The following is a 270,332-nucleotide window of genomic DNA, read 5'->3' as shown; positions in this document are numbered from 1 at the left end:
TCCGAGGCCTAGTGATCACGTTACCACTACGCCATCAGGGAGACCTCGAATCTTTTTTTTTTCAGTTTCGTTGACATTTTCTTTTCCTTCACTGAAATTCCGCAGAAAAAACTACTTTTTTTTAGTCCATCTTCTCTTCTCTCTTCCATCTTCATCGCTTCTATCTCTGGTTCTCTCTTCATCTTCCTTGTCCTTCTTCAACAACTGTTCTTGTGTTATATTTCTTCTTTTCCCCCTTTCCCCTACATCAATTCTTCTACCACCATTTTCTTTTTCTTTCTCTTCTTTTCCTCCTTTCTATTTTTCTATTACTACTCTTCTTTCTTTTTCAATTTCTTTTCTACTTCACTACTTTCCCCATCTTCTATGATCTATTCTCACCTCTGTCTACCTCTGTTCTTTTGCTACTTCCCTTCCCTACTTCTATCTACAACTTTTTCTTCCCTCTTGTTTTCTTTCCTCTATGCATATTTTTCTAATACTTCTGTCTGTTTTCATTTTCCAATTTTTTTTACTACTTCTCGTCTTTTCCTTTCTTCCCTGTTCATCTCTCTTTTTCTTTGTATACTCCTGTCCTTCGGTACTTATTTCTTTTTTCCTTTTTCTTCTACGTACTCTTCGCCTGCTTTTCTTCTCTTTTTCTTAATTTTCTACCACATCTCTTCTTTTCCTTTCTTCTCTGTTCATATCTTCTATTATTCGTCTAACTCTGTTCCACTACTTCTATTTACTACTCTCTTTTTATGCCGACCACCGTGGCGGAGTGGTTAGCGCATCGTGCTACGAATTCTGGCCTGGGCATGGGTGTTTGTAAGTGTCCATTCATCAATTTCATCACTCATCCTCCATCTTCGCAAATTAGCCAAACGTGGCACAAGAAGCGAAGTAAAATGAAGTAAATCAATCAATCAATCTCTCTTTATCTTCAAGTTCTCTTCGTCCGGTCCTTTTATCTTACATTAGACCTGCTTTTTGAAAGGTCATAGAACATGTTTTGAACTCTCTGTTCTAGTGAATGTACTGGAGAAGCAGTTCAAGTATATTTGCTACAATTTCTGATACAAAAAGGAAATTACTGTGACCAGGATATATAATTGAAAGTTTCAGTGACGTATTGTCAAAATTGAGCAATAATTATTAGAACAAGACATTAGAAAAATAACTAAATTTGGGCAAAAGTCTTGTCTCTCGTGCTGTGAAAAATAGCTGCACGTTTGTCTGGAAAACTCATTTCGATATTAACCCTTTATGCTCCAAAATTTAATTACAAGACACAGCATGTATTTGACCCTGTTGACGTACGTAGATTTCATTGTTATCATCATTCTCATTGTTTGTGTTTCAGTTTCTGCCTGTTTCTCCAGGTCGGAAAAGAAATCTGATTTCAGATGCGAGATAAGGAAGGAGGAGCGGAGAAAAAATTGATATTCGTTATCTCGGTTGTGAGGCCTCGCGTTGTCATGCGAGAGACAGGGGTGAAACGTACGAAAAATCTCTCGGCAGTTTTTTTCCCCCCCTTGCAGGGTGGGAAGGTGTCATTTCCTCCTGACCCTATCTTTCGCAGGAGTCCAGCATCTTCTCCCTCCCTCGCTCTTTTCTTTGTGCTCTATCGCTTCACGCTCGGGAGGCGGCAAACAAATAGAACGGAGACATCAGCGTAGGATGTCCCATTACTCCTTTACAGATACATGTCGTTAGTCATCTTCCTCCCCCCACTTTCCAAACCTTGCGAGGGAAATTTCTCTCGTGGATTTGTCACGGTCTAATATTTTAGATTTTGTGGGAAAATGTGCTTGCCCAGACAGGGATTTTTTATTATAAGAGGGATTTTTTTTTATTGTAGAATGCAAATTTTTTGAAGAGGAAAAAGAAATCTTTGAATAGGACTTTGAAAGGGTAAATTTTTCTTACTTAAATGTGTACTTAAAAACTCAATTTTTTACAATGAATCGGAAAACTTTTTCGAATGTTAAATTCGAAAGGGATATTTTCTTTAAACTGTCCTTAATGCAATTCTTCTCATAGGAGAAATACGTATTATTCTCTTAAACTGTTCTTTAAAAGCAGTATTTTCCACTAAATCGAAAAGGTCCTTTAACCGTAGCTTACCCTTGCCGCACAAGAAACCCACTGAGCAGTGGCGTGCCCAAGGCGGGGTGCTTTGTGAGGGTCATAACCCCACCTTCGGTTCACTGTTTATAAAAAGAGGCCGTCAACGGCAGGAAAAGATGGCAAAATGAGGATGAATATAGAAAAAAAGTACATGTAACACCCCCCACACTCTTTTGAAAATCCTGGATAAATCAACGGCCTACAGATTTTTTTTCATCAAAATTCAAGAAACTATTTTCTTATTGAATCACTGCTTGCTTTGTTGTTTATGTAGGTGTAGTTACATAATAATTACAAAAATTACAATCATTATCAAAAAATAAGGACCAATCAAAACACACATCTCAAAGAGTCGGGGTTTAATAGTCCAACTGGGAATGCCATAAGGAACAATGTAATTTATTTTAAATTTTTAATAAAAATGTTCACAGTTGAAAAATCTAAAAAAAGGAGGTGCTTGGCCTGGCAGCCCCCTCCCCCCTCGCGTAAGCTAGCCTTATATGTCGAATTTATGTTTTAAAAGAGTTGTTCTTCTTCAAATAAGGGACATTCATCTTATTACAGGTTGTTTTATAAAGAAGTATTATTTTATAAATTGAAGAATTTATGTGTAAAGATATTGTAGAAAGAAATGTTCCCTTAAAAAGGGAAATGTTCACATTCTCTGAGGGAATTTCTGCGAAATGAAGTTAGCAACACTGTGTCATCCACAAACACTCGTCTCAGGATCATATTTCTCCCCTTTGATCTTCTGAAGGCATCTTACAGGAGCACACGATGTAAATGGCTGTTTTTAGGGCAAGGGTGACATTTTCCACAAAGAAGTTTTCTATAATCGTTTTATTTTCCTCTAGAAATTCAGTGATTTTATCAAGGTCATCGTAAGTGATAAATTCCCGATTGTTCTCGTAAGTCGTAATTATAGAACAAACCTTATATACCGCTATCTGCACTATTATTTCAGAAACTGTAAACTTAGTGGATTTGAGAACGTGAGTTGTTTCTTTTTAAGTCCCGACTAGTAACAATTGATTTGACATGATGGGTCCGATTATGTTTCTTTATAGATGTCCACAAGAGTAATGTGCTGCTTTTGTAAGCAAAGTAACAGTAATAATTTACTTCTGTAAGCATGTAACAGCATTACGTATGTTTCTTTTGTAAATAAAGCGAGAGCAACACGTTACTTTTGTAAATGAAGCGAGAGCAACACGTTACTTTCGCAAGCAAAGTGACTGCAACATGTTACCTTTGTAACCAAGGGGACAGAAACATATAAGTTTTGTAAGAGAAGTGACACCAACATGTTACTTTTGCGAGCAAAGTGAGAGTAAGATGTTACCTCAGTAAGCAAAGCAACAGCTACATGTTACTTTTGTAAATAAAGCGACAACAGCATGTTACTTTTGTAAGCATAGCGACTGCAACATGTTACTTTGTAAGTAAACTAACAGAAACATGTTACTTTTGTAAATAAATCGACTGCAACATACTACTTTTGTAATCAAAGCGACTGCACGGTGTTACTTCTGTAAGTAAAGAAACAACAACATGTTAATTTTGTAAATAAAGCGACAACAGGATGTTACTTTTGTAAGCATAGCGACTGCAACATATTACTTTGTAAGTAAACTAACAGAAGCAGTGGCGTACGCAAGGGGGGTTACGGGGTTTAACCCCCCCCCCCTTGATCTTGTGAAATGTTATGAAAAATGCTGTGGAACATGATACTTTGGTAAACAAAGTGACAGCAACATTTTACTTATATAAATAAAGCTACAGCAACATGTTACTTCTGTAAACAATGAAACAGAACATGTTACTTCTGTAAACAATGAAACAGAACATGTTACTTCTGTAAGCAAAGTAACAGCAACATTTTATTTTGTAAACCAAGTGGCAGTATAGCAAGTTACTTTTGTAAGTCAAGTAACGGTAAAAGTAACAAGTTATTTCTTTCAACAGCTTACCCAAGTCTGATTCTTGCCAACCGTCGCAGAGTTATCTGACTGTGTCGCACCCGATAGAGACTTAAGTCCTTCTTCGAGTAAAGCGAAATTCCATTACTGTGCTGAATAATCATCGAGACGTAAGGTGGAATCTCCAACATTCCGATCCTTACGCAGTATTATTCTGAGGATAACGAAATCAGGAAGCAGATTTCGGAAATGCTGGTCCCCAGAGGTCGCCCAGGGCGGGGTGGAAAAGAAGACGGAGAGTTTTGAAATTGAAATGAACCGAGTTACAAGATTTCCCAGGTCCGTGGAAGATCCTGACTTCATAATCACGGTCCTAGTTAGAGGGGAGAGTTGCAAATGAATTTCTCCGTCAGGCCTTGTAACGAAGGATAACTCATTCGGTCGCTGAAGAGTTTGTTAACGGGTGTCTGCTGAAACTTTTCGTCACCGCACGTGGTGCCAGGAAGTGACGTCACGAGATCGAGGCTTTGTCACCTTAAGGAGATGAAGATGAGTGATGGTATGATGAAAGTGGTGAAGTGTCACTCACAAAGAGCATCAATGCCCAAGTCAAGATTTTGAACTCTTGATGTCGTAGCGCGCTGTGCTAACCACTCCACCATGGAGGTCGGCATAATATTTATGTTATTTAGCATTGATTTTATGCCACCTTTGGCTAATCGCGAAGATGAGGATGAAATTGATGAATGAACACTCATAAATAACACACATGCCCAGGCCGGAATTCGAACCCGGTAACTTCGACGGCGAGATCGAAAGGTGAAGACATAACGCGCTCGGCACAATAAGAGAGACTTCAGACCGAAGCGACAAGCGACAAGATAAACGTGTCGCTTGGAAACCAACCGCTCAGACTGGGCCGTTTTCTCATGTCGCCTCGGTCTGCTGTTTACGCAAGCGCAGTGAATATTTTCTTTAGACGAAAGGGGCCCGTCTCGCTTGAAGCTTTGGTGTGAAATCCCCGTGTCGCTTCGGTCTGAAAGCTCCCTAAAACAAACACAAGATCTTCCTGGCAAATAGCAGACCCCGGTGGCTGAGCGGTCAGCACCCGATACGACGCCACGGGTTCCGGGTTCGAATCTTGGCCTGTTCATAGGTGTTCTTTGTGAGTGTCCCTTCATTAATTTCATCATATCATCACTCAACCTCATCTTCGCGAAAGTGGCTGAAAAGTGATGTAAAATATACAAATCAATCAATCAATCATCCTGACAAATAAATCCTCCAGTTCTGAATACATACCTCGCATACAGAGGTAACGCAAGTAAAGAATACACTTGAAATTCCTCGTGTGCCTTCGTTAGCACCTTATTAAGACACGTACGAAAACTCTGGACGGTGCACTGTACTCGTACAGAAGATATAGCTTAACAATTTTTCAGGAAAGAAAAAAAAGAAAGAACCGCTCAACACTTGCAGCTTCACATGCCACTCAGCTGATGAACATTGAAGCGATGAATAGACAGGCGCCGTGACTCATTCTTAAGTTTACTTTGCGGAATTTCCCGCCGACAACGAGCGCTTTTTCATAAAGACAGTCGCGTGTGTTCACATTGTCAACCTATTCGTCACCGTGAGAGCTAATCCTGGCGGCGCAAGGTGGGTTGCGTTGTTGCAAGGGGCATATACACATTCACTGTCTGTGTGTGATATTTTTCTATATTTCTTTATACCCCTCCCCCTTCTCTCTCTCTGTAGAACCTCCCGTATGGCAAGGTCATCGCCTTGTAATCAAGAGGTCCCAGGTTTGGTACCCCGATTAGCCTTTATGTGCATAAAGTGGACTTAAAAACTCAAATTAAACCTCTCCCTGTCTGTCTGTGATATATTTATATTGTAATTTTATATTCATTCTTTGTCTGTTTCTCACTCCTTTTCCCTTCTCTCATTCATATTTGTATGCTTTTAGTTTCTTTCATTGTCTCATTTCTTTTATCTCTTCCTCTCTCTTTTTATTTATTTTTGTGTCTCTCGTTCTCTCCATCTATCTCTCTGTGACACTTTTATTTTATTTTCTCTTCTTTCTTTGTTTCTCCCTTTCTCTCTCTCTCTTCTTCTTGGGTGTTTTATATTTTTCCTTTCTTTCTTTGCCTCCCTTTCTATCTCCAGTTCTTTCTCCTTTTTCTCGCTTTCTTTCTCTTGGTTCTTCCTTTCGTATCTCTTTTTCCGCTGTCTTTCTTTGCTGTCTTCCTCTTCTCTTTTTTTAGCTTTATCTCTATTTCCTTTCTCCCTCTTTCTGTTATCGCTTTCTCTTAAATTTCGCCTCACCTTGTTTATGAAAAACAAGTTGACAAGTTTGAAAGGCTTTCCAAAGATACACAAAGAGGAGATAAAGTTAAGACCAGTAATGAACTGCAGAAACAATATTTTGGAACACTTAGAAAAGAAATTAAAGAAAGTTATTGACGTGTTAGTAACACAGCAAGAAAGCAGAGCAGTTAAGAACAGTGAACCAGTAGTAGACCTCATAAAAGGACTTAAGTTAAATGAGATGAAGACGACAATGTTTAGCTTAGACGTGAAAAGTATGTTCCCGAGCATCAAGAGGGGACACGTTTTGGACATTATTAAAAAGAGAATGGGACACAAAATAATAGGAGAATGGGATAGTGAAAGGGTAATGAAGGCGCTGGAAACCATTTGGAATAACGGTTACAGTATAATGGGAGATAAAATAATGTTATTGAGTGAAGGACTGAATATAGGTTCTAGCCTAAGCCCAGCATTGGCTGAATTGGTTATGAATGAATGGGAAAAGAAAGTGATAGAAAAAGGAGGTGACAAAATAATTCTGTTTTGCAGATATGTGGACGATTGTTTTGGCATATGGAAGGGAACGAAGAGGCAGCTCGACATTTTTGCCAAAGAAATACAAGATGAAGAAAGAGGGATATTATTGGAACTTGAAATAGAAGAAGAAGGCAAGTTAAGCTACCTTGATATATTGATGAAAAGGAAGAGAGGACAAGAAATTGAAACCGCTTGGCATCAGAAGAAGTGTGCAGCAGGGGTATTCTGCCACAAAAGAAGTGATGTAAGTGAGGTGACAAAAAGAAATTTCATAAAGAATATGGAGGACAGAATCAAGAAAATATGCATGAAAGGATGTGAAAAAGAAGGCAAAATAAATAGCCTATGGAAACAGCTGGAAAAGAATGGCTATGAGAAGCAGGATAGACTGGACATAAACAGAAGAAGTAAGAAAACATGCAGGGGAGATTTGGAAGAGAAAGAAAAAGAGGAAGAGAAAGAAAAAGAGAGAAGGTTTGGAATAAGGAGTATGGGGAAGACCACAGAAAAGATATGCAAAGTGCTTAGGAAAGCGGGAATTAAAACTTACAGGAAGGGAGGGAGAAGCATCTTAGGAATAGCGAGGAATGCAAACAAGAAAAAGGAAAACAGAGAAGAGGAAGAGGAAGGGATTATCTACGAAGTGAAATGTAAAGAATGTCAGAGTGTGTACATAGGAGAAACGGAAAAAAGGCTGAAAGACAGGTTGAAACAACATAGGGATGATGTACGACTTAAGAGAGAGAGAGAAATGCAATATTTAAACACACGAGAGAAACAGGACATGACATAGAGTGGGATGAGGCTAAGCAGATAGGAAGGGAGAAGAGAATGCTAGTGAGAAAATGGAAGGAAGTCAAGGAAATAGAGAAGAAAGGTGAAGAAGACACAATGAACTGGAATGGGGGACTGAAGTTAAACAAAGAATGGAAGAAGATGTTAGAAAGAGTAGAAAGGACAAGAGAGAAAGAGGAGAGGAGAAGGAAGAAAAATGAAGGAAAAAGAGCGTGAGATTAAAAGTCCAACCACATTCTGTATGGAAGTAATTGTGTTTAGCCTTTTAGGTGAAAGTAAAGTTGGCAAGTGAAAGTCACCTGCTAGAAACAACTTTCTAAATAGTCTGGAGGGAGTAATGTTTGTGTATATATAATGCCCTTTTTTTGTATCTTGTTACTTTTGTACTTGATACAGAGTCTGAAGAAGACCTTGCTAGAAGGTTGAAACGTTACGTTTAGTTTATGTTTTATAATAAAATAAATTTCTGCCTTGGTCAGCATATTTAGTTTTTCATAATCATGGAAACAAGGCTTAATGGTGTTATAACTCACCTTGTTTCTATCTCAAACCTCTCTTTTCTCTTTATCAATCATGGTTTCATGCAAAGACCACACACATTTGTACTTGCCCTTCACAGTTATTAAACATTAATTCTACTTTAATCTTCTCCTTTTTGGTTTGTTCAAATACTCGTTCTGTCTTCAGTACTTATTACTTTCAAGTTTATTCGTTCTCTTTAACTTTTCTTCCGTTTTGGGTTTGTATTCGTAATTTCGGGCTATTTCATATCGCTTTTCCAACCCTCTGGGTTAATCATGTCTCCATATCTTTTCTTAATACCCCTGGCTTCTAGCATTATACGCTAACCATTCCGCCGCGGTGGCAGGGTTGATTGCACTTTAAATTTTCTCATCATTCATTGGTGTCCTATATTTTGCATTAACAATTATGTGTATACTCGGATGATCGCCTTTACTTGTCCATGTTTTGAAATTTCAAATATGTATTTCGCACTTATTCGTTACAATCCATTTTTAATTCGTTTCTCGTTTCTTGTGTAATGCTTTTATGTTGTGCTGTTCCTGTGTATTCCTTTCGCTTTCATTCCTTCCGAATTTGCTCAGATGTTCTTTATGATCATCGTCATTATGTTTCATTTTATTATTTTTGCGTTTACTGAAATGTTCTTGTTTGTTGACCTTCGTGGCGAAGTTGTTGACACATCACGATGCAAAGGCTCCCGGGTTCGAGTCATGGGTGTTCTTTGTGAATGTCCATTCATCAATGTCATCATATCATCACTCATCCTCATCGTCGCGATAGGTCCCGGGTTCGATACCCGTTTGGGGCACTTTGCACAGTGAATCAGATCCCATTTTAAACTGTAGGTTCAGTCCCGAATAGCCGTGTGCTTAAAGTGGATTTAAAACAATAATTCAAACGAATTAATCTTAGCGATTAGCAAAAAATGGTGTAACAGCGACGGAAAATAACAACAATCAAATCAAATGTTCTTTGTGCCTTTTCCGTCATTTTTATCTCATTTCTGAACCGAAAATTTCAGGTTCATCAGTTTCATCATTCATCTTCATCGTCACGTTTAGCCCCAAAGGGGGAGAAAAGTTTCCTTAAAGAAGAACGATACGAATATTACATTGCGACTAATTGGCAGTTTACTTTGGGAACACCCTGTAGTTATCTCTCCTTCGAACCCTTTAATCCTAACCTTCTGCCTACTCTTGTAGTGACAAGGACTGGACATGGGGCACATTGTAATCTCTGAAGTACAACAGCCGTCCGATGGCATTTTTGCCCATTATGCTGAGTAACATTGGAGAGGTTCGGTGTATTTTTAGCCCATGGTCTGGCCAAGGTTGCGCGCGGGAAAACAGTGTGACAAAACCCAGACGCCCCGTAAGTGACGGTAATAGGAGGGGAAAAAGTGGTTGCGGGAGGCCCGAATGATTTTTTATCGGGCGTCTCGAATGGGCAAGATGGCGGCGTGGCTAAGTGGCCGTCGAAGCGGTGACTTGGGAATGGGTTGTCCTCTTGGGTTCTACAAGGAGGTCTGAATGGGTACAGGACCCTTGAATTAATTGCATGGGTCAGAGGAATTCGAGCTATGTCGTGGTTAATTTGACTGATGAATTAAGGGGGTGTGGCCCGGGAAGATCCCACCTGGAAATAAGAAAAGCTCCCTCCCTCCCCGAACATTTCAATAATCTGGCAGAGTATTCAATGGCTCTCTTTCATTCATTTTAACGTAGTACTTTTTCGGGCTTTTTCTTGAAAATAAGTACTGATTCAATCTTCTGAGCGGTGGTTTGACTGCCACGCGGGAGACCCGGGTTCGATTCCAGGGGGTGGCTGATGTAAGATCGGAATTTTTCCGGCCTTGTCCCCGCATAAAGCGGCTCTGGGGCTCATCAAGCCTCAAATCAATGACTAGCCTTGGGAGGATGAAGCCTGCCGGAGAGTGGTGCTAATCACATCACTTCCAAAATAACCGAGATCGAGAATGTGTCCACTAAATGTGCCTTCATGGCACGGGGAACTTCCATCGCTTTACCGTTATTAAATCTTCTTTATAATTAAATATCAAAATAATGAACAATTTTAAATATCGTACTTTTTTATAACTGCTAACTAGGAATATATAGATAAAATTCCGTTTCATTGAAACTCAACAATGGACACGTGTAGAGCGGCAGGGCTGGTGTAATGTAAGATTCTATTGTTGTAACGAATTTGAACTTCTTGCAGCTATTTTAACAGTTAGTTACCCAACAGTTTGCTGTGGAATGGTGATGAAGTGCTCGAGTCCTGCTTGCGTAGAGGATTCGTTTTCTCTCGCTTGCTCCACAGATGATCAGGCTGAAAGGACTATGATATTAATATTCGTGTTTCTTGTTTCTTAACATTCACGGAATTACCAGGAAGACACTTTCCAAATCTTAAATTCGAAATTGACATGTGGGACACGTCCGTAATGGAAAATGTAACCACAGACGTAACTCTCTCTGGGATTTTATCAATTTAATTTAATTTCTCGCCTCTAGATGGCAGGGGAGCATTTATGACATGTATATTTGTAATATTACTATTTTTTAAATTAAAATGTTCCTACTTCGCAGTAACTTTAATTACGAATATAATAGTACACAATATTTCTCTTTAGTACATATATTATTTTTAGCTGTGCTTGGAAAATGTGCGTTTATGTTTAAGAGCTCGTAACTGTTTTTAAGTTATTGTTTTTTTTTAAGAGATGTATTATGATAGTAAATTATATAAGTATGTAAATATTTAAAATTTTATCTATTTTTGGAGAGAGTTGAGTCAATTTGTTTATTCGTGAACGCTCTCAATAGGGCAAACAGTGAGAGTTATCTATTGAAGGGTTCAGGTCGTTCGTTCAATGACAGAACTCGGAGCATGTTTCTGGGATAGATGAGGTGGGGATTGTTAAGGCAAAATTGAAGCAGATGATTACATCTAAAAAGAACGAAAGAAAACAGCTCCGGCGTTCAAAATGAAATTCGCATATTGTATTCCTTGATGTATGTTGTGGGTAAGGGTGGGTTTGTGCCCATCCCTCCCAAGGCCTATGACGCACTCCCCCCAAAAGGTAGAACATTCGCTCCCCATCCTTGTGCCGAATCATTTACTGAAATTATTTTAGTGAAATAAAATTTGCGAAACAATATAATACAGACATTTAAGCAATATATGTTTACTTAGGTCCTTTAGGCTCACTTTCATGTTTGCTAACATGAAACGTACAAAACTCCTCAGGATCACTGTCATTGCTAGTGTACTGAACCTTATTCTTAACATTTTGCCTGCTTGACTAACATTGTATGCAAACAGCACGTCCCCCCCCCTCCCTCTCCGACCAAACCGATTCGAATGAACCGCGATCGCCCACAGGTAGGTAGAAAAACTGAACATAATAACCATAACTAACAATCAATAACAAATCAATCAAGCGAAACGTCCCCCCCCCCACCCCCAGTTTTGTGTGAAGATATATAGAATTGGTATAAAATTTTGTCCTCCCAAAAAATTCCCATGACGCAGGCGCGTTGTGAACTCCCCTGTGGGCACCCCTGGTTGTATGCGACCGAACATTTCCTTACGTTAATATTTGAGCGACATTGTGCGGAGATTTGTTTCAAAATGTTATGCAATATTTTATAAGTTGGCTCAGGATTTGCCATAAAAATGCCTCTTTTTGCTTCTTAACTGGAGAATGTAAGTTTTTACATTTCTTGCATATTTTAGTCGTAAATTGCCCATTTCGAAGAAAACATCTTTTTTGAGTGACTATAGGTGAAAATGAAAAATCTGTCTTATGTTCATCATTTTTAGTGCCTATCCATACTCATCCTGGTTATAACCCTTATCCACCCTTACTTTCCTAACAACAATGTGACCACGGAGAGTGTGAAAAATGTAGGGCACTGAAAAGTATCATATTGGAGCAGTAACAAATTATTATGAAATATTTTAGTAACACTAGTTCGGTAATTAAGTTGTGTTAATAGTTAACCTGTGTAATGATAGAACATTTTATTTTCTTAATTGCGGGGATTTATTTCTAAAATAAAATATAATAACAGGCAAGTTATTTGGATAGCCTTGAGCCCCCTAGGCCCATAGAAGTTTGCGCCACTGCTTGACGCGAACGTAAGCTGTACGTCCAACATCCAGTTCCACAGCAAGGCCATGTACCTTCCTGCTATAGGGGCTATCCACGAGTAAACAAAAACATATCGAACGGCACAATAGATTGTTGAACTGTTGCACAGCAACTTACGGTTCACGGCGGCCGGGTAATTCAAACGCGTACTTGTGGCTTTTCTTCTAGTTTTGTATATCGGATGAAATGGATCATATAAAAGCACTTGACGACGAGGAGAATAAGAGATATCAGGGCAAAGTAGAGGCGTTTGCATATCAATTGGATGAGCAAATAGGAAGCAATACGGCATTATTCCAGGATGAGATCAATTTGCTGATCGTCGTTGCATTTGGCGATATTTGTAGCCTACATATTTAATAGAAAGTATTTTTTCCTACACAGCGAGAGCACGTAAAGCATGTAAATCTTTGGATGCATACATTTATGTTTTAAGCAGTGATGTGCCGTAGACTATAAGTTTACGTCTACATGCGTTGTCTACACGTAATCTACGCGTAGATTACATTGGGTTGTAGTTTACATAGACTACGTAGACAATCTAAAGTGCATTAAAATTAATTTTCAGGCATTCATGAGAAGAAAGTGACATTTTAAAGTATATTGGTTCCTAACGAACTGAAAAGAATCCTATTTACAACAAAATTTCTCTTCTCTTCTATTACGAACTACGGAAGAAGATAAATAGTATGCAAAAATCAACAACAGATGGCAGTCGTGAGGCAAGAGTGCTCTTTTCCCCATAAAGCACTACAATATTTCCTATATTAGGTCTCTTCCTAGGTGAGAAATTGTTCAAATTTACAAGGAAGAGTATGAAAAGTTCTCCTCACACATCAGCAACTGATATGTAGTATAATTTTGTTTTAATTCCACGGCGCCCTTTGCTAAGTTATCACCTTTCGTCATGTTGTTTACATAGATTACGTAATCTACGTGTATAAAATAGTCTACGTGTAGAATGTAGACTATCGTTGTTTACGCGTAGACGCACATCACTGGTTTTAAGTGAAAAAGTGCGAGATGTACGGGCATATAAAAAACGGAAAAAGGAGCTTTTTTTTCTTCTTTCTTCAGTCAGGGCGAGTCAGAGGGTTGCGGTAATGCACACTTGCTGGTTTCGTTCCCGTTTGAACGCAGAAATACAAAACACTCATTGTTCTTTTAAGTCAATTTTCTGTTATTTGTGTTAAACATGACGATGAAGATGAATAATAAACTGGAAAAATTAATGATGGGACAAAGACAGTGACACACCATTGCCTGACCATGGTGTTCAAACCTAGGACCTTTTCTCTATCAATGTTGAAAAGATTTCCATTGCGAAGACGAAAATTAATAATAGTACTCGCACTTAATTTTCTGATTACACAAAAAATATTTACACACACACACACACACACACACACACACACACACACACACACACACACACACACACACACACACACACCCACACACACACACAAAATCTGGTTACACAAAAATTTAATACAGTTCGTGTGTACTTCAAGAACGTAACGTGTAACCTATCTGACTATGACCGAGCATCTTTTGAAAGGAAAAGTAATATTTTTGCTCATATCACTAAACCAGTGAGAAAATCGAGATTTGAATGATTTCTCTTCTACCTTTAATGAAGTGCAAGGGTGCGGGATGGAAAATTTTTGGTTGGGAAGGAAACAGGACGGGGTATTTTTAAAGTCCTGACGTTCAAAACTGGAAAAATTATGTAGGGAATAAACTACCGGATGGGAACGGGACTTTTTTTTTTTTTTTTCAGGTCCCGACTTTTTTGGTTCCTGCACATACGATGTCATTACTGCGGAGTCTAATCCTACTAATGGGCTTCCAATTTTCACGCCTGACAGCTTGAATGCAATACTTTTGGCGCCTAGATCTCGAGGAAATGGATGAAGAGAGATCCGTGAAATATTATTTAGCCCTGATCGTAGTTTACATCCTCCTTGTACACAGCCATTCGTTCCTTTCATACATGACACAATCTCAGCTCCCTTTAGCGGCATGTTGTGAGCCTACGAACCAGAAGTTGTTGTGCTACAAGTATGGCGTCCGCGCGAAGGCACTTCCTTCGGTGGATAGCTCCTATATGTTTGAGTTTTGAGTTTTTGTTTTGTGCACAGAGATACTAATTTCGACTGGGTCTATCGTTCAAAGTGAAATCCGAACCAATATGTGCCTCCACCAGGAATAGTGATTACGAGGCAAAAAGTCTTGGTCTGTAAGCGGACGGTGCAAATACGTGGACCCCTCTCTTAGGCTCCCAACACTCAGTAGTGCGTCGTCCTACGTATTGGCATGCCCAAGGGGGTAAGGGTCATAAACCCCCTTTTGGTAAAACATTAAAATGTTGACCAATCAAAATTTATTGTATAAAAACATACACTCAAAACGTAACGTTTCCACCCTCTAACAGGGTCTTCTTCAGACGAAGATTCACAATAAATTCTTTGTGAATTTTAAATTTATTGTGAATCTTCGTCTGAAGAAGACCCTGTTAGAGGGTGGAAACGTTACGTTTTGAGTGTATGTTTTTGTACAATAAATTTTGATTGGTCAACATTTTAATGTTTTTATTAACATGGAATCAAGGCTTAAAAGTATTACCCCTTTGGTCCAGTAGCCCCCTCAAAAAAGAGCGCGAAAGGCAGGAAAAGATGGTAAAATGTGGACCGACTACTGAAAAAAATTATACGTAACACCCCCTCCCCATATCGACAATTCGAACAACCATGCCCAGGCCGGGATTCGAACCTGGCATCCCTGACGTCGTAGTGCGGTGTGATAACCACTCTGCCACGGAGGCAGGCTACTGAAATTCGGGTTTAAAAGCTTGTTTTAATAGTCTGCGTAATGTACTATCGTAGAACACCACCCGGTGTCGGGATCTTAATAGAGGATGTTGTTAGCTCATAAGCACTCGCTTGTGCTGTAATCTTCATCTGCAGAGGTACCTAGATAAAACTTAATCTATACAACTCTTAAATGATTGGCAGCTCACACATTTTAGGTTAAATGACCTTAAGACTGCATCGGCAAGGTTAGCGTTTGAGAGAAAAGGATATTTACCTGTCTCGTGTTCGGTGATCAATAACAGTTCCAAAGTTAACTCTCATACACACTATCCCGTCTGTCTCTTAAACTGTCTCTTAACTTCTTTGTACTTCTCCCCCGAACAACCTATTAATCCAACGTTCACTTTCCAAGCTAAAAGACCGACTGTCAAGTCCAAGACCGAACTTGCATCCTCCAAAACTAGACTCTCCCCTACTTCCTTCTCCTGTAGCTGGAAATGCATTTTGCTGAAGTATAGGCCTACACATTCTTTTCTATTTTCTACCTTCTACGAGGGTCACTATTTATATTTTGAGCGTAACAATGAAAAAACAGGAATTTGGCATTGAAAACTGCTTTATTGTTCTTCGAAGTATTCTCCTTTATGGTCAATACACTTTTGCATTCGTTCGAACCATTTGTCAAAGAAGTTTTTCCAATCTTCTTGAGACACCTCCATAATATGGTTTTTGAACACATCAACGGCGTCTTCCGCCGACGAAAATCGTTGTCCACGCAATTTATTCTTGACATTCGGGAACAAGAAGAAGTCAATTGGTGCCAAATCAGGACTGTACGGCGGATGACCCATCAATTCGATTTTTTGACTGTTCGTAAAGTCGGTTGCGTATCTTGAATTTATGTATTTGAAAATAAGAATATAATAGTGTTCGATAGATAAAATCACAGCACTAACATTTGTCCATAAAATAATCCTTGAGTTATCCTGATTCTCATAAAGAGTTCAAGTAAAATACCATAATTTTACTCGTGTTAACATCACTTAATAGTCTCTGCGTATAGCAATGAAGTTTCTTCTTGCCCAATACCTTGGGTACGATACGGTTGTTAGACGAGATATGTGACAGCTGGCATTGTCTTGATGAAGAATGATCCGACGGCGTTTGTTTGTTTTCCGTATTTGACCGAAGACCTCTGGCAAACAAATTGTTGTGTACCATTCAGAGTTGACCGTTCTACGTTTGTCTAAAGGCACAGTTGCCACATGACCAGTTTTCCCGAAAAAACAGGCGACCATTTGTTTCGATGTGCTTCGAGCGCGAACAACTTTTGTTGGATTGGGTTCATCTTGAAACACCCATACAGTCGACTGCTGTTTATGCATATATCCATGATTCGTCACCTGTTACAATCTTATGTACGTCTTTTGAAGCACCACGATTGTATTTATTGAGCTTTTGTTTGCACCAATTGACGCGAGCGTCTTTTTGAGTTTTTGTCAACTTGTGTGGGATCCAACGAGAACATACCTTTCTCACAGCTAAATGATCATGTAATATTTTCTATATGCTGGTGGAACTAATGCCTATGGTTGCCTGAATCTCACAGTACGTCACATGACGATCTTGCAGTATTAGGTTTTGCACAGCATCAATGTTTTCTTGAACAACAACTGATTTTGGACGACCTTCGCGAATCTCGTCGGTGAGCGAATGGCGGCCACGATTAAATTTGTTATACCAGCGTTTCACAGTGGCAAAGGATGGGGCTTCATCGCCAAATGTGGAAGTAAGTTGATCCATGCACTCTTGTCTTGATAAAACATTTGAAGTACGTTATGGTCAATAATGCCAGACGATTCCGTGCAAACGTCAAATCGCGCCTAACTTCAATCAGTGTTGCCAAGGCTCAAAATATAAATAGTGACCCTCGTACAAAGGTAAGTGTAACTCATGAAATGAGAGGTACACTACGCTATAATGAGTACAAGATTCAAACCTAAGTCCTCTGGCTTCGGAGCAAACTGTCAAGCCTTCCTGGAGGAGGGAGAAGATACAGAAAGATGGAGCGAGTGCAAGAAGAAACCGAAGACGTGGAGAAATGCTGAACAATAGAAGAGATACCGCAATCAGATTAGAGTCTAAGAAGGCGGAAACGGTCCGAAATCAAATAATGGCTGTTCTGTTTATCGAATCATCCGCAAGGGTAGCTCTCGAGCAGGGAAGACATTGAACATCCCTCTGTTTCCACCGCAAGATGAAACCATGGGATCCGGGGACCAGTAATTGGGAGGATGCTGAGAACAAAAGAGATATCTGGAGAACGAAAGGAATTGCGGAGGCAGCGAATTTGAGATGGAGACCTCCTCCCCCTCTACCCCTCCTCGGGGGAAATTCTTGTTAGTCCTGTGCTCCATCCGGGACCCCTGGGCCGATTAAGGAGTTTAGTGATGCCTCGTCGATCTCGAGACAGTGTCACGGTTTGATGCAGAACGAAAAATAGACTCTGGGCATTTTGGCCCGCTTTGCTGAATTAACCAATATCCAGTACGGTAACATTAGTTTCCTACTAAAATGGCGAGGTACTTAATGCTTAACCAACTCCTAAATGCCTAATACGTTTCTCAATTCGTTACATGAATCTCCAATCATGAATTGACTACACAAATCCTACATCATCAACTGATCACCCAAAGTCTTGAATACCAAATCTTGAATCCTCAATTTGGTTCTGTAATTATGAATCTATCAAATCCGTAATCCTTAACTTATTTTTACAAAATCCTAAATATTGAATTCTTTGACCAAATTATGAATTCTACACTCCTGAACCAAATCAACAATCGTCATATCTTAACTAGGTCACAACTCCTCAATTCGTTTCTAACATGTTCAGTTCTTTTAATTGATCACCCAAATCGCGATTCTTCTATTCCTTAACCAAATCCTGCATCCTGAACCTTAAACGCAACATCAACCAAATCAACAATCGTCACATCTTAACGAAATTTTCAAGTCGTTCCTAATGTTTTCAACTCTTAATAGATCACCGAATCGCGATTCCTCTATTCCTTAACCAAATCCTGAACCATCTATTCATTAATCAAATCGTAATTCCTACATTCTCTAGATCCTGAATTCGTAAACCGAACTAAAAATTTCGATTCCTTAACCAAATCATGAAACCTGAATTCGTTATCTAAATACCGAATTCTGAATTCCTTTACCAAATAGCGATTTCCCCCATTCCTTAACCAAATCCTAAACCATGAATTCGTTATACAAATCCTGAATCCTTACTTCTTTAACAAATTGCGATTCCTCCATTCCGTAACCAAATCATGAGTGCTAAACTCCTTAATTAAATCCTAAATTCTGAATTCGTTACCCAAATCCGGAATTCCTTAACCAATTCCTAACTCCTGAATTCACTAGAAAAATCCTGAATCATCTGTTATTTAAGTAAATCACGATTCATCCATTCCTTAACCAAATCATAAGTGTTAAACTCCCTAATAAAATCCTAAGTCCTGAATTCCTTAACCAGTTCCTAAATTCTGAATTCATTAGAACAATCCTGAATCATCTGTTATTTAAGTAAATATCGATTCCTCCATTCCTTAACCAAATCATGAGTGTTATACTCCCTAATAAAATCCTAAATCGTGAATTCGTTACCAGAATCCTGAATTAATTAACCAACTGGCGATTCCTCTATTCCTTAACCAAATCCTGAATCCTGAATCCTCAACTCCATAACTAAATCAAGAATGATCATTCCTATATCCTTAATACCTGAACCTTGAATGATTCGAATGCACCACTCGGCATCCTGTAGCTGCAAATGCAATAGGAAGCCAGTCGAATCGAACCTCATTATCCTAGTCCTTGCATTATCCTTAGGGTCCCTCGGCCAAGGAAAGAAAACGCGGATAATGTTCAGAATGGAACGGAGGAAAATTACAGGGATGGCGACGATTAGTCTTCGCGGGGACTTTTGTTGGGATCCTCTTCGCAGAGATGACGGGGTCCGGAGCGCCAATTTCCTGTGGTTGGTTTCACTGATTAGAGGAAGGTTCTTTCGGGTTTCTTTCAGTGGGTCGTTGATTAGTTCGCTGGGGTCTAGGTGCAGTGTTGCCAACCCCGCCTATTAGACACTAAACGGACCAAAATTGTCCGTGGAAGATTTTCTTAGGCAAACGAAATGAGGTTTTTCCTTTAACCTCAACGCCAGTGGCGTGTCCAAGGGGGGGTTGGTGGGAGTGATAATCCCATTCCTTTTGGCAGAGCATACCCCTCAGAAAATATGTTAAATCACTTACCGCCATATCAAAAAATGCTTGGCAATGCGCCAGCATTAGTTCTTTGATTTGGTTAGATGTAACTAAGTTATCCACATCTGTGCGCGTTTAACATATTAATAATTAATCTTTATAATTGATTTTGTATTTCGCCACTTCGGAGGCAACGTGGGTCACGATCTTGACACAGACGATCCCAGGTTCGAGTTATTGCTTGGCATAGTCCTTTGAGTATCCCTTCATCAACTCATCTAATCATCATCCATACCCATCCTTGCGATTAGTCTAAAGAGGCAGAAAAGGAACATTGTTTAAGAATATGTAATATACATATTGTGTTTATCTTTTTTCGTCGCATTTGTTCTCATTGTGTTTGGTTTGGATTGTTGTTTTAAGTCCACTTTATGCACAGTAAGGCTAATCGGGACTGGACCTACAGTTTAAAGTGGGATCCGAACCACTATGTGCCTCCACCGGGAATCGAACCCGGGACCCCTTGTTCTCATTGTGTTAAACGCATAATTATGCATTCATATCTTACCCACGACATCTGGGTTCGTAGAACGTTTTGCTAACCACTACATCTCAGAATGAAGCATCATTCATTTTCATCGCCACGACAGACCCGACTACGACGCTAGGGGTCCCGGGTTCGAATCCTGGCCTGGGCATGGATGTTTGTGAGTGTCCATTCATCAATTTCATCATGTCATCGTTCATCCCCATCTTCGCAAATTAGCCAAAAGTGGCACAAAAAACGAAGTAAAATAAAGCAATTCAATTAAATCAATTAACGACATACCCGATTGACAAATCAAAACAGAACTTTAAAATTTACTTGGGGACTGGGCCTACAGTTTAAAGTGGAACCTGACCAGGGTGCGAAATCCTGGGGGGACGGGGGATTCCCCCCCCCCACCAACAGTCTTGGCTTCAAAAATCTCCCCCACTAAAAATTTCCTGGGGAGAGTGTTTGTTTTGTTTGTTATAAAAACAAAAGGCGAGCAATTATTTTTTGCTTCAAATATCCTTTACTAAGGATAGTATCGAAAACACACACAAAGTAAAATGTTTGTGAGTGTTGAATACTTTCTCTCTCTCATTCAAGAGACCATTTAGCTACAGATCTTACACCAATAACAAATGTTATATTGATATAATATATTCATAATAAAGGTAAAATAACAATGCAAGACAAATATAACTATGAAATCTAATTGATTTATACTAATAGAAAGCAAAAACTAAACAAAAACTTAAAATATTACAAAAATATTTAAACTATTTTGTCATTTATTGACATCCTTAACCAGTCAGTATAGGAATTAGTGTGCTACTTTTTAAATATCTGATATATATATATATAAAGATATATGTATATACTTAATAATAATAATAATAATAATAATAATGTATTTTAATCTTAATTTACTTGTATAGCCTATTTATTATTATAAATATGTATTATATGTATAAATATTTATATATTTGTGTATATATATGTGTGTGTGTGTAGATTAAGATCTCGTTTCCCCCCACCAATCTTCAATGATTTCACACCCTGGTAATGACCCCCACCAACCCTCCCCCCTTTGGGCACGCCACTGTGTTTGAGGAAATGTTAAAATGGAGGTTTGATATGGTTCTGTGCTCTGCCTCGGAAGGGAAAAACAGGGGTCAGAAATAGAACCGAGCTTCGTACCGAACGGACCCTTGGATATTATCAGAACGTCATCTGGTAACACTGCGTCGCATCGCGCAGCAGACAAAAGAGCATCTCTTCTGCTAATTGTACTTGTAATTCCTCTTCGGCCCGTCTGAGAAGATTGAAGGCTTTCAGACGAAATATTTTCATTCCAGAGTCCGAACAGAAGACTAGCGTTCCCATTACGCTTTGCGAAAAGCATCGAATTGTGTACAAAGAAATTCCTGCGGTTTTGGTCCGTTTTTTTTTCCTTTATCTGAGCGAAAGATGTGATTAGTGAGGAAGCAAGATCATGCTATTTCTCCATATACACTGGAAGCTGCCTTATGTGCTGGCCAAGGGTGTTGAGAGTGTGAGGAATATTGCCTTCATCAGTAATTCGGTATCGAGGATTTCATTTGGGGGGAGTCACTTTGAATTATTGGAGCATCATAACGTACACACGAATTTCGATTCGCTCTCTTTTCGTTGTCTATGCGTGTATGCAGTGGCGTACCCACGGAGGATTGGTGGGAGACATACTCCACCCCCGTGCACCAGTATTCCTAAAAAGAACGTCAAAGGAAGGAAAATATTACAAAATGAAGACTGACTACAAAAAAGTATACGTAAGCTCCCTTTTGAAAATCTTGGACATCCCAATGTGTGTGTGTGTGGGTTACATTCATTTGAGTTTGCTTGAGTTTTTATTTCAGTCCACTTTATGCACAGATAGGCTAATCAGGACTGGACCTACAGTTTAAAGTGAGATCCGAACCACTATGTGCCTCCGCCAGTATCGAACCCGGGGCCCCTTGATTACAAGGCGTCGGGGCTACCACTACCACGTTACATACACACACACACACACATATATATATATATATATAATATACACCAATACCAGAGGTGTATATTGTAGGCTAGCTAGTTGTGACTTGGCCAAGGAGGGTCGTGTGTGTAGGGGGGGTCATAACCCCCCTTTTGGCCCAGTACTCCTAAAAAAAGAATGTCAAACTCAGGAAAAGCTCTGGCATTATCAGGACTGACTACTAAAAAAAATTATACATATCCTTTCGAGAATCCTGAGCACGCCACTGGTTGTATCATTGTGTTTGTCCAATCACCCTTTCCCTCACTTCATCATTGATCCTAAAGTTAAAAAAAGACGATGTAAGTTGAGGGATATACTCGAGAAAGTATAGTTAAATACCAATCTTGGACCAATCATTGAAAAAAACAGTGCGAGTAATTTCTGCAAACTTCCAAGGACCAATTACATTATCACTTGTAGGCGGCTTCTGTCTCGTCCAGATGTGTTTGAACGTAATGGTTCCATGGGTTACACCACGTGGACAAGTTTCCCGGCACGTGCACCTGACACGTGTGCGGCAGCGTGTATCGCGACCGGTGACATCTCCCGTGAGATTCAGCAAGTGTCCGCCCGCCGCCATTATGTTTTGCTCGACCCCAGACAGATTGCGTCGCGGTGGCGGAAAATTACGCATACCTCACTGAGTCAGAATCCGGCCGATCTGGTAATGAGATAAAGTCGAGGACGCCACGACAATCGAATGCTGACTAATAAAGGAAGGGTACCTATTGTTAGGGATTTCTTCTCGCTCTTTGTACCAGGCTGATCTACAGAACTGCAAATTGAGGACTTTACATCGCATAGCATAAGAAATAACGAGAAAACATTTCTTATTACATTTTTTACATTAAGTGCTGGAAGTGACTGCCGTTTTGTACTTCACACAAGTAGACACGACGAACCATGTTGTTGAAAACCCTTTTCAATGTTATCTGTGAGATGTTACCACAGCTACGAAAATTATCTTTCAATTCCGGAATACTGTGCGGATGAGTAACGTAGACGGAGTCCTTAAGATAACCCCACAAGAAGAAATCTGGAGATCGCGGTGGCCACAACCTCACTGAGATCAGTCGTCCTGGAAAACACTCTTCCAAGTAACGCTTTGTGTTCCCAGCTGTGTGGGTTGTGGCATTGACCTGTTGAAACCATGTGCGTTCCAACTTCTCAGCTGACAACGTGTTAACAAATTCTCTCATACCGTTCAGAGATACTGTCTGTTCAAAGAATGTAATGAACACGCTACTACGTGATATGGCACAATTTTCTGTCGATGGAGAGACAACTTGAGGGAACTTGTCGTACAGTCGCTTGATGGAGGATTTGTTTAGAGCATCTGTTCCATACATCTCTACGTAGGCCCTCTGGGTCAAAGCATAGTTGTTGTTGCGGATGTACTCTGTCACAATGAATATACGCTGTTGCAACGTATAGCCCATGGCTGCTCAGTTATTCAGCACCTATAACGAAACAAGAACAATTCATGAAATTTCCCATCACTTCTAAAACCTGATTTTGAGGATTCTCTTATTTTGTGATCTATGTGTCCCAGTACATTGGAATGACCTGACCTTTCGCACTTCTTACTTTTCCCTTTCTGCCCTCACTCCTCTCTCCATGCCTTTCTGTTACTGCCCTCATTACTTTCCCCTCTCTTTCTCTCTCTAATTTCAACCCTTCTCTCTCTACTTTTTATTTATACATTCATTCATTTCCTTTCTTCATCTTTCACTTCCTGCTTCTACGTTCAATGCTTTTGTCGCTCTCCTCCCTTCCCTTCTCTTTCTGCCTCAACCAAATGCCTCTCTCTCTCTCTCTCTCTCTCTCTACTTTCCCTTTCGGTCTCCCCTCCTTCTCTCACGCCCTTTTAGCATTTCTTTATTTTCCCCACTCCTCTCTTCCTCTTCGCCTTTCTCTTTTTGCCTCTACTCCTTCTTCTTCTCTCGTTACTTTTCATTCGTGTCCCCACTCCTTCTCTCTATTTTTACTTTCTCCTTTTTGTTTCCACTCCTTCTCTCTCTCTTTACCTTTCTGTCTCAGCCTCCACTCCCTATCTTTCCCTCTCTACATTTCTCTTCTACCTTCACTCCTTATCTCTCTCTCTCTTAACTTTATAATTCTGCCTCCAGTACTTCTCTCTCTCTCTTTACCTTTTCTCTCTGCCTCCACTCACTCCTTCTCTCTCACCCTTTACCTTTATCTTTTACCTTCACTCCTTCTCTCTTTCTCTTCACCTTTCTCTTTCTGTCTCCACTGCTAATCTCTCTCTCCATCTTTACCTTTATGTCTCAGTCTCCACTCCTTCTATGTCCTTTTTTATCTTTCTCTTTTACTTTAATTCCTTCTCTCTTCCTCTTTACCTTTCCCTTTCCCCCTCCATTTCTTCTTTCTCGCTCTTTACTTTTCTCTTTTTCCCTCACTTCTTCTCTCTCCCTCTTTACTTTTATCTTTATGACTTCACTCCTTCTCCACCTCTTCATCTGCTATATCTTTCTACCAGTGGCGTATATTTAGTCCAAGGTCCGGGCTATCTCACTATGTCACGTGGTCCTAGGCTATGAATAGAAATAAGTTTTCCAACTCCTAAGAAATCAGGTTGCCAACTCCTAAGAAATCAGGTTGCCAACTCCTAAGAAATCAGGTTGCCAACTCCTAAGAAATCAGGTTGCCGATTCATAGGAAATCAGGTTGCCAACTGAAGAAATCAGGTTGCCAATTCATAGGAAATCAGGTTACCAACTCATAGGAAATCAGGTTGCCAACTCATAAGAAATCAGGTTGCCAACTCATAAGAAATCAGGTTGCCAACTCACAAGAAATCAGGTTGCCAACTCATAAGAAATCAGGTTGCCAACTCACAAGAAATCAGGTTGCCAACTCCAGAATGACCATTATCATCTCATTGATATAAATAATTTTATTTACAATTTCTGATCGATTTTCCTCCTGTATTTTATTCTCTAGACTTCAGGCTTCGTAGATAGTCTAGCTTGCCTAGAATATACGCTCCTGCTTTCTACGTTAACTTCTTTATCTTTAAGACATGCCTTCTCCATTTTCTTTCCAGCCTTCCAACAAAGTAAGTTCCTTTCCGAACCAATTAAGTGCAAGCTAAGTACTTCCCGCCCGAGCACTGGACAATAGTGCCGGACGGTTAAAATAAGCATATTCCTTCTGGGAACTTCATTCTCGATCGTATCGTCTACCGAAAGCATTTCAGCTACGTCATCAGTTGCGTTTCTGACGTCACCCACGACCTGTCGTCGCGTCACGTCATTCCAGAAATCTTTGTCATCGTAATTTGGCCCCCAACCTTCTTTCGGGTCGGCTCACGTGCAGGGATCAAACGCACGCCAGCGATCCGATAAAAATCTCCGTGCGTTCTGGTAATATAGTCATTTAGGATTCCAATCGGCTGCTCTGCACGCTAACCGTTACACCGAGCGGGTTGGTGAACCGTGTGGGTGACATTGGTAGCCTTCATCGTCGTTTATGGGGAATTCTTCGAAATGGAGCGTTGGGAATTCGAAGCTTTGACTCGTTCTCGGAATTTTTAAGTTGGCTTTTCTTTATTTATCATCTTACATGCTGTTATCAAGGCTTATAGGGGTTTTATTGGTCTTTTAATAACTTCTTTTTGTCTCTTCTCTTCCTTTGTCTCTCGCTTTCTCTATCTTTCTTTTATCGTGATGTTTTTCTTTCATCTGCGTTTCTGTGTTTCTTGATTTTCTTTTCGTTTCTTTCCCTTTTACTGTATTTTCTGACTTTTCTCGTTTTTCCTATTTCTCTCTCTCTCTCTCTTAATTTAAACGTTTAATTTTCTCTTTCATCTCTTTTCCTCTATTCTGTCTCTGCCTCTTGCTTCTTCTCTCAATTCTCTGATCGTTCTCACTTCTGTCTTCTCTCGCTTTCTCTATCTTACTTATATCGTGATGTTTTTTTTCTATCTATCTGTCTTTCTGTGTTTCTTGATTTTCTTTTCGTTTCTTCCTCTTTTACTGTATTTTCTGACTTTTCTCGTTTTTCCTATTTCTCTCTCTCTCTCTCTTAATTTAAACGTTTAATTTTCTCTTTCATCTCTTGTCCTCTATTCTCTCTTGCTTCTTCTCTCAATTTTTTGATCGTTCTCACTTCTGTCTTCTCTCACGTTCCTTTGTCTTTCTTTTTCTCGTCATCTTGCTTTAGCTTCTCTCTCTATTTTTGTCTTTATTTTTTCTATGTTCCTCTCTATCTCTCCCTTCCGTTGCCTCTCCTTCCTCTCTTCCGTTGTCTTTGATTTTCTTTTCTCGTTTATGTCTCTCTTTCTCTATTCTCTCAATTCCCCTCCCATCTTCTTCTTACTCTTTCTCAGCATCCTCTCTCTCCCTTCTCTGTCCTTCTTTTTGTTTCTCTCATACTGTGTTCCTCTCTCGTCCTTCTGCACAAGAAAGAAATGGTGCCAACCCTAACACAATCGCCCTACGGCTAGCATAAACTGACCGAGGTCAAGCGGAGCCTCATTACAATTCATGTAGAAGACACATACCAATGTTAAACTGTGGCTCCACTTTCGATTAGCCTGTCTGTGCATAATGAACACACATGTAGTATTTTTCACACAGAAGGGAGACGTGGCGAAATTTGAAAGAATCTCGTCTCGTTCTCTTCCTGGTCTCTGTTCAAATGTCGAAATAATAGGCACAAAAATGTAACAAAGTACTAAAGAAAAAGAGTTAAAATATACGTTGTAGCACATGTCGGCCAAAGTATCAAACAGCTTAGCTTTTTCCTCGTTAGGTCTGTTTAAACTTTTGTCATTTTTATCTTGAGAACCAGTCCACAGAAAATTGTAAAATTTTACCTGAGCACTGACAAAGGATGTTTCTAGAGAAGCATTGTTTAATATTTTCATTTACTGCATCAACATCCCGAAAATTAATGAATTAATTTTACTTTTGAAATATTGTATTTTTTTTTACTTTCTTTGACAGAGTATCCACTGGGCTCTCAATGGAAACTCGTTCACGAATTCAAGACCCAAAGGTCTACTGAAAATGGCTAGCTATGTCCCTGTACAAATTACGTTCTATACCAGTGTAGTTGGAAAAAATTCGGGAGGGGTCCGCATCCCGAAGTCCTTACCTGGCTACGCCAATGTTGGCCGGGTATTCCACTACGCTACACTACATCCTTACGGGCAAGTTTACTGTTGAGCATCTGCTTTCCATTAACAAATGGATTTCACACAAGCATTTGTTTACGTGTCTTCATTCTTGCAATTTTCGAAGAATAGCCGTCTGATTTGTATTGTTAATTGATTATTGTATTCCAGAACCCATTACTCAGCCATGCTGTTCTTGTATTTCAGGTGTGTCTGGCACCGATGACCCTTACACTCTAGTCTTCAACCTGACGGGCATAGAGAAGTCTGAGGAGATCAAGAGAGCGCAGCTGCACCTCCACCGGCGCCGCCTGCCACGCTCTAACCACTTCTACAGCACGCGGCAGCTGGCGCCACCGTTCAGGATAAGGTTCTACCACAAGAGTCCACTCAACTCTGCCATCCTGACTTCGCTCCCCGTACCCTACGCCGTCAGAGGGTGGCATTCGTACGACGTCAGCAATATAATCCGCGAGTGTCGAGACGAGCCTGGGAGTGTCCACATGCTGGGTGTCAGGTTCGAGTCTCCGCGATGGAAGAACCACGATAGCAGGTGGATCCCTGTGGATAAGTTCCTGAGGGAAGGTACCAGTGCTTTCCTGGTCGTCTTCTCCGATGACCAGGAGAACATCACCCTAGACGAGACGCTGGAGAACTTGATCCCGTTCAGCGACTCCTTTGAAGAGGACTATGGCGACGACGACGTCTTCTCGGACACAGCCTTCAGGAGGAAACACTCCGGAAGATTTGGTCAGAGAGGGGGTCCCAGAAGGTCACGACCCCGTTCCAACGAGTTTGAAGATCCGGTGACGGACGCTGGAGTCGCGGTGCCCGGAAACGTCCCGGAACGGCAATACCAGTGGACGCAGCCAGGTTCTTCCGGCGGCGAGCAGGAGATCTCCAACGACCTGATCGAGGAACCACCGCCGCGGGAACTGGAGCAGGACAAGGACTTGTCCAGATTCCCGGAAACCAGCAACACCATGCCAGTGTTGCCAACCTCGCGGCAGAAAAGGTCCATAATAGACAACGAGTTACCGGACGATTCCCTGCTCGCCGTCAACGCCACCAGGACTCACCCGGAGATCCTGAAGACTCGAGAGAGATTGAGCTACATTGCCAAGGAGCACAGGAAACCCAAAAAGGTGACCAATGTTATACCTTACCCGGAGGAGACGAAAAGGTGGAAAGGCGGTAAGAAGAGGGGAAGGAAGGGGAAGAGGAGAGGCGGGAAGAAGAAGGGCAGAGGCGTCAATAATGCCGTGGAGGATAATTCTCAGGTAAGGGGATTCATTGTTGTCTCTATTGTTGGACGGTAGTGCATGGAAAACCTGTAATCTAGTTGTTAAGTCTAGCAAGTTTAATGAAACATGTTCTTAGGCTTCGGTATTTGAATTGGCAACTGATTCATAACATTTAGGCGCCAAAGGTAGCAATTAGTCGCAAAATGGAATTCTGTAACAAAAGATCAAATGACAAAACAGGAGGATAGCCAGGATATCTTTTCGGTTGGAGTTTCTCCCAAAACTGTGTAACGGAGAATCTTTTCCTTCGGCTAAAGTTCAGAAAGAAAGAGAGAGAGATAGACAGAGAGAGAGAGAGAGAGAGAGAGAGAGAGAGACAGGGGGGGATTGGAAAGGGAGGGAAAAAGAGAAGTAGAAAGTGGAAGGGGGGAGAAAGGGAAATAGACAGAGAGAGAGAAAAAGAAAGGGAAAGAGAGAGGGGAAAGGAAAGGACAGACAGAGAAAGGTAGAGAAATGGGAAGAGAGAAAAGAACAAGAAGAAGGGTAAGAGACACGTGCACACACACTCAGAGAGAGAGAGAGAGAGAGAGAGAGAGAGAGAGGAGAGAAAGAAAGAAAGGGGAAGAGAGAAATAACACAAGGAAAGGGAGAGATAAAAGAGATAGGGAGAGAGAAAAGAGATAGAGAATGGGAAAACGAAGAAGAGGGAGATATAGACAGAGAGAAAAAAAGAACAGAGAGAAAGGAAAGAGACAGTTAAAGCGGAAGAGAGGGAGAAATAGAGATAAAATGAAATGAGAGATAAATGAGAAAGAGAGAGTGGGAAAGGAAAAAAGGACAGTGGAAGAACAAAACATGAATGTATGTTGTATGTAACCTTCAAGTAAAAAAAAAACAAACAGTAGCACTTTTTCTCATTAACAAAATTAGTTTCAATGACCAAAAGCACAAATGTATCGACGTCTTATTCAAATACATTCACAACTATGTAAATCTTTCGTCATTCATGAAAATTCAAGTAACTAAAGTCATATTCTAATGTAAGTTTTTAGGCTAATTTTGGGAATTTTTAAGACATAATTGAAGGGAAATTGTCCCCGCTCACCTGTGGACCCACCCCCACCCCCCTAGACTCGTAATTCGCCCAGGTACAAGATGAACCGACAGCGTCAATGAAGTCAAGTGGTGCTTCTCGGAAGGTGAAGAGAACCGGAAAAAGAGGACGTTACAGTTTTCACAAAGGTCTGACAACCAAAGAGGAGTGGCGGTTTGGTCATTGCTGGGACGGGCAGGTGGAAACGTGGCACCTTTTTTCCAGGAAAAGCGTATTTTTGAAGGCTCGTTCGACCGAAAACTTGGAAGAAGAGGATGTTCGCATCCATCATTTATCTTGGGCGGTCTCGGTGGGGAGGGGGGGGGGAGTGTGCGAAATGGGGGGATCGGCCAGGTTGAAAGGGGGGCGAAGGGGGTTGGACACCGAAACCACATTAGCTGGTGGCTGGGACGACCCTGGACCTTATAAGTCGTGTTCCACGTCGAAAAGGAGATGTGTTATCTGGTTGTCGTCTGACGTTCGCCTCCTACGCTCAAGAGGGCAGTGTTTCCAACCTGCGAATGCGGAATGGTTACTAGGAAGCAGAATATTCTGTCTGTCCACGATCGAACCCGTGACCCTTACTAGTCAGCACAAGAGCAGAGGTAGGCTCTCCTGCAAACGATTCAATATATTTTTTATGTTTAATTGAACTAATGGGACTGAACCCCATTTCAAAGTAGGGCTTGGAACACTCAATATTAAAAAAAGGGCCCAAATTCAGTTTGTGTTGTTTGTTTGTTTTTTAAATTCACTTTATGCACAGAAAGATTAATCGGGAGTGGTCCTACAGTTTAAGGTTCGATCCGAACCACTATATACGCTTCAGCCGGGTGTATACCTTATATTCTTTTCAAGAGACCACCAGCAGGTCTACGCTAATAACAATATATGCACAACAGAAGCAAAACAAGAATGAAGACAAATATAAGTGTGAAATGTAATTGATTTATGTTAATAGGAAGCAAGAGCCAAACAGAAACTAAAGTATACATAATCAAAAAACATTTCAACTCTTTTGTAATTTATGGACATTTCCATCAGTTGGAAAGGAATTAGTTTGCTACTTTATGAATATCTGATGTATGTAAAAGTAACCAATGAATTGCTTTTTTTATATATACACACATATACACGCACACACACATGTATGTATGTATCATATGTATGCTCGCGCGTGTGTATGTGAATTACATAACGATATTCCTCCGCCTACCTGTCTTCAATGATTACACACCCTGGCGTGTAGAAATGTTGAACTTATACAGGGTATTCATAAACAAATGGTGAAGTTTTGTGCGCAACTTGTACGCGATTTTGAAACTGACCCTACAGCAGCGAGCATCTCAATCAACTGGTAGCTGCTCTTCCTAATGGCGCAGGTTGTACCGTGTTAAGATAATAATAATAATAATAATAATAATAAACATCATCATCATCTGCACGACGAAACCCCAGTCGTAGTTGTAGGTTTCCATTACCGGATCACGGTACGTTAAGGTAGTAAACGGCTGTTTTATTCACTAACGAAACCGCATTCTTTTGTGAACGCCCTGTATTTTCCCAGTCTCCAAAGGTAACGAAGTTTTTATCCTCTCTCCACAGGACCGGGAAGGAAACGACACCAGCCTGAAAATGGCGTCGCCGAGCGTCACTAGCGCCACGTGTCAGAAGCGGAAACTATACATAAACTTCGCAGACATTGGCTGGAGCGATCACATCGTAGCCCCGAACGCTTTTGACGCCAACTACTGTTCTGGGACTTGTTCCCGAGAGGGCGTTGATAACGTGGTAAGTACCTATTCTTCAGCTCTCACTATGAACTAGTATTTTGTCTCTGGTCCTACGCTGCACACGAGCAACAACGGTTAGCTACAGAAAATGTAGGTCAAATGATCCGAGAGGGGTCAGTCACCCTCTAGAGCCAGTTCGAAGCAACGGATTACGGTGAAACTTGGTATGGAGGCTGTTTAGACAATCGGGAAGGGGATGGTGGTGAATAACGTAGTTCAAATTTTCACCACCAGGTGAAACAAAGTTTCGGATGTCCCACTTTTAGCTGTTATTTCAGGCGCCACATTTCCACCTGGTGGTGCAATTTTAAACTACTTTTATTTCCTCAACATTCACTTCCCAGTGGTCTCCTTAGCCTCTGTACAAAGTTCCATCTCAATCAGTTGCTTCGAACAGGCTCCAGACGGTTTTAAGTGGAGGAACTTTAATTAAGACCACCCTGTATGTGTAATATTTGTTTTTTTCTTATATTCTAACTACAGCGCCTTGAATACGCAGTGTGGAAAACGGCGCTGTTCTGAGCTTTCTGGCGGGTTCCACTCTAATATGATACCGCTAGAGGCGCTGGTGTCGATTTCGCTGCATAGTATTCGTCTGCTTATAATGGAAGTAAATGGGGTTTTCGCTGCAACGCCTGATTCTCTTACATGAAGCATTTCTATGAATGTGATAATTGCTATGATACTGTACGGGTTTGTTCTCAGAAAAGTTAAATGTTAAAAGATATTTTTCTCGGACAGGGGGGAATTTTATTCAGAAAAGGGTACTGGTCTATTTTACTTCGCTTTTCTGCCAATTTTGGCCAATCGCAAAGATGAGGATGGCTGATGACATGATGAAATTGATGAAGTAGAAATTCACAAAGAACATCCATTCCCAGGCCGGGATTCGAACCTGGGACCTGTAGCGTCATAGCGCGCTGTGTTAACCACTCCGCCACCACGGAGGATTTTTCTGAGAGAAGTGAAAAGGCAATTTTCTCTTATCGAACGGAATTTTTACTTGAGTTGGGGGAATTTTTTGTACGATTTTTTTATTGAGTAAGCCTGAATATTCCCTATTTACGAGAGAATTGCTAAAATACACAAGGAACTGAAAATTCCTGTGTGGTGTATCTCCGATGTAAGAGTTAACAACACTGCCTCCGACGAACCCCCATGGTTGTGTGGTCCGCATTGAAGATGAACGATAAGTGCTTTGAAGCCCAGCCATTATGGATCGTGTTTCGGTCATTAACAGGGGACCCACGGAAGTCCCGGCATGCTTTGCGTGGACATGCGGGTCTCGAGGACATATTTGTAGTGTATTAGCTTTTCATTTTCTTTTCTTTTGGGGGGGGGGGATTTTTGTCTCAGTTTTCACGACCCTTTTCAAACAATACGCGACACCTTAGTTCCCTTTTGTGTGCTGGCCCCTATTGTTGTTCCTCTCTGCTTCATGCACTTGAAGTTGTCAAGTATTTTGCAGTGTTTCCATATCTGGTGAATTATTCCTTCTCCGGAAATGCTCGCACTTATTCATTTTTAACTATTTCGTGCGTATTCCGTCTGCAATTTGAATTAATTATTATCATTTCATTAATCATTTCGCTGTTATTTCGTATCCTTATTTATTTATGTGGTACTTATTATTTTTCACTTTTCTTATATCGATCTTATTCTTTCATTTTAGCTCATTTCACATGCATTCTTTTTCTCCTTTTATTTTGCACTTATTAATTTCTCTTTTCATTATTTCGCACATATTCCTTTTACTCATTAAGAACTTATTCATTTTTCTTCTTAATTATTCGACGCTGGTTCACTTTGCATCTTATTTCTGACTTGCTCATTTTCTCTTTCAATAATTTTGGAACTTATTCCTTTGGCTCGTTTCTCATATAGTCCTTTCCCCTTTAATTTACTTCGCACTTATTGAATTCCCCTTTTCATTATTTCGAACTTATTCATTTTTCTTCTTAATTATTTGACACTGATTCATTTTCCTCTATTTTCTCACTATATCATTCAATGATTCCTCTCTTATTCCTTTCCCCTTTTATTTATTTCGCACTTATTCCTTTTGCTTTCTGCTTATTTCGCATTTATTAATTTTTACCTTTTAATTATTTTGCACGTATTACTTTTCATTTGTTTGAAAAACCCGAATAGAGAATGAATCCATTTTAATCAAGTGCTAACATGGAAAAACGAAAAAGAATGCCGTTAGATGCACATATAACAAGTATAATAATAATAATAACAACAATAATAACGATTTGTACTTATTCCCTTCCCCCATTTAATTATTTTTTTTATTTTTTAAAGTTTATGGCTTATTTGTTTTGATTTTGTTATTTACGGTTTATTTCTGCCACTTTTGGCTAATCGCGACGATGGGTTATGATATGATGAAAATTGATGGACACTCACAAAGAACACCGATGCGCAGACTGGGATTCGTACCTCCCGAGACTCATGGCGTCGTAGCGTGCATTTCTAACCACTCCGCCACAGAGGTCGTCAATTTAATGTGTATATTCCGTTTCTTTTATGTGTGTATTTTTCTTCAATATAAAAGCTTTTATCTGCCTGGTCAAATGTTCATTCTCCTGCCTGAAGTCTGTTTATACACCCTCCTCTATCGTGCCATTTTCGGCCAGAATGCCTATGTACGCTAACCATTCTTTTCGTAGACCATTTACCAGGCTCGTATTTGCTCGTCACAACTTACAAGATTGACAAACGCCAAAAGACCCAGTTTCCGAAGACAACTTGAAGCACCTGGTGTTGGGTAAATAGTCCCACGATTGTAAATACACTTTCCGAGTTATGTTGTAATGGCGTCCCCCTGTCAGTGTTTCTAACTTAGTTTTCTAAGTAAAGCCTAGATTACATCTTCAACCTGCGTAACTTTATCTTATACAGATGTTGGGGCTGCGTTCACTACGTAACCGCTATAAGCTTAATGCATAAGCGCAGCCAAGTGGATGGCTTTGGGGCCTGAAGCCCATCCCAGAGTCCAGTTTCCGAAAATAGTTTATTATTTTTTTACATGTCTGTATACTCCAAAACGTTCCGAAGCTCAAGAAGAGATAGCAAAAATTCAAACTGCCAAACACCCCCACTTTTTCGGTCATCCCCCCCTCCTATACCACTAATTATATTGTACAATTTTAGTAGATGATTGTTTTTATACATGGAAAACGCATCCAGTACGATTCTGCGGACAGAAAATGTTTTCTTCCACGAGAATTTCCACTGAAATTTTATGTATAAGGTACAACTCAATAAGTTTTTGACTGAATCATTTCTCTAATATTTCCCATTTTCTTTCCTTCATGCTGCCTATAGACAAAGGATAAAAAGGCGAGAAGCAAATGCGTAAGTACAAGAATGGTGTAAATATAATTAGATCGTTAAGCTGATTGCTTTGTATTTATCAGAATTGTGTATAAAACTCTTGTCCCTCTCAATGTACGATTTTTACTGTGTATACGTAACTGAATATTTATAATTATGTCTGTTTATATAATCACCGCAGCGTACACAACACACACACACACACATTCATATATATTAGTCTATATGTGTATGTTTGTGTGTAAAAGTAAAGATATCCCTTGCAAATTGCAAGAAATTCGAACAGTTTTCTGGAGGTGATGTGATAAGCACCACCCTCCGGTTACCTTGACTTTCTTCTCCCAGGTACCCTTTATCAGAGACTGAGCGAACCCCAGAGCTGATTCATGCAGGGACATTGTTGGATAAAGTCACCTGAAACCATTCACCCCTAATTAAACAATCTGACTCCATATATTTTTATTTTCTGATTTTATTATGTGATATTTCTTCGTCAACTTACTCTTCTTATGGCATGTTTCTTGATCTCTCATCTTCTTTATGTACACTCACCGGCAATAAAAATGAGACACCTACATCCTGAAATACGCGTTTCCCTGCAAGACGTTGGTAGAAGTTGCCATTGAAAATTTGCTATTAAAATCCACTCATCTCCGTAGAGTTATTCAACACACATAACGCCTTGCAAGGAAGCGAGTTTTTCAGAATCTATGTGTCCCATTTTTATTGCCAGTGACTGTACATACGGATACTTCGCATTGTTTGTAAAGATTGCCTCAATCAGACATTGCATGAATCGCACTTACATCCTATGGGTCGTATCTTAAAGGGAAAAAATATCATATCATGTCATGTCACATGTTTGCGTCCCACGCCTTGAGATGGATGCATACGTACCACATAGTCCAGGGATCAGTAGTCCTTGGTCATTAGAAAATGAAATGAAATACCGCAAAGTACGCTAATGGATTTCTGGGAACTGCATTACAGGGAGAAATCACTCTTCTACAACCAGTAATCATTTCAGTATTTTCACGTATCCAAAACCACAAAAAGGGAATGGTTTTAGCAGACGGGAGATTTACAAGAAATGGCACTTCCTTGGAAAATGCCGGCAAAAATGAACACAGTCAGAAATCAGTTTGTCTTCTCTCTTCTTTGATTTTCTCAAGGCCCTAATTCGTATTTTTCTCTCTGTTTACAGTCTTCTGAAACCACTTTCATTTAGTTGTAACTTCTCTCTCTCTCTCTCTCTCTCTCTCTCTCTCTCTCTGTCACTTGTTCATTTTTATTTCTCAGTCTTTCTCTATTGCTGCTCTTTCAATCACTCGTTCTCTCTCCCTCGCTCTGTATAGCTGTTTCACTTGTTTTTCTTTCTTTCTTTCCTTCTTTCTCTTTTTCTCTTACACTCTCTGTGTCTCGCTTCCTCATTTTCATTTTTATATCTCTTTATCTCACATTCTCTCTTTCTCGTTATTTCTTTATTTTTCTTCCTTTTTCTTCCTTTCCCAATCTCTCTATCTCTTTCACTTTCTCTTATGCTTTGTCTATCCCTCTCTCTCACTCACTCTCTCCGTCTCGCTTCTTTATTTCTCTCTTCTTCTATCCTATTCACTCTCTCTCTCTATTTCACTTCTATATTTTTCTTTTCTTTTGTGCTCCTTTACTTCATTTTTATTTTTCTTCTGTCTCTCTCTTCTTTTCGCCTTCGTTATTTCTCTTTCTTTGTTTCTCACTCACTCTGTCTGTTTCACTTCTCCCCTTTTCTTTCTTTTTCTCTCTCCCTCTCTCTTCAATGCTCTCTCTTTCTTGGTTCTTTCTTTCTCAATCACTCTCTCTATTACATTATTTCTATTTTCTATATTTTCCCTCAACTTTATCTTTCCCGCTTCTTAATTTGTTTCTTCTCTCTTAGTCTGTTTCGCTTCTCTATTACTTTTTCTCTTCTTTCTATATCGCTTCTTACTCCGTTGTTCTGTTTTAATCAATTTCTTTCTTTCTCCCTGTTTCCTTCTTTTATTTTCTTCCATTCTCTCTTTCTCTCTCTCTTTCCTTGTGTGTTTGTCAATCTCGCTTCTTCTTCATTGAAACGTTTCTTTCTCCCGATAACACGTGAACATCACGTCAATACACCCTTCGAAAGTATTCTGCGGATCCCAAAAACCTCGCCATGTGCAACAGATTCAGTCGACGATGCGAATAAAGATAGAGATAAAAATTAAACATGGCGGCGAGCTTACACCTCGTAACATGTCCTCGTGTGATTCATGCCGTCAACTCCGGAACATGTGTGGGGAAGATCCTTACAAGACGCAACACACCGTACCCTCACCCCCTCACGTGACGGTGGAAGGACATATATTTCGGAAGCTGTCGAAAGGGGGACCGCACGCAGATAAATTCCCAGTCCAAAGGAAGCCACTAAATGACTAATCGCCGCATAAACGTGCCCAGACTGTTGTACGGATAGTATTTTTACCGCCGTTTCATGAGCAGATGATGATATGTTACGAGCCCTGGCTTTGGAACAGGTAGATATATGGACGTTATAAAATTTAGAAGATAAAGAGCTTGGCAACACCTGTTCGATACGAAATCTTAGATTGTGTTTAAAACCCAAACAATGAGGCGCGAATGTTGTAACGGATCTTGATTATCATTCAAGATAAACACTGAAGATTTTTACATTATCAGTGTTGCCAGGTGGAGCAAAGTTATCGTATGCAATGGGGGAAAAAATCGACTGTGCTTTTTTGCACTTTCATGCGTTAACTAATATTTTTCTGTGCGTATATTCATGATTAGTGACGCAGCCACTGGGGGGTATAATATTTGAGAAGGGCACAGTTCTTCGATCATATAATTTGGCAAACGCAAGATGTTACTGTTGAAGTAATCTCATACTTAGTAGCTAAACACAAAAAGTTATTTTCTCTACATTATCTTGCCATTCAAATCACAGTGTGACCATTATACTTTGAAAGGATGTAGTGAGACTTAGAGCTTTATCTGTTCCAAAATTGCTTTTGTCTTTAAAATCTGTTTAAAAATGTCTTGGAAAATCCATTAAAATTTTAAAATACATGTATAAAAAAAAATCAAAATTATTTTGGTAACATTGCTTGTTTTTCAATTGGCAGTATAAGACAAATTTTACATAAAAATGCACTATATTTTACATTAAAAACTGAGAATTATGTGTATTCTAAAAAGGAATGGCCCATGTTGATATATTTACACGCACACACACACACACACACACACGCATACTCAAACGCACGCAGGGGTGTAATGGGTTATCTATGCAGGATGCACCCAAGAGTCAACCTTACTTTCACGTAGCACCCTGTTAACTCCTGCAGGCCAACGAGGGCTTGTGTTGTCTGTGAATGCCCCTTCACCGATTTAATATGACTCAGTGAAGCTTTCTGAAATTGGTAAACGCAACACGAAAACAATTTATCTACAGTATATAGCTTCTAATAACTTTTTTTCTTAATGAACTCGGAAATGACCAAAATGTCACTTACCATGTTTTAAACCCAAGCCCTTCATTTGATCAATTCATCACACATCCTCATCGTCGAGATTAACTCAAGAGGTAAAAAAGAGACATGAAATAATCAACTTTGAACTCAATACGCACACCCTTAGATAGATAGATGGATATTGAACTCTCTTGTACGAACCCAAACTCAAAATCATTACGCCACTGTTCACAATTTTAGAAAAATCCCGCCATCGCAAAAGAAAATGTCACGTGCGTCAAACCTGAAGTTCACACGATCTACCGCGACAATCCTGTATATTCAAAGCCAAGGAGATTTCTAGAACTAATTACGATGTTAATTACTCCGTGGCATCAGGACTCTGAAAGGTTCTGAGCAGATTGTGCCTGCTTCGTTGCTCTAATTGCGACGAAACCTTTAGGTGTTATTTAGAAAATTAAAACTTATGGGAGTCTTTTTTGCTTCAGTTTGCAGGAAGGATGTACCGCTGTGATAGGTCAGGCGCTGAGGTATTCCATCGAATTGAAATCGTCTTCAGAATACTCTGTGACGTTTCTACAACTCAAATTTAGATCTTGTTATGGCTCAAATGCGGCGAAAGGGAGAGGAAGGGGATAGGTAGAGAGAGAAAGAGGAGGAGAGAGAGGGAGAAAAGGAGAAATGGGAAGAGAGCAAAAGAAATAGAGATAGAGAAAAGAAAAATAAATAGAGAGGAGAGGGAGGGAGAGAAAGACAAATGGAAATAGAGAAAAGAAAGCAAAATAGAGAGGAGAGTGAGACAAATTGAAATAGAGATAGAGAAATGAAAGAGAAATAGAGATAGAGAAAAAAAAACAGAAATTGAGAGGAGATGGAGAGGGAGGGAGAGAGAGAAATAGAAATAGAGATAAGAAAGAGATATAGAGAGGTAGGAAGAGAAAGAGAAAAAGAGAGAACGAAAGATAAATAGAGAGAAAAGGAGACAAAGAGGGAAGGAAGGCGATATGTAAAGAGAGAGAGATAATAGAGAGAAATGAAGAAAGAGGGAGGGAGAGGAAGAAAACAAGAGAAATAGAGAGCTTAAGGCTCGGCTGGACATTTGGCATGCGAATGGGCGAATTTTTTTCAAATTTTCCTCTCCATTCGAAAAACGTCTTGGATATTTCAAAATCTGAAAAATTACATCAGCTTAGAATTCCTTCTAGAGCATTGACGTGAATTTTCGTGTAGATTTATTTCACTGTTGTGTAGATATTATCAATAGTTTCGTGATTACGTAAGTCGATTGAAAATTTGAAACAAATCCAGCTGAGCCTTGAGAGTGAGAGACAAGCAGTCGCAGGTAGCTGGAAATAATGCCTCCCCACCCTCCCTTACCTTCAGTAATTTTAACAACCAAGGATCCGGTTGTACACAATGACTAAGATAATTTCAAAAGTACGTGACGCATAATATTTTTGTAAAAAAACATCAAGATTATATTTTAATAGCTAAGTAAACTTGACAGGCGATCTAAGAAAATTTAGGTCACTTTATTTTAATGTTAAAGTACTTTTTTCAGCCTTGTAAGTCATCAAGTTCCCAGGCCACCTCATTATTTAATTCATCAGTTCAACTTCATAAAGTGACGTCAACGAAAATCGAAATAGACAGAAATATGTATCGGGTCATGACTATATTTAACGCTGCCAAGTTTTGGAAGCTTTAAAATGGCTATAAAGCAAACACGTTCTTCTTAGCACGACTACAACCAGGCAGCCATGTTTTAACTTGAACATCAGCATCAGACAGCGGGAGCTTCTTACGATTGCTCCAACGAGCAATGTGTCATATTAACCTATTCAGCAGCATGTGTGGCGCCTTAACACGGCAGTAAACGATTAAATATCCCCGCTACTTACGTGTCGCTTCGAGATGTAGGTTTGTAAACATTTCCCACCTGGAATGCCGAGCGGCTTCTCTACCTGCTTCTGGCTGGAGATTACAATGTTTACGGAGGATAATAGTGCAACGTTTAAAAGGGTGGTGTGGCTATCATTCCCAGAAAATAGGCTTTATAATGACGTAACATCTTGATCAGTGTTGCCTTCAGTAGCGATTTCCATGTGGGTTTTGTAAATACAGTAAAAACTCGTTAATCCGGACTTCCCTTAATCCGGACAGGCAAAAGGCAAAAAATAAAAAAAGAATGCAAGGTTTTAAATGTGGCTAGAAGTCAACAGGAGAACTTTCCAAAGAAAAGGCAATCAACCACTGATGAAATTCTGTTTCCCGCAGACTTTGTACTGTACTCAATAGTGTATTTAGCCTATTCTCTTTAAATACACCATAATAAACGTGTTTTGTTGCTATAAACGGAGTTTTAATGCACTTTCTACTGTTCTTTTAGGTTATTTCAGTTAATCCGGACTTTCGTTAAACCGGTCAACTTATCCCCCCCATTAGTCCGGATTAACGAGGTTTTACTGTACAAGAAATCAATAGCTATAAACATAAAAACTTGATGGGTATATATATATATATATATATATATATATATATATAGCCCTGCTTCACTTCCATTAGTTCAATTGTCAATATCTCAGGAACTGTAGCAGCTGGAGAGATGAATCTCGGTGGTCCAACACACGCTCAGGAAAGAATAAGGAAACTGCACGGAAAATAAAACAGTCATTCCAACTAATGATGCAAAAAAAAAACGCCAAAATGTAAGAAACTTATCAAATGTTTGGTTTGAGTGCAAGGTTTTCCAATAGAAGCTATCGGATGTTTGAGGCTATTGTTGCCAAGTTGCAACACTGTTTAAATATAGCGATCGCCAGCTTTCATCATTGTCACTCTCTATGAATGATGAAATATCCAAATTTAAATGAAAAGAACTGTTGCGTCCCTTCTTGTAAATTGACAGGGAGAGTGTTAAATTTCAACGGTTGAATACTATAAATTTACGGTCAGTTCTAACAGTGTGTGTGTGTGTTTTCTATTGTGTTTCTTGTGGTAATATATTTTTCGCATATTCTGCATTTTTGTTTGTTTCATAAATATAATGAAGGAAGTTAATATCTATTGTTGACTTAGTTTATTTAACGTCGCATTTCTTCTGATTGTTTGCTAATTGCGACTGATAATAATATGAGATAGATGAAGGTACAGTCAACGGCAAATATAATGGTAGACAAATTTTCCATCGCTATTTTCATTCCCTTCTTACTCTACACCCTGTGTTATTTTAAGGAATAGAATTCTGTTGACACGAAATAGACGTTTTCCTCTGCTTATTGACATTCTCATTTCAATTCATGATCATCACATTGTGGAAGACAGACTGAATCAAAATGGTGGACAATTTGACTACAATTTATTTTGCTGTTGTGTGTACAATCGCAAACACATAACGACGACACGACACAAGCCCCGCAGAGGATTATCCCGGTTGCGGGTCTAGGCGCCAGAACCTCGTTGGTCTGTAACAATGCAGTCTAGGGTGTACAACATGGAAGCGAGATTGACAATTGGATGTCTTCCGAAATGGCCACACATTACACCCCGAAGGTAGTTAGTATTTTTTATTTTCTAAACAAAATTTTTGCACGATGCTCTACTTTTTTATACCCTGCACCCCCTCTAAATAAGTGCTATGGTTAGCCATACTTGTACGTACATTTGAGTGCAGCTTCTCTTCAAGAACACCGTAGCACTAAATGTTTGTGTGAAGCTTTTAACATTATTTCATTTACAAGCGATAATGCACTATGCTCTGTGGTCTTACTTAGTAAATGCGTGATGTAATTTGTTAATGGATGCTAAACCTTGATCTGATATTCAGGGATTATCATCAAAAAAGGGCAAAGCTGTGTTACATATTTTAGCCATGCGTGTTGAAATTGGCGTAAAAACATTGAAGAGGGAGGCATTGCCCCCTCAAAAAAATCAATGTGTACGGAGGAAGGTATTATGAGAATTTCTATTGGTTATTAAAGCTCATTACTCCACACAGTCTTCAAATTCCAACAATGCTGAAGGACTATCAACAATACTTCCATGGAAGTGACACAATATGCTACTTTTGCATTGTATTCTTTCAGTAGAATTTTCTATGTATTTTCAGTGTTGCGGGTTATGAAGCAAATTGCACACTGCTTGTTAGAAGTTATCCTGAAATTTACAATATTCTAAAGTTGAAATTTAAGTCTGCCTTTAATGTTACAGAATCTTCTTTCTTTCGTGGTGTGTATGTGTGAGAGAGAGCGCAGTCTCACTCATGTCGTCGCCGCCTCTCTTCCGTGGCTCGAATGAGAAGTTGTCAACCTCCCTTTTACGTAGTACACCGTGAATTGAATTTTGCAGACTAGCGAGGCTCTGGCGCCCGGACTCACAGCCAGTATTTCCTCCGCTAGGTTCGTGTTGTATGATGTCCTATTGTGTTTGTGATTGTCCTTTCATTAATTTCATTTTATCACCCCTCATCCTCATCTTCGCGATTAGCCAAAAGTGACAGAAAAGCAAAGTAAAATAAACCAAATCAATCAACCGAATGAGAATTAAAGATAACATTGGTTACCACTTGGCATATCAATCTCTGACACACACACACACACACACACCGCCCTCAAGTGGGATTTTTTTTCTGACAGTACTCCTATGTAGCGGCTCTGGGGTTTGCCCAGCCTCGAAACAGAGAGTACGTATGGAGCAATCGAAGGCGACCAAAGCGTGGTTTTGATCACATCACCCTACCACCACACCCCTATGTACCTTCATGGGACGGTGCAATACTACCTTCGATTAATGAACGAATTCTACGATCACAATGTGAATTCCCTTGCAACGGAATTTCATATAATAAAAGCGTCATTCATTTTGGAAATTTTCCTCACGATTTTCAAATCCTTCGTTTTGAAAAATTCGAATCTCTTCAATGTTACAATTTTAACAATGGTTTGGAATAAACAAAAAAAAATTAAATGGTCGTCAGACAAATGACTGTTCATCACAACCAATTTTTTCTAGTAAGCGTGTACATTTGCTTACAGTTAGCCCAAAAATTAGTAAAAATTACCAAATTTAGAGAAGGCTACCAAAATGTTTATTTAAGTTTACGAAAAAATTGTAAAATAAACAACATTTTTGTTTAAGGTTACCAAAGAAGTGGTGAAAGTTTCCAAACTTAATTAAGGCTAGCAAAATTTATGTTTAACGTTACCAAAGTTGGACAAAAAATTACCAAATTTACTAAAGGCTTCTCAAACGTTTTGTTCAAGGCTGCCGAAAAATGGTCATAATTACAAAATTTAGTAAAGGCTACAAAATTTGTCTCAAAGGTTACCAAAAGTTGGTAAAATTACCAAATTTAGTAAAGGCTACCAAAATGTTTCCTTAAGGTTACCAAATTAAATGATCAAAATTATCAAATTTAGTAAAGACTGTCCAAAATAATTAGTGAACATTATCAAATCTAGTAAAGGCTACCAAGATTTATTGAAAGTTACCAAATCCAAACATATACAGTTTTTTCCTGTTTAGTACGAAATGAAGAGTTTGAGGCGGCCTGCACCTTATCGCCCCTACCGTCCATGCATTTATGAAAAATGAACCACGCTCTGCCGTTAGAGGACCTAACACAACCATGGTTTTTCGTTACAGGTACAATACTCGACGAACCACGCTCTGATCCTCAGCTTACTGCACGCTTTCGGAAAACACCCGGAAGTCCCGGAGCCGTGCTGCGTCCCGGAGTCTCTGGACCCGATTTCCGTGCTCTATTTCGAAGAAGATGGAAACGTGATACTGAAGACATTTGCCAAAATGTCGGTGACTCAGTGCGCCTGTAGATAAATAAAGGAGTCTTGAGTTACACGTGACCCTGAGGGTCTAGTTGAGATATTGAGCGGACTTGAGAGGTGAGTGTTAGTAATTGTGACAATGGGCTCCTGAGCACGTTTTCTTTCGTAGCGGATGTTCGCAACTTCTTTCTTGGCAGAATTCTTAAGATGAAGTTGTACCCACTGATTTTGCATGCGATTGGCTATAATATAGGGTGACCCATAAGTCAGTTGACAAAATTTCATTATTTAACTGCCACCTTGAACATCTGCAATTTTCATAATTCCATGAATTTAATTTGCCATGGAAATTGTTGATTTTGCATGTGGAAATTGCAGAGAAAATTGGTTCCAATTTTTACGTTCCAGGTTATCTCTGCAACGGAATCAGTATCCCCAGTCAAAATGGCATTCTTCACTGGAGAATAACATTACATAGGCATTCATGGAATCATATTTGTGAGAATTTTAGCTATATCTCATCAAATCGCAAAGGTCATTTGACATAACTTTCCCTCATGGTACCAGTTACACTAAGCTGATGTTATGATGGTTTGGAATTTATTTTCTATACATAACACAAATGTATTTTATCAAGAGGAAACTGCAATGAATCAAAAAATACTTAATAAATTTCAACTCTCACATTTTTACAACAATGATCTATGAAATCCAGTTACAATAAAGGTTATGAAAGTAATTGCATATCATTTATACAAAGGATATCAAATTCGTGTTCATGTAATCGAAATTTAGCAAGGGAACTGGTTTTATAATCATTGTTGCAATTGCAACTGAATGTGTATGTCTATTGTTATTTCAAATGTGATTGTTAGAATTTCTTAAGGATTGTCTGATTATTTCTAGGTCCCTCTTCACAAAGACCTGTATCTATCAAAAAGTGGACAAACCAAATTTCTAGCTATTAAGTATGCCGTACTACTATTGTTTGTTATTAATTCTACTAGACCTATGACCAGACATACGATCTGTGAAGATTTGGTTCAGTAATACCAATGGAGTATGTTCATCAGAGAATAGTGGTGCATAATTCCAACATAAGACACGTACTTATGGACATGGAATCATGTGATGCATTCAGTGAATATACAAGGTTTTCTTATCATAATTGTTGTTTAGTCCACAACTTAGGCTAAGCAATTCCTAATCTACAGATTATGGGATTTGAGTTTTTGTACTGTGTAAGAAATTTAGTAATTGTTAAGTGGAAGTGTTATAGTTCTATGTGTAATGGAATTCTCATAATTTATTTGTAACTAGAAGTCGAATTAGAACAAGTGTAAATATGATTAGACATTAAGTTCCAACATTGTTTTCTGTTGTCATATCATTAAAACTGTTCTAATCCGGAATTTAAAATTTTAGCAAAATCTTTTGGCTTCTAACATAACACAATTTATGAATATTATTTATTGAACTTCAGTCGTAGGTATGTGTTACTTTGAACTATCAACCAGTTAATTTTACAAGAAGATCTAGAAATATTACTACATCTACATGATCGGTAAATATTAACATAGAATAGCAAAAAAATAATGTAAATAATTACTATTTATCTATTGAACCTATTTCATTACTGTAATGGTTCGCGTTTACATGAATGTTTATACAGTGTCAGCATTATTTGAAAAATGTTGTAAGTAGATACAATTTTGTAAAAAGGTAATGGTATCTAAATGTGAGGTGAGCATTTCAAAGGGGCGAGAATTATTAGAAACATTCATGTATCATTAGGAATACTAAATAATAGTTTATATTAGTTTAGGAAAATATGCGTGTGTGGATAGTATAAGACTTTTGAGACACTGTGGGACTAAATGGTACTTGAGAATTTCTCAAAGTCAAAAGCCACAATGATTTCTAAGGTGAAACGTCAAAGACTGCAAGACTTAAGCCTTTTAAAACAAACACAAATTGTTAGTTGTTACAAAAGCATATGAATAGTACTAAAAGGTAAGCTATCTGTCTGTAAAATGTATGTATATGTGCAAGAAATACTGAAGGATAACAAAACTGAGTGTGGTAATGATAATTTGTTTCAATTGTAAATGTAGTAAACATTATGCAGTTATCTTTTTTTGTTCTTTTCTAGGATTTAATTTAAGGGGTTATATCTGATTGCTGTTCATATCCATATTTGTACACAGGTGTACGCAAAAATTAAAAGCCATTTGCACATGTTTACAACATGGATGTCTGTCTGAACTGAGATAAAGAAATGTGTTTAAGAATAATCGTGGTATTTCCTTGTAAATGATTAGTCGATCAAGAGGTTTTGTAAAACTTTAATTTGTCTTGAAAGTTCATTAATTTACAGTCAATGTCGTTTTGAAGTAATTGCACATGTTTTTTTTAGAATTAAACTACGTATTTTTCATGAATTAAAATTATAAATTAAATTTTCTATCCATACTTGTAATATCGTTGACTTGTGGTGAAAGAAATTTTAAATATTTTATAATTTGCTAAATTAATAGCACAAGTCTCATAGATTTTGCTTTTAAAGCAACGAATCAAGAAAATTAATTGGCATTTAGGAAAATTTTGTAGTTGTAATACTGAATTTCAATTGGCATTAATATGTTGGATTCTGCAGAATAATATTATTTGTTAACGTAAAAACACATGCATATAGTGTTGTTGGGAATATAATTTAATTAATCATTTACAAACGCCACTGTAAAATCAATAATTTCTTTACTTTTAAAGAAAACTAAACTAAACAGTCAGTCATGAAGTTAGATGTAGAAAGAAATTCTAAATTCAGAATTCTCTACTAATTTGCATAACATAATTGTCAAGAGTCCATCAATGATAATGAATTATTAATTGATTATTTGATTGTTGGAAATCATTTCCAAGCATGATTTCCTGAATCTTTGTTAATCTTGATGTTTAATTCCAAATTGTAAGTTAATCACAATGTTAATTTATTTACAGTACTTTTACCTAATACATTTATTTGCATTTATTACTTTTGATTCATGTGTATCAAATTCATGAATGCATTTGTATATATTTTATATGTAACTTTGCTAAAATAATTTATACTTTTAATCATGCATTTTGTGATAGTTTATTCTGTGTGGTAAGCGAAATGTATGCATATAATCTTACTGAAACTGTAGATTAGTCCCACCATCACATAATAAATACATATTTCTGTAAATCAACCTCGTTAGTATATGTTCGTAGAACATATTATGTAAAATGTGTACATTTTATCCTTTCGATGTATATAGGCGAAGATGTTATGTGTGACACATATTTGTGCGTGATAGGATTATTCATATGTGTGCGTGTGTGTGAAAGAGGGATGTACGTTTGTAATTCTGTATGTTAGGTCAGAAAACAATTTGTGACGTCAGATTTACATTAGGAGAGTAATGAAATGTATCATTCCGATAATGCTTGTCAAGAGAAGTTATTTATAAATGTGTAATCTGTGCTCCTGTTATTGAGCGAATAAAAAGGATAGATTTAGTCATAATGCTTTGTGTGTATTTTTAAAACCTTTATCATGGTGAAATTTTGTTTTGTGTAAAACGTATTGAAACGAAGTATTATCACATCTTAGTAGCAGTGATGAAGAAAATTAGTATGACTTTTTTTATAGTTTTTATTAAATTTGTAGGTAATCACTTAGGAAACTAATCGCAACTGCTAATTTATTCTAAATTATTTGACTATTTCTGTTTCATTTAAATACTTTGATGTAAATACTGCAGAAAATTTATTATAAATGAACTTTTCTGATTTTGAAAAATATAATTACATAATGTTCATTGAAATATTATTTTCTAATTTTTTCTAATTTGTGCTTAATTGGAGGGTAAAATAGATTACAAAAACAATTTTCCTAAATTTGTTGAATGTTTTGTATTCTACTTATTTAGCGCACAAAATTAATTATAGATGCCATTTTTCTAAATTTGCTTATACTTTTTGCATAATTAAGTGAGAAAATTATTCTGGAATGAATTATGATTAATGTATAAATAGACGAAGACAATAAATTTAAATGTGATTTTTATAAATTTAATGTCAGCTGAAATAGTAATTAGTAGGAAAATAATGTATTCATATGATTCTTCTAAATTTATAATAAGTTTACGTAATTAATTGCTAGGAAAAATAAATTTAAATTTGATTTTCAAATTTTAGTTATTTCGCTTCGTTTTGTAAACGTTTCAGTGCAATAGCAATAATGAGGATGAATACAATAGATGAAATGGAAGAATATAGTAACATATACTTGGGACTCAAACCTTACTTTGGGAAGCTATATACTAATATTTACACAAAGGAGGACAACGACCGGTTTCCTACCACAGCCAGCTAGAGGTAATCTTTCCAATAATAATTACAAAATGTCCTTATTATTAAATTGCTAATTTTACAAACTGAATGTTAAATAATTTAACTCTCAATTCTTGCCTGTACGATTCAGATTTTTGAAAATATTTTCTTTCATTTTGTGAACCTGAAGAACATATAGGTATCAGCGTATTGCTCGGCAAATTCTCCACTACTATATTCATTACCTTTCCCCTTGTATCCTACGTGCATTTAAGGAACTGTACAGTGCGACGCACAAGTACTGTCCCGCAAATTATGTATGATTATTTTCTTTAAATTTTTCTCTTGCTTCCTGCATGTTTTTACGGAATGGATTTTTACGTGTACCGGGTTAGACATTGTCAGCAAACGGTTGAAGGGCTGTTTCATTTATAAAGATATACGTGGAACGTGGCAACACTGCACATAGCTATGTCCTGTGAACCGTGGAAACTGCGGGCTGTCACTGCGAGCCAATGCGGCGTTGCCACGTCCCAAGAACATCTTTACTCAGTTGAATAAAAATCTGTATAAAATTGGTTTCGCAATGTGAATTAACAATGATAATGGATTTTAAAAACAGATGCAAAGAGCTTAAAAACATGATTAATATTGTATTTGCAGGACTACCCAATATTAAGGAAAGTTGTTTCGCAAAATTGATAAACGTTTTTTTTGAGAAATCTTAGAAATCTGAAAATTAAGAATTGTGTTTAAAACCTTTCTGCCTGCACTGTATTAAAATTTTATCACCATTCGACCACCTGTTTTTTTTTATTTATAGAATTTCAATGCGAGCGATCGTTTGTAAAACTAAAGAAAACAGCACATTTTTGTTCTCATGATGATAAAAAATAGAAGGCATACTGGAGAAAAAATTGTTAGCATAGATTAACGCAGAATTGAATAAGATAAATTTGATGTAACTCGTTTCTCCGTAGGCCATCTGGTTAATTTTTAATTGAAGTCCAAACTCGAGTATCTATAATTTTTAATCCGACTGTAGTCAAGTGATTGACTCATGAATTCGCCAACCATGGCCATTGAATAGAATATTGTAAATACTAAAGTAACTTTTAACAGTGTAGTCTTACAGGCCAATGAAAGATTTTTCTTTGAATGTAGCTCAAGAGAACTTGGTTATTTGCCGATACTCACAGATCTACACAACGCTTCCACTTTTTCCGTCGACATATTTTGCAGCCTCCACGGAAATTGTGATCTGCCCGTGACAGCCACTGTCAGCGCAGCGGGAGACTGTTATAATGACAGGAGAAACGTCATCTATGAGGCTGAGGGGATCGTAGAGCCTCAAGTAGGGAAGCTGGAGGAAAAGAAATGGATTTGTTAGATTCCGAGATGAACTGTTCAACGACACAGAGCAGTTTGTAATAGGGATGGTTGCAAAATCCGGATAACTAACATATCGGATGCTACAGATAGTCTGGATATCTGGATAATACATATTTGATGAAGGATTTGTAGAAAATTCGTCCAGTGAAATACGAACATGACGATACGAGGATAGCCAGTAAAACGGATAATAGCCTAGATAAAACTGTTCATTCGGATATTCTGGCATTTCGGATAATCCGAATATCCGGAAATCAGAATATCCGATATCCAGATTGAAAATTATCCATTTTACAGATAGGGTAAAGGGGGGACAGATGGCGCACGTTTTCAGTTTAGGCAAAAAAGCTGTTTGTTTATCTTTTTATTAATGTTCAATGTGCTTTACATCATTTTCAGTTCTTGAGGAACAATAAAAATGTACGATGGCTATGTTCTGTAGCACCATGTAGCGACAATATGCGCGCAAAAAATTAGTAGCCTTTCAGATGGCGCAGTGGGAATTCGATCTAAATAGAACAATTTAGCGCCTCACAACTTCTTCTTGGCAGCCCCGTGGTTCAATTTTTTCACTGTTCCACACGCAGAGCACTTATCAGGATAAACTGAAGAAGTTTCATGGAACCAGCTTGTGTCTATTTGATGCATTGCATCCAGTCTGCTGTAGACGTTAACTCTTGGTACAGTTGTAGGCACTCATTCATATTCATTGTCAATAATACATCCGTTGCGCTCACAGAACATAAGCGAAGATGAGTTCACTACCGGGTGGAGGCACAAATGGTTCGCACTTTAAACTGTAGGCCCAATCCCAATTAGCCTTCCTGTGCTATAACATAAAACCTAACAAAACTCAAACTCAATAAACGAAGGTGAACATGAGCATGTAGCCTTAGATCCATGATTTTCCACAAGTTCTTGGAAAGAAGTCGTACTCTGGTTTATTGAATTGTCGACTCGCTTCCCGCACTTTCATCTTCTCGTTAATCATACGTTGTGCAGCTTTCTGGTGTCTTCCTCCGTCCAAGATGCTCGTTCCGTTGTTCTCTGGCGCGTTCTTGGCATATTTCTGTAAAAAAGTGGAAAGCGTAAAGGCTGAGGTAATGAAACGAGTAGAACATTTGGTTTATGAGTGATAAAACGATAGTATCAGACTCTGTATAGCAGATTACTGATCTTGTAAATTTATTTGTAAATAAAAAAAGGTGCCAAAATCTGTCCCACTCAACATTGCGCCATCTTACCCCCAACGTCAAGATGAATGTTTTTACAAAACCTCACCAGATGGCAACACTGACCTGAATGTACAAAACAACTATGGAAGTGCAACATAAAAGCTTCCCGAAAATGCGTTTGAAATTTTTAAAATTGCTTCCTATGTGGGATCTATGACGCTTACAAAATAGTAGTAATAAATGTATTTCACTTACCAGCTATGTCCTGACGACGTAAAAGCCTTGTAAATATCTCTGCTATCTGATTTATAGGGAACACAACGCTCACTCGTTCGTCCTGTTGTCTCTCCACGCTTTCCAGATTTCACCAGCGTGCATCAGACTGGTGCACCAAAAATGACGTCAATTTCGGTGAAATTCGGAAAGCTTCATGCTGCAGCAAATGGAAGCTAGATTCGGAATGCGCGCGCATATTGTTTATCAGAAAAAAAAAATCACCATCAGTGACTAAATCACAGAAGATATTTCATGAATATTATATATTTTTACTTAACGACATCTTATTTTGCACGTGCAGTACGAATTTAAGTGATATTCTTTTGTAATGATATCGAATTTTGCAAGTAGATGCTTTCCTGCATGTTGGAGCAGAAGATGGACGCATGTTTTGATGCATCGGCATAATTTATTTCACTCTGCGTGCAAGTGAAGGAGTAGTAGCATTAAAAATGTCGACAGTTTATGTCTGCATCCAGTTTATTCTCCCTCCGTGCAACAAAATCGGCGCGTCATTCCGTACTATTGCCTACAGAACGCATATCACGAATCGGAAGAAGCTTCAGTTCAGACGACGCCATTTTGATTCACCAACCGTACCACCTCTTGAGGCTGGTGTAAATTGATGACGTCATGGTTTAACCTGGTGAAAGCTTTGGTGCGCCCCGGTGAAATACGGAAAGCCGAAGCGTGCATCAACGGTGCTTTGCACCAGCCCGTCCACCGGTGAAATCTGGAAAGCGCGGTCTGTTTCAAAACTGTGGGTAGGTGGAGCCAACGGCCTGCCCCTTCTCTACTAGCCACGTGATGCGCCATCTGTCCCCTCTGAGCCATCTACCCCCTGCGTCATCTGTCCGCCCTCTACCCTATTTAAAATCCGGATAGAAAATTATCTGATATCCGGATACAATTTTATCCGGATTTGGCCATCCCTATTCTTACCACAATGCCTAAAAAATCCCTTACTGAACTAAATTTTTCCCATTATTCATGATTCCATCCTATTTTCTGCAATAACCTCTTGCAATTAGAGATGTTCCCATTTTCCCACAAATATTCTCTCACACAATTCAAAGTACCGCCATTTTTTTTCTAAAAAATCCCTCATCACATATTTTCCTTAGGAAAAACCCTACTGTATGTCTAAACATGACCGCGTTGTAAGGTGCTACATCGGTGAAGTCATCCACAAGTCAACCTCAATTCCACATAGTACGACCCGGTAAGTGCAACGTTGTAGGCCAACGAGGTGTCTGGACTCACGGACGATATAATCCTCTACAGAGTCCTTGGGGTTTGTGGTGTGTCGTCCATATATGTCCGTGATTGGCCCTTCATTCATTTCATCTTATCACCATTCATCCCCATTGTCGCGATTAGCCAAAGGTGACAGAAAAGCGACGTTAAAAAACTAAATTAATCAATCCAAATGTGACCATGTTCTAATAAATTTATTCATGATTCATTTTTTAAATTTCTTTCTAGAATATTATTTTTATCATAACTCAAAATTTCCCCATTTTTCTAAAACTTCTTATATACAACACAAAATTTCCCACTTTCTAAAAATTGCCTTATTTAACTAAAACTACTCTTATACACCACAGTATTTTCCAGTTTTTGCGAATTCTCTCGCACATCAAAATTTCCATAAAACTTGTATTCTTATTTGAACTTTGTGTTATTTTTCGTCGCTTTTCTGTCATTTGTGGCTAATCGTGATGATTAGATTAAATTGATGAAAGGACACTCACAACGCAAACACCCATGTACAGGCCGGGAACAAAAGTATGCCGACGAGTAGGTAAAACTTCTTTATAACATAAAATTTTCCCATTTTTCTACAACAATTTCCTAACACTTCCGAAACTTTTAAAGTTAATTCTACAACGTTATATAACATTAAGAGTTCACACTTATTCCTAAAATTTGCCGGAGTGGTTAGCACATCGCGCTACGACACCAGTGGTCCCTGGTTCGAATCCTGGCCTCGGCATGGATGTTTGTGTCCATTCATCAATTTCATCATATCATCACTCATCCCTATTTTCGCAAATTAGCCAAAGTGGCACAAAAGGCGAAGTAAAATAAAGCAAATCAATTATTCCTAAAATTCCATTAATTTCATTAATTTGAGAAAGGTGACCATTTCATGAATGAAAATTGAAAACCACACTAAGAAAGCACTTACCTTCTGTTACTGTAACAAAATTTTCATATTTAGATAGTTTTTTACTAACAGTAAAAAAACTACATCACTCAATTTGAAATAATTATTTCATAAATTAAGAGACGTTTTCTCCTGCCTCTTCCCCTTTCTATGTAGCTTCGATATAGTAATGTGTGCAAAAAACAGCCCCATTCAACCTTTAAAATTCAAAAATTTTGGTTCGATATTTTATAGGTACAGATGGCAGCACTGGTAGGATTTGTATATGCGGGTCACGTCTGTAAACTATTTCATCATACTCGTTACTCCTGAGAGTATGAAAGGCCGGCCGGCCACCTGGTCAACTTAGAAGACAAAGAAGGGATAAAGAGAAGAAATATCCTTTGGGGGAATCTTTGCAAGCGGAATAATAACAATAAAAAAACATTTAGATAAACCCTAGTGACGTCATAGAGAGATCAACAGCTACCTTTCTGATACTCATATGTTCTATTCGTACGAATACAGTATATCCCGACCATTTATTTTGTGCAGTAGAACCATTCATAACATTACAACTTTTGATAGCACATTATGCATGTAAATTTGTGTTTTGACTAAACTATAATATTTGTATATGGTCTCCATTATCTCGCGGAAACTGACAGTTAAAATAAGACTACAGTATCTACCACTCACGTAACAAAATAAAACTTTCGGAATCTTCCGAATTCATATATAGTAATTTCTTTACTTGCCTGCATGTATGTAACGAGACAGAACAAGTACCCCAATTCAACTCTTCCCTAAGCACTGCTACCCTCTGTTGGGGGATTTCCGAAACTTGTCCATTTCTTCCATCTTCATCGTCGTAGCATATTTGCAAAGGGACAATTGAAGAGAAATCGTTCGTGCTGAAGAAATGATCCTCGGGATTATTGAATGAGGGAACAGAGATAATGGGTTTCTAATCTCTGTCCGGATCCTTGTGTCTGCTGTGGCTTAATTGTTCTTTCACTTATTCCAACGTAAAAGTGCCTTTCAATTCTCTGTTCGAAATTTTCCGAACAGAGTTGGGAGAACTTTGAATTTCTCTGTTTAAACTCTTAAGATACGAACAGCCCGAAGTAATTCTGTAACAGCTCCAAAAAAAATCTTCTGAAATAATTTAGCTATTAACATTTCTCACATCATATTACAAGTTTACTTATGTCAAATATTGATGTATCAATGATTATTCCAAGTTAGATCGTATTGTAACATTATCTGGATTGGTCTATTTCTGTGCAAATTATGAGTGTCAATTCACTATATTAATCACAAGATTGATTGATGTGATTTTTCTATTATGTGCATGTCAGCACATAGGCTATTTTTATCCGGCACAAAATACGGGAATAAGCTCCTTAACCAGTGGCTGCGATTAGGGGGCGTGGGCCCCCGCACGATGGCCTCTTAATGCTAAGTCTTGTCTACCAAGAGAAAATAAACTATCTTGGCCCGCAGTTTTGGCACCCAATCGGCGCTACTGTCCTTACCTAAATCAAAAATTGGGGACAGCAGGTCCCTAACAAGAAACTAAAAGATGGGCATTCAAATTTTACTGATTAAACTCATCCTTTCGTTACATAACAAGAACTAATATAGAGTATACTGCTTGCGAGGATAATATCTCCTTACCTATTAACGCCGAGGCTGCAAAGGGGGACTCAGCACAGGCGGCAGGGCGTCGTTAGCTTGCAAGAAGCAGTTACTACGGGGAAGTTAGGTTGACTTTTCAATAATCGCAAACGAACGGATACATAACTTCCTCCCGAAGACACTCAAATGTTTTGAAGGATTGATTGAGTTGGTGTTTTAAGTCCACTTTTTGCACAGTAAGGCTAACCGGGACTGGACCTGCAGTTTTAAGTGCCTCCAGCGGGTATAGACTCTCAAATGTCAACCTCCCTTCCACATAGTACACCTTGGACTGCAGACTAGCGGAGCTCTGGCGTCTGGACTCATGGCCAGTATAATCCTCGGTGGGGCTCATGTTGTCTTCTGTCCATGTGCGTTTGTGATTGTCCCTTCATCCTAATCATCTTACCACCATTTATCCCCATCTTCGCGATTATCCAAAAGTGGCAGAAAAGCGAATTAAAATAAGCTACGAGGGTGGTTCAGCATGCTCCGCCACAGATATATATGGAACCCTCGTAGGAAAACCAAATCACTGTCACTTTTCAACATAGTCCCCTGCAAAATTAACACACTTTTCCAATCGGCCTTCCAGTGCTTCAATCCCAGTAGAAAGAGAATATTTTGGTTGGTCCTGGAACCAAGCATTCACAACATCCATAACCTCGGAATCGCTGGCAAAATGTTTTCCACGAAGGTGTTTCTTCATGTTCGGGAACAGGTGGAAGTCACTGGGGGCCAGATCTGAAGAATAAGGGGCATGAGGGACAATTTCGAACCCTGCTGCATGAATTGCAGCCACCGCACCTTGGGAGGTGTGGACGGGAGCATTGTCACAATGGAACAACAAACCACGGGCGAACATTCCGCGGCGTTTCTCCTTGATGACAGTACGTAATTCTTCAATTAGGGTTACAGGATAAACACCTGTGATTGTCTTTCCCTGTTGGAGATGGATTCCTTCTGCATCCCAGAACACAGATGCCATCACTTTGCCCTTTGGTGGCTGAACCTTGAATTTCTTTGGGGGTGGAGAATGGGGGTGTTTCCATTGCATGCTTTGGCGTTTACTTTCGGGATCGAAGTGGTGAACCCACGTTTCATCCATTGTAACAAATCTGTTCAGAAACTTTGGCTTGTCAGCCTTTATTGTCCGCAACAGGTTCTGACTTTCACACGACGTGTCCTCTTTTGGTTGACCGTCAGCATTCTCGGGACCCAATGTGCAGAGATTTCTTTCATTAACAAATGATGATGAATAATTGAATGCACACTGCCAGTTGAGATGCCACATGTGTCTGCTATATGGCGGACAGTCACTCGCCGGTCTGCCAAAATCATGTCATGCACTTTTGTAATCATTTCTGCTGTGGTCACCGTTGCAGATGAGCCACCACCATGCTCATCTTCACAGGTCTGCCGACCACATTTAAATTCACGGCACCATCTCTTCACTAGATCATATGAAAGGCTAGAGTCTCCAAGAGTTCCCACCATATTTGCATGGATGTCTTTCGGTGTTAGATTTTTCTTGAGTTAATATTTTATCACTGCTCGGACCTCAGATTTTTCCATTGTTTCATATGTGGCTACACTTCTTACTGATCATCAACGTGTAACGAAAAGATAAATTGTTGTAAATTCTTAAAACTTTGTGAATATTGGTCTAAAGAATGAACAATGTTACATATAAAATTACAGGTCTCTACTATCACTGGAAATGGGTCAGGGGCGGAGCATGCTGAACCACCCTCGTAAGTCAATCAGTCAACCATTACGTGCCCTCATTGGGTATCGAACCCGCGACCAATTGATTACAAAGCAACCACGCTGGCAGTACACCATCGGAGAAATGCAACGTTTTTTTGTTCAACTTCGCTTGTCCTGGGTATATTACATCTGTCATCTGACGAGTAGTCAAAATGACAGCATCCTTTCCCTGGACCACACTGGGAACAGCGTCCAGATACATGGCCCGGACATTTTGAAAAACATATTTCCTTTTCACTCACCAGAGTTTTTTTTTTTACTTGTGAAAGATTTTGTTTTGCAGAGACTGCAGTGCAAGTCTGCAAGCTATTGTTGCTTAGGGGGAGGGGGAGATATAATTTCCTGGCCCCCTCTCGCCCCCTCTCTTGGGGGCGGGGCTGAAAACGCTGTAGACCGTCAAACGCGACGGAAGGCTGCCGGAAATTTATATCCCACCGGAAAAGCCGGACCGGAGCTCGGGAACTGTTCCGGGGACATGATCCGGGTGGAGTCCACGTCACTCATATAGGGCATGCAAAAAGGAAAACCCAATACGTCTTTTTTTCGTATATCTTTTCTTTTCTCGAAAAAAAAATTAAACCGAATTGAGGTGTCTAAAACGATACGACGTCTTCAAGATGCTGAGTATAGGGGAAACGAGACCCAATGTTGCAAACTCGGTTATATGGTCACTAAAATCTGATTTTTCTCTACTTGAATTGGTATTTTTAGATATTTTACGTCGCTTTGATGCCTCTCTATGCTCAGCTTCACGAAATCAGGTAGCTGGTAGAATTTCATCCGTCATCTTGTAATCAAGGGGTCCCGAGTTCGATACCTGGTGGAGGCAAATTTCACTGTGGTTCGGATCCCATTTTAAACTGTAGGTAGGCGCTGTCCCGATTACCCTTTCTGTGCATAAAGTGGACTTAAAGCAACAATTCTTCAATTCAATTCAATTCTTATTTTACGTTACTTTCTTCCATTTTTGGCAAATAGCGACGATGAGGATGAATGATGATGAGCTGTAACTGACGGAAGGGAGGCAAGAAATCCATTGCCCATAGATTTGACTGTATTTGTGTACACAGACTATCGTTGTTTACGCATTACCAAGCGTCGTAATAAACCCTCCCCATCAAAAATTTCCGGGAGGGACAGTTCATTTCTTATAAGAGCGAAGATAAATAATTAGTCTAAATATACTTTAGTAATAGTAAGAGATAATGAAAAATACATAGAAAGATCTCTCTCTCTTTCAAGAGACAATTAACAGATCTACACTAATAATAACAAAATATGCACAGTAAAAGTAAAACATCAATGCAAGGCAAATATGGGGGTTATTCCTGAGTAAACAAAAAATAATCGATCAGGCAATTCGATTATCGATGGCGGGGAAACAACTTCCGGTTTGACCAAATTCCCAATGTAAGCAAGTGGGATAGAGATTATCTTCGATCTTATTGTGTTACAAAAGATTGCATACCGACTGGATCGCTTGAAATTTGAAAGCGATAGAGATAAATGAAAGTATCTGGAAAAAAAATGGGAAATTCCAAGATCCATTAGATGCAGATATGAGACAAAATAATAATATTGTCCAAGACAATGTTGATCTTCTACCAACAGTTTCGTGCTACGACTTCTGCAGGTTGAATTAAACCTTACGTAAATTATGAAAATTGAAATACTTCAATTTTACAATAGTAAAATGTATAATTTTCAACATTGTGTATTCAAACACATCCCCTTTAATTTTATCATATGGCTTAGAGAGAGCGTAGTCAGAATTTTTTGTAGGAGGTAAAGACCTTTAATAAAAATAGAATAGTAGTTATAATAATTACGACGGTTATAAATGTTATTGTACAATAACTAATTACTAAACTAATTATATATACAAATTGTATTCGATATTTATTATCATTTCTTTTTTCATGCTCTTCGATCCACTATACAGCACAACTATTTACCATTACTTCTTTTACATTTTATAGTTACAATATTAAAATGCACAGTTATTGTATATTATTATTAACTTATGCAAGTGTAGGTCAAGGGAAGACTTTAGATGTTAATAAAAATTTTATTAATAAAGTTTACATTATGTGACCGACCTCACACAAAATTATAGTTTTTGGAATTGTGAATGATTATAAACAGTCCCAATTTTTAAATTTGGTCAACACATGTGCGTTAGACAATTATAATCTATGAAACACGTAAAATATTTTCATTTCATTTACTCCGGTGATGTAGTGTCGACTATAGAGCATATTCCCTCGTGTTTGTGTCCAGTCTTTTCTCTTTACTGCCTGATTCCTCTGATTTTTTCCGTACCGGACCTTTTTGAAAACTGTGCACGGGTACCCGAGAAAAAAAATTGTTCCCAACCTCGTGTCGTAACCAAAAGCCACACAATGATTGTCGCCTTTTCTTAAGACACTGCCTTTACTCCATGCTATTCTATTGAAAACCGGAAGTAAAGTTCCCGCCCGCGCCAAGGAAGCACAGAAATGTAAACATCCGGTGAATTGCTTTCATAACTATGAAATCTAATAGATTTACATTAATAGAAAGCAAGAATTGAACGAAAACGTAAACATAGTAAAACAATCTCAACTATTTTGCAATTTCTTGACATTTTTAAACAGTTGGTAAAGAAATTCGTTTGCCACCTTATAAATCTAATATAACTTACATAAAAATAACAAATCCATTTCCTTTATATATATTTAATAATTTAAATATTTAGTAATCTACTTTTATGTGTAACAACATAATATTTGTGTATGTGTCTGAATTAATATCTTTCCCACCAGTCTTCAATGCTTTCCCACCTGCTGTTCACCCATAGACACACATCCCTGTAGCCCAAGTATGTCCGCCATTCTGTGTCCTTGCTCTGTGCAACTTCTAGGCCACCTGGCTATCAGAGACAGGCACTGGTTTATCAACGGTACACGGAGCTGCACTCAGACGCAAGAATGGATCCAAGGCATTTCATTTATCTTGCGCATCCATTGTTGTAAATTGGGTTCCATTAGGAACTCTCTTGCACGAAGTGAAGCCTCAAAAAGCCACGTGTCTTTTTCTGACGGACGGGACTTCTGGACTCGTCTTGCACATGCCTGAGTCAGCGAGATGATCATATGTGTTGCTAGGCGTCACTTAGGCGCATAGAAGGAGGGTTCATGGCGGTTCTGGCCAACGTGCGAATTGAATTATTTTATCGTACATTGCTCGATTCAGGTGCAGGCAAGAAATATGTGTGCGTGTATGAGATTGTTTTTAGGTCCACATTATGCACAGAAAGGCTAACCGGGATTGAACCTACAGTTTAAGGTAAAGTAGGATCCGAACCAGTGACTCCATTCGGTATCGAACCCGGGAGCCCTTGATTATTATTGGTCTATTATACTTTTCACTACTGCCACTTTTGACTAATCGTGAAGATGAAGATGAGGGATATGATGATAAAGAGACACTCACAAGGAAAACCCATGCCAAAGAACGCCATTACAAGGCGATGATACGTTGCCGCTACGACATTGGGGAGGCACCATAGAGGCATGTTTTTCTACTTCGTAGGTCGTAATTCATCGATTGTATGCCTCGGTTACCCTAGTGCTAAGACTGCAACAAGTAAAATAACGTGTCTGGTAGTGACCAAAAACGTGGGGACAGAATAAAGTTGTCAGGTTTTGAAGGAGCAGTGTGTGTGTAGAATACACACGCGACGAGAGCGAAAGCATGTTAAACGAAAATTGAGTTAATTGTTGCAGATTGATTGTTGTTAGCGAGGACAAAAGAGAAAATTATTGATTAAACAGTCGATCATAGGCAAATAGCTATTCTTGTTACTCCGTTCACAAACATGTATCAACATGGCCAACACTTCAATTCCGATGAAGAAGTGCAATCGGTTGTGCGCGGGTGGCTGTATTCCCAAATGACGGAGTTCTATGAACAGGGTATATTGAAATTAGTGCCACGATGGGAAAATGTGTTGAAAGACTTGGATCCTATGTCGAAAAGTTGCTAAAAGATGTGGTTCCATTGTGTATCATTTATGTTGTCTTAACTATTAAAATACTTTTTTAAAAAAATATTGTGCGATACTTAATGATCCACCCTCGTATTTCTAGTCCATATACCCTATGATAGCTCATAAGTTGTGCTTTACAACAATGTACTTAGTTTATACTTCAGATTTAAGTCCTCTCTAAAACGAACGAAAAACAAACACTTTGTAAGGTGGACTCAATATGGCCTACATAGGAATATATCGTAAATAACATTTGCAAATGTGACATTTGTCACTCTTATGTTCACGTAGAGTGTCTGGTAGTCACTAAGGATGACGAAGGACCTTTCATTTGGCCAGACTGTGATGTGTAATCCAAGGTCTTCTGGTGACAAGTTATGACACGTCACTTCCTTGTTTATTGGTTTGTAAACGATGTTATTGCTTTGTATAATCTCATTATGTCGTTATGTAAAATATATGTATGAATATACTTACCTACCTATTAAAATAACATTCTGCTACTTTCTTTACAATTTCTGTTGCATTTTTTATGTGAAAGAACAAAATATATTATTAGGCCATATTTGGTACATGTGTACCCAATATGGCCTAAACTTTACATTTTAACAAAATCTTAACTCCACCCATGTTATTATTTGGAATTGACTCCAATTTTCAGTAAACATCCAGAAGTGTTCCCTCTTTGAATCTTGTGATTAGTTTTACCTTTCTGACTTTGTACACTATTAGAAACAATTGCAAACCTTAGGCAGGCTATATTGGGTTCAGATACCTTATGTCAAGGTGAAAATTACTTACAAATCAGATTTAAATACAATATCATTATTAAAATACTGTAATTGTATCTATTTTGAGGAACAAGATATACATAATACAGGTTTCTTTCTGTCATAAAGTGGTAAATTAACGACTCTAAAAGTTTGATTCTTAAATACATTACATTTTCAACTTTATTAGTGAACACTTTGGTACTGAAATACTACAGTAGACACTACAGTTCTATAGTTTTAGTATCCAATGTTAAAAAAATTGTCTAAAATATCATTTCTTTTACTAATGACTGAAAAAAGGTATAAACGATGCCTAAATCTGCAGCTATTTCAGTTTTAGTTTTATGTGGATTAGCGCCCTCTTCCCGGATAAATTTTACTTTCTCGTCAAGCGTGTAACTTTTCCTCTTGCTGTTCTCCATGGCCGACCAGTAGCAACTGTCACTTTGTAGCTTGGTTACGTACAAATCAACTGTATTTTATTAAAATTAGTAAAAAAAATATATTAAAATCATCCTTCGCAACTAGCCAAAAGTGGCAGAAAAGCGAAGTAAAATAAACCAAATAAATCAACCACTGATACTATTATTAATGTTTTTAAAATTGATCTGTTGTAGATTTTGAAACAGATGTTGTGCAAATGTTTTTGAATTCGCTCACCAGGTTGCAGTGAAAGCTGTACCATGACGATCACGAAGTCAAGAAGTTCTTGCTACATGTGACAGATGGCAGCTCGGACGCAGCTATTGACCGGATAGTTCTGCACGTAATCATTGAATATTTTGTGATTATATATTATATAATGTTCTGTCTTTGTCTGGGCTTCACTATCTTCTCTTAATTCGAGGTTATCTAAGTTGAATCAAGGTTTAATTTGTGGGGGAAAAATAGCGGAAACTACTTTTATAAGATTGGTAGGGATATTAAACAAAGCAGGATCTGGCACTCAATGATTCAATGGCGCTGCCCATACAAACTATTTTTGTATCTGTTCTTTCAAAGTAAATTAATATTTAGTCTAACGTTGATGGTGGGAAGATGGAAGATAACATGTTAAAACATATTAACAAATTAAAATCTTTATTTTCTGATTGTCTTAACTTGGGATGACTTTAAATATAAACAAAGAGAGCGACTTGTTTGCCAAAGTATCGTCACGTCGAATGTGAAGGCAAATGAAAATGAAAGCAGATGAAATTAAATGACAGGTTAGTATCGTAAGTGTATGGCTATTCCAAGTACACTTAAAAGTCCTGCAACCTGAATCGCTCAGAAAGCAAGGAATCGTTTTGGTACTAATCTGATATTCCCCGGACAGATTTCTTCATTTTTGCAGAAGAAACTTACGGCAATAAGTTCCTGTAGCATTGTCTAACGGTACTATTATAGTATAAGGGAAACACCTATAAATCATACATTTCGCACTTTTTTACATTGCTAACGTACTATTTTGGAATGCGGAACATTTCCGAGTACTTACTGTTACTTGTTATTTCGATTCTGTAACATATTATGGCGGGCGATAGCGTACTGGTTCAGGGCACGTTGTGCGAGTGTTTCGTCGATTTATGCAGTGTTGCAACCTCGTTCACCGGAAAATACCTACTTTCGTGCCCGGATTTAAAGTTATGCTAATACGTCGCAAACCATTGACGTTAGCCTCACAAACCATTGACGTTAGCCCCACAAACAATTCACGTTAGCCCCAAAAACCATTACATAGCCCCACGAACCATTTCCGGTAAGGTTAGGTTAGGTAGGGTCACGTATAGGTTACAATAGTTACAAATTGGTTTAAAAAAAAATATGCATAGCCCCACACACCATTTTCGCATAGCCCCACAAACCATTTGCGGAAACGTATGTTGTTCAGTTACAAAAACACTTTTTTTTAAAAAAAAAATTGCAATTTCTTTGATCAAAAAACGTGAATACACATTAAAGAATGTTCCGCGAAGCAGATAGGTAAGTACAAATGTCAAAAACTGACAAAACAAAGAACTTATAGGTGTCTGGGGAATATCAGATTTTTACGATGGTTTTTATATTATGATGAGATGATTAGGCCGGCGCTGGTTAGGATCTCTTATTTTATTTAATAAATTACTCTATGGTGCCATAAATTGATTATGAGGTAGGTAGATTATTCTATTTAGTATTAATTATTAAACATTCATTACATAATTAAAATATTTCTACATAGCTTTTCTGCCTTTAATATTAAATATGTCCTAGCCCTACACGTGCACTTATTCTTAATTCTTTGGTAATTACGGTGTAGTTGCAAGCAAACATGTTCGTATTTATTTGCATTTTTGAAAATGGTTCTATAACCTATCCAGAACTGTTTTCAACAAGGAATGGGTGTAATTTTGTTCGTTGGCACATGTTTTTCGGAAACTAAAAGTAACACATCTTACACAGAAACATTACTTTCTACTTCTTTAAAGTAAATAATTGGGTAAAATTTTCGTTTCCGCAAAACATATTTCTTCAATTTTACAGGAGAAAGTACTTACCGAAATGAGTTTATTTATACTTTAGGAAGGTCTTGCAAGTGTGTTTTCCCCTCACTTAAATTTTTTTGCCGGTAAATCATGTAATTTTCAACATTAATTTCACTCCGATGCACGAAAGATGTTCCCTGATGTCCGTCTACTACGTGTACTAAATTCTTGCGTGCGTTTAATGACGTAACAACCGGTCAGTGTTTCCAAATACGTAGTTTTGTAACTGTGTAACAGTTGTAGAATGTAAATAAACATTCGTTACGGTTCATCATTTCTGATTACGAACTTGCGACAACATGATGTACACAGGATACGTGGTGAAATTGCACAGCGTTGAAGATCCAGTAGAATTTGTAATTCACCATGGAATTGTGAAGGAATTGGAATGTCCCAAAAAATAAATTATCTTCAATTCTTCTAATGGTACTAGTTTACTATCCTTCGGACAGATCTCTTCATTTCTACAGAAGAAACTACTTACCGTAATAAGTTCCTGTAGTATTGTCTAACATCTGGAAGGTGTTTTGTGTGATGTGGGAATGTTTCATAGCGGAAATTCAACCATTGATGCATAGCCCCACGAACCATTCATACATAGCCCCACGAACCATTTCCGGTAAGGTTAGGTTGGGTCGGGTCACAATAGGTTACAATAGTTAAAAATTGGTTTTGAAAAAAAATATGCGTAGCCCCACACACCATTCTCTCATAGACCCACGAACCATTGACACATAGCCCCACAAACCATTTGCTGAAACGTACGTTCTTCAGTTACAAAAAACCTTTTTTTTTAAAAAAAAAAATTGATCAAAAAAACGTGAATACTCGTTAAAAAATGATCCGCGAAGCAGATAGGTAAGTACAAATGTCAAAAATTGACGAAACTCAGAAGTAATAGGTGTCCGAAGGATAGTAAACATTTACCCTTCTAATTTATAAAAAGACCAATTTTAACTATATTTGCCTAACCTAACCTTGCCGTGCATGGTTCGTGGGGCTATACGTGAATGGTTCGTGGGGCTATTTATGAATGGTTCGTGGGGATTTCGAACCTGAAAAAAATATTTTTCTAATTTTAAAAAACAATTTTAACTATGTTTGCCTAACCTAACCTTGCCGTGCATGGTTCGTGGGGCTATTTATGAATGGTTCGTGGGACTATCCGTGCATGGTTCATGGGGTTTTCGAACCAGAATTTTTTTTTTCTTCTAATTTTTAAAAACAATTTCAACTATATTTGCTTAACCTAACAGAACCTAACCTAACCTTGCCATGCATGGTTCGTGGGGCAATCCGTGCATCCGAAATGCCACCTTCAAGAATCCTTAGGAATGCAGAATACGTAAGTATCAATGTAAAAAATAAGGGAATTAGAGACGTTTGGTGGTTACTGAAATTTTACCAATAATTGTCACACACGCACAGGAGGCATTCAGATTTATAAAGGTAACAGTATGGTACAGCGTGAGTCATAAGTCTCCATACAAATGGTGAAAACGGTGACTAATGTTTATTTTTCCTTTTCAGGCAGGTGAACCAATGAAAAGAGATGCCACTAACGAAGGAAGAACGGATTGACATCATTCTGTTGGCTGGGAGTGGTACCACCCGTCATGTAGCACATACATTCAATGCAACCCGCAAAATGCAGATAACCCATGACACTGTGGCCAAACTTATCAAGAAATTCAGAAGGACAGGTTCCGATGCAGACGAAAGCAGGCCTGGAAGGTCAAAGACAGCAACAGATGAAAGGAGGGTAACGCAGGTGCCACGGTGTCATGGGTTATCTGCATTCTGTGGGTTGCATTGAATGTACGTGCTACATGACGAATGGTACCACTCCCAGCCAACAGAATGATGTCAATCCGTTCTTCCTTCGCTAGTGGCATCTCTTTTCATTGGTTCACCTGCCTGAAAAGGAAAAATAAACATTAGTCACCGTTTTCACCATTTGTATGGAGACTTATGACTCACCCTGTATAGTGAAAACACATTTCACTTGTTTATTTCCTAATTATTTACATTTGTACTTACCTCTTATGAATAGCAGAGCATTTTTGAACGTGGGATTATGCTTTTTTCACTTAAAAAAGCGTAATTTTTCACATTACAAGTATTTATTGATCGTTGCTAATTCGCTTTCGTTACACAAATATGGCGGGCAAATCTTGACTCGAGTTGTCTATCGTCAGCTGATATGTCATCTTGTAAAACTACCGCGTGGTTGCTACACTAACAGGGGATTACATAATCGAATGCACGGAACATTTGATTCATGTAGTCGATGGTAATGGTGGCAAGAGCTATCGTGCATCGGAGATACATTAATGTCGAAAAATACATGATTTACAGGCCGAATAAGTTGAACTAAGGGAGACAACACTTCCACGACCTTCCAAAAGCCTACAGAAACTCAGTTCCGTAAGTAGTTTCTCCTGTAAATTTGAAGAAATGTGTTTTCACTATACCATACTGTTACCTTTATAAATTTTGAGTGAACTGTCGGTAACACCTGGACCTTGGTTAATAGCATGTTAAAGCAACATAGAATAGGCTGGAATTTCCTTAAAATTACTTGGAATAGTTATGGAATTTGTTTTTGAAAAATGCATGGAACACAGATTGTACAAATGTGTTATTTTAGTCATGGTTTAAATTGTGTAATGTTTTGCAAGTTTTGCAGGAGGATGAGGAATGCATATTCAGCATTTGTACTGTGTCCCGGGAATCTGTGGGGCAAGGCTGTGCATAACAGTAGAGAATAACTGTTTTCAAGTGCAGTGCAAATCTTGCTCACGTAAAATTATATTAAATGATGAAGTGCAGTAATTTGACAGTTCTTTATGTGATTGCTTTCAGTGTAGAAGTATTGAGAAAATACTGCTTACAAGATTAAAAAATACAAGACTTTCAATATTTGCTCTTTAGCTGGGTTTTAATATTGTGCATTAATAAGAACACTGGCAAGTATTTGTTCTATGCAACAAAATTTTTCATAGAAACCCAAAGTTTTATTTCAGAAAACTTCAATAACCATATATAAGGTAGATTCATATACAATGGGTACCTCCAGAAATGCTCAACGTTGGAGGAAATTGCAGTTTCTAGGTGGGCTGTGTTTTATGGCATTTCCTGGATTCAGAGTTGAGTAGCTAGGAGCAACAGCTGATGATAGACCATCATATTTCGATTCATGCCTTCTACACTGCACATCAAACTTGACTGAAGGGCCAGAAAAGTTAACAAAGTTATCTATTTACATGAATTTATATCAGTAAGTATGAGCAATGTTATGTACCATATTTACAATTATGTTAACGTTGATGACATTAGGGTGAATCGGGGTAAGTGTGATCACGTTTTGTGATAATTACACTTTAGTCTTTCATAACTTGGGCAGCCTCATTAGGACCAAGATGTTTCTTGGTCCAATTTATTCTTCTACATAATACCGTATTCTCGCGTCTATTAGCCGCACGCGTGTATAAGCCGCACCCCCTTTTTTGGCCTTAGATTTCAGGAAAATAAAATTTCTCGTGTATAAGCCGCACCTCGTGTATAAGCTGCACGAGTGACTTTTTTTTTTTTTTTGCATAGGTAGCCAATTTCAAGTAAGTATTTTAAAAGTATTTTAACCTTTATTTTATTTAGCGCAATGATCTACATATTAATACCGTATCATTCAGTTTGAGTCCTCAAAGCCCTTATTCACTGTCGTTGCTGCTACTCGTTGAAATATTTTCTGCACAAGAGGTATTGTCATCTTCATCACTAACATCATCATCCCACAACATTTCATCCTGGGTACCAATCTAGGGCATTGGATATGCCGCACTTCAGAAAACCCTTCACAACTGTCTCAGACTTTACACTTTCCCATGCTGCCAGAAACCATTCACACACTTGCTTGACAGTCGGACGTTTGATCTTTCCTGTTGCTGTAAGCTCGTGGTTTCCTGCACTAATCCAGTCATTATACAGACGCCGGAACGCAGCTTTATACGAGCGAATTACACAAACGTCTAGGGGCTGCAGTACAGACGTTAGACCCCCAGGAATCACAGCTACATCCGTTTTCAACTGTTGCAATTTTGTCTGTATTCTGTCTGTTAGGTGACCACGAAAGCTGTCCCACACCAGCAAACTCTTTTGCTTCAGCAAAACACCAGACCTTCTATTCCACACTTTGTCTATCCAGTCCAATACCAGTTCTTCTTCCATCCATCCTTTCTGCTGGGTACGTATGATAATACCCGGCGGAAATGTCTCCTTTGGCACGTTCTTACGCTTCAGCACAACATACGGTGGCAGTTTCCTTCCATCTGCAAGAACACCCAACATTACGGTGCATCCTTGTTTCCCTCCACCCGTGGTCTTGATCGATACGGTGTGCGAGCCTCTCGGTGCAACTGTGCTGGGCATAGGCATGTCCCAGTAAATATGTGTTTCGTCCGCGTTGCCGATCTGAGACAAGCTATAATCATTGGACTTTCGCATTCGAATCACGTATTTGTGAAATTTAACAATTTTCTGATCAAAGTCTGCAGGGAAATGTTGCGCAATTGTTGTCCTACGGCGAAGCGATAAACTTTTCCTACGCATAAAACGTGAACACCATCCCGCACTAGCTCGGAAAGCTTGACGACTGATGTCTAACTTTGAAGCTACTTCACGAGCTTGAAAACGTATCATGTCTACGGTTACAGCATAGCCAGCACTTCTCCTCTCATTTACAAAGGCCAAAACTTCTTCTTCTACCTGTGGAAATTTGGCTCCTTTTCCACGAAATGTCTTTCTCTTGCCACTTGTTGCAGCAAGTTGTTCCTTCTGATTTCTCCATCGACGAATGTTAGACTCGTCCACATCGTAATATCGCGCTGCAGATCTGTTGCCGTTTCCTTCAGCATATCGTATCGCTTGAAGTTTAAAATGAGCATCGTAGCTGATTCTTCTGCCAGACATCCTCCCTTTAATAGTACCAACCTTGACCTCAGGCCCACAACCTTCTTTAACAACTTCACTTTACTGAATGGTTTCCAGATCAATACGACAGTAAGGATGATTCGTGTTCAAAGATAAGATATTATCATATTGTTGCAAAAAAATATTTAAAGATAAGATATCATATTGTTGCAAAGCCTTCTACAGATGCATTGTTGTTGGATTTGCTGTTAATGAATCCATTATGTGATAAAGATAACAAATCAACGTATGTATTTTAGTATCCTAGTAGTAGCTCCACTTTCTTTCATTCGCGTGTATAAGCCGCACATGCTTTTCTTATCATTCGCGTGTATAAGCCGCACCCCATTTTTTGGTCCACTTTTCGGGGAAAAAAGTGCGGCTTATAGACGCGAGAATACGGTAGTTACTTAGTGAGTGAATTTCAATAACTTCCCCATACTCAGTTTCCGGTAAAAAAATGAAATAATTTACAACTACCATGATCACACTTCCCCAATGAAGTGGGGTAAGTGTGATCAAGGCTATTTTCTCCTTATAGGAATGTTACGAGGGTCACTATTTATATTTTGAGCCTAACAATGAAAAAACAGGAATTTGGCATTGAAAACTGCTTTATTGTTTTTCGAAGTATTCTCCTTTATGGTCAATACACTTTTGCATTCGTTTGAACCATTTGTCAAAGCAGTTTTCCCAATCTTCTTGAGACACCTCCATAATATGGTTTTTGAATGCATCAACGGCATCTTCCGCCGACGAAAATCGTTGTCCACGCAATTTATTCTTGACATTCGGGAACAAGAAGAAGTCATTGGGTGCCAAATCAGGACTGTATTGCGGATGACCCATCAATTCGATTTTTTGACTGTTCATAAAGTCGGTTGTTAGACGAGATGTGTGACAGCTGGCATTGTCTTGATGAAGAATGATCCGACGGCGTTTGTTTGTTTTCCGTATTTGACCGAAGACCTCTGGCAAACAAATTGTTGTGTACCATTCAGAGTTGACCGTTCTACGTTTCTCTAAAGGCACAGTTGCCACATGACCAGTTTTCCCGAAAAAACAGGCAACCATTTGTTTCGATGTGCTTCTAGCGCGAACAACTTTTGTTGGATTGGGTTCATCTTGAAACACCCATACAGTCGACTGCTGTTTACGTTCCGGCTCATATGCATATATCCATGATTCGTCACCTGTTACAATCTTATATACGTCTTTTGAAGCACCACGATTGTATTTATTGAGCATTTGTTTGCACCAATTGACGCGAGCGTCTTTTTGAGTTTTTGTCAAATTGTGTGGGATCCAACGAGAACATACCTTTCTCACAGCTAAATGATCATGTAATATTTTATATATGCTGGTGGAACTAATGCCTGTGGTTGCCTCAATCTCACAGTATGTCACATGATGATCTTGCAGTATTAGGTTTTGCACAGCATCAATGTTTTCTTGAACAACAACTGATTTTGGACGACCTTCGCGAATCTCGTCGGTGAGCGAATGGCGGCCACGATTAAATTCTTTATACCAGCGTTTCACAGTGGCAAAGGATGGGGCTTCATCGCCAAATGTGGAAGTAAGTTGATCGATGCACTCTTGTCTTGATAATCCACGTCGAAAATCGTAAAAAATCATCGCACGAAAATGTTCACGAGTTAATTCCATTTTATTGTTGTCGTGCAATCTCCAAGGCAACATAAACAACACAATTGAAGCTATTGACAAAACATTTGAAGTACGTTACGGTCAATAATGCCAGACGATTCCGTGCAAACTTCAAATCGCACCTAACTTCAATCAGTGTTGCCAAGGCTCAAAATATAAATAGTGACCCTCGTATAACCTATAGTGGAAAAGTGTGGTACATGGACTTATGTGTTAGCCAAAATTATCTCCTGAGAAAAGTTTACCAAAATAAAACTGTATTTTTAAATGATGTGCACTTCAATGGTGAAGTTTGTGCATCCACCAGGGTAGACGTTGAAAATGCTGCGGTGCCCAAAGAACATTTTCCAGTTTCGACAGGCATGTTGTCTAGAACGGGAAGTACCAGTTAGACAAGCCGGAAACACATTTAACTCGTTTATTTTCAAATAAAATTCATTTCTGCTTACCTCATATGCATAGCTGAATATTTTTCAACTTTGGATCACTTTATTTTTCCATGAAAATATCGTTATTTTTAACATTATAATTATTTATTGGTCATTCCTAATTCGGCGACCAAATCTTGACTCACGTTGTCTGTTGTCAGCTGATATGCAGTATCGACAGCTGATGTGCAGTGTTTCCAAACTTATGAACCTATAAATGCCGCACAAGCTATTAACAAAACGTTTTGAATCTAAAATTGTTCCACAAACCATTCACGGAAGGTTAGGTTAGGAAAATTTAGAAAAATAAATTTAAACAAAAAAAAAGAAAAATTAACTTTCACTACACTTAAATGTATTGCATGCTACCGGCTTGCTTAAAAAATTCATGGACTCTTCTCTCCAGTGGGAAATTTCTCTTGAAGAGGTACTCCGATAAGTAGCCCGTGAAGTGATATTTCTTCCGACCAAACATTGGGATTTAATGGCGGACATTACGCCAAGCTCTTTCGATGTTTTGAGAATGAACTTGTACATTGTCGCCTCTCATTCTTTGCACGTTTTAGTGATGGATATGTCCACTTGCAGGTGTGTCGATGAACTCCACTCTGTGGTTAACACTGAGGTGCGTGTACCCTGCTCCCTGCAAGTTTATATATGCTTTCCAGCAATCGGAAATAATAATTGTTCCAGGAAGGATGAATTGTCTTATTACTTGCAGCAGAGTTTGTTCGTTGCGGTTTTCTACAGGAACCATGAAGAAATGTTCACGGTTCTCCCTTTCAATTCCTCCAAACACCCACTGACCCCCAACTGGACGTGCCCTTCTATTTAAACATCTTTTTGTCTTTCCGAACTTTGCCTCATCCACTTCTACAACCACTCCCGGACCTCCTATTGGTCTCGAATTCGCAATCACCCATTCCTCGCACACTTGTCTGCAGTGGTTTGACCAATCCACAATTGTTCCTGGACAGATGTTCAGTTCAAATTCTATGAATTGTTGTCTTGGGTAGGGCAACAACAACCAAAGCTTACAAAATTTCACGATCTTCGGTACACTTACTTTACTTTGTCCTATAAATGTACCCTGCCTTGCAGAGATTTTGAATCCACATGGAAATCTTTTATGCATTAATTTACCAAGCCCCTGTACTCTTTTCGTACACATATACAGCCACTTCCCATCCCGTGCAATGTGTAGCTTACATATACTAGAACATTTAGGACATTCCATTTCTTCCTTCACGATTCCATGTTCAATTACAAAATCTGGGTCTTCAATATCCGGGAACATTTTCACAACACAACCTTGACACGTCATCTTGTCAAACTACCACTTGGTTGCTACACTGACAGGGGTTTACATAACTGAACATTTGATTCACATAGTCGACGGTAATGGTGTCACGAGCTTTCGTGCAACGGAGATACATGAATGTCGAAAATTACCTTACAGGCCGAATATGTTGCACGATTCGAAAAAACACTTTCCCCAGCTTCAGAAAGTCCACAAGAACTAAATTCTGTAAGTACTTTCTCGTCTTTTCTCCTTTAAATTTCAAGAAATGTGTTTCCGGCTTATCTAATCGTTACGCAGTTTATGCCTCTGTGTAAACCCATGAAACCATTCATGACTGGGTCGCCCATCTTTGAATCTGGTTTGCAACTGATTTGCAGTCACGTACTGTTCCACTAAGTTCCTACACTCTTTAACGCTCAACCCAAAGCCCCAGGGAACGTAAATGTGAAGCTAACTCCTCCCCTTCTCTAGCAGGAATCTCAGAGTGTCTGCCTCCTTCATCAGTTGACTTTAAAGCAGGTAACACTTTTTGTCTCCCCTTCCATCCGCTACAATGTAGCACAAGAGTTGAATATGGGATTTTGAAATGCTTAGAAACATCACGAACACTTGCACCTTTTTCAAGTTCGTTCAGGGCATTGCCTAACACTTCTGCACTGTAGCTTCCTCCCACACCCCCTGTTTGTTTTTCTGATGTAGTTACGTGGCATTATTCACACTGAAAAGAGCAAGAAGTAGCAATTTCAAAATTCAACAACACTGATCACACTTTCCCTGGTAACTTGATCACACTTTCCCAAACACAGTGAATTTGCAGGCAAGTGTGATCATGACTAGTAAGAACAACAGGAACCTCTAATTTGAGCACAGAAAGAAATAAAAGTAACTTGTAGGTCCTACCATTTACCCAGCATTGCCTTTTTCACAATCCTGTGATTTTCCTGTGAGACAGAAATTTTTTTTACGCATATGAGAAATTTCAGTTTGAAATGCTTTGTACTGGCATTTTCACATGCCCTTCCTGTATGCTTGCAGCAATGAACACATATCCAGAATCATTCAAAATATGCATGACCATCAGTTTTCTTTAATCATCAGTTCCAAATACTTACAACAAGCTGCAGCTTAAGTTTGTAACTGGAGATCACACTTACCCCATGTTCACGCTTACCCCAATTCACCCTAATCAGATGTCAACTTTTTGCACATTATACCCTTAGAAATAATCTGCTCATGGCCCCTGTCCGTCATCTTGCCACTAGTAGGAGGCACCCAATGAATTCTCAGTCAAAGTTTATCATGAAGTAACTGTTACTTGTAAATGTGTTATATGTAACATGTTTGTTCCAAACACTATGGTAGGGTATTTGTATCAAAGCAAATAACAAAAATCAAGGTAAAGAAGTACAACTCCACGTTAGCTATCACCATTAAGTGGAATAGTGTTATCAATTGTAAGGTTTGGTTGTTATTTTTTATAATTACATGCCTGGTATTTTCGTGAAATGAATGTACATCTTATAAGTAATAAAATACTCCTCTTTTCAGATGCTTTACCCATTGTCTAGAGCTGGTCGCTCTCATTCTTGAAGGGCTTGTTGACCCAGCTGTAATAGATTTTGCTTGCCATGCAGATATCAAGGTAAGTTCTTTTACTATAGTAATGTTGTGTAATAAAGTGTAGATGAAAAACAGTTTTTTTGAAGCCAATTTTTGCTGTAAGATGTTCTATGATATCCCTAGTTCGCTCAAAATAAAGTGGCATTAAATCATGCAGAAGGCTTCAAATTGAAGATTTTTAGCATGAATATTCTTAACTGTTGCAAATGCACAAAAGTGGTTAAAGAAAACAAAAAAAATTATGTGAAGGTTTTTTTTTCTACAAAAATTGATCATTCCATAGGCAAAACGGTTTTCCTAAATTTATTTTTCCTTTTGGCCTGTAATTTAATAATTCTCGAGGCAAACTGCTATCTTGTATTCCCAGAACATGTTGATTCCACTTGCATTGGTATATTTGAATTTCTTCCACCAGTGCTTCAACCTTCCCTTTATTTCTGATTTCTTCACTTGTAATTTTGTCTCTTAAGATTACTTCACTTAAATCTCATTTAGGAACATTTTATTGTAGTTTAATCATGTTGACGAAGAGTCCAACATTCGCTACCATATAGAAGAGCCTGTTTTGAAATTATTTTATGTTACAATTTTCATAATTTTTGGTGTCATTGAACTAATTTCAGCTTAGGAAAGTCAGTGATCAATTTAATTGATTATTGCTCTATAGCTTCTCTGGGTAAATGTATACTATGATGAATGTATGTTGAAGTGAAATGAGGCTATTTGTGGAGTGTAATTTTATGTATTGACGAACGTGTAGTAAACAAAACATTAAACAGAAATTGAGGGATTAAGAAAAACTTCATATGATCATGAACACTCCTGTTCACATGAAGTAGCACACTTTGTAGGGTTGAACAGTTACAAAATGTGCACCTTTTGAAGTGCATGCTTTTAAAAGTTACTGCAAGTGCAAAAAATCATAGCTCGAGAACTAATTGTCTCTGAGAGATGAAATTGGATATGTTTTCCTTCTTAAAGACAGGGCTTTTAGCGGAAGTAAAATTTATACATTGCGCCTCCTAGTTATTAGTGTTATAGGAAGAAGAAGAAAGATTTTTTTTTCTTCAAAAAATTGGCATGCACTGAACACCCATGTGCACCCCTCAGTAGACCAAAGTGAATGAAAAATGTAGTTGTGGTACATTTCTGCAGTCATGCAAAGTTTTGTTGAAATCAGACTGATACTTCTTGAGTAAAAAAATAATAATACATAAAGCAACAGTGTTGCCAGCTTTGGCATGATGTCTGGAATTTCACTTCTAGTATAGGCCCTATGGATGCTGGACGACCAAATTTGGAGGGAAGCACGACAACAGACCACTCCATAAGAATATGTAATGCTTGTGCCGCAACTTTAAAATAATGGAAATTTTGCATAATTAGGAAAATTTTGAAGTTTAGACCTTTGCCCCCACTTTTCCTGGAACTTTACATTTAGAATTTAAAATTTTGAAAAAAAAAATGCAGTGGTTTAGCAGTTATAGTAACAGTTTATCTTCAATTTTTCTCATATTGACAAAAGGGAAACCTAGGGCTTTTTCAAACCACCTTTTTTTAATAATAGTAACAGTGGATATATTGTTTTGTAATTCAAGTATGTTATACCTTTTGGCCTCCCTGATGGCGCAGTGGTAGGAAAACGTTGAAAAGTTCCCGTATTTGAACCGGCCAGGGATCGAACCTGGGACCTTTACCATGGTAGTCAGACACGTTACCGACTGAGCCACCACGGCCACAGTTAAGGAAATACAAGTTAAAGATCTTGAATTGACTGCCATTCTCAAATATAGAAGAATATTCCTCTGGGAAGTTTCAGATGATTTTTGCAGAGAGAACAAACTACTCCAGCAGCAGCAAAACCAATAATAAATAAATAAATAAACTGATGTGGTCATTATGTTTGTCACGTTATACAAATCGGATTGATCAATTTGTACTTTGATAATTACCTTCTGAAGATTGATGAAAAATTTGCATCTTTCTACTTCTGAACCAGCACATATTCTGTATTCGGTAACTAGAGGTTATGCTATCATGTAACTTTTGGGGCAATCCATATCAAGTGGTACAACACTGGTTGCTTGACCATTTTTTAAAAGTAGTTAGTATTTATTTTGTGTGCTGAGAGCCTCATATGTTGACAGTTCAGAACCACTGTTATTTTATTTTTACTATCATTGATTTCAAGATGGCTGACATTTTTTTATTGTGGTGCATGTAATTTTCTCCATTTGTAAGCATGAGCAGTAACTTTTTTATCTCAGCTCTGGTAAGTCCTACAATAATGAGACAAAATCTGTGATGTTAAGCACATTATGGGCTACAATTATATTTGTGTATTTTATTCTAAATATTATTCCATCATAATAAATTTGAGGGTCAAAATTATGTATCCTAATTGCTCAAAATGACATTTTAGGATTTTTTTTTTATAGAAGGAAGGTAGTTTAACAGTTGAATTCTTGTTGCAATTACCTGTGCACCAATTGTGTATGTCAAAATTATTTGAAGCTTGAGACTTTAATATATATTTTTTCTACAGGGTCATGAACATGTCTTTTTTGTTAAAAATTTCCAAGTTCAGGGTTAAATATCTCTTTCTGGTGGGCAGTTGTTTAAAAATCAGAAAATTTGTACACAATACAGCACTCTATAATAAGTAACTTCAATTAAGGGGTTTCTAAAGTCATACTAAAGCATAGGCCCAAATTCATTTGGATAACGATACAACTAATATACATTCAGTAAGGAAGAAAGTTTCCAATATAAATGGTTGGTTGGTTTATTCACTAGAACCTCGAATCCATATAATTTTGTTAACGATTAAAGGTATTTAAGTAAAAAACAGAAAATATAAGGTCTCCATACAGATGGCACTGAAGTGGTAGTTTTGTCAATACCGGTGCATTTTTTCTTTTATGACTAGTAAGGAAGATTTCGTTGTGAAACGATGACTTCAGGCTGTAGCCGCAAGCATCTGAAATACTATGTAAAATAATGAAAACATTTTCGTACCTTCAGAAAGTAGTGGTTATGTTAATGATTTTTGAAGCGACGTCTTGTTGCAATGTACTCCGTGGTGTAGATTTTAGCAAACACTGTTGCTGTGACTTTGCTCAGTTTTTTCTTGATCCGTGCGAGTGCTTTATTGGATAGAGACATGTAAGCACTTGGACAATAAAATGGTGTGGTCCAGTGAGTATGATACTTGCCCAACACACAAAGGGTCTGCAGTTCGAATCTCCACTACAACACTTTTTTTTTAAAATGATAAAATGCAAAGTAATGAAAGTCTGTGAAATATTAATTGCAAATTTGATGATAAATGATTTTATTTTTTATTCAAATTGGAAATAATTTTGATACTGCTGAATACCAAATTACTGTAATAAAGTTGAAGGCATGAAATAAGATGTAAATAAAATAAACGCTAAGTGTAGTCTATTATTTGAATCTCGTGTTTTGCATGGAATTGGTATCACTAGATTATTTGCTTAGCTATGCTATTAATTATTGCCTCTAAATCTACACACAGACACAAACATTAATGTTGGATTTGTTAGCAACCCCATGTCAAGCTATCATTTCATAAAATGATGTCTCTTATAGTTTGTCATTTATATTCTTTCTATTAGAATGATAAATGAATTTTGTTTTACACCTTGAAAAATTATGTAATTTTAGGCATTGCCTACATGCCTAGTGAAAGAAGAAGCTATCGACCTTGAATTACTACATTTATCAGTCCCTAACACACAAACATTCCATAAAAATTGAAAGAACATCATTACCTCCCCACGCCCCTCTTTAATAATATTTTTTTCCTACAGAAGTCAAAGTGGTAAATAAAATGATGTGGAAATATGACTTTATAGTCAAGTCGGTATCATAAGTTGCCAACATGCTAAATGGTCCCGGGTTCGCTTCTCATCAAAGGCAGATTTTTTTACAGTGCAGTGCCAACTAGTGTATGCCTAGAATGGAATTAATTACGCATTTGGAAACGACTGCTATTTTTAATAAAAATTAATGGTTTTGAGAGTAACAACTTGATATTAAATCTCTTACAAAATGTGGAAAGGCATGTGGACGAGTCATAAATGCAAAACAGACATACAGAGTTGATACGAGCATATTGTAGTGTATGGAATTGATTCCACTATAGTTCTTGCTTTGTGTGGAAACCTAAATCTGAAAATCCTTAACAACCACGTCATTATAATTTTGCTTTAAAACCTGTGACTATGTATAAGAATAGCGAAACGAATATTCTTACGACCACCTTTAGCACATCGTTTTTTGGCCAATCAGTATCGTCCCGATTTACATTTGTAGTATGCATATGTTGTGTAAAAGTATAAATGTCTTTTCCATTCTTATTTTAGGATTCCAGAACAATATCTCTTTAGATACAGATTAAGTTAAACATAATAATAGATGACAATGCAAACTTGTGTAAACAAACTCAAAATCATCTTTAGTTTAAAATGTAGAGGCATGTAATTTTACAGTCACGCTCAAAGTAGGTATGGTCTAACAGTTCCATGTTTTGTCCACAAGTGTAAAATGATTTTGTGAAGAAAAAAAAATGTAAGACGTTTTTAGAAATTAACAGGTCAAATCATGGATTGAAAATGCATGTCGTATGCACTTCCCACATTCCATGTATTCGAGACTATGCATAGTTACAAAAGATTAAGAAAAAAAAGTTACACTGTACAAATGTGGATTCAAACACACACATGTTGGAGCTTCATTGGTAACTACAAATTAAAAATAAAACTTCTTTGACCGGGCTCGAACTTGCATCCTTCAGAATGTGAAGCCGTAACACTGACCACTCACCTACAGCTCCTACTGGTAGCTATGTGAGTATTTACTTATAATGTAAGTTGTTTCATCAAGAGTGACATCTATCTCTTCTAACCATTATGGAAAACTGTGCGTTTACTCACTAAATATATAAAAAATAAAAATGTTAAAAAACTTACGTGAGTGAGTATAAATGTTTTGCAGACAACGTTTCACGAAGCTACGCTTCGCTTCTTCAGGTCACTTATCATTATTTTAAAATACTTCGTCAAGAACATAAGAAATCCAGGATTAGGTTAAAAGGGGGTGATAGGATATGGAATTAAAAATACCTGAAGTTAAAAATGCCATGTAGGCTAAGAAATAAATCTAAAAGATTAGTGCCCGTACTACCATATTGAAGGAGTGGCTGTAGTAGCATACAAATGCTACATTCCTTCCAATGAAAACTCCACAGACTCGGAAGCAGCGCGGGTCACTTCCGGCGTGACATGGAATTTAACAGATTCATTCCTATTATTTCCCCATCGCTTAAACATGTGAATCCAGGCTTCGTTCAGGTTACCGTCGTCCCTGTTTAATTTTTTCCCTCTATCAACACAAATATTCGCGGCCTCGTGAACGTTCAAATCAGGTTGTTGGTGTACCCTTTTTACAACTTCTCTTTTATCAACCTTATGGTTAAATTCTAAAATATGTTCAGAAAGCCCGGTTTTCGGAGATAGTTCCCTAATATCCTTGTCATGCTCGTCCCAACGGGTTCCCATGCTTCTTCCAGTTTGTCCAATATACGCTTTATTACAGGAACAGGTAATCTTATATATGCCCTTCTCGTCTCTGACATCTTTTCGCCTTTTTCCATCCTTTTTATATTCAGTAAAAAATTTCTCGATATTTCGGGGAGCTCTCATTCCCCCTTTTATCCTGAAGCCTTTTAGAATTTTGTCAAACTTTTCGGATACCCCTTTTACATACGGGATGCCGACGTTTTTGTATTCTATTTCCCCTGCCTCGTTATTCTTATTTATCCCCTTCTTTCCACCTTCATTATTCAAGACTTTAAGTGCCCCCCCTCTTTATTCTGCTCATTTCCTCTACTTTATAACAGTTTCTTAACCCTACCTTCATAATCCAATTTTCTTCTTTCTCTCTCTCCTCCCTACAATTACAAAGTCTCCCGGCCCGAATGTAGAAGTTCATGTATAAATTATTCTTAATTCTGTTTGAGTGTTCAGAATCTTGGTGGATAAATCTGTCCCCTGCTAACTTTTGGTAAACCCCGGTTCGAACACTGCCATTAACCCGTTCAATCCTCAAGTCCAAGTAGTTGATTACTCCTTCATTTTCTACCTCACATGTGAATTTTATTCTATCGTCCTGTCCTCCCATAATTTCTAAAATACAATCTAATTTTTCTTTTTTCCCGATAATCAAGATGTCATCAACATATCTACAAAAATATTTGATATCATTGTTAACCTCACTCAGTGAATTTTTCTCAATGTAATGGAGGAATATGCTGGAAACTATTCCCGAAACAGGGTTGCCCATAGCCAGTCCCTGAATCTGCCTATAAATTTTTCCATTGAAACAGAAATAATTATATCCTGATACTAAATGAAACCACCGAACGAACTCCCAGGCTGTCACAACATCAATTCCCTTATCCATAACCCATCTCTGAAGACAATCTGCGGCTTTATCTCGAGGGACGCTAGGATACAAATTAACGACATCAAAACTACGAATTTCATCCTCCTCGTCTAGGTTTATCCCCTCCAATCTCTTCTTCACTTCCCAAGAGTTCTCAACACTGAATTCGGTCTTTCCTCCAACCTCCCTTAGCCTCTCTACTAATATTTTCGCTAGTTTATACCCTGGATGAGAATACATGGGTATAATCGGTCTCAACGGGATCCCTTCCTTATGAGTTTTCGGAATACCGAAAGCGTTAGGAAGTTCACCCTTCTTACAATATTCAATAAGTTTCTTCTTTTCTGATCGCGAAAGAGTCAAACTGGTTTCTATCCCCTTCTTAACTACATTTTTAACTTTACTTATTGGGTTTCGTTCTATTACTTCAAAATCGTCATTGGTGAAACAACTTTCCAATTTCTCCCTATAAGTTTTCTTCTCCATTATTACCAATTTATTTTCCTTATCAGATCTAATAAGGAATAAATCGTGTTTGTTGACCCATACCCTCACTCGTTTAAGTTTTTCACCTAGAATTCGATGCCGTTCTTCCCTATGGCTTTTTATTTCCCCCCTACCTCTTTCCTTTCTAAACTCTTTCCTAATCCTTTCCTCGATGAAGTCGTGCATTTTATGCCTAAGTTCATTTTTCTCATCCATATCTGACAAAATGCCTATGGCACGTTCGGTGGCTATAACAAATTCTTCCTTCTCTATTTTATTCCGACCAATAGCAAATTTATGTCCCTTATCGGTTATTTCGAAAAGTTCACGAGGCGGCTCGTGTTGTGTTAAATTCAAAACATTATTGGTATTATTCTCTTTAATCCCTTCTCTGGAGCTATTTGTCCCCTTATTCCCATATTTACCACTATTCTCGCTATTCCCAACTAACCTGTTAAACTTATTCAAAATGGTTATTCGGCTTTGGATCTTCACTGCTTCTACGTATTTACTGTGTCTTTCCTCAACCCTGTTCCATGTCAAGCCGTCAAGTTCCCCGCTCAGTTGGAAATATAATTCTAAACACTTTTTATTTAATCTTTCAGATTCAATGTAGGCCTCACGAACACATTTCCCCAACATCCTGACTTGCATATCGCGTTTTTGTTCAGTCCCCCTTTGACTTAACGGTCGGTACCCCCATTTTAAAAATTGAGGTATTATGTCAAATTTCTTACATCTTTTTAAAAACCACACCCTGTTGATAACATGTACCAATTTAATCCTGGATTTTTGAAAAAGCCGCACTTTTCTCCCCGTATCTCTTCTCGCTCATTTTCTTTCAGATGTAGTTATTTTTCAGCCCGCTGTAATTTTTAACCTCCTGCCACCCATGTTAATCTTTCTGCAATACATTATTGGGACGTACAGTCATGTTGTTCACTTACATTCCAAACTACAGTTTGCAGAATTTTAACACAAAATATGTTAATAAGAAATGAAATTGGGCATACCTTATTTAATGTGAATTATTGAATTTTAGATGAGTTTTGCATGACCATATCTCTTAAACCAATTGAATCTCAAACTGAAAATTTGAACTGAAGTTACTTATCATAGAGTACCGTATTGTGTACAAATTTCCGATTTTTAAACAACTGCCCACCAGAGAGATATATTTAACCCTGAACTTGGAAATTTTTAACAGAAAGGACATGTTTATGACCCTGTAGGAAAAAAATATATTAAAGTCTGAAGCTTCAAATAATTTTGATGTACACTATTGGTACACAGGTAATTGCAAAAAAGAATGGAACTGTTAAGGCGAGGATATACAGTTACGCAACGTGTGTGCATTTATTTGAATATCGTCGGAATGGGTAATGCTACTGAAGAAAAACGTGGGGGTACAAGAGAGTATGAATTTCTCCACATGTGCCAGGTCGAAGTGTTTTTCAAAGTTGATTATTAAGCTAGATATGACCTGTAAAAAATATGACGAATAACAATTTTCGGAATCCCATGTATTCCTTATGAGTAGAGACCGGATGTTTAGGCACTAAAAATATATAAAATAGGCAGGCAAATAAGCACTTATAATTTTCAAAATAGGAAGTAAAATAGGCATTAAAATACAAATAGGCAACAAAAAGGCAATGAAATTTAACTCAAAATAATGAAGATAGACGTACAAAAAGAAATAGGTGTTTAAATCATATAGAAACATACCTGTAAATTCTTTATAGTTGCTTAAAATAAACCAGGAGCTCATCATTAGAAACAGCAGTTCAATATTGTACTTAATAAATCACTGCAAACAGGAGTCACGTCAGCCCAAAATGTTCCGTTGTATAATGGCTACACACAATAGTCTGACAAAAGAAATTGTTGGCTACTTCCAACCAGTACGCAAATTATTTAAATATACACTTTATCACTGCACACAGGTTTATTTCAGTTTAAAAATTTACAATATATATTCCACACAGCAGTTCGAACTAAGAAACTGTTTAAATGCATTTCAAGTTTGTACTGGACGGTTTGGCAGTCTCTGAATAAGAAGCACTAATTGTGGTTGCACATCACAACAAGGTATTTCTTCAGGTGATCAACCAACAAGTTATGTCTGCGATCGGACAACACATTTTTTATAATTGAAAAAGATATTTCAACCTCCACAGATATTACCGTAGTATACTTAAAGCACGCCAGAACATGTGGATCTAAATCAGTTCGTATATTTTCACCTTTCGGAACTTGTTGAATTGCCCTTAATTTGTCCAAGTCCTTATTAGCTGCAATAACTCGCTAACTGTTATTTTCAAATTTCTTGGAAGCATCGGAAACTAATCCTGGGAACAGGAAATTGTATGCACAGAGTTCAGTCATGTCCCAATTTTAAAGAAAATGCCTAAAATAGGCAATATCTGGCATTTATGAAATAATATAGGCAATATCGTATGAAATAGGCAAAATAGGCAAAATTGAATTGCCTTTAAATGAAGCTAATCCCTCCCCTTCGCAACATTCGTTTTCATCATATCTCTAACAGGAGAGAATAGGCATTTTGCCTAACATCCAGTCTCTACTTATGAGGAATCAACTTCAACATCAAGTTACGGCTAATCAAATGGGAGTTTCGACTTTTCTGCTGGGCAATCACTTCTTCAAACTGCCCTCTTCCCGTTGATACGATTTTTTATTTCATCGGAAATTTGATACTCCCATATGCCCAATGAATTTCTCCTTGCCTCCTGGCAGTGTTGCCAAACCTGGTGCACATAAAAGAGCTAAATTTCACCTTAAATGGAGTTAAAACTGACTTTCAAGGAGCTAGATTTACGAAGTGCTTCCTAGAGTAATGTTAGTTGTCAAAGGGGTTAACTCTAAATTGATGACAACTTATTCTTAGTTTTCACCATCTAAATCCAGCGGTATCACCCATCTCATGGTCGTAATTAATCGAAATTAAAGGATTCCCTGATAACAATATTATCCCAATTCCACCTTCACATGGTGCTATATAAAAAAAAGTAACTGGGGATATAAGAGGGGATGGGGTGACGCAGCCAATATAACAATATCACGTCACATGCAAAATGTATAATCCTGGCAAAAGTTTGTCTATGTGGCCTGGAACCAGTGATGGTATCATAGTGAGGCACAGGGGCGGGTGCCCCTGTTCACAACCAAACAAGTACACGAAAGAGCCAGATCTGGCTTCAAGAGAGCCAAGTTGGTAACACTGACTCAGAGGGAAATGCCGGATGGAGACTGTCTCGCATGCCCTTAAACAAACTGCCTTCCCTCTTATAAAAAATATCCTAAAATGACATTTTGAGCGATTAGGATACACAGTTTTGACCTTAAAATTTATTATGAAGGAATAATATTTAGAATATTATACACAAATATAATTGTAGCCTATAATGTGCTTAACATCAGATTTTGTCTCATTGTCGTAGGACGTACCAGAGCTGAGATAATGCTACCACTGATGCTTACGAATGGAGAAAATGATAAATGAAAATAATAGTGGTTCTGAACTGTCAACATATGAGGCTCAAAGCACACATAATACATACTTTTTTAAAAATGGTCAAGCAAGCAATTTGTTTTTCTGTACCACTTGATACGGATTGACCCTTTTCAGATGGTGAACCTGGTTTTTGTTATATTTTCACCCAGACTCATGATCTGTCACTGTGGACATTTCTTATGTAAAACATATTTATTCTCTTGTTATATATTGTTCTTTTTTGAGTTGCTTGTTAGGTTCTGTGTGTGTGTCTAAAAAAAAATTCGTGGTGTGTAGGTGCTCTCATAATAGTCATTCCTGCATCCCTGATGGCATAGTGGTAACGTCATTGCCTTCTAATCAAGGGGTCTGAAGTTTGATACCTGGTGGAGGCACATATTAGTTTGGATACCACTTTAATCTGTAATCATAGTCCCAAGTAGCTTCTCTGAGCATAAAGTGGACTTGAAAATAAACTCAATAGAGTCATTCCATATCAAATCAACAAAAAAATAATTGGTTACATCACCGGTTTAGAAAAAGTATATTTTTAGCCAGGGGCATAATGGTATTCATGGGGGCTCCGGGGCAGACTACTTAAGACCCCAGTTACTGATATAAAGTAAAAGTAAAGTGTTCCCTTGTGGTTTGCACTATGCCATGAAGGCGAATAGGGGGTGTGGAGTTAGGGCCCCCACTTTATTGATCACGGCCGAAGGTGGGGGTGATGTGATCAGCACCATGCCCGGGCTGCCTTTACCTCCCAGAGTTTCCTCCAGGTACCCACTTTATACAACACTGGGTGAACACCGGAGCTACTTGAATAGGTGGAAAAGTCCAGGTTCTCCCCCGCCGGGAATCAAACCCGGGTCTCTCACATGGTAGTCAGACACCATAACGACTGAGCTATTGGGAGTGAAAAGCATTCTTTACACATTAACAAATTAAGATTAATGATATAATTACAGTGCTTACGCAAAAGCATTGATTACCTTGTTGGACTTTATTTTTTGACTTGTGTCATTTTCAGTTTAAAGTAAAGCCGGATCACTAAGATGTTTCTGAGTCATAGTACTGTGTAAATTAGTTTTTATAATTTTTAATTTCAAAACCAATCTCTCTCCCTTTGCTTCTGTAAGAGGAACAGTAAGGCACAGTAACTGGAAATAAGAATTGGATACCTGGATCCTAAAATACTGGCTTCCATACAATGCATTATGTGTGTTGCCTAACTGATGTCGTACCTTTGAAACGATTGTCCAGTTGTGAGCAAATTGTGTCTGTCATCGGGTAAAATAATGATATGTTGAACCAGCTTTCTCTGTTGGGTAGTCTTTGGGCAGAGTTCGTCGAAGTGGTTCCTTTGTCAGAGAATTCAGTAGAAATCTTCCTACTTGACACATATATACATCATTTCAACAAGTGATTCAAATGATCTCCAAAGTTCATTGATATCTAAGAGAGTGTTCTTTCTGTAAGAGATCATAAAATGCAGCCATACCAAGAAAATCTGCTTATAATGACTTAGAAACAATATTCATGTGCTCCAAGACTTTACATTGAACAGTCACTAATAAAATGAAATTGAAAGATCCAGTTTTTACCTTGAAGTCAATTGCCCCGCCTCATTCATTTGACTACCTGCTTGTTAATATTATGAAAGAAAAGCTTTGAAAGCATCAAAAAGCCTCTCATTAAGAGCACACACATCTTATCTTCCTGCCATTCGTGTTGGATTAAATGTTTTGAGAGTTGGGTTTGGCTTATTTCTTATTCAGTGCTTTAACTCTTGCCATCAGAATACTGTTACCAAAAAATTATAGACATTCTGAACTGTTACGAGAAAAAAAAGCAGGGCTCTTTCTTTGTTATATTCTACAGCATTAACAAGGGCGCACACATGATTTTTTCTCTGGAGGGGCAGAGTAAGATTTTCCATCTTGTCCTTCAGTCACATGAACTTATGTTTATTATTATTTTATAAATCATACAATTGAAATAGACTTGAAAATACTTTAGGGTTGTTGACAAGTTCAGACTTATTATTTAGTTAAACTGAATTTGCCTTGCTTCCTTTCCATAAACATCTATAAATTGTTTGTGAAGAGTTCTTTGTCTTTTTTACCTTCTTCATGGTACCTCTGATCAAGGATTTTATGTGTACTTTAGTAAATGCATGCTCTAAGTACTTTAATAAATGTGTTTGGTTCTTGGAGGGATCAGGTGACTGGGGAATATAGAGGTCATGGCCCCCAAAATCTACGCAACATTTCGCATAGGTACCTTGGTTGTTCCCTAGTTTCGTGTTGACAAAGTATATGTTATCTTCTTTAATCAGTGGGACTTTAATTCTATTGCTCGCCCCCACACATTTTGTCCCCGAATATGTGGCATTTACGCACTTAAAGGATGGATATTCTGGGATTGTGTTTGGTATACTTCTTTCCTACCGTTAAGGAAAATAACTGTTGGGGTTTCTTCCACCCCTAGCCCTGGGGAGGGATATGAGCCTCTGAATGTGCCTCGATTATTGCTATAAGTCTAAAATATGCCCAATTTGGTCTGGGACCCCAACTGTTGCCTCTGCGGGGTTGAGATTGAAGTTGTTGGATCAGTGCCACCTGTTCACTCATTTGGCTGGTCACTAAGTTTATTAGCTCGCGATTAGCCAAGTGCAGTTTCTCGACCTGAGTCTCAACCTGAGCTGCAAGTGCATTTACCTCCGCGCGAGTATCTGCTTGCTCCTGCATTTTCCTCGCCGAGGAGTGTAAGGTGTTGGGTGATGGACTTTGCCCTGCAGCAGGAGCTGCTGAACTTTGATCGACAAGTTGTGGCGGTCACCACCGGCTTGAGGACTCGACTACGGAATTTTGCTTGGTCAGGTGAAATTTCATCATCACCGCAGGAAAACGACTGTGCTCGATTGATCGCTCTCCTAGCCGAAAATTTTATTAAACCTAGCTTGTTTCTTCGCTGTTTTACAATTACGCGTCATTTTTCAACTCGGCGCAACCATTTGATGAGGTCTTCAAGGTCTACAAATTATTTTTTGGCCGTCTCTAAATATTCATCTTTGAGGCCCATGATTATGCTGTACATCAGCTTCTCTTCCGCAATATTCGGAATTAATTTTCGTATCAATGCCAACTTGGCAGCGACGTAATACAGAACAGATTCGTTTTCCCTTTGTATGCGATTTGTTATCCTATCCTCGGCCATTAGAAGATGGGCCTTTTGTGGAAAGGTTTCTTTTACCTGCTGGCCAAGCTGCTCGAAAGTAATGTTTGCATAGCTGGGAGTTAGTTTTACTGCTGTAAACCATTCTAAAGCTACCCCCCTAAGAGACAATGCGAACACTGTATTCTTTTTTTGCTGTGTTCCAGCCATTATACTCAGAAACGTTTTCAAACATGAGTAGGAATTTATTCACATCCTCTTTTCCCTTACCGGAGAATACTGGTGTTCTAAATGACGTGGTGTTGGCATGCTGAGATTTTTGGTGTCCGCGAGGGGATTTATAATGCTGGGTTGGGTTGCACTATCTGGATGCCGTTCTTCTATTCCAATCTGTGCTAATCTAGCCTGCCTATGCATAATTACTCTATTCGCCAGCCTAGTTATTTCGTCCAACATACGATTGAGCTTACCTTCTAGCGGATTTATGCTGTCCATCGGACATGCGTCATTATTAATTTAGAAAAAGGGTTTATTATTATTGTTATTGTTAACATAATTTATCGCAAAACACAAAATCTATGGTATGCCATTGCATCAGTTACAATTTTGATTAACAAAATTTTGCCTTTGATTCCAATTCATAATGTTCAAAATTTTGATCGCTATTCTTCCATTATTTATACTCAAAATTCCACCATTTAGTATCTCATACCCTGATATATAGTCATTGGCTAGAGGCATAGAGAACGTGTTCGCTTCTAGCCTCCAGCTTCGCTCACAACTATTATCTCGGGGTGATGAGACTGCACCGGGAGATTGGTAGATCCTCAATAAAAATACCGTTGTCTCGTTCCACACATTTAAATCTAGGAAGGATATTCGAAGGGATTGTACCCAGTAAGGCAATTACCACTCACTCACCTTGCTCAGTCGTAAACCTCGTCGTGTCGACTCCAGATTGATACAGTCCAATTGTAAACTTTACGGTTGACAGTCGATGGTAGCAATAAGAGCAATGAGAGTGCTGAGACGACGTGTCTCGCTAATTTATGCTCCTGCCAAGTTGGAGCGCACATATATTATGCTGAGCAAGGGTCTTGCCTACGTCAATCTTGCCCTACCGTGTACAGTGCTGTTAAAAAAAAGTAATTCAAAATGACAGTGTGTGAATTGTCAAGGTCAGATACAGACTTCGGGAAATGGTTTACCGACTTTTCAGGGTCCCCAACAATCGTAAGGATTTGGTATTTTCTGCATTATAAAGGTCTGAAATTTCATCAAATTAACGGTTTTTATTCCTCAAGTGCAAAGATAATCACTTGAGAAGGAAAAGAGTGTGTAGAATTCTACATTTTCACCACGTCGGGAAAAGTTTTCCAACCCGAAAATTTCCCAGCCTGGTCAGGAAATGACAAAATTTTCCAGTTTCAAAGTCGAAATTAAAAATTTTCCCTTCCCAATCATGTTCAAAAAATTTCCCATCCCGCATACCTCTAATTACGACAGTCAACATAATTCTAATGTCTCTGGTGAAAACATTTTCTCTTATTTCGTTGGACATTGCAGTTAATTGCTGTAACTTACAGCCTGTAAATCACATAAAACAATATTATTTGTAGCCTAATAAAATATCGCTACAAATTAACTATTAGAATTACATGAACTTTTCCCAGATATCTCTGGGAAGTGCCTCCTTTGCTCCTCTCCCTTTGCAGGCACCCTTAATTAAGATCCAAATTTAAATTATGACTAATGAAATTTTGAGATGCAAGTTGAGTTCTTTTTTTGGTAAGTATACCAATTCCCCGTTGCAATCAATACTTAATTGTGTTAAAACTCCATAATTTTACCATGCAAACATACTTTGCTTAACATAATGGGAAATCGTGGTAAAATTAATGTGGACGTGCAGCTATACAAAACCACCAGCTTTTGGCCTCACATGTCACTATAATTGCCTGTAGCGGACCAGTCTAACAAAATCATTTAGGAAAATTCATTACAGTTTTCCGGCACCGGCTGCCTCAGCCTAGTTACGCCCCGCCCCCTGTTTTTAGCGCACAGGCTCACACGAAAATTAAGTTTAAAAAATTCTGCCCTTCGTTCTCCTGGGATGGCCATTTCTCTAACATAGCAGAAGGCATTTTTTGCAAAGCTCGAGACCTAAAATGAAATGAATTTTGTAGCCATTGAAGTGTATTTTTTAAGATTTGAGTAAGTTTTGCTCAAAATCACTTTTACAATTGAGGTGAAATTTTGGGAAATATCATTTAAAATATTGAATTTCTGAGGCATATTTTAAAAATAAAATTAAAAACTGTATCTGCATAGCGTTGCCATACGGTAACATCACCATTATGAGTAAAAATCGAACAAGTGATGCAAAATCTTGAACAGAAAATATCATAGGTTTCACATTACATGTTTACTAAATGTTGAAAGCATGCAGCACTTAATAATGAATGCCAATCAGATATAAACACCATAATTACTTTCGAATGATATTTTGAATAAAAAATATCGAAGATCAAAATAAATACATAATCTCAACATCATTACTTAGACTGGACTGATGAGGAAGATATAGTGTGAAGAGTGCAGAGCACATACAAGGCGAACCAGAGCTGTGGGAAGACACCAGTGGGAAGAACAGAGTGGTTCAGTGTAAGTAATGGACTAAAACAGGGAAGTGCTCTTTCTCCACTGCTCTTCATAATTACAATGGATGCAATTAACGAAGAGGTGGGTAAGAAGGTAGGAGAGTAAGAGATGAAGGCCCTGTTGTTCACTGATGACTTAGTAATATGGGGGAACAGGGAAGAAGTAGTACAGAGACAACTTGATAGTCGGAATGAGGAAATCAGAAGAGTAGGAATGAAATTCAGTGCAGAATAGAGCGAGGTGCTAATAACAACAAGAAACAGAGCCAGAAATGAACCAGGATGGACACGGAAGAGTTGAGGTTAGTCGGGAGTTTCAAATATCTAGGAAGCATAATTGAGAGAAGTGGAAGAATAGATGAGGAGGTAAACAGAAGAGAAGAAATGAGTGGTGGACTATATCAAAGCGTTCGGATTAATATGGAACAGGGATGTACCTGTGAAATGCAAGAAGCTAATATAACACATACTATGTGCCAAATTACGTACGGAGCGGAGATTTGGACAGTGACAGAGAGAGACAAAAGAAAGATGCAGGCAGTGGAGATGAAATTTTTAAGGAGTATATTGGGGAAGACTAGAAGGGATAGAATAAGGAATGAGGAGATCTGACAAACAGTGGGTGTGATGAAGCTTCAGGACAGGATAGATCAGTCACAGATGAGATGGTTCGTACACATGAAGAGGATGGATGCAGAAAGTCTACCAGTAAGAGCTTACCATGCACAAGGAGTGGGAGTAAGGCCAAGGGGAAGACCAAGATGTTGATGGAAAGAGCAGATAGCGGAGAGTGTTAGGAGAAGATGACAAGATTGGAACACCGTGGAAAGAGAGGAGTGGTGGAAGACCAGGAAAAAATGGAGAGGCTTGACTTCTATGCCGACCTAGCCAGAGGCCGGAAGCGGCGAAGGATGATGATGATGATGAAGACTGGACTGAACATAACGGTCCCAAACCTAGAGCGACTCCAGGCTCTGTCTACACACTCAATGTAGAGAATGTTTCACCACAAAAGTACCGTAATGTTGAGTGTTACTACATGGTAACGCTATATGTTTAAGGGTTAAATTCATGGCAGAATGAGCTTTATCTTTGCTGAAGAGTTGTACTGTATATTTTACACATGCATATTTGCTGCATGTGTGCATGTGTGAACCAAGAAAATCATTCAATGCATTTTCCTCAAGAGGCTGTAGATATGAAATCTCATAATCATGACATGGGCTTGGAAGTTGATGAAAAAGAAGGAAGATAAAGAAATGTCACTTCTGCCGTTTTAGTGGAGAAAGAAAAGAAGATAAAAGAAATAAGGTCCATTTATTGAAAGAAAAAGAAAATCTACAGAGAGAGAGAGAGAGTGAGTGGAGAGGGAGAAAATCCCAGTTTTGTAACCTAAGGGGAAAAGAGCTGAAAAAAGAAAGAAACTGCAGAGAGAACAAAAGAGAGAGAATGACACCATTCTCCACCGCTGTATTGATGCATAGTTGGTTCAATACTTTGTTAGATTTTGATTTTGTTTATTTTACTTCGCTTTTCGGCCACTTTTGGCTAATTGCAAAGATGAGGATGAGTGATGATATGATGAAATTGATGAAGGGACCCTCACATACACCCATGCCCAGGCTGGGATTCAAAGCAGGGAACCGTAGCATTGTAGTGCACTGTGCTAACCACTCCACCATGGAGGTCGGCAATACTTTGTTAGATATTGATGGAACATGACATTGCATATAAAAACAATGATACATTTAGAGGTGTGCTTGTGAAATTCTAATGATAAATTTCGAAAGTTCCCATACATTTACTTCACTTGTGGTAAAGAGCAAAACAAGTTTCAGTGCAAAGTGCTCTCCTGGACATTCTAAACAACAGAATGCAATGTTTTTTCTCTATTGGTACAGGAAATAAAAATTGTAATGTTTCAGAGCAGCAATGTTACCAAGAATTAAAAAAATGCTGTCAAACGATACCTTGATGCATGACAAATGGAACTGTAATGCCGTTCGATGCAACAATGCTAAGAGAGACGTGCAAAAGAGAAACCAAGCTAATGTTTATTTCAATCCTTCAGCAATGTGCCATGAAAGACTTAGAAGCCTGCTGTGCAGTGCTGCTGATGGGCAAGCATTCAAAGAATGTACTACACATGACACACATGTGCGTCAAAGGCACACAGCTACAACCCCATATGACGCATATAGGCATCACCTATTTCCTATTTTCTTTTTGAATGCATGCTTTTACTGAATCACCCTGAATACACATACATGTTTCAGAGACACGTTCTGTCTTCAACTTCAGGGGGTATTGTATTTTCTTCCTGTGTTATCAGTAGGCCTCGAATTTTGGGTTAAAAGTCTTTTTTCGTTACAGGCAAATAAATAAGTTATGTCAGTGGCATTTCGTTAAAAAATGCAATAACCTATTTTGCTTGTTGGAATTTGTTATAATAAGTTTATGTACCTAAATCAGTTTTGGTTTTTATGTATATTTTAAAAGTTTTGTAGGATTGTATATCACAGAGGTATTTGCACTTCTTCCAAGTCCATGACGTTTTTTCAAGGCTTGAAACAAAGCAAAATGTCTGTTGCCTGCATGGTTCAAGTGTAAACGTGTGATCCATGTGGCCTTGCTCACTGTCGTGTTATTTGATGGCTTTGTGGCATGCAAGCTTTGCAATGTAACAAGATCCTCACATACAAGAGGCTAGATTGACTGGATAACATGTAAAAGATTGTTGTGTATTGTGCAGCAAATTATACATATTTTTTTTTTTATCAACAAGTAACAGTAGTAACAATTAGTGAATAATTTTGAAAATGAATATTTCTTATGGTTTCTTTGAAATTTTGTCTTTAACGATGCATGTAATCAATATTTTTGAGAAATTTTGAACAAATTTAAGTTTTTTAGAGCCTAGTTCATGATTTTTTTCAGCCTTATTTACAATTTTCTGAACCTATAAGTCAGGGTGGGCCCAGCCCAGTTTTCCCCATGCAGGTTTTTCAGAAAAACCCACAAAAAAAAAAAACAGTCTCCCATCCTAGTTACGTGGCCAAACCATTTCATCTGTCTTTTGATTAGATGGTTTTGAATTGATGTTTGTTCCAGCTCTTCTCTTATCCTTTCATTTCTTACTCTATCTCTTCTTGTTTTGCGTACTATCTTTCGGTAGCACTTCATTTCTACAGTTGTTATCTTACTAATTTCCTTTCCTTTCGTTGATCAGCTCTCACTTCCATACAATAGTATTGACTCTATTACTGAAACTGTCCCCTTGTTTTACTCTTCTATATCCATCGTAAAGGTTTGTGATGTTTCGCTGTTCAGTCAAACAACTCCTTCTACTTTCTCATACATCGACTTTACTGCTCTGAATAGTCTTGGTGGGACCTTCCTTCTTTTTAGCAATTCCCATATTACCTTCCATGGTATCATGTTGAAGGCAGCTTTCAAATCGAGGAATGCCAGGTTTGCTTCTTTTCCTCTGCTCAAAAATCTGTTCGATATGGTTCGCATTCAGAATATATGGTCTTGTGTCTGTCTCCCTGGGCAGAATGTCGCTTGTTCCTCTTCAAAGTCTGGTTCTAGACAATCTCACAATCTTCTTTCCAATATACTTTCAGAGTATATTTTCATTACTACCGAAGAGAGGCATACAGCTCTATAGTTTCCACAGTCTGTAGTATTTCCTTTCTTATAAATGAGTATTATAATGTTCTTCTCCCAATCCTTCGGTATTTGCCCCTTTGTCCAAATTTTTTGAAACAATGTGGTTAATTCCACCTTTAGCACATTGCCTCCATATTTTATAAACTCTGGGTACATTTCATCCCATCCTGCTGCTTTTCCATTTCTCATTCTCTTAATTGCATCTTTTACTTCTGCTTCTATTATATTTCTTTCCATCTCTTCTTCCCTACATATACTTCATTATCTTGGTTGGATTCTCCTCTTTCTTCTTTCCTAAACTTTTCTGCATAGTACTGTCTCCAAACCTCTAGGACTTTTCTCGTTCCAGTTTCCAATTCGTTATTCTTATTCCGTACACTCCTAATTCCCTTGCCATATTTACCTCTGATGTTCTTGATCACCATCCAGAATTTCTTCTTATCTTGTCTGAAATTCTCCTCTACCTCATTTCCAAATTCTGCCCAAGATGCTTCTTTTGCTTCTTTCACAATCTGTTTGGCTTCATTCCTCTTCTTCTTGTATTCTTCATATTTCAGTGTAGTAGATGTTTCCATGTAGTTTTTCCAGGCTTTTTTCTTTTCTTTTACTGCATTCTTTACTACCTCATTCCACCATTTTGTCCTACGGGTTGATTCAGGTTTAGTTCTAGTTTTTCCACATACTTCATCAGCTGATTTTAGTATAATTTGTTTCATATGTGACCAATTTTGATCTATGTCATCATCTAACTCCTCTATTCGTAATGTATTTATCTTATCCCCTAATACTCTTTTGTATTCCTATGCTTTCTCTGTGTTTTGGAGTTCCTCTCTCTTAATTCTGGTATATGCTTTTGTTGCTTTCCTTTTTCCAGCTCTGAAGTTTGTATCTGTGACTAATAGTCTGTGGTCCGTAGTTAACTCTGCCCCTCGTATAACTTTTACATCCCGGAGATATCTTCTCATAATATCTTGGAATATAATATAGTCGTTTATGCTTTTGGCTTCTCTTCCATCACCTTCAAAAGTAATTTGGTGAATTTTCTTGTGTTTAAAGTATGATTTTCCTATTTTCTTCTTATTTACCACACAGAAGTCGAGCAGTCTTTGTTCATTTCTATTTTTGATCTCTTCTCCTCCATATGGCCCAAGCACTCCCTGCCCATTTCTTCGGTCACTCTTCCATTTAAATCACCAGTTCTGATTTTGATGAAATTTGGTATGAAGGACACATATGAAAAGGTAAGTAATTCTGCCAATTTTCAGATTTTTATTTTGAAAATTGTCCAACATACAAATCAAAATTTTCATAAAAAATTACACTCTCATACTTACAAATGGCTACAACTTTTACCCTAATTGTAGTAGAGTGAAAATTCAAACAACGTTGAAAAGCTAAGGAATAGAGCTTTCCTTCAGTTTAAAGGTCATTCACTGTGACCTTTGACCTTGAATATTTCAAAACATGCCATCAGAAAATTATGAAAAGATATATTTTATTGTCACAACATTGTTCTACCCATGTACCAAATATTAGGCTGGCACTGCAATGGCAAGGCAGTGCAGGATTAATGGGAGTGTCAAGCTGCATACTACTGTAGGTAAGGCACAGAACCATACCATGCAATAAATATTTCATACCTTGAGGATTTGTGTTTATTATACATGAAATGTGTATATTTTATAAAAAAATCAAAAGGTTTATCAGAAATATGCTGCTATGTGACAGTAACTTTATTTGATAGACACAATTTTCATCAGAAAATAGCAACAAATCTTGGAGATGAGAGATTGAAACTGCAGCCATTTTAGTCAATGGCAGGGCTTCTTCTTAGCCAATGGCAAGGCTTCTTATTAGAGCCAATGGCAGGCCTTATTACATCTAATGAGAAAGCTTGCTGAAACACCATTTTACATTTCCTGTTATTTCACTTCTGAGCTTGTGAGTGTGTGGTTCATTGTACAATTGAAATTAGTTTTATCAGTTTCCTGCATGAACAGTTTCGTTAACCAAAATTGACTTTAAAAGCCAATTTTTTTTGTTGTAATCCACTGTGTAAAAGTGGACACACAAGGTGGAGAAAGAATCTGAGAAAAGTACAGTCTTGGTTGGGTCAGAAATGTCATTAACATTCATGAAATAACATTAGAACAGAAAATATGTAGTTCGTGCAGAAAATCGCTCTCAGAAATGCCAGGTCCATCATGTATAACTGAAACAGATGCAGGGTCAGAACAACCTGAGTTATCAAGTGAAGATTATTCAGAGGTAGAGGTGCAGAGTGAGATATGGACTGACAGAGACAAACTTGAAGAGGCTGAATGATACATTACTTTCTCTAGGTGAATCTCCTGTGACAAAACAAAAATTAGGTGTTGGACGGTACAGTAAGAAGAAATTTAAGAAATTTGGTGAAGTTATAAAATACTATTATGGTGTTCCAGAATGTAAGAATCTTGAAAGTCGAAGCTCCTTGTGGAAGAGCAGGGTATTTTAGCAACTCCAAATCCTAGGCCTGGGAAGACTCGCAGTGACAGCACAATGGAAAACGTTATTGCATACTATAATAGTGATGAAGTGAGCCGTTGTTTACCAGGAAAAAATATTATGTTACAGTGATTGAAACAGGATCAAAAGTGCAAAAATTAGAAATGTCTAGTTCTAGGAAATCGGAAAGAAATATTTCAAAGATTTAAAGACAAGAATCCCAATGTCAAAGTAGAGTTTTCAAAGATCTGTGAGTTGCGTCCAAAGACTTGTGTGCTGGCTGGTGTAAGTAGAACACACTGTGTCTGTGTGTGTTGTGCCCATGAAAATGTAAAACTTATGCTAGCAGGGTGCCAATTACAATACTTAACTCGTAATGATGAATTACCAGTTAGACCATAACAAAGATTGCCTTGCAAAAATTACTTGTAACCCTCCTCTTCCAGAATGCTGCTTCGTCAACTGTGATTCTAGTCCTGGCATAGCACACTTACTGGAACAAATAAGTAGCATCTTAAACATGAATGGGATTGATGAAATTGTATATAAATTGTGGACTACAACTGAGTGATAGCACAACATTTATGACAGTCTGTAACACTGTAGAAGAATTCCTCGAGACCTTTGAAGCAAAAGTGAAATTGTTTTTGCCACATTCTTTCATAGCTATTCAGCAGTCATGCTTTCTGTCAAATCTGAAAGAAAATCTTGATATAGTCAGTGTGTAGTGATATGTGATTTTGCCGAGAATTATTCCTTTGTACTGCAGGTTGCAGTCCAAGGATACCATTGGAACAATTCCCAAGCTACTCTTCACCCTTTTGTCGTTACAAAAGTTCACACACACTTCAGTTGGATCATGTTTCTTTTGTTGTCATCTCAGAATGTCTCGAGCATGACACTTGTCAGTGTTCACCTTTTCCATAGCCAATTGTTGCAGTTTATGTCATCAAAATTTGGCAAGAAAGTAGAACACATCTATTACTTTTCAGATGGCACAGCTTCACAATATAAGAACAGGAAGAATTTTGTCAATTTGTGCCATCATGATGTAGATTTTGGTATCACAGCTGAGTGGCATTTCTTGGCCACCTCACATGGAAAGGCACCATTAAGAGATTAGCTGCACGTGCCAGTCTTCAGTGTTCATACAATGACCAAATTATGACACTGCTACAACTGTATGATTGTGCTTTCAGAACATTCCTTCTTGCCATTTTAAATACAGCACGGACAAGGACTATGAGAATCACAGGGAGTTCCTTGAGAAACATCATAGTCGACCAATTCCTGATACTCAATAACTTCACTGGGTAATACCAGTAAGCTGCACAGCTGTTAAAACCAATATGTATTCAAACTCAGCTGAATACAAGGTTGAGTCAGTGTTGCTAAATCCATTAGAACTGGATCTGGAGGATATTCATGGCCATGTCATTGTTGTGTATGATAACCAGTGGTGGGTTGGGTGTGTTTTGGATGTCAACATTCTTACAGAACAAGTTAAGGTAAGTTTTCTTCACCCACATGGACCATCACTGTCATTCACATACCCAAACAAGTCAGATATATTAGAAGTGGACAAAACAGCAGTCATTACGAAGGTTGACCTACGAACAGCAACAGGTCGGACATATTTTACAGAGCCAAGCGAAATGGAGATTGTCACCACCAAGATGGCATCAATTTCCTAAGGTTTGCAACCTTATCATTAACCAAGCGCTTCACTTGCGTGAACTGTTACATTTCTTGCCATTGTGAAAGTGGAACGTTGTGGCAGTAGTATGTATAAGCTGTAGTACAATTAAAACCACTAGTATACCCTGTAACACACATTGTGAAATTATCACATCTGGAAAACAGTATTACTTTATGTATATGTCCGTGCCTTACCTGCAGGACATATACTCCCGTTAATCCTGCACTGCCTTGCCATTGCAGTGCCAGCATAATATGTATTTGGTACATGGGTAGAACAATGTTGTGGCAATAAAATATATCTTTTCATAATTTTCTGAGATGGCATGTTTTGAGATATTCAATGTCAAAGGTCACAGTGAATGAAACTGTAATGTCATAAGTAGGTCATGTGGGGTATCAATGGAAAGCTCTATTCCTTAGCTTTTCAACGGTGTTTGAATTTTCACTCTACTACAATTATGGTAAAAGTTGCAGCCATTTGTAAGTAAGTTTGATTTTTATTATGTCTGTATCTTGGACAATTTTCAAAATAAAAATCTGAAAATTTTCAGAATTACTTACCTTGTCATGTATGCCCTCCATACCAAATTTCATCAAAATCAAAACTGGTGAGGTCAAAAACTTATTATTTTTTTTTATTGATCTGACATGGAATTACTCTATAAAAAAATATTTCATAGCTTAGGAGAGGAATGGTGGTAAAATCACAAACGTTGTATTTATAACCACCATAAATGCAAAGCTTTTAAGTTGCAATTTTTATAGTTGCAAGATAACTTGAAGGATTGGTCTCGCATTGTATTGGGTTGGTGCGAATGAAATGTCCGTCCCAGGTGCGTCATTGCCAAAGGCCAAAAAAATCAAAACTACAATACCTGGTTAATGAAAATAGTCGCCGTCTGCAGCCACACACTTTTGTCATCGCTCAGCCAACAATTGGATTCCATGGCAAAAGAAGTCTGGAGTCTGCGACTCAAAGATCTCCTCAACGGCATGTTGCACCGCCTGATCATCAGCGAAGGTCTTCCCTGTTAGGAAGTGATCGAGATGCCGGAAGTGATGGTAGTCAATGGTTTATTGTTTATTGTTTATTGAGCAATTTTCACACCGATAATACCCCTGGGGGCATTGGTGCATGTACATTACAAAAGACATGTTGACATCGCACATATATATATCTATACATCAATTTGGCAATTTTTTAATAATAATATAACATAATATAATAGTAAAACACACAATGACAAATTATTTGTTGAAGTGAACTAGTGCTGTAAAAGTACATGTTATATAGTGTATACAATCTAAATTTATTTTATAAAGTTAGTTAATTCTTGAAATTCTTGAACTGAATATAATGTGTATTCCAATAACAATTTTTTCACTTTACTTTTAAAGATTGTGGTTCTCTCAAAATTTTTGTAACTTTTTGGTAATATATTGTATAACTGGATGCCTGAGTAAAAAGGTCCTGTTTGGAATGCAGTTAGCCGCACTTTGGGAATGTGGAAGTTATCTTTTTGTCTGGTATTGTAATCGTGAGTGTCTATGTTCCTTGGATAGCTCGATTTTGTTTCGTGTATGAAAGTAAGTGTTTCAAGTATGTACAGACTTGGAAGTGTTAATATACGTAATTTTTTGAAAAGCAGTTTACATGTATCAGTTTTATGTGCATTTGCCAAAATACGCAATGCTCTTTTTTGAATTTTAAAAATCCTCTGCGATTGAGCCGAGTTTCCCCAAAATTGGATACCGTACCTCAAAATACTTTCGAAGTTTGAGAAATAGATATTTAGCAAACATACTGTATTGAAACTATTTTTTAAGGTTCTTAATTGGTAACATACGGTGTTTAGCCTCTTGCATAAATGGAAGAGAGGTCGGGAGAATATGCTGGTTGAAGAAGGGTTTCATATTTCAACTCATGGAGAGTCTGCACCGTCCTTTGTGCGACATGTGGGCGAGCATTGTCGTGCAACACGAGGACACCATGTCTGTGGACCATTGCTGGATGCTTGTGGAGAAGTTTGTGGTGCATTTCATGGAGTTCAGCACTGTAACAATTTCCATTGATGGTTTCACCTCGCCTGAGAAAGACATGATGGATCACACCCACCATAGACCACCATACCAGCAACAACACCTTCCGTGGCTAGAGAGGTGGTTTCGGAAACCACTCTGGACGTTGATCACGATCCAACCGTTGTCCTGATCGTTTATGATTGTCATAGCAGATCCATTTTTCATCTGAAGTGATAATCCGATGCAGGAAACCATCCAGGTTATTCCTTACACTCAGAGAACTGCACACCTCCAGACGGCGAGTCTTGTTGACCGGTGTCAAATCATGTGGTACCCATGAGTCCAACTTTTTCACTTTACCGATCGCACGGAGCCGCCGAACGGCAGTGGTATGGTGTATGCCTAACTCGTCTGCAATGGCACGAACACTTTTCCAAGGGTCCACTTCCACGGGGTTCCTGAGGAGCTCATCCGAACATGATGTTGGTCGATGGCCACTGGGTTCATTTTGCAATGCTGTGTCACCGGAACGAAATTTGACAAACCAGCTGCGAATGGTGCGTTCATTTACCATTTCTAGCCCAAATGCACTGTTAGTGTCTTTGGCGGCTTGCTGAGCAGAATGTCCCAGTTTGAATTCGTAAAGACAAATCACTCGCAATTGTGTTCTCCATGGTGCACTTTCAGATGACCCTGTTCAGCAACACACTGCCTCCTGACTGTCTGGGTGCTCCAGCCTGTTTGCTGGACTTATACAGAGTTTATGACGTTAAACCTGTGACCTCAGTCAATCCCTGTGTTTTGTGGTTGAGCTGAGTTTCCGACCAGACGTCAAAGCGGACATTTCATTCGCACCAACCCAATATTTGAGAAAAATTGGTCATGTTTAAAGATAGTAGACGACAGACCGTTTAACATGTCTTATGAGAACTTTAAATTATGCTGATATTTTCGTAGATTAAGAAACACAAGTCTCAACAACGTTACGGCATCACTTGAGTTTTCAGTTTTTATTAAAAACTATGTAATATAGGAAGGGTGGGGGTAAGTCGCCAATTTTGAAACCGTGATAACTGCAGCAAATTTATCATAACTAGATACACCTCGGGAATGATTTTGTTTTACATTTGCATTTGTTGAAAGCTTTTCACGATTGCAGATAAAAAAAATGGATTTTTCATGTGCTGAGGTAGATTCCAAATTCTGATGACACTTTCAAATGCCTAAAATACACTTTTGGAGATTAAGAAAAGAAACTCTTTAAGAATTTTAGGGCATTACTTAAGCTATAGTTTGACAATAAATGTTTTGAAACATAATGCATGATTGGGGAGTGTTGGGGACTAAATTGGAGGTGACCAATGTTTTGACCATGGGAATTGCCATTCTCATAGCAGTGAGATATATCGGAGAACGTATAAGGTATTCCATTTGGACGAAATCAGCCAGACAATTAAATATGGCAAACTTATAATTTGTCATGGTTAATACACGGAGGAGGTATGTATGCTTGAAACATCCAGAAAATAAATGGAAAACACAACTGTGATAAACAGTGAACAAACTGTATTGTACCAAATTTAAAACATTGTTTTGCGTAGTATTTTGGGATTATTTAATGGCATATGAAATAAATGATAAAAATGTGCTGCATCTTGAAAAACATATACTTAACGTGCTTAAATTTGAGTATTGTTGCAGGCGGAAGAAAGTAAGAAACGTGGTTTTATTTGTCCTTTTTTTTGCCTTCTTCGGCATTTTTTGGTTTATTGGTCCTTTTTTTAGGTCTTAACTGCTTTTTTTGCAACTTCACCTTCTTTCGACTACGTTTTTACTGCTCATTCTCAATTCGAATCATCATCAGTTCATCACCTCTTAAACATACTTTCTGTAGTAAAGAAAGAAAGAAATATATTTGAACCATCCCTGAAACGAGAGAAAAACATTTTTGGACGACTGTGAAATAGGATCCGAAGTCCTATTTCTGTAACCCTAGTGTGGTTAGTCCAAATATGATTTTTCAAGTTATGTTAATCTAAAAAATATATAATGTCTGTTGGAGTTGCGTTGATTCTTGTAAGAAAACACAATCACAAATGCACACGCTGATTCTTTTGAGACATCTATTTTCTACCTGTAATGCACTAACTACCATGAAGTATCACTGAAAGGCAATTCTAATCACTTTAGACGACGTATGTTCTTAGTAATGTCCAGCTGTGGTTACCGTGATTCGCGCCATGTTGCTTCTCACTCACTAACCGTTTTCTTTGCTTGGCGCCCACGCAAACAGCTGATACATTGACCACATACGCCATCTCTTGAGAATAAAAGTAATTTAACCCACATCATCAAAACCAAATAATGAAAACAAGAACACATTCCTATACATATTTATCCCTCTTGATTGGATAAATTCCAATCAACAGATTTGCTAATTCAATTGTCATTAGGTAAGGGAATCAATTTGTTCACTGGTCTTTTAGTAAAACCAGTTTTTGATCTAATTTTGGCCACACGCACTACACCGTCTTTACCAGGAAACGTCTCTTCCACTACTGCTATTTTCCATGTAAGTGGAGGTGCGTTGTCTTCTTTGACCAGAACCACCATGCCTGGTTGAAGATTTTCTGTTGAAGCCGTCCATTTATGACGCTGTTGTAGTTCGTGGAGATAATCCTTCGACCATCTTTTCCAAAAATGTTGTTGTAATTGCTGAATGTGTTGCCATCTAGAAATACTGTTTTGGGGCAAGTTAGTTAAATCAGGCTCAGGTATGGACATGAGAGGTGACCCTATAAGAAAGTGACCAGGTGTTAAGTAAAAGGTGTCACTGGGATTATCAGATATTGAGGTCAGGGGTCGGGAATTGAGGCATGCTTCAATTTGCGTTAACAATGTTGCAAGCTCTTCGTATGTCAAAGTAGCATTTCCCACTATCCTCTTAAAGTGATATTTCATAGACTTTACAGCGGCTTCGCACAATCCTGCAAAGTGGGGCGCGTTAGCTGGAATGAAGTGCCAGTTGATTCCATCTTTTATTGCAAAATCTTCAAGTCCACCTTTTAGCTGTTCTGCTTTGAAGAGTTGACTGAGCTCTCTCAGTTCTCTATTAGCTCCAACAAAATTAGTCCCGTTGTCACTGTATATGTTTTGACATTTTCCTCTTCTAGAAACAAATCTGCATAGAGCAGCGATAAATGCCTCTGATGTTAAGGAAATAACTGCTTCAATATGCACTGCCTTAGTAGCCATGCACACAAATATAGCTACATATCCCTTGGTAGTGATTCTGCTTCTTCTGTTTGTTCTTATGATACAAGGACCAGCATAATCTACTGCTGTATTTAAAAATGGACGTGATGGTGTGACTCTTGGGCTTGGTAATTGCCCCATGAGTTGATGTGACGCCTTGGCTTGCAACTTAAAACATATTAAGCATTTATGCAAGACAGATCTTACTGTTTGTCTGATATGTGGAATCCAGTATTCCTGTCTTAAAGAGCTTATCAACAATTGAGGCCCTGCATGTAATAAACGACGATGTTCTGATTCAATTATGAGTTGCGTCAGATGATGTTTGGTAGGCAAAATTAATTGATATTTGCTCTCATATGGCAATTCTGAATTTTCGAGTCTTCCACCAACTCGTAACAGCTGTCTGTCATCAATAAATGGATGAAGATCCTTGATAGGACTATTTTTTGATACTTGTTTTCCTTCTTCTAGATCATGAATTTCTTGTGGAAATGAAATGCGTTGCACAATTAAAATACATTTCATTAGTACTGCACGTAATTCAACATAAGAAAAGTTTCCTGTTCTCTTCGAAGTAGGATTCTTAACATTGTAAATGAATCTGTAGCATGTTGCTACTACACGAAGCAATCTCTGTAATGTGGAAAATCTCAGCATGAAATCTGCTTCTGTTCCATGTATCTTGCTAAACATTGATGTAACTATCTTCCTTTGTTCTGTTATGCATTCTTCAAGTTCGCTATTTTCCATAACATGTAATGGCCAAGTATCTTCTTTTAACCACGTAGGTCCATTCCACCAAATTTCCGAATCCTTGAGGGCTCTTGGTTCTACTCCCCTTGTTATCAAATCTGCTGGATTACACTTAGATGTGACATGATGCCATTGGTTAATAACAGAAAGTTCCTGGATCTGTGCAACACGGTTACCTATGAAGGTTTTCCATCGGGGGGGGGGGGGGGGGGACGCTGCTAGCCACCCAAGTACGATTTTTGAATCTGTCCAAAAATATGTACTGTCAATTGGAATTCTCAAAATTGGTGTTGTTTTCTTAACTAGTTTAGCTAATAGAAGAGCACCGCACAATTCTAGTCGTGGCAAAGTAACTTTTTTGATTGGCGCTACTCTTGACTTTGCGCACAGTAATTTAACATTGATTCTTCCTGACTCATCTCTTGATCTGATATAAATGCAACAACCATAAGCTTCTTCTGCTACATCGCAGAATCCATGTATCTGAATGTCATTTGTCTTTTCTGTTGTCAGTACAAATCTCTCTATTTGGATGTGAACTATATCTGGTAGTTGTTGATACAAATTTGTCCATTGGTTTCTTAAATCTGAATCTAATTGTTCATCCCACTCCAATTTACAACTCCAGAGTTTCTGCAAAAACATCTTGTATAAAATGACAGTTGGACTGATAAGTCCCAGTGGATCAAATATGGAGCTAACAATTGACACAACTTGTCGTTTGGTTATGTTCGTTAATGGTGAACAAAAGTCTCCATCTTTCGTTACTTTGCACGAAATTAAAAATTTGTCTGTTGATGGTTGCCAGATGAGGCCTAATGTGTTTATTTCTGCTTCATTATTGAACTGAAATGGTAAATGAACTTCTCTGTGTTCTTCTGGTACTGCTTGCACCAATTCCTCACAATTGGAGCACCATTTGCGTAAAATAAATCCACCTCGTTTCAAGAGTTCATTCAGTTCAGACTGTAAGTTGAGCATAGTTTCAATGTTATCACCTCCTGATGCTACATTGTCACAATAAAAATCCCTTAATAATATGCTGGATGCATTGGGAAAGTTTTCGTTTTCCTGTCTTGCAAGCATTTGTAATGCTGCAACAGCTTGGTACGGTGATGAGGTTAAGCCATAAGTTACAGTTAATAATTCATAAGTTTGTATTTCTTCGTTTGGTGATTTTCTCCACAATATTCTTTGATATTTAGTGTCATAAGGATGGACTCTAATGTTGCGAAACATCTGGGCTATATCTGCTGTAAAAACTATCTTGTGCGTTCTGAACCTCAGTACAATAGAGTATAGATCTTCTTGGACTGTAGGCCCTGTCATTAGAACATCGTTAAGGGATAGTCCACTGTCTGTTTTTGATGATCCATCAAATACAACTCTCACAGGTGTTGTAGTACTTTCTCTAATAATAGCATGATGCGGTAGGTAATATGACTCCTTGTTCTCTTCATCAGTAGTTTTAATTTGCTTCATGTGGCCTAATGATTCATAATTGTCCATGAATTCACAATAGTTCTGCCTGAGTGTTGGCTGTGTTGTTAATCTTCTTTCCAACTGATGAAATCTTTTGTCTGCTTGTTGAAACGAATTCCCTAATTCAGTATGATTTGGTTTGAATGGTAGCCTAACCATAAATCTACCATCCTTCTGCCTGATGGTTGTTTCTTGAAAATGCATTTCACAATCCATTTCTTCTTTGCTCTTGGTCTTTGTGAATACTTCCTCTAACTCAAAAAACCTCTGTAATTGTAATTGAAGGCTATCTTCAGTACGTACAAAACATGAAGTAACTGTTGTAGGTGCTTCACATTGTTGAGGCATAGTTCCTGCTAAAATGTATCCTAACTCTGTATCTTGAAGTACAGGATAATTTCCTATTCTTGTTCTTCTATCTGAACGTAGTAGCAAGAAAAATAGTTCAGATCCAATCAACAAATCTATGCTGCCTGGCTGATGAAATGAAGGATCAGCAAACTGAATATCCTTTGGGAGATTCCAAGTACTGCAATCGATTACCTGTGTGGGCAAGTCGCCTGTGATTTTTGGTAACACAAGACACTTCACTGTTGTTGTATAATTAGATGTTCTAGACTGGATTACAACATCTACACAATGTTTAGTTTCAAGACAAATTGTTTATTCCCTGGACTGGAACAACATAGTTTTCTTTCTTCAGTCGCAGTTTCTGCACTAATGATGTAGTTACAAAATTTGACTGACTCCCACTGTCTAAGAGGACTCTGCAATAATGAAATTGTCCATTGTTGCCTTTTACCTTCACTAAGGCAGTTGACAATAAAACTTGTGAAGTGTGTCTTTCTTTGACTGTACAATATGAAGATTGAGGTGCTTCATCTCTTGCCCCATTGTTGCTTTCTTGAGGATACACCCTACAATTCAATTGTTGTCTATTGCTTGTATTGTTACTGACACTCGACGATCTTGGTCTTTCAGGTGTATCCCTATGCAAGAGAGTATTATGTTTCAAATTACAAATTTTGCAATTTCCAGATTTACAAAATTTCAATGAATGTTTTGAAGATAAACAATTAAAACAAAGACCTTTGTTCTTCACAAATTCTTGCTTCTGTTTATAACTTGCCTGTAAGAAAGTCTCACATTGGTACAAAGTATGATTTGCGGAACAGTACATGCACTGAATGTTAGTGGATGTTGCTAAATACGTGTTGCTTTGTTTCATGAATTTACCTTGTTTATCATGTGATAGAAACTGCTTAGCATTGGTGTCACTATGTGTCGGTTTCATGTTTTCTAAAGCTTGACACCTGCGCTCTACAAATGCAAATAATTCTGACAAGGTAGGAAAGTAATCATGCTCTTGTGATAATTCAAATTCCTTACGAGTATTGTGATCCAAATGTGATACAAAATGTTGTGATAAAATGACTTCATCCAAAGGCACCTCAAGTTTAAGAGCCTTTAAAGCATTCAGATTTGAGGTTGCTGTATTTACAAACTGTCTCAATTCATTTGCATCTTCTTTACGCACCGACTTTATGTGTAATAGTTCACTAACGTAATGTGATGCAATAAGCCTGCTATTATCATATCTTTCAGTGAGCAAGTTCCATGCTACTGTATAATTTGCCTCACTAACTTGCAAGTTTGAAATGAGCTTACTGGCTTGTCCCTTTAAAGAGGACCGCAAATAATGAAATTTTTGTATTGCTGGTAATGTATTGTTATCATGGACCAACACTTTAAAATTGTCCTTGAATGGAAGCCAGTTTTCATAATATCCATCAAAAGAGGGTATGGAAATCTTTGGAAGTCTAAGTTGAGACTGAACTGACGTAACAGAACTAGTACTAACACTGGGCTGATGCATTTGATCATGCCGCATCACTATTGTCTCCATTTGAGACCTAATGCTGTAGTACTTTTCTTCAAATTCTATTCTGTGAACTTCCTCTTCGGATGCTTCCGATTGAAGTTCCAAACTGGTTTGAACATCATTGAATTTGTCCCACATCTCAGTCAAATGACTTAATCTCAGTTTAATTTCCTGAACACTCTGTATATTAATGTCAAATGCATCGACAAATGCTTTCATACGGGTCAATTGCCCTTTGTAGCTTCCTCGCACAACTTTTAAACGTTTAATCTCTGCCTCTGTCATGGTGAAAGGATAACTAATAAGGTGTCACAATAATGCAATTAATGAACGTAATGTAATGTAAAGAAAGGAAAAGGAAATGGTACTAAAATGAGCCTGATTACCTGCAAACTTCAGTGCTGCCGATGTTGGACACACAATCGTCTCGCCGGTTGGAAACACTGCTGCACTGCTCGCACGAAGAATCTGCTGATTTCCTTCCCCGCCTTCTGAATATGCTTGCTACGCAATAAATTTAGTATCGAGATTCCGGAATGTCCCTTCTGCCACCCGCACGAAACGTTCAGTTCTTGAGACACGAATCCACACAACTGGACCACGCTATGTCAATGCAAAACTAGAACACACCGTTCACCACAAAGTTTACAGTTCACAAAGTCAGGTAGATGTAAGACATCCAAGGCTTGGAGGACCATAAAAATGTTGGAGTTGCGTTGATTCTTGTAAGAAAACACAATCACAAATGCACACGCTGATTCTTTTGAGATATCTATTTTCTACCTGTAATGCACTAACTACCACGAAGTATCACTGAAAGGCAATTCTAATCACTTTAGACGACGTATGTTCTTAGTAATGTCCAGCTGTGGTTACCGTGATTCGCGCCATGTTGCTTCTCACTCACTAACCGTTTTCTTTGCTTGGCGCCCACGCAAACAGCTGATACATTGACCACATACGCCATGTCTTGAGAATAAAAGTAATTTAACCCTCATCATCAAAACCAAATAATGAAAACAAGAAAACATTCCTATACAATGTCTGAAAGAAGATGCATTTCATTCATATAGTTTTTTTCGCACTGTGTGTTCCATACCACCAGAATTTTGTATTTTTTTAATTCATTAAATATGTAATTAAAACTGAAGTCATTAATTAATTTGGATCACATTTATACATCCTTCTTTCAGTTTTTAGGTCCTTTTTTTGATATTTTTGTCTTTTTATAGGTCTTCAGCTTCCGAGCCCTAGTTATAATATATTTTGTACCCTCCACCCCCCGGTAGTCTGATTGTTGGATACACAATCCTCCTCAGGGAATGCAACCCTGATAACTTATCTTAAAGCAACAGTATTAACTATTACACCCTCCTCCAGGAAGAGTAGAATCAAACTGTTGGACAAATATTGTAGAACAGAATATGTTAACAGAAATGTTAAATAGCTTTTGATTTAGTCTCCCTGTCTTTATCTCTGGAGAAAGGCTGCGCATATCGTCAGAGAAGGGGAGGAAATAAAAGTAGGCAGAGCGAAGCAGTACATGCTGCTGTGAAGGCTGGTAACTGCAGTCGCTCACACCCCCTCACGTATTCATTGGTGGAGCCGTTGTCTCGCGTCACTACTTACGCAGAGACTTGTTTTCGTTTGCCAGCTCCAGAGGTAAATGGACAGGGTATAAAGCAATACAAATTGAATGTTACGATACATTACTACTAGGGAAAAAATGTGTGTTTAATTTTTAAAATATATATTTTTAAACATAACCTGAAAATCGCCAATAAAACCCAGTTTTGCCTACTTTTCTTGAGGGGGTTTATCTGTGAAAAGAAAACAACAGGCAAAGATGCCAACCCTGATATAACCACACTTGTTAGTGCCGAAAAATCTGAGGTCTAGTGATCAACCGCAAAGAACAATTAGGAATGGAACATTTGCATTCTCAGTGTCAAATTGCAGACTATTTAACCATTATAGATTTTTCTCTTTATCAGGACATAGACTGGGTTGTTGCTTCTGTACTATGCAATGACTGATTTTCATTACGGCTACAGGAATGCTCCCTCAGTTGAATATGGAGACTGTAAACCTTTGCATTGAGCAAGAAGCATACATTTCTTCTGGGATACCCTGGACCTTGAAATTCTCCTTGGGGATCTAATGCTGGTGAAGTTCCTTGTTGGAAACGGTATGTTTCAGGTTTATCCATGAAAATAGGTTATTTTTAGGGGCATGCATATTTCGTTTTTGACGAAAAAACGAAATTTGAAAAAACACATTGTAGTGTTAATTTTTCATGTTTTTGAAAGGTGTGAGGTGTATTTTGTGACCATATTTTGTCACGAAATAATGCGAAATGAACTGCAAAAAGCGAAATTAACTCTTAAACACGAAATTCAGGGTTTATTCACCGCTGTGACACCTTCCGAGGTCTGAATTATCCTGAGAGTTATGCAATTCCCGGAAAATTGATTAATTCTGCTGTTAATATTGGAGAAGCAAAAATGGACTCCTTTACACAGAAATAAACTTAATACTCTGATAACTACATAAATGTGCTATTAGAAGTGAAATGTTAATTCTGTGGAATAAGTGTAGTTTTTAAATCAAATTTAGGATTATTTTCACAATTTTAAAACCAATATGTCTTTTTATATACCACTTTTCATCCATTTTTTCACCGCTATAACACCGATATTTTATTTTATTTACCGCTTTTGAACCCGAAATTGACTCAGTTTTTGTACCGAAATTTTGCCTTTTTATTTACCAAAAATATGTGCCTCTAGTTATTTTACATTGCTTTTCTGTCACTTTCGGCTAATCACCAAGATGAGCATCGTGTTTTTGAGTTATCAAAATAATACCATTTTTTTTACAAAGTGTATTGAACATATATATATAGGGGGAGAAGTTGTTAAAAAATACATTATGTTTCAAAATGACGTGAACGATTTCAACTCTGTATATTTAATTCACAAATTGTCAAAATAAGATACAATTTCACACATATGTAATGTAACTGTCCAAGTTTAAGTGGCAATGGTTATCGCGAAGTTAACTCACAAATGGTCAATGGGAGCACCCTTCATTACTCTGCACACGTCAATATGATAATCCAACTCCATCCTGACAGCATGTTCTCATACACAGCGCTAATGCGATTGTTGTTTGCTGGTGGATCTTCATGAAATTTTATACGAAACTTGTTTGACACTCACAACCGACCTGCTCTCGCAACATGCTTTCTCATCGCCACTGGTAGCCATTTTACAACTGGTCAGCCTGGCACCTGGTGGCAGAATTTAGAACTACTGGGAGTCCAAACAAAATCTTAAAGATGTGTTTGAATTTATTTTACTGGATATTTAATCAGTGATTATGTTGTGTTGCTCATGGAACTTGCTTTTATCATTCTTATCATTTTGAAACATGCTGTACAGGGGCGCCGACTTGTCAAAATTATTGGGGGGACTCTGATCACTGAAAAAAAAAATAATGAATGACTCACTCCACTTTTTTAAGTTTTGGCCTCAGTGTTCGGAATCTCGTAAAAGCCCATGAATACCTCAAAAATTAAAATTTTTATTTACAGTTCGAATGCAAAATGTCAATTGTTCACGTATGGATATGTAACAAGTTTCGTCAACCATAATAGCAAAATATTCCCGACTTTTAATATCTGCTACCGCGGAGCGCAAAACAGATCTCTCTAATATATCAATTATCTCGTTCTGAATGTCATGTGAGAGCCATTTATAGTCCGAACGTCCCATCCACTCTCCTAGTTCATGCACATCTTCTTTTGAAACTCTCTTTAGTAAAAATTTTAACAATACTCATAATTATATACTTAGTATATAGTAATAACTCATGTGTTTTGCTGTCTCTGGTCATAGCCCCGCCAAATTTGATGGTTTAGCGGTCTCAGCCCCCCAAAGTTGGATGGTCTATAACATTTCAAATGTGTATTTAAAGTTAAGTTCCTGTGGCACAATTCAGAGTAAACTTTACAAGAGATGCAAAATAATACATTAGATCCTCTTAAGCAAAATTATTTGGGGGGCTCTGCCCCCACAACGTTAACATTGGGGGGGCTCGAGCCCCCTCAAGCCCCATGGAGTCGGCGCCTATGATGCTGTATAGTGGAAATGATTCCTATTTTTGTGCATCACTTTTCCAGATTTGATTTTATCCTGTGCATCTCAATTTTAATTCAATTCATTTAAAAATTAATGAATAAGTGTCCAATTTCACACAAATAATATACAGGTTGCTACAAATAATATTTCATTAAAGTTCATAATTTTAACTTTACTGTTTACAAACTATAGAAAGGCTGTGTTTTGAAATCTGCAAAAGCACATCACTTGAAAATATATGTAAAAAATTGTATTGGGAGAGTTTTGTGCCGGAAAGAAAGAAGGCCAGAGCTATGGTAGGAAGTGAAAATTCCACATTCCAGAAGAGAAAGGAGTTTGTGAAAACGTCACTGTAGTAACAACTCCAGTGAATCAAAGTGGAGAAACAATTCTCATGTTTACCACGATCATACAATAGTTAATCATATACAAAAACTGAAATACAATCCCTAATACAAAAGTGTTGCCATATCTGTTCTGAAAAATCAATTTTACATACTTCGCTCCTCTGTTGAAATTGTTTATTGCAGGGGGAATAGTGTCTTTTGTGTGCTGGAGAGATATTTTAATTTTCTTCTGCCTGCACTTGAGATGAGGTGGTCAGAATCTCACTTCCCTTTGAGAAACTGGTTTTAAAAAAAATCATCAACAAACTCCACAATATTGTATATTTTGACATTTATTTACAAAAATTAATGTTCATAAAAATAGTAACAGAATTGCATGCATTTTAGCAATGTGTCTGATAACAATCAGTCTGTCCCATCCTGAATAAATACATTTCGTAAAACCTTTCTCTATATTTCAGGTTGTGCTGCATTGCCAGAAAGCTTCAGATTGGAAAAGATGAGACAAAACTCTGCTAGCTTGTATCTTCCACCACCTGATCCTCCTGCAGTTATTCTGAAATGTTGGAAATATGCAAATCACAAGTAAGCTCTTCATTTTACAGTAAATAGCTCCATATTGGATTCAATATAGTGCCAATCTCGATACATTTTGCAGAGAATCATAAAATGTAATCTGTGAAAGCCATGTGCAGGGACATCCCCAGCAGTGTTGCCACATTTTCCTTTTTGTAGCGAAATTCTGACCAAATTTTAAGCCAAAAGGGAAAAGGTAATTTTGATTAAAAATACGAAAATTTCAGTAAAAATTTAAAGAAATCAGGCAGAATGAAACACATTATATTAGGTTCTACTTCCATATTCACAATTTTTTATTTTATTTTAAGCGTTTATGTATATTAAAATTTCTATTTTTTTTTGTGTCGCTTTTCTATAAAATATTCAGTTAATAGTGTTATGAAATAGTTGATGGAATAAATTAATTATACATGCTTGACCAAGGTTCGAACTTGGAACATCTGGCCTGATTATGTAAGAATTCAGAATTGTTTAATATTTTTTGCAAATATGAACATGGACCAATGAAAATACTAGTTAATACTTATTTATATAGTTATTTATTATCAGCACTCAAAATAAACTATTATTGTTATACGTTCGATTTTTTTAGTTGAAGAGAAAAATTAGTCAAAATGGAAGTTTTTCCAAGAGATTGTGGCAACACTGATCCCCAGTGACGAAATATACGTGAATTTTATTTTACAAAGTAACATAAAAAACGTTTGCATCAGAAGATATGAATACCAAGTTTAATTTCCTTCCCCTCTCAATATCCATTACAGGTGAAGCACAATTTACTTTGTGCTCTGCTTTTGCACAGCAAACTACAAGAATAAATTCATGATGAAAGTTGTGCGAATTAGTCACAAATTTAATTATGTGTATGAATCATGTGTAACACCGTGCAGCTTTACTGCTGCCACTTGCATAGCTTAAACTTGTGCTGACTTGTCAGATTTCTCTTCCAACTGATTTGTTAAGTTATTGTAAGAATTAGGTGAAATGATACAGACTAAAGCCTTGAAATCGTTAAAATGGTGTGGGCTGAAATTACCTGGAAAGAATTTTCTTGTGCTAAAGCTTTTCATCTGAAATGTATTGGGCAGCAATATCATACTAGAAATACTAACTGCTAAGATTGTTTAAAATATTTATCAAATAGAAGATGAAAGGAAAAAAAAATGAGATGCTTTGTAACAAAATTTGAAGTTTGTCGGGTTCTTCACTTAAGAAACTGGACGAGAGGGTTCAAAATGGCACCTTTTATTCTTGTGGCAAGAATTGCAAACTTGTTTGTAATTAGATTTTTTTATCCAAATGTAAAAGCTGTTATCTTTTTATGGTGAAAATTTGAGTATATAGTAATAGGATGCCTCAAGGCCTGTGTAGCACTCAAATGTTGCAAAAGTGCTCTACTGTAGAAAAAGTTGAATTTCAAGGTCATGTCCTCCATTTTTCACAAGTGAAATATGAGTAGACTCAGAGTGCTGTATTTTGGGAAGCAGCAACACCCCAAATTCCTGTTTTAATATAACAATGCTTTCTTATAAACAGGGAACAGATTTATACATATTAATTGCATATCTAACATAGGAGTCATTCCATGCCAAATCAACACAGATATAACACAGATATGTGCAATTTCCAACCTGACCATCTCAGATTTTCATGAAATTTGGAGAGTTTAAACTATGCATGAAACTTAGTAACTATGAAAATTTTGAGTCTCGTGCGTCTTGTAATTGTTAAATTATTCAAGGTCAAAGTTAGTGCTTGACACACACAGAGGTAGGGATCTCCCTGTGCCTTCCTATTTCTTTCATGACCAGGATAACTCCTTTACATTTTGTAGGGGTTGTTAAGGGATATTTGACCCGTCACAGTTCATGTAATGAGGGTTTTATCAGTCACATAGTTACACATATTATTTTGTATCTTCTGATCCCATTACAGTCCCAGAATGATGTTTTGATATGTTGTAGAGTATGGCATGAAAGACCACATATATTTTTTTTCACGATTTTTGGTGATGACATGTTTTGAGATATTTAAGGTCAAAGGTCAAGGTCAAGTGACAAAATTATATTTTTATCCAATGGTAGGCTTGTTATATATCACTGGAAAGCTTGTTCAATACCCTGTACAATAAGCTTTATTTGAGCTTCCTAAGTGAAATAGGGGCGGAGTTACAACAGATTTTGTATAGGTAAGCGGGCTCAAAAAGGGCAATTTATGCTAACTTTGACCTTGAATAATTTAACAATTACAAGACGCACGAGACTCAAAATTTTCATGGTTACTAAGTTTCATGCATAGTTTCAACTCCCCAAATTTCATGAAAATCGTAGTTGGTTAGGTTGTTGGCTGTGTTGATGTCATATGGAATGACTCATAACTAAAACTAAATATGTGCAAAATGCATTTTATTTTTTTAGTACCGAAACAAAGGATTACCAAACTTTCTTTTGAAGTGCTGATATGCAAATCATCTCCTGTTGTCCAAGTTGCATTCATTATCGCATGATGTAATGGGAGTATTTTTTTAAAAAAAAATCAGTGGATTGAACTTGCATTGTCTAGATATAAAATAAACACAGTACAAGAAAACAGCAAACTTTTGATGTTTGACAAAAGAAGGGAAAATGTATTAGCAGCATGAAAAAGGGTCACCTGGCTCTTTTTTTTCTTTCATTGGAGGAAGGTGGACCAAGGGAGGCACCAAAAATCCTTGTTGCCCAGGTGAACATTTTAACTTGAGCTGCTCCTGGGCATAAGTATGGAAATTATATGTAAAAGTAATTATTTTGTTACTACATATTTCAATTCTCAAAGATAATATGGATTTTTAGAATCATTTGAAGACATATAAATCTGTTCCCTGCTTATAAAACATTCATGGGGTGTTCAAAATGCATTTTTGCCCTTATCAGATGGGCAAAAATAAGTCTTCCCAGCAATTTATTGGCACAAAATTAGAATAATATTTGTTTGTACAGGGTGTCCCAAAATGAATGTTACCATTTCAAATGTAAATAACATCTTTATTAATCAATTTGTTGACAAGAAATTTGAATGACACACAGTATACAAACAGGAGATTCATTATTTAAGTGTGGAATATGATATCGTGTAGGTGGGCTTCATTATTTGCCCTTTCCATGGCTTTTCTTGTGTATGGGCCAATAGCTTGAATCTCCTCCTGGATGTTGTTTTTAAGATGGGGGAGTGTCCCCATAGGAAAGAGTCTGGTGCTGTTAAATCAGGGAATATAGGAGGCCATTAAAATGTTTTGCATATTCTCTCTGTGTTCGGACAATAGGATTATGGTTCTTGAAATAAAATTCAATTAATTTGATTCTTTCTTCCTTCGTTAATATGGCCATTATAATCTCCAAGGTTTACTCTCAATGAATCTGAAACTAAAAATATTTGTTTTAATATTTCAGGTAACAACACTTTTAAATGGTAACATTCATTTTGGGACACCCTGTATTACATGATCTAGGCTTTCACTTTACTTTGGAATTAACCATGTGCACAACTGTTTAAAAACCTCCCTTTATCTATACACATGAGCTTATTCACCAAGATAATAGGTGTTGCTGTCGAGTTGATCATCTTGTCCTGAAATTCTCCATTTGTATTTGGTCAAAGCAACAAGCTTCTGATCTTTGATTTATGTTCCATAATCAAAGTGCTTCATTGAACAAGAAAAGTTCAACAGGCTGGTAACTTTTTAGTGAAAAATTGGCAAATATCTGCTAAGAGCATCATTATCTTGGTAAAACTTTCATTACTTCCTACTCTGAACCTAGTATTTCACAAAAACAAAAAGGGCATGATGTTGAATTACAACATCTCAAAGTATTCAGATAAACAAAATCCACTGACTTTTCCTAGAGTATATCAATTTTTTTTTTTCAAAAACCTACTTTAGTGCACATTGCTTCGATATGAAAATTGAAGAGGTATTGTGTAGAAAGCAATTAATAGAATATTTTCTTCTTTTCAGGTGAATGTCTCAGAGAAGGATCATGGAAACCAATCAAGATTTGGAACATATTACTAATCACTGGACAGTTCTTAACCTCAATTGAGACAGAAGTGATAAAAATAATTGACTCAATATTCATAATTGCAACATGTAGTGTAATTTCTGTTGCTGCAAACTACATTTATGCTTTGTGTACAATTGACTGTTTTAATGGATTCACAGTATAATTTTCTTGCTGTAAAAATTGACAAAAAAAGAATGTTTGTATGATTGCATTTAGAAAAAAAATCTTTAAAAACTGGCAGTTACACATTTATTTTTGCTGTAAAAATATTGTTTGTAAATTGAAAATAAAATAAGCATTGCTTTTTTATTCTGGAACACTTTTTGAAGGAATTGTAATTATTTTTGTCGATCGTGAATAGAATATTTCAAACACAAGTGTAATATCTCATTAGGCCTACAGGTGTTCCTTGCCCTGAGCTAGCCCCGAAAAAATTCCCCAAATGACTTGTTTTGATGCAAGAAAATAAAGCTCCAACCCCTTCATTTTACATTAAATCATAGTGATGTAATAAGTAATCTGATACTATGGCAAATGTGCTCAGCTAAGCTGATTTTTTGTCTGATGCAGAATTTTCCTTAATTCAGATAGGCTGATAAGAGATAACAACAGGAAATGTTAAAGGTCTGTCATAAGGAGCACAATTGAAAGTATTGTTTCACTTCTGCCATTCAAATATCTGTCTGGAACTCTTTGATGGCAAGGATTCATACACACATTTTGCCATGACCACGAATAAAAATAATAACACCCTCTACCTTCTGAACGAAGTTTATGTAACAAACTCTCATCACCATGTATGCAAGCTTTATATGTTTTCCATGAAAGATGATCTTTGAATTGCTAAGTTTTCCTTGCAGATTGAGAGAGGTATTTTAAAGGGGAATGTGAGTCTACATATAGATCCTTCAAAATCATGCAGGATGATTTTGGAGTTGACACAGTAAGTTTATTAAAGTGTGTTTTTGTTTTATTTTTTAATCCTTTTAAGATTTAATTGGTCACTACACTTTAGCTAAACACCACACTTAGAACCCTCTTAACAAAGTTAAAAAGTAATAACATGAAGGAGAACCGAACAGAAATTGACCCTTGGATACGAGCATCAGGGGTGAGCTTTTACATATTACATGCTGTGTACTGACTGCTGTTTAAGATATATTAAAAAAACAGAATAATAGCATAAATAACAAAATTGTAGTAAAATTTAGTAATGTATGTATTAATCCTAGCCAAACAACCCAAAAATTGCAATAAGAAAGTGGCAAATATGAACTCACTTACTGTAGTAGGTTTCTATTGGCACTGACTGTAGTTCAAACCATGACCTCTTTTCCTAAAGTATTAAATATGCAAATTCTACTGTAACTGCTGGTAATACTCAGTATATCAAATTGAAGTATAGTTTTTCCACAGCAAATTCAAACTTTTTCCTTTGTTCAAAAACCTACTTTTAGTATACTACTGCTACAAAATATTTTGATTTTTCCAAAAACTCCATGACTTTTCCAGAAAAAGTAAATTCCCTGACTTTTCCAGGATTTCCAGACTGATAGACACCTGACTGAGTAAGAGACAACGAGGGCCTGTTTGCCACACCAAAGTAAAAGAAAAAAAAGGGCAATTTATTGGTCTTTTGTGTAAAATACAAATTTTACATGTCATAATGGTGCTTATAAAAATGGCAAAAGTAACCACTTTCAACCTCACTCACGCTTTCCAGTTGGAAATTTCCAACAAGCTGTTTCTAGCATCATCCTCAAATTGTGAAAATGAGGATGAGTGATGATATGATGAAGGGGCACTTGCAAAGAACACCTATGCCAGGATTTGAAGCTAGGACCAGTGGTGCAGAGATTGGGAGGGGGAGGTGGACAGTGCCCCCCAAAATAATTTGAAATACTCAATATGCTGTTGCAAAAAGAGCTATTTTCTAAAAAGAGACTATATATGCTATGTTACACATAGTTCCAATTATATTTTTGCTTCCCCTTCCTACTGTTGACTGAAGATTACATTTACTTTCACTGGCGTACACAGGATTTTTTTTTTTGGCAGTGGGTGGAATTGTAAAGGTGGATAGTACATTTCGATATTTCTACTCTCAAAAATTTTTAAAATGACAATTGCGGGTCATTTTAAGGGAGGTTTGCATTTATCACACTGGTTTTTCCAGAGTTTTTACTGTTTTTATTTGAAAATAAAGATATCTCTACCTGTGGTGAATCGGGACTTGTATATCCCGTTTCGCCACATTCTTCGGCCCACCCTGTATAGAGGAATTAGACCGATGCGCGAGATTGTCAGTTCGCGGAGAAACTTCGTTTGTTTTCAAAGAAACTCGCATGGCGGCGACTAGACTGCCACCTAGCGAGCTTCTCGTAGTTCAAGTTTTTCCTTGTTGAGCAAACCAGTGTTCTCTCCGGGCCGATTCCGATAACAACAACTCCAGCAACGGTGTTCCACGACGTGATAGCAGGCTGGGTCAAAGTGGCGTGACTCAGCTCCTATCTTCCGATACACCTGAGAGCTTTGACTAGCACGTGGAATCCTTGCAACACGGAGTTAAGTATTATTACAAGAATGGTTTAGTTATCGGTTTACTTTACTAGACATTTTTTTTTTTAATCATTCATCTTTTTTTATGTAAAGTTTTTTTTTTTTTGGCGAAACATTCTAACTTCATTTTTTTTTAATAATTGCCCCGAGTCTAATTCCTCCAAAGTAAAATGTAGTCAAAAGAAGGATGCAAATGATAGTGGCAATCCAAAGAAAAAAGAATCTATGACGTGGATCGTCATTGTAAAAAAAAAAAGATCTTGTGAAAATCTGTTAAGAAAAGGGGGGGGGGGGTAATTGGTAACTGTTCTTTTCTGGAGGGAAACTAGTTTTAAATGAAAATACATTGTTAATACTGTTTGTAACTAATCAAATAACTGTGCCACTTGTTAAGCAAAAATAAAAGGTATTTGTTGAGAAATTATCTAATTTTACTTTCATGTAATTACGCAAAGCGCGGGGCGCTTTTTAAGATAAGTCCACCCCTCTTTCAACATAACTTCTTGTGTAGCAGATTTATTATATTTTCTTTTGGCAAAGGGTCATAAAAGGGAGGGAGTCGTATTTTTTTTTGATTGCTCATATACATGTCAGTTCGTCGGGAGTGGGACTAGACGAGCCCGTTATAAAACTCCCGACCAGCTGGCGGTATATGGAAGATATTGGAGCGATGCATTACTTAACACCAAAAAAAAGGTGAAACTGGGATTAATAATTTTTGACTTGTGCCCATTTTGATGGTTAGGTCCTTTGGTTTTTCTCCCTACAGAACGGAAGCCACCCGAGGTTGAAAAACTTAATATATATATATATTGTAAGTATATTCTTTTGTGGAGGGTGTGTTATTTCTTTGTTTTACAGGGAGATAGCCAGGCAAAAAAAGCACGTACTTCCAAACAAATAAATAATGGCTTGTGACGGATTGTTCCAAACAACACCGAAAGCGAGCAAGACGTCACAAACTATATGGTAGCAGGCACGGCCACGTTTCCCGCGGTGCTTTCGCTCCAGTGTTGGACTTCCGCCTTTGACCAACTGCGTTTAGTTCTGTTAAACAGGTTTGCAGTGAAATTTTTTGGGGGAATTGACTTTATTAGTGATTTGTTGCTAACTTAATCTATTGCCTTGCCGAATTGCAGAATTTTCCTACACCCACTATATTTGAGTATTAATATATATTTTTTTTTTCAGGGTTTAAAATTGTTTAAATTTCAGTTCCGATTCCCATTATTTCCTTAAAGTTTGACCTTCTGTGATTTTTTTTCATTATGTCACAGCTTCGAGGCAATGTCCAATTGGACCCGTCCACTACACCCAAGCGGGTGGATTATGTCAAGGTGCCTAAGGTCTTGTTTGTTAGCCCCGAAAGCGGGGGAGAACCTACAACGGACGGCAAGACGGAGCAATCTGTTTCTCAACCTTCTTCTTCATCAGATAAAGTAACCTTACGTAACCTTGATGCCGAAATTGATGAATTGCCTTTATGTGATGGGGAAAATGTTGATTTTTAGTTTGACTTCGTTTTACGTTTGCAATTACTTTTTAGTTTCAATATATATTCTGACCAACTTGTTCTCCGTAATGTCATTAGAAAGACTACGGGACTGTTGAAGACGCTTTGGCGTGAGGCACTTGCCGCCTCCGCCTCTTGGTTTGCTCTAAAATGTCACATATGGTCAACCCTGGTTCCATCAAACACTGTAGCTTTACTTATTAATTCTCATGTTTGCAGAGTACAACATGCTACAGAATCATTATCTGCTTACGTTTCTTCGGTCATTGATTGTGCCAATGCCTTGAATTTGGTCTGGGAAGAAACACTTTTGATTGATGAAATTTTTCAAAATTTGCACCCGAATACACGAGGTTTTCTTTTATTTCAAACCAAGCCAAAGAACTTAGCTGAATTGCTCAAATTGGCACGGGACATTTCTCCCATGGAGCGAAAATTTTATAGCGCTCCGCCATCGGATGAAAGGAATATGAATACTAATACACATAGGTTAGTCGCGACGACTTCAAATAATCAATTGGGTTCAGGCACCAAATTTAGAGGTGGTAATTATAATGTAAGTGGTATGTCTACGCGTAATGTTCAATGCCGTCGCTGTTCAAAATGGGGACATGTACAGGCTACTTGTAGAGTTCGTATGCCTAATGAAACTCCCCAAAATGTTCGACGATAAGAGCAGTTTTGTTAACTTGTATGTCTTGCTCTGTAGAATCTTGTCATTTCTACCTGTTTTCCAGAGTGTATATTTTTCTCTATCTGTTCTATATCTTTTCTTCCTTCTTCTCTTTTCTAATTAGTAATTTTGGTTATTTTATTTTTTGCATGTACTTTCCTGGAGAATTTGATGTGTTGATGTGGCTTACCAACCCGGTTGTTAGTGACCAGTGCCACTAGATTCTGCATGTTACGCTCCGCCTTCTATTTTCCACCGCCTTCTCGTCGCTGTTATGGATTTTCCTTCCGTACATCTGTACGCCCCTGTTTCCTGGTATACTGCATGGATATTGCATGTTTGGATCTGGACTGGATTTTTGGATCTCCGCCTGGAACGGTATTTTGGTGTTCATGGATTGCACCAAACCGATGAATTTTTTGGGAATTCAGGTATGTCTGAAGGAACGCCTGTGGTTTTTATGTGTGAATTTTGGCTCGTACTTTCCTTGGAGTCACACAAGTGAATATTTAGTGCTTCGATCATGGTGGTGATTCACCTTCTCCTGTGTTTTTGGGCAGTGCTACTTATATAAATTTTTGCCCTGGTTATTGTGAGAAGAATTTTCGCATCTTCGTCGTTGCGATCTTCAGTATGGTGTTTTGGAAAAAGTATTATTGTCTTGTTTCCTTCGACATGGTTTGGTCGAAGCTTGACTAGATTTCCAGCACCCTTTATGTTCTTCGTCTGAGCGTTGCTCTACGTTGTTTTGTTCGCAAGATGACGCTGGACTTCCATATTTATTTACCTTTGCTGCGGGATGCGCGAAGATGATGGAAAACCAGATCGACTGATAAATTTCTTCATCCTTTGATGGATTCACCATGGTGTGGAATTTTTGGGACTTGAATGCCGACCCTGTGGGTGTGTTTTGGTGGTCACCGCTGGATAGTTCTGAGATGTCATTCATGCAGAAACTTTACGGTGCACTGGACACTTCTTTTCCTTTTCAGGTGGATCGTGCTACTTTGATGATATAATATATATCCATATATATGTGTGAACTTAGATATTTGGCCACAATTTGTTGTTCTCCCTTGGAGTTTTTTCCTTTTGTTATTGCTCCAGGACGATATTTTAATCAGAGTATATATTATGCATGTAATCTTTGTTACTATCATCATGTTTTCGTCCAAGTGTCAGTTTTCAGTCTCATTATGTGTTCGCAAGGCCCTTGTTTCATTTGCATTTATCATATTTATTGGCATATTTTTGTGCTCATTAGTTATATTTCTGCCTTGGTATTTTTTGGTCTCAACTACTTTATATTAATGGTTCCACTTATGCCTATTTTCATATTTATTGGATATATATTCCATTATTTATTATATCTTGTTTCATATTAATTTTTTAATTGGGCTAATTGGGATATAACAAAAATTGGACACACAAAAAAAAAAAAAACATCGAACAAAGAGTTTTTTGAAGATATATGCTATATGGCTATGGGTTTATACGCCTTTTTTTGGCTTTGGTACGAGTGTATTGTTTGCTATTTGGTGCCTGAGTTTTTTTCTTTTTCGAAGGTGGGGGAGGTTGTGGTGAATCGGGACTTGTATATCCCGTTTCGCCACATTCTTCGGCCCACCCTGTATAGAGGAATTAGACCGATGCGCGAGATTGTCAGTTCGCGGAGAAACTTCGTTTGTTTTCAAAGAAACTCGCATGGCGGCGACTAGACTGCCACCTAGCGAGCTTCTCGTAGTTCAAGTTTTTCCTTGTTGAGCAAACCAGTGTTCTCTCCGGGCCGATTCCGATAACAACAACTCCAGCAACGGTGTTCCACGACGTGATAGCAGGCTGGGTCAAAGTGGCGTGACTCAGCTCCTATCTTCCGATACACCTGAGAGCTTTGACTAGCACGTGGAATCCTTGCAACACGGAGTTAAGTATTATTACAAGAATGGTTTAGTTATCGGTTTACTTTACTAGACATTTTTTTTTTAATCATTCATCTTTTTTTATGTAAAGTTTTTTTTTTTTTGGCGAAACATTCTAACTTCATTTTTTTTTAATAATTGCCCCGAGTCTAATTCCTCCAAAGTAAAATGTAGTCAAAAGAAGGATGCAAATGATAGTGGCAATCCAAAGAAAAAAGAATCTATGACGTGGATCGTCATTGTAAAAAAAAAAAGATCTTGTGAAAATCTGTTAAGAAAAGGGGGGGGGGGGTAATTGGTAACTGTTCTTTTCTGGAGGGAAACGAGTTTTAAATGAAAATACATTGTTAATACTGTTTGTAACTAATCAAATAACTGTGCCACTTGTTAAGCAAAAAAAGGTAAAAGGTATTTGTTGAGAAATTATCTAACTTTACTTTCATGTAATTACGCAAAGCGCGGGGCGCTTTTTAAGATAAGTCCACCCCTCTTTCAACATAACTTCTTGTGTAGCAGATTTATTATATTTTCTTTTGGCAAAGGGTCATAAAAGGGAGGGAGTCGTATTTTTTTTTGATTGCTCATATACATGTCAGTTCGTCGGGAGTGGGACTAGACGAGCCCGTTATAAAACTCCCGACCAGCTGGCGGTATATGGAAGATATTGGAGCGACGCATTACTTAACACCAAAAAAAAGGTGAAACTGGGATTAATAATTTTTGACTTGTGCCCATTTTGATGGTTAGGTCCTTTGGTTTTTCTCCCTACAGAACGGAAGCCACCCGAGGTTGAAAAACTTAATATATATATATTGTAAGTATATTCTTTTGTGGAGGGTGTGTTATTTCTTTGTTTTACAGGGAGATAGCCAGGCAAAAAAAGCACGTACTTCCAAACAAATAAATAATGGCTTGTGACGGATTGTTCCAAACAACACCGAAAGCGAGCAAGACGTCACATACCCTCAAATGTTTGATCAGCTTCTGCTTAGGGTGATCAAGTTGACAACTCCATTCTGAACACAGTTAAGAACTATAAGAAATTTCAAAGAATAACTGACCTTACGGTGAAAAAGTTCTGACTAGGGCCCATTCTTCATCACACAATTCAGTGAATCCAAGCACTCAAAATATCTGAAATGAAAACTTATTAGCAAGTACACTCAAGCTAATTTAGATTGTTAAGGAAATGCACCCTACATTTCTATGATTAATATTTCTTTCTGGAAGATATATAGCTGTGCTTCACCATTTTTCAAACTCTGCTACTTTTGGATCTGTTGGATTTTCAATTGTCTGTGCAGACATTTGCACAAATCACTACAAGTTTATAATTTAATACACCATTTTAATAAGGCACACAGCGATGGCGATTGAATCATGGAAACTGCAGGCTGTCACTATTAGTCAGTCCGTGAGGTGTTGCCACGTTCCACATACATCTTTACTCCGTTGAATAAAAATCTGTATAAAATCGGTTTCACAATGTGAATTGACACTGATAATGGATTTTAAAATCAGATGCAAAGAACTTCCAAACCAATATTGTATTTGTAGAACTAAACCAATACTAAGAAAATTTTGTTTCACAAAATTGATAAGAACAGTTTTTGAACAATTTTAAAAATCTGAAAATTAAGAATTGTCTTTAAAACCTTACTGCCTACAACTTGAAAGCCTCAAATGAATGAAAATGACAAGACATGATAGGCTGACTTTTTTCCTTGTAATCACCTACTTTATGTAAAGGAGCAACTGCTCTTTACTCTTACGTTACTTGAGAAGAAAGCTATAATGATCAGGGACCACCATCAATAACCCCTAAATCTGTCTCTAGGGAAGAAATCTAAACAGGAGCCCCCTAAAATACAATTAAAACACTATTTTGTCCCCTCTTTAAAAATATCTGGAGCACCTTGAGGTGCTAATATTTCAAATGGGCACAATAGATTTACATAGGATGATTATGATACCCTGGAATATATTTTTGTACTGAAATCCTGTAAATTTATTCACAGGACCAAATAGGTATTTAGGACAAAATCTAAGCTCTATCTATGGAGCTATGCCATGAATTTAAGATCAAAATAATCACTGGACAATTATTAACCTCAATTGAGACAGAAGTGATAAAAATAATTGACTCAAGATTCATAATTGCAACATGTAATCACGTCTTTGATACTACCGCTGCTGCTGCTGCTGCTACTAATAATAATGATGTTGGTCCCAGGTTCGAATCCCGGCTTGGACATGGATGTTTGTGAGTGTCCATTCATCAATTTCATCCAAGGTACATGGAGATTAGGTAAAGCCATCCGAAGATTGCCGATCTTGCACGAACGCGTGATGTCACCGGAGAAGCAGTGAGCTCGGCTGAAGCAGACGGCCCGTAGCATTTATATGGGAGATTCAGAGAGCGAAAGTATATTATTATTATGGTGCTCCGTTTTCTTGGGGTAAATATAACTTTAGTAACCCATAACAATAATTACGTGGATTTAATCTTCAGTGCAAATTTAGCTGGTTAAACTAAAGTTTTCCTGTGACAAGAAGTTACAAACGTGGATTCAATATATTTTTGTTCCAAATGATGCACCTGCTTTAAATAAAGCAGTATAACAACATTAAGCATTATATTTTTAGAGGTGATGTCATTAATGAATATTGTTTATGTCTTGTAATGTAGTTACTGTGCATAAAGTGGACTTAAAACACCAACTCAATCAATCAACCAACCAAAGTTAGGACCCAAGTTACGCTGGTTCCGGAACCTAGAGAGGAAATTATGTTGATTTGATGAAATGCATGAGCGACAAATAATCAGGATGCACTACATCCGATATTTGAACCCAGGATTTCAGATTGCAAGAATTGATATATGGTGTCATAAAGCTCGTCATATTCTGCTACACCACGCAAATATCCATACCTCCAGGGTGCGAAATCATTCAAGACTGATGGGGGGAGAAATATCTTAATCTACAACCCCCCCCACAAACATACATATAAATTATACGATATACATATTTATAATGTTATTAAAAATAAAATACTAAATTAAAAAAATATTATTAAAAATTACCCAAAAATAAATCAATTTGTTACTTTTAACACATTGACTGCCACCGTGTAACTGAAAATGTATCTCTTCTGGGCCAATCCGATTTTCTTGTTACTGACCGACTGTGAATAAAATGCGTATGCATAATATCTCAATACAATTGAAATTAAGCCCATTGTTGAGGTTTTTGTGGTGTGTATGCATTTCTATACACGCGGTGTAGGTTTTAAATTTGAGGTTGTATGCCACGTGTATATGATTTCATACACGTAATTATTCGCTTTGTGTTACCACATTTTGTCTTGTTCTTTTTGAATATCACGCTGTTTTAAAATTTTGTGGTGATCAAAGTACCAAAATTATCAGACTACTGGAGCACTAGTGCTTTGTTTGATTTTCCTCTTCCCCGAAGTATGATGATTAGAAACAGATTTGAACTGCTTCTACGAATGTGGCATTTTGCAGACAATTCACGTGCTGTCCCTAATGATAAATTACAAAAAATTACGAACATCACCAAAAAACCCATTTCACCAAAAATTGTGTCGACGAAAGTATGATACCATGACGGGGAAGACTTTCATTTCGGCAATACATCCCTTCCAAAAAGAATAAATACGGAGTGAAAGTTTTCAAGTTGTGTGCCAGCAGGGGCTATACATGGAACATTATTCTTTATGTTGGAAATATAAACGGCCGGTAACATGTCAGTTCCTGAAACTGTTGTGTTACAGCTTGTAAGAGATCTTCTTGGTGAAGGCCGGCGTCTTTACGCAGATATAATTATCACACCAGCGTTCCTCTTGCTTACCCTGCCATTGACAATAATACCCATCTGATTGGTACAATTAGGTCTAACTAACCGTAAATATTTGCCAGCAAATGTTGTTCAAGATAAATTGAGGAAAGGTGATATTGTAGGAATGGAAACTCAGGAAGGTGTAACTATTCTGAAGTGGAAAGATAAGAGAGATGTGTTAGTCCTATCTACAGCTCACTCTGCTGAAGAGGTAACTGTAACAGAAAGACGTGGTTCAGAAATTAGAAAGCCTACCGCAATTATTGATTACACTACTAGCAAGTCCGTCATTGACGTAAGTGATCAATTCGCTTCATATGGGAATGCTCTGCGAAAGACTACAAAATGGTACAAGAAAGTAATTATTGAATTTATATGGAGAACGGCTCTCGTGAATGCCTACATTCTCTACAGTGACTGCATCCAGTCCAGTAACATACACATAAATGAATTCAGGAAACTTGTAATCCTAAATATTATTTCTGAACAATTAACTCCTGGACAGCAAACTCACTTTACCTGGGCAACAAGGCAGAAAAACTCAAACTCATCACTTGATAAACAAAGTAGGGGATAATGGAAGAAAGATGCAAGGACGCTGTGAACATTGCTACAAAATCTATGGCAGAAGTGGAAATTCTGACTCGACAGGGAGGAAGTTTGCCAGGTGGTGAAGACAGTATTTGACAAATGTCCCAAAAATCCTTTTATGTGCCGGGAGTGTTTCAACAAAAAATCATTGAACTTCCAAAGTGTTCGGTATAAAATATGTCATCCTTATATCTATCTATATATCTACAAGGAACATAAGTTTACAAAAAAATATTATATAACGAATCGTTTGTAAGAATTATGATGTACTAGCAATGTATTCCATAATGTATAATCGTTTGCTGTGAATTCCAACCAGAAAAAATGTATTTACACATTTACCCTTCTTTTTTAGTTGTCAATACATTTGTACTAGTGAAAAGAATACGTAATCGTAAATAAAGTTTTGAAGATTTTTTTACTCTTGTAAGATATTACAGAAATTAAAATTATTACTGCCCCATCTTAGATGTACGCCACGGCTATTTAACAGTCATATAGTTTTGCTTGAACTGTGTATGCGTTTCCATACACGTGGTCAAGAATCAGGTTCTTGTTTGTGTATGGAGTAGCATACACGTGGCCCAGAAGCAAGAAGCCATGTGTATAACATATCATACACACGGCAGTCAATGTGTTAAATATATCAGATATTATACAGTTGCAAACAACGTCCTTTACAAACTGGTTAAAGATGTTATTAAATTATGAAATAGTTGAAGTGGTTTTATTATGTGTAAGTTTTTATTAAGTTTTTGCTTTATTTTATGTTAATATAAATCAATTAGATTTCATAGTTGTTATTGTTTTGCATTCTTGTTTTACGAGTACTTTTATTGTGCGTATTGATGGAGGTTAATGATCTCTTGAGAGAGAAAAAACATTCAACACTCACAACTACATTAATTTGTGTATGTATTCGATATTATTCTTAGTAAAGTATAGCTATTTGAAATTAAAAGTAATTGTTTATCTTTTGTTTGTTGTAACAAAAACTCTCTCCCCACCGAAATTTTTTAGTGGGAGGGATTTTTGAGGCCAATATTGTTGGTGGGGGGAAATCCCCCACGCCCCCCCTAGGATTTCGAACCCTGCATACCTCATATGGGATTCGAACCCATTACTAGTAATATCGCAAGACACTAGTTTGCTTCTTTGCATATTTGTAATATGACTTTAACAGGCCTAGACAAATGAACAGAAAAAATTGCATGGCATGTTTCCGAGATTATTCGTCCAATTTTTGTGGTGCAATGACGCATGATTAATGAAATAATTATTATATTATTATCATATTACTATTATTATTCTGATACACTTGGTTCAGACCTCTCCCCAAGAAATATATTTCTAGATACATGCCTCTTCGTCCGTTTGCAAAGAGTTTCTATAATTTTCTCTGTCATTCGGTTTTAAAAAAGTCATTCAGCAAATTCGTATGGCTGAATGTATAAAAAAACAAAAAAAAACAAAACAGAATCTATACCTTCTTTTTTTAAAAGGGAATTATCTAAGCAGCTCTGAGTTTTGAAAGGACAGAAGCCATGTCTTGCCGCGAGAAATGACAGAATGAAACCTTTCCATTTTCAAATTAGAGCCAAAATAAATTTCCCACATTGTCCTCCCGCACCTGGCATGTGTTACACGTGACAAGGTAGTTGATTTTTCTTTTAACTTCTAAATACTTCAAAGCCGCCTAGGAACTAATAGGGCGCAATTATCCTTTTGTCCTAAGGGCCGGCTATCGTGCATTCTACATCCCTTTTCTGTGCCACAAGGTACCTTGTATTTGTGGGGATCTCTGAAGTTAATTTTGCTTCCGTGTTGTAGTTTTGTAGACTTTTCTGTCAGACAAGTGCTTTTCCAGTGTGTTATGAGTAGGGTACAAAACTGAATGTGCTAAAAAACTCAGAAATATTTTTTTTTTATGTCATAAATGTTGAAAGTAGAGTAAGGTGGGGTAAGACTGCGCGGCGGGTAAGACTGCGCACCAGTTTTTCGAGGTGAAAATCACACACAGTTGGCACCACTGCACCACCGTTACTTCGTCCAAGATGGTAGCTAGCTGTGGACAGTGGTGAAGATACGTTTGAAATTCGTTGTGCTGAGAGGGGTAAGTGAAAAGATTTTGAGGGTGTTTGCTATTTATTTTGGTACTACGTGTTTTGAGTACTACGTCACTGTGAATGTTTACAATATTACGATGTTGATGGATAGAAGAAGCTGTGTTAATGCAGAGTCCACCTGTGTATTAATTTCCATTACTTTGTGCAATGGCTGGGCAGCAACACGTGATTTGTTCAGGAATGCAGCACGGAGCACGACTGCGCACTAGCACAGTTTTACCCCACAAGTGTGTGGCTTGCAAGGCCCAGCCATTAGATAGATCATTTTTTGGTCGACTGAAGTCGTTTTATTCATCTGAGTATGATAAGTGGATGAGTAACCATCCAGGTCGCCCAATCACAGTTTTCCAAGTGGCATCCAATTTTACAAAGGCATATGGGAAGGCAGCTACAGTTGGGAATGCCATGAAGGGCTATGAAGTGACTGGATTATGTCCTTTCAATCAAGATATCTTCACTGAGGACGAGTTTCTTACCTCTACTGTGACAAATGTATCGGCTCCAACTCCAGGTGAGCAGTCTTCAACAAGTGGGGTTAAGAATACTGGACCATCCACCAATGACGTGCCACAACAGGCAAATGTGGCTCATGCATCAGCTGAAACTCCAGGTGAGCAGCCTTCAACAAGTGGGTTTAACAATACTGGATCATACGGGCACATTTCCGTTAACCAGATATCACCACTTCCACGCGCAGCATATTCAGCACCGCCGACGAAAGGGAAGGCAGTCTCAAGTGTTAACTGGATCTCCATTCAAAGTCAACTTGGAAGCCTCGTTGGCTGTGAAGAGTAAGAAGAAAGTTCAGGGGAAACAGAAACGGAACATCGTTGTTGAAGAAGATGTAGCAAGCAGAAAATGCCAGAAGAAAGAGTACAACTGCCCAGGTTGTAATGAGAAGTACAGCGATCCTCCAGTAGAAGATTGGATCCAGTGTTCCACATGTGACGAGTGGTGGCATAAAAATTCCACCTCGTATGAAACAGGAACCTTTATTTGTGATTTGTGTTAGCAATTCCTAACCCAAGTGCAGGACGGGATTCACTGTGCCTACTGTGAGAATGCCACGAGAAATGTATCCCATATGATAGAACTTTTTAAGGTGATTTGTTTCTTTTTATACAAATGTAACTCTGTGTAGAAAGTGCGCATTCTTACCCGAACTTGATCGCAGTCTTACCCCGCGGTGCAGGTAAGACTACGCATTTGCATGGTCACGGTTCTGTAATTGTTTCATGCAGAAATATTGTTCATTCAGCTTTCGGAAATTTACTGTGAGTTAGCAAAGGATAGTGCAATGTGTATTGCTTTTTTCATGTGTGTCTGTAGTTTCATAGCTTGAATATAAAATTATGAACTCAAACTGCGCAGTCTTGCCCCACCTTACTCTATGTGATAAAAACAGGAAAATATGTGACAAAAAAAAAAAAAAAAAAACATTTGGTAACAAAAACAAAATATTACATGCATTTTTAACACATGAAATCAGTTTCTAAATGCTTACCACTTAGTGAGCTATTTTTTTTAGAAAAGTTGCAGTGGATCAAAATAGTTTTTTCCAAATTCTCTCCATTGTAAATCTGTGACGATTATATCCAAAAAGCATCTTATATTGCGAGAAAGATCGCTCCACGTCACAAGAAACAATTCTTGCATATTTGAAGCACGAAATGTCACTAATCCTGAAGTTTTTCAAAGCTTCCTCTCCCTCTACTTGACCTTCCAAAACACGTGCAATTTGGAACAAAGTTTGAAAACCTTTGTTTTTCCCAAATATTTCTGTACATTTAGACATTAGCACTTGTGCGTTAGATCCAGTGGGGGTAACTTTTTCCCCCAATAGGATCGTAGGCGAGGCGCCAGAAGTCTGCCAGCGAGCGTGTTCAGAGATAAAACAAACCTAACACTCGATATGAAAGAGGTGCGGAGAATAAACATTTTTTCCTTCGAGGATTTCGAGGTAGCTGAAGTCAATGAGCGATTTTATGTATTTAAAATGAAAATTCGCAAAATATGTATTTGCATACGGAAAACTGGAAAATATGTGTTTTTATGTAAAATAAAATTTGCTGTGTTGACATAGAGTATGTAACATTCTTATTCGTACACACGGATATTCAAAGAAAATGCTTTAATATCTGTAAGGAAATACACTCTTTTGAAATTGTTTATTTACTATTCAATAACTAATATCATTAGGAACATAAAATCTTACCCAAATTCTGTATAACCAATGACAATAATAAATTAAATGAAACTGAAAGAGAAACATGCCATTTTTTGTACAACTTTTCTATTCGTACACTCAATAATATTATATAAAAAAAAGTATGTTCAGAGCAAATTGACTGACAGTTCTAATACTTTGATGCGTATCCTTTGGCTTTAATTACTGCTTGACACCTGTTCTTCATAGAATTAACCAGTTTCCGACATGTTTCAGAGCTTATTTTATTCCACTCGGCTTGCACAACAGTTTTCAACTCTTGTTTGGACTTGACGCCTGCTTTATGGACTCGCCTCTTCAAAATTATATGCGTATCCTTTGGCTTTAATTACTGCTTGACACCTGTTCTTCATAGAATTAACCAGTTTCCGACATGTTTCAGAGCTTATTTTATTCCACTCGGCTTGCACAACAACAAATGCTCAATGGGATTTAAGTCTGGACTTTGAGCTGGTGTTTGTAGTAGTTTGGGCACTTTCCATTTTAGCCAATTCATGTTAACTCGCGCCTTATGCTTACTGTCATTGTCTTGCTGGAATCTGTAGATAGGCGGCATGCCCATTTTTTGGGCACTCTGCTTTACATTGTTCTTCAATATGTCCAAATAGACATATGCATCCATGATACCCTCAATAAAGTGAATGGTACCAACACCTTTGGACGACATACAGCCCCAAATCATTAATGATCCACCACCGTGTTTAACTGTTGGAACTGTGTTAATGTGATCATTGTCTTTATTTGATTTTCTCCAGACCTTATTTATCCCATCTGACCCGTATATATTAATCTTGGACTCGTCTGACCATATGACACTATCCCAAAATTCCTGGTCCTTGTGGATGTGCTCTTTCGCGAATGAAAGTCTATTCCTGCGATTCACCTTATTTACATACGGCCTCTTTCGTGGTATTCTGCCATGATATCCATGCTTCCACAAGGCACGTCGAACAGTTTGATTGGACATCATCTTGCCAGCAACATTTTCTACTAACGGTCGTAACTGAGGAACATTATTCGGTTTTTTTTCGCACTCATTTTAAAATAAAGCATTCATCACGTTTATTCAACCGTCTCTCTTTTGGTTTTCTCGGCACATTCTGTGTTGAACCTTCCTCTCTAAATTTGTTTACTATGTATTGAACTGTGGAGTGTGATTTATTGTCTGTTTGTCCAATTTTTCTTAACGAATAACCTCTAAGGACCAAATTTATAATAACATCCTTCAGATCGGAACTAAGTTCCTTTACCGTGCCCATTTCGAACACACTGATAGATAGACGATAGGCCTACAACAATACCTACACCAGCATTCCGCTTGACGGGAAGCGCGCCTGCATGTTCAAACTTGTTACAAAGTTGCAAACTGCACGAAATCGCCCGAATAGCGGTGGCGCTGTATGCGAGGAAGATTGAAACTCTTGCCTGTACGAATAACAATGTTGCATGAAACAGCGTGTTTTTCTCTTTTCACACAAATTATATGCTCTGTTTATACACTTTGAACATACATTTTATTGACATTTGTTGGTGAAACCTTCATTAACATTAATTTCCACGTACATATGAAAATTATTATATTTACTAATAGATATGACATATTTTCCTCGGAAATTCTATGTGTACGAATAACAATGTTACATACTGTATAAGGCTATGATCAGAATTTTGGCAAAACGAGGGTCTCTATCTTATCGCAGAAAAAAAAAAAACATTTATTTACCTAAAGTTCCGTTCCCTAGTTGAGTGTAGTTATTACGAAAAGTTTGGGGCGGGGGAGGGGGGTTGTAGAAAGTGCCTTATCGCCCCGAAGTCGGCTCCTGTGAAATAAATGATCCAGAAAAACAGAGATGAAATGAAAACTGAGAGAGAGAATATACATTTGCAGTGAATTTGAAATCATGACGGCCAATCGACAACAGCAACATTCCACCCCCTGATGAAATGCAACCCCTTCCCCGCAATGGCAAATCTCCAACGCTCAATTTGCCGTGGAGGGAAGGAGAGGGGGATTTTTGGGTAATTGAGTTAAAAACGACAATCTGGGATACGTCGAATTCATCCCCTGTTAATACCGTCTCCACAAAAGCAGTTATAATTGCAATTTGCATCCTTGGACCGATTGCTAGGGACCGAAAAAAATATGAATTCTACGCCCGAGAGGCTTTGGGCCTGTTCTGCCGCAACAATGAGCACTTTGTTGCTTTCATCCTGGCTTTGTTGCTAATGAGGGTCTGCACTGAAACGGAAGAAATCGTTGGAAACTGTGGGAGTGTGCTAGTTCGGGCTGAGCTCACCAGATGTCACGCATTTTAGCTTCAGTGAGATTATGGTCTCTACACTAATTTTTTTGCCCAACTAAACTAATAGGGGCATCAAAATATGGTATTTTTATTCCTTACTTTGTTTACTTTCTACAAGTAAATTTACTCTTATTTAAACAGCTAATGTGCCAAAACAATGTAGTAATTTGCACAGACATTTTACCACTCGATGTCTATAAGTTGTAAACATGAATTCATAATTTGACTTCTTGTTTTCTTTTCATACTTATAGTGTAAATCGCCAACCCTGAGACCTTCTGTAAACAAACCGTCTCACCGATTCGATGTATCACTGAACACGGAGACCTTCCCGCACGCATAGAACTCACCATCTTGAAAGTGGCACTACTTCCTTGCTGTTCACATGGTTATTTTTAGAAAATAACCAATGTTATAAAATATCATTATGTACACAAGTCTCTAAGCTCAGTGAAAGTTACAATGCATATTCCTACAAAATGCTCACACTTATCTTGCCTTGCCATGTCACCAAGTTATTTTACGAAGTGCACTATATTTGGCGGAACAAAAATCGTTATTAGGATGCTTGTCAAAGTTTCCAACTGCAATAAATTTACGAACTTTCTTTGTCTTGTTTTGGTCATCATCATCAATATATTTATTGGACAGCATTGCAAATGGCTGTGTATGTCCATTATATATTTTATTTACATAAGATACAATTTGCATAAAATCTAGAAACAAATTTCAAATACACTCCAATCTATAAGCAAACCTTTGAAATATACATTACCATGTTATATCATTTTGTCTAAAAAAAATGCAAGTAAAATATATTCAATTCGCATGCAAGAAAGAAGCCAAATTTATGGGAAATGATTACTGGTGCAAAGAGTTAACCATAAAGGTGAAGCAATAAGTACAAAAGATAGAGCATACAATTTAAAGTGAGACGTTATTTGCGGCAGCGTATCCCATACTACAGATTGGCTGTTGTTTTACCTTACGTAATGAATCCTGTAACAACGCTGGATTTTCGTGTGGATTATTTTACTTCTATGAGTTTGCAATGCTTTCTGCATGCACGTGGTTTTGTTTACAGGTCTCAGGGTTCGTGATTTGAACTTTAGGTGCATTATTTAGGTAGTTTTATTTTTTTTTCATCACGGTGATTATTTTATGTTGAAGTAGGTCTTGGAAAATGAATAATGTGTAAATTTGAAACCCTGAGAAACCACGTAGAAAATGTCGAAGTTCAAGGTCATGCCCTCAATTTTTCATGAAAAGTGAATAGTTTGAGTAAGTTTGGAGTGCTGTATCTTTGGGAAGCAACAAACTTTTGTTTTTATGTACAGTGGGATCCATGAGTATTACCTTTCAAATTGTCCATCACCATGTTCGTGCACTTTATTTGACCCAATAAGAGCTTCAAGAATTAAGGGAAAAACTGAAAACAAGCTGTTGACAACTTCTGCACCAGCATAAATAAAAATCCATCGCTTAAAAACACATAGGATGTGAGATAAAAAATAATGAAAATAGTCATGGACAATTTGCACGATAATACTCGTGGATCCCACTGTACTGTTAATATAAGGCTGTTTATAAACATTCAATTGTTTTGATGGTGCATTGTTATAACTATTTCCACTATGCGTCAACAGAAGTGTCCAAAATGCTTATTTTACCTGTTTTGGCCCTTATTATCTTTAATAAACAACAGTATTCTAAAGATTTGTTAATTGGCCATGAAAGCCCACTTTTAGGAAGAGCTAACTGACATGGCACATTATTTGAATATTGATGCTGTTAGCAGATATAACCTGTTAAATACTAAAAATTGTAAAAATTCCAAACATTAAAATTAGGTCTATCTCAAAAAAGCATTATTGCAGAAATAAACTTAGTATGCCGTCTTGTAGATGAATATAATAAGAAAAACAAAGAAACATTGGGGATTCGTGCCATTTTCGAGATTTATCAAATATTTTTAATGTTAAGAAAAGTCCATATACATTATCACTCTTTCTCCCCTATCAGAAAGCGAAACATCCTTTTCTTTGATCCAAATGGAACAGTTCATGTCTTGGCAATTTGTGCAACTGTCTTTGATTTTCTTATTTTTTTGATCGATGGCGTAGTGGTAACGTCGTTGCATTGTAATGAAGTGACCTGGATTCGACAAGCTGGTCGGACTCAACTTTAATCTGTAGGTCCCGTCGCGATTAGCCTTCCTGTGCATAAAGTGGACTTAAAAGCTAAAAGGGGCAGAAGAGCCGAGTCAAATAAACCAAATCAATCAATCGAACTCGGGACTTCTGGCATCGTAGCGTTCTGTGCTAACCACTCCACCACGGAGATCGGCTGCACGTATCGAGAAAACGGCCCACCCAAGGGACATTGTGCAGCTTCCGTCACTTCGGTTCGGAAAGTTGCATTTACTGAGCGTTTCCCCCCAAGCGACACGTGCAACTAGTCGCGTGTCGCTTCGGCCTGAAAACTCCTTAATGTATAAAAGCGAACAGATTTCGTAGTCTTCCTCCCTAAAGTCCAGGATGTTTGATTCGCTCACTGGTGGATACAAGGATGACCTGCAAATACAGGGTGTCCGGAAAAGAGTGTACATTTTTCAAAGTATTTATTCTCAGCTCCATGATGTGGAATAAGCATGCTTTCTGCAACAAAAGGAAGATAATCCATCCAATTTTTGTTAGCATTCGTTACAAGTTTACTTTCAGCTGACTTCCGCGACGGAGTGGTTGTTTGTTCCTGAATGTTCACACAGCGAAGTGCTTTGGTTCAGTGAGCCGTGCGCAAGTTGCACCTTGTAAGCCTACAGTTGCAAACGCTTATAAAGCACATCCCATATCGTAGAGTGGAGCATTTTCAACCCACAGCTCGTTTTTCGAACTGAGCGCCTGGGACTGCGCTGGAAGGCTTGCAGAACTCTATTCACTGCCTGGCGACCAGTGGACAGGCAACCTTTCTCCAGGAATTGCGTATACCAACGCTTATGGAAGCTCTTGTGTCAGGCCGATCAAGCCCAAACTGACGCCGAAAACTGCGCAGAACTGTGATCACAGACGTCGTTTTAGCATATTCTACAACACAAAGCCCTTTCTGTTGTTTGTAAAAAACACCATTTTGCACGAATAGTTCACATGTTCACGGTGGGCATTTCAAGTGAAACTTCTGAAGTTCATTTGCGAACAGCGCTTGGAAGCTGACCTACATAGCTCCGTCTGTCCACCGATCGTCTTTGGATGTATGCGGCTCGATGAGTGTCAACGACCTCAGTTTCGATGTAAAAGCTGTAGTGGTAACATCGCTCTCCCGTTGCTGTTGCAGCATTGTCAAGCGTACGTTTTTTTTTGTAAGTTGTTTTTATTGCCTTGTTTTTACAGCGTTTGGGTGTTTTGTGTAGGCCTACTAATTTTCCGTACTTTGTGCACTATTGTAAATTTTTTATCCAGTAACGATGCTGATCAACTCTCGCTCTCTCTCTCTCTCTCTCTCTCTCTCTCTCTCTCTCACGTTTTACAGTACGTTTGGCAACAGTGTATCTGACACTCATTTGTTTTGTCCCGTCAGCAACTTTCGGTGCCTTTCGACACGAAAATGTCAGTCGAAGAGAATTCAACTGATTGCTGATTCGTTGTTTCCCAGCCGCCAGCTAAAAATGCGACCAGTATACATGACCCTTCGCCCACTGCTTACCGAGATCGAAGCAAGAAAATAGGTACAATCTTTTCCGGGCACCCTGTGTATATGTAAGGAAGAGAAACGGGAAATATATACGCCCTGCAATAGAAACGAAACGTTTACAATCAGTCGAAAAGTGATTGGAAAAACTTTCTATGGAGACCATCCCTATGGTCTTTAAAGTATCCAGAAGTTATTCCACTCTAAGGAGGCAAGTTTCCAAGTCATACCATTACCGAAGGCTCCACACGCGGTGTCCAATATGCAAATGCATGCAGAAAAAGGGAGGCTGAAAAAAAAAAAACTTGCCACGTGCCTGGAAGGTGCATAATTACCATGCACTATCATGCATTTACCCTGAGAGCCCCCACATCACAGGAGGGAAACCTTCCCCCCACCCCTTCCCAGAAGCCACGAGATTTTAATGATTCACTTGAATGTTGCTCCGTTCCGCAGAGGTCCTTAGGGGGGATGTTTCGATTAGCTGCTCCCACTCCCTCCCGCCACTTTCAACCTGACCGCATTACAGCTACAAACAGACTGGCCGAAATTAAGTTCATGGAAGGGCCGTGTTTCAGCATGTAGGGCTTTTCCACAAATTGTTCTTCAATAGTTTCCAGAATTTCACATGTTTTTCGTTGCACTGTTATGATCTGAGAGAAAGGAAACTTTTGATAAAATTTGCAGGGCGTAGATATGTATTGATAAATTATGGTGTCCAGGTATAAATATATTCACACACACTGTCGCTCACTCCTCTTTCTGCGTTTTAGTTTCAATTCTCCTTTCCTCCATTTTGCCCTTCCTCTCCTCTATTTCCTCCATGTTTGTCTTCTTTCATCTATCCCTGCTGTCCTTTCATCCATGTCTTCTTTCCTTTATAACTCTTTTCTTTTTCTCCGTGTTGCCCTCTGTTTCTCTTCTTGTTGTCTATGTCTCTCTTCCTTTCCTTTTTATATATATTATTTTCTTTTAGTTTCTCCTTTTGGTACTATTATCGTATGAGGGAAACACCTACGAATCATATATTTCGGACTTCTTTACATTGCTAACGTGTTATTTTCGAATGTGGAACATCTCCTAAAGTGAAATAATGCATATCAATGTCTATTTCTTAGATTTACGAGTACTTACTGTTACTTGTTGTTTCGAATCTGTAACACATTATGGCCGTGATAGCGTACTGGTTTAGTGGGCGTTCTGAGAGTGTTTTGTCGATTTATGCAGTGTTGCAACCTCGTTCACCGGAAAATATCTACTTTCGTGCCCGGATTTGAAATTATGCTAATACGTCGCAAACCATTGACGTTAGCCTCATAAACCATTGACGTTAGCCCCAAAAAACATTCACGTTAGCCCCAAAAACCATTCAAGCTAGCCCCAAAAACCATTTTCCGTAAGGTTAGGTTAGGTTAAGTTAGGTTAGGCAAGCATAGTTAAAAAAAAAATAAGAATACTCGACACGTCATGTTCTAGTGAAAACACGGCGAGGCTGAAACACTGGCTACGGGGTTGCATCATCTTAACACACGGAACATTGCACTCTCGTACAGAAAGCAAATGGCGGGAGCAGAAACAGCGTGTCGGACGGAGATTTTCGCAGAAAACAACACGCATTCACATTAAAATGGATCAAATCTACATTCAGGAACTTCCACAACGCTAAAGAAAATTATTTCCGTAAGTACTTTCTCCTGTAAATTTGAAGGAAATTTGAAGAAATCCGTTTCCCTCATACGATAATGTTAACCTCCTTTTTCCTATATTTATCTTCCAATCATGAATATCTCTCTCTTCTTTTCCCCTTTATTTATCTTTCCTTTACGTTTCTCTTCCTTTTTCTATATCTATCTTCCTTTCCTATTTATATCTATTTCCTTTCCGTTTCTCTTCCTCTTTCTATATCTATCTTCCTGTCCTCTTTACTTCTATTTCCTTTCAGTTACTCTTACTTTTCTATATCTATCTTCCTGTCCTCTATGTATCTCTTCACTTTCGCATTATTTCTCTACTTTTTGCTCGATGTCGCTTTTATATGTGTTTCTATTCCGTTCCTCTAGACTTCTCTTATTTTCTCCTACTTTCATCTTAATTTAATCTACATCTCTCTTCTATTAATTTATGCTTTTCTTTTCTGTCCTCTATGTATCCCATCCTCTTTTCTCTTTGCCTTGTTATTTATCTAGTTTCCTCCTCCATTATTTGAATTTCGGGCCTCCCCGATGGGCCAACTCGCTTCCTCCCCTTCTCTTCCGTTATGCGCGGCCTTGCTCCGCAGATTCCAGAGATTACATGCATAAGGTGTACCTCAAATTTATTTGTATTTCCTTATCGGTCCCTCTTTCTTTTTTCCTTCCTTCATCTCTTAGCATCGTTTTTCTCAGTAACTAGAATTGTGCATTGACTGAGGAGGAAGTGGTCAAGGTTCAACAAAGGTTTCCAGTGACGCCGTCAGATAATTTCGTTTGAATGAGCTCTGATTCGGTTGTAGTTACTCTCTTTTCTTCTTTATCTTCCCCTGTTCCCACTGTCTCAATCTCTTTATTTCGCTCTTTATCTATTGCTTACTCTGTTTTCCATTGTTTTCTTCCTTTCTTTCCACCTTTTTCTTACATTGACTCGCGCCCTTTCTTTCTTTGTTTTCACCATAGCTTTTCTTTCTTTCTCCCTCTCTCTTCCATTGAATTTTCACTTTCTTTGTTTCTCCATCTAGCTTTATTTCTCTATTTCTTCCACCGATTATCGCCCTTTCTCTCCTTCTTTGTTCTCCTGTTTCTATCTGTATCGCTCTTTCTAACTCTTTTTTCTAATTTTTATTCCTCTCTCTAAGTTTGTGCTTCTATCTCTACTCTAATAAATGATTTTGAAACTTTCTCCTCTTGATTAATTGGGTGGGCAAGGACTGTCGGTCAGAGCCCCCCCTCCCCCAGTAGCGACGCATCTAATTACTACTGAGCCAGTGAATTGTTGTTGTCGAAATGTTGGTTTAAGTCCACTTTATGAACAGAAAGGCTAATCAGGACTGGACCTACAGTTTAAAGTGGAATCCGAACCACTATGTCCCTCCACAGGGTTACTGAGCCAGTTAGTGAGCGAGTTTGGTGAACCGACGAAACAGAATAGATCACCACTAACATTCCAGAGATGCAAACTCAAGACCAACATGGAGACCATGGACATATCCAGAGAGGGGCAAGGAAAATTAGTTGACCTAATTTTTTGTAAAAGCAAAAGCCTTAATACCGTTTCAGTGATTTTGACTTCTCATTTGAAGGCCAATTTTAGCTTAAACATTAAACTTGTAGTTGTGCCTCTGGCTGGAAATTTAAAAAAAAAGAAAAAAAGGAAAATACAAATTGTAAATATTAGAAAATGTTATTCTTATGGCTGTTTGCCCTTTGGAAAATAATGCAAAATCGGCACCTATGAACCGAGGCACATGCGGAGGGGGTAGGACCCCACTCATTCTTGATCTAGGTCATATAAGAGGTGATGTAATCAGCATCACGCTCCGTCTGCGTTTACGTCCTACCTACCTACTTTATTCAGGGACGCTCTAAGAAAAACTCCCATTTGAGATAACCCATTAATGGCCGAGTGCACCAACGGAGATCGAAATTTAAACTCGGATCGGGAAAGGATCATTAGAAAATTCCATTGCACGAAGACGGTTCAACAATTGATCGTGATCTAGAAACATCAAACGAGTTTATATTCTGATCCGCCATTCGCCACCGTTTTGGTGGCTGATCCTGGTTCACGATACTGACGCTTCGACTGCAGGCAGTTGTTTTTGAATAGAAAAAGAATGGAAAGTGATATCAAGTGCGTGCAAACGCTAGAGATTATGGAGATACAATGCTGATAATTCGAGCACTGTGTAAAAACTGCCAAAATAATAATAATAATAATTTGTGGTTCTGTGGTCCAAAGTCGCAATGTTCTTAAATATTTTCTACCCCAGAACACAAAACATATATAAATGTCATATATTGCTACATGGTGTTGGAAATATTTTTGTATAAATTTACGAAAATACATGTTACTGGCTATTTACACGACACGACAATATAAATATATAAGAATTAAGAAATGAAAAATTCAAATACCACAGAGATCAGTATCATCAAATCTAATGCATTTCGTAAGACATTAAAGCGTTACGAGCTAAGGTTCTGTCCCGTAGAAGAAGGTTCCATGCTTTCTCCTTCTCCTTTTGTGTTGTGCCGTCAGTTCTTTTTTAATATTATTTTTCTACACTCTACTACATCCTTGTACTCGTCGACAAGGTTGATTAGTACATATCTCAGATTCAGAGAAGTTTGCAGCCCGAATTATTTTCTTCTCCTACATGTTGATACTTTTACACATGACACTACTCTATGCGGTTCTTGATTGTGATTTGTGTTAGCCAACCAATCAGGTATAGCCTTACAAATCAATCTCGGATCAGTTGAACGGAATCTCATGAATGTCGTTTTTCGTTGGTGCAATACAAATCTTTAAACCAAGTTCATTTAGAGTGGATTAAAATTGATCTCGTTCATCTGAACTTCGAAATAATCGGCGTTGGTGCACGTGGCCATAAGGGAATCGAACTCAAGTAATCCGTGTAATAGACACCTTATCGTCTATTACAGGAACGTCTTTGATTTGGTAGACTAGTAAGTTCAACCTCCTCCCTCCCTTTCTCTCTCTACACACACACATACACACACCCGGTGGAAGCACAGAGTGGTTCAAATCCAACTTTATACTGTAGGTCCAGTCCCGATTAGCCTTTCTGTGCATAAAGTGGACTTAAAAAAAAGCAGAACTCAAGGAGTTATTTCTATATGTAAATAATGTTCGTGAGGAAGAAAGAATACACAAGACAATATTGAAAAAAAGCTCTTTTCATTTAGTTAACAAACATAATTGACAAATTGTTCCAAGGACTGAACAATGCAAGACACAAAAAGACAAATATTTAAGTCATCCTGAGCACAAGTATTATCATAATTTAAGAGCATATATGCAGTATGTATTGGTAACGCAGTAAATACAATGAAGACTGTTATAGTTGAAAGAAACTCTTTTCAAAGTTAGTCGACATAGCGTTTGAAATTTTGAAACCAACAGTGTGATTGTTCCAATGAGCAATGCCCATCAGATCAAAATTTGGAATTATAGCTATAATTGTTAAAATTATTACTTATGTCATAAACACTGTAGAAAACATACATCTCTAAGGTAATTTTCAATATAATTATAATTTTTAGTGCTGAAGAAATGAAATGGGGTAATACATGTTTTGATGCTATTTGTTACTTTTTTCTTTACAAGTGCGAAGCAAATCGTAATCAGAGTAGGCCCCCATGAACGATGAGTACAAAAGGGCGCCGAGGAAGTACAGGGTGGCCACTCTAGGGCCATGATAAAATTCAAGTATAATTCCCGGTTTTCAAGGCGAACTTTCCAAAAAATCAAATCAATCAAATCAAATTCTAATTCAATTCAATTAAAATTATAGATGAAAATATTTAATTTAAGGTTCGGAGTCTACATTTGTCATTTCACAAACTCAGATTGGAAATCCATCTGCAAATACAAGTCACAAATGTTACGGAATATACTAATTACGAAGAATTGTTAATTGTATGAGGATTTCAAACTCAAATTTACCTAATCAAATTCTTCAAGATATCTTATTTTGCAATAATCTTTCCCTCTGTCAGGTAGATTGTTCCGCAAAGAACACTAACAAAGTAGAAGAATGGAGAGAATTCTGTTTTATTTTCCAAGCAGCTTCCTTTTTTTCTTCCTCCATAAACATAAAAGCTAAACTGTCAAACTCTTGCCTCGGCTGTGCATGAATTCAATTGTATTAATAAAAGTTGTAATTTTTCACGTCTACGGAAAAAAAATTCACGCATAATTCCCGGAATTCCCGGTGAGTAGCCACCCTGAAGTAAATTAATATAAAAATGGAAAAGACTAAACGTGGTTCCTCGTGAAAATGTTAGCGGCCTTTTAAATTAATATTGTCGCCAGTTTGCAATGTAATATATTCAGTAAAAAAAAATCTCCCTCTCTGTGATCGTATAAAAACTCTATAAGAGTAACATGAATTTTATGTTGCACTGGTTCGGTTCCCATTTTTAAACTGTGGCTACAGTCCCGATTAACCTATCTGCGCAAAAAGTAGACTTGAACGCAGAAACAAACACTCAAAAATATTAAGTGTAATAACGAGGTTTATAAAAAAACTATTTTGTCCCATAAATGTAACGAAAAGTTGTAAATTACGTTCAATTTTTGTTCTCAGCTCCGCATCCATTCAGGGCCGACTCTGACAGTAACTAATAAATATTTATTTTAAGATCGCAAAAATATGGTAACAACAATACTTATTCACAATATCAGTGAATAAGAAAAACAATGACAAAATATGTGGAACTGTTTTGTATACACCAACAAAATAAATACAAAATAAATACATTATCCAGCAAGAGCGACAAGAAAATCAAACAACAGGGGAATTGTTGATTGTATTTGGCAGTAAAATAGCATTTATTATTAATATTTTGCTGTTGGGAAATTATTTATAAATAAATAACATCAAACATAGTGTACCGTACACCTGCATATTTACATGCACATACATGAATGCATACAATCACACATAGCCTACATCTAATATACTTGACACGTGCCATAGGAGAAATAATAGAGCTGACATATTAATATTCGATGTATTCTTAGTAGGCAATATATAGAGCATTCATGGGCACATAATTCGTCCTGCACAATAATTGACAAAGGCTTAATTTTCCATATGCAAGTGTTACAAGCTGTAGATTTCATATTTTTTTTCTTGTACGCTTGAGTTACAGAAATAATATATTTTAATGTCAATTGATTTAATTTATCAGTAAGACAGTCAGAAGAATCTCAAAATCACTTTCAAAATGCATGATAGCAAGTGAAAACTTTTTGATAGGCGTGTCAAATTCATTACAATAATTTGTCTTACTTCACTTACACTTTAGAAACTTTTTGATTTTAGATTGTTGTATGACGAGATTGAACTCTTAATTTGCGCATATAAATATAATGTATCAATAGCTTCTATAGAAAGGACGATTTAACAAACAATATGCAAAAGATATTTCATGCAAATTTTAATATGCCAATCACTCTTTTTATTATTATTATTGTTATTACAACTCTTGTCTACCTGGGGTGTTCCATGTATGAATATAAATATTATAAATAATACAAATTTACCAGTAATCTATAAGAGTATGCACTTAAATAAAAAAAAACTTTAATGCAACTAAGCAACGTTTTTTTTCTTCCAAATTATGTATTCTCATCTCAAGTAAATCCATGTTTCAATATTTATGCAACAGGAATATGAAACTACTTATTCATAAGTTTCATGAAATTATTTTATACTCGTACCCAATAAGGATTATTAAAACACAACAAAACGAACGTAAATTTTCTTTTTTGTTTCAACAAATTGTATGAGGAAAAAGCACAAACATCATTTTCACACGATACGTTTTTCCATTTTGTACAAATAACGTCGAGGACACTGAGCAACAATAATTATTACTAACGAATGAACATAAATGTCCTACTGACTTGCATAATTGTTAAAATTCTTATCCAGTATTTGTACATATGCAGAAAAGTTTTGATTAACATAGGCGAGTTTGCCATAGTTTGTTTTTGGAAGTGTGTTACATAGATCACCAGCTCTAAGTTCATATTACCAGTAAAATAATGTACAGGGTTATTAAAAAATAATTGCCTGAATTCGTGGTTTTGTGGAACCAGCGGTGTGCGGGACTATTCGCATTGTGGAACATCAGACCATGTTCCCTACAATAAAATCACGAAACCATGGAGTTATTTTTTAATAGCCCTGTACGAAAATAGATGGAATAAGTTACTGGTTGAAAAAAGAGCATGTATTAACCTATATTCAAAATCATTATTCTTCCTGGAGATTTTATCTAAGCGTGTTAAAACATTATCAGCTCAATAATTTAAGGAATTTTTTGTAATAAGCTACTAGTTTACATATTCAAACGTCAGTTTTCGGCAAGTCGGTCTGAAAATTCTTTTAATTATTTCTAGATATTTGTAAGCACTGAGGACATACAATTGTTTGGAGCAATTATTGTGCAAATAACAAAAATAATACTGTATACACACGAACAGCACGAATTTCCTTACTCCCACTTAACAATTTCTGCACAACAATTACTTTGGCAGATACGTATACAGAGCATTTGAAACATATTATATTTGAATCTATAACATGAATGAAAATAAAGGAAACATTAAATACACTCACACAAATATACAATAACAATTATTCACAATAAGTGATGTATCAAACAAAACACAGATCGGCCCATGTGTACAGTGCATTGAAACCGGATGAAATAAACATTTTTTACAACATATAGTTGACGCAAATATGTAAGCTCATGCTTAGATTTATTTTTAAAAAATTATACATAATATACCTATTGAGCTATAGGGAAAATACGGCGTTGAATTGAACACAATTTTACACTTATATTATCATAAGAATCACAATCACAATGAACGGGATCATTGCTTTACTAATAACATTTAGTAACTAATATCCATTTATTGTAACACTTGTAAAACAGCAAGCCTTTTTTAAAAGCCCGAATGGACAAATGTAAAGCATTATGAAATATGTATGAAGTTATTTGCCACCGCATGTTTTTTATGCTTTGAGCCGAGTAAAAATGTTTGTCGAAGCAGAAAGCTCTAATGTTATTTTCATTCTTACATTTTATGTTGTTATCACAGCCTATTGCTTTGAATTCTTTGATTTATTGAAGACTTTTTTTTTTTTCTCGTGCCATTATACTTCTCTTGTGATTAGTTTTGAGCGGTGGAAGAATGATAACGTAATATTTACACTCTGGGAGTAACCGATTATTAGATTTTGATCGGTGCTGCCATCTGCTAGCCGGATTGAAGATTCGAAGCAACAAGACTAAACACCTAGAGAGGCTGAAGCACTGTCCCGGGTGAAGCAAGCTGAGTGAGAAGTTTTGCCTAACTGTTTGTGCACGTAGCTGCAAGCTGCCCTCTGATTGGTTGCCAGTTCAGTCAGCCAGTCTCATTGACCACACTGACTACTCTGTGAAAAATAGTTAGGCAGAACTTCATATTCAATTTGCTCCAACAGAAGACGATCGATTCCAGTTGTCCCGCTGCTACCACTCCATCGAAATGATCAATGGAGTAATCCAAAAGTTACAAGAATACATCCCTTGCTCCCAGAGCATAAAATCTCTTCGAAATCTTCAATAATGCATGCACGAGTACTACAGATGTTTTTAGATTGGAGACCTAAATAATGTGAATATAAGCAATACTGAATTCTCTAGCTGTTAAACCTTTAAAAAAAAGTTCATAGCCGCGTGGCAAGATTACTACTAGTAGTCAGGAGGGATTTCTTTTACATTGGACGAAACGGAAATTGGACGTTTGTTTTTTTCAAGTGGCAGGATAACAATAGATGCGAAAATAAGGATTCAAATCCCTCGCATTGTTGCTACATGTAGGGGGCATAGTGTTGTCGTTGTCTAAGAGCGAATTGCAAATTGTTGTAATCTAGTTTCCAGTCCGGGAAACGGTAATCTGGAAGTAGCTTTTGCACATCTCGGAAGTAACCAGATTTCAATCCAATAGATTTTACCTTTGAAACAAACACGTGAAGGTCGATCATTCTGTACCAGGAGAATGAATCGATCGTAGGTTGAAAGCCCTACGACGTTTGTTAAAGTAACGAGTTAGTATTGGCACTTTCATTTCTGAAATATAGCTACATATTCTGATCAAAGCATATACTCGGAGAGAATTTGACGTCACTCTATTCTGTTGTCATTGTCCTTTAGCATCCTTCACTGTTGACAAGGAAGAAATGATACTATGGATCATACTGAAAGGAATTTGGAACGTGTACTTCCAATTTGACATGCTATACTCTACGTGCCTGTGATATCATATACCTAGGTATATCACTGAAATAATTGCGAATTATTCTAAGGAAACAACAGCAGTGTTAGCATGATGTTGAAACTTGCCAGAATTGTCCGATATGCGGCCATATTAGGGCCACCCAGTCTAGAGTTATGTCTCTTCGATTTGACTGATGAATGATACACCTTCTGATCTGGAACTGCATGTCTGTCCGAGTCCGAGTCTTATTGAATTGGTTCAATTTTTAGGAATTAACGTACACACTTTTTTCAAATTTCTGACATGGAAATGACAATAGTTGCAGACTTCCCTTTTTCTGGGGCATGTGCTACTACAATTTACACCTATGTCTGGCGCGCAGGAGAAATTTCGTATTAGGAAAATATGTTTTTTACTTGAAGAAAGAGAAAATTACAGGGAAAATTGAGTGTTGTTTATTATTTGGGGAATCTTGTAATAAATAATTCATAAAGAATTAATTTGAACTGAAGGAGTGTCAATTTTACATTATTGGTTAACATTTTCTAGTAATTTACTGTGAATGATTGTATCCTGCATTTTGACTTCAAGATTTTGGAACAGTGTGTTCTACTTTTGGCTCATAGTAATGTAGTAGCTCTAAGCAAGCACTACTTTTGAAGGTGTAAATAAAACTGCTACTCCAGCCAACTTAAATCCTATCACATCAGTACTACCAATTAGCCTCCATAATCGGTGAAGAAATATGGAAAGACTATGTGATGACATAGTGTCATTTTGTTTGCAACTTTAATCTTGGAGAACAACTTGCTTACTTGTGATGTTAGGAATAAAGAGCACACCCGAAAGTGAGGATGAGTTACATTCAAAAGCTTTAAAACAGCTATGTGGTGGCTCGCTCTTAGACAACTGAAACACCACCCAGCTCCGCTCTCCTAGGACGCCTTCTTTGGTTTACTAATACGCTAGGCTATGCTAGACTAGGCTAGAACTAGACTAGAGTAGACTAGAAAGTTAGTTGTGGAAATCATAACACAGCTGGTGATGCTCTTATGTTTTCTCGTAGTCTCGTCTTCGGATGACGGCGAAATGTGTCATCTGGAAGGAGTTGCTCTTCTTGTTACCCCTCTCCAGCGTCCCCGTCATGCTGTAGCCCATGTTGAAGTCGGAGTTGCTGACGTTGGATGTCAGGTAGAGCTGCAAAGGTGAAAAACGCCATTAGATTGGCTGCAGTTGTTGTTGATACTAAAGGGTAGTTCGGAGGGACTGGCAAGATGGGTGGAAGGAGAAGTAGGTGATCGGTACAGATCTATTGCTTGAATAGAAATCAGAATATCTTGGCTATGAGGTGACAGTATTGCAATGTGTTCTATCTTTGACAAACATAATTACAAATAATGAATGAGCGGCTCGGGAGTAAATGTTGATAACCCACTAAGTATGGATTGAAGAACATCACAAGTGACATTGTCATTCGCGTGCTAGCTTATGTGTTACCCAGATATTCCCGATTGTTTCGGTCAATTCCAAGTTGCTGAATGCACGTCGTCTACTATTGTGAAGCAACAGAAGACTTTGCATCAACAGGAAACTGTGTAGCAGCAGGAGATTTTGAAGCAAGAGGAGACTGTGCAGGAATAGGGGACTGCAGCAACTGAATGCAGTGTTTATTGAATTTCAAATGGAGTGTTGTTATAAAGTTTTACTACCGAGACGCTGTATTCCTACATTCGGGAAATCAAGTATACTTTATGATGCCATCAGCAGATGGAATATGGGTACAGGTGCTACGGGCAGGGAGGGTTCACAAAACATATATATTGAAATCATAGTTGAATTATTACATGCAATGTATAAAGTGTACCAATTTAGTTCTGTTATGGAAATACCTGTATGCTCGGAGTCAAGCGCCTGTGTTAATTGAAAATCGCAGTCAACTATACCTGTGTGTGAACGGGCATGCAAAGTCCACTGCTATGCTTGAGGTAGTTGATACTCTGCCACCCTTAAAGACATCTACGCGTCATTCATTGCTACTGTTCAGTATGGCAACTCCAGAAGAGAGGCCAGCGCTTTTCTGCCGTGGAGAACTGCAATTTTCACACAGGAACGCCGCTGAACAGCAGGGAACCTTACGTTTTGAGCACCCCTCAAACGATCACACTCCTGGAGTTTCTGAAGGTTTCTGCATGCGGAGCCAATATTAAATGTTGATTTCTAGTTGGCGCAGTTGAAAAAGAGCTGGGTTTTCTGAGAGATTAATATTTGTCTCCTCTCTCAGGCACTATTGTGCGGCCATTAAAGTTCCCAAGAGTTTTATATTATGACCCATTTTAACCGAAAATTGTTTCCAGCTAGGAAAAAAGGAGGAAACCGTTGCCAGGTAATTATTTCTCGCTGCTCATAACGCAGACATTTATTTCTCGGTCATATTTCAACAAAGGAATAAAATATTCAATTCGTTTCCTTAGCAGGAAAGGGGAATTCCCGAGCGCGACCAATGGGATGGGGTGCCTGGAGCGCGGACCTCAAAGAGAGCAAGAGAAAAAAGGCGGGAAGCCAATAAGGTTCATTATTGCTTGCGGTGATGAGTTTGCAGAAAGCGAGCGGGAACGGTGATGGGGTTTCTTCCTCTCTCTCTCCCGGAAACTTAAATTTTCGTCCATTCTTAATGCTCTTTCTCTTCCTTTTTTTTCTTTCTCCCTCGTCGTGCTCAATATTCGAAGTTCAGTGATTGAAAGAGTGGGAGGCATAAGAAAGTCTTTCAATTAATTCACCCTCCAATAGCCCTCATCCTTCTTCTAAATTCACCCTTAAAGGCCTTTTTTTCCCTTGCTCTCTCGCCGTGGAGGTATCGACTAATTTTATTCCGAGACTTTATCGTATCGCAGGGTCGCCCTCGCGAAATTTTCTTCAGGGGACCCGGAGGTGAAGTTGGAGCAAGTTTCCCGCCGTGAAAGCATTCCAATGTCGGGAGGAGATCTGCGTATTTGAACGTGGGACTCGGGACCGGGGGGAAATTCTAACAAAAGCCTGAGTCAAGAGAGGAAAAGAGAGACAAGAAAGTTTCTTTTCTTGTTCTTCCCTGACAAAGAAAGGACAGCGATATCGATTATTGATCGCGAGGGAGTTATCGACTGTTTCGATGTCTGTAGACATCTAGAAGATGACAGAGCCCGTGAGTTCGGATGATGGGGGTCAAAGAAGAGTCGAAGAACTGATGGATTTCGTTTTCCACATCACATCGAAGCTGTGTTTTGTCCTACGCTCGATCTTTCACGTTAACATAATCGGCGCCATAGGGACGCTTGCGTACTCCTTGTGTTGGCATCAGTGGCGTTCGCAAGGGGGGGTTACCGTGTTGAACCCCCCCCTTGAGCTTTTGAAATATTATGGAAAAGGCTGTAGAAAAAATTTAAAATGGCTAATTTATTATAGTCAAAGATCTGCGACAGTAATAATAATAATAATAATAACAATAGTCTACTACTACTAATAAAAATTTGAATTATTATTCCCATGCAGCATGGAGAAAAACATAACATTCCAAACACAATCTAAGCGGTCATAAAGTTCAATTTTGCAATTTTTTTGCAAAAAGTCCTGCAGCAACTCTCGCGAGAATTGTGAAAATTCCTTGCTTCGTCGCAGTGTGCCGACCTTATTGCAAACGTTCTTCCCAGTACTGATTTCACATCCCCTTGTGAACTCTCAATTGATGCTGAGTCTCCATCCACATCATTAAATAATGTTGAAGAAGTGCTTTGTGAATCACCTAGAAGTGATGAATGTGTTGGAATATCTTTAAACTTACTTTTGAACAAAAACATAGACTCAGTGGAATTTAGCAACACGTATTCTCGCGCTTCATCATCCTGGGTGAGTTCCATAAATGTAAATTTCCCCGTGCATATAGCACCGTGCCATGAAGGCACACGTAGTGGTGTGATGAGCCCCACACATTCTCGACCTCGGTCACTTTGCAGGTGATGTGATCAGCACCATGCTCCTGCAGCCTTTATCCCCCAGGATTGCTCTCAGGTACCCATGATATTAGGCTGCGTGCGGAGATAAGATTAGATAAATTCCAACCAATTCCTGGACTCGAACCCGGATCTCCCACGAGGTTGTCAGACTAGACCACCGCGGCTCCTTGAATGAGTTTCATATTTTGATTATTTCAATAAATTTAATATATTTGCTTGTTTTCATGGATTTTCTTCACACTTAAAATGTCTCACTTATCATATACAAATAACCGTTGACTAGACAATTATTTCGTAACAAAGAAACAAAAAAATGTAATTGTGTCCTATTGCTTTCATAAATATATTTATGCAGATCTCTACTACTTAATAATAGTAGTGATATATATATATGTAGTAACAGCAGCTGCATTAGTAGTACTATTAGTAGTAATTAAATTAATTAATTAATTATAAGTATTATTAATTAATTAATTAAAGTATAATAAAACAATGGTAATGTGAATTTGTAGATTGTTTTCGAAATAACCCCCCCCCCCTTTTGATGAAATCCTGCGTACGCTACTGGTTGGCATCACCAACCCCAATCGCACTCCCAATTTTAATCTCAATAGTTATAACACAAAAACAATACATAATGTATGTGGAATAATTTTACTATAGTAAACATCGCAATAAAATGATCTGCTCCTTCACACTTGTCCAAACTGTAACCACGTTTCGATTAGCATATGCGTATAACTATAATTTTTAATTACTATTCACAAACAATGAATTTTAAAGCAGTATCGCGCATTTTCTTACTGTTTTATGTAGTTATTCGCTTATGTATATTACTTATATGATTTTCTGATTCCATTATTGCCTTCTTCATTAACTATATATTCCTAATATAGTATCATCACGTACTATATTATATAGTTAATGATAAAGGCAATAATGGAATCAGAAAATCATATAAGTAATCATATCTAAAAATACAGCCAACTCGGTGCTGGAAGGCACAAGTGGTTCGAGTCTCACTTTGAACTGTAGGTCCAATCCCGTCGAACCGATGTTCATCGCAGCCCGACCAACTCTTGCTGGTCTCCCGCAAGTACTTATCCCTGCATCAAGCACCGCTCGTTCTTTCATATCCCTTCTTCATTCGTAGTATTAATATTTACACCTCATAGCCAACAATAATATCTCACTATCTAAGACATTACATACTCTAGCATAGACCCTGCTTAACATTCACAGAATAGCGTTAATGACTATCCCTCATCTCATTCATAAACACTAATGCACGACACACAATATAACCTATGCTAACAAAACATTACCCAACCAATTTCATACTTATGTAATATTGTATCTGTATCTATGAATATTATTAATGTTAACTACTAACACACATTTACCTCCTACTATTACTAACTTTTATTTCAATCTTACATATCTCCTCGTAGAATGCTTTGAAAAAAAACTTTGTTCAGGAAAATCAAACAAATTTCGTTCTTCACACTGTGGCATCCATGCCAATGTCACAGTGAATTACTGTTAAAAAAAATTCGCGGAACTGACGTCCTGAGTTAATTTTCCGGTACCAGGGCATAAACGCATACCACCGAAAGTATGCGGGTGGAGGAGGGCATATTTTGGTGCCCCCCTTTTAATTTAGTCCCGATTAGCCTCAATGTGCATAAAGTGTGCTTAAAACACAAAATCAATCAATTAACTTCTCGACAACTTCCGTGTTCGAGCCAAGCCTGAGCATGGACGTTCTTCATTAACATCCTTTTATCTTTCATACAATCACCACTCATCCTCAACGTCACGATTAGCCACAAGTGGCAGAAAAGAGATGCAAAAGTAACAAAAACACAAATACATATTAACATTATACAAGATGTCCCGAGAAAGGTGACCGAAATACTGACCCTTTCACACATCTGGTTACCTTTCTTCGTGTCTCCCTGTATTTCTAATGTGTATAGGTCAGAAAGATGTTGGATACAGTTATAAAAGATGAACAAATTAATAATGTAACTTTCCTGCAAACAAGACATAATAATAATAATCCGAATTACTGCATATAACACTACACCAACATACAAACACACATGGCACTCGCATCCTGGCACTATTTATGCACGTTAGTCCAGGGAATTTATTTTAAATACGCCAGGATAGAGAATAATATAATGCCGGAATTCTGCGAAATTAAATTGTAATTGTATTTTTCTTCAGTTTACGTCGCTTTTCTACCTATTTAGGCTGATCGCGACGGAGAAGATGGGTGATTAATAGGTGGAATTGATAAACGGACACCAACCACGCCAGGACTCGAACCTGAGACCATCGATGTGTGGCGAGATGGTGGCTCCAGCACTGAACGTCCTCGGACACCGAACCAAACCTAACATTTTTATCAAGTAACCTGGTTTGTCAATAATCAAATACTAGGCATTTTGAAGAATCAAATATCTGAATTGCCAGTAAACCAATGCACGTCTGAAGAAATCAATTTTTTGCATTCCACGGGAAGACTCATCTGGAACCAGTCTATACATGGAACTATATTCTTAGAGTCATCTTACACAGACTTTCAGTATCGAGTGTTCGATTAGGCCAATCAAAGAGTTCCAATAATCTAAATGTTATAATTTTCGACCTTGTCCATCTTATTTTCGTATTTCAGGTGCATGGAAGCGTCAACTTTAAGCCTATCTGTTCCAGTTGACAAGTGATTGTCCGATCAGAGTTACTCTCACATAAAACTCCTTTACGAAGCCAGAGATAAAGCTTCACGCTACAAAGCTCCTTTACGAGACCAGAGATAAAGCCTGATGCTACATAAAGCCCCTTTACGAGACCAGAGATAAAGCCTGATGCAACATAAAGCTCCTTTGTGAGACCTGAGATAAAGCCTGACGCTACAAAGCTCCTTTATGAGACCTGAGATATAAAGCTCCTTTACGAAGCCAGAGATAAAGTCTGATGTTACATAAAGCTTCTTTACGAGGCCAAATATCAAGCCTGATACTACATAAAGCTCGTTTACGAAGCCAGAGATATATTCTGATGACACATAAAGATCGTTTACGAAGACAGAGATAAAGTCTGATGCTACATAAAGCTCCTTTACGAGACCAGAGATAAAACATGACGCTACAAAGCTCCTTTATGAGACCTGAGATAAAGCCTGACGCTACATAAAGCTCCTTTACGAGACCAGAGATAAAGCCTGACGCTACAAAGCTCCTTTATGAGAACTGAGATAAAGCCTGATGCTACATAAAGCTCCTTTACGAGACCAGAGATAAAGCCTCACTCTACAAAGTTTCTTTATGAGACCCGAGATAAAGCCTGATGCTACATAAAGCTCCTTTACGAGACCAGAGATAAAGCCTGACGCTACAAAGCTCCTTTATGAGACCTGAGATAAAGCCTCACTCTACAAAGTTTCTTTATGAGACCTGAGATAAAGCCTGATGCTACATAAAGCTCCTTTACGAGACCAGAGTCAAAGCCTGACGCTACAAAGCTCCTTTATGAGACCTGAGATAAAGCCTCACTCTACAAAGTTTCTTTATGAGACCTGAGATAAAGCCCGATGCTACATAAAGCTCCTTTACGAGACCAGAGTCAAAGCCTGACGCTACAAAGTTCCTTCATGAGACCTGAGATAAAGCCTGATGCTACATAAAGCCCCTTTACGAGGCCAGAGATAAAGTCTGATGCTACATAAAGCTCCTTTACGAGGCCAGAGATAAAGTCTGATGCTTCCTAAAGCTTGTTTACGAGGCCAGAGATAAAGTCTGACGCTACATAAAGCTCCTTTACGAGGCCAAAGATAAAGTCTGATGCTACATAAAGCTCCTTTACGAGGCCAGAGATAAAGTCTGATGCAACATAATACTCCTTTACGAGGCCAGAGATAACGCCTGATGCTATATAAAACTACTTTATGGATCCAGAGATAAAGCTTGATGCTATAGAGGAGCATTCAGCACAAATTATGGTTACACTGTACATCTGTACTGTACATCTTCGTTACCTTTTAGTTGCTTCTGATATCCAGAGGAAAAGGCAATGTTTATGAAAACAAGGACATAAAGACAATACCTTGAAGTCTGGGTCCGTCGTCATTCTTTTGAAGGATCCAACAATATACAAAGTTCCGGTTCCTGTATCCACCATCTTGGCCTGAGTGCTGTACCTGTAAGAAAGCATAAGAAAAGTTTGTAAGAAACGCACAGAAGCACAAAACAGCCGTGGATATATAATTCCAAGAAAAGAGAAATAGGAATTTTAAATAGAAACATGTTTGTATACAGTGTAAAATATTACACTTTTTGAACATTTGGGACACTAGAACTACTTTAGAACTACGAGCTACGACGCCAGGAATCCCGGCCTGCCATCTAGCGTTAATTTGAAGGAACGCTGCATCAACTTCCGGGATGGCAGCCAATCAGTAGCCAAATATCGCTAGAGGTTCTGCAGTACTATAGGGTTTGTACAAAACCTATAGTGCTGCAGAACCAGAGGTATATAACACTTTCTTATTGGCTGTATGCACCGGAAGTGTTTATGTTCCGTGTCCATTGTTCCTTGCTTCTTCATTTACAGCAAGAGTATGGAAAAATAAGACTTGTGATTATATAGTAATAAAGTTTGTAAACAGATTGTAGAAATTATGTTAAGAAATATACGTTTATATAATAAAATATAATGTTTAGAATGCTATACGTTGGATATACATAATTTTCTCAATAGTCATTGGTAGTTACAATGTTTGCACTGATGTGACTTTAAATAGAAAAATCATTCACTTCAAGAAGAGTTCTGATTCCTGTCTTCTAAAAAATTAATTTAAATAAGTTTGCTAAAAAATTAACCTTAGTGTAAATGGGTTTCTTATCTTGTTGGGATGGATATCTGAAATCTACACTGTTAATTTGAACCCTGCCATCTAGCGTTAATTTAAAGGAACGCTGCATCAACTTCCGGAATGGCAACCAATCAGTAGCCAAATATCGCTAGAGGTTCTGCAGTACTATAGGGTTTGTAAATACGCACGGGATGAATTTCATCGTAACATCACTCATCATCATTTTCACGATTAGCCAAACGTGGCAGAAAAGGGAAGTAACATAAACCAAATCAGTCACAAATTATTTCACACAACTAGTCAAAAATTTACTGTAGAGGTGTGAAAATGTACAAAAGTATAGTAAAAGCGTGGAGATATGCATTAAAATTCTGAAAAAAATAGTACGAAACGGAAATACATTCCAAAAGTGTGAAACTGCACTTGAGAAACTACGTTTGAATATTTTAGTGCACTTTCACGTTTGTGACAGTTCTGTGTAGTTTAATACACTTTGTCAAAGTTTGTGGATACTTGTGTGTGCACTAAAAGTAATGAAAAGCAGGTCACACAGCGTTCCAAAAGTATACTAACGAATGTATTTTCTTAATAGTGAAGTAAAAAAAAATCCTCGGTGATTTAGCGGAAAAAGCTGTCACCTCTTGTAAACAGTGGATCTAACAGTGGATCCCGATGAAAGTGCTGGTTCGGATCTCCGTTTTAAACTGTAGGTCCAGTACCGATTAATCTACCTGAGCACTGAGAACACAACACAAGCTTTCACCTCTTTGACACAATCGTGTGAGAAAAGTAGGAAAGGAAAACGGAGTTTTTATTTAGCAGAAAACCTGCCCAAAGCCTCCACCCGATGGCCCGTGAATACCCAACCGCCGAGGAGAACACAAAGGCAACCAATTCCGCACCGAAATGGAGCGAGAGTTCACCGAGCAAGAGAGCAACGTCCTAGCGACGGCTGAAGTCGAAAAAGTTTCCCCGAAACTAATTGGCTGATCATTATTTGGGAGCAGCCACTGAGAGAGCAGAGAAAAGCTCCCCTAATTAGTCTCCGCAGGCATTGTTCTCCAGCCGCAAACATTCTTCTCTTCCACTGATCTCCGATTACGGATCGTTAATTTCGAGGACTTCTGTTTCTGGTTGAACACAAAATGCCAAGAGTTGGCAAAGTACAAGGACAAAGTCAGCATTAGATATGTAACAGGCAGAAAGTCAGCATTAGTAACGCAGCACAAAGTCCATTATCAAGACGACAAGGAAGAAGTTAGCATTAGCATATACATAGGGCAAAGTCAGTATTACCAACACAACAGGGACAAAGTCAGCATTAGGAATCAAACAGAGACAAAGCTAACATTAGCAAGAAGACAGAGACAAAGTCAACATCAGTAATCCAACAGAGACAAAGTCAGCATCAGCAATCCAACAGAGACAAAGTCAGCATCAGCAATATCCAACAGACAAAGTCAGTATCAGCAACAGAACAGAGACAAAAGTCAGCATTAGCAATCCAACAGACAAAAGTCAACATTAGCAACGCAACAGAGACAAAGTCAACATTAGCAACGCAATAGAGACAAAGTCAACATTAGTAACGCAACATAGACAGTCAGCATTAGCAAATATTCAACGGAGACAAAGTCAGCATCAGCAACATAACAAACAAAAGTCAGCATTAGCAATGCAACAGAGACAAAGTCAGCATCAGCAATATCCAATAGAGACAAAGTCAGTATCAGCAACACAACAGAGACAAAAGTCAGCATTAGCAATCCAACAGAGACAAAGGTCAATATTAGGAACGCAACAGAGACAAAGTCAACATTAGCAACGCAATAGAGACAAAGTCAACATTAGTAACGCAACATAGACAGTCAGCATTAGCAAATATTCAACGGAGACAAAGTCAGCATCAGCAACATAACAGACAAAAGTCAGCATTAGCAATGCAACAGATACAAAGTCAGCATCAGTAATATCCAATAGAGACAAAGTCAGTATCAGCAACACAACAGAGACAAAAGTCAGCATTAGCAATCCAACAGAGACAAAGGTCAATATTAGGAACGCAACAGAGACAAAGTCAACATTAGCAACGCAATAGAGACAAAGTCAACATTAGTAACGCAACATAGACAGTCAGCATTAGCAATATTCAACAGCGACAAAGTCAGCATCAGCAACATAACAGACAAAAGTCAGCATCAGCAATATCCAACAGAGACAAAGTCAGTATCAGCAACACAACAGAGACAAAGTCAACATTTGCAACGTAACACGGTGACAGCGCTAGTAACGTAACAGGGACAGTGTCAGCTGTAGCAACGGGATAGGGACAAAGTCAACAACATTAGCAATGCAACAGCGACAGTCAGCATTTGCAACGTAACCGAGACGGTACTGGAAACGTAACAGAGACAGTGTCAACGTTCGCATAGCAATAGGGGCAAAGTCAGAATAACCAACGAAACAGGAACACAGTCAGCATTAGCAACGCAACATGAGCAAATGAATATAAATATGACAGCGAAAGGCACATACATACAAAAGTTATATAATTAGCAACGAAGAAGTCATACACATAAAAAAGTTCAGAATTAGCAACGTAGATCAGACCCATATAAAAAGTTCAGAGTTAGCAACGTAGATCAGACCCACATAAAAAGGTCAGATTTAACAACGTAGATCAGACACACATAAAAAGGTCAGAATTAACAACGTAGATCAGACCCATATAAAAAGTTCAGAATTAACAACGTAGATCAGACACACATAAAAAGGTCAGAATTAACAAAGTAGATCAGACCTACAAAAAAGTCCAGAATTAGCAACATAGACTTGACTCATACCGTGTTAGTAAAGTGAGAGTGAGGGAATTCGGACCAAGAGGACTCCTACTAACAACCCTAACATGCGCCCTCACGACTGCTTGTGGCAACACGAGCGGTTGGAAATCATATTTTCCCCTCTCCACTTCCAGGGATTAGGTTCGGAAGAGATTCGAATCGGGGAGACAGGAAACCAATCTTGCTCATTCGCATCGGACGGAATCAATTCCGAAGGAGCATCCATCAAAGGATGGATCGGGGACTTTTCTCCTTCTTCATCTCCCGAGATAAATCGCATCGCTGAGATGGGGAACGTAAATTCGAGGAAGCAAATCGTGTTTTCATTCCTCCCCATTGTTGTCTTCGTCTACGACAAGCGGAGGAGGGAAATCAAAGGAAGGATTCGATGGAGACGGATTGCAGGAACCACGCAGAGAAACCCTTCTGCAGAAGAATTGTATTTGCTGGAACGTTGTACAGTTTCTCACAACTGAGCTTGTATTCGCTAACATGGTTCAAGATCATTAGACGTTCTGTAGCAGAACCATAGCGAGAAATGAAGCAAAGGACCTGGAACGCAGGTTTCTTGCATTATACAGTGTGTTTCCGTAACCATGTCTCAAACTTTCAGGGATGATGCACGGGACAAAAGTATAAGTATCAGATGAGGAACCCGTGGAAACGCCTCGTTCAGGAGTTAGAAGCCAAATCCATTGCAATAAAAAGGGTAATTAGTAATGTAGAGTGTCCGAGAGTCCTTGTACCTCTACTTGCGTGTAACCATGTTGAAACAGATACGTATGCAGTAATAAATAAATATACCATATATATCTAGGGACAATATCTACAATGTAATCTAGGTCAGACTCACACAAAAAGACTAGAATTTGTAACGTATAACACTCATACAAAATTTCTGAATTGGCAACGTAGATCAGACTAAGACAAAAATCTCATAATTAGCGATGATGGATATACCCACACAAAAAGTCCAGAATTAGCAACGTAGATCAGACCCATACAAAAGTTCAGGATTAGCAACGTGAACCAGCTTCATACAAAAACTCCAGAATTAGCAACGTAGATCAGACCCATACAAAAGTTCAGGATTAGCAACGTAAACCAGCTTCATACAAAAACTCCAGAACTAGCAACGTAGATCATACCCATACAAAAGTTCAGGATTAGCAACGTAAACCAGCTTCATACAAAAACTCCAGAACTAGCAACGTAGATCATACCCATACAAAAGTTCAGGATTAGCAACGTAAACCAGCTTCATACAGAAACTCCAGAATTAGCAACGTAGATTATACCCATACAAAAGTTCAGGATTAGCAACGTAAACCAGCTTCATACAAAAACTCCAGAATTAGGAACGTAGATCAGACCCATACATAAGTTCAGGATTAGCAACGTAAACCAGTTTCATACAAAAAAATCTTGAATTAGCAACGTAGATCAGAAACGCACAAAAGACCACACTGAGAACTAGACAGGCATATGCAACCCGAGACAAGACCGATACCGAGATGAGCTTTCCCCAAATCTCGTTTCGGCACCGTCCCTACATACTATGGAACTAACTCGTTGTTCCAGAGTACCTTGCGTGACTACAGAAGCGGGGATCAGAAAACTCCGTGAAATATTCCAGCGTTTGTTAGCTCTTCGTGTTAGGAGCATTATGAAGCATTTGCGTGATGCATGTCTACCCAGCGTATGCATATTTATATCGCCGATAGAGAGAACCGCATTTTCACGCATGAATTAGAACTCGATGAGGCTGTCGTGAATACACAACGCGATGGTAAATTAACTGCTGGACGCCTGGTTGAAAATAACAACCTGTTTCGTTTCGCTCAACATGGGATTCCTCGCAGAACGGGAACAAATAGAGATGGATAGATGGAATTTGGTGACTGCATTAAATCAGGAACCTACAGGCCACCTCGATTACGTCAGTCTGCCACTGTTCACATTCCGTATCTAAGGAACTATATAAGCTATAAAATGTGCTTATTAGAATGAGACTACTTTCAGATGGAAAAATGGCTGCATTTCTAATCCAGAGGTGACAATAATAACGTTATCTGTTTTGAATTGTTGATACGTAAACTGCATCATGCACAAAAGTCTTTGATTTTAAAATGACCGAGCAACCAGTGCTGGACCACTTCATATTGATTGACTTCTCACATAATAATCTCAAGTTTGTATTTTTTAGTTTTTCAAAAGTTTTCCTTTTAGTTTGAGTGTTCTCGTTAAGTCCACTTTGTGCACAGAGAGACTAATCGGGCTGGCCCTGCAGCTTAAAGTGGGATCCGAACTTGGTTACAAGGCTACAACGTTGCCAGTATGTTTGGATTTTTGAAGGTTTACCTATTCATTTTTCTCTGGGACTAATTTTTCGAGCAAACTCATTGTTTCCCTTTCGCTATTCTGTTTAATTGATTGACTGAGTTGGTGTCCACTTTATGCACAGTAAGGCTAATCGGGACCGGACCTATAGTTTAAAGTAGGATCCGAACCACTTGTGCCTCCACCTGGTATCGAACCCGGGACCCCTTGATTAAAAAGCGACGACGCTACCACTGCGCCATCGGGGAGGCCTGTGCTTCCACCGAGTATCGATCCCGAGGATATTCTGTTTGAATTTTATTTCTGTTATCGATTATCAAAATGAAAAGTTTTTTTTGCCTAATTTGAAAGGAATGATGTCCATTTCCAATAGGAGTCGAATTGATCATAAACATTTTAAAATCATAATTTATGCCCTCGTTTCGTGAATTCCGTGCCATTTAAATCTCCTTTCTTCAACCTTAGTTCAAACAACGAAAAAGCGTTGTTCGAATAAGTGAATTTTTCATTTACACCAAGTCGCGAAATGCAAATTTGTATTTGTAGTATTTCTCCAGAATTTTACCATATTTTACACATATTCCGTGAATGATATCCCTAAATTCAAATTTTCTATGTAAACTTGATGTGTTAGATAACATTTGGACAAAAATTGCATTTTATTTATTGATTGGTTGCTTTATTTTATTTCGCTTTTCTGACATTTCTGGCTAATCGCGAAATGAGGATAAATGAGAATAAGCTGAAATGGATAAAGGAACAAGCACAAACATATATGGACGATACAACACGAGCCCCACAGAGCCAGACGCCAAAGCCTCCTTAGTCTGCAAAAAGCAGTTCAAGGTGTACTACTTTGAAGGGAGGTTGACATTTCGGTGTGCCTAGAAAGATTCACCTCACCCCATACATCCCAGTAGCATTTTACGTATACAGTAGTGACAGACACAGGGCTAGTTATATGAAAACTAGTATTCACTACCAATTTTGCGAAAAAGCTTTACGTAAGGTGGGATCCAACCCTTAAAATAAGTGTGGTTACGACCTTGCGAGCACCTTGAAGCCGTTTGATCTGGCCGACAGAAAAAAAATGCACCTCACAGACTCATTAAAAAAACCTCTTTCTTATACGAATTGGCACTTAGAGTTCCCTTAGGAGGAAAAAAAGGGAGGGATTTGGCAGGAGGCCAGGGAGAGAAGTGTGCATACCGTTAAGGACGCATTAAAAGCTCCTGGAGGAAGTGTTGTCGGCGTTATTTATGGGGGAAAATCTTCTCCACTTTTTTTCCTTCGTTTTCTGAGTCTTTTCCTCCCATTTTTAGCAGACTTTCTGCACCTTTTTGTTTATCTTCTCTCTCGTTCTCCCAAGTAGAGGGAGAAGTCACCTCAAAGTAATACTTGTTTACGCAGGCGTTGCTGGCTGGGGTTGGGATCATTAACAAAGAAGTGAGAAAATCACCGAAGTTCAGCTCATTGCTAAATTTAGGGATTATTATTATTATTCATAAACAAAGGTATTTGGTAAATTTCTCGTAAGGAACAGACGGATGTCATCAAATTTACAGTAGAAATTACTTACCGAATGCAGTTTCTGTATACTTCTGGAAGTTCGGGGAAGTGTTTTCTCGCATCGTTCATTGAATTTGGAAATGGTTCGTCGGGCTATATATGAATGGTTCGTGGGGCTATGCGTCAATGGTTTGTGGGGCTACGTAGGTATTTTTGGTTGCAGTGGGGTGGAAACACTGCATGCCGAGTACGGTAGTGAAACTGTGACAGCCATTTTGTGTGTTACCGGAGGCAAAAAGAAACGAAGAAAACTTACTCGATATGTCGGAAATAGAGCTTATTTACGTGAAATAAGCGAAATTCCACCTTCAGCAATGTTTCTCAAGCAGAATACGTAAGTACGAATATTCAAATTAAATGAACTAGAAAATTTTAGCTGTCTGTCCCTTACGAGAAATTTCCCGGGAAGGGAAACAAGAAAAACTAGATTATAAAAATCTTCTAGGCTAAATATGCATTTTGTCTAAGTATATTAAACGTGACTGCCCTCCAGGAAGATATTGCAGGTTCCCCAAAACTTAAGTACATTAATAATAATAATGATTGCAAAAATAATACGTGCATATACAACTCACCAGGTACTAGTCAGGCAAGGAGTGCTTTCCGGGCCTGCTTTCTCTGTTGCAAATTCGTCGACCACATTTTCGTAGTCTTGGTCAGAATTCGTGGAAAGGGCTGAAAGACTTATCAGTTCTTGAGACATAGATTATCGTAAGTAGCTAATTCTCATCTTCTCCATTGATACATCTACATTCGAACCACAAGTAGCCGATGCTGTTCGCTTTTTAAAAAAGCACATCAATTTGTGCACTCTTTTTCACCACCTCAGCTTTTGTTCATTGACCTGTCTTTCGCCAATTTCCAGTATTGAGTTACCACTAAGTTTTCGTTTTCCGAAAGTCATTACAATCAAAACTGAAAACTTCACAATTACATAACAGCACTCTCACGTTACAAATTAAACCGAATCACCGTTGCCTGGTCGCTTAGCGCTTCCACACTTCAAATTTATCAAGTCTTCATTATTATCTATTGTTGCCTAATAAGTAACATTTGATGAACTGCAATACCGGTACAGGTACAATATTTTTTGTTGTTGTGGTTTTTCAACAGCAAGCAACACACGCATAAAGAAGGGAATTGCTGGTGTCTGATTTGATTATATCTATTCCAAATTCAGTTCCAACCTGTGCAGTCCTGCGCACAAATCGAATCTTACGATGGCTGAATGTAGCTTTCGGGTTTTGCGAAGACATAACAATAGTATGTGCAACAGTGGCAAGTAGACGACTTCAGTTTTTGTTTCATGCTTGACCTGTACACTTTGTAGAGACCACATGTCTCTATAGTTCCTGAGATCTTACTAAGTTCCATATTGTCGATTGTTGACACAGATCAAGATGATATTCTTTATCTGGACCCGTTTCTGAGAAATTGGTAGTTGGCATGTACACGATCCCGACAGTTTGATAGCTGTACAGATTAGTAATACAATAGGATTGGTAGTTAGTCCTCACCAGCCGATCATTGCTAGGACTGGCGTATTGGAAGGGTGTTTTGTAAATAATATTTACCTACAACACTAATGGCCGATCTTTTACGGAGCGTCTCCAACACTTCGAAAATACTTTGGAACAGATAAATGAAAACAGTTTAGTTGCCGAATTTAATTCTCAAGCTCCGGAGACATGTTCCACCCCCTCTTACAAACCTACGTTCAATGTTCCCTCAGGATAAGAGGTTGTTGCTCTTTCTTAGATCATTACTTGCGCATACTTGGTTGCGCAACGACGCTATGAACGCTGGATGCACCAAATTTGGAGGTAAGCACGACAAAAGATCTCTGTATGAGGGCGTGTAATGATCTTGCCCCAACTTTGTGAAAAACCGGAAGTTTCGGCATTCGGAAATTTTGCGGGTATTTGCCGCCGCTTCGACGTGTAGTTAAGTACCCGGAGTCAATAAACAACATATAAAGGCGTTCACCAATCTTCGACAGGTAATGAATGCATTAGTAGTCGACCGAGGGTGGTCGAACACTAGATCCGAGCGTCGTAGGAAGCTGAATTTTAGACCTGCCTCTTTTTCTCTCCATATACTGGTCATTGGTAATGTGAACTAGTTTTATTTAGCATGTCCAGTATTTGTATTTGTATAATTTGTATTCATGCCCAGATATTATTAGAATGATCCAATCAAGAAGACTTCAGGCAGGCCATGTGGCACGAATGGGAGAGGAAAGAGGAGTTTACAGGATTCTTGTTGGGAAGCCTGATGTTAAGAGACCAGCAGGAAGGTCAAGACGAAGATGGAGAGATAACGTTGAGATGGACCTAAAGGAAATCGGTAGGTATGGAAATGAGTGGATAGATCTTGCTCAGGACAGATGGAAGGTCTGTGTTGCTGCAGCCATAAACCTCCGGGTTTAAGAATGCTAGAGATTTAGTTAGTTAGTTAGCCTTACAACATGAGTTCACATTTCTTGTACTCTTAAACCTCTACTTGAGATCCCGCTGGAGCTTTTGCCGACGCCAGAAACGTTTTCGAAAATTCCTCACTTTTCTAAATAAAAAAGTTTTCCATCATGGCTGTGTGAGGCTTGGCATTGTCATGATGGAGTTTGATGACCTTACCTTGCAGCTCCGGTCTCTTGGTCTGGAAAGCACGTCGTAACTCTATAATGACAATGCCGAGCCTCACGCAGTCATGAAGACACAGCAAAAAATCATGAAAATGGGATGGGAAGTCGTCCCTCAGCCTCCCTATACTCCGGACTTGGCTCCTTCGGATTTCTTCCTGTTTGGTCGTCTGAAGGCCCACCTGCGTGGAAAAACATTCGACAGTGACATGGACCTTATTTCTTGTGTGAAACAATGGTGTAAAAGTCAGCCACCTGAATTTTACCAAAGTGCATTCAAGGCATGGAAAGAATGTTGGACGAGATGCGTCACAGCAGATGGAGGCTACATTGAGTGACATGGTCTTCTAGCCAAAGGATCAAAGTATGTTCACCTAAAATTTCATCATCATATTGCAACTAATAAAAATATTATAACCATCTGTGCAAAACTTATTGAACGCCCTTTGTAAAATATTAATACACCATGTAATTACAAACAGTGTGTGCGAGTGGTCCCCGTGCCCCTACTTGCATGCATCCTGTTCCGACCGTGTTGAACATTGGCCGGTATTCGGTTGCTTGGGAATGATTTCGTTTTCGTTGATCGCATCCGTCCTCTAAGAGTCACCCTCGCCAGAATTCGTATGTCAATTGTTGCAACGTGGCTGACGTGAGCGGACACAGTTACAGCGTTGAGGAGCGGTTACTGGGTGTACGCACAGATTCATTGGATACGTAGTTTGTTGTTTCTAAGTATATACTGTAACGTAATGTAAAGTTTGGAAGTATATAATTAAAAAAATACATGTGTTATATTAAATAAATGCCATATACCTAGGGTTAATATGTATTATATAATATAAATATAGGGGTACGGGGACTTCGATACCTCGTCTAGTGCAGAGATAAGGACGGACCATGACAACAAGGGATGAAAATGCCTTAAGACTGTACTGAAAGCAAATTTGTAGTATTTTTTTGATAACAGATGGCAGCACATTTACCAAGGCAATAAAGTTTGCCAATTTAGCAAGCCAAATAGACATTTTTGAAAATGTCAGGCAAGCTTTAAAAGGAAGTTGTGTAAAAATTTGTAAGTTACTTTATCGCATGTAATTTTAGTTTACATGCTATTTTTATTGTTACTGTTATTACTATTTCTTATTTTCTACTGTTAGTACATTCCGATATAAAATGCTGTATTTGGAATCTGTTAAATAAATAAAATTACACCCTGAAGAAAAGCGTCAACGGTACTTCTTACGTTCAAAATTCAAGCAGTTTGAATTGAAAATCATATATTTCCAACAAGTTTCCCCTCTTTCCATTTGTCGCTATATACACTAAGAACGGAGTTGTCCTACGGGACCGGACTTTTGATGGCAAGCGTTGCACACCCCTAACAGTGGCCCAGCTGTTAAGGAACTTCGAGAGATAAATAATTAGAAAAATATATGAACACATAAAAGTTAATAACAAATGGAGATTAAGAACAAACGCGGAACTGTTAGAAAATCAACAGTCAGAGATATAGCATTCCAGAGAATAAGATGAATAGAACACATGGAAACGATGGAGAAGAATTAGGAAAAGAAGGGAGCGGGAGAATGGCACATAAAGAATGGAGGCCAAATCTCAAAAAAAGGGTTGTGGTGCAGCGCGGATGAGGGTTTTGCAACATATTCCTCAGCCTTTCGGCTAATCACGGTGATGAGGATGAATCGTGTCGAAATGGGATTGACGAAATCACTCGTAAAAAAATATATCCATGCCCACACCAAGACTCAATTCTTCGGTGTTAAGATAGTGAGAAGACTTCATCCAGCTCCATTCCCAAGACGAGAAACTACATATCTGATATGAGCCAGTCCATGGTTCGTCCCATCTCCATTAAAGGGAAGAAAGACGGACAATAACTTGAAAATTCGGACGATAATATCGCATGGGACTCCATAATATATTTTTATCGCTCTAGAGGACATCGTGCATTTGGCTGGCCGACCATAAATATGGTCTCGATAGCAGAAGCCACGTTGGAAGCGATTTGTTATCTCCTCAAATGGTATGGAAAGAGCACAACGCCCAGGCTTGGCGGCGTGCATAGCTTGCAGGATACTGGTGGAAATTTTGAAACGAAAGTGGTTTTTGAACCGTGAAAATTCGCGAAACTCAAATAAGGACTACTTAAGCAAAGATTTCAAATGAAAATAAAAATGGAGGTTCGTAAACTACTTTAGAAATATGTTCTTGTGGTCGAGCGCGTAGATACTTCGACTCACAGCCACTCCTCAAAAGGTTCTGGGTTCGATTCTAGGCTACATTATAGTTATTTCACTGTGTTTCTCACTCTTATCATCATTATGCTTACCCTAAAGAGGTGGATAGGAGTCGTTAGATTTACAACAATATACACATTTGCATATTTAGTATGGTCTTCCCAAAAGTAGTGAGAGATTACGCAAATTTCCAGACTGGCTCGAAAACTGAACGAAACGTTACGCAAGGAGAGAGTGGAATAAATGGAGAATAATGTATTAAACTAAATTAGAGGATAGCGTGGACAGATGCCCAAGAGAAACGAATAGGGTGGCTAGCGTATGTAGAGTCCAGTTGTCAAAAAAGAGTATTAAGAAAGATATACAGAAGTAAGAACAGAGGTTTACGAACAAAATGGATGGATGATGTTCAGATTTCAGAACGATAAAGTTTGGAAGCTGGAGAAAAGTTTCGAGGTTGACTGTGGAAGAGAGGGACGGGGAAATAGAGAAGTAGTTAGATACAGATATGAAGTGTAAAGTGGATAAAAATATACAGACAGGTATAAAAGAGTTCGGGAGAATGAAAGAGAGAAAAATGAAGGAAGTGATGGGAATGGATAGAGATAGGGACAGGAAGAGTTTTAAGGGAGAGGAAGAGAGATATATAGATAAACAAGAGAACCAGACAGAACATGGGAGAGAAAGCCAAAATAGAAGAGAGAGAGAGATAAATATGCAGATGAACACAGAGGAAGATATGTAGAGAGATAGGGAAATAAAGACGATAGATTTACAGAGAAATAGATGTAGAGAGATAGAAAGATACAGATATAGAACTAGAGAGAGACAGAGTGTGAGAGATAGAGAAATAGACACACACAAGGATTAAGAGAGGGTTATATAGACAGAATGAAAGAGAACAAAATTAAGAAACTCATAGACATGACGAGAGAGAGAGAGAGAGAGAGAGAGAGAGAGAGAGAGAGAGAGAGAGAGAGAAACAGAGGTATTTACTTAAAAAAGTTTCATATACAGTACTGAAAGACCATTTTATACTGAAACTGTAGCAACAAGAAAAAAAATAACAACAAGACAAGACAATACAAGATGGCAGACGAAGAAAAAAAAATTGTACATGTACATTCTTAGTGATTGCCGGAAACTGTGTTCTGACAAAAAAAATATCGGTATTTACAGGTAGGTTATTATATAAGTGGGGGGAGCCTATAGTAAAGAGATCGCTGTAGGAGAGAGAGCCTCGTAGCGGGAATGTGAAAGAGCTCTACGTTGAGGGTTGGCCGTGCGGATACTCGTAGAAGAAATTGGTTGACAAGGAATTCGGTTTTAATTTTGCCATTAATGATTTAATGCAAAAAATTTCATGTCTGCTAGTTCGTGACGAGTGTGTGGTGACTGGATGTTCAAAATAAACATAATATCTGTTTTATGGAGGTGTCTGAGAGAAGGTATTCTATGGCGAGCAATGGCAAGGAAAAAGCTGAGGACAGAATCAATCTTGGAAAGATTAGTTTTAGAAGCCACAGTCCAGATGGGAGAGATAAAGGATTTAAAAAATATGCTAATGGCTGATTGGTTTTGGATTTCAGGGAACCTATACAGAATGCCAAGGAGACGCATGGCTCGTTTAGTAGTGGTCATTGATGTTTAGCTTTTCGTCGATGATAACACCAAGATCTTTTTTGAGATGAAACCTTTTTGATGGAACTGTTTTCGAGGGCATAAAAAGAGAGCACTATGTTCGTTTTTAAGCAAATGGTGAGGCAGGAGCATTTCTGAGGATTCAATTCAAGCTTCCACTGGCGACACCACAAGAGTAGTTCTGCAACAGCTTGTTGTAGGATTAGTGAATCGCGTTCAGATGAAATTTCTTTGAAGAGTTTACAGTCATCGGCAAAGAGAAGTAGATTTATGGAAAGAGAAGACAGTCTGTCGGGCAGATCATGAAGCAAGATAACTATAGCTCTTTTCAGTTCTTACGGCGGGCGCTCTACAAGCTGGCAGGGGAAGTGGGGGAGCGGGTAGTATGCAACAGACCAACCAGACAACAGCAGTGGCGCCGAGAGACACGATGCGGCCGGAAGAAGTACTACGTGGAACTCGTTCTACTGGCCGCTACGTTTCTTATCGTGGATTGGTCGCTTCCCCGCTCCCCACTTCCCCTGCCAGCTTCTAGAGCGCCCGCCGTAAGAACTGGAAAGAACTATAGTTAAAGTAAGGATGAGATAGATGCAGAGGAACTTAGGAAATGAGAGAGACAAATAAAAAGTACTCAGAGAAGCACAGAGAAATAAAAGAAGTTTACAGTGAAATATAGAGAGAAAGATACAAGTACAATACGAGGGGAGAGAGAGAGAGAGAGAGAGAGAGAGAGAGAGAGAGAGAGAGAGCTCCTTCCTCTGCAAGTCAAGCAGAAAATCATAATAAGACAAGGCAACCGTTAGAGATGACAGGGGAACATGAATTCAATTGAAGCCTCTCTTCTCTTCACGCGATGGTACACTCAGGTTACCTCTTGCACTTGAATTTTGACCTCTAAAACAGGAATTTAACCATACAAGCAGCGCCACGAGCTAAAAGTGGCCTGCGTTGCAATGAAGAAGCGACAGTCACTATTTCTTGTCCATCCACCGCATGTTACCAGCAGTAAGGGCCACGAATGGACTAACAGACACGACCAAGTAGCGACAACTCAGCACCCTGTTCTCATCTGGCAAAAAGAGCCTTGATTATGGGATGTTTACGAGCTTCCCCCTCATTCCGAATGCATGACGAGAAAACAGGAGATAGGAGTAAAGGGGATAAAGAGATCTGGAGTGGAAAGTACACAAGGACAATATACACTTTTTTTTTTATTCCCACTCGGAGGGAATTTCCATTCCCGACATGGCGCTTACGGTACGCACGGAGTCGCGCCATTTTCATACATTACGCGGAACGGGTGCCGGGGTTCGAGGGAGGGAGGGATCTGCATCAACAACATCAGAGGAAGCAACCCGCGGAGGCAGTGTTGCCAACTAATTTCCCGCAAATTCTCTCAGGCTGCAACACTTTTTCCCGCTTTCGTGAAAAAGTTTCCCTGAAAGTGTAGAACAGCACCAAAAATAGGTTCACTGCTTAAGAAATCCAGAAAAGGACGATACCAGATTTTCGAGACGAGATCTACCCACAGGGATTATCGTAAAATAGCCTGTAAGGTACATGAAAATTTTTACACTATACCAGTAACGGTCTGACTATTTGATATGCAATACCTACATTTTTATTTTGTTTAGTAAAACATTCAAATGCTGACCAAGATAAAAGTTATTGTATATAAAATACACTAAAAACGTAACGTAACGTGTACAATCAATTTATTGTGAATCTTTGTTTGAAGAAGACCTTGTTAGAGGGTAAAAACGTTACGCTTTTAGTGTATTTTTTTTACAATAAATTTTACCTTGGACAGCATTTGAATGTTTTACTAAACATGGATACAAGGCTTATAAATGTTTTATATTGTTCTACCAAACAGTTTCTTTTTAGATACATTGATGTACGTATCATTTCGAGACAATGCAGAACCTGATGTAGTGTTTTTTTCTTCAATTAGAAAAAGGAAATATTTTTTTTATTTTTTTTTCATTTTCCGGCTTTTTTTTTTTTACTTTTATGTCATTTTTCTGGTTTTGTTTGCCGTTTTTGTTGCATTTTTATCAGTTTTTAAATTTATTTTTGCTAATTTCCTGTTCGTGAATTTTACATGCATTTGCTAACATAACTTACATATTTTTTTTATCTTTATCACATCATATTAACACTTTATCATAGCATAAGAAGACCCGTAATAGCTAGGGACATTGAATTTTCGCGATGCGCGAAATCGCGAAATGTGGAACAAAGATACAATTTTGAACATTCTGCACGTAACTACACCCCCAATGATGAAATATGCATGAGTTTTATTCGCGAAGTAATGCGAAATGTGTGTTTTTCCACGAAATGAACGCTTTTTCGCGAAATAACTTAAATATCATCAAAATAAGTAGAAAACACGCAAAAACCGGCAATCGAGGTTGTGCGCGCAAACTGTCGATTTGTAACGAAACGTTTGCCTAAAGTTTCCTACCACTTGCAGCTGAAGAACGTTTTATCTTCGATCACATCAGGAAGACGCTGCAAATTGGGATTTCCCATGCTCATAATCTCAGTTCGAAAACTTTGCTCCATGTCAAGCTGCATTCCTTTCTTCCCCCGAATGTCTACTCAACTTCCAGTTTCATTGAACTTGCTAGCTGTAGCAGCGATAAGATTAGTCTGTTCCCGCACATCAAGGGAAACAATGGTGTCATTTGTGTTCAGTCATGAATGAATTTTGTTTATCATCATGTGATTTTCAACATGTGTTTGTGTATATGCAGTAGTGATTATTTTATTTGTTGGACAGCAAGGATATCCTTTAAATACATACAATGAATAAATCACTTGAGATATGCAATTTAGAAATGAAGTGATTTTGTGTTGATGTTTTCTTTTTGGTTGGACAGCTAAGTACTTGTGTATGTGTACAGTATATAAAAATGAAGTAGTTTATCAATTTATAGTTCTTTTGTATGTTGTTTCCTCTCATAATGAAAAAGTGTGTGCAATTTTTTTTCCACCGCTGGTATATACCGCTGATCTATCATTTTATTTACCGCTCTCCTCAGTTTTTATTTACCAAAAATTTGTCTCCCTAGTAATAGCATATGCATGTGAAACTTGGACGCTCAAAGACTCCTGTAAGCAAAAACTCTTAATATTTGAAAGGAAAATCTTAAGAAGAATTATTTATGGACCTCTGAATGAACCTGATGGAAATTGGAGAATACGAACCAACGAAGAACTCAACAAATTAATCAGGAATGAAAGCATCGTAAATTTCATAAAATCACAAAGACTAAGATGGTTTGGGCACGTAAATAGAATGTCTGATGAAAGATTAGTAAAATAAATTTATAAATGGAACACGAGCCTTAGGCAGGCCAAAGAATCGATGGGAAGATGAAATAATTCAAGATCTGAAAGCATGAAAGTAAAGAACTGGACGAAGCATCCAGGATAGGAAAAAGTGGAGAGATGTTGTAGAGAAGGCCAAAACATTCAATGCATGAAGTTGTAGTGCCTCAAGAAGAAGATGAAGTTACATATTTAAATTTCCTAACATGGTCTTTTTAGCACGTACGCCATTAACTGAAACGATTGTCAGTTCAAAAGCACAACATATTTTAACTGAAATCTTTGGCAAAGCAATTAATTGTGGTAAATGTATTTTTTTTCCTCCAGCAAACTTAAAATTCTTTGGGTGAAGCCTACCTTAAGGTTCTCTTTGTGGCATCTATTATCGCTTCAATCTGTGGTTGTTTTAAAGTAAAAATAACTCACAAAATGAAAAAAAAATAGATCTGAAGTACATGAAACACAACTGTATTTTCAGATGCTGACCGGCTAATGAATCGTGCAAGGCTCGCTCTCAAAGGGGGCACACAGGAAATCCTTCCGTCGTATTTTATGTAATCTTGAAGTCAAAATAAAGAGTTAGTTTAAACCACCAAGTAATGGGTTTTATCGAATTATTCAACTACTGTTTTGTAATTTAAGGAAATTGCACTTTCATTTCAAGATCGAAAATTATTTTTAGGTCATCTTTTTGAAAATTCTAAGGTAATTTAATTAATAATTTTATGGTCGTTTTTCAATAATTTAAGGTGATTTTTAAATAATTTTAAGGTAATTGTTTAACAATTTTAAGGTAATTTTTAAATAATTTTAAAGTAATTTTTAAATAATTTAAAGGTCATTTTTTAATAATTTTAAGGTCATTTTAAAATAATTTTAAGGTAATTGTTTAATAATTTTAAGGTAATTTTTAAATTATTTTTAACCTTTAGACCGCCGAGCGGGTTTTCGAAAGTAACCTCTCTCTGGCCGCCGACTTTGAGCGCGATTTTAAAATTTTACACTTATTTCAGAAAAAAGTTATATTTTAGATACTATTTGAGCAATCAACTTCGGGAAACTTTTGTTTTGCAGCTATAACATTAGGGTATGCAACCGTGCAAGAATAAAAACGCGAAAGCCAATAAGAGGGGTTGGGTGGGGCGCGGCCCCGAACTTTCAATGAAAAAAATCATAAAAATGAGGAGTTTTTTCACATATTCGATAATGTAATGCACCCAGGAACATGAAATTACTTTCATTCGGTTGAGAAGGACAATTCTTTGAAAATAAACCTAAAGTTTGCCTCCCATTCCCAAAATAGCGGGGAAAGAGGAGCAAACTCCCCATTTTTATGATTTTTTCATTGAAAGTTGTGGGCCGCAGCCCAGCCAACCCCTATTATTGGCTTTGGCGTTTTAATTCCTGCACGGTTGCATGCCCTGATGTTTTAGCTGTAAAACAAAAGTTACCTGAAGTAGATTGGTCAATTAATCTACGAGTTATAAAATTTTTTGTCAAATAAGTGTACAAATTTAAAATTCGGGCCAGTTTCCATACGTAACTTTGGAGTCGGGGTGGGGGAGGGGGATCCTGAGTGGGTGGGTTTTCTTCCACATGACATTTCAAAGTTTTATCTGAACATCTGTCAGCGTTTACAACCTCACATACAAGTATGAAGGTCCTAGAAGCACATGAATTGTTTAATTAGCACGATGGTCCACTAGTGGACCATAGGCGGACTACGCCTATATTTTCGATGGTCCACTAGTGGACCATAGGCGGACTACGCCTATATTTTCGATGGTCCACTAGTGGACCATTGTCCGGCTTTAAGGTAATTTTTAAATAATTTTAAATAAATTTTTAAATAATTTTAAGGTAATTGTTTAATAATTTTAAATAAATTTTTAAATAATTTTAAAGTAATTTTTAAATAATTTTAAGGTCATTTTTTAAAATAATTTTAAGGTCGTTTTTATAGATTTTTTAGGTCATCAACTTTCGAGCCCTATGTATAAGCCTCTCTCTTCATTGCATTGAGCTATTTGACACGTCTCCAATTTTTGGAACAATCTTTTTATTATTGTTTGTTTGTTTGTTTGAGTTGCTGTTTTAAGTCCACTTTATGCACAGTAAGGCTAATCGGGACTGGACCTACAGTTTAAAGTGGAATCCGAACCACTTGTGCCTCCACTGGGTATCGAACCCGGGACCCCTTGATTACAAGGCAATGACGCTACCACTGCGCCATGGGGGAGGCCCCCTCTTTTTATTATTATTATTAATAATAATTTGTATTCCGTTTCCCTCTTTACGTACTAAAAGCGATAATATGCTCTCAATTAACGTAAGAGTAAATAGAAACCACATCTCACTGACAACTAAAATTAAGCGATCAGTTCGGACTGACTGACATCTAAAATTAAGCAATCAGCTCTCATTGATATAAAATTAAGCGATCAGTTCGGACTGCCATCTAAGATTAACTTAACGCCTTTCATTGACATCTAAAATTAAGCAATCGGTTCTCACTGTCATCTAAAATTAAGCGATCACTTTGGACTGCTATCTAAAAATTAAACGATCAGTTCTTACTGATATCTAAAATCAAGCAATCAGTTCTCACTGGCATATAAAAATTAAGCGGTTAGCTCTCACTGACATCTAAAATTAAACAAACCCCTTTCATTGGCATCTAAAATTAAGCGATCAGCTCTGACGCCTTTCATTGATATAAAAAATTAAGCGATCACTTTTGGGAACGGCGTTTAAAACACTTTCAATGATGTAGCAACCAAGAGGAAATTTTCCCTTTACGGAGGGAAATTTTCCTTGCTAGAGGGAATATAATCTCTGTAGACTTGTTCTTGGGGGAAATTTTTCTCATGTAGCAGTAACATTTTCTCTGCAGAGAACACTTTCACTTGCTTTCAAATATTTATGTGTAAATGTTTTACTTTCCACAGAGGATATTTTCGTTCTGGAGGAAGTTTATGTTTTGAAAATGTGAGTTTCTTCGACAGACAGGGAATTTTCTTTGTAAAAATGTCCCTCTGTAAAGGCAAGTTTTCCTTTTGTTTCTTGTAAAATATCTTACCTTATTGAGGAACTTTCTTCCATTGGAGAAGAAATTTTCCCTCTTGAGGAATTTTCCCTTTCACAGGGAAACTTTCTTACGCTTTGAGGGAAAGAGAGAGAGAGAGAGAGAGAGGGGGGGGGTAGGGGGGAAGCAAACAGAGTTTTATGTTGCCGTAACCAGGGGCAACGGGAGCCTGCCTGTACCACGTGGCGTCGCGCTGCATCATGGGGAGCCGTGTCTGTCGTCAGCATAGAGCTAGTTGTCCGGGTATTGATCAATCTTTGAGAACGTTCCTCGCCTTCTTTAGCAGGTCCCCTTTTTTCCCTCCACCTTTCGTCGCCTTCTCCCTGAAGATCATTCCTTGCTTTTCATCTTCTTCTTAATAGCGTCCAGATTTTTCTGGTTTGTTACCTCGGGAATGAAGCAAATGGCATGAAGAAAAGACGGGAAACGATTCGATTTTTCAATAACATTGATTAGTATACAATGTAGAAGAAAGGATGTGCCAAAAGGAGGGGCTGAGGGCGCTCCAGCCCCTCAAAAAATAGTGAAAGATAAAATTTTGAGAGGTTATATGCAATTTATAAGTGCTGGAAATCGCAATGATTTAATCACGGTTCTGTCACTCGACTGACGTCACTAGTTAGTATTGAAAAATCAGGGTTAAGAAGGACAAAAGTACAATATTACTAACTAATTTATACTTTGCGGCGAAGAACCAACTTCTAGTAAATACCATAGGCGTAACTTATGGAGCGCAATGGGGGAACTCGCCCACACCCATATTTTCAGGTTCATAAAAATTTACAATTAAGAGTATTTTTCTTAACCTGGGATCTCACGTTCATATCCTGCTCCTAAAAAGTTAGGCCCAAAAATACGCTGTTGATAAATACACTATATCTAATTCTGTCTCGGTTTGCCAAGCTTCCCGGTAAAAAAAAAATCATAGCTTAATTTAAATTCTTATTCCTGGTTCAGTGTGCAAATAAACAGGGGGCGGGAGAGAAATCCGCCGACAGAGATGAGCTTTACCTCTTCATAAGAATAGTTGCACGAAGCAAGTACCAGTTGGTTCGTTCAAATGCCAGTGAAATAGCCTACAGCAGAATTAACTATTGCGAAACACACCGAGCGTGTTCAGATTATTTTTGACTGAAACAACACATTATAAAATCGCATGAACATGACTTCTTGGGAAATTATCATCCGAATCTTCAAGTTGTTATCCGTCTTCTTCTGAGGCACATTTCTCGTTTACACATCAATTCAGCGCAGAAGGTCTTGTGCTGCCATCTATATTAATTTATTTTAGTTCACTGCTTGCAGCGTTTTTTAAAAAGTTTCGTATAGTTATTGTTGTTAACAGTAGTAGAAGTAATGTGCATGTATCGACTCCCAAAATATTGGACTGTGTTGTAATATATGGGGGTACACTTTTCTTGTTTACACTTAAATCCAGCACCTGATCTCACCCTTCATACTGTTCTGATCAATGCATTATGTCCCTGCTATTTTCTGTCTTAGTCTGTATTATAGAATATATGTTCAGCCCTCCCTCGAAATAAAATCCTAGGTACGCCACTGCACCGACATATTATAATTAAGTTTTTTGGCAGGGCGTGCCCCATCCACAGAATATACGAGCAACCAACCAGCCTTTTGCAAATAAATCTGCTAAAGGTCAACCCGTGATATCTCGTTTTGTAGATTTCTGCACGAGCTAATCCAGTCGGTTAAACGTACCTTTCCGGCATTCGTCTGGAGGAAAGCTGAAGTAGCGGAGGAAAACAATCAAAATAAAACCAGCCGAGTAAAGATTGTTGTTTATCTCCCGAAGTATAAGGGATAAGAAATGTGAAACTCGCCAGGCAATCATTGAGGTAAAATCCATCCACGTGAACATCGATATCTACAGTCCAGCAGAATTAACTTGAGAGAAATGGCCGCTCTGTGAGTGATGGAACTGCGCTCGAATTGGCTAGAGCGGGGGACTTCCCGCTGTAACGAGCCAATGGAAACTCTACAAACTATACTCTAAAGTTTCCCTCATATAATCATTTTGCACCCTTCAATGTATACGTGGGAAAACCTCCTTATCTAAAATCATTACCAGAGAGTTTAAAAAAAGGGTGTAAAAAAGGGTGTAAAAAAGGCCCTTGAGAAAGATTAAAAGTGCAAGGTTGTAAAGGGACTTGAACAGGGCATACATAACACATTAAAAAACTAAAGACACACTAAAAACTTCTCCAGAGACAGTGGAAGAGACCGACGCTTCTCAAAGAGCTAAACACATTTGTTAAAACCCACATTCGTGCGGATTTCAATATTTAAAAATAACGTCCAGCGCAGAGTCCATCGCTTGCAACACGATGTGTGAGATGACTATGTCCAATACGAAGGCAAGTTAAAACCACTTCTTCTCGACGGTACGAGGATCGTCATTCCCCAACGGTTGGCTTGGTAGCGGGAATCTTGTTCCCCACTCTTCCTGCCAAGTGTCAAGAAGGGAGCACCGAAACACATTCTGCAGGTCCATGGCTGATAGATGATAGAACAGGGTGTCTACCAAAATAATAAGTTCATAATTCCTGGCATTTTCATGACTTTTTCTTTAGTTTTTTTAAAATTTATTCGACCAATACTTAGGTAAAATTGGAAAATAGCAATTAAGATTATACATATTTATTTATTTAATGAAAAGCCCCTACCAAAATACCATTTAAGATGGAAACTAAAGCTGTATTAACAAGAGAATTAGAATTGCTTTTTCTATTAATTCATCTTGGACTGCATTTGACAGACTAGCGAGGCTCTGGCGTCTAGACTTACATCCATCTTATGTGGGGCTCGTGTTGTAGTCCCTATATATTTGTGATTGTCGCTTCATCCATCTTATCTTACCCCCCATTCATCCTCATCTTCGCGATTAGCCAAAGTGCCAGAAAAGTGAAGTGAAATAAAACTGAATCAGTCAGTCATTGTGATAGCAAAAAATCTTCACAACAAGTATAATCTCTTGACTTTTTATTGACTTGACCTACTCGTTGATTTCTTTACATTTCCTTTACTTTCTTAACTGGCAGACACACTGTAGAAAGTGGACCAGAACGTTGCAGACTTGGCGACATCATCGACTACTTCGTTCCCCATGTGACTAATCTGTTGTGAAATAAGAGGTAACAGTTGTTGCACGACTGAATCATAGCTGTGACTTGTTATTCGCTGTGATTAAATCACAGCTGTGATTTGTTAATATTGGTGATCAAATTACAGATATGATTTGTTAAAATTGGTGATTGAATCACAGCTGTGATTTGTTAATCGCGGTGATTAAATCACAGCTCCGTCACTTGTTGACGTCACTAGTCAGTATGTGTTGGAACGCTTGTACCTGGTAACACTGTATTTCTCCCCAAGCGCTTGACTTCGTAGCCGTATGTAGTGTTTATTTGCATGATCTTTGAAGTAAACGGAACCTGTTTCCTTTTACGAAGCACCTCTGAGGACCAAAATCTTCCTTAATAACTCAAAGCGACATCTTTGCGACCTCGTTCACGCTCTTCGCTTCATTCCAAAAGCGAATAAGAGATAACTTAAAAATGCATTTATGATAACGACGATGATAATGCCCTCCCAGCAGTTCCTGAATCCCCTATTATTCATGCAGGGGGGAATATGCTCTTTGCAGAGAAGATTCCATATGAAGCCTTCTTTGACGCATATTTATCTCGTCTTTTCCGAATCTGAGAGTCGCAAGATGGAGACAAGACGCCTTTGGAGACCTGGATGCTGGGTCTCGCTTCATGGATATGGAAAGATTTATGTTAAATACTCTGGAAGCCAGAAGTATATATGCATCTTAAAGCTGCCGAGGGGTTTGGATGTGAGAGATGAAGACGCCCATTCCGCCATGGTGAAGTCCGTTCGAGAGATGACAGCCGGGAAAAGGGATTTTCTCTTATTTCTCGCAGCCTCAGAGTCAATTACAAGTGCTCTTCCGTAGTTGAAATATCTGTCCCCCTCCCGCATCAACGCGCCAACTATATTTTCCGAACTTTGTTTACCGTAGGGTAAAACGCCTGGTCTGGTGCGGGGCACACCTATCCACATATGCATTATTAGAACTAAGCGGAATTGTTAGGTTAGGAGGACCACGTCCAGAGCTCTTAGCAGTGATGTGCCGTAGACTATAAGTTTACGTCTACATGCGTTGTCTACACGTAATCTACGCGTAGATTACATTGGGTTGTAGTTTACATAGACTACGTAGACAATCTAAAGTGCATTAAAATTAATTTTCAAAGGCTTCATGAAAAGAAAGTGACATTTTCAACTATACTGGTTCCTAACGAAATGAAAAGAATCCTATTTACAACAAAATTTATCTTCTCTTCTATTATCAACTATGGAAGATGATAAATAGTACGCAAAAAACAACAACAGATGGCAGTCGTGAGGCAAGAGTGGTCTTTTTCACATGAAGCACTAGAATATTTCCTACATTAGGTTTCTTCCTAGGTGAGAAATTGTTCGAATTTGAAAGAAAGAGTATGAAAAGTTCTCCACACACATCAGCAACTGATACGAAGTATAATTTTCTTTTAATTCCACGGCGCTCTTTGCTAAGTTATCACCTTTCGCCATGTTGTTTACATAGATTACGTAATCTACGTGTATAACATAGTCTACGTGTAGAATGTATACTATGGTTGTTTACGCGTAGACGCACATCACTGGCTCTTAGCAATTAGTTTTAGTAACTGTTAGCAGCAGTGTGTGCCCCGCACCAGGAACCTTGAAAAGCAATACCAGGCAAGTCCTTCAAGATATCTAGCCGCTATGGATGCATTTCTCATAGGTGTACATCAGTAGCGTATACTGGGTTCAAAACCTGAACTATCTCACCATGTCATAGAGTTCGAATGGACAAAATTTTGCTGGAAGGGCTTTTTTTTTTTGTTTATTGGTCGATTTTTGTTTTGAGAAGTTCAGAGGGTAATTTCCCCGTCATATGCCACCGTTTTCCCCTTTCCTGTAATAGTTTCGCTCCAAAATTCGCCGTTCCTGGAAAAATCGGTTTGCAACACTGATCCTGTTGTTTGCGAGAAGTTATGTCACGCTTCAACGCACACGGCACTCTTCTGCCTCGCCTTGCGAATTCAATGAAAGTGGCAAAGGTTTCCAACTCTTCAGAAATTCAGGTTCATTTTCTTATTGAAATGAACAATTTTATGCACATATTCTGACAATTTTTGCCCTTGTATTTTGGTCTCTGAAACCGGGCTTCGCAGATAGCGTAGATAGCCCTGAATATACGCCCCTGGTGTACATCTATTTCAATTCCGTAGAAAGGTGTCTGAATATTGAAATAAAACTCTAATGTATTCTAAACGCATAAGTAAAGTATACCCTTGTACATTACAATGGAGGATGTGGCGTTAGGAACCCACACATTCACAATCCTGGCCATTTTGCAGAGGTGTGATCAGTACCACGCTCCGACCGCTCCCCCCGTGGGTACCCGTTTCTTAGAGGCGGGATGAACCCCAGAGCCGCTTCATGTAGAGACATTGCTGGAAATATTCCGCACCTGAAATCGCACACTCCGGGAATCGAATCCGGCTGTTCCGCGTGGCAGTCAGACACCCTATTACGGCTTTACTGATATATTCTAGAGTGTGAATTTCTCATCACGTGGCGGTTACAAGCAGCTCTAGCTAGATAATGGCTATGAAGAATACAATCGTGATTAAACTCCCGTATATTTCTTATGCAGAACGAAAGCGTTTTATCTTTAACCTTTCCACTATTCAGACCAGACACCCATGACACTCCCTAATATAAACTTATACTAGTACTAGTATATGCTCGACCACATAACAAATATTTGATAATCCCTTCCAAATTAACACATACCAATTAATACGCTCCCCTCATTTTAGCAAGCTAAACACCCTCCAACGCCGAACTCTCCCCATACAATGCAAATCGCCATCAACCCTGTCATTATCAGCCACCGCAACCAGTGGAACAGCTAACCCCAGTAAGATGTACCAGACTCAGACATCCCCAGCAGCCATCTCCCCCCTGGACACAGAAAGGAACTTGGCTACCGGAAAATGCTACCAGAGAATAACACTGCTTCGCAGTAAATGTCAGAAAGGAGAAGAGGTAACTGAGAGATGGAAAACTTGCTCTGTCCAAACTGTCTTCTTCTACCCATCTTTTTAAACTTGTGATAGTGAGCCCCATTCCTGAAGAATACCTGGATCGCATCCCGAGGCTCCAAGAATCCATATAAGTATTTATGCCCCTACCAGTGCTTCTCCATGCATACCCTCTCACAGACTAACCTTATTACATCAACACATTAACCACTGACTTGCATTTGTTTTAAGTCAACTCAATCAGGACTGGACCTACAGTTTAAACTGGGATCCGAAGCACTATGTGCCTCCGCTGGGTATCGAATCTGGCAAGGCAACGACGTTATCCATACACAACCGGGGAGGCACGTAACCACCTTGTATACCTATATTTCCTTTTATACGTACTTAAAAGTTTTAATATCTATATTATCTCGACGTACTTGTACCTCGGTAAAGTGGTCCATTCTCTTGTGTACAAGAAAGAAGAATGCGAAAGTTCGTAAACATTCGCGGAAAAGATGTTTAGGGTTTAGTTTCAGGTACCTGGGCATAAGCGCACATGTCCGAATGTATGCGGGTGACAACTGGGCATCTTCAGCTCCCCCCTTTTTTGTTTACTGAGTGGTGTAGATATAATGTGTAAAGTTCTGTGCTTGAATCCGGTGCGTAACAATATTTTTGTTAAGTAAATGCAAAGAATGCCAGCACCAAGAACTTGCAGGTGAACAGAACTGCTTATGAAGCATCTGTTTTAGAAGAACGAAGGGCGTTCCATTGATTCCTGCGAAACCCATTCCTCTTCTGCTTTCCCACTTTTCATTTGGCTCTTCGCGGCTGGTCCTCGTGCAGCATGACAACGACTGACAGCGGGAGCAGAATTTTAATCAATTTGACGCCGGATTCTCCAACTCCTCTTTCTGAGAGAGAGAGAGAGAGAGAGAGAGAGAGAGAGTTTCCATTTCCCTTATTTTACATTGGTTTACTGCCTCTTTAGGCAAATCGTGATTATCATGATTAGGGCCAAGATTATTACGTAATTACATGTTTTCCTCTGTTAACATTTTTAGATCGAATCAGCGAAATGGCGATTCGTGCCAAGTTGAGCTTAAAACGTGCATATACCCTTCAGTAAAAAAGTTCCCGGAATTTGGCTGGTTAAAGTCCCACATTGGAGGTATCGAGAATTCATTTTGTCCGTAGGATGACAGTACTGAACTGAATGACCACGCAGAGGGGTAGAGTAATCTTTCCATCAGTTTGTGCACAGCAGCTGTTTACGTTAGTTGTATTGACGAGTGTCCTGCGATTTGCAGAATGGAGACAAATATCGAGCAACGAATTTGTTTGAAATTTTGTGTTGCCAACGGACTGTTGTGTGCTGAATCGTTGAAAATGCTACAAAAGGCCTTTGGTGATTCGTGTCTGTCCAAAACGCAAGCGTATGCATGGTACAAGGCTTGCAAAGAAGGCAGAGAAGTTGTTGCTGATTTGCCCCGTTCTGGTCGACTTTCCACGTCGAAAAAATCAGGACAATGGTGCTTGAAAATCGGCGTGTGAGAGTGAGAGAGATGGCTCTTGAGCTTGACATATCACACATGTCCGTTCACAACTTTTTGACTGATGTGTTAGGCATGAAACGCGTCGCGGCACGACTTGTTCCGAAGGAGCTGAATTTCCTGCAAAAAGCACATCGCAGGGATGTTGCTGAAGACATGATTTCGCGAGCCTCTAGTGACACAACCTTCATAAAACGCATCATAACTGGTGATGAGACATGGGTGTATGAGTATGACATGCAAACAGGTCAACAATCTTCGGAATGGCGCTTCGAAAATGAACCAAACCCCAAAAAACCACGCCAAAGTCGCTCAGAAATTAAGGTCATGCTCATTGTTTTCTTTGATTATCGTGATGTTGTGCACTCAGAATTCCTTCCAGCGGAACACACTGTGAATAAAGAGTTTTATGTGACCGTTATGAGGCGTCTGCGAGAGAATGTTCGCCGGAAAACACCAGAATTATGGAAAAACGATTCTTGGATTTTGCACCACGATAATGCGTCGTCGCACACGTCGACTCTTGTTCGCGAGTTTTTGGCTAAAAACTCAACACATGTCCTCCCCCAGGCCCAATATTCTCCAGATATGGCTCCGTGTGATTTTTTATCTTTCCGCGACTCAAGTTACCACTTCGGGGAAGGCGTTTTGAATCAATTGAATCCATTAAAGGAACTTCGCAGAAGGAACTGAGGGCGATACCGTCTTCTGCATTTGAAAAGTGTTTTGAAGACTGGGTTAAGCGTGTGTTGCATCTGATGGGGCCTATTTTGAAGGCGACAAAATAAATGTTGATGATTAACGACGTATTTTGGGTTTTATTCACAAATTCCGGGTACTTTTTGTACGTAGTAGTGTTTACATATTTAACTCATACGTACATATATTTACACATTCTCCTCCATAAGTACATAATGTTTAAAAAACATAGACAATATTAAGGCACATGTTGCTTGCGTCATTTGACAACATTTAGACCTTCTAGTGTTGCCAGTTAAGGTGATATGCTCCTAGAATGGCACTTTTTCACTTAAGCCAATCGCCTGTCCCAAACCCATCAAATGCTGCACATGGCCCACATTGGTCGCAAATGGCAGATTAACATGGCATCAGTCATCAGACGTCGATACTTTCTTTATATTTTTCTCACTTAAAAGTGCATTTCTGGAAAATTTTAAACGCCGCCTTCCGCCAGATATTAATTTATAGGATTTTCTGTATGGAGTGAACTGATAATGTTAAGCATTGAAAAAATATCTCATTGGATAACTCAGAAAACCCAGTGTAAATATATCTTACGGTTTTCATGTTACAGCCAATCAAAGTTTGGGTTGCGCTACTTTTGAAACACACTCTACTATGGCTCAGCCGATACCCACCGATTCTTTCCCCCTGTTTTGGTCTTTCCGGGGTCCGCAAAAATGACGCGTGACACTTTCGCGGAGTATCCTTGAAATTATGCAAAATTCAAACTTCCTTTTTATTTTGTACTAGTTTTGTGTGTAAAAATGAATTGTGTGATTACATAACGGGTATCTTAATATTCTGATGTTAATTCTTGAATATTTTAAAGCGATACTCTTGGTAAATTGATGCATATAATTGGAATGGAATACTTACTAACAAATAATCAATATTTTGAAATGTTCATATTTAATACGCATATATACACGACGGAATGTATGGCTCAGAACAGACAGCATTGAAATTGTTCACTCAACAATTGCTTCTCTAGAAAGAGTGGAAGGATCAGTTGAAGATGCGGTGAAGAAAAAGATGTCTTCCGTTTTGGAGAAACTCTCCATGGTACAGGGCGCGTGAAATACAGAGAGAAATAGAGTGTGTGAGGGAAAACAACATATGACGTATAAAGAAAGAGACAGGGGTAAGGAAAGAAGACAGGCAAGAATGGAGAGGGTGAGTGACGACAGACATATATCTAGAGAGAGAGAGATAAGTATAGATAGATGAATAGAGGAGAGAGAGAGAGAGAGAGAGAGAGAGAGAGAGAGAGAGAGAGAGAGAGAGAGTTGAGAGAGGTAAGTAAAGTGAGACAAATAGGGTGGTTTAGGGTAGTCCCGACACTTCGTAAGCTTTTCTTTCGAGCCTTCTCTCTTTCTCTCTAATTAGCTTAGAGATATGACAAGTGCACCTTAGTGAGGACAAGTGTCTAATGTTTCCTACTGCTTAGATTAATTTCATTGGCTATACATTTGAACACCTTCAGGTGTTTGTTTATGCTTAGCATGTAGGGAGTACCACAAACTACCCTATATAGATGAGTAAAGATAGACAATTAGAAATTAGTGATAGATAGAAAGAGAGATATACATAAAGTTTAGTCAAGTGAGCTGAACTGAAAATTCAGACACAGAAAGAGGAAGGGAGGGTGAAAGAACAAAGATATAATAGAGACAGACAGTGAGAAGCAAAGTGAGACAATTAGAAAGTAGAAATAAAAAGAGAGACATGTATAGATAGAGATAAGTTGAGACGAATTGAAAACAGAGAGAGAGAGGGGAATAGATGAGAGAAGGGAGAAATCCTATAATAAAAACAGGTAAGCAAAGTGAGATAATTGGAAAAGTAGAGAGAAAGAGAAAGAGATAGTGAGAGAAGACAGATATCCTATAATAAAAAGAGGTAAGCAAAGTGAGGCAATTGGAAAAGTAGAGAGAGAGAGAAAGAGATAGTGAGAGAAGACAGATATTCTACAATAAAAAGAGGTAAGCAAAGTGAGACAATTGGAAAAGTATAGAGAGAGAGGGGAATAGATGAGAGAAGAGAGAAATCCTATAATAAAAACAGGTAAGCAAAGTGAAGCAATTGGAAAAAGTATAGAGAGAGAGAGAAAGAGATAGTGAGAGAAGAGAGAAATACTATAATAAAAAGAGGCAAGCAAAGTGAGACAATTGGAAAAGTAGAGAGCGAGAGAAAGAGATAGTGAGAAAAGAGAGAAATTCTATAATAAAAAGAGGTAAGCAAATTGAGACAATTGGAAAAGTGGAGAGAGAGAGAGAGAGAAAGAGATAGTGAGAGAAGAGATAAATCCTATAATGAAAAGAGGAAAGCAAAGTGAGGCAATTAGAAAAGTAGAGAGAGAGAGAGAAGAGAAAAACAAATAGAAATAAGAAAGATAAGCGAAGTGAGTAGAACAGAAATAGAAAGAAGAATGGTGGGTGGCGGTGAGGATGAGAGAAGAGTGAGTTACAGGGCATAAAAAGAGATCCAGAAGGATCGAAACAGAGAGAGAGAGAGAAAGAGACAGAAGAGAGTTAATCCAGCCCCTAGGAGAAGTCACCAAACTCAGATCCTGTCCTTCCCGGAAGAACCACCCAGGTCCCTGGCGAAGTAGGGCGCTTGGAATCCTGCCCCTGGACCCGATCCACGGGTTCATCCCGAGGGCATCACATCCTTATCTTTTCCACTCCATTTCCCAGGAACTTCACAAAGAATCGAGATGGAGAAGAGAAAAAAAAGCGGAGGGATCGACGATTGCAGCGGTCGTTTCTCGGTATTCACTTCGCCTTCTTGGCTCTTCCTCCGGGATATTCCCTTCCCTGCAGTTTAAGGACAGCAACTGCCCCTCCTTAGTGGAAACTTATCGGAGTGGAATATTTCCTCTTTCACGACTATATCGGTCCACGCCAGACGGTGCAATTGTCGTTCTGTGTCCTCCGACTCCATTCAGATCATTCCCGGTCGCAATTTGGTAGATATGATGTATCCTCTGTGTGTATTTCTATCTTCTTTTCGCATCGTCGTTTCTCCGTTTTTGATTCCATCTCCATTTTATGTCCCTATTACTGTCTGCGTGTCATTTCTCTCCCATTGCTTGTTTTTAGTGTAGTTCAGTCGGTAGGGCATCTGACTGGTACGCGGGAAACCCGGTCCGATACACGAGGTGGATGTTCTTTGGTTGCAATTTTCCCGTTAATGAGACGCTCAGTAGTACAGTATAAATTGTATATTAAGTATTCAAGGAAAAGAGGTTATGTTTTAAACTACCACAATAAGTGACATTTGACACTTGATTGTTGTAATTTGGGGAGGGGGGGCAGATACGGTATGCGCCAAAATATACAGTACTGAAACTCGCGCATCTCGAACACGTGGTTGCGTTTGTCGACGGGGCATAGCTCCAGCTGCACGTGTTCGCAGTAGTGAAAAGGAAGTTGTGTTGTGCAGTTGTTGTTGGAAATGGGTCTCTCGACGGAGGAAAAGTATTCATAGTTGAGCATTATTTCCGCTCATACGGAAACGGTCGTGAAGGTGGATCGAGTTTGAATAAGGTGACTGGTCTATATGCAACACAAATCACAATCGTCCACTCCACATACCCTAACCTAACCTTAGGTTTCCTGAAAGTTATGCAACCCAAGAGGCACGATTGTTATTTGGGTTGCATATAGACCAGTCACTATATTGTAACATGTCTTATACTTTTCATCATCTTTTCATTTCAGTACTGTATATTTTGGCGCTACTTCTGAGAAATAATACCCATATTACTAACATTTACTACAATTAAGTAAATTAACGAAGAGCCGCGGTGATCTAATCGGTAGGGCGTCTGACTGCCACGCGGGAGACACGGGTGCGATCCACGGAGTGGGCGATCTGAGGTCGGAATTTTCTCGGCCTTTGGGACTCATCCAGCCTCAAATCAATGGGTATACCTGGGGACAACTCCAGGGGGTAAAGGCGGCCGGAGCGTGAAGCTGATCACATCACCTCCAAAGTGGCCTACATAGAGAATCTGTGTAGGCCCCAATGACTAATAATTAGGTGTGGAAAATTTGTATTCTTGGTCTGAGTGATGTTGGAAAAGTCCGGGAACTCTCTCTCCATTTCTCATTTCTGTACCATTTTTAATTCCTCCTATTTATTTCTTTGTGCATTTATCTCTACATTCTATTAATTTATCCCTCACTCATTCCATTCAATTTTCCCCTTCTGTATTTCACTACACCTCTCTTTCAATTTCCCTTCTGGATATTTTCACCGCCCAATTTCCTCTTCCCTCTTTCATATTCTCTTTCCATTTCTCTATTGTTTCTCTTTTTCTTTCTTATATTCCCATTCTCTCCTTTTAATGTTTTTTCTCAAAATTATTGTTTTACCATGCATTGGGACGTCGAGGTGGGGGCTGCAGCGACATGAATCACGCCAGTACGCTCCTATATCTATGAAATGACTACAAGAAGGAAGATCAAATAATAATAGACACAAACTAAATGCACCGTCGTCGCCTTGTAAGCAAGAGATCCCGAGTTCGATACCCGGTGGAGGCATTCCACGAAAAGTGGCCATACTCCATGTAAATAACAAGAAATGAATCAATGTGGAAATTATTACTGTTTTCAATTGCATTAAGATTTAAATACTCGTATTTGCGAACGCATATAATTTGCATATTTCACCAACAAAAAATATTAGCATCTGTAGCGTATAAGCTTCACAGACTAATGAAGTCAAACTTAACTACATTGTTAAAGCGTGATACGTACATGTAACACGTTTTCGATAATGTCGGCTATGTCATCATACTCAAGTTTTCTTTTACTTGTTAGCAGACACCACAAAGTACTTCATAATTCTATGAAATCAGTTCATGCCTTTCTGTGCATGACGTGGACTTAAATACGAACTCGCATGATCACAAGAAGCCAGCCACAAAAATGATTCCGTACGAAATGACAGGCAAAAAGACAAATCGAAAAAGCAGAACGGAATATAAACAACTTCCTTGCTCTCGCGCTTTGGTCCAGCTGACAGGGCAGAGAACCTCTACAGGGCCGCGTAAGTCCCCAATCTTGTCACGTACCCAATTCTCCATTCCTCGAATGGAAAAACGATAAGCCTGTTGGCAGAAGATAAAATTGTAATTCTGGAATGGAATTAGCAGCTTAAGGCTTTATCGGACGCCGGCCACCTGCTTACGCGGTTCTAATCTTCCCTGGACTCAGATATATATTGGAGAGGGATGCTGTGGTCCAGCGTCCCTACGATCCAATCAGCGACGTCTTCAGATCTAAGCTTTGGTTACTCCACAACGAGTAGCATGCGGTACGATTTCATGTTTACAAATTTAAGATTCTAAGTATTAAAAATATATTTGTACTGTTCTTATTTATACATACTACTCAAATTATACGAACCTTAAAACTCCGACAAAAGTTGTATGATTACTGTATGTAGTTCAAATTTAAACAAGGTATCAATTATAATTTACAGAACAACCTCAATGCTGCAACACTGATCAAGTGAACTTCAAAACGCCAAAACAGTGGATTCTTGCCCTCTACAAGCCTAGAACGAATAGAAATTCTACGCCAAATGAAAATTCAATATATCTATGTATGCTTACCACACCATCAAGTTTAGGGAAGGTGGGAAGGAATTCGACACAGGCCTCAGTTCGCAAAGGCAGATGGGTGGAAAGACTTTCGTAGTGGCACATGTGTGACTGCACGTCCATCTCAAAGGTTCTTCTTCATGAGCTACATGAAAACTAACTCAGACTAGATCTGCAATTGGTCTATCTTAAAATGCGGAAAACTTGTGCAACCATACACGAAGAAATATACTAGATAAAGAAATATAGCCAAATTAAAGCATTCATTTGACTCTCCATTGTAATTGAAGTTGATTCAACAAAGTCGAAAACAAATACAGAAGCTTTTTAGAGGTAAAAATAAGGGAAAACGTGTTTTATTTCCCTGCTTTCTCCAGGGCAGTGTAAACGGTGGTGTTATATACCGTAGAGACAAGGTCACTTGCAAATACTCTGAGTACTTTGCGAGAAATCGAAGGCCATTTCGACCCGCACGGTAAATCGACTGGCAAATGTTCCGCAAAACCAACCACCAAAGTTTTACATTTATAGCTCTAACAGTTCCCGAGATATCTGCGAGCGCCGCCTGTAAATTAATGGCCACCGCCGGCCAGCAACAAATGCGATCTGGCGGAAGCCGTGGAAGGGGCCCACTGCTATTTATCCCAGGCGTCCCGGAGGTCTCCCGAAACCAGAAGCTCGGAACGGGAGCGGGAGGGAAATTATCCCGAAACCGTGACGTATGTTCTCTGCAGTGGTGCCCGCTTGTTTCGGCGATTGTTCGGAGTCCTAACGCCTACGGGAGAAATTTTGAGGTTCGTTTGTAGCAGAGAACATGCACACACGGAGGGGTAAAGAGACAGAAATTAAGACAGAGAAATCATGATGGAAAGAGAGGAAGAAAGAGATTACAGAAAGAAGAGAATAAACAGAGAGAAAAGGAAAGCGAGGAGTACAGATACACGGTAAGAAAGAAGGTGAAGATATGTTCAAAGATAGAGTGAAACAGGAGAAACATTGAGAGACAAAGGGGATAAGAGAAAAAGAGCGAGAAACAGAGAAAGGAAAAGAAAGACAGTGAGAGAGACAGAGGGGGAAGAGAATGGGAGAAGGAAAGAAACAGGTAAAGATAGATGCAGAATGGGGACAGAGGGAGGACAGAATAATAGAAGGAAAGAAAGAGAGAGGAAGTGAGCGAAAGATATAGACAGAGAGAGGAAGAGGCAGCGAGAATAAGAGTGAGAGAAGGAAAGATACAAAGAAAGAAATAAGATAGAAAGAGAGAGTGAGTGTAACAGAGGACGAAAAAGAGAATGATATATATTGAGGAGAAAAGAGAGTGAGAATGGGAAATGATAGAGAAAGAGTTGGGAAAAATACTAAGTGAAGGAAAAAAGAGAGAGGGAGAGAGAGAGAGAGTGAAAGAAGAAGAGTGAGCGAAACACACAGAAAGAGAGAGAGAGGGGACGAGAGGCATCGGGAGAAATATAAAGAGAATGTAGAAAGGAAGAACGAAAGAGAGGCAGACCGGGAGAAGGAAGATGATAGAAAGAAGGGAAAAGAGACACACTTAATTTCTATAAAAAAATAAGTATTGTTGACAGTTTCCAACTTCAAAACTTTCGAGTTGATACTTCGATTCATGCCCAATTCACAGACTGCCTGAATTCCTTCCCGATTCATCGATCATGACCCCCGCCGGAGTGTGACACGTGCAGTCTTATCGAAATACGCGCCCACCTCCCCGGAGGAAGTACATTACCACTCCGCCCACAAGCACCTTTGTACAGACAACGTGGGCAAGCTTTTGGAGTCCCATGTTCTGTGAGATCAGCGGAAGACATAAGAATCCCAGAGCCTAACCTAACCTAACCTAACCTAACCCAAACGCAGTCGAGTTGGCAAAGATATTGCTAGAAGATGCAGAACATTACGACAGTTTACAGGTTACGGCCGAACTTCACATGGACACGAAGAGGAGGAAGGCTTGTCAGAATGATTGGCTTAGCGTTGGCTCGGTACGAGACAGATAATGACATCGGGAAACTTCTCAAGAATCTCTGCTATATGATGAAACTGCAGTAAAGGTTGGCTTGTGGGACCAGACGGCGTGCAAATTGCAACGAGAATAGATGACATATCGGTGCGACCTCTTACAATCAAGAAAGTGGGGAGGGGAGGGGTGAAATCTATGAATTGGGAAGAGGTTATGCACGTGAAGAGAAAGCTGCACGTGTCACACTCTGCTGGGGGGTCATGATCGGTGAATCGGGAAGGTATTCAGGCAGTCTGTGAATTGGGAATCTATGAACTGAGAAGACACCATACTTTCACTAGAATTGAGGAGCTGTATCTTTGCGGGTGGCCTTGGCTGCTCCGCGCAGAGTGTGAGAGAGATACATTTATGTAGTTGCCACCTACTCGCCCTTTGGGTGGTCGACAGCAAGGACAGAACGCAAGGATAATGACGCGCAGCCGGTAGCTCCTCCCCTTGCTACTGCGCAGCCAGGCTTGGGCAGGCTTCACCCGCAAAGATACAGCTCGTCAACTCTAGTGAATGCTGCGCATTGAACTTTGCCACATCGGTCCTGGTGACCAGCTAATCTTAAGACCAATTTCCCTCTGCTCTCTTGCTTTCGAGACCAGAGTTTGTAACAAACCCTTTGCTTACACCCCCGCCCCCGGAATATTCTCACGATCTTGGGTCAACAATGAAAATCTTTGATCTCCCCGGGATCGAACTCGGGACCGTTCGAATCAGAAGCAAAGCGCTAACGTTTTGGCTACGCGGAAGCTCAGCCTTTATTGCTCTGGATCCAAAGTGGTTCAGTGGGTAGGGTGTTTCATTGATTCGTTTGGTTTACTTTACTTTACTTTTCTGTCACCTTTGGCTAATCGAGAAGATGATGTGATGAAATTGATGACGGGACACTCCCTCATGCCCAGGCCGGGATTGCAATCCGGGACGCCTGTCTTCGAAGCGTGCTGTGCTAACCGCTCAGGCAAGGAGATCGGCAGGTAAGGCGTTTGACTGCCACGAGGGAGAAGCTGGTTCGATTATGGGGGTAGTTTATTTAAGGCATGGAAGCAGATCTTGGGATCATCTAAAACCCGACCGGCCAAAGAATGAACATGAGTAAACCCAGACTTTCTGCCTCTAGTTCAAGAGGAAAGAGGAGTGTTGCTACACGCCTGATTTTTGTCAAGTCGTACACGATACCTTTTCCTGTCAACAAAATGCCTTCGCTCGCTACTCGGCGGCAACCTTTAGGCTTCGCCGTGCTTGACCTTATTGAGGGCGCCACCTGTTTCGAAAACGAATCGAAACGAAAAATTTGGCAACGGAGAATACCACGAGAATTTCCCCTCACAACGGCAACTGGACCAAGCCGATTGGTTCAGAGGTTCATGTGACCCTCCCTGGCCTTCGACGGAGAACACAAAAATAGAATTTTCAAGTTCGTTCCTTCGCCGAACAGGTTTTAGCTTCTAATAAATGGGTACCAGTGGCGGGGAGGGGGTGAAGGCGACAGGAGGGTGGTGGTGATCACATTTCCTCGATATTTGGCCGATATCCACATCCCCTCATGGCCAATGAGCACGGGGAACTTTACCATATCTTATATTAACGCACCACGTTTTGTTCTCAATCATAGGATGACGTCATGCTTATCCTAGAGGCTAGAGAAGCAGATAGTGACCTACCTTCTTGTCCCGGCTACTTCCACCACTTTGCATCGACTGCGGCTCCACCACGCCGGCTGCAGCGTCCAGTAAGACGAGGACGCACTTCGGGCCCAGCCCTCCTCTGGGAACAACAACACCTGCGGACAGACAGACGGACAGGATTAGCTCCAATGGGAAAAATGGTCTCAGATTAGTACCAAAGTTCAAGTAAAACTATTTGATCTAGCTTAGATCTTCAAGGTAATTCTGAAAGTCCTTTTAAAGAGAAAGAAATGCATTATGAACGATCAGCCCGGTACGAGTGCCAACCCGAGAATTAAAACCGTTAATCGGTGTTTCTCCACAACGACCATCTGTTTACCTTGAACGGCCAGAACCATCTTGATTACGCTCCGCAACTTCTACCATACACTCTTATTCTGATGAGCTCTGCATTGCAACTGAGCGCTAGTTTGGTACAGTGCCGAGTTGTGCTGAGTTGCGCTGAGTCCTGCCGACCGTTCATAATGGGTTTCTGACTATAAAATGGACTGAAAGGGTAAAAAAAACAAAAAAAAAAACTCTAGAACTTGACACTCACTTTGACCTTGTTCAGGCCAAGATTGGAACATTCGGTGGCGACATTGCGGGTCGGCCTCTCAAAGCGGTTATTCCCAGTAAGCATGCATGATTTCGCACCCACAGATCATGTACTGTTCTACAAACTTAGTTTAAGACGCAGGTTCGACCAGGACTAGAACCCGGGTCTTTGGAAAACCGTGACATTGCCAGACCACCTGAATCCATTGCTTAGTTGGTAGCGCAATGACACGGTTTGCCAGAAATCCGGATTCGAATCCTAGCCCAGCCTTCATTATAATGTTTCTACAACACAGGGCAGTCTACCTTTGTTTGGACGTCCCGAACGGCATAGTGGTAACGTTGACGCCTTGTAACCAAAGGGGCCTGGGTTCGATACCCAGTGGAAGCACAGAGTGGTTCAGATCCCACTTTAAACTGTAGCTCAGGTCCCGATTAGCCTATGTGCGCACAAAGTGGCTTAAAATAAACTCAATAACAGAAGAGTTTGATTGATTTAGCTATTGGCTAAAAGTAATTAATGTAATGTATTACCACTGGTACGTAACTTGTTATAGAAAACATTAATTTTTTTAACGCTTACTTTATACTCAAATAGAAAAATCGGGACAGGTATCCAAACAACTGTGCAGTGTGCCTATGCCGAGATCAAACCTGGCACTCCTAGATTACAAGGCTGTACATTAACCACTACATCATCATAGAAGTCCTATCTGATAACTTGTAAAATTTGACGTCACACATCTTTCAGCATCGCAATTTAACCTCGATTTCACCCTCTTTATAAAGTAAAGAGGCGACCGTGGTTGGAACTTTAGTTCAATGGGCAACGAACTTAATAGTTAATGCACTTCGAATTCTCGTAATAAGCGACGGAGCTGAAATCGCTGCTTCCAGGCTCCATCCCAGGCTGAAATACTGAAAGACCTCAGCTCCTTTCCACCGATCCCATCCATTCCTGGCCGACGACAAAAGTTGTGGCAAATTGAATTCGAATGCTCTATTAATTTTAATCCGTCTCCCTAATTAACTCCTCTGCCACACAACCGATTCTCAGCATGTCCTCCAGGAGGTTTGCCAGTGTTGCCAACTCGGAGATCAAAAAAAGAGCCCAGGGAAGGCCGAAATTCTTGATAGAAAGAGCCACTCTGGATACATGTTGATTCCCATCCCGATTCCGATGCAGGCAGATATGGGGGCCTTTTTCTAAGATGGCGGACACACGAAAATTAAACCTCTACATATCTCTACCATGATGCAGTGCTGAAACTCAAAATATACACTTCAAGTCATCTGGTCGCCGATGAAAGAAGCAACATTGAAAATCACACCACAACTCACTTCCTAGTCATCTGACGTAAAAATGTAAAGCGACTAAAATTATAGACCATGAAATTTCCTAAACGAAACTCTAAATATTTGCAAATTGCCACCTTTCTGAAGTTACTGCAATTTTCCAGCCTATTTGGCTATTGATAATGTAGGAGCACTCTAATGAATTACAACGTGTGAATTGGCAAATGGACACGTGAATGGCCACTATCATTGAAGCTTACAGCTATCATATTTTTTTACACATGGCCACCATTTAGTAAAACGTCTGCCACTCGAGAAAAAACGATTATGAATTAAATATCCCTATTACGTCACGTTTGACGAAAAATATGAAAAGACCTTTTATTTATTTTATTTATTTATTATTAAACACAACAGGCGAATGCCCAATTATAGTGTTCTATATTTCTTGCTTTGAGATTGTAAATTTAGAGTTTGATAAGAAATATTATTGTGCAGAAATGTAAATAAACGTAAAGCATGTCAACGCTAAATTATGTGTGTATACAACAGTTAACAAGCCGAGTTATAATAATACATGTTAATTGAAGAGAGTGGAATAAAATATCTAACTATTATCTACAAACATAGCCTACATGAATACAAGATTTCAATTATTAAGTACAATGCACAACGTATTTATCTTTACACTCAGTATTTCAGATCTTTACCACGATGTACAATATATATATATATATATATATATAAGGAGATACTAATTTAATATATTATAAATTACATAAAATATGGAAATAAAATAAAAACAGTATAAATCAAGGATAGAAGTTATTTACAAAATTTGCGTTTATGTTTACATTGTTGACATTTATTCTTCCATACCTTGAATAACTTTTTTGAAAGTCCCAATAGGCATGTGAAGTATGTCTAATTTTGGTTCCCTTTCGGAACATCTGTTGTACAGTTCACACATTCTCCTGATAGGTGATTTATTTATAATGTTCGATCTTCTGTTACTACAGTAAAAGAGGCCCCCTTTGGATCGTGTCTTGGAGATAGGAACACGTACGTGTATTTGTTCTAGAAGATGTTGCACTTGAATATTATTGTTCATGATTCTGTATAAGAAACAGAGCAATTGGATCTTCCTTCTTTTGCTGAGAATTTAGACTGTAGCATTTCTATTTTATGCGTGTACTTTTTGTCCTGAGGAGCCCATATTTCTGCTGCATATTCTACTTTGCTTCGGACTAAAGCGTTAAATATTATTTTCATTATTTCTTTGTTCATAAACTCATTACTCATTCGAATTGCGCTTTGTGCGCTCTCTTGTTAGAGATGAGGTTCCTCAATGTTTGTAATGTCTTTGAAAATATCACATGTAGTATTGGAGGAAGGAAAACAAGTGAGTACGTTCCGTTATTTGTAAAGTTTAGAACGCAATGCTATGTGTGCACGTGTTCTAATATTGTACAAATACTCAAAATGTTATTGTCTATTTTCTTAATAATAAACTTGGCAAGTACTGCTGTCCTTTTTCAAAGTAATTGAAAATTGACTACTAACTGTTTATGTAATCTCTGGAATGAATCTTCTTATGTAAATGTCATTCTTGTTTGATGCACGTTTACTATACTGCATGATGTCTTAGAAAGATCGTTTCGCGGGCTTACAGCAGACGACAATATGGGGGTGTGCGAGAACCAATCAGGTCCGCGAATAGCGAGCCCGGTTGCCACAGCTAGCTCGCTGCACCCTTCTGGAAGGGTGAGTGACCTCTGCCTCTTGCCACCTCGGCCTGTTTGTTCGGCTGAGGAGCAGACGACACGAGAATATCGGCAATAGTGTGCGAGCGACGTCTGCTGTTAGCCCGCGAAACGCTCTTTCTAAGGCCTCCTGCACTATAACTGGGAATTGAAACTTCTGCTTTGTTGATCTCGAAGATAAAGTATTTGTATAAGGAAGAATGCCGGATTTCGTCCCTGGAAACGCACGTTGCTAGGGACTTCAAAAAAGGGACATTTTCATCCTTAAATAAACTTGCTTATTTAGGTATTGTTAACTAAAAATGCGATTCCTTGACACTTAAAAAAAGTAACTGATTTGTCAAAAGATAATGTCATTTAATAAAAAAAAATTGAAATGAAATTTGAAAACTCAAATGAAAAGTTTCGTAAACAAAACATTAAATACAAAAAGAAAGAATTGCAAAATTTGAAGAATTAAAAATGTTTCAGTGTAGCCAATTAGAAAAGATGAGAAATCAATGCTCTCGAGAGTTCAGGTTTGTCCTCCCCTGTAAGAACAATTTTTAGTTTGTATTTTTAAATTCGATTTTCGTTTCTGGAAAAAAGGATTTTTCGATTTTTCAATTTTTCGAAAAAAAAGTAACCATGCCTGATTTGCATTTACACCTTTCATTTTCTTCGAAGTTCTTAATTGATTTTTATTTGTAGAACCATCAGCTCCCCATGTTTGGTGACGGTGTTATCAGAAGTGAGAGATATTAAAAGTCTTTGGAAAAACAAGACAAAGAGATTTCCCGCGGATTGGATGACGGGAGAGAAGAATTGAATGTTTATTGGTTGACGATTCCCGCCAGAACACTTTTCTAGTTTTTTCCTTCCATAATTACCACCAGTGTTTATCTCCTCCCAGCGAATTCCCGAGAGAGAGAGAGAGAGAGAAGGGGAAGGGGAACAGAGGAAAAATAGTTCCTGTGATTAAAAAAAGGAAAGAAACTCTTGCAATTAATTAAAAAGGTTTGAGATAACCCTGGAAGCTCTCTCTGAAGGCATTTTGCGCTTGCAGTAATTCTCGCAGATTCTGAAAATTGAGCTAACGAAGGATCAGCAAAGCGTGCTGAAGATCGAAAAATGTAGTTCTCTATTGATTTTGGGAACCGGTTAGGTATAATTCGATGAAATTTGTTCACGTCGAAGATGTCCTCTGCTTTCCGCTCTGAATGTTGTAATTACGAGGGGCGTTCAAGTCAAACCGGGACTTTTGAGATTATTAAATAAAAGAACGAATTTCAAGGAGTGGAAACTGCATTTATTTTTCGACATACTCCCCTGCTACATTGATACACTTACCCAGCGTTTAACTAATGCCTGGAAACCATCGGGATAGAAGGATTTCTCAGTACGACTGAACCATCCAAGGACAACCTGCTTCACTTCGTCATCAGTGCTGAAATGTTGACCGTACCCAGCGTGCGCAAGTGCAAATGTTCGTGAATGATCTTATTGAGCGTTTCCACGAAAGACGCTCGCAGGATTTTTTCTCAGAGCCATAGAAACTTTTATTATTAGTAATAGTAGTGCTATTATTATTGCTATTATTCTTATTATTTTTTATTACTACTACTACTACTTCTTATGTTGTATTTTTAAATTACACACATTTGTAATTTCCCTATTCTGCATATATATCTACATACAATTTGCATAACTGTATACTTAACATATTAATTCATGTCGAAAAAAAGCTGTTTTTTATAGTTAGATAACAATCAGTGTAAATAGACTGTAAGTTTAAATGTAACCATATTTAAAATAATAATAACAGTAGCGTCGATTGGGTTACAATACTGGAGGGGGGGAGGGCAAGGACAGTTTACTTGCCATTCGTAGATAAGGTTTAGCATAGTGCGGGGGAAAAGTAGCAAAGGGTGGAGGGATCGACTGCTCCACCACGCCCCTCCTAATCACCACCAATGAATATTAATAATAATAATAGTTGCTGTAACTTGCAGCCTGTCACAGAAAACAATATTTTTTTGTTATAAAATATTGCTACAATTTCACCACTCGAGTTACACTAACTAATTCTCAGAGGGAGGGCAAGTGCCTCCTCTGCGCCCCCCCCCCCCGCTCCTGCGGGCGCCTTTGGTTTCCACAGAAAGATTCGTCTCTTGTTCAATTTCACTACAGGTTATTCGTCGATCCAGGATCACGCATTCCACGCGCTGAATGCTCACAGAAATGACCGCTGTGTGTTGGAAACCAACACAACCGGGATAATCACTGATGGACGTTTACACCATTCAAATATCTTACTGCGGCTGAGGGTCTCGTCACCATACTGAGCTTGAAGTCTTCTGTGGATCTCCGCGGATCTTACGTCTTCGGTCACAAGAAACTTCATCACCACCCGCTGTTCCATGAACGCACTAACAACATTGTTCTCTGCCATCTTGCTTAACGTTCTCAGTAATAGGACAAGCTAACCACTTAGCTACTACTGCGTGTAGTTAGACAGAGTGTCAAGTTATAAAGATCTTGGTGTTCAGTTTGAAGAAAATAACAGTTTCCGAAAACACATCGATCGCATTGAAGCAGAAGGATACCGAAACCTAGGGTTTATAATGAGAATTGGAAATGACTTTAAGAAGTTAGAAACATTCCAAATGCTATACAATACCTACGTAAGGTCGAAATTGGAATACGCGTCTATCGTCTGGTCTCCACAAAACCTAAATGAAACCAGCAGAATAGGGAATGTACAAAGCAAGTTCCTTCGATTCCTAGGACTGAAAAGAGACGGCGTTTACCCAAAATATACTTCTTATCATACCCTAAAGAAATACTTCAATGTACAATCCCTAGGCGATAGAAGAAACATACATCAGTTACTATTCTTACATATACTCTTAAACAACTCATTAGACTCCTCTCAGCTGCTCTCAGAAATCCTTTTTTATGTACCATATAATAAGGTAAGACCACGGAAAGAGCTGTTTCAAGTACCGAGAGCTCAAACTAAGTCAGCCAATGCGGCAGCCACTCGGAGAATGTGTAGGTTATATAACGAAATTACAAAGACATATGATAAGATAGACATCTTCCAAAGTTTTCGAAGGTTCAAAAGGGAAACAGAAACTTACTTCCAACACCAGACTTAACTTTGTTTAGTAGTTCAGTCTCTTTATGTACAGGCGAAAGAGTCCATCCTATTTTTTTCTTTTGTGTTATTTACTAATTACTAATTACTATCATTACATCTATATATCATCGTTTATAAATGTAAGGTGAAGCTCATATGTTTTTCCTTGTTTTTTTTCTTGGTTATCATGTGTAAGTTCTAACCCCAACTGTCAGGTTAATACTTTATACTTCTTTTTCATATCTAATCTTATATTAATTTTTATATTACTGTAACACATATTATCATATTATCATAGTATTGTACCTTATGAATTCTTCTGCTTGCATATTTTGTGTACCAAACAGTGTTATAATAAAAGACACTATAAGTGGGCATTTGCCTGTAGTGCCATGCCTTTAAATAAATAAATAAATAAAAAGTACAGCAACGGCAGAATACATTGTTATATCTGTAAAATTAGAAGTCCCGGTTTGACTTGAACGCCCCTCGTACATAATAGATTTAGCTCTTTACGAGCCCGTGATTTTTCCGACATTCGAGCCAAAGAACGCATCGGACTGTGCTATGCTAACCACTACATCATGTGTCAAGGCGGTAAAACCCCGGCTCAACCATGTCGTATTGCGTGTCAGTCAACCCCTCTATTGGGAGTTCTCCTCCGTCCACTCTCTCTGCCTCTCTCATTCTTCCCTTCTATCCACTATGGACCTTCGTTAGTACATACTTCTTTTTAAATAACATTATGTAAAAGTTTACACACGTGTGATTAAAGTTCACCTTGTTAATCAACATAGCTTTCGAAGTTTGTACTGAAAGAGCGTTTTGTCACTTGCCCACAAACCATTCATGTAGTGCCAAATCATTCCTTCAGTGGAAGCATTAGTTCCAGGTAAACAGAGGAGAAAGTCCAAAAATTGCAATATGGCACATTGTTGATATTGAAATGTGAAATAATTTCTACCTATAGTACATAGTAATAGTGGAGAAAGTATATTGTTGCAGTAATTCTACACTGATAAGTAATTGTTGCAAGAAGGGACGTTTTGGCGTCTCGTTTACGTTTAAAAAATTGGGACAGACTCAAAAAAGGTAGTGTCCCTGCTAATACTGACCGCCTGGTCATCTTACTTTAAACTATCTCTCTTTCATTTCCATTTTCTCCTTCTTACATATTAAACTCTTTTATCTTTTCTCTCTAGTTTCCGTTCTATCATTTTCCTCCTCTCCTCCTCTTCTTTTCTACCCCTCTCTCCCTCTAGAGACAGTGCTACAGGGGCCAGGGGGTGGACCTCTCCTCAATCAACACGTCCACCGCCGACAACTGCAACCGCGAAAAAAAAGAATTAAATTGTGGGGCCCAGTATGTACTTTTTTGCATGGTATTTGGGTGTATAGTAAATGTGACTGCTCCCAGAAAATATTCCCACCCCCTCTTTCCCCATCTCTATTTATCTCTTCCTATTCTACCCGTTTCTCCACCTCTTCAACTCCCTCTCATCAGCTCCTCCTATCCCTCTTAAAAGGACATTGGCTCATATTCCTTCTCCAGCCTTCAATCTTTTGATCTTAATATTCTTTTGGCCTTTCGGTTATCTGTGACGTCCTGGCAAGCATATGCCACCACTAATAGTTCATAAATGTTGTTGTTTTTTAAATAGCATTAGCTTAATGAAAGAGAAAAGTTTCTTGTAGGTATCCCCCCAACATTCGCCCCGATTCACTGAGTAAAAACCGTAGAATAGTCTCATTCAGGATGGCCAGTATACCGCCCTATTAACTTTCGGGTCGCCGAATATAAGTCCATGGCTTTAACAACTGGTCTAACTACTTTTCCAAGATTATAATTGTACTAAGGGTCTCTACACAGAGTTGTTGAACGCACATACTTCTGACATACGCAAACAGCAAATGAAAACATCCACGGTAACGTTACCTTACGCGCACACTGAGCTTGCCCGAAGATACGGGCGCCGCCGAACTAACCCGACAAACAGCCGAACAGAACCGAATATCCACGAAAGCAAACGATGGTCATACGAACGTCCCGAATCGTTCTGGAGGTGTGCGCACACGGGGCCGGTCCACAACGGCTACTTGCGTCGACGTTGCTCGATGGTTCGTGCCGATTTAGAGCGGCAGAAGCCGGTTCTGTGCTGTGAGCGCGAAACTTTAGAACAGGAACTGGGAAAAGTGATTACAGACGGCAGATACCGAGATGAATCATATTATACTCAGACAGCTTTTGCCAAACGATGGGAGTGCAACCGCAGCGCGATTTATATCTCACGCTTTAGACGAAAAACACACCTTTTTCTCGCCCATCTCCCGCAAAAATGGACACCGGCCAGGGTTGCCAAAATATGAGTGACAATTTCCCTTTCCAAGGGGCAAAATTTCCCTTTTTGGACTAATTTTCTGTTCACCTAAGCAAATTATATAATAATGATAATTAGTAGTAGTAGTAGTAGTTAAGTATTCTGTCGAATTCCTTTTTCGTTTGAATAAAAAAATATGTTTTTAAAATTTCACGTTTCAGTTTCATCACTTTCTGACCAGATGTCCCAGGTTTGAATCTTGGTCAGGAATCCATTTAATCGTTAATCATCATCGTTACTATTTATCGAAAGATGCATATAAGCAACGTGCAATAAACAAATATACTAAAGGAACAGAAACAAGTAGGAATAACAAAATAAATAAATAACATAAAAATGTGAATATGAAATTCGAAATTAACATAAACTAAAAATGTTGTAAGATGACCTCGAAATTTCCCTACAATTGTGGTATTTTTCATCGAAATTCCCTTTTCCCTTTTCGGTCCGAATTTCCCTGCAAGAGGGAAATTTCCCTTCATGTGGCAACACTGACACCGGCTGGTCCCAACCACGCATCCCTTCATTTTGCCCCTTTTCCTCTACACGTGGGGAAAAAAGCCCGGATCATTAGAAATTGCGAACGTACTGGAATTTAATTTCTTGTCATTTGTTTCTTTGTTCCCTAAGTTTAATTTTGTCGCTTTGTAGAGAGAGAGAGTTCATTCAATTTGTTTTATGCTCCAGATCCATTGCAACTTTTTTTTCCCTTGCCAACAAGGAGGGTACATGACAGGCCGGTAACCGTGGTATAAAACAGGCGAGTCACTAAATTCATGTGATCGAACCTAGTCGCTTTCCGTGAAGTTAGCTTTGCTCTAGAATTAGCTATATATATTTTCACGGAAATCATTTAATTTCAGTCACATTTGCGTCAATTATTGTAAAAAGCTGATATAATTACATGTGAAACCGGTACAGTTCGTTGCAAGAACACATTAACTTTAAATTGAAGGAGTTTTGGGGACGTTGAAGCCCCCCTTTGCCCTGGAGAAATCCTGAGAACGTCCATGGTTTTCTCGTCATTCTCATCATATTCATATTAGCCTTATTAAGTCATATTACCCTTTTCTTTGTTATTATGTATATTTATAATGTCAGTTAGTCATTACTAGAGTCCGGATAGTTATGAACTTAAAATAGTTAAAACATGCACCAAATATGCACTTTTAAAGATATTTTCTTTTAATTACCGCAAAAGCTCTACATGTAAACAGATATTTGTCCTTTTTTTCAGCTCCTACAATTTAACATGTAATATATGTAAAAGTTGCAGTTCTGAATTCTTCCACACAGTCTTGTTCACTTTACACTGCTGATTTATAAATGAAAGAGAAAATATATTCCTTACAGGTCATGATTGCACTTGATTACAACAAGAAATTTCAAATTTTACCTTGAATCTGCTTCTGTTTTCGGCAAGACTATTTTTACTAGGGACGTTCAATATATAAGTTTCCCTGTGCTATAAAATATTCTATAAAGCAATGCCATTAAAAAGAATCACATGGTTGACAAGCGCCATCCTTCGTCTACAAGGAACAACAATCGATTCGTTATCAGACGTGAAGGCGCATGCGCTCAAGAGCGAAAGTAAATGCTTGTTCGGAAAACGCGGGCTCGCGTCATAAGGAGTTCAGAAGCATGGATGCTAAGGGCGTTCTGCTGATGGACTTTTTGGAACGAGGAAGAACAATTAATGCTGACCGTTATTGTCAAACATTGGATAAACTGAAAAACGCAATTCGACATAAGCGACCAGGTCTCCTGTCAGCTGGTGTCATTCATCTTGACGATAACGCTCGCCCTCACTCAGCAGTGCAAACACAACACAAAATTGAAGAATTGGGGTGGGAACGGCTGCCCCACCCTCCATACAGCCCCGATTTAGCGAGTGATTTCCATATTTTTCCGGTGTTAAAGTCTGAATTGCAAGGTTACCGTTTCGAAACAGATGAAGAAGTGAAGCGGAATGTGAGAATAATGCTCAATAGCCAGATCCCTGATTTTCTTGCAAAGGGTATGGACAAATTGGTGCAACGGTGGGACAAATGCCTGAATCTCTATGGGGATTATGTGGAGAAGTAAGGGAGGATCCTCCTACACATGTATGTATAGTTTTCTCTTGTATCTTAAAAATATAATTTTTTACAGCATACGGAAACTTATATATTGAACGACCCACGTATTACTCAGAAAAACTCGCTTTACATCACAAGATAAAATTGGACAATGTTTTAAGGCAACAGTGTCTGACACGTGAAGTTCAAGACCATCTATAGACTGCCCATTGCACTGTTGTCGTTTCTCTCTCAAGAGGAGTAGTTGTTGAGTGTTCACGAGAACAACGAAAGAAGTTTTATCTCCTTGTGTTGTAAAAGAAAGTGGAGAATAAACAGCAGAGACGGAAGGAAATAAGAAAGTTATTTTATTATGAAGACAATGCGCCTAACACAGACATAAAATACAGTTTTAGGGCCTCCCCTTTAAACTGTAGGTCCAGTCCCGAGCCTTACTGTCAGAGTGCGAAATCTCTGCAGATTGGTGGGGGGTAGGAACAGACAGACACACACACACACACACACACACACTATATATATATATATATATATAATGATGTCATTAATTTTGATTTGATTTGATTTAGTTTATTTTACTTCGCGTTTTGTGCCTCTTGGCTAATTTGCGAAGATGGGGATGAGTGATGAAATGATGAAAATTGATGAATGGACATTCACAAACAACCAAGCCCGACCGGGATTCGAACCCGGGACCCTTGGCGTCGCAGCGCGATGTGCTAACCACTCGGCCACAGGGTCGGGCAATGATGTCATTAAATATGTGTCAATTAATAAATAATTATATTATAAAATATACAATATATTATATCGACTGTCCTTTATTCAAAGTGTAATTGCAGTGATTTGCCTTGGGGAGGGGGGAGACAAAAATTAAGAGACATTAAGAAGATAATATTTTTCTGTATAAAGTCCACATATAAATGCTATTACTTGTTATATTAATATATTTATTACTTCGCGGTTGCTAACGAAAGGCGATGAGAGAAGGAATAACAAGTCGGTCTAATTTCTGTGTTCTGGGGATTGCTGGGTTCAGTGTCCTTAGACATGAAGCTCTTTGTTGTCCGTTCTTTTTGTATGTTTTCGATATTATTTCAGTCAAGTATATTCGAATCGCAAACTAATTGTTTATGTTTGTTGTTAAAACAATGCTGGGGGAAATTTCAGGACAATATCGTTGTTGGGGGGATTCCCCCTGCCCCCCCGGGATTTCGCACGCTGCACTGTGCACAAAGTGGACTAAAAACACCAACTGAATCTCAACTCAGTACAGTTTTGGTAGTGGATATTGGCGCTACAATGTGGAAGAAGTTTAAATATATGATTCATATATGCATTTGCATAATCAGCATGTATAATTATCCTGGTCCTAGTCACTTCTGTCGTTTTTAATTGATTTGTTCTTTTCTATCTCTGAAAAGGGTCGGTTCAAGAACAGTCCCAGAAATTCGTCTGCTCCAATTAGCACGATTGTTATTATTACATTTAGCTTATATCTTGTTAAGGAAAGTAAATATTTGAATAAAGGCAGTTGGAAAGCAAACTAATATGAATTAATGCCCTTCATTATACAATAAATGCATACCCTAACAGAGAATACAAAACTGATGCTTCTGGTTGAATATTTTGGTTCATACAAGTCCAGCGGAAATAAACTTCTTGTCACAACAGCAAGTGCATACAGTGGAGCGATTTTCCTTGTTTAGTGCTACTGCCGGGAGTCTCGGCCCTCTTAAGCCCTCTCCACACACGCCCTTCTCTGCACCGCCCCCACACGTGCTTGCATTGCCCGAAACCATTATGGCCCCGGTACAGGAGAGTTGATAATACGCAGGGATTATTCGAGGAGAGACTATGTTTATGGGAGCATTGTAGCCCGCTGCGGATGGGAACTTCGGTGCTAACTTCGCTTCGCGAAATGGGATTAAATGGTTTACTTCCTCCCTGCAGGCTACCGGAATTACTCAGCACCTTTGTTCTTCCTGGAGGGAAGGGGGTGCTGAAAGCTGGTGGTGGGGGGGCTGAAAAGTGGGGGAGGATGAATTGGACGTAATCATGTGAAAGTACAGAGAATCTGCAATTGAACTTAATGAAGAGCGATAATGAAAGGTGCATGCAGAAAGGGTGGTGATGCTTCTAGAGGATGTAAAAATACTTTTTATCCGTAAATACTTAATCTTAATCGTGACTCATTCACGATATTCGTAAAAAGGGGGGGGGGGGAGGGTATGTCCAACCCTGTTCTAAAGGTGGTGACATCAGAAACTCTGGATCGTTGTTGGAATGTTGCAGAACGAGGATGAAGGACTTTAGAACGGAAGAAACAACGGTCTTGATTGATTGAAATATAAATTCTGGGTGCTTCAACGCCTAGGCTCTTTGCACCCGTCACATTGTACGGGGACCAGGCCCCTTATAACTAAATGCAATACATCTCTGAGGACTAAAAATAGGTTAAAATATGAGGCTGTAAATGGGCACTCAGCACAGGTATGTGTATAAGGACAACACACAGCTCTACAGAGGATTAAACTGCCTGCAACATTGCTGTACTACGTGGAAATGAGGTTCACTTTAGGGTGCCTTCAAGGAAAGTCAACCCTTACACCCCGGAACAATAGACAATTCGAGAAATACTTTTTTCCTGTTTCAAAAACACATCGAGTCGCTTTTCTGCCATTGTTGGCTAATCGCGACGATGAGGATGAGTGATGATAGGATGGAATTGATGAAGGGGCATTCATAAAGAACATCCATGCCCAGGAAGGGATTCGAACCCGAGACCCCTTGCCAACCACTCCGCCATGGAGATCGACAAATGCGCATGTACAGTCATCCTAGTGTAGCAGAAGATTGAGCACAAAGGGTTACCGAACACTGTAGTGTAAAATATACGTGTAGAATAATGGAATACAAATGACCAAAATAGTACATACGGTAATTAAATTGCTGTTTATAGTGTTGGAATATTGTAACGTCACGGGAGAAGTAGTAACAATAGTTCCCCACCCTCTGTTGGAGCCTTTCGTTACACAGACCACTTTTCCATGAACCCTACAAAATTCTAGTAAATAATGTCCCATTCGTTTTCCATTCATACCTTTTGTTATTAGGGGTATTTAGTACAGAGTGTCGCCGAACATCGAAAACAAACTTTCTTAGCATGTAGAGGACATCAGGACCAACAACCTGCCTCACTAACTCTTCGCTCGATGAGGATTCGTTTAGAAGCAACGAGCCCACTAAGCATTTTACCCCGTATATATGCAAACACTGTCACAGATTCATGGTTGCCACTGACATTTATTTCTCTAGAAGCAACAGCCAATAGTAACAAGTTGCTTAATGAATAAGAAAGTGTTCGTAGAATGTGCCCTGCTCAAGACCATTGACTTTGGTTTTGGCATGTTGATATTAGTCACTATAAATAGAAAGAAGTAGGACAAAGACATAGACTTGGGTAAATGCTGCTGTGGGTTCTATACGAATTAACATGCTAATGTGTCTGATTTTGCATATTTCAAGAATCTCTATCTTGACTACTGCTTTATGATATTTTAAATGTAATTAATTAGTTGTAGTTAGGTTTGATGCTGTTAATAACATTAGGGTTTGTTAGTAATTTTACTCTTAGGTTTGTTGTAGTTACTAACTTTATGTTTTTGTAAGGTTGCATGCTGTTAACACTTGTCCCATCGTATATGTCATGGTTCAATAGTACGGGTTGATGTTGCCATTAACTGCGCTCAGAGGTGCGATTTCCACGTGGGATTTGTAAATACTCGATCTGGAGACTTGATTACAAGAGAGCGCCCTTAGCCACTACTCTATCAAGGAGTGCAACGAAGGTAATAATTTCATCCACCGCAATTCATTTGACAGCATTGTTGGTAATTGCGTCAGTTTGCAACACTGACTTTCCAGAAGCCACCACGACGATGCGGGAGGTAGGAGTTCACAAAAGCTGGAGGCTCCAGCCTGGAGGAAGATGCACAACCACGACGCGGTCGGAGATCAAGGGAGCGGGGAACTTCATAACTATTTGCAACTCAATTGAGAATTACGCCTCGGAAATCTCGATTTATGGAACGGCGTTCTCGCTCGCCGACAATCCCAGCTTCCAGGGTACAATGTCTTCGTATAGGGGAGACCGGACTAGTTGTTTCAATTTCAACTTCGGAATTTTTTATGAGCTTCCTACTGCACATTCAATAATCAAATTTTTAGTATTAAACCATCACACCTTTGTGCAATGCATATATTTTTTCCAATGGAATAGCTTTACATTATGAACATGTAAACGTTACATTTTTGGAACTCGGAAAATTGTAACAACTTGCCCCGCAGTGGGGCAAGTTGTTACAGTATCGGGGCACGTTGTTACAAAAACATTTTATACAGTAAAAACATAAATATAACAATAAAGATTACGAGAGAGCCAACATTATATAACGTCCACAAATATTTTATCCACTTGTTACTTTTCGCCTTGCAACGTTTTGCGAATTGAAGAAACAAAAATAAAATAACACCAACGAGATTTCAATTTCTGTACTGTACCCCTTCTGTACTGTTTCCCCCTTTTTACTTTCGGAAAACGGATGAAAGCAAATAATACACAAACAGTCTTCATCTTCACTGTCTGAATTCATTTCATGCTGTACTTATCCTCTTGTTTAGTTTACAATGTAACAACATGCCCCGTACACGATGTAACATCTAGCCCCGCGCGACGCCATTACTTTCAATGTACTCCTGTCCTTGGACGAAGAAGATAACTGCGTGAAATCAACGTTAATAATTAGTGATTGAAACATAAAAATAACGGAAACTTACCTTCACTTCTTCATGTAAAATTCACAACTGGAACGCAACCCCCCAATAATCACTTTCAATCCAAAAAAAGTGAAAAAACACTCGTAACGTCCACTCACTTGCCACCATTGGCGCCAAACTACAACCGGGACGTCTTTCTCGAATAAGTCACGTGCTCTATGAGTAAGAAAGTGCTACCCCTAGCGGAAGTCACCGAAAACACTATGTAACAACTTGCCCCTTGTACCAACTAGCCCCGGTCTCCCCTACACAAGTCCTACGCTGAATACTTTCTTGTATACACGGAAGGTCATTGATTGCAACACTACACGACCATTAGAGGCACAAATCCCTGTTTTTATACACTTCCTCATTTACGTTACGTCAACTTCTCGCCTATTTAAGGCACTTATGCGGATGTAAATTCTGATATCTTGTCGTGATCCATGGCCTACCACTGATGACGTTACATGAAAATAAAAATTCCTTGCACAGGCCTTGTATAAGAAGGCATTGGTCAGAACAGCATTGATTGATTGATCTGGTTTATTTTACTCTGCTCTTCTGCCACTTTTGGCTAATCGGAACGATGAGTATGAGTGATGATATGATGAAATTGATGAAGAGGCTTACAAAAAACACCCATATCCAGGCCGGAATTCGAACGCCGGACCCCTGACGTCGTAGCTCGCTGTGATAACCACTCCGCCACAAAGGTCGGCTTACAAAGCCTTGGAAAGTGGCGTTACTTTTCCCGTCAACGTTGAGAATCGACTATTTTATTTTGTGGAATGAAACTTGCTTACTGTCCAATGAAGCAAAACATGTGGGGGAATCTGCCTTCATAAATCCCCATATCACGCATACATATTTACACGTAGTTGGAGAAGTTTTGCACAATGGTAACTGACCAAAGTATTATTCCTTATTGAATCATTATGAAGAAAATTATCAGCCTGACCAGTAAACATATCGAAGGCAGCAGAAAACATTCCTTTGATTTTCACCAAAAATAGGCATTTTATTTCTATCAGATTTTTTTTTGTTTTGAAAACGTGTCCCTAAAGTTCGTTTTTCGTATTTATATTACAGATCATAGTCAAAAAGTGCCACATCTGGCCAATAAGGGTGGTACTGCAAGATTTTCGATCGAAGTTGTTCGATTTTCTTCTGTCATTTCTTTTTAGCATTAAGTGGACAATTGTCATGGAGATATATATCGACTTTTCCAGTTAAATAAATGTTTCTTAATTCAAATATGTACGGTTTGTATGCTGGTGTGTGTTGCTGGTGTGAATGCTCCCCCCAGAAAACATTCTCCCCCCGACTCCCCACTATTTTTTCTGGACTCTTTACTGCATAGAGACCTCCTGTGTTACCATCTCATGTGGGAAGATGCTAAAGATGCTACAAGTTACAAAATTTCTGCGTGAAAAAAGCTATGAATTTTAAGTGCCAAAAAATTGTGTCCTCGTCTGTGTCCCTTATAAAAAAATGAAGCCATAATCTGCCGTCAGATTATGGGATAGATGGAACGAAGCAGGAGAACACTAACTGCTCAAAGGCCACATTAGCATTCCAAGTACGCTCACAGCATGCAAAGCAGGTATTTCGCCAAATCGCCGCGAAAAAGAGGCAATTCTGCAAACTTATTCCGGGTGCCACGTGTTAATTACCTCGAGAAACGTGGGAGAAATTCTCGTACCTGCCGCACAAAATGGCGCCGCTTCGTCACATCACAGCTTCCTCCCCCTTTATTCTGCGACGGGAATATTGCACGGTCTTACATAAACATTCTTCAACAAGAGGGCCTTTTGCAGGTCATTTCCTGCTCAGGAAACTCCGGAGAAGGACGTGAATAGCTTGGGAATTAAATGAATCAGGAGCTCTCCCAGTTGAAGCGGGCAATTTATAGGCCCGTTAGTCTTGCCGCGATCCCTCCATAGATGGCAGCACTGGCCTTCTCCCCGCTTTATTTATCGCCTCCGCAATACTCGAGAGCGGCTGAGGAATGGAGGGAGGGATATTTAGAAGCCCGAAAGGGGGCCTCCGCCCCCCTTCTGCAGCCATTACGGGAAACGCAAAGGGGCCGGAATCGGCTAAAATATGAATCCAATACAGGAAACTCCGGCGCCGCGTGGTGGTGTAAAACCGAACTACTGGGAGATCGGTGTCAACTTAAGGGAAAATTAGGACGTGTTCAAGTGGCAGGATTGCCAGTGATTTTTTTTCCAAAGTTTTGCAGGAGGGAATTTCTCTGATTCCTTCTTCTCTTTTTCCCGGCTCTTGGAAGTGAACGCGACGTGTATCGCCTTCCGTTATGGGAAGTTATTGCTCTTTGAGGTGTTGTGTCTATAAGAAATCAAGGGGGAAGGTCTGTTAGAGTCTGCGTGGGTAAGGAAAACACACACATGACTCTGGAATGGAAGATCTGAAGTCCCCAGGGCCTGTCTGATAAACTCAATGGCCCAGAGTTCGATTACATTTATACCACTGTGTAACTCGGTTACTTATGGCTCTACCGGTAGTGGATGATTGGAACTTCGTGATGGCAAGAAGCTTACAGAAATGAGTGATGTAGAAGTTGTTTAGAAGAGGAAACAGAAAAGGAAGTAGGGGAGAAGAAGAAATGACAAGAATATAACAAGGAGGGAACAACGAGGAGGAGAAGGAGGGAAAGAATGTAAAATAAAAATAAGGATGGGAAAAGCAAGGGAAAGAAATAGGAAGTGAAATCTGTGAATGAAAGAAGGAAGAGGGAAGGAAGAATTAGCAGGAGAAGAAGAAAGAGAAACACTAGAATTCGAAGAATAAATAATGGGAGGTAGGAAAGCACGAGGCCAATGCCGAGAAGTGAATAGGATGAGAGAGAGGAGTGGTAGTAGTAGAAGAAGAAGAATAACGAGAAACATTCTGAAAACGATAAGTAGGAGGAAGAAAAGTAGAAAAAATGAGAACAATTTTTAGAATGATAAAGATGAAGAGAAGTAGAGGAATGAAAAAATTCTTAAGAAGGAGGAATAGGTGGATAAGGGGAAGCAGAAGAAGGAGAAAAATTGAGAAATATAAGAAAGAAGTAGAGATCGAAGAGAGATCAAAGAATAAGACAGATAAGAAAGGGGAAAAGGTGGCGGAGTAGAACACGAAAACAGAGACGAAACATTTTGAGAAATATAAGACGGGGCAAGAGGTGGAGGAAGAGAGGTAGAAGAAGAAGGAGAAGAAACATTCAGAAAGATAAGGAGGAAGATGGAGTGGATGAGAAATAGAAGAGAAAAAAATAAAAAGATAAGGAGAAAGAGGTGTAGGAGGAGGGATAGAAGAAGTAGAAGTAAAAGATGAAGAAGAAAATGTTAAGAAAGATAAGAAGTAGGAAGCAATGGAGGAGGAGATGGAGCAGAAGAAAAAGTATGATGAGAACGGAAAGAAAATTCTGACAAGAATAAGGACGAGAGAGAAAAGTAGGAGGAGAAGTGTGAGGAGAAAGAGAAGCATAAGAAGAAGAAGCAGGCGAATGGATGTGGAAACCAAGAATCCTACATAAAGAAGAGGGTTCTCCAAATGGGCAGTGATGCTAGACAGCGTCAATTTATGTTGATAAGTGGGGAGATCGAAGAACGGTTATTGAAGTCGAGACTCAATAGCTACACATCACGTAGGTTCATTCAGACGGATCGGGTCACGCAATCTGCATCCTCGCTCGAAGCAACAAGTGCTGCGGAACAGAACAGAGCAACGAAAACGGGAATCGATATCACTTGCGAAGATGTCCAAGGAAGAGGAACCCTGATATGAACAGCGTATGTGTCAGTCCCGAGAGTGTGCTCAGATTGACGAATATACGAGGGTTTATCAATAAGTTTGCGGCCTATGCAAGAGACGAGCTGCAAAGTTTGCTCACGAGCATAAGTACCGTTTGACACAATAAATACAGGAATTACACTACAGTATAAAGGGAAGTTTCTGTGTAAAGAGATCCGAGAGAAATATTGGGGTGATTGATTGAGTTTATTTTACTTCAATTTTCTGCCACTTTTGGCTAATCGCATCGATGGGGATGATAATGGTTATAAAATGAGATGGATTTAAGGGACAACACAACACGAGCAGGAAAGTAACAGTGCAGTCCAGGGTGTACTACATGGAAGTCTGGTTGACATTTTGGTGACTGAAGAGATTACCCTTTACACCCTCAATCTTGGAGCGGAACGTCGCATCTTAAAGTTCCACTTGTGACGTAATACTCGACTTCACATCTTCATCACTCTGGAGAATAAGTGTGCAATAAATCAGCCAGTTTCTTTTTTGATAAAGAGTTGTGAGAAAAAATCAGTAGTAAAAATTGTACGAAGTCCGTAAATTGGAAACAAAAGGAAACACTAAATGCAACAGACAAAATGAGTATCAAAATATGCGAGAATCAGAAAGAAACTTAGTAAAAAGTAAGAGAAAAACAAAAATGACAATCTAGAATAGAATGGACAAATGCCAGGAAAATAAAGTAAAGAACAAAATAAATGAACGGAGCAAAATGAGAGAAAATCACGAAAAGTCGGTGCTTCTGTAAAGCTATCATTATCGTTGTCGTGATTAATGCACAGCTTTAAAGTATAATCTTTCACCTAGCGACACCTTGCTGTTATTTCTTCCGTCCCTTTGTTCCCCCCACGATGCTGCACTTCCTCATCCACTTAGAGTTTCAAGGGCTTCTGATTATCTTGTTGCTGAATATTCAAGCCTCGATCCCTCCTCCAGAGGGCAGGCCACTCGCTGCGACTCTTGCTGGGAGCCGTTGGATCCGGCAATAAAAACAGACGGCGGTGTTTCCGTGCACACAGGATGGTTCCTTTGTTTAGCAAAAGATGGCTCTCAGGTCTTCAAGCAGTTTATGAACTCATTACACGTCCCGCTGAGCTGAAGGGAGGGTGTATCATCGTTATTTTCTCGTCTCAAGAGTGTTTGTTTATCCTAATAATGTAACGAAGCACATAATTGAACTGTTCTCATTTCCTAGCTGTTTATTTCTTAACTCGCTATGTGTAGTTTACATGAATTGTACATATATTAATGCAAATAGAAAGAGTGGGAAGCAAAAACTTTCCTCACAACGGCCATAGTCACCAGTCACAACTTGAGGTAAGTAAAGCAGATAAGTAGAAGGGGGTGGTCATTTAGTAATAAGAAAAGCTGTGATTGTTACTTGATAATTGCAGTTATTTTTAACGGTAGTTTTAGGTGATTTGTTTGATTCGATTTTTCACACCATATATTTTTTCCCAATCAGTATAGTTGCAACGGTCACTACTTGAGCGATTTATATGATGTTAGGTGTAATCTTGGGTTTTATCACTGCATCTGTGCCAATTATGATGCGATAACAGAAGTGTTAATTAAGAATAAGCGCACTTATTGTAACCATGAACTAAGAAATCCCTGAGCGGAGTGATTTCAAACAAAAAAAAAGTTTCTAATTTGTAAGAAGTGAAAAAGTTATCCACAGTTTGTTGTACGATTGAATCACGAATGTCTAACATCACTAGCTCCGGTGGCAATTGGTCTATCTGTCCATAAACGAAACTTAAAACCAACTTTATCTAGTTTAGATCCAATATTCCTAGTTCGATATGATGCTGGTAGCAGATGGATTTACGTTTGCTATACTCGGTTATTTGACATGAAAAAAAATGAAAGAAATAAAGTTCCAGTGACGAGGTTGACTCTATAACAAAGCGTTATGATCCCTGACGACCTCTCCAAGCCCCATCTGCCGGCGACATTAAACAAAAAATATGTCATTGGGCGAGAGGTTGAAGTGGACCCTAAGCCAACTGTCATGGCCACCATGCCATAAGAGGGATGCGAAGGCAAAGGGCTGAGGGTTCGTTTTTGCGGTGTTCAGCGTTGCCGGGTGGTGTGAATTACCACTACTTTCACAAATATTAATTTAATATGCCATATAATCTGAGAACGATGCCAAATGTAAATGTGTAAATGAAACGATACATAGAAGATACAAACCAAATTTACTCATGAATGTAAACATGGCTCCCATAAAATGAAGTCTTCTTTCATGCAATACGCCTCTGTGGTACAATAGCTACCGTTATGACTGCAAGCGATCTAAGATGGATTTCTGGTAAGGTATGGATGTTTGCTCCATCTATTACCAGTTCATCAATCATCCTCATCGTTGCTATTAACCTAAAGAGCTACAAAAGTTACAGAAAGTAACCAAATAGAAATAGTAACTCAACAAGGGATCTGGTAAATTGTCAAATATATCAGTTACCTACCAGCAATAATGGGTTCGATCCCCGTAGGAACTCCCAAATTTAGACAATAATCCTGTATCGTGATGTCAATTAGGGAATTGCTTGAAAAGAATTAATCTCATTCCGTAAGGGCATATGAAAACTAGGAATGAGCGAATCCAAATCTTAAAAGATTCATTCATTCGCATACTGAAGTTTCGTTAACTGCAACCAAGATTCGGAAGTTGGACCCAGGATTCTGGATTCGGAAATCAGATTCAGAATTCGGGTATCGGACCAGAATTAGGAATTGGGGAATCAGATCCAGAATTCGGGAATCTTGGGTCTGTTATTGCATCCACTATTCGGGTTCAGGAATCAAATTCTAATGGCTTCGAATAAGAGTTTCCGTGTAGTTTTGTGGTTAACATTGTCAGCTTTGATTCGAACTGACCAAACGCAACCCATTGGAATCTGTTGGAAAGGCTTTCGTTTTGCGCCTAAATTTTAAGTTTCCAACTAATTTGGGGCTACACCCATCAAAGGTGTGACGACGAACATACAGACTTATCGGAACTGGAAATACAGTATAAAGCAGGATCCGAACCTGTCTGATTGATTCCGCTGGGAATCGAAGTCGGGATCCCTTAACTTAACTCTTAAAACTACAAGGTGATTCAAAAGTCGTCGTACATACATAGCACGCATTCTTGATGCATGTTGTAAGATATCTGTGAAACAATGTGTACGCAGGGCATGCTGAGTGGGTCAAACGCATTGGCATGTGCATTCACAACAACAGGGATCATGTTGAACATATTATGCAACCTCAAAACTACTTCGTATGCTGTGTATGGCGACTTTTGAATCATCCTGAACAATCAAACGTTAGAGTGTTAACCACGAAAGGACACGAAAACCTTCAAATCCATGACGGCTATCGTATATAAAAAAAAATTGCTTATAATTAATCATTATAGAAAATGCTAATTGCAATTAGATTAAAGGTAAAGCTGATTCCGGATTCCAAAAGCGAATCCATTAGTCGAAAGTAAAATATCGCATTCAGAATTCTAGATTCTGATATTGGAGTCAAAGGACTAGAGAACGACACACTTATGACGCTCAGTGTACAGTGTCTCTCAAAAGTTTTAGGACAACGACATTTTAAACTAGGCAACCCAATTTACACAAGGTGTTGGTGGGTTGCGTGTAGAGTTAGGCTCAATTTCAGGGTTGCCACATGCACAATAAATATTTATAAAATACGCGAAAGAAATAAAAAACAAGTATTAGTGTATAAAAAGTATTAAATATATCAATATTATATCGGAAGTGATAAAATTCTTTCTGAAAGAAAAATAACAGGTTTTGTAGCATTTCATCGCTGATGAGTCTACAGAAAGGAGAAGAGGTGAGAGAAAACTAGAGGTGACAAATGACAGGAGAAAGAGAAAGCGAGAGGAGAAGAGGAAAAGTAGAGGAGAGAAGAAAGAGAGGATAGACGAGGAGAGGAGATGTAGTGAGGAGAATGGAAAAATATTCTAGGAGAGATGAGGAAAATGGAGCAAAGAAGATAAAAGAGAAGGAAAACAAGATGAGAGGAGAGTGGAGAGTAGAGTAAAGGAGAGAAAAAGAGAAGAACGAAAAGAAGAGGAGAAAAGTGCGTTTAGTCAGAAATCTAAGACAGGAAAGGAGATACGAGGAGTGGAGATGAGTGGGATGGAGATAAGATGCGAGAAAAGTAGGGAAGGCGATATGAGATAAAATCAGAGCAGAAGGAGGGGAGAGAAGAAGGAGAAGGAGAAGAGAAGAACGGAAGGGACTGAAGAGAAGAGGTAGTTGCAGAAAATATCGTCTCAGCGTCAAGAATTGATGCATAGGTCAAATTATCGACATGAAACATTCAATAACATTTTGAAATGTATTGGAGAATGTATTAAATCGGTGCGAAATGCCTTTTGGCTTAGTTCAGAGCAAGGTAAAATCTTCCATGTAAAATCTTTGATTTTACCTGCGATTATACCACTAAAACATGAATGTAATTTTAATATTTATAAGAATTATCCAATTTTTGTCCAATTCTCGGTTCGTTGAAATGGAGATTTTGTAATTTAATATTTCCCCTCCCCCCATCGTTAATTCCAAACTGAATCATTCCGTTTCACACGGGGTGAACAATGAACACAATGGGATAGGTCTAAAACTTACGAAAATTTTCTGCCACCGGAAGGGTTTGAACCTACGACCATCAGAGTGACAGTCCTGAACGTTAAACACTACACTACAAGCTTTCGCTCCTGAAAGTAAGTAGAAGGAGCTGACTAATGTGAAATGTAGATGCAACTCTCCTCCTACATGTAATGTGCAAACAATTGTAACAAAGAAAACGAAGGTAGTACGACTCGGAGAAAACATTTAATGGAGAATTGCACATGATGAGAACTTTTCATTCGATATTTGCGGAGGTTTCCTTGCATTGAACTCGAGTGGGAAAAGGGGTAAAATTAGTATGTCCTGAATTGCCACAAATATAAATAGTTATTTCATTAATATTTGTCAATGTCTTTGAAGCAGTACACAATTACCGTTAAAGTATTATAATTCACGATCTTATACATGAAAATATCCCTATGAACGTGTGTCAATTCATTTTTTTTATATAAATTCCATTTGCAGAACAATGTAGCTATTACAATTAATGTTACCATGCTCTTGTTTGTAATAAAAGGAGAATTAAAAAAAGAACACCTCCTAAGGAGGATCGAACCTGGGACCACAATCAATGCTTTCAAGAACTCTAACCAATACACTACGCCCTTTGCTTCCCTTGGAGAAACAGTTCTCAATTATTCTGTCGCGTCAATATTGTAAACGTTATCCTGCAAAAAGAAGTTCAATACTCTGATATAGCTCTGTACTTCTAGAATTACTCTATACACATGCATTTGAAAATTAACTCTGAATTTATTTCTTCGTTGTTAGTATATCTAAGCTTGTGAATATATTTTATTTGTAATTTTGTAACGGTTACATGAACATCTAGGAAATAGTTCCTTATAATAACCTCAGGTTGACCAAGTTGCCAATACAAACAAATGGAATACAGATTGTCTTCGAGCTTACATTGTTAAAAAGGAGGGGGTACGCGTATTACTATCCCAATACTTATTCAATAAGGTTTCTTGGTTGTCAGAAATTATCACTTAAACTATTGCATGTTGAGCTAGTGCCCACCTAGCCGCCTCTGATGAAATCTATCATTCTTCAGATTCTCTTTAAAATTCGACTCTGGTCACTCGTAACATGCTGGGTGCATCGACGGACAATGTTTTGCGATAAGAAGCGGCCTTGAATAGCGTGAGTGAGTCACTTTGAACGCGAGCAAGCTACGCTACTAAGGTTGTCTGCCTTTGAAAACCAAGTCATTTTTTTTCACCGTTTCCGAACGCGATTGCTATTGTAGAAGTATATATTCTCTCAAAAGAGCAAGAAAGGAAATTAGACCAACATTCTCCCGTCGTTTAAAACCAAATATTATCTATTAAACGAAAAGTTCACGATTGTCAATAAACCTATCTGAGCATAAGGTGGATGTAAATAATAAATTTAATACAAAGATTCTCCAAAATTTCTCTCCCACTGTCTACGTCACTAACATCAGGCCAGTATCCAGGGGGGGGCATGGGGGCCATGCCCCCCTCGAACCCTGAAATATTTAAATGTGAACCTATCAATAACTACGAAAATAACATCGTCGATTTTAGAAATTTTGTTCTTACATAAATGAATCTGTTTCTTGCGCAAAAGTCTTCAGGCTGCATATTGGATGGTTTTAGTTTTATAATGCAAGGCTAGCAGACGTCCGATTCACCGATTTAGTCAGAACAGTGTGCTACTTTCAATCCCTGACCCGACTTTTTCGAACTGCAATCGTGATGCGAGAATGTATCTTTGTTATTGTTGTTTTCTTAACTCACAATTAGACATGTTCTTTATTGTAATAATAATACCTAGTACGCAACATTTAATTTATAAATATATTATTTTCTAAACATAGAATTATCATGACTTAGGGTCTGGCCACTCCCTCAAAGAAATCCTGCGTACTGGCCTGGTCTATGTCAATGACAGAAATGCAAGCAATACTTTTATTTATATTTAACCCAATGAAAGGAATGTGGAAGAATTTAAAAGAAATAAGAAAGAGCGGAACTACTGTTGCTCTACTATAAAAATTGTTGTCCTTCGAGGAAGAAAAATAAGAAGGATTTACTCCAGCACCTTTTAACACAGTGTCCCACGAGTCTCTCTTGACTAATACTGTCAAGTGTGAAGAATAAAGTTTTCCGCCTGTTTACGTCTAACGTTGCGCAGATTTGGTAGTTCGAAAACGGTGTAATTATTTCGTGTTACCTTACGCAACAGCAAATACATTTCATAAGACTGTTCTGAACATCAGACTTGCGTCAGTAAACAAGCATTTCGTCTGTTACAATATCACAGGAAGAGATCATCGTTCTGCAATGTTCAAGCCTCTAGATATTTTCCATTCTCATTTCTAATATCTAATCGCAATAATAAGTTAGAACAAATAACTCGTATTTTCACAACTACTAATATTCTAGTTTTTCATCAACACATCAAATTATTTATCGAAGATAACTGCTATTGATTGATTGATTTAGTGTTTTAAGTCCACTTTATGCAAAGTAAGGCTAATCGGGACTGGACCTACAGTTTAAAGTGGGATCCGAATCACTATGTGACTCCACCGGGAATCGAACCCGAGACCCCTTGATAACAAGGCAACGCGGAAAGAATTTACAATACCGGACCCTTCTGTAATTTCTATGCTACGCCTTATACTCACGAAATAATTAGTCGCGATGATTTATCTCAGGTCAACATGTTTGGGTGAGGTGAAGAAATTGTTCATTAACGTGTAGAAGTTGTAAAATAAGCTTTTCAATTCTCGCAATGACTCTCCGTATACAAGTATGGGAGCCATATTTGTTGATATGAACAATTAACGTTCGCAATTAGTTACGCTGTCTACAGCGTTGCCACACTGTTGATTTCATACTTGGAGAGCATGAAAATGCGTCGAGGATGACGAAGACGACAGTGACAGTGACAATCACGATGTGGAAGAGCATGTGGAATGTGGACTGATTTGATTACAGGTAAGTTTGGCAACAGTGCATTGACCGTAAAATTGCAGGATACGAAAATGGCGTCTTCGATGATGAACGTTTCCCGTTAAAGTGCTACGAAAATAAGATTTTTTTATCTGTTCGTTTTCACAAATATCGCAAATCCATTCACGGATAGCCCCACTGACCATTCTCGGTAAGGTTAGGTTAGTTTAGGCAAACATAGTTAAAATTTGGGGTCGTAAAACCATGCACGGGTAGATTCACAAATCATTGACGGATAGCCCCACGAACCATTCACGGTGTTTAGATTAGTTAGGTTAGGCAAGGCAAGCATAATTAAAATCAGGAATGTATATTTCTTTTCTTTAAGTATTGGAAACAAATAATGAGCATACGTGCCGATCGCGTACCACTCAATTTAGCTTATTTTGCAATTTCTACACGTGACACCCAACTTTAACTTCAAATTCGTGATTAGAAGGCCTCAATTAGTGATTATGCGAAATATTACAAAAATCGAGGAGGGGTCCGGTATTGTAAATTCTGCGCCATCGGGGAGGCTGATAGCTGCTATACTACAAGAAAGCAAGTCAAAATTAAAGTAAAAACTTAACTACATGTATACCCAACGACATTTACAATATTGAAAGGACATAATACTTAAAAATTGATGCTTCAACGGAAGGTAAAAGCGCGGTGTAGTGCCTAGTATTCTCGATTGAGCTGCTAGCGGTCCTAGGATCGATTCTCCTTACGAAGTGTTCTCTTTTTTTCGATTCTCATTTTATTAAACAACGGCATAACGGCATTATTTGTAATAGCAGTGTTTAGTGGCTACATTGTTCTGCATCTGGAATGTATATATAAAATAAGAAATAAATGAATTGACACATTTCAAAGGGATATTTTCATGTATAAGATCATGAATTATGATACTCTAACGATAATTCTCTACTCGTTTAAAGACATTGACAAATATTAATGAAATAACTCTTTATATTTGTGGCAATTCAGGATATACTAATTTTACCCCTTTTCCCACTCGAGATCAATTAAAGGATACCTCGGCAAATATCGAATGAAAAGTTTTCAACATGTACAATTCTCCGTTAAATGTTTTCGCCGATTCGTTCTACCTTCGTTTTCTTAGTTACAAACAAGTTTTCTTTGCACATTACATGTAGGAGGAGAGTTGCATCTACATTTCACGTTGGTCAGCTCCTTCTACCTGATTTCAGAAGCGACAGCTTGTAGGGTAATGGTTACCGTTAAGGATTGTCAATCTGATGGTCGTAGGTTCAAACCCCTCCGGTGGCAGAAAATTTTCGTACGTTTTAGACATATCCCATTGTGTTCATTGTCCGTGTGAAACGGAATGATTCAGTTTGGAATTAACAATGGGGGAGGGGAAATATTAAATTACAACATCTTCATTTCAACGAAGCGAGAATTGGAGAAAAATTGGATGATTCTTATAAATGTTAAAATTACATTCATGTTTTTAGTAGTATAATCGCAGGTAAAATCAATGATCTTACGTGAAAGATTTCATCTTGCTCTGAACTCAGCCGATCTAATACGTACATTCTCCAATATGTTTCAAAACGTTATTGTGTGTTTTGTTTCATGTCGATAATTTGATCAATGCATCAATTCTTGACGCCGAGACGATATTTTCTCCAACTACCTATTCTCTCCTTTCGTTTCCATACTCTTCTATTTTCTCTTCTCCTTCTTATTCTTCTCTTCCCTCCTTCTCCTCTGCTCTTATCTCATATAGCCTTCTCTATTTTTCTCGCATCTTGTCTCCATCCCACTCTTCTCCACTCCTCTTATCTCCTTTCCTGTCTTAGATTTCCGACTCCACTGCTCTCTTCTCCTCTTCTTTTCATTCTTCCCTTTTACTCTCCTCTCCTCTCCTCTCCTCTCCTCTCCTCTCCTCTCTTCTTTGCTCCATTTTCCTCATCTCTCCTCGATTTTCCTTTCTTCTCACTGCTTCTCCTCTCCTCGTCTATCCTCTATTTCTTCTCTCCTCTACTTTTCCTCTTCTCTTTTCGCTTTCTCTTTCTTCTCTCCTTTGTCGTCTTTCGTTTAATCTAATCTCTTGTCCTTTCCTTAGGCTCATCAGCGATGAAATACTAGAAAACCTAGTTTCTTTTCTTTTAGAAAGAAATTTGTCATTTGCAATATAATATTGATATTTTTAATAATTTTATACAAAAATACTTCTTTTAATTTCCTTCCCGTATTTCACAAATATCTATTGTGGATGTGGCAACCCTGAAATTGAGCCTAACTCTACACGCAACCCACCAACGCCTTGTGTAAATTGGGTTGCCTAGTTTAAAATGTCGTTGTCCTAATACTTTTGAGAGACACTGTACAAGACCGAAATGACAAAATGAATCGCAAGAGGACGAACATCAAGGTGGTCTTTTTATAGCTGGCACAACGCGAGGCGATGTTAAAAAATATCGCCGAACAATAAATCCAGTCAATCGTGATCCTTTACGACCCGAGCGGTGTCCCTTTGTCGACCAATGAGAGAAGAGCAAAGCGACCAATGGCATTTGTCCCCGTCCGAAGAACAGGCGATCGCACGTATATTGTCCGCGAGTCGCGAGTGGAAATAATTTGTCATAGCTTCGTTGAGTTTCGATCAATTTAGCCAGGCTGGAGAATTCCGTGCGTCCCCCCCCCCTCTCCCACCCTTCTCTTCCAGTGCTGCAAAACCACCCGCCACCCTTCTTTTGCAGCGAGGGTTGCCAGGTATGGAAATGCAAAATCCCCGATCAGAACTTGGGAGGGATTCGCCGATTCGCGTAACAATGGTGCGAGCATTCCTTGGATGGTAATTGTTGCAGGACAATTAATGTGACGTTAATGAGGCGTTGGGTATTGTTGCCTGCGAGCTGGCGCTCGTGAAAAGTTATTCCATTACCTCTAGTCTCTGCGGAACAAAGCACATTCAGACAAACGGTACTATCAAAAGCATCAATGCCGACTGATTTCAGTACCGCTTTGGAAACTGCAGGGTGTACATAAAGTCTCATTACAATTTCAGTTCATCGTTACCTTGCAATTGTATAACCATTTCAGTTCATTCTTACCTTGCAACCGTAAAACATAAAACAGTGCTGTCTTTCGCAAAGTGTTCTTCGGTACACATCAATTTGAAAGGAATCTACTGGTACCTACCCCTCCCTCATGGTGTAGTGGTAACGTTGTCGCTTCACATAACAGGGTCCGGGTTCATTCCCAGATGTAGGTATAGAACATTTTGCTTTAAGTTTATGTATAGATGGGCTATCGGGACAGGATCTACAGTTTAACCTTTACTCGTATTATGGTCGATTTTTCGACCATCGAAAATAAGGTGCTACTCATATTTTGGTCGATTTTTCGACCATGCAGCTGATTACAAAATTCCGGTATTTTTATTATCTTGATACTTTTCTGTTATGTCGGAAACACTTACAGTGGGTTAAGCAACGCTTTGACACGTTGCACTCTCCCCCCCCGCCCCCGACTCCAAATTTACGTATTGAAGATGGCGCGAATTTTAAATTCGTACACTTATTTGACAAAAAATGTTATAACTCGTAGACTATTTGACCATCTACTTCGGGTAACTTTTGTTTTTCAGCTAAAACATCAGGGCATGCAACCGTGCAAAAATGAAAACGCCAAAGCTAATAAGAGAGGTTTGGTGGGCCGCGACCCCCAACTTTCAATGAAAAAAATCATAAAAATGAGGAGTTTGCCCCCTCTTCCCCCGCTATTTTGGGAAGGGGACGCAAATTTAGCCTTATTTTCAAATAATTGTTCTTTCTCAACCGAATGAAAGTCATTTCATGTTCCTGGGTGCATTACATTATCGAATATGTGAAACAAACTCCCCATTTTTTTGATTTTTTTTCATTGAAAGTTGGGGACTGCGGACCACCCAACCCCTCTTATTAGCTTTGGCGTTTTGATTTTTCACGGTTGCATGCCCTGATATTTTAGCTGAAAAACAAAAGTTACCCGAAGTAGATTGGTCAAATAGTCTACGAGTTATAAAATTTTTTGTCAAATAAGTGTACGAATTTAAAATTCGCGCCAAAGGCCTCGGCGAAACCGGGGTTACTGTGGGATCCAAACCATTATGTTTCCCTACAAGGTATCAAATCCAGGACCCCTTGATTACAAGACGATGTCGTTACCACTACGACATAGGGGATGTCGCTACAGTTTATCGCATATTCCATCTGGGCATAAAGTGCGCTTCAAACAAACTTTGAAACATGTTACTTACGTCAATCTGTATAATTTTGATTTGAATTATTTCATGTCTGCTTCAATGGATGCGCCGTGTGTTATATTACGAAGAAATTGATAAAATGGAGGAAGAAGCAAATAAATGTATAGGCATTTTCCATTCATTCTAGCTAACCTACATTTTGCAGGAAACGGGTAGGCAGGGGATTCGAACCATTATGTCCCTCCACCGGGAATTAAACTTGAGACTGCTTGATTAAAACGTACCAGAGAAGCCCGCAGGATGTTACTGTGTCCAACACACCGCAGAGATCGGTTAAGTCTACACTTTGATTGCATCTCTTGCTGAATTGACGAAGGTAGTCTTTGTGCCTTTTGGCCTATTGGTTAAGGTTCTAGTCTTGAAATCAAAAACCTGCGAGGGCACATTTCAGCAGTACTGATTGAGTCCAGATTAGACTGTGTGCAAAAATGTGGAGTTTCTCAAGTAAGCTCTTGCACACAAAGAAAACTCTTTACATTATTCGGTTCATATAATGTTGAACTCTGTGGACATACACTGTGTGACTGTCTTCTACATTCACAAATAACTAATATTTACTTTATTTCTATTGCGTACAAGTTTATAAAATTAACAGGGAACTATTGAGATTAAGAACGCTGTATCAATGTGGATATTTGTTTTAAGTTGTTGATTTCGATTCGTTTTTGTTATATATGTAAGAAGATTGACTTAAAATGTCTTGTGTTAAAAATCGAAAATGAGTTTATATCAAATGTTATAATAAAGTGAAATAATATTTTGGAAGTTGAGTTGTGTTGCTTAATTCTTGCAATGTAAGTATAATAATATTATGAAAACCAGTTGAGCGCTGAGGGCAAAAAAACAGTAAAAAAAAGTAATTTAATTTTAAAATTGTGTTAGTCTGCTCATCCTTCGCGTACAATATATATTCAGTGTGAAGAATCGTTGCAACTGACGTGCGCGTACACACATATTTCTATTTCAATTATGGTTAGTTTACTTAGCATTTCCTACCTCTTGGGATAAAAGCAACGTTGAGGATGAGGATACATCCACACCTGATCAGGGCTCGAACATGGGACCTCTGACTTGAACACATCAACAACATAACAGGCTCCTGAGGTTTTCATATCTCATCCAACATCAATTATAGTCGCTTCGGTGACCCTGAAGGATGTCATCACCCAAAGTTCCGCCTTTGAGTCCTTCTCTGACCCCTTTCATTAGCGCCAAAAGTTTATTTCTGATTACACAAACATAGCTATTTGCTTGAGTTTATTTTTAAGTCAACTTTATGCACAGGAAGGCTAATCGGGATTCGAAGCACTATGTGCCTCTACCGTGAGAGTGGTATATGATTTTCAAAGAGTTGGAGATATTGTTGAGAAGTTGACAAGTTGCTGCTGCATAACAAAATAAGGATATTGCAAAAACACGTGGCAATATAAGCTAAGAGATTATTGTTATTTTGATGCGGACCAGGTAGACTATGGCGTCTGGACACACAGCTAGCATAATCCTCTCGGGGGGCTCGTGTTTGTGAGTGTCTCTTCATCTCATCTTATCACCTTTCATCCTCATCTTCGCGAACAGACAAAACTGACAGAAAAGCGAAGTAAAATAAATACAATCAACCAATCAGCAAGAACGAGACGGGAATTTACAACTCTTAACGAGATCGATACACTGCCAATGCTCGTCTCGTTTCGATTTCAGCGCACATGCATATGGATTTTAGGAACAAACATATGCAAGAAGAAAAAAAAAGTTGTACGTTATGCGTTCGTTTTCCATGATGCTTCAACTCTTTGCACAGAGACATAAACACATATTGGCTAACGAAGCACCGCAATGCGATTATAACTCTCTCTCCGCCTGATCACAACGAATAAAAGCAACGTTAATGGAACGTTGTACAAAAGCAGCGTTATTCCCATTCACTCCTCCCCTTCAAATTCGCTGGCGGGATCCAATAGATTTCCACAAATCGAGGTATGTATGGAAAGTGCTCGGATGGAAATTAATGTCGGGTCATAAATTAATATGCGAGTTTACACGCCCGTTTTTTTCCTGCAACCCACATCCTTTTTTTTCTGGTAGCAGAGCGTGGATATCAGGTTCTCTGAAATGCTTCTAGGTGGCAGCACCGATGCTTGTACGGTCATGGGACTAAGTGAATTCCATAAAGTCGCTCAACTAAGCAAACCTATATAAACAAATATTACTTTAATTCAAATGTGCATTTTTGTGCAATGTTTTGTTTTATTCTAAATGTCACTGCCTTCAGAAAATATTCCCGCTCGCTGCATCTCTCATTCATATTCTTCTGACGTCTTGACTTGTCTTCATTGCTTTCTAACTTTGTACATTTAATACCAGTTCTTGGAATAATACGTATATGTATGTATTTTTATATATTTCTCGTATATCAGAAATTACTGCAAATAATAATAGGACAGCTTACAGAATACATAGATGTTACAAATGGAGTGAGACGGGGCTGCATTCTATCTCCGACAATATTTCTGCTAGTACTAGATGTAGTTATGAAGAAAACGATGGGTTGCAAGAAAAGAGGAATACAATTAGGGACTCAAAGATAGACTAGAAGATCTAGATTTTGCGGATGACATTAGCACAAAGACTTAGCGACATGAAGGAGAAACTAAAAATACTACAGGAGGAAGCGAAGATAGCAGGACTCACTATTAATGTGAACAGGACTAAAGAGATGAGAGTCAATGCAAGAGGAAAAGAAAAATTGAATCTGTGTCATGAGCTGGTTGAACAGGTAGAGTCATTTACATACTTAGGAAGTGTCATAACAAAAAAAGGAGGTTCAGATGAAGACATACAAAATAGAATCAAGAAAGCCAATGTGGCATTTATACAACTGTATCACATTTGAAAAGCTTGCAATTTTTTCTAGAAAGACAAAAATAAGGATTTTCAATACAAATGTAAAATCAGTTTCACTGTATGTTTGCGAAACATGAAAAAACCACACTAGCTAACACAAAAAGGATACAAACATTTATTAATCACTGTCTCAGGCGCATCCTCAATATAAAATGGCCAGAAATAATATCAAATGAAGAACTATGGAGAGAAACTAAACAACAGCCAATTGCAACCCAAATAAAAAGAAGAAAATGGAGTTGGTTAGGACACACCTTACGAAAACCAACTGGAGCAATAGAGAAAGCAGCCTTAGACTGGAACCCCCAAGGAGCCCGGAAAAGAGGACGTCCGAAGAAGACATGGAAGAGAACAGTAGAAGAAGAAGCAGCCGAGAAAGGAAAAACATGGAGAGAGGTCAAGGAGTTGGCACGTCACAGAGCCAAATGGAGGCGTTTCACTGAAGTCCTATGCTCCTGATGGAGCAAAAGGAATTAAGTCAAAGTAAGTCAATAATAATAATAACGTGGAATCTTGTTCTCAGATTGCTTGTGTATTTCCCAGAGGACAATTCTGTATGGCGGAGATGCTCATGGTGAAATGTGAACCCCATTCACAGGTGGGTCTGGTGCGTGGCACACCCTGCTTGCACCAAACGTCAAAACTAAATGCTAAGTGCTCTAAATCTGGCACTCCTAACCTACAATTCTGCTTAGGTATAATAATGCATATGAGAACAGGTTACGAGGGGCCAGGTTTAGAGCTCGTAGCATTTAGTTTTGACTTTTGGTGTAAGCAGGGTGTGCCACGAACCGGACCTATGCACAGATTTAAGGATTTTTGTGGTTGTGTGTGTGCTTGTCAAGACGCCCTCCGTGGCGCTACCAAACCTGATATTCCAGGTTCGAAGACTGGATACGGCATTGTGTTTGTAGTCACGATCATGACCGGCCTCCGTGGCGGAGTGGTTAGCACATCGCGCTACGATGTCAGGGGTCCCGGGTTCGAATCCCAGCGTTTGTGAGTGTCCATTCATCAATTTCATCATGTCATCACTCATTCCCATCTTCGCAGATTAGCCAAAGGAAATCAATCAAACCGTCTCCAGTTCTAAAGTCTGATGTGTTTAGTGTCTACCAGTCTGGAAAATCTGGTTCTGTAGTAGTGCACTAGAAGTATTTCTGATCAAAGAAAGAAAAGGACAAGGGGCGTTCCATGGGAAAGTGCCCCTGAACCAATTTTTAAAATTTAAATGCAATGCTGTAACGTTATCCTATCTTGCGAGTTCTACTTCTGCTAAGATAATCCGAACTGGATCACAGTTTAAAGTAGGGCCCGAACCACTGTGCAATTAGCATCTACTTGTTCATCGAGGAGGTATTGTGGGATATGACCGAAATGGACGCAAGATAGGTAGATGAATGAACGCACGTTTGCTACTTGTAGCTTTAACAAAAAGTCACTGGAATTTTGTAGAAACGTGTGTAAACCTACTGTAGTTGAAGTACGTAGAACCCACAGCCTGTCACACCCGACAGTGATGCCTGTTCGGACGTCAGACGTAGGTAGTTTCCGGTATCCGCTGCAGACTGTCGGCGCTGCGAAGGCGTGAAATGGATCTTGTCACACTCGCGATGCGGTCTTTCCTGTGAATCGCCTCCCGCTTGTCAACGTTTTCTATTTTCATTACCGGGCGTGGGAAGAATTCGGCGCGGAAATAAAAATAGTCCAGAAATATTTGTACTGACAACCGATGGCTATGTAAACCTCAAGTTGAAGAAATAATATGGGGAGAAGTCAGTTAACATTTTGTGGGAAAGAGATGAGAAACACGACCTACGTAACATGCTAAATGTGAGTTACTTTGATCCTTCATCTACCATCATTCATCCATTTCGCAGAAGTAAAAGATGCAAGGAAAGATGACAGCAGAGCCACTGGCAGACATGCCGTGGCATATCAAATGCGCAGAAGAAATATTTTAGGATGCTGAAATAATGTGTAAATACAAAATTTCCATTAGCGACGCGTCGATTACAAGGCATTGCGTTTGTAATACAAGTAGCCCCGGTGAATTTTCTAGGAAGGTAAAAATACAGGGTTACCCTAAATGAAATGGACAGTTTATTAAACGCTTTATAAATTGAAATTTGTTTGTTACATCAGAAAGCAATTAGTACTGTTGTATAGAGAACATCTTCACGTTTCCGACCTCCGCTTTTCGTTTTTTTCTTGACGTCAGCATCACGTGAGCACCGTTGACGTGAGTCGAGCAGTATGGCCAGGTGGAGAAGGCTTTCTGCGTATTTGAATTTGTGAAAACAAATTCTGTTGCTGTTGTACAGCATCGTTTTAGAACACGGTATGGTCCTCCCCTTCCTACAAATGTGAGCGATCTTAAATAACGCATCACAACAGCTGCTGTGACTGTTGACATGGACATGCTGAGACGTGTTTGGGGAGAACTGTACTATCGCATTGATATCTGTTGTGTTACAAAAGGGTCACACATAGAACATTTGTTAGAACACTTGTAACTTACCAATTTAAACTTCAGGACGTACTCTTCAAACCATGTAAGTACTTCAGCCCTATTATTAAAACTCTTCTTTCTGTATAAAAGAAAAGTTGAAAACAAGCCATAGAGAATGAGAAAAACAAAGGGTAGTAAAACAGACTCAGGGTGTGTATGAGAGAAAGGTCAAAAGACAGAGAAATAAAGAAGCGAAAGACAGAAAGAAGTAAAACGAAAGTAAAATGAAAATAAAATTATAAAAAGAGGCTAAAAGACAGATAAAGATAAAGATATAGAAGCAAGAGATAGAGGAATATAGAGAAATAAAGAAATGAGATAAACGGAAAGGAGAAAAAGCAGGAAAATAAAGAAAGAGAAGGAAAGAGGAAAAGAAACGAGAGAGAAATACAAAGAGGTGAAGGCAGAGAAATAAAGAAGCGAGGGAAAGAGAGAAGGAAAGAAATGAGAGATGTAATGGAAAAAAAGAAATGGAAAAAAACAGAGGATGACGAAGAGAAGGAAAGACTAAAACAAATAAGAGAGAGAGAGAGAGAGAGAGAGAGAGAGAGAGAGAGATATTGGAAATGAGATTGGAAATGATAGATAGCACATTACAAAAAATGGCCAAGGAAAGAGGAAGGATTTGAGAAGAAAGAGATAGTAACTATGGCTGAGGAAAGAAAAACGGAAATCTAGAAAGAATATATAGAGAAGAAAAACAGAGAGGAAACGGGGAAGGATCCAACGAGAAGAGAGGAACGAACAAGAAGCAATTCTTTTTATTTTATTTTTTATTATTCTAGTGTGGTCCTTGACCCTTTCTGTCGGTGTCCCTGCGAGCCCTAAGGATACCACTCGTCTCCGCGGGGCAACATCAGAAGTTCCAGTGATGTCGACGACTTTCCAATCGCCAATTCCCGTCTTGCACCGGTGCCAGCTCCCGTCTTGCAAATTTGATGCCGGATTCGGACGTGGAAATAGGAACTCCGGTGTCCGGGGGCGGGGGAGGGAGTTGCTTTTACAACGCGCGCACCTGCTCGGAATGACAGAGAGTGTGAGGGGCCCTTTTTTTTCCCTCTCTCGTTCTTTTGGAGAATTGGGACAGGAAAATCTAATTTTATGCCTGCCCGAGGTCCTCCCAACTTTGGTCGTTCTCTGGGGAGCGCCAGCAGGTGTCACATTTTGCAACATCAATACCAGCCGCCCCTTCCCGGTTCTTCTGGGAGCGATGGCGGTCGTTTCGCAGCCCGTAGGAATTGGGGTCCTCGCATAAAACGGAAAGCAGACGTCAACAGGAGTGCGTAACTGTCACCTTGTGTTCCTTACGGAGATAGGCGTGGCAAACACTCGCTGGAAGCAATTCTTTCCGCGCTTCTTCCGCTGTTGTGGAGTTCTTTCGAGGTTATTCCGGTATTGTAGTTATTTCGCGGTTATTCCATTCGCACTTTATATTTTGCGCGATTACTGCTCTTGTGTTTATTGCGGGTTTGGAGACTTCTTTTGCATTTTATCCATTTCGCGGTTATTTTTTCGCTCATAATTCGTTGTGCAATTATTCCCTTTGCGTTTAATACATTTCCATCATTATTTTTCTTGTGCATATTTCGGCGTAGTAGTTTTTTGGCGCTCAATCCATTTCGCGATTTTATTTTTGAGCTTATTCCGATGTTGTAGACTTTGAATTGAATTGTTGTATTAAGTCCATGTTATGCACAGATAGGCTAATCGCGACTGGACCTACAGTTTAAAGTGGGATCCGAACAATTGTGCTGTGCCTCCACCTGGCGTCGAACCCGGGACCCCTCGGTTAAAACGCGACGACGTTACCACTACGCCATCGAGGAGGCTCGGTGTTATTCCCTTGGCGCTTATTTCGATATTGTAAATTTATTTCTCGCTTAATTCATTTCGATAGTTCGCACCACATTCGTACTAAGGACATGCTTCCCTGTTTGAGATTACATACTTGCTGCCTGGTTAGAGACTTCCTCTGAATAAACAATGTTCGGTTTGGAAAACCACTGCCTCCCTTTAAAATGAAAACTGAGTACCACCAACATTCTCGCCTCCACACGCACTTGTTGAGATCCCATTTTCACGGTGCAGATGCTGCGCTTGCCCGGACCAAGAGCCACGAGATAAAATCTCTTGCGGGATGCGACGGAGAAGAAAACAAAAGCAAAGCGATCGTTTTATTTACATCCCCCGCAACATGACTCGGGAGTACCGAGGAAGGAAGCTAATATTAGTGCTGCATCGATTTTTTGCGATACGCGATTCTTACGTGTACGCACCACATGGAGTGCCTAATATCGTACCATGCGGGTTGCAGCGTCGCAGGATAATTAAGCATAGTTTTTATGTGCTTGGAACAAGATCGAGCTGCGTTTGCTAAGCGACAAGGTCGGGACAATCCCGATGGCGTACTGCTAACACAATAATCAAGGGGCGTGGAGGCACACTGCAGGGTGGCTATGATCAGAGTTCGCAACTGGACCTTGATCCTTAGGCGCCATTTAGATCCTATTGCAGTAAAGCTAGTCGCCAAAATTGAGAACTTAGTCGCCAAATTATATCTCCATTAAAATGAAAAAAATATGACCATTAATAGTATTTCTAGTTTATTGCAAACCCTACCTGTTAGTCAACCACATTGACAAAAAAGCTATCTCAAATGTCTATTCTAGTGTTGATTTTGTTTGTAAGTTCATTTTATGCACAGAGAGGGTAATCGGGACTGAACTTACAGTTTTAAGTGGGATCCGAACCAGTACATGCCTCCAAAGGGTATCGAACCCGGGATTAATTGATTACGAAGCGTTAACGTCAAAATTTCCCTCTTAAAGTTCATAGATATGGGCAGTACAGTACCGAAAAGGGACGAAATGCGAAAGGGAAAAACCTTGAAAAGTATTAAGCCCGAATAGAAAAGAAGCGAAAACAGTGCTAAAGAAAAAACCAAGGAGAGACGTAAAGTGTGAAAAGAATAACTTCAGCAAGCATAGAACGCTAAAGGTACGAGGGTCACTATTTATATTTTGAGCCTTATCAGCACTGATTGAAGTTAGGCGCGATTTGACGTTTGCACGGAATCGTCTGGCATTATTGACCATAACGTACTTCAAATGTTTGGTCAATAGCTTGATTTGTGTTGTTTATGTTGCCTTGGAGATTGCTCGACAACAATAAAATGGAATTAACTCGTGAACATTTTCGTGCGATGATCTTTTACGATTTTCGACGTGGATTATCAAGACAAGAGTGCATCGATCAACTTACTTCCACATTTGGCGATGAAGCCCCATCCTTTGCCACTGTGAAACGCTGGTATAACGAATTTAATCGTGGCCGCCATTCGCTCACCGACGAGATTCGCGAAGGTCGTCCAAAATCAGTTGTTGTTCAAGAAAACATTGATGCTGTGCAAAACCTAATACTGCAAGATCGTCATGTGACATACTGTGAGATTGAGGCAACCATAGGCATTAGTTCCACCAGCATATATAAAATTTTACATGATCATTTAGCTGTGAGAAAGGTATGTTCTCGTTGGATACCACACAATTTGACAAAAACTCAAAAAGACGCTCGCGTCAATTGGTGCAAACAAATGCTCAATAAATACAATCGTGGTGCTTCAAAAGACGTATATAAGATTGTAACAGGTGACGAATCATGGATATATGCATATGAGCCGGAACGTAAACAGCAGTCGACTGTATGTGTGTTTCAAGATGAACCCAATCCAACAAAAGTTGTTCGCGCTCGAAGCACATCGAAACAAATGGTCGCCTGTTTTTTCGGGAAAACTGGTCATGTGGCAACTGTGCCTTTAGAGGAACGTAGAACGGTCAACTCTGAATGGTACACAACAATTTGTTTGCCAGAGGTCTTCGGTCAAATACGGAAAACAAACAAACGCCGTCGGATCATTCTTCATCAAGACAATGCCAGCTGTCACACATCTCGTCTAACAACCGACTTTATGAACAGTCAAAAAATCGAATTGATGGGTCATCCGCCGTACAGTCCTGATTTGGCACCCAATGACTTCTTCTTGTTCCCGAATGTCAAGAATAAATTGCGTGGACAACGATTTTCGTCGGCGGAAGACGCCGTTGATGCGTTCAAAAACCATGTTATGGAGGTGTCTCAAGAAGATTGGAAAAACTGCTTTGACAAATGGTTCGAACGAATGCAAAAGTGTATTGACCATAAAGGAGAATACTTTGAAAGACAATAAAGCAGTTTTCAATGCCAAATTCCTGTTTTTTCATTGTTAGGCTCAAAATATAAATAGTGACCCTCGCATAACGGCGAAAGGTCTAAAGCTCGAAAGGAATAGTAGCGAAAAGGGCAAAGTGTCAAAGGCATTACTGAGAAAAGTATTAAGTTCGAATGGAAAAACCTCGAAAAAAGGATAAAGTACGAAAGGAATAATAGCGAAAAAGAACAGAGGGCAAAAGGAATAACCGCGAAAAAGTATAAAAACCCGAAAGGAATAACCGCAGAAAGGATTAAGCGCTAAAGGAATTATCGTGAAAAAGTACAAAAATTGAGAGGTAAAACAGCGAAAAGGGATAAATCTCGAAAAGAATAACAGCGAAAGGGTTAACCGCAAAAATAGGATAAAGCATAAGGAGTAACAGAAAAAGGAATACAGTTCTAACAACGCAGTAGTGAAGACTATCCACGAAGAATCAAAAGTGCAAAAATAAAGATGTGAGCATAAGTTTAACCAGAGTGAGGAAAATGATAGAGAGTGACCAGGCAACAGTGAAGAGTGCAGTCAAATTAGACGAATTTTCTCGAAATAAAGGAACTAATTCATATAAGCTGAAGTTCTTTCCGCTAAGGGCACCATACTGAAAACTATGGCGGACAACTGAAGAAACATATTTGCCAAATTCCATTTTAATGCGAAATATTGAAATTATCGTTCTTCCGATATGATGGTATTACCTAACGTGCCAATGATCTGCAGAACACTTAATATGTTGTAATTGATGTTACTAGTGTCATAGGAAAGATATTGTCAATTATTTTCTTTATTTCGTGGAAACTTTAATTTGTCCGCCATATTGAAAAATGGCCGACTTAGCGGAAGGGTGATCGCCGGGGACGTATGTTGTTATTAATGCTGTAAAGAAGTTTTGTATGAAATTTCAGCTTGTTGTGAACCAATTTCTTTAGTTTTCCTATTTTGACTGCACTTGATGGAAGAAGCGTGAACAGAATTAAGCAAGAAAGCAACAACCAGGAACAAGAGGGGGAAAAACGATGACAGATGAAGAAAAGTGAAGGAATAAATGCAAAAATGGATTGAGCACAAGATGAGTAACGGCGAAAATATGATTTGGAGAAAGAGGATAAAGCAGGAACGAGATAACAATGAAGGAATGACCTTGAAAGAGAAACAACCGGGAAAAGAATAGCAGTGAAAAGAATTAAAGTGTGAAGGAGTTCTTCGGAAGAAAACAGTCCTTAATCCGTTCGTCAACTCTTGCAACAAACCTTGCCTGTCGCGCCCAAAGGCTGCAAAATAGCTTTGAAGAGAGTCATTCTGCCATTCACCGAATTGCCGACACATGATAACAACTGTTGAATTAATCGCCGCTGCGAATGGAATGACGCTTCGACGTGCTTTATGAGGCTAATTGCACAGGAATGATCTATTTTACGACGGGGCGATGGGGCGTGAGAGCGTCCCGATGCCTGGGTCAGCAGAGGCGGTTGCAGCGGCTGCATTTTACGCTGCGTCGCTTCGGCAAACACTGAAAGCGGCGTCAGCTGAATGCCCAAGCGCTGCATACGTCATTCGGGTCAGTGTTGCCAAATGCGATTGAAATTTGTTTGACTGGTTGATTTGCTTTATTTTACTTCCATTTTCTGTCATCTTTGGCCAAATCCGAAGATGAGGATGAGTGATGATTTGATCAAATTTATGAAGGGACACTCACAAACTCTAGCGTACGCAGAGGGGGGCTGAAGGGGCTACAGCCATCTTCGAAATCTTAACATTTTCAAACAAAGTCAGTGAAGAACTCTGGAAAAAACCAGAGTGGTAAATTCAAATTCATGCCTTAAAATGACTCCGGATTGACATTTTCGAGAGCGGAAAGTTTTTCGGCGATTGAAATTTGTATCCGAGAAGGAAAGGCAAAGCTATCCCCTGTGCAGTGAATGCTGTAAGGTCCCACACATCCTCGATCTCGGCCATACGGTTATATGATCAGCACCATGCTCCGCATACTTTCACACAAGTACTCATCGAACAGGAGGGATGCATTAAGGGGTAACTTTTTGAGAAGGTATCCAAAAATCAATATCTCTTCCATGTCCCGTCAACCATTTCATCTTAACGCCATTCATCCACATCGTCGGGATTAGTCAAAGTGCCGGAAATGTAAGGTTAAATATACTAAATCAATCAATCATCAAACAGGAGAGTCACGCTCGTCAGTCGGGCAGCGTTGCGACTCTGTACCTTTCTTATCATGAATCGCTTTTCTTGAATGGTGATAATATGAAGGGGCAAACACAACACGAGTCACACACACAGGATTATACTGGGTGTGTGTCCAGACAGCAGAGCCTCGTTAGTCTGCAAAACGCAGTCCAGGGTATATAGCCTGGAAGAGAAATTGACATGCCTTACACATCGACCAAGACAGAGACGTATAATAATGTTTGTCCCATCATTCATTTGATCACTCAGCTTCATCGTCGCGATCAACTGTAGTGCTAGAACATCTACGTAAAATAACGAAAGCGCAAAGAAGCAGTGATGGGACTCGATGCGCTGACCGCTCAGCAGTGATGCGCCGTAGACTTTCAGTTTACGTCTACATGCGTTGTCTACACGTAATCTACGCGTAGATTACATTGGGTTTTAGTTTACATAAACTACGTAGATAATCTAAAGTGCATTTCAAGGGTTTCATGAAAGGAAAGTGACATTTTCAACTATATTGGTTCCTAACGAAATGAAAAGATTCCTATTTACAACAAAATTTATTATCAACTATGGAAGAAGATAAATAGTATGCAAAAAACAACAACAGATGGCAGTCGTGAGGCAAGAGTGGTCTTCATCCAATAAAACACTAGAATATTTCTATATTAGGTTTCTTCCTAGATGAGAAATTGTTCGAATTTGGAAGAAAGAGTATGAAAGTTGTCCTCACACATCAGCAACTGATGCGCAGTATAATTTTCTTTTAATTCCAAGGCGCCCTTTGCTAAGTTATCACCTTTGGCCATGCTGTTTACATAGATACGTAATCTACGTGTATAAAATAGTCTACATGTAGAATGTAGACTATGGTTGTTTACGCGTAGACGCACATCACTGCCGCTCAGTGATATTATACCTTTCTCCCCTGATAGCGTCGTGGTTGACGTCTTGTAATCAAGAGATCCTGGTTTCGATTTGCAGGGGAAGCACATTGCACAGGAACCCAGCTCGCACTTTCAACTGTATATCTACTTGAGCATCAATTGGACTTCGAACACGCTTATATCTCTCCCAGGGACTCCAGTGGAGCCTCCAAAATTTCAAGGTCCCTTCCTATAACAGCAAGAGCAGAGGAGACACGACTACCAGGCTGTCTACAATTTTGTACAAAGAAAATTCCCTGACTTTTCCAGGTTTCGCAGACCAGGAATAAAAATTTTCTCAAACGAGCCATTATGATAATTCATGTATTTAAAAATGAATGTAAGGTCCCTACATTTTAGCTAAGCACCATACTTAGTATTGCCCTGAACCAAGCTTTTTAAAATATTCACTTCACATGCTAAAAGTAATAACAAGAAGGGAAGCTGAAAAGAAATTGACTGTTGGATAAGGGCATCAGGGATGAGCTTATTGACTAGTAAATAAGTAATTATTTTTTCTAAAAAAATCATAATTAAATATTAATCCCAATACAGCCCAACTTACAAATTGAAACAAGAAAGTGGTACTGGAGAATATTTCTACTTGAAAATAGTTTCAAACGTGATCCCTTATCCTAGAATAATTACTATGTAATTGCTACAGTAACCTCCTTTAATACTCGCGATACCAAAATGAAGTATAGTTTCTCCACAACAAATTTCAAATTTCTTGTTTGTCCTGTTTTTCTTCGTTCAAAAACCTACTTCTCGTACAACATAAATGTTGATTTTGCCAGAAAGTGTCCATGTGTTTAGAAGTGCGAGCAGCGGTTCCAACCATATTATGTAGTTAGAAACTCTGGAACTGGTATAGCTCTCACGATTTACCTTCTAGTATCACATCATATCAGGACTAGAGATATAGTTTGACCCTCACTAAGACCTATCGTCCCCTCATCAACAATCCTTGTGTTCGATTCCTTCCGGATAATTCTATTTATTTGAAATTAGTCAATTAGTCAACTCGGTGAACTCAGGACGCCTGGAATCAACGCCACGAGGTGGTCTATTGTATTTCTCCTAACATCCTGTAGGACTGAGAAGGTAGAACTTTCACATAAGATTTAATTAGTATATTTGGTTATTTTTACGCCGCTCTTCTGGCTCTTTGTGATGGTCGCGACTCGAATCCAGAACATTTCGGAGGCGAGACTGTGGGTTCGTAGCTCAACGAACTCACCAGACAACTTGTGCCCTAAGTTGCTTAAGTAATCAACTGTAGCGGTTCATTTACACAGTAATATGCTTCATTGTTGGCGTTCTCATTCTGGTTATTTTCGAAAACGTAAGCGATAACTGGAAAGCGGGACCTCCGTCTCGTGAACCCTTTCGGGCCACCTTCTTCCACCAGTACATTACGGATCAAATTTTTGCTTTACAACTGTTTTTTAGCCTACATAATAATGTTAGTGATACCAAACTATACCAAAAAATAATTATAGTTTCTACTACATATTCACATCGTGTGAGCCAGAAGTTAATAATAAAATATATTAAAAAATATTTTGTTAGACATTGCAGTTGATCCGTTTTACCCCGAAAGCATGGGTAAAACGGATCACTAATGGGGCAATAGGGATCAGTGTAATTATAAGTACTATAATAACATGAGAATACTATAAAATCTAATATATAAAAATGGATGTGTGTATATGTGTGTGTTTGTTCCGGCATGACTCTCGAACGCCTGGAGCGATTTTAACCAAACTTGGTACACATATCACTTGCAATCTTGAAAGAAATACCGTAGGGGTATGACACCCCTAGGGGTGGGGGTGGGAGGGGGTGACATGTAAAATAATAAAAAAACGACCGATATTAGTGTGGAATCCATAGCTTTCGGGGTCTCTAAAATGAATTGTGACACTCCAAATGCCGTTCAACTCCAAGACACCCCTGGCACCCCTATAGGGTTGGGGTGGGAAGGGGTTGACATGTAAAAATAATCGAAAACGACCGATATTAGTGTGGAATCCATAGTTTTCGGGGTCTCTAAGATGAATTGTGACACTCCAAATGCCGTTCAACTCCAAGACACCCCTGGCACCCCTAAGGATGGGGGAGGGAAGGGGGTGACATGTAATAATAATAAAAAACGACTTATATTAGTGTGGAATCCATAGTTTTCTGGGTCGCTAAGATGAAGAGTGACACTCCCAATGCCGTTTAACTCCAAGACACCTGTGGCACCCCTAGGAGTGGGGGGGAAGGGGGTGTCTTACAATCCGTATCAGACTTCCATCTGCGTGCTTCTTGGGTCATCACATGAAATGCATCAAAATCTGCAAGAATTGCTAGCAAATGTCTACACTAGATATATCATCTCTTCTTATGCCCTGCCTCTTGAAACTTTCTGCTTTCTTCTTGCCCTTGGAAGTAGACGTCATTATTGCGTTTTATTTTCCCTTGATTGCTGCAATGTGTTGTGGTACACCACGGTCACCTAACTTCAACCCCGTGCATGCCGTGAAAATCCTGGATGTGGATAAATGGAAGTCAACTTAGGTAAAAGAGCCATAACTTGTTAGCGTACCGATTGGAACTCTCCTTTCTAATCAATGTCCAACATTGGTGCTGGTACACTAATTGTAGTCCTTTTCATAAACAGAAAACAATATCATATTTTCTTAGGGTTCTACGTGTACCTGTTGTCCATTCTGAGAAACACGTAACAATATCGTATTATTTTGGCATAAATATTTTGCCCTTTTTAAAGGAATAGCGGTTCATTAAAATAATAACGCCCTGCAGGGGGTACATCGCCCGTGTTAGCACCAGCGCTTCATGTAAACAACAATGTGCTACCTTGTTCGTAAAGATATTGGTTTATATTGAGAACAATATCCTATATTCTTGAGGTATATATTGTGCCCTATTTAGAAGCACTGTTTGATTTGGACAGCAATGTCCCATCTGGTTGAGGAATATATCCTATGTTTAGAAACAGGGGTAATTTACATAGAAATGCTCTATCTTCTTGGGTTGTATAGTGTACCCTATTTAGAAGACAGTGATTCAATTAGACAGAAAGATAGGAACATCCTATTTGTGGGGTTGTATATTGCACCATATTTATAAACAGTGGTTGATTTAGATAGCAATATCCTATCTACTTGGTGTAACTACTGAACTACCCTATTTAGAAACAGTGGATGATTTAGAAAGAAATGTCATTTCTTCTTGGTGTGTGTAGTGGGCTTCATTTAGAAACAATAGCTGTTTAGACAGAAGTGTCCTCTCTTCTTGTGGTATAGTGTATGTTATTTAGAAACAGTGGTTGATTTAGACAGAACAGAAATGTATAACTGTCTTCGGGTACCCTACTTAGAAACAATGATTGAATTAGACACAAATGTCTTACTGTCTTCGGGTTTTTGTATACCCTATTTAGAAACAGTGGTCTATTTAGACAGAAATGACCCATCTTCTTGTGGTATAGTGTATCTCATTTAGAAACAGTGGTTGATTTAGACAGAAATGACCTCTCTTCTTGTGGTATAGTGTATCTTATTTAGAAACAGTGGTTGATTTAGACAAAACAGAAATGTGTAACTGTCTTCGGGTACCTTACTGAGAAACAGTGGTTGAATTAGACAGAAATGTCTTACTATCTTCGGGTTTTTGTATACCCTATTTAGAAACAGTGGTCTATTTAGACAGAAATGACCTCTCTTCTTGTGGTATAGTGCATCTTATTTAGAAACAGTGGTTGATTTAGACAAAACAGAAATGTGTAACTGTCTTCGGGTACCTTACTTAGAAACAGTGGTTGAATTAGACAGAAAAGTCTTACTGTCTTCGGGTTTTTGTATATGACCTATCTTCTTGGGGTGTGTAATGTACCCTATTTAGAAACAGTGGTTTATTTAGACAGCAACATCCTATGTTCTTGAGGTGTACAGTAGTATACCCTATTTAGAAACAGTGGTTGACTTAGACGGCAACATCCTATCTTCTTGGGGTGTATAGCATACCCTATTTAGAAACAGTGGTTGATTTAGACAGCAACATCCCATCTTCTTGGGGTGTATAGCGTACCCTATTTAGAAGCAGTGGCTCAATTAGACAACAATGCATGCTCCTCGTACCTTGTTCGGGTATCCATTGTAGCGCAGCAGTTTCTTGCAGCACTTTCCCCTGTTCTCGTAGTAGAACATCTGGACCATGGTCTCGGAGTTGGTGGGATGCTGGGGGATGCAACAACTGGACCAGGACGCGGGGTGCGGCCTCTGTTGCACGCACGGGGCAACAATGTCATCGACACTTCGCGATTGCCGCCGGCAAATGTCTACCACGGCCACGCACTCGGGTTCGCGTCTCGGCGGGGGCCTCTGCTCGCTCGGGCGCCCGTCCGACGCCTCCCGGGCGTCCTCCGGGTGCTCCTGGGGCTCTTGGTGGACGGTGGCCGTCGTGGTGACCCTACTGGCGCCTTCACCGCCACCACCGACCGCCAATGCATCGCCTGTGGCCGCCACGTCGGTCTGTCTGCAGCTGCACCGACCACCGTCGACCCTCGCATCCGACCTGCTCTGCTCTTGTGGGACTCCACGCCCTTCCTCGGCTTGTTTACATCCCGAACACGCAGGCCTGAACTCCGAGCGGCAGTGTTGCCATCCGGCGCTGCGGAAATTATCATATTCTGTCCTACCCAGAGCAGGCGCGGATTCATGGGGAGGAAGAGAGAGAGAGAGGGGGGAGTGAGGGAAAAGAGAGATATTGGAAGATGGAGAAAGATAGAGGGCAAGCCCCTTTCCCTATTTTTCTATCGTTCTCTCTATCACCCTTATAAAAAGAAAAAGAGGGAGAGAGAAATAAACAGAGAGAGAGGGAAAGAGAAAGAAAAATAATCTCTCTGACTCTAAGAAAGAGAGAGAAAGAAAAACGCAGAGAAAAAGGGGATGGGCGATATATTATTTCGATATATTATGCCTAATATTTTCGAAGACTCAAATGTTGTCTGATCACCAAGTTAGGCTCAAGAATATTGTTTAACGCTATCTTACCCGAGAGGGGGGGGGGGTGTAAGCCCAACACCTCTATTTCCCAATTGTCCAACTGTGAAAAATTTTTCATGAAAAATTGACAATAAATTGCATTGTTCCCTATGGTGTTCCCAATATTTCTGTATTACTTTTGTTCATAAAAATATAAACGTAATGTAAATAGAAGGCAAAATGAATTAGATGGTCCTATCAGGCGCCATCTTTGAATGCGTGTTATTCGAGAGTGTACAATTGGTTGGTAAAGTTAATGTTTCTAATTATTATAATTAATAAACAACTGCACCTCCATAAATAAAAGAAAGCATTATTTTTTGTGGGTTTTGGTAAATGGTAAAATACTTGTGTGACACTCATGTGACATGTCCTTCCCGGACGTATGAACAGAGTGTTGAAGTACACCATCCCGCCTGATAGATATGAATCTTGGAGGGAAGTGACGAGATTAATGGAAGTGCACGAGAGTAGGTTTTTGTGCTGTTACTGTGATTTCTTTTTGTGAGTTTCGTTATGATGTAAAACTTTGGTTCTTTTTAAATTGCATAATCAAGATAAATAGATTCTGAATTCATATGTTAAAACGTAAGTTCTGTGTTTTTGTGTCTATTTTTTGCAAATCTTAATGTTTTCCCGTGCCCTGGGAGGTATCACGCGTATACCAATATATAGTCTCATGTTGCTCATTCTCAATTTGTATTGAGATAAATATATTATTATGACTATTAATGTCCTATGGTTGAATCTGGCAAGACCGTGTCACATGCAATAATTGGTTATTATTTCTTATTAATCATGGTAATTTTTGTAATTATAATTAATAAATAACTGCAAATATATAATCAACGTAGGAAGTAGTGATTGAATAACAGAATGGTTTGTTGAATGTTAATGATAAAAAACAGTGTTGGCCTGTGAGTCCCTCGCCCTTCAGGGGTAAGTTAGTGTTAAAGTTTGATTGAAGCACCCTTTATGCTCATGATAGGCTAATCGGAACTAGACCTACAGTTTAAATTTGGATCCGAACTACTGAGCAATGTATCTCAAAAGGGGATCGTACACGAGACCTCCTGATATAATAGGTTTTTGTTTTCTTTGTTTGTTTATCCTCATATCAGATCGTACAGTTACCGTGGCAACGTGAGGAACTATGGCAACGACATACAATTGTAACAATTTTTCCAGCTCTGGACATCTTTGCAAAACAATGCCCGCATCTTTAAAATATGTAAGGCAGCTTGGTTCCTGTTTACAGTACTGTCGTAACATTCTGTAGAATCTTCGAAATGTAACGTACAACGAACTCTACAACCCCGGACAGCCATCACCTTTCCAATCAGGAAATTGCTAGAACCATCTAAGGAATGCTTGTCAGACATTGCCGAGCTTCCTTGATCGCCATCGTTGTAAACAGATGTAAACGATCCCAATGAAGGAAGAGACAGGTCTGACTCTGCATTTTGTTTACCAAAATCAATCTGAATAAATGTCTGGGGAGAAAGAGGTCAGTGGGCAGTTCTAAACTATCAGTCAGAGGGTGCTGAAGTACGAGCTAAAAGTCTAGGAGAATTGAGTGAAGTCTGGGTTTCCAGGCTTGAACTATAAACGGACACTTCGTTTTAACCAAGTCCGTGGTTCGACACCTCGAGGGGGCACTTCCATACAGTGAAAGACAGGTATCTCCGTTCACCACGCTAATCCAGTCTGTAGGGGTTTAAACTCAAGCGTTCTGTTCTGACATTCATATGTCTGTAGTTATTACCTCTCGCTCCTGGGGTGTAAGGGGTGATTTTCCACCTAGTACACCCAACTGTCAACCTCACTTCCACGTTAGTACACCCTGGACTGCGTTTTGCAGACGAACGAGGCTCTGGCGACTGGCACTCTGGCCAGTATAATTTTGTTTGTATTGTCCTGTTCTTTTGTCCTTATGTGTGCTGAGTGCCCCTTTACAGCCTCGGCTTTTAACGGCAGTCGGAATATTTTAAGATTTTTAATTACGCAACGTTAGAGTTGTTCTTTGTAAAGATAAGGGGCTGGACCCCGTATAATATGACGGGTGCAAAATAGCCTAAGTGCTGACGCACCCAAAATTTTAAAATCAAATCAAATCAAACCTCTCGCTCCTTACCATCAAGCTTACCATGAATAGCGAGTTGCTCAATATAGAGGATGAATGATCAGTGAGCTACATCACCCATTGGGTCACCTAAAATTCCCTAGTTCGATCCCCCGTTCCAGGAAAACGTTACGCTGTAGCTTGGAATTGACTCTTGGTGAAGTGACGTACCCGAGTTAAGGCTCGTCTGCACCCTTGGCAGCCGTCAGAGCAATTTTTTCAAATTTTCCTCTCCATTCGCTGTGATATTCCAAAATCTAAAAAACTACATGAGCTTAGAATTTATTTTAGAGCATTGACGTGAATTTTCGTGTAGTTTTCTTTCGCTGTTGTCTAGATATTATCAATAGTTTAATAGACTTACGTAATCCAGAAACTATTGAGCTTTTATTCTCTTCTTCATTTCCCCCCTTTCTCACTCTCTTTCCTTGCTTTCTCTTTTTCCCCCTTTCTATTATTTTCTTTGAGAGAGAGAGAGAGAGAGAACGAGAGAGAGAGAAAGAGAGAGAGAAGAGAGAGATAGAAAGAGAGAGAAAGAGAGAGAGAAAGAGAGAGAAAGAGGGAGAGAAAGAGAGAGTGAAAGAGAGAGAGTAAGAGAGAGAGAGTGAAAGAGAGAGAAAGAGAGAGAGAGAGAAAGAGAAAGAGAGAAAGAGAGAGAGAGAGAGAAGCGGCTCCCTCCTCCTCTGTCTCACTCTCTCTTTCATATATAGATAATAAAAGGGAGGAGGAGAGGAAAATGACAAGAGAGGAAAAGAAAGAGTACAATTTTTCAAAGATTATACTAAGGTTTGAAATGAGAGATTTCCGAGTGTCTCGGAACGAAATCTAGGTCTTATTTCGTATGCGGGTGGATGTATATCTCCTTCCCATCTCGATATTGTTTCAAATAGAAGTGTTCAATTTGTTGAGCTACTGCATTGTAAAGATGTGAAAAACTGAAAAAATTCCATGTCTAGCACAATTAGGCAAAGGATGGCAACAGTGAAGTCGCCGTCAGGGCGAGCGGGAGATCAGCGAAGCTGCGCTGGACCAGAGCGTTCTATCTGGCAGCCCCGACAGGAAGTTCTTTTCCTTCCCACCCCAAATATCCCCCTCTTTCCTCTTTTTTATCATCTCTCCTCTGCTTATCCCCTTTTCTCTTTCTCGCTCTTTCCGCATTTTTTTGCGTTGCCGTTTCGTCCTTAATTTTTAGCAACGCATGCTCAGATCCTCTCAGCAACAGCGCCTCACGACTCCGAGTCCCCAAGACACATAGCGTTACACAGCGATTATTTGACGAGGAGAAGAGAGGGGATGGTGGACAGAAATAGAGAAGAAGGAACGGAGAGGAGGATGGGATGATAGAAAGGCCACAAATCACGTTAGGAATCTGGGATTGATGTTCTGCAGGGGGCTACACAAGAGACAGAGGGAGGGGGGACGGGGCTGGGTGCGATATCCTGTGGGGAGGACAAGGGTGGTTTCCCCCACCAACAATCTTGGCCTCAAAAATCCTCCCACCAAAAATTTCCGGGGGCGGGGAGCTTTTGTTATGACAACAAAAGATGAGATGTTAGTTTTGAGTTAAAATATATTTTACAAAGGATAATATTGAAAACACAGTCTCTTTCAAGAGATCATTAACAGATCTACGCCAATAGCAATTGTTGCACAATAAAAGCAAAAATGCAAGGCAAATATAAGTATTACGTATGACATCTAATTGATTTATATTAATAGAAAACAAGAAACTATTTCAACTATTTTATATTTCTTGACATCTTTAAGCAGTTATTAAAGGAATTAGTTTGCTAGTTCATAAATATCTGATGTACAGGGTTACTCAAAATTATGTTAACACTAATGGATTTGACTAATCCTGTAGGTAAAAGTAACAAATTCCTTTATATATATATTTAATAATAATGAATTTTAAATATTTAGTAATTTATTTTACATTTAATAACATTATAAATATGTACGTCATATAAGCGTGCGCGTGTGTATATATTAAGATCTTTCCCTCCCTTCATCCGCCTGCACAAGTCTTCAATGATATCGCACCCTGGGATGCAGAAAGAAAGAGACAACAAAAGAGGGAGATTTAGGTACAGGAAAAGAAAGACAGTGGCGAAAATAACAGAGAAACAGAAAAATAAACAGAATATTAAGGCTCGGATGGACCTTTAACAGAAGCCAGGGCAATTGCTTAGAAATTTGCTCAATTTTTCAGAAAACCGTTATGATGTTCCAAAAACCTAAAAAATTACATACGTACATTCTTCTTGAGTATTCACGTGAATGTTCGTGTGGTTTGCATTCGCTGTTGTCTAAATATTATCAATAGTTTAATAGACTTACGTATCCACAAAACTATTGAAATGAAAGGTAATGGGATCGTTACAACCCAGGACGACGAATTTGCAATGTAAAAAAAAAACACATCTAATAGCTCAAATAACTACGATGTGGACAAGAGACCAATCCAGGCGCCAGAGCGTCGTTAGCCTGCAAGAATACTGTCCAGGCTAAGTGGAAATAAGGTTAACACTTCTGGAAAGGTCACCCGTTACACACCAATGAGAGAGAAAGCGAGAGAAGTATGATGTACAGTAGGATGGAACGAAAAAAAATATTTTTAAAAAAGTTCTAATAGTGCGGAAAAGTTGTCTTTTGATGTAAAATCGACCAAAATGAAATTTGATGGTAATCGGAGCATGTCTTGAGGTGTCGCAAGTACGATAAAGTTTCATAAATTTGAATTTTTTTTTGCTCTATTTCAACCTTATTCTCTAGTTTCTTATTTGCGCTATAAAAGCCCAAATCAAAAAGTTAGTACTTTTTATGCCTTTTTATTAATATAACAAACGTTTTTTTGGGGTTTTAAATTTAATATTTTAATAATATTTTTTTTATCCTCACCATAAATTTAAAACCCCCCAAAAACGTTTGTTCTATTAATAAAAAGCATAAAAAGTACGAACTTTTTGATTTGGGCTTTCATAGCGCAAATAAGAAACTAGAGAATAAGGTTGAAATAGAGCAAAAAAAAATCAAATTTATGAAACTTTATCGTACTTGCGACACCTCAAGACATGCTCCGATTACCATCAAATTTCATTTTGGTCGATTTTACATCAACAGACAACTTTTCCGCACTATTAGATTTTTTTTTTTAATTTCGTTCCACACTAATGTACAGTCACAGCCAATAAAAATGACACACCTAGATCCTGAAATACTCTCTTCGTTATGTGTGTTGCCTAACTCTGGATTATAATAGCAAAATTTCAATAGCAACTTCTACCAGCGTCATAGAGCTAGGCAACACCCATAACTCCTTGCACGGAAGCTAGTATTTCAGGATCTAGGTGTCCAATTTCTATTGCCACTGACTGCATTGGCGCCCGGAAGAAGGGGGCCAGAGGGTGCCCTTCCCCCCGCGAGATATCTGAGAAAAGTTCATGTAATTCGAATGGTGAAATTTTAGTGATATTATCACAAATAATAATGGTTTTTTCTGTGATATACAGCCTGTAAGTTGCAGCAATCAGCTACCATGCCAAACAAATAACAAAAATTACGTTTTCACCAGAGACATTACAATAAAATTGACTGCCTAGTTAGAGGTGTGGTGGACAGAAATATTTTGGTCGGATTGGATTGAGGGGATTATTATTGTTGTTGTTATTAATTACGGTACAGGGTGTCTACCAAAATAACATATCCAAAATTCTTGACCTTTCTGTCCTTTTTTAACATTTATTCAATCACCTCCTACTTGCAAAATTAAGAAAATAAATATTTTATTCAATGAAAAACTCTTACTACAAGGCCGGTTAAGATGAAATGTAAAGCTGTACTTTAACAAGAGATTTATGCTTGCTTTACGTATTAATGCATGTAAAAATTAATGTTTCAGACTTTATCCTGCATGGGGAATGGCCACATTATTTAATATTTGTACAAAACTTTACACACACAAGAATGTAATTCTTAAAAAACAAGATGAATAAATCTTAAACACAACTCAATACAATTTTTAACAAATTCCAGTAAAGACATATGCCATTGTAAGTTCATTATGCTGTAAAAATAGCAAACATTCTTGACATAAAGCATAATTTCTTGACTATTTCTTGACTTTCTTAACCTATCTGTTCACTTATTGACTTTTTCTTGACTTTCTTGGCTGGTAGACACCCTGTAATAATAACGATAAAGTAAAGTTCCCCGTGCATATAGCGCCGTGCCATGAACTCACATTTAGGGGATGTGGGGGTAGGACCCCACACATTCTCGATCTCGGCCATTTTGGAGGGTCTACCCGATAATAATAATAATAAAAAAAGCTAAAATTTGAATTTCTAGAACTGAAGCCCAGGTGTAAAATCTAACTTTACGCCCCCCTCGAAAAATAATTCTGCGGCTCTCTTGGGTGACCTGCAGTTACCTATTTTGCAAAAGTTGGATGGAAAAATGTAGCCCAACGCCCCTTTAGGCTGGCTCTCTGTACAAACTACACTGCAAGTCATTAAAGCTTGCATCTGTTTCCCGGACAACCAAGCAATATACGAAGGGACCGCAGCATCCATCCACGCCCTTACCAAACCCTCCGCAGCGTGAGGGAGGGGTGGGCAATATCCCCCTTCCGGCATCGCTTCCAATCTCGGAGCGTTCTGCTGATGAGGTTTTTTTTTCGGCGCCAGGCGGTGGAGGAACAGGTGGGCCAAATGAGGCGCTCTTCCGCGATTGAAGACCTCCTATGACAAACGGCCAAAGTTTTTAATTTCCACGAGTGCGGGGCCTAACTAAGCGAGGGCTATAAATTTGAGGCCGCGTAGGTGAGCTTTTTTTGTGCCTGGAAAATTGTCCGAAGCATTTTTTCTATGTGTGGCATGATGGGAAAAGCACTCAAACGACAACAAGATACTCCTAGGAATGTTGATCCAATAATAACGTGTAGTCCATGGAATCCAGTTACTATTAAAAAAATGTGGAACCATATTCTGGATCTGCGATAGTGAATGGAGATTCTCTACACCATGGAAACAGCATTCTGGCAGTCTAACGAGGCCCTGGCGCCAGTATGGTGCAAATTTGGATTTCGCTACGGCATTCAAGCAGTTTCTATCTCTTGTACACCCCTACTCACAAAAAGTGGCACATTTTATAGGGCAGAACAGTTGAAGAATGTGCCACTTTATCTGCACAGGAGTGTACAAAGAATACTGAAGAGACTACCAAAAGACAATGAAAGGCTTGGGGGGTAAAACATAGTAAGTGAAATCATGGTCTTTACTGAATTTCAAAGTAAAATGATCCATCCTTTCATTTTCGCGTGTAATTGCCGTGTCATGTAATCTGCATTGGACTCATTGAACGCATCTGAAATTGGTAAACACAACACGAAAACAATCTATCTACAGTGTGACAATAATATGTTTACCTTGGTGCTGTTTTGGCTTGTTTATATTTATACTATATTTTGTTTATTTTATTTTAGGCTATCTTGTTTTGTGTGTTCTTCTTTCAGGTTTAAAATGGCTTCTGCTGTACTGGAAACTTCAATCAATAAGTAAATATAGCTTCTAATACTCTTAGCGGCGTACCCTGTGGCAGAATGGTTAGCACATTGCGCTGCGACGCAAAGGGTTCCGGGTTCGAATCCCGCTCGGACTTGGTTGTTTGTGAATGTCCATTCATCAATTTCATCACTCATCCCCATCTTTGCAAATTAGCCGAGAGGCACAAAACGCGAAGTTAAATAAACTAAATCAATCAATCAATCAATAATACTCTTACCGAAAAAAACCATGGCAACTGAAAGCTCGTGCAGTTTCCCACAAAAACATGTAGAGTTTGTTGTTCTATCAGCGCCAGAATTACCACTATCCGATTCATAGTTTATCTGTGGTAAATTTAGCAGACCTCCGTGGCGGAGTGGTTAGCACACATCGCTACCACGTCAGGGGCCCCGGATTCGAATCCCAGCCTATGCATGGGCGTTCCTGGTGAGCGTCTTTTCACCAATTTCATCCTCATTCATCTACATCGTCGCGATTTTGTAGATTTATTTATTTATTTATTGAACTCAACAGGTACTTACCTAATTACAGAGCCCATATGAAGGATACATAGTCATTACAATTACATATATTTCTGTAATATAGAGATAGAAATTTTATATATATATATATATATATATATATATATAAATATATTAAAAATATGTATTATATATATATATATATATATACACACTTTATCACACAATTTCAATACGAATTTATGTGTTTAAGCTTGTGTTAATAGTGGCTTTACTGAAGTCCCTTAGGTTCATAGAAAAGATGTCAATGGTGTGATAAGTTGAAATTTTCACAACTGCGAGTCCATAGTTTTGATTAAAACCCGAGTAAATAAGTAAATATTTACATATCTAACACTTTTTAGTACACATAACTCCATCCCCTGTTTATATCTGTAATTTTGTTTGGAAAGTCAGTCGGGCATTTTAAATGACGTCATGTGGGCAATCATGGCAACGTAAGAGGGGGAGAATGAGCACTGACGTCACTTTGGTACTTTCTCTCTGTGGAGATTTCTAACGATAAGTCACACTACCTTTCTGCAATCTTTTTTGGCAAAATTCGCACACCAGTCTTCCGAGAAGGTTTCCAGAGTTTTATTTTGAGCTATCTCAACCCTTTTAATTAATGGAAAGAGTTTCTTTCCTTTTTTAATCTCAGAAGTCTTCGTTTCTTTTCTCTCTCTCTCTCGTCGGGAAAAAGATAAACACAGGGCGGTAATTATGGAAGGAAGAAAAATTGGAGAAGTTCTGTTGGGAACCGCCTTCCATTGCGAATTCAATTTCTATCTCCCGGCATCCTTCGCCGGGGAATCCCTTTGTTTAGAGTTTGCACAGTTCTTTTTTTCTGTGGAAGAGCAATTTGCAAGGAATATTCCAAAAAATGCCGCTTTTATCTGAGATAAATGATGCTACTGCGAAGGGACAAAGGGATCTGTGTTGAATGATATCTTCGACGGACTCTCTGAGTACAATTGCCTTTGATTATTACTATGGAACTTTTCTTAGGTGCAATTTTCATTAGTGATCAGTCGCTAGAGAATTACTTTTGGGTGGGTGGAATATTTTCAAGCTTCCGTCGTGGCTAGTTATATTCTAACTCACCATTTCTCTCTATTTCCCTATCTCCATCTTTCTCGCTTTCTCTTCTTTTCAGTATTCTTCTTTCACCATTTCGTGTACTCTTCCCCTGCTTCTCTATCCGTTTCTTTCTAACATTCCATCCTCCTCCATTTACTTTCCGTCTATCATATGGCTAACATTAATCACAAATGCGCAATTAATCAATTACGCTTCTCATTTGTTTTTCTCTAAACAATATACCGTCATCTATTCTCTCTCTCTCTCTCTAGCTCCTTAGCCTCGTCATGCAATTTTTGACTCTTTCCACTCACGTTTCTATACTCTGTCCCAGGAACCTGCGGAGCAAGGCCGAGCATAACGGCGGAGATGGGGAGAAAGCGAGTAGGCGGAGCGAAGCAATACGCGCTGCTGCTAGCAACTGGTAAAGTCCGCGCGTTTACTTCGTTAACGTCGAAGAACTGAAGAAAGCCGCCGCCACGAACGTGGGTGGGGATAAATAGCGGGTGAGTTGTTTTCGTCCAATCACACTCAACCTTCAGACAATGGGCGCAGCTGTCATTCTGCTCGTCTACTCCACGTGGAGTCTCAGTCACATGACTGCGGATACGCTGTTGCCGTACTTTGCAACTTCAATGTGGAGACCGTGGGAAGGCGGAGGGACAAGGTGGCGTAGAGTAGATGTGTAGCAACACTGTGCGTTGAATGTGATTGTTGCAGCTGGTGGGCGCGCTCCGTGAACTTCAAAGCCAGCCGGTCGTTATCGTAGCTAGCGCGTCGACTATAACTGCAGCCGCATTTTCCTCTCTATGCACTCACTTCACCTTTCATTGGTCGAATCCTCTCGAGTAACTACTTTCGCAGTGACTTGTTTTCGTTCTCTTGCCCCAGAGATTACCGGGATAGAGTACATACTTGGTTACAAAGTGCAACACCTAGTCTACTTGGTTGATTTGGTGCCACGTAATGGGTTGGTGTCTGAGTTACTTCCGACTAGACTATGGTTTCGAGGAAGAGGTTTCGCGGGCTACAGCCCCGGACCTCAATCTACAGGGTGTTTCACAATTCCCTCCGAGATTTCGGAAGTCGGTTGCTCAGAGGGGCAACTCACCAACGGCGATGAGAGTATGTCAGTGAAGAAGAGAGTAAACATCCAAGTGTTTAAACCACCTTACAAATGCTCCATAAAATGTCCTCCCTTCGTTACTCGACAAGAGTAGAACGAACAGTTAGGCAGGGGCCATCGCCTGAGACTGTGGACTGCAAACGTGCAAAATTAAAGAATTGACGCCTCTGAGCAACCGACATCCGAAATCCGGGAAGGATTTATGAGACACCCTGTAGATTGTTACTAAACGTACAAAAACATAGCATCGAACCGCTTGTATCAAGAAGGTAGGGCCTTACAGACTACACCACGAAGATACTTTGTGGACGATCCACGATTTCTTGCAAATGTTTACGCCCCGCAGCAGAGAAAGTAACGTCACCTCGTGCCCTTAATGTGCCTCATCTCCTCTCCAAGCAGCATCCTTATCTCCAGGCCTAAGGGAAGGCAGCAGCAGGATGCGGGTTCCTGAATGGATGCTGCACGGCTGGACCAGTTTCCGCCTCTTTATCCCTCCCGCCGTCATGGCGGCACGTCAAACTCTCCTCTCGTCAAAGAGAAAAGATCCAGTTCGGATGCTGCCGTATCCATGGCAACCGCTCCTGAAGTCCCGTTCAATCAGGCGCAATCTAAACCCGGAACAGAGATACGTGCCCGGCCATTTCCTCGACGTAGGTTCCGCCGGAATGTACCGAAACACGGCCGAGATGCGATTTCAATTTGATTGGGTTTCAAAGTTCTCCAAGCGTTCACTCCCCGGCCCTCGGATTACGTGAGGAACTGCAGAGACAAACTTTAGATCCTTTTCGCTCCGACACCCTGATAGAATTTTGATGATATGCCCCCCACGGTACAGTTGGAGATTTTTCTCCGACCGGCAGCCATCTTTCGATTATTTGAAGGGGATGGTGAGTTCAGGGGTTGTAACTGTATTAGTTACGACATTTCGGAGACTTGGTCTGTCTCCTTCTTCCCGGGAAATAACGGGGATACGAATTGAAAACCTCGTAACGGAGTAATTTCCGGAGAGAGAGAGAGAAAGAGAGAGGAGTGGAGGAGGAAGTGACAGAAGTGCAAACAGGGAAAGACAGATACATGCAGACAGACAGAGAGAGAGAGAGAGACAGAGAGAGGAAGATAAACAGACAGAAAGTATTGAAAATAAAACTGTGAGACAGGCAAAGGAAAGTGGGGACGAGCGAGACACACACACACACACAAAAAGAGATAGATAGAGGAGATGGTCTAAATATGGGCGAAGGTTTAAATATGGGTTTTAGAGTTATCAGCGATACCGGATACTGCAGCCTGACGGAGGCTATGGGAATTGGTTATCTGTTAAGAACAAAGGTTGCGGCGCCAATTCGCAAGAGAAAGTGGTGGTTAGTTTCGGCCTTGGTCGCTGTTGCGACCTCTGAAAACTTTTTGCAGGTATGTTTTAACTCAACGTTTTCTGAATTCTCATCTGCTTTGTATAAGTTATGATATTAGCGGTACATAAAACAAATGTGGGCTTTTATAATGCCATGATTTGTTTGTGAAATATGTACCACAGAGAACGACAATAAATTGAAGAAGAAAAATAGCGTGATGGTCTAAATATGGGCTATGACATGAGGTCTAATGTTGAGATCACATTTCCAACAAATATTTGGATGTTTTTCTTAATTTCGATTTTCCCAATTCCGCTTGATTTTTATGAATAATCTGTTGTTTTGAAAATCAAGCGGAATTGGGAAAATCGAAATTAAGAAAAACATCCAAATATTTGTTGGAAATGTGATCTCAACATTAGACCTCATGTCATAGCCCATATTTAGACCATCACGCTAATTTTCTTCTTCAATTTATTGTCGCTCTCTGTGATACATATTTCACAAACAAATCATGGCTTTATAAAAGCCCACATTTGTTTTATGTACCGCTAAAATCATAAATAAAGGGACAAGAGGGGGAGAGAGAGAGGAGGGGGAGATTGGAAATAAAAGTGACAGACAGGCAGAAATGACAATATATCAAAGAGGGGGGCTCATATTTAGACCTGGAAGAGACAGAAAGCATGGGAAACAGATGAGAGAGACGGACAGAGATAGATAAAATAATAGAGAGAAAGAGAGAGAATGATTTGCAAAAAGCGAGTGACAGACAGAGATAAATGGAAACAGAGAGAGTGTGAGAGAGAGAGAGAGAGAGAGAAATAAAGGATTGGAAATGAAAACGTAAGAAACACATATATAAATAGAAACAGAAAGAGAGAGAGAAAGAAATGATTGAAAACAAATGCGAGATACAGACAAGAGATAAATAGAAAAAGAGAGAAAGGATTGGAAATAAAAACGAAAGACAGGCATAAACAGAAAGGGATAATAGGGAAAGAAAACAAGAGTGAGACAGAGAGAGAGAGAGAGAGAGAGAGAGAGAGAAAGAGATAGACAGGCAGAGAGCGGACAAGTAGAAAGACAAAGAAGGAAAATATAAGCGAATGACATAGATGGGAGAGTGAGTGAATGAGAGAGTGAGTGTGTGTTTGTGTGTGTGAGAGAGAAATGCAATCAAACAAATTAATAGAAACGGGAAGAGCGAGAATCAAAAGGAGAAGACGAGACAGAATACGGGAGAGAAAACTCCTAGAAGAAATAATCGCAACAGAAGAAAGATGAAGAATGCTTGGAAAACAAGGCGAATATCAAGAAAAGTAAAGTAGAAATCGGAAAAATACCACTGAAAGAGAGACGAGAAGATTAAGCATTTTTTCCTCCGTCCGCTCTTCATATTAAATCGTCTGGCTCCTGTGGTTTTCTATTATAATCAACTCTTCATAACCCGTTGTAACCTCAAACTATAGGGTGCTCCATGCGTGTGGACAGATAGAAAGGACCTCCCGATGGTGTGTGGTATCATAGCAGAGTCGTATATTCGGGGCTATCTAGGCTATCTGCGAAGCCCAGACTCGGGGAATAAAATACACAAAAAAATATCCATCAAAAAATGTGCATAAAATTTTTCATTTCAATAAGAAGATGAACCTATTTCTTAGAAGTTGGAAACATTGCCCGCTTTCTTTGAATTCGCGAGACGGCTGGCCCAGCTGGCGGGCAACTCCACGGGGGTGACGGGTAAGCTTGACAGGGCTCCGATCAATGTTGCAAACCAATTTTTCCCACCATGTAATTTCCCCAGGATGGGGGAATTGTGGAGTCGAACTGTTACAGGAGAGAGAACAGGGTTACATATGGCGTGGAAAAAACCCTCTGAACTTCCTCAACAGTATGGGTCAATGTTGCAAACCAATTTTCCCCAGCACGTAATCTTCCCAGGAATGGGAAATTTTGAAGCCAAATTATTGCGGGAAACGGGAAAGTGTCATGTGGCAGGGACAAGAACATAATTGAACGCTTGCAGAGGAGTTGAAAAAGAGGTCGTTGACCTTCAAACAACTAGATACAGTGGGGAGTAGAAAATTGTTGGCTGAGAGGGAATGGTTTACCGATATGACAAGGACCAGTTCTAGTCTAGATCGCGTCGAGTGGTCTTGGTACGTGGAATTTATTTAGAGGTTGCGTGTGAATACAATAGTGAGTGGATTGTATTTTTGTGAATTACGATAAGCTCCAAATCGTTGTGGATTTTTCTTGTATGTCCACTTTATGAACAGATAAGCTAATGGGGATCGGACCTACAGTTAAAGTGGTATCTAAACCACCTTGCATCGAACCCGGGACCCCTTAGTTTCAAGGCAACGACGTTATTACTGCGCCAACAAGGAGTACCCGAACTTAAAATCGTGAAAATAGGTAGGTTGAAATTTTATTTTTATTCCCGTTTACAGGCCTACATAATATTTCACAATATGGGTCTCTCATTTATGCAAATAAGAATGAAATTCTTGAAATCCTTTCCTTACTGACAGTGTATATTTCCATGTTTTATTTATGAGGTATATATTTTTAATCAAAGAGTCACATCACTTCAACCCGCCACCCCAAATGAGTTAAAAAAAACAAAAACACCCCCACCAGCAAATTTTTCTCCATTCGAACACTGTGATATGGTGCGATAGCCCAGGTTCTTAACCCAGTATACGCCACTGTATCATAGGTATCGTCGTTACCTTGTAATCAAGGGGTCCCAGGCACATGGAGGTTCGGATCTCACTTAACACCGTATATCCATTCCCGACTAGCCTAGCTGTGCATAAATTGCACATAAACCAAAACTCGACAGAAAAAAATAGGATATATCATCTAATACACGATTTAAGTCCAGAGGGGGTTTATACTCCTGTCGGCATTTTTGATTGCATCATGCGTTTCACTAATGTATTTCCGACATCCGTGGAAATTGTTGAATGTTGCTTATTTTATTCGACATAAAGAAATTAATACTAGTGGCAACCATGGATTTGTGTCACATGGCTGCATGCATACAGGATAGCAAATGCTGTTTTTCGAGGAACGTTTGTCTTAATGTCCTTTACGTGCTATGGTAATTTTGTCGGTGTGTTACGGGGACACCATATATATATATATATATATATATATACACACACAGGGTGATTGGTAATTCGACCTATTCCTGGAAAGGGGTAATACTAGAACACATTTGCAACAAATTTGACCGTATGCACCGGGGTGTCGGAAATCAGTGGGTTTCGAGTTATTGCAGTTTGTAGATTTTCATGACATATTCCAAAAAAATACTAATTGTGAAAAAACTACTACATCCTGGATACTTAATCGACACGTTGCTAACAGCTGACGAATGAGTGACTACTGGGGAAAAAATTCAAGCCCAAAATTCCCATACCCACAGAAAGGAACAGTCATTGGTGCAAAAGTCATGAAGAAATTTGGAAATTATCGTTTAAATCGAAGAGGATTACTCAAAAAATGGTAACACAGTTAGCGTAAAAATTACGGAAAAAACTTCCTCGTTTCATGAACTCTCCAAAAAGAGACAAATGTTGTCAACTGGCACACGGGTTGGGGAAAAAATCTGAATAAAAAGCGGAGAAGGCGCGTTGTAAACTTCTTTGTAAAGTGAAAAGAAGTTGTCGGTTGTGAGAAATAAAGGAACGAAAAAGAGTGAAATAATAATGTTATATACCATTCTCATGATTCCAGATTGTCAGAATTAACTGTTGCAAAAACTACAAATCCTGTTCAAATTGCTTTCCCCGGTTACGTATGCAAGCACGCAGCCTGCGGCGTACTTCAGACACAGTCACTCGCGTTGACACTCAGTCTCGTATGTCTCAATTCTCTCTCTCAACTCTTCTTGGGAATCCACTGGTGTACTGTAGACTAACTCTTTCATGTGACCCGAAATGTAAAAGTCGCATGTCATCAAATCCGGACTCCTCGCCGGCCAGGGGGTCGGGCCGCTTCGACCAATCCATTGCATGGGATAATTGTCGTCCAGCCACCACTGTCGCACACCCTGGTAATAGTGGGCTGGGCAGCCATCATGTTGGTAAATCATACCCCTTTTTGTGGCGAGCGGCACATCCTCCAGCAGCGTCGTCAACCCTTCCTTAGGAAGTTCTCGTAGGTAATGCCGTTTAGGTCTTGTGGCAGAAAGAATGGCCCGATCACATGATTGTGAATGATTCCCATTTAGCGAGAATTTTCTCTGGTGAGCCTTTTCTTTAGATTTTCTGGGGTTATGACCCTTAGGGGACCAAAAATGCGCATTATGAAAATTCGTAATACCATCACGGTCGAATTTGGATTCGTCCGTCCACAGAATTCTTGTCAGGTGATGGGGGTATTCAGTGTCGGTATGTAGTAAAAATCGACAAAAATCCATCCTTCTGACAAGATCTCCCTCCTGAATAACACGCGACTTTTACATTTGGGGTCAAATGAAAGAGTAAGTCTTCAGTACATCAGTGGATTCCCAAGAAGAGTTGAGAGAGAGAGAATTGAGACATAAGAGACAGAGTGTCAACGCGAGTGACTGTGTCCGAAGTACGCCGCAGGCTGCGTGCTTGCATACGTAACAGGGGGAGGCAATTTTAACAGGATTTGTAGTTTTTGTAGCAGTTAATTCTGACAACCTGGAATCATGAGAATGGTAAATAAAATTATTATTTCACTCTTTTTCGTTCCTTTATTTCTCACAACCGACAACTTCTTTTCACTTTACAAAGTGATTTTTCCCCCAACCCGTGTACCAGTTGACAACATTTGTATCTTTTTGGAGAGCTTATGAAACGAGGAAGTTTTTTCCGTAATTTTTACGCTAAGTGTGTTATCATTTTTTTGAGTAATCCTCTTCGATTTAAACGATAATTTCCAAATTTCTTCATGACTTTTGCACCAATGACTGTTTCTTTCTGTGGGTATGGGAATTTTGGGCTTGAATGTTTTCCCCAGTAGTCACTCATTCGTCAGCTGTTAGCAACGTGTCGATTAAGTATCCAGGATGTAGTAGTTTTTTCACAATTAGTATTTTTTTGGTCGCAAGTCGGAATATGTCACGAAAATCTACAAACTGCAATAACTCGAAACCCAATGATTTCCGACCCCAGGTGCATACGGACGAATTTGTTGCAAATGTGCTCTGGTATTACCCCTTTCCAGGAATAGGTCGAATTACCAATCACCCTGTGTATATATATATATATATATATATATATATATATATATATATATATATATATATATATATATATATATTGTTAATTCAGAGTGGGTATTAGAGAATGGGCCGCGGGATATGTCCTTTGGGGTTGAAGATATCCAACTCTTCCTTCCTACAGCCTGGGGAAGATGTGAGCAAACTACAGTTCAGGGCCAACAACAATGGCGGCGCGCCTGGTGCTTGAGCCCGAGACAAAGGACACATTCTCTAACATGATTACTTTAGCCGGCTGAATCCGCAATCAGCGCCCCTTCCCTGATGAAATCCGGCGTTAAGTGAGTTATCTTGTGTGCTCAGCCGAGCGGCGGGCCCACGGAAGCGAGCCTATGCTTTGTTCGCCGGCCATCTCTGACACCGGCTCTTTTAGATGGTGTCGCCATCTCTTGACGGAGGGAGGAGTTAACCACAGCTGCAGGGTCGCCTTAAGTTCTCCGCGGTCACTCCCCACAATGAGATGCCGTGTTTCAATTAACTGGTCGGCGGCTTATTCAAGATGCATGGTTCCCGGTCGCTGCAGGCCTCTGTCGTCTTTATTTGGAAACGGTTATCTTTGCCCCGGGGGAAAGTGGTTGCTTGATTATCGTCGTCGGTGTGTACTTTTAGGTTAAACACGACATGGAGTGGGAGTACGTCAGATGTAAAGAGATGATAGATGAATCGTTTGTTAGCATATGTAGACCATTTTGGGAGATTTACGCCGACGTGCGAAGCGACATGTCACCTGAGGATTTCACCACGTGCCGCTGTTCGTTGGTTCTTTCGCAAGTGACATGTGTTGTTTCAGTTGGAAGCACCTTAAGGGAACTCTTGATTTGATTTGAGCCGAGCACCGTGACAGAGTAGTTACCACAACGCGTTACGACAACAAGGGTTCCGGGTTTGAATCCCTGCCTGGACATGACTGTTCTTTGTGATTGTCCCTTCATCAATAGGATCGTCGCGATTAGCTCAAAGTGATAGAAACGCGGCGCTAAATAACAATTCAAATCAAATTTAACGTCGCATTTTTACTTTTAGATAATCGCGACAATGGGGATCAATGATGATAAGATGATGAAAGGACAATCACAGACACACATGGACCATACGAGCCCCACAGAGGAACATACTGGCAGTGGCGTCTCGTGCGGTTCGCATACCAGTGTTCACAATAATGTTTTTGTACTGAATGCAGATTTACTCCACTCCCTTGTAACTTCATCTTCAGTTGAAAAATGGAGAATAACAGTTCAATTTATTTTCAACAATTTCCCCCAAAAATCACGCTATATTTAAAGTAATACAAGAAGGACCCAGGGGAAATTGTCCCTCTCCCCCTTAAAATTCGCCAGGTTTAGCGAATTCTCGCTAAAGTTTGCAACTATGTAGCACAGACCTTTTCGAATCCCCCTAGACATGCCTCGTATATGCTGCACTCTGGTGCCGAATGTAAGAAGTATTGCCGCTTGCATACTGTGATCGCACAGCGAAGTGAACATCTTTGCAGTATAGTGGCCAACAGCCCCTTAGCTGTCAGCTCTATACAACACGCACAGCAATTGTGTTCAACGCCCTCCGTGGAACACCGTGAGAGTCAGTGTTACCAACTATCTAGAAAAGTTATCAGACGTGAAAGAAATCGTGTCACAGTAAATTGTGTGTATATACTCGTACATCAAACAAAGTATTTTTTTCGAATAAATATACGTATGGGTGTGTGTATTTAATATGTACGTAAATTAAGACATATACATGAGTTTTCACGTGCTCATGCGAACATTATCAGGCGACGCACCTGCATACTGTCTCTGAGTATAGACGCCAAAGCCTCGTTAGTCTGCAAGAATGTAGTCCAGAATGTACTACGTGGAAGTGAGATCGACGTTTGGGTACTTTCTGAAAAGGTCACCCCTTACACCATCTCAAGGAAATTTTAGACAATTTTCCCCTTTCTTCTTAAACTGGTTGATACCACGCAGGAAACCAGGGGGTATCTGAGGTCTCAATGGCCCCACAAAATGTCTCTGAGTCTCCCCTAGTATGCAAATGGCGTCGGATCGTGATGCTGACCGCATCACCTATGCTCGAGATCGAGAATTTTACTTAACTCCAATCGTTACTGTAGGAACACAGGGCATCAACGAAGCACCTCACACCACTCTCGCTGCAGAATATCAGTCGTCTGATTCTCTGTCAACGTATGAGTTTCCTTTCTTCCCGCACGTGTCGCTGTTGTTCCACTGAGCATGCGCAGGAGGTTTCACGCAGAGGGTCTACAAAGGTTTATTTTCCCCGGCATGACGAGTGTGTTGACATTAGTGATGGCTAGGGAGCGGAAGTTGACCTAAAAATATAGGTATATGACCTATAAAATGTCCCAAAAAATGGGAAAAATGAAGTAAAAATGCAAAAAATGACCATTAAATTTGTTAGTTTCAGGTTAAAAATTGCACCAAATGATAGCAATGAGGACATCCAAAGGAAACAACCGAATAATTTTAAAACAATTTAATGAAAAAGCTCGTAAATTGCAATCCTGATATACATATATAGGCCTATGTTCACCTTGGTGAAAAGACTCAAGAATATTACCAAAATGAAAGAAGTGACAAAATATGTTGAAACAATACACCGAATATTGCGAAAAATACCTGAAAAATGCCTAAAATTGGAGAAAATTACCTAATACCTGAAAATTGGCAAAAAATGCAAAAAAATGCACTTTAGAATTACCTTTTTTTTGTTCTAGACGAAGTGTAATATTGTGTATATTTAATGGGCATCGTGTCAGAAATGTCAGAAAAAATATGACATTTCATCAACTTCCGCTCCCTAGTGATGGCTATGGTTTCTCATATTATTCAATTTCTGCCAAACAAATATGCTTTTTTTAAGCGTACCTGAAGTTAGTTTCTGAACAGCCTGACACAACTTCAGTATCCTCTGCACTATTTGCACCAAACCGATTTGGCCTTAAACGGTCAAGAAAATGACATGTTGACTTGGGCATTTCTTTAATTGTCTCGTTTTCTTCAAGGTTCAGTTTACCGTGATGACATCCACACAAACACGTGAAGATCGTAGTAGAACAGGACTCAACATACTCTTCACCGTCCTTATAGATTTCTTGCAGGCTCATCTTCATTTAGTTTCATTACCAAAAGGTTTCCCAACAAGGATCCTAACAACTTTTCTATCCTCTCCATGCCAGCCCACCGACATATTGATTTAATTATTCTAATATTAAAAGCCCAAATGTTAACACTTCTTCCACGAAGTACAGCTTGAACTTCATTTTGAAGACTAACGAGGCTCTGGCGCCTAACTCACAACTAGTAGTATCCATTCTGGGACTTATGTCGTCAGACCCGTGTGTGTTTGTGATTGTTATTTTTTAATTTCATCCTCATCGTCACGATTAGCCAGAAGTGGCGGAAAAGCGAAGTAAAATTAAACAAATCAATCAATTAAAATCGAATAATATCAGGAAACGAACAGGGTGAGCCAAAAGTCAGGTTTCATAAGAAAACAAATAGGTGCATACTAAATACACACATGATTGGAATAAAATTGTTTCAGTTGCAGCACACGTTCAATACACGCACCATCTGCTTGAATGCAGACGCTCTCAGTTGCGTAAGACGTCTCCTAGTGTGGTGGGATGATTTGGGAAATGGAGCCTGTGATCCTTTATTTGAGGCGGCCCTGGCTCTTACAGGGTGGCCACTTTAGGACCATGAAAACATCAAGTATAATTCCCGGATTTCAAGGCTAACTTTCCAAACATTCAAGGGTACAACCGGGTTGTCTTCTCTATTTCGAGCTTAGATATTACCGTCTCTCACCATCCACACACAACTATACAAATATTAACAATATAAAGGCTTTGTGCGATTTCAGTGTATCCAAAAATTCTAATTCAATTCAATTGAAAGGTATATATATTTAATTTAAGGTGCGGACTTTACATTTGCCATTTCATATACTCAGACTAGAAATAAATCTACCTAGGTACAAACACAAGTCACAAATGTAACGGGATATATAATCTACGAAAAATTGTTATTTGTATAAGAATTTTAAATTCACCTAATCAACTTCAAGATAATTTATCTTCCAATAATCTTCCATCTGTCAGATACAATTGTAGATTGTTCTGCAAAGGAAACTAACAAACCAAACGGATTGAGAGAATTGTCTTTAATTTTCCAAGAAGCTTTCTCCTTTCCTTCCTCGATAAAAATAAGCGCCTCTTCGATGGCGTAGTGGTAGCGTCGTCGCCTTGTAATCAAGGTACATAGTGGTTCGGATCTCACTTTAAACTGTAGGTCCAGTCCCGATTAGCCTTACTGTGCATAACGTGGACTTAAACACATAAGTTCGTATTGAAATTGTGTGATAAAGTGTATATATATATATATATATATATATATATATATATATATATATAATAAATATTTTTAATATATATTGTTACAAACAGTATTTGTTTTTTGTTTCTTTTTTGTGTTTTGTGTATAACTCTGTATGCTTGGGTTTCTAACATGGTTCAGTGTAGTTTAAAAAGAGCCAATAAGATTTGAACTTTCAGCCCTCCCCCTTGCGACGATGGAGGAAGTATAAATATGGCCTCTGACAGAGGAAAACAGGAGAGAGAGTGTTTATGAACCGGATAGCAGAAGGGGGAGTGATCTTCGGTGTCCAGTGGCCTCCCATGAGAAAGAGCATCCCGAGGCAGTTCTGCCGATGCTTAGCTTCCACTTGGCAGTTCTGCCGTCTGGCTCAAGTTAGAGGAATGTATATAATGTAAATTAGAGAATTATTGGAAGAAACCGAGCTTTGTTTTGTTGAATTGTAAATAAATGTATAAAGCCCATTTCTGCGAGTTTTCAGTAATCACCCTGCAACATTAATTCAGTAAGTTCTTGCCTGTGATTTATTCTTTGGTTCCGAGCGCTCTGGTGAGGAATGGGTTGGGAACCCAGGACTAACAAGCCTATTTAGTTGTCTATTTGGGGTTTTCCTACCAGAAGCGGCCCGGTAAAAGTGGAGTGTTGCGGAACAATATATATATACAATTTCTATCTCTATATTACAGAAATATATGTAATTGTATTGACTATGTATCCTTCATATGGGCTCTGTAATTAGGTATGTACCTGTTGAGTTTAATAAATAAATTTTAAAAAAAAACCAACTCAATCAACCAATCTATAATAATAAAATCTAAACTGTGAAAAACTTGCCTCAGGGCATTAATAAATATGTATAAATTCAATGGAATTCGGATTTTTAAAAAGTTGCAATTTTTCACGTCTATCGAGAAAAATTCAAGTAAAATTCACGCATAATTCCCAGAGCCAAACATTCACGCATAATTCACGGAATTCCAGGTGAGTGCCACCCTGTCTTAGCTCACACGATGGTCCTTACGTGTCCCCACAAGTAAAAACATAATATGTGATACGTCTGGTGACCGTGGTGGCCATTCACCGGTGAAAAAAGTGACTTTTGGCTCACCCTGCCTCAACTCTTTTAGCTCCAATTATCTTTCTGAAGATTATATTTTCATAAACTCTTACTCGAGGGCCCGGGAGAGCATCCGCTTTCTGGAGGACCGTGGCCCACCGGAGCGACGCCACTTCTGGGCCTAGTCCCAAATCTGGCTTTGCTTATCGGATGAATTCAGTTTCGCAATAGTCTCTGTGATACGTCACACAACACCCGCAGAGCGTGTACCGAGACAGAACGAAGCCCGAAAGAAACACGAAACAAAGGAGATCCAAGAGAGCGGAGAATCATATTTGAAACCGACAAACTTTCGCGAACTATTTTCGCAGACTCGAAGGTTGCGGGAAGGACGGGGAGGGGGTTCACAAAGGCTTGCGTGAAACTTCGCCCTGCGTCACGAAGAGAAGCAGGGCTCAATATTGCAATGACAAAGCATTGATCTTTAAGAAGTTGCCGGTAGAGGCGCTGCTGCAGACGACAGAGGCATTACGAACCTCGAGGACTTTGCCAAAGAGACAAAGAAAGACTTTCCGAGGGGAAAAAAGTCTTCCTCACAGGATTATAGAACCGTGAGAGTTGCTACGGAGGGAACCGAGAACAAAGGAAGATCTATTTTCATTTTCCTTTCATTCTTGCTTTTGTTTCTTTATCATCTGTGAAAAAAAAAACAAAAAAAAATTCGGCGAAACACTGTGCGCAGATTAGAAGGAAAATTTCTGAACTTGTACACAGACACACACACACACACACACACAGGGGCGCCGACTTGTCAAAATTATTGGAGGGGCTCTGATCACTGAAATAAATTAATGAATGACTCACTCACTCCTTTTTTTAAGTTTTGGCCTCAGTGTTCGGAACCTCGTTAAGGCCCATGAATTCGTCAAAAATATTAAAATTTTCATTAAAGTTCGAATGCAAAATGTCAATTGTTCACGTATGGATATGTTACAAGTTTCGTCAACCATAATAGCAAAATATTCCAGACTTTTAATACCTGCTACCACGGAGCGCAAAACATATGTGTCTAATATATCAATGATCTCGTTCTGAATGTCATGTGAGAGCCATTTGTAGCCCGAAGGTCCCATCCACTCTCCTAGTTCATGCACATCGTCTTTTGAAACTCTTTTTAGTAAAAATGTTAACAATACACATAATTATATACTTAGTATATAGTAATAAGTCATGTTTTTTGCTGTCTCTGGTCATAACCCCCTCAAAGTTGATAGTTTAGCGGTCTCAGCCCCCCAAAGTTGATGGTCTAGAACATTTCAAATATGTATTTAAAGTTAAGTTCATGTGACACAATTCAGAGTAAACTTTACAAGAGAAGCAAAATAATACATTAGATTCTTTTAAGTAAAATTATTTTGGGGGTCTACTCCCACATCGATAACATTGGGGGGGGGGCTCGAGTCCCCCAAGTCCCATGGAGTCGGCGCTTATGACACTAGAGTACTGCATTCTCGTTAGAGTCTCCCAGTCTACCTCGACTCGAGCGCATACAATGGAATAACATATTAATGTGACAAAAATCGTATGTAAAATCCGTCCTGGCGGTTTCAGACTACTATCTATTTGATTTTCATATATCACTCTACTGGTAGGATAGACTAAACTACATTTTAACATGAAGGTAATGGGCCAGGATTTTGTTGACATTTCATCTTTTAACTGGTGCAACGTAGACATCGTTAACTAGTACAGAAATCCTGAACACCCTCCTCAAGTTGAAGAAATGTAATTTTTTTTGGGTCATTTTTTACATTTTTTTTTATTTTTCGGTCATTTTTTAATTGAATGATTGATTGATTGATTGATTGATTTAGTTTATTTTACTTCGCGTTTTGTGCCTCTTGGCTAATTTGCGAAGATGGGGATGAGTGATGAAATTGATGAATGGACATTCACAAACAACCAAGCCCGAGCGGGATTCGAACCCGGGACCCTTGCATTCTTTATAAAAATTTTTTGTCATTGCATGCTGAAACATAAGAAGTTCAACAATTTCTGTTTTGTTTGAATGTTATCTTGCGGTACTTATTCTGTGTTTAACTACCAGCGCAAAAAAGCCTGTCTGAAAAGCGCAAAATGCAACATTGTCGAGTTTCTTATTCACAGTCACTACAACACACCAAGGTGAAGAAGCAATTGTTAAATTGTTTGTCTTGGAATATATATACTATTTTCAATAAGCAGATTGAGTTTTTTACGAATTTTTGGGTCATTTTTTGAAGATTTTAGGTCATTTTACAGGATTTTTGTTGTCATTTTAAAAGGTCATTTTTCAAAGATTTTTTGGTTATCAAAAACCGGGCCCTGGTACTATGTTTACTTAGTTTCAAATATACTGCGTCTTTCAATTTGATGGTCCACTACTACAGACAAATTACGGTTATATACGGTATGCGCCAAAATATACAGTACTGAAACTCGCGCATCTCGAACACGTGGTTGCGTTTGTCGACGGGGCATAGCTCCAGCTGCACGTGTTCGCAGTAGTGAAAAGGAAGTTGTGTTGTGCAGTTGTTGTTGGAAATGGGTCTCTCGACGGAGGAAAAAGTATTCATAGTTGAGCATTATTTCCGCTCATACGGAAGCGGTCGTGAAGGTAGACCGAGTTTGAAAAAGGTGACTGGTATATATGAAACCCAAATGACAATCGTCCACACCACATGCCCTAACATAACCTAACCTAAGGTTTCCTGACAGTTATGCAACCCAAAATGCACGATTGTTATTTGGGTTGCATATAGACCAGTCACTATATTGTAACATGTCTTATACTTTTGTTCATCTTTTCATTTCAGTACTCTATATTTTGGCGCATACTGTATGCACTAATAGGCTTCGAGCGTATACTGCGCTATCTAGCGTCGTACGTGCGAACTATTTGAAGCTCGAGCGAAATCTTCTCACTGCAGCACTCCTAACGAACACACACAACCTGACAGGGCACCTTATTTCAGGGACCCTCTTCTTTTGTGATCTACTATCGGATTAAAAAATATAGATAATCGAGTTTGGACTCCAATTAAAAATTAACCAGTCGACCTACATAAAAAAGAGTTACGTCAAAATTTAGCTTATTCAATTCTGTGTTACTCTATGCTAGAAAATTTTATTTTTCTAGTTTGCCATCTACTTTTTAATGGTCGTGAGAACAAAAAAGGGCGCTTTTTAAGTTTTTCAAGGGATCGGTATCTTTGAAATTCTTTAAATCAAAAACAAGTTTCTAAATACAATTACCAATTTCCAGGTTTTCAAAATTTCTGAAAAAAACAAACAAACAAAAAAAAAACATTTTATTTTCAATTTTGTCAAACAATGTTTTCTTGGTATTGGGTAGTCCTACAAATCCAATATTGGTCTTGTTTTAAAGCTCTTTTTTATTCAGCGGAGTAAAGCTGTACGTGGAACGTGGCAACACTGCACACAGCGATATCCGTTGAACCGCGGAAACTGCCGGCTGGCGCTGCGAGTCAATGCTTGCTGTGTTTCTTAACGATTGGACAACTTGTTTTTTATTTACAGAATTTCAAAAATACCGATCGCTTGTAAAACTAAAAAGAAAAACGCTCTTTTTTTCTCATCACGATAAAAAATAGAACACATACTCGAAAAAAAATTGGCAAGCATAGATTAACGCAGAATTCAATAAGCTAAATGTTGACGTAACTCGTTTGTATGTAGGTCTACTGGTTTATTTCTAATTGGAGTCCAAACTGGAGTATCTATAATTTGTAATCCGATAGTAGGTACTTTTCTGGCCGTCTATATATCCCAGTGTACATACGATGGAATTTCGTA

The 270,332-nt window shown here is 38.8% G+C and overlaps 2 protein-coding genes and 1 long non-coding RNA gene across 6 annotated transcripts in view; 2 read left to right on the top strand and 1 right to left on the bottom strand.

The window, feature by feature from the left end:
* LOC145997385 (uncharacterized) overlaps nucleotides 1-47,455 on the top strand; it is a 156,837-nt gene extending 109,382 nt beyond the window's left edge. The window contains exons 2-6 of one of the 3 annotated variants that reach the window (XR_014442893.1): nucleotides 27,383-28,455; nucleotides 31,118-31,303; nucleotides 34,639-34,668; nucleotides 43,779-44,035; nucleotides 44,825-47,455. Coding sequence is in view for 2 of the 3 variants with exons in the window: in XM_083134371.1 (XP_082990497.1) it covers nucleotides 27,383-28,455; nucleotides 31,118-31,303; nucleotides 34,639-34,668; nucleotides 43,779-43,970 (1,481 nt within the window). In the remaining variant the exon portion in view is untranslated. Of the gene's footprint in view, nucleotides 1-27,382; nucleotides 28,456-31,117; nucleotides 31,304-34,638; nucleotides 34,669-43,778 lie in introns of all 3 variants that reach the window. The other 2 variants (XM_083134371.1, XM_083134372.1) reach the window with 2 other exon arrangements.
* Nucleotides 47,456-62,329: 14,874 nt separating this feature from the next.
* On the top strand, nucleotides 62,330-116,937 carry LOC145997013 (uncharacterized). Of its 2 annotated transcripts, none has more exons than XR_014442844.1 (5): nucleotides 62,330-62,730; nucleotides 73,945-74,038; nucleotides 109,576-109,769; nucleotides 112,532-112,655; nucleotides 116,644-116,937. It is a non-coding gene; the product is annotated as an uncharacterized LOC145997013 (long non-coding RNA). The 2 variants fall into 2 exon arrangements; XR_014442845.1 differs by lacking the exon at nucleotides 62,330-62,730 and adding an exon at nucleotides 67,167-67,309.
* A 31,656-nt stretch (nucleotides 116,938-148,593) lies between these two features.
* On the bottom strand, nucleotides 148,594-264,147 carry LOC145996802 (uncharacterized). The gene is made up of 5 exons (XM_083133334.1): nucleotides 263,909-264,147; nucleotides 243,102-243,633; nucleotides 194,451-194,569; nucleotides 156,246-156,339; nucleotides 148,594-149,346 (listed from the first exon to the last, which is right to left on the bottom strand). Exons 1-5 carry the CDS (start codon nucleotides 264,145-264,147, stop codon nucleotides 149,200-149,202), a joined length of 1,131 nt encoding a protein of 376 aa, XP_082989460.1. The 3' UTR covers nucleotides 148,594-149,199.
* Between the last annotated feature and the right edge of the window lie 6,185 nt (nucleotides 264,148-270,332).

Source organism: Lepisma saccharinum, chromosome 13 (assembly GCF_977018435.1).
Source record: "Lepisma saccharinum chromosome 13, izLepSacc3.1, whole genome shotgun sequence".
NCBI classification, from domain to species: Eukaryota; Metazoa; Arthropoda; class Insecta; order Zygentoma; family Lepismatidae; genus Lepisma; species Lepisma saccharinum.
This window is presented reverse-complemented; position numbering and strand designations above follow the sequence as displayed.

Coding starts and splice junctions, on each gene's coding strand:
- LOC145996802 (XM_083133334.1), bottom strand. CDS start 264,147: ATGAGCCTGCAAGAAATCTATAAGGACGGTGAAGAGTATGTTGAGTCC. Junction 243,634..263,908: donor TGTTCAGAAACTAACTTCAG/GTACGCTTAAAA, acceptor TAATTTCCGCAG/CGCCGGATGGCAACACTGCC. Junction 156,340..194,450: donor GAAGTAGCCGGGACAAGAAG/GTAGGTCACTAT, acceptor GCTTTCTTACAG/GTACAGCACTCAGGCCAAGA.